The sequence below is a fragment of the Apostichopus japonicus genome, chromosome 23 (assembly GCF_037975245.1).
Source record: "Apostichopus japonicus isolate 1M-3 chromosome 23, ASM3797524v1, whole genome shotgun sequence".
NCBI lineage: Eukaryota > Metazoa > Echinodermata > Holothuroidea > Aspidochirotida > Stichopodidae > Apostichopus > Apostichopus japonicus.
The window spans coordinates 11,409,003-11,675,272 of NC_092583.1; the positions used below are offsets into that span (position 1 = coordinate 11,409,003).

Sequence of the window (266,270 nt, forward strand, 5' to 3'; positions counted from 1 at the left end):
AAGTAGCGCGATGCATTTGATCGACAATTTTTGTTATTTTTTTTGTTTGTTCCCCCGTCTACTATACTTCTTATCATATAAGATTGTAGCTGATTTAATTAAGACACTCTTCCGCAGACCTGAAGTGGCTAATGAGCGATCAAATAATGATTTGATTCTACTCCCAACATTTCGTCTGTCACGGGCAAATTTCCATAGGCCTATATATCTGTATCAGTTCACATGCAAAGAGCAAATTGGAAAAGTCTACAAGACAGGTTGGAAATGATCCAACTGATTAAGCCTATTCTGTTTAATTTGCACCACGTTAACATCAGTTGTAGTAAAATGTTAATGAATTATTAATTATTAAATTGTTAAAGTTTCGTCGTAGAGATATTTTGTTTTTAAATTGTTATCATTATTATTAACCACGTAATACACGAAATACGGAATGGTTATGGTTATCAAACGATGTTTGTTATAATGTTCATTTCAAAGTTATTCAAAAACTAAACGGTGTGCTTTGACATCCGTAAAAGAAAGTTTTTGAAAAGGATTTCCCCAGACGACACGACAGGGCCCAGACGACACGACTCGGCTTAAACTGTGATCTAACCTCCTTGAGTAGTTGAAGGTCTTGCCAGTCAAAAGAAGTTATATATTCAATCCACCACATCCCTATTTATGGGCAAGATACTGAGATGGGGTTTTCAACTAACAGTGTGGAATATTTTGTCTCTTCAATATATAAGTTTCTCAATATTTGTCACCACAAAAGCCTTTATAAAGTTATTACATATCATGTGCCCCCCCCCACCCCCTCGATATCCTGAGCAAATTTAGATACGAAAGAGAACCCGCCGCGCAATGCATCAACTGAGATGCAGCTTTAAAACTCATTAAGTGATCAAAAACAGGGTTATATATTACTCGTGTAACCTTGACAAATTTCCTAATATTATTGTTTAAAAATGTGATCAAAGTAATATCTGAAGGCGTTGAATAGTTATCTTTATAAAACAATTGGTTCAGGGTGGGTTGATTATATAGCTAATTACTCTCTAATTGGATTACAATTGGGCTTAAATTACCCGGACCGACTTTAATCTACCGTGAATGTTGACCCCTCCATCGTCCGGTGTACTTAAAGCCTTTTTACAGTCACTGAACTATTTTGTAAGCTTTAATTTGTCTAAAATATTAAACGCCGATTTTGCTCGGACTAAGTTTTTTTAGTAGGTTAGGCGAGTTGGGGGGGGGGGGGGGTTGGGAGGCCAGTCTAGCAGGATCAAGAAAAAGCATTTATCTTTACGGAGTGGCCAAAGGATACCTTTGCCATAAGTCAGCGTAAATGAATGGGAACCGGACCAAATAAGTACTTGCCCCAGTCCTAGTCACGTGACTACAATTTTAACGATACGTCCGTGCATAAAGACACGATTAAAGTGGTATTTGACCTCTTTTTATTGCCATGGTGATAATCCATTTATTGGCGTTGTTTGTTTTGTTTCCACAGCCAAATTTAAGAAGTAGCCCAACATATAATCCATATATACGCCCTGAAAAAAAGTTTATTCCTAATCGTTCTGTTAAAAAATGGAGCTCTTTCGCAATGTTTATCTAGTGGTATGTCGATAAAACGTTCCAATAAATATATTCGCTTTTGTATAGTGTAATGCAAGACTACCTATCATATTAACATATTTTAGTGACGTTTATAGTACTGCAGAACACCAACCGATATATGATAAGCCCCTTTCATCTGAAAGGGAGTGTACATATAAATAAATGAATAAAAAACACTCTGGGATCTTAAAAATAACAACGCCAAATATTTGGAGGCAAAACAGATGTTATTGGACGTAATCTTTAATATATTTTGAATGGTTAACCGTATTCATAGCAGGCCTATAGGGAGTTTCAATTTCTTTTCATTGTAGTGCTTATCATTCGAAAATAGTATATTGTTACAAAGAGTCTTTTTCTCAGTTTTCTATATATCTTTGCATGTCATGTGTAAAATGATTAGTTCTAGTGTTTTTCAGGTAACAACTTATGGGCAGTTATTATTAGAGAGTGAAATTACCATATATACCCTATAACTACATACACCAACTATACTACAAACACTAACACTATACATAAACAGGTTAAACGACTATTCCGTGTTGTAAATTTGTGGGCGGAAACATATGGTAGGAATAAATCCTTGCAACGGAACCTACAGATGTAACTCTGTTATCATTACTAGTGATTAGTGATATGCAGAATAAATCCAAAAACGGCAACTTTTAACATCTGTGCACCGTCGTTTTGTATATTAGGCTATTCCCTCTGAAAGGTAATTTTTGAAAGAAAATGGACGAGTAATCAATCAGACAATGAAAGTATTACGTCTCCCCGAAGCGAATATCATCTCAGCACTGATATGTTAAATCCAAGTACAAGTCTGAAGTTTTAAGGAGGAAAAAATCTTGTCATTACTTGAAATGAAAACTATGGGCACAATGTTATGGGATTTAACCAGGGACGTAGCTAAGGCCTACTGATTGGGGGGGGGGGGAGGGGGGTGTAGTGGCTGAAAATTCAACTGGATGGGGTTTGAAGCCAAAAATTCCGACTGCTGACTTATAACCCCCACCCCCTCCCATCCCGCGCTACTCGTCAACGATATATACGGTCAGTGTCAGTCAGACACCCCATCTTTCGCGACTGCACTTTTGTTCCGAACTTTTTTCGATACCAGTACCCACTGGCACTCACTTAACAAACTTATTAGCCCCTCCCCCACCCCCAACCAAATATTTTTAAAATGTTGGTTATATTTTTCGGGCAAGTCGTTACAGCCCCCCCCCCCCCCTCCAAATCAAATTGGGCTCATATAATACGCCTATCACGGTAGTTCTACTATAGGCTTTCTTATAGGAGTATTCAAAATCATACGAAGTTTTGTATGGTGGAGTATAAGAATCGCGAGATACAATTTCTCAAAGTGGCAAAGAAAACGTGATAAATATGACTGATTAAAAGGTCAATTTTTAGGTCATTCACAATCACAGGAAAATATGAATAGGCCTAGATAAACTAGAGTGCGACAGTCGGAAATTCCGACTGTCGCAACTCCAATTGTCCAACTATCGTCAGTTTTACCAAGTTTGGGGGGGGGGGGGTGAGACACCCTCACACCCCCTATATAGCGACGTCCCTGGATTCAACTTTACCGAATAGCCTGGAAATGTTCATATAAATGAACTCGAACAGCTGCGCCCGGCAGATGGGTCAATTCAGGCAGCCTTTAATCTTTGATATATCAAAAGAATATTTCAAAAGAAGAAGAAATACAAAAGATGGTAAATATCTGAAATACTATCATTAAGATCAAACTGCATGCAGCGACGACGTGTATGGCAAGCCATGTGGGACAAACACTGCATAATATATCCGGGTATTAACTGGAATTTATACCCGTATTAATTGGAATATATACGCGTATATATTATTAGCCAATCATATGGCTTAAATATATTCGCGTATTAATTCTAATATATATACACGTATTAATTCGAATATATACACGTATTAATTCGAGTATATACACGTATTAAATAAAATACATATGGGGATTTAATCCAACATATGCACGGATTAATTAGAATATACACGAAAAAACATTTCCGCTCTTGCTGTGTACATATACCAACGATAAATGTTTTGGCGGGCTCGCGAGATCGCTTCAAAAAGCGAAACTTTATACATGTACAACACATGTATATTTGAATTAATACGCGTATATATTCGAATTAATACGCGGATATATTATGCGGTGTTTGTCCCATATGGCTTGCCATAGACGAGGTCGCCGGTCCCTCTGTCAGTCGATGTAAGCGTGAACTATCGATTAATGTGATCCACCGTTTGAAAACTTTCTTAATAACTCAACCAAAACGCATGTTATATTAAAGTCATATAGCCAATTGACCAGAGCAGGTTTGGAATGGCATTCGATACCACGTGTCCTCGACAATTGTTGTTTATTGCATTATAAACATGTTACTTGAGGTCATAGTAAAACTCTTAAAAAAAATAAGCGTCCTTGTGCAAAAGGACATTCATTAAATTAAATAACGCAGCTGGGCACTTTTAATAACACACACACAAAAAATAACAAAATTGCAATTTTAATTTATGAAAAGGGGGCACTTTTCCGCAAAATTGCCGAACGGGACAGGTGTCCCCCCAGCCCATTTCTGTCCCGGCTATGGTGGTGCAAAAGTGACACCTCTCAAGGAGCAAATGTTTCGACAATAAATTTATGTAATCATACACAATCACGACCGCGATCCACCGTCCTTGTTTTTATCCACCTACCGGAAATATGTCACCAACAATGTAGATCGTGACCTTTGACCAAATATCGCGACTTTGATCCGGTTTCACAGTACCCTGGAGATAAAGAAAACAGCGTCTCCTTTTTTCTTTTTTTTTGACATCATCACCATAAAATATTGATTCCATTTGTAATTCCGATCATCCAATCCAGACAGGCCTTAGGGACGGTAGTATAGAATTGCAGAGACGCTGACTACAACTCTCCTCCTCCGTACTGTCGTCGACCAGGGCGGAATGAAGGCAGTCCGTTGGTAGTTTGCTCCTGCTGCATGTAGATAGTAGTCTAGATCTGTGTGGATTGGTTCACCATTATTCTCATAAACCGGCGACCATTTTTCAAGACTTTCTTGTGGTCTCTCAGCTTCAGACTGTGACAAGGCGAAGTCCATGCAAGGCGCTGTTGTCATCATGAGGCAGCGACGACAACGGACCACCACGGTCTGGTTACAGCTGGCAGTGGTGCTCTTGATTGGTCTCGTGTCCTTTACTAGTGCCCAAGAAGAACTTGGATCTGGCGATTATGATGATTCAGTTAGTGTCAGCCAATCTGGATCATCGTCTGTTGGTAAGTTAGAGAACAACTCGCCATTTGTATGTGTGTATACACATCATGGGGTTGGGGGCGGGGCGGGGGGGGGGGTCAGGAAAGGTCGAGGGGGCGGGTGCCCTATTGCCCCTTCTTCAGAATATCTTTGACACTAAAAATCAGCGGCAAATGTATCATTTTGCTCAAAATATGCCAGATAGTTGATTTTGTTTTCTCTTTGTCTTTGACTCCTTTATCTTCGACCGCCGAGTCCTTACGGACTGTTATATCCATAGTTATTTCGTTGTCTACCTGTCAGTGTCTCCCGCTACCCACCCCTCCCCTTCCCCTCCCCTCCCCCTTCCCCTCCCCCTTGATCTTATAGTTTGTAACAAGTAATCAATCAAACTAGATCGGGGTTTTGATTTATTATAAAATAAAAGTAAATAGCATATTATCATTTTATTTACTACAATGTTTGTATTTCACATTTCCGAGATCTTCTGAGCCAAGTTATCATAACGTTGCAGACCCCCGTATACGAGACAAAACAGATTATTCCGCTGTTGAGAGGGCGACTTTTGTGCAACAGCGAAGTAAATCATTAGAAGTTTTGGGTCCATGAAAAATAAAAATCTTGCTTAACCTTCGTGGTAAATGAACCGCGGCAAAGTTGTTTTCTCGTGGTTAGTAGGCTATAGTATAGTAATAGGCTATATTTAATAGGGGGTGTCAATTCAATAAACACTGTAAACAAAGTTTATAACATACTTTGTAAATATTTTAATGTTGCCCGTATAGTCTTGTCGGTCATCACGTGACAATTTTGAAGCAAAACAATTCCGTTCATTTTGTCTCCGTAAAATATGCTAGATTCTTAATGCAAGACCTGCCATTATATGTCTATACAGGAAGTTGTTTTGCCATAACACAACTCCCTGGTCTATACATACAGGCACTTTCTGCTCAGCCTTATCCACTGTGTAGTATAATACGCTGTCAACTAGACCAGGTAGTTCCATAACAACTCCCTGACTAGACCATTGTAATATTGCAGCTAAAAACAAAATTCGCCACTGACTTTTCAGAACCACATCGGTCAGTTTATTAGCCAGCGTTTCATTGCGCGCCAAAAAATTGTAATGTGTACTTTTCTCAGGATTTCGTCTGTCTAAACAGGGGGTTCAATCTTACCACGAATACATAATATTAGTTTACTAACTGCCAGCATCATCACGATTGCTAATTTTTCGAAATAGATACAAAATAGATTAAATTATTTTGTAATCCAATTTTTTTGCCATAGTTTATACTACGCGTTAGTAGCGTGCGCAAACGGCACTTACATGAGCCACTATGTCAGTGAGGGGTAAAACGTTAAGCTGGAAGAATTTTCTCACATTCAATGACAATGGCTCCATTGGAGGGTATCCCCCCCAGGAGCAGAGCCCTGGTGGGGGTAAACGGGACGACCACCCCGGAAGCTTGAAGTAGTTTCAGCCTACTGTTTGCCAGTGGCGTAACGATGAGCCTGGGGCCCCGGCTCCTGGCCCAAAGGGGCCCCCTACCAGGAGGTCCAAGCAAGCGCGTCCGCAGAAATGTTGGCAAGGGGGATTAGAGGGGGGGGGGGGGATTAGTAGGTCATGTAGGTGCAACACACTACTTGATAATATCTAAGCTAAGCGCCACCATCTGTTCGCGCGGAGCGTACCATGATTTTTTTTAGCCAAAAAAAAAAACTCCTAGATCGTCGGAAAAGACACTTCCCGTGCGTTTCAAGTTGCATTTACACATCGGTTATTTTGAGATCTCATGTCTTAGGATTTTGACTTTCAATAATTTCAGTAATGCATCAGTATAGCAGGGGGGCCCCTTTTGGTTGGGGCCCCCGGCTCAGCACGGTCAGGGCCCGTAGGAGTTACGCTTACTGCTGCTTGCTCTCTCCGTCTTAGCTATATATATATATATATATATATATATATATATATCTATATATATATATATATATATATATATATATATATATATATATATATATATCTATATATATATATATATATATATATATATATCTATATATATATATATCTATATATATCTATATCTATATATATATATATATATATATATATATATATATATATATATATATATATATATATATATATATATCTCTTTTGTAAGATGAGCAGTTGACCCATATTGCTCAGTTAATCGTTTTCCATATATCCGGACAACACCGTGATAACACTGTAACATCAATGCGAAACTACATTAACACTGTTTATCATAATCGGATAATACAGTGCCAGGAATCAAAAACTGGAAGCCTAAATCCGTGATATCATCACGCCAATCCTACCGACCATATACCCTGGATGCAGACCAGGTGCCCTGGATGCAGCTAATGCTTTCGCTATAAACTGACCGAAAACAAGATTGAACAGCGCTGCAGATTTCAAGAACTATAGGGTCGCGAAATTCAAACTTCTACCGTTTAAAAGTCTTTCCTTGAAGCGGTATGACGCAAGGCGTACCTATAAGAAAAGGGGTAAATTTAAAGGAGATTATCTATTGAACACTGAAAATATATTAGAAAACGAACGATTTTTTAATTTTTTAATTAAGTTTTACCACAATATAGCTTTCATGTTTTCAGTAACTTATCAGTGTCGTATACAGCTATCGAGGGACAGAAACACTCCACATCTTTTTTTATAATTTTGTAATTCCAAGCTAAATATGTTTATTTTATTATTTGTTCATTTGTCTGTGATATATCCGTTTGTAAGGCAACAGATGTCGCATGACATTTAACGTTCACGGTTATTTTTAATGTTGTTAATAGAATTATACAACTTAAAGATATGATACAAAAAATGTAAACCGCAAAATATAATTTTCCGGAGTTGTTGTTTTAATACGGGTACAGTATGTGTAGTGGGGGCGGTCAACCTGTTTCTTTCACGTTTAATAACAATTAGTTTGTACAGCTGCACCTCGAATATACTTTGTTTGTGAATGCTTTACCAGACATTTAATACCATACCTTGCGTCTTTAACCCATGAAACATACTTTGGAGACAATACATCCATCCTGCAGAGCTGCAAAGAATTTCGCTTGGAGGGTACGAGGGAGGGGGAGGGGGTTCATGAACCTGTATGGAAGGGTCAGAGGCGAATCAAGGACTTCATAAAAGAGTGTGACCATGGTTTTTTTTTAAGCCGACTCCGATCTTAGGGTGTGTGGGATGCCTCTCCCAGAAGCAGTGGCGGAGCTAGGGGTATTGGTCAGGGGGGGCAAGAATAATCTGTAGGGGCGCTTTCGACACTATCTAAGCGGAGCGCCACTACAGGTTGGCGCGGAGCGTACAGAAAATATTTGAGTAAAGATACTCCCTAGATCGCAGGAAATGACCCTTTCGGGCCTTGCTAATTTGCAGATAAATGAAGAATAAATATAGGTGTCGTCGCCATTTTGTCAGAAAATTACACCAACAGAATATGACAAATGTCAATAGGTAGATGAGAGCGTAATAAAAAGTCAATAATAGCGAATAAGTAAAATGTAGTAAAAAGCTGAAAAGGGCGCCCGCAGTCCGTCAGGGGGGGGGGGGGGATTCGGCACTGCCCAGAAGTCAAATGGTACCTTCTGAGGCATATATTTAGACTATAAATTAGGTTTGTAATTAGTTCTAGTGAAAATGTTTTGTGCGAAGTTGAAAAGGGGGAGGGGAGGGGATGGGGGAGGGGGTTAGCGTACATCTGAAATAGTGGTGTAATACTTCTCCGACTGAAGGTAAAAAAAAATCCACCGACTGAACTATTTTTTCGCAACACTGACGATGAAGGTGGGAAGGGGGGGGGGGGTGAAATGCGCACGTCCCTGATGCAGTGACCTATATTTAGTCGTTAATATAACGACAGCGGAGTTCGCGAAATCTGAAGGAGTTTGAGGATGGAGGAGTCAAAACAGAGGTACAGTAGTCAGGTCGGAGAACATGGGGGATTATTGGACCACCGGGCTCCTTTTCAACTCCTCTTTTCCCCTGAAGGTTAATATGAATATGAGAATACAACTTGTCTTTATCCTATAGCCCTAATTTCCATGTCCCTGCATATTTTTGTAAATGACCACAAGCCCAGTGGCCGTAGCCTCCCACACCCTCTCAGTAGGGTAGTGTAGTGTGGTAGTATGGGGGACGGGTGTGCATGGGGAGGGGAGGGCAAAACGAGTCATACTACACTTTGGAATTTGCACACGTATTCGCTTAATTTTGCTTAATGTTGAGGTGAGTGAGGTATGGCTTTTAGACTAGAATAGGATAGAATAGGATAGAAAAGGATAGAATAGAATAAAATAGAACAGTCGGAACTCTATGTAGGCCTATAGAGAGGAACGTATTTGAGCGAACCAAAAAGAAACTAAAGACAGAGGACAGCATGACTTGAATGTTCCTGATACAGTAGCTATAACACTAGGTTACTATATAGTACCGATTTACGGTAAACTGAGAGAATGCTCTGTTTAGCTCACGTCAATATGTTACAAGCTTTGGAAAATATTGCTCTCTGAAGGCTATGGATGTCACCGAGACGACGCCAAATGATTGCTGAACAACGTAGTTTGAAGCCGTTTATTTTGCACACGTGGTTCAACACGACCATGTGTGAAAAAGAAATCATAAATAAAAAAAAACCCAATAAAGAATAACGCTCATAGTGTGGTGCAAACTTGCAATATTATTTTTATCAGTGTGACCAGTTTAGCATACCCTATCATTTCTGTATATAAATTATAAATTAGAGTAACATGTAGTTCGGCGTGTATGTTTTTCCATTTTGCTGAAGTTAGTCCGTCGAGTTAGTAAAAACAATAATGTTCGCATGAAAATTTGAGAACTGAAGGCCAGCGATTAGGTCTCCTATGGTCGTGTAAATCTCCCCACCTCATCTCACCTCAACCTAAATATCCTCCCACCCACACCCCACCACCTACCCCGCCCTTACCAAGCCGCCCTTGTTCCCGTCGTTTCAAATTGCTAGGCAAGATTCCTCAATGGATAGCAACATTTTTCATCAATACTGTCTCGACTGTGGTTTTCCTCTTAAAAGCGTATCACTGTTAGGCCTATTTTTTATGTAGGCTATGGTGTCACGGAAAAAGAAGTAGTACGCAGGTCGGCAGATGTAACTGTAAGGATTATTTTAACTGTATTACTAATCTAGTGACCAAAAGTAAACATTGGAAAGGAAACGAACGTGGAACTCGGTGGCTTAATTTCAGTAGGACTCTTCAGTGGCAGAAATAACACGCATGCACAAAGGAGGTCATGAAGTATAAATGAATGATCACTACTCGTATAGCCAACCATGTTTGGTTTACTTGCCGTGGGCAGGCAAGTAACCTATGCAGTCAAGGTGGCGTGTGTGCGTGGATATGTGTGGGTGTCTGTTTGTGTATATGTGACACTTCCTTGTATACACATATCGTCTGAGACGTACCACATATCGTCAGGGGCGTACCACATATCGTCTGGGGCGTACCACATATCGTCTGGGGCGTACCACATATCGTCAGGGGCGTACAGCATATCGTCAGGGGCGTATCACATATCGTCAGGGGTAGTCAAGAGTCAGACCTGACCCGGAGACACTTATAAGAATGATGCCCTCTGTTTGGAGTCTTCGTTTTCCCTTAATATCTATTTTTGAAAACCCGGCGGAATATATTACCCATTTTATTTTGTGTGTCGTCACATGAAAGAAACATTGAGTTTCATTGTCATCAAAGTTGAACTTGCTCCATTGACGTGTTGACCCTCAATGTCTTTTGGAAACCATGTGCGAAAGCGTTGGTAGGCCAATTGCATTGTTTTTGTACTGTGGATCAGTGCGGGTACTTATATATGACATTGTAACATAAACATACGGTTACATGTCAACAGTATCTTGTTAATGTTTTGACGGTACATAACAAAATGTCAGGAAATAATGTGCTTCCTGTTATTTGTGAAGATCCCCCCACCCCCAAAGATTGGTGATAACAAAACCTATAAAAATAGTCGCAGCTGACGTTACAAGTTTTTGGTGGGAGTGAGGACGGTGTAAAGGGGGGTGGGGGGTATGGCAGAGGAGCTGGGGGAGGGCAGAGGGACTAGCTGTAAGTACACTGCTGTGACTCATCGTTAGCCTTGGGAATAGGATGATGTTTTTAACAGATAAACAATTACGAAGGGTTTGTGTTTAAATTTAAAACAGACAAGGAGATAAATTATATCAATGCGAAGGGGGGGGGGGGCTGGAAGGGGAGTGAAATACGGTTGAAGACCTTCGAGGGAAGGATGTCTTATTGTCTTTATAGGAAGGAAGATGGAATTCCCTTCTTCCACATTAGAATTTTATTTCAGTATGTTCCACGAAACTGTAACATCATATTGTTGCCCAAAATAATAATTATAAATATATATTTATATAGGCTATATTAAAAAATCCCTTCCGAAAGGTACTGAAGTTTCAGACATCGTAGAGTGTACAGTGTGTTAAAGTAATTAGATATTGACTGCAGCATGCTTTGTGAAACCGAAGCATGGACGGGCGTTCCAGCATACTTGGGGACAATACTGGTGGCTTTTATAGTGAGAGGGTGAGCAGGATTCAAATCAAACCCTGACTGATTTTGGTAAAGGCCTGAACCTTTATGGCGCGACCAGAGGCGAATAAAGGGTTTTATTAAATAGGGGGTTTCCTTGGGTCAATTTTGAAGGGATTTGATCATCACAACCAGCACATATCTCACTTTACAACATAAAAGTTATGGCTGTTGTACTTGTTTCTCTTTGGTATCAACAGTGAACCGTTTTGGCGCAGTGGTTTACTTTTGATGTTTTCTTTCACCTTCTTGGGTGAGGGGAGTGTGGGGGGGGGGAGGAGGAGGGGTTACCATTACGAGAATTAGACAGTGTTTTCATATTACTTTCTACATGTGGTGGTGGGAGCACAGAGAAACTTCCTCCCATTCCTTCCCCCTCCCTCTATCTCCCTCCCTCTCCTTCCCTCCCCTCCCCTCTCCACCCCTATCCCTCATCGCTACACAATGGTTACCTTAATTAAAGGTTGTGTTTTGTGATTTCTTTACAGGTGATATTGGTGACAGGAATCCTTGTTCTTTTCGTGGTAATTTTTTACAACATAAACAATCAACCCGCCTGGATCCCTGCACGGAGTGTGTCTGTTCAAATGGAACAACAACATGTAATATCGAGTCTTGTCCCTCGGATGCAGGGTGTGATCCAACAGAAATTGTTGTTATTCCCGAAGAATGTTGTCCACAATGTCCCTATAGTGAGTATGCACTCCTATACTGTAGCCTTACATAAATGGCCTTCGTTTAACATAATGTTGTCCACAATGTCCATAGTATGCACTCCTATACTGTAGCCTAACATATATGGTCTTCGTTGAACAATACATGTGTTATCATAGAGGAATGTTGTCCATAGTTTCCCTATAGTGAGTTTAATGATAAACACTATACATATTGTTACCGTTGAACAATACATGTGTTATCATCAAAGGAATGCTGTCAACAGTTTCAATATAGTGAGGTTAATCATTATACACTATACGTATTGTTACCGTTGAACAATACATGTGTAATCATCCAGGAATGTTGTCCACAGTTTCAATATAGTGAGTTTACTCATATACACTATACGTATAGTTACCGTTGAACAATACATGTGTTATCATCCAGGAATGTTGTCCACAGTTTCCCTATAGTGAGTTTAATCATATACTGTACACTATACGTATCGTAACCGTTGAACAGTACATGTGTTATCATCGAGGAATGCTGTCCACAGTTTCCCTTTAGTGAGTATACTTATAGTGTACAGTAGCATACATGTTCGGCCTTCGTTACACATAAAATATTATCCTCGAGGGCTATTGTCCACATTTTCCCTTGAGTAAGTACATTATTGTTATTATTTATAAATTAAAGGTTGTATTGTGTTTGAACTTGTACAGTGAATGATTGAGATGATCGTCCATGTCTCCATGGCAACAAGATGAAAACAAAGTGTCTCTCAAAATATCGTCATCCAAAAAAGAAAAGATACCAACAAAAAACCCATTTAGGTATATCTACAAACAGTAGGCCTATAATTCTTATAACATCTTCTACGCCACATGCTAAAATCTGGCATTTAGTTTGATTTGTTATTTGCTAATGTGGCCAGTTAGTATTTAGGTATCGTGTGGAGGGAGGTGGGGGTGGGGGGGGGGGGTGGTAGGAGACAATATATGTTGTTGTTCGTCAGTTGTTTAAATTCGTTCTGATCATTTTATAATACTCTAGTGATTTTTAATCAAAATGTTTCTGTTGTTGTTGTTTTGTTTGTCAGATATGTACATTTTGGATACACATATCGTTGAAGACGCGCCTATCGATTTTACAATTGGGGAGTCCAAGAGAGTCAAATTTGGTTTAGATATGGAGATTGAAAGGAAGTTAACATCAAGGATTGTCCGTGGTGAAGATCTGTGGAAATTAAGTACGTGGATCAGTCCCAACCAAGATGGATCGGGACCGAGATATTCTTCAACCGATAACGTTTTCGGGGAAAAGGACGCCGCTAAAGAATACTTTAAACCACAGTATCCACCCTGGGAATGGACGAAATTACGTAATACTTTCAGGTTTCGGGGAGGAACGTGTGATGATTTTAAATATTTCTGTGTAGAATTTGGGCAAGGGGACGCACCACGACCGACGTATGACCTCTCGTTCACCATGCAAGCTGTACATGACGAACAAGAACGGTTGATAGACTGCGTACCTCTCGGTACCTGTGTTGGTGGTAAGTTTCTTCTCAACATTTGCAACAAACAAACAGAAAAGAAGAAGAGGGAAGAAGAAAGTTAAGGAAAGGAAAACAAAAGAGAAATCCGACTTTACGGGTTGCGAATATATGCCCCCACAAATTTGGGCCCAAAGAATGCGTTCCAAAATGCATCTGAGGTGGAAATAAAATTTTGGCCCACCCAGCCCAAATACGGTCCCGGAATTCTTTTTTTTTGGGGGGGGGAGGGAAGGGGGGCCAGATAGTCAGATAAAAAAAAATGTAGGCCTACAAGTACCAGCTATTAACCTGCAACAACTGTATACCTAGTTTGGTTAAAAGGCTAACTTAAGGTTGCTGAGTTATTGCAATCATAAGAAATGCTCGGTTTGATCTCATAACCTCATTAACGTTAACATTACGGTCCTCGCCAAAATCGATATGCCTGCACGTGCACCTTCTCACTATAATACATCTACATAGCAAATACGGCCACTATTCATGTCTTCGTTGGTGAGTTACCGCGGACCCAAGCAAGTGTCACACACGCACACACACACGCATACCCGATAGTATAGGTTTCTTTGCTTCCAAGCAACATTGCTTGCTCCTGTTTTTTTTTTTTCAGAGGGGAGGGGGAGGTAAAAAAGGGGGTAGACCTAGGTGAGCAAGGAACTAAAACTGTACCGTAAAACTTCTAACTGCAAGCTGGTAAATTGAAGGACAACTTATCTGACCGAGGGAGTGTTCTGTAAGGCATGCTGGTGAGGGTTGTAAATGGTTGCCAAGGATATTTGGTCGTTCAGTTGCTCTCCTCGCTACGGTGGCTTAATAGGCACATGGGGGGGGGGGGCGATAAATGTCCCCAAATCTCAAAATGTTGACGTTTAATCTCAAAATATTGACATTTTATCTCAAAATGTTGACATTTTATCTCAAAATTGTGACATAATCTCAATTGTTTTCTTTCCTCTGTCCCTATAAAGCCACCGTATCTCGCCACTCGCTCTCTGTGAGAATGAATCTTACCCTCAACATAAACATGTAGAAAAAGAAACCACTCACCTTGTACACAGAATGTTCATAAATTATTAATTGACAGGTTTGCAAAGATACAATGTACGGAATTGGAGATTGAAAATATACCGTCGAATTAGTCTCGATTTTAAATGATACATCACAAATTATTTCATTCTAGAACATTTTGACAGTTCTATAACGGTTTTATAATTACGGCTTTAACGTGTTGATGTTTGTATGTTGTATTTTTTTTCAATTAATTGCGCTAGTTATTAAATCTTTCGCCCCAACTTTCAGTACTCTTAATATTCATATTTTACGTCATGTTATTTGATTAATATTATTTCATCTATTATGTGATGTTTAACTATTACTTCTATTATTATTTCATCAATTACGTGATTTGACATCGTTACTATCGTTCTTTCCTCTCTTTTTTCGTGATAATTATTGCTATATATATATATATATATATATATATATATATATATATATATATATATATCGTCTATTACGTCATGGATCGTCACTATTGTTATTTCTTCTATTACGTCACGTTTCATCAACACTATTGTTTTATCGTCTTTTACCACGTCATGTTTCGTCATCACTTTTGTTATTTCATCTGTCACGTCATGTTTCGTCACCACTATTGTTATTTCTTCTATTACGTCATGTTTCACCAAGAACACTGTTGTTCTTATCGTCTATTACGTCATGAATCATCAGAACTAATTTTATTACACTTAGTAGGTCATTTTGTTATTCATGTCTTACTCATATCACGTGTTTTGTCCGTTTGTCCTGTATATGTTCTTTGAAAGGTCACCTTGGATATCATTGTTTGATAAAATAATGAATCTCGTAAAGCTATTGTTTGTTTTTTCTTTGACATTCTTATCGAATGTTCTTTTTGTAATATGGTCTTGATATAACTTTGTTTTCTATATTTATACCTATAGACAAATCCCAGTGTCACCATACACCCACCAAAGCATTAACATCACATGGTTTGGAATCACCCGATACACACAGAGAACACAGTTACTATACTGTAAATCTTCAAGTTTTGTACCAAAGTAAAAAACTGGATCGTGCTATAAATCGGTAGCATGTGCTATTAGGATTACAGTAAGAACTGAGGATATGTGTAACATTCCAACAAATCTATAGTTGCTGGGATTACACATATCCTCAGTTCTTACTATAATCATAATAGCACATGCTATCGATGTATCAGATTTGTCAGCACAATCCAGTTTTTTTCCGTATAGTACCCAAGTTGTAAGATTTACAGTAGTTTACTGTAATCTCTCTGGGAACCGGCTGTTGGAATTGCTTCTCATACATGTGTGAAGTTATTTCTCCGCCAAATCAATCGGACATAAGATGAAATTTGTCAGAAATAAATGATATATATATTTTTTGACATTAAAATAAGAGACTGTCATAATGTATGGATAGTGTTCGTGTGTTGGACATGTGTGTTTTGATCAAGGACAACCTAACACATAAAATATCGATCCTTATCATTGAAAGGTTTTGGGATACAATTTTTATAATCTCAGACCAGACTTGTCGTCATCCGTTTCATTGATTTGATCTTGTTTTGATATCCTTTCTTTATGTTTCCATGTATACATTTACGACGACATCAAAATGAGCACACCGAATGAGCAAACCGTTCTTGTCGACGCTGTTTACCAGACCTGTCTGGACGAATCGAAGGTTAGTTGTATTCTGTGTTGACTCAAGTTCGCCCACGATATTTTTATGACCTTGTTTTCGGGGGGGGGGGGGGGGTGCACGACTGAAAAAAGTACATCCAGTGTTTTTTTATTATCGTTACTAGAATATCAAGATTTTTTTACTTTAAAGTTTCCAGTTTTGAGGGGAAGGTGAGCTGGGGGCGAGGGAGGGGGGCTTTCTTTGGAAGAGGTGACAGTGGTGTGCTCAGTCGAAATGATTTCCTCGAAATAAAGTATCCAAATATTTCCTTTCAGGTACTAAATGACCGATGGAAGTTTAGTATTTTCTGTAGATGTATTCCAACAACTGAGACGCAATAGATAACGAGACATATATACGGCGGCCAAAACCATAGATAAACTGAAGTTCAGTTCCCTCGCAGACGAAGCCAGGAAGGTATAGGCCCAACATGATATTCTATAGGCTACATATACGCAAAGTATAGGCCTATATACTATAGAGGAAAGCAAAATAAGGTAAGTTGTATATTTTTCGTGCATGATATGTATATGTGCCACTTTGAAGCGAACCACGTGTGCACGGAAGTTGCAGTGAAACATTGTCTAGGACGTGAACGGTGATCAGAGTAATCCTCAAAAAAAAAAAAAAATTAAGAGGTAAATCATTTCACAATTTGTAAAGCCGCCTTAAAGCGCTCTCCTTCACTAAGACATTTTACTGAACATGTTTATGTCTCACTAGTTCAAACGTTCAGAAACCTGATCAGGGAAAGTATTTGTCTACTTTGAGAACTTCTGCAGGCACCTTTTGACCGCATATTGAAATACTGACGATATTTCCCATCTTGGCATTTAATTGTCTCTGACGCGGCTGTATACACCCTGCAGGTTCTGTTATGCATGGTGATGTATGTTACGTTTGATGCTTACATCGGCTGTCGAACAGTCAAGGGGGATTGGAAAGTTACAGGGAAAACCTTCAAACAATTAGCCTAGGCTTTAATCCAATTAATAACTTAATCAACCAACCTAACAATTACTCAGTCAAGTAATCAGTGAGTTAATCAATTAGTTAGATAGTCACTCTAGCCAGTCATTGCGTCAGTCACTGTCAGTCAGTCAATCATTCAGTCCGTTCGTCAGTCAGAGAGTCAGTCAGTCACACAGCAAGTCAGTGAGTCAGTCTGTGAGTCAGTTAGTCAGTCAATCAATCAGTCAGCCAATCTGTCAGCTAGTGAGTTAGTCAGTCAGTCAGTCACGTAGTGAGTCCGCCAGTCAATCAATTATTCAGTCATTCGGTCCGTCAGTCAGAAAGTCACCCAGTTAGTAAGTCAGTCAGTCTGTGAGTCAGTCAGTCTGTGAGTCAATCAATCAGTCAGTTAGTGAGTTAGTCAGTCAGTAACTTAGTGAGTCCGTCAGTCAATCAATGATTCAGTCGTTCGGTCCGTAAGTCAGAGAGTCAGTCACCCAGTTAGTCAGTAAGCCATTCATCCAGTCAGCTTAGTGATTCAATCTATCCGTTAGCCAATCCGTCTGTCAAGCAGTGAATCAGCCAGTTACTTAGTGGTTCAGTGAGTCGGTCAGTCTGTCAGTCAGACAGACAGTGATTCAGTCAGTCAGTTAATGAGTGAGTGAGTCAGTCAGTCAGATGGTAAGTGAGTCAGTCAACGATTAGTCAATTATTCAGGTTATCCTGCCGCAGTGAGTCATTCAAGTAACCAAGAGTAGTTCATCTGTACAGTGTTAACTGTCTACTAGTTAGATCTCATGCATAATACGCCCATCCAAACCATGTTTCCTTTATAAAATAGAGTCTTAAATCCTATTCTTATACTTCGAATGATAATTTATTCAAACACGTTTCGCAGTTACCATAGGCGTAGGAGGCGGGGGGGCTGGGGGGCTGCAGCCCCCCAACAATTATTTTGGGTGAAAATTCGGGCAATATGCTGAGAATTTTTCGGGCACCTACTGGAAGAATAATAATATGCAATGTGTTTTTCTGGGGGTTTTTTGGTAAAAATTCGTCAATATGCTGAGAATTATTCGGGCATCTACTGAAAAAATAATAATTTGCAATGTGTTTTTCAATTTTTTGGTGAAAATTCGGGCAATAGGACTATGCTGAGAAGTTTTCGAGCACCTACTGAAAGAATAATAATTTGCAATGTGTTTTTCAAATATTTTGGTGAAAATTCGGGCAATATGCTGAGAATTTTTTCGGGCACCTACTGAAAGAATAATAATTTTTTTTTCAGTTTTTTTGGTGAAAATTTGGGCAATATGCTGAGAATTTTTCGGGCACCTACCAGTGGCAGAGCGTTCATACAGTCAAAGGGGCGATGGCCCCTGACGGATTCAAATGGACTGCTGGCGCCCTTTTCAGCTTTTTACCACTTTTTACTTATTCGCGATTATCGACTTTTTTATTGCGCTCTCAAATACCTATTGACATTTTTCACATTTTGTTGGTGCAATTTTCTGACAAATGGCGATGACACCTATTTATCCTTCATTTATCTGCAAATTAGCAAGGCCCGGAAAGGGTCATTTCCGGTGATCTAGGGAGTATCTTTACTCAAAAATTTCTGTACGCTCCGCGCCAACCTGTGGTGGCGCTCCGCTTAGATAGTGTCAAAAGCACCCCTACAGACCCATTCTCTTCCCCCTGACCAATACCCCTAGCTCCGCCACTGGCACCTACTGAAAAAGAAGAATAATTTGCAATGTGTTTTTCAATGGTTAAACTGATATTATTATCATTATTATTGTAAGGACTTCCCCAATAATTCTAACCAATATAGAAGGGTAATAACACGAAAAATGATTTTATGTTATTGGCAGGTGATGTAGTAACTGATGGATGCCTATGTGATATGCACATTAGCATGTAGAACGCGCGCGGAGCACGCGAAAAAATTGTGGTTATATTTTTCGGGCAAGTCGTTACAGCCCCCCCAAATCAAATGAGGCTCCTACGCCTATGGCAGTTACCTATGGACAATATACTCTTCCGAACCCATAAGTAGGCTACTACTCGGCAACCAACTTTTACGGGAATTATTTGTTAGACATTTTTTAACAGTTCAGAAGAAACGCCTTGGAATTTTTCCTACACCACCCGTGAACTGTGTTTATTTATTTTATTTGGCTTGTCCATTTTTCCCTTCATATTTGACTGATGTTACCTCCTTGTGTCCCGGAAATATGGGATTTTTATGTCGAGTTTATTTATACACATGTCCTATGTTTACAAGAACAAAATCGCTTGATTTAGAAATAAGGATAAACAAAATAACCCAACATATATACACTGGCCTACAAATGGAAAGATGTGTAAATTTTCATGCATTCTCGTGGAAGCTACGCCGAAACGTGTTATAAATGTGTATAAATTTTGTGAACGTAGACTAAATTTTGCAGCCTATATTGCCACTTATAAATGTTTCATCTCAAGTATTTCACGACAAAATATTACATTTTGCCAATATATAGGCCTATATATATATATATATATATATATATATATATATATATATATATAAATATACGTAACATGTATACAACTACCATAGCATAACATACATCAGATTTATGCAGCAGAGCGGAATTCATACTTGTCAGTAACTGATGATATTGGCATGTATATTGGCAAAATATTACATTTTGCCAATATAAAGGCCTATATATATATATATATATATATATATATATATATATATATATATATATATATATATATATATATATATATCACGTAACATGTATACAACTACCATACATTCATAAGATACATCAGATTTATGCATCAAAGCTGAATTCTTACTTGTCAGTAACTGATGAGGATAAGTACCAGCTAAATGCACCTCATTGAAAACAAAATAGAACAAGAAAAACGCCTCATTGAGTTCGCATCGAGCGCTACACTAGAAATCGGCGTTGATCTCACACACACCACAAACAGGAGGTTTCAAATGTTTTTGTTAAAAATAGGTGGCGCTATGCAAGATAAACACGATTGATTTGTGACTAAAAATACAACAGCCAAATTCTCATTATTTTGTTTCCAAGTTGAGGAACTAGAACCTACTGGTGTTTTTTTTGTTGTCAGTTTTGTTTGTTTTTGTTTTCCCTTCCTTCTTTACATGTTTTATTTGAATTTTTTGTAATATTTTGTTGTTGTTCTGTATTTCGGCTCGCATAGCATCGTAGGAAGATGAAAAGCGTAAGGATGTACAGTACTGAAATTGTAGTCGTTATGTTTAAATGGTGCAAAATGACCACTCATATATGTTAATGTTTACTCCTTTTCTCCTATCCACAGATGAAAATTGTAAAGCGAGTCATATCGATGCCAAACGTACCAACCACTTCGTGTAGATACGGGTATATAGAGGCAGGGGAGGGGTATGGTAGTTGTAGATCTTATAAGTTAATCCTCAGGTTAACGGAATCTCCTACTTCTTAACCCTCTCCCCTCCCATTTCCCCTTTATTTTCTGTTGCCTTTATGGCGCGAACGACTTACCGTAAAATCACTGCTACCGCCCATGTCAGCATGTTCATTACAAAAATGTAAACAAAATAGTCTACAGATGCGGCCCGATCAAGATTTTAACGCAGTCCTATACTCATATCATCCACTTTTTACAATTCCACGGAGGAAACTTCTTTAAACACTTGTTTATTCATTGCAATGGAAGGAAATGACACGATTTTGCAAGCTACATCGGTAAGACCGAGAGAACGATACTAGTGCAGGGACCTAAGACAGGCTAGCCACGAAAGTAAAGGTATGCCTAGGCCTAACGGCCGTAAACACAATAGAGAGATTTGATTGGCACATGATCTGTTGGGTGGGGCTTGCAAATTTTGATTGAAGTTTGTAGAATCTACGGACTCGTTAATAAACCTGGCAAATGTTATTCAGCTCACAATTTTTATTTACGACAGATAACTACAATAAAAATAATGATTTTTTGATATGAAAATTGCATAGAATGTTGGTATTTTCACTGAACTTTTAGTGCAGTAACCTGGAAAGGGCGAAGTTTATATTTGGCAAACACACTTACTGAGACTTTAAAGGTGACACAAAAACCCTACATTCGTGTTTGGTTTATTGATAGAGGTTGTTTTGTAGTTGTGATGAACAACTTCCACAAAGAATCGTCCACAAACAGCTTTAAGAGATGTCTTGTCCTTTACCGGAGCTAGACTACATAGTATAAAAGCGTGTCGTATGTGGTTGCCTGTCACTTTATAAATCTGTGATATCATGGTACCAAAATGACTTGGAAAATATTTCATTTTCCCTTTGTACCAGTTTCTTTGTTATTTTCAAATGTTTCAACGCAGCAAATCAGGAGTGCCATTTATGAATCTCTGATACAATAGTCCCACTGCAGGATATATGAAACATTCTCTCTTTGTTATTCTTGTCATACTTTCGAGATATGATATTAACAGTGTTGACACTGAAATCAATACCATCATTAGGTTAAGTTAAAGTGCTAAGCGATGCAAGACCCATCTCTAACCTTTTAAAGAGAACCTAAATTATAAAAAAAAAAATATCGGCCATATTGTTCGACGCCCGGTGCCTACGCGTGCACGGCGGTATCATATAGTTTTATTTAGACTTGTGTGTGAAAAAAAAACGTAAACCGTGATTCCGTTCGATAATGGTTCGGTTTTGCTTCTTCTTTGATGTATTAGTGCAGTGCAGTCAGGTATACACTATACTTGTACTTTCGCCTTACTTGAATAAGGCTGCTCAATTATGGAATAAAACATTTAAAACAATTAGTATGCATATATGGAAATGTGAAAAGAAATTAATCATAATTTATCCAATTAAGTTGTTGGCAGCAAACACGTCCAACCATAGAAATACAATTGCTCGAGTATCGTGAACTTAATATTAAGTCAAACCTATTGTAGTCGAGTTATTGTCTAAATCTTTTTCTTTTGTTATGTTAAGTGTTTTCTTCCTTTCAGCTGTAGACAATGACATAGCTGTGGTATCAGGTGCTGTCTGTGTGTGCACAAGACAACTACTGTGGGTCTAAAAACCATTGAAACATTCCGATCCAGTATATTCTCATTAATTGTAATTAAATATAGAATTTTGCCAAACCGTTCTTTATTACTACTATCAGTCTAGACATTTTTTATCATGAGATATCAATGAAAATCCCATGCCCCGTAGACAGAAATTCTTAGTTGGGATGGGGTGAAGGGGACGGAGGGGGGGGGACAACTTTTATGTCCTGTATCTTGCGTTGAAGCTAATCCAAATATTATGTGTCACCATTCTGCATGGTATATCGTCTGCTATTGTTATTGCTATGAATCATAGCCTATCATTACGCAGATTTTTTAGGCTTACTGCTACTTTGTAGGGACAGTACTTTAACCAGTAATATATAAACAAAATTGGAAAGCATAACTATGGCAGTTTTGGCAAATGGGGGTGGGGGGGGGGGGAGTTGGGGAAACATAAGTCTACATTTAGAAGAGGATACGGACCAGGGCCAATGCTGCCAACTGGCCCGGAGGACACAGTTCATTCCAGGATATCACTAATTGCGTTGAAAAAGGTCTCAAAAGGACTGACACCGTATGAAAGGCCCGGTGTCAATCACTGGTCAACTAGGCATGAAAGTGATGACAACTGTTGAATATATATATATATATATATATATATATATATATATATATATATATACATATATATATATATATGTTACCTCGTTTCGAAGAAGTGTGAGACGTGGTAGATATGTTTCAGTATTTCAGGAAGTTCCTTGACCTTGCCGAGGAAACTATGTTTCCTCTATATGTATTTGCCAACCGCAGTACCGCCGTACTGTACACATATCTACATATATATATATATATATATATATATATATATATATATATATAGTAGATTGCCGCATGTCTACGTACACCATCCTTCTAACAGTTTTCTGAGACTGCTAGCCAGCCAGTCGGTGATCGATTCAATATGTTGATTCGCACACGACCTTATATAACTGAGTCTGATATGTTATAATTAATATGTGCCATGTATAACAGTCATATGTTGTAGTACGATCGAGTAATAGTCTATACAACAGCATGGAAACAATCTACCAGTAATTTAGTAGAATTCCCACTTTGCATGAGCACGAGTACAAGGCTGTAAGCCGCGAGTACCAGTACTTAACGTGTTGTACTATAGTATCTCTATACTAGATTTCAATGTACCCAGAGTAAAATAAACTGGGGTACAAATCTATGAGAATAAATGAGGGTACAGACACGCTGACGTCTGCCTATGCATAAGCGCAATATGTAGATCAAACTGAAAGAGAGGGCAGTAGCTAGCTCCCTGGTCAAAGGACGTGTGGCCACGAACGGTGCTACATGGTCATCCGGGTTCTTCTGGCGACTTTGAATCAAGTTAAAAATTTGCAGAATGATTCTCTCCGCCTGATCGATTCACATGCTAGTATACAATACTAAGTATATACTGTAATACAATACAACACTATTATACTGTAAATTATATAATATTAAATATAATAAATATAATCGTTATCATAATATATCATGGTACCATGTAATACTGTATACAAAAATAAAATTGTAGATAGTTTATAGTTTATTATTATGATACAATATTATTGTATGATACTACGTGAGTCGAGTGGTTGCTAAGGAACACATTCAAGGAGTACTATAAGAGAGGAGTGCTACAACGGAACACGTCACGTGACACTCCATGGTTGTATTGGTACGTGTATATATGGCGCATACCCTCAGTGACGTAGTCGGTCCAGGTTAATGTATACGTCGATGTTATCACGACGTGCTGGTAGCACCAATATGTTAACTCCTCCCATCTAAATCTATGACCAGACGGCATAGCAATAATACCGTTGCATCCGTATGTAAAGCCTATACTACACGTGTGTTTAAATAACTCTGACACCCAAGGAAATAATACATGCATGGGCGTATGCGTTTTTCCTCAAACTGTTCTGTTTTCCGGAAAGAATTTTCGTGTTTTGCAATAAATGACAACCACATTTCTTGTATATAATCCGAAATATAAGGATCTCATTGAAGTTTTAGGATGTTTTGAGATACTTTCAGATTAAAATATCTGTTATTAAAGATTTTTTTGTTTCCTGGGTTCGGTAAGATGGCGTGATGTATTCGGATTAAGAAGTCTTTCAATGTTGTCAAAATATGACGCTAATAATAAATTTGATTCTTTTGTAATCCCCCCAAGTCTGAACTTGTGTGTTTTTCGCTGCTGTAAACTTCCTACCGAAATTCCCAACGTTGTATAAAAACAAAAGTTTAAAGTTTTTAACCCCTCTCTCTCTTCCCTGTTGGTAAAGTCATTCAGATGTAACTGACCAGTCAAGTATAGTTTCAAACACAAGTAGGGGGAGGGGTGGGGGTGGATGAACATTTCCCGAAAAGGCATGTCGTTTAAAGTACAATGTAAAATATCGCCCTCCCCTCCTCCCCACGGAATTTTGTTCTTGATTGAATAATAGAAATATTTAGAAACTCGCTAATGAACGTCCAAATAATTGACTTTTCATTCATAGGCGTATAGCAATAAGCGGTTCAGGTCACAGTTCATTGAACCAGGCTTCTTAAACTCCAGCTCCCCCCCCCCCCCATCCACAATGGTTGGTATTTAAATCTTTAGCAAACCTATCACAACTGCCAGTCACCCAGTTTGGACAATTTTTTTCTGGACTGTACTTTCATGTCCCGCTTTTTCCAAAGCACTGGTATTGTCAGTATGAGCAGTATGAATGTCATATTTCTATCACGTGAAAGTTAAGGAACTGTTTGTACTGTTAGTAATACCGCTTTGAATCACGGTATGGAAGGACAGTATAGAGTGGTAAAAGCATTAGGAAATTGTTCTAACTGGCTGCTGTCAGTTGTGTTATACATGCATTAGTTCAATGATAGCCAACATGCAAAAATATGCAGCCCTTAGCCGGTCTTTTTCATTTCATATGGCTAACTGCTTTTTTTTATGTTTCTGCTTAAAAAATTAACTGCCCAGTTCTATATATTATCGATCATGATTCTCTAATGTTACATTCATGTTTTGTGTCACGTGCTTCTTAGATAATGTGAGGCAGTGGCGGAGCGTCCATACAGTCAGGGTCGGATGCCCCCCCCCCCCCCCCGACGGACTCAAATGGACTGCTGGCGCCCTTTTCAACTTTTCACCATTTTCTACTTATTCGCGATTAATGACTTTTTTATTGCGCTCTCATCTACTTATTGACATTTGTCACATTTTGTTGGCGATGACGCCAATTTATTCTTCGTTTATCTGCAAATTAGCAAGGCCCGGAAAGGGTTATTTCCGGCGATCTAGGGAGTAACTTTACTCAAAAAAATGTCTGTACGCTCCGCGCCAACCTGTGGTGGCGCTCCGCTTAGATAGTGTTGAAAGCGCCCCTACAGACTATTCTCGCCCCCCTGACCAATACCCCTAGCCCCGCCACTGATGTGAGGGTGACGTGTCCAAGCTCTTAATCTTTGAACATGGGCCCAGAATCCCTAGCAAAGCCAACGTGATCATCACGTTCATTGATTTCTACCTGAGATGCGAAAAGAATTTGAATATTCATTACTTCATAATGTAAGGCTAAGATGGAAATGCAAGATTGTACTTCCGTACAGAAAAAAAGAAATTTAATCCCCCTTACAGGTCAATCGCCACCATGACAATGACCTCTTTTGTTGCCATATTCATAGACCTTCATTAAGCTATAACATGCTGTATACAGATATATGAGATCGTCTCCTATGTATATACATGATGTTTAAATATAAGTACAAGTGAACCGCCTTTCTTGTTTTGTTTTTCTTCCAGAATTCTAAGTAACATGTGGGGCGGCGTTTCATAAGTGAGACATTTTTTTTCAGCAGGGGCCCAACAGATACCTTACTAAAAATTAATACAAACTTGAAATACAACAGTCAACAATTGGTTGAATGTAAGTAAAAAAATGTTATGAAGTTGAGCACCATTTCATTTACGGAACGAACCACACAATTGATAATTTCAATAATGTGACACTACCTCCTTTCAAAACAATTTATTAAAAAGTTGGATACTCTCCGAAATTATGACGGAAGAACCTTTCCGGAAGACTTACAACGGTCCTATTTATATACGATTTTAAAAACCGGCTCCGGTGACCGTTTAGCCTTCCATATAACTGACACAGGACGTGCATCGTAGCCCGGTTAAAAAACAACTTCAACTTAATTAAGGTAAAAAATGACCTTTCATCCAAATTCGAGGTAGATGGACAGCCTTCGTAACCCCATTACAGAAAAAAAGAAGTAGTTCAAGCAGTTGTCCGGCTTTGTATACACATTTCTTTCCAGCAATTTTACCAAGCTTATCATGATGATAAGTAAACTTGAATTAGCACTTGATCAAACTATGCATTTACATTCAATAACATTTGACTATCCAAGCTAATGAAATACTGTGGTTTCGTGAGGCGTAATGGTCCCACCGGTTTACTGACTTGGAACCGGTGCGCCGATCGGTCTAAAGTGACGAAAGCCCAGCGCCAGGTTGAGTTGCCGAAGGCGCGGATATATCCGTACGGTCGCATAAAATCTATAAATGCACAGCTCTTTTCCAGTCATTGAAGCTGCAACAATTTATGTCCCCATCCAGTAATATGCACTGTATTTCAAAGTGGAGGGAGGGGGATTGGGGGTGTAACACTCCCCAACCCGACTGATTTTGATATAGGTGCATGAGAAACGTCCTGGGCCAGTTGAAATGATCAAATTCTTCCCGTCTTAATGTAAAATTCCCCCAAATGAACGTCCCCCGACGTACGGTAGAGATGGCCTCACCCCCCTCCCCTTCCATGCGTACAGGACTGCCCTAATCCACTGCCCTAATGGGACTACCATATGCCAGTTTACTCAATGCAACTGTAAAGGCTTTAAGCTCTTGCAGATGATACCGGTTGTCAGATGCAATGCATATGCAACATTCTCGAAAAGGATGATTACATTTCGGCAGATTCTTATCTAACGCTATTTATTCATCCGAGACTCATTCTCAGTTTTGCCGACACTGAGAGCATACAAGGTCAAAGGTCTCTTTAGGTTGTAGACAGTGGTGGCGCTACGGGGAGGGAGGAGGATGTGGGATGAGGCATCAGGGGGCAATTTACCCCAGATTTCCCCTTGCATCCTACCCCTCCTAACAGATCTGGTAAACTTATCCATAATATATAGAGCTAGGCTAATCGTTTGTAACAGCTTCCAAAGCATGTGACAAAAATGTCAAATGATCGCACCACTTGCGTCTCAGTCAATTCACTTGTACACAAATTCCATAAAGGCGGGTCTGAGGAGAGGGTGTGATATTTTGTTGACCCTCCCCCAATATTCCTTGCCCCCTAGTTGTCTCCCTCCCCTACCTCCGATTGCCTAGGCTCGTGCCGCCACTGGATGTAGAATCCTTTCGGTAAAGATAATCAATGGATGCGAGTACAAGTAGATTATTCCCCTGGGTATAATTACCAGTGCTCTTGGTTTCCATAATGCACTGAGTACAATCATGAGTACAGATCCATGATAACGAGTAGGAGTACAGGAAACTATGTTGTAATAGGCCGTACACATCACATACGAGTATGGACTTACTTTGAAAAGGTCGTATAAGGTATATTTGGTACACTATACTTAAACCGCCATTGATTTTATCATTAAATAGAAAGAACTTGCTAAATTTGAACTATAATCATACAAATTTCAAGCTTTCGGGTATATCCCTGTACATTACAATGTATATATAGGTCATATACTGAAAAGGTCGTGTTTTTATCCATCCTCCTCACTTCCCTCCCCCCCCCCCCCACCCACCCCGACCTTTGCTACAATGAGAAACCATAGGCGTACTATATATAACATACATTCAACTTCATGAAAACCTTAAACTTGTCGTCTCAATAAAATATCAGCATCGTTTCATATATCATAGCATTTGTCATTTTCCAGAGACTGCGGAAAGGAATTAAGATCTGCTGAGTGTTCTCGTAAGACGTCGCCACATGTTTGTTTTTCTTGTTGTTTTTCTTTTAAATTTTATTCAAATATCTTACGGCAGTGATACGTACGCCTCCATGTAAGGATACTATGAACCAACTTCGTCATCCAAAAACACTATGCAAAAATTAACCGAAGCTTTAAGGGTCCATATCCTGTGGACTCGTGCGTAGGATGATCTCGTGGGAACTTGTTCAGGAAACTAGTTCTGTTTCAGAGGAAAAGGGCTTCGGTGGAAAAAAGAGATTGACAGGAGCTTGTCGGTAGTCTGTCGGTATTCTGTCAGCTGTTGTCTCTGGTTGCACCACATCCTTCATCGAGACAGCTGGGTCGTTTGTGTCTCTCAAAAGCAGGCGAAAGTCGGGATCGTCAAGATGGTGTCACACAGACCCCATTGGTTGCTGGCGGTGGTGTTATTGGTGGGGATATGTTGGTCCTTCTCTGGTGCTCAAGAAGATGGATCCCTTAGTATCCCGTTAAGCATATCTTCTGCCGGTTCTTCATCAGGTAAGTCGCGACTACCGCTGGAAATAATGCAGAACTGTTTAAAATAGATATGTCTGTTCTTTTTGAGCAAGTTTCCACCTTCAATGGAAGCAATTTTTTACAACTCCATTGCATTAATGTTCTAACAAACTTGAAAGGTTTTACGTTATTTTGGGTACTTTTAAAAAAAAATAAGAAAATAACAGTATCTCCATATAACTATACTCCACTCGAACTACCGGTAATGTTGACAAGTAAACTAACGGAAGTATTTAGCTTGACCTAATTTGCATACTCGAATCGGGCTGAAGTCATTCATTCCATTTACTGTAGAGGACAATTATACCGGCTGTAGCTGCGATATTCTTGGACGGAAATAAGCCCCCCCCCCCAAAAAAAAAATGTTTACAGAACATTGCTTGATTGACTTGAGTAAATGAGTTGAGCTATAACTAATTCCACATAGCTCGGGAGATTCGTTTAAATCAGTCAGGCGCAGGCGCAGATCCACGCGAAGTGTGGGGTTTACAATCAGCTCGTTTCGCAAGACAGGAATGAAACTAATAAAGTTAATACAAGCTGTCAGCGTTTTGTAGTTAATTTCTTCTTAAATTTAACAATTTTACCATGTACAGATAACTCGAAATATGATTGAAAACTGATAAAAGTGATATCTTTCCTAGATGTTTATTTTGCAACAAAACTTTCGTTAATGTGCGAGTTATTGATTATTTAAACCTATATATATATATATATGTATATGTATATATATATATATATATATATATATATATATATATCTGCCAGTGGGGGATGTGTTGTGATCCCCGTGTTTTCGCTGGGTGGAGGGGGGGGGGTGGCCGTAGCCCCACCCGAGAAGTATACGTGGCTGCACCCCTGGACATAAATTAGTGTGATAAGAGTATATGATTAGCACGGTTCACATAGAATGGTGTATGCGCATATATTACTGTCAAACTTTAATCATATATTTTATATGGGTAATCTAAGTGAACTTTCTAAATGCACTGAATAAAAATAATAAAATAGAAACCAAAGAAAGGATACGTTAGTTTGAAAAGACAACATAAATCGGAAGGCTAAATGACCTTATAAGAGATGATTTAAAGGGACCGTCAGAAGTTGTTTTCTCATAGGCCTATATAGATATGACAAGTTTGTCCAATTGTGAGCCCGAGAAACTGACATAAACCAAATTAAAGGGCGCCACAAAATGAAACAATATTTCCCTTTTCTTATACCTGGCTTTGGAAAAGGAGTAATGTGTTTATACGAACAATTTAATTGTTGAGCAGGACTTTTAATGACCAAGTAAGGAGTTCGTAAATACAAATTTACGATATATGAGACAGATTTTAGAAGTTTCTAATTATCATACTATATAGGGAAATGATCGTTTGACAGTTGTTAAATCCCCTCATTCGTGGAAGAGGTTACTCTTATAGGCTTGCCATACATACACGTATAGTCAAACACAAGCCGCCGGTGTTCATATTATCACGACAAAACTATAACTGCACACGTTTCCTATGGATTTAAATGTCATCTATATCATGCCCCAATTTTTTTTTAACTGTTGATAATTCCTAAAAACATCCACTTCCTCCAAATTGTGTTGATCCGTGAAGAGATTTAAAACATCTGATTCTTAAAGATAAAATGTCTTTGTGGGAAATACAAAGGGCGAAAGAGTCTTTAACCATCACCAAGGTTGAATATCTTTGTGTATCTTCTCTTGCATATATATATATATATATATATATATATATATATATATATATATATATATATATATATATATATATATATATACATATCTATATATACATATATATATATATATATATATAAACATACATACATACATACATATACATATATACATATATACATACATACATACATATACATATATACATATATGATTTCTTGGCATGTCCTCTATATAGTAAAAGAATCTTAATGTATGAAATAATCCCTATGGACCACGGTGAGTATTAAGTATGGCCCAACGTGTTTACTACGGGTCCCGGGTAATGTGAGGACAGATATACAAATCTGTAATTCTTAGGCATTGTTATATGCCGTTTATACAGCTGTGCAGTGTGTTATTGATGATAACGTTTACAATATTTCGAGTTTAGAAAGCTTAGAAACTGAGGTGAACTGATTGCATGTATGCACCCATTGTACCTCTCCTTCTGTGTTGCATTGTTAAATTGCTTACGAATTTGGAAGTATATATTAGATCCTCCTGCAAGCAGGAACTCGCGAAGAAGCCTCATTGGCTTATCGAAGCCGCAAGCTGACCGAAGTCAGTCTCTTACATTCATATTTAACGTCCATGATTATGAATTGTTAATTGTCAACAACTCTGTAACTGGACGACATACATTAATCTTGGAGTGACTCGAACCGGGGACCTTATGATTGAAAGGCAGCGGCGTTAACCACTGAGCTAACACTCCACAAGCAGCTAACACTCCACAAGGAAGTGGTTGAAAGAACATACACGGACACCCTTGTAAACAGCACATGATGAAAAATTACAATACAAATATAAGTTTTTTTTCCTTATTTATTTTGAAATGAATCTCAACTAAAGTTTAACCTAAAAAGACTCGTTAGCCTATGCGATTTATAAAATATCGATTTCAGCGTTGAATTTTATTCTGTTGACAAATGCAACAGCTGTTTTTCCTATTTTACAGATGGCATGGAATAACTGCATGTGTCAAGACTATATCATGAAAAGACCAATTCTCATTCTCATTCTCATTCTCTTTCTTTTTTTACGACATCTTTAACATTTTAATTAGTAAAAGATCAGCTATAACGGATGAGTAACATAAACTCATCATTTTCAAGGACATCCGTCTATTACCAAAAAAGAACTTAAAAGAAGAGGAAATATTAAACGGTAAAATAAAAGCCAGCAGGCGTGTGAACTTAGACTTGAGGGTATGCGTGTGTAAAGGCTATGGTGTGCTACATATATATGACCGTTGTCTTTATGTAAAGGTCTGAACTATTGTAGCGTGCTATTAAAATTTTGCTAAATATTGTTAAAAGCACACCATGGGCGGTTTTGGCTCTCCTAATTAGGCCTATGTACCGGAATATAAAGACCGTTCAATACTAAAGACAATCATGATTAAATCCAAACAGTGAAACAAAATGCATTAAGAGTGGCAGTTTAAAAATGCCTTTGAGGTTTGAGCTAAAGAGTGACCATTATCTGAGTGCCAAGCATATTTTGCTTGGGGGAGGGGGAGAGGAGGGTGTGGATGGCGAGGGTGTGGGGTGGACGGGCGGGGGACTTTTATAGCAGTTTTGGGGTTCTTTAACAACTTCATCAATTGTGCCGAAAATTAGTGAATTCGTTATAGGTCCTATAGAGAAAGCTCAACATTTATGTATCGGAAAAAATAGGAAATGATACCGATGTAATTAGTCGGACAATAGCTTTTTGAATAACATTGCAGTAACGTTATGCATAACCACAATACACCACTAACAAGTATATTTGCTTCAAGCATATTTTGCTTGGAGGGAGGAGGGTGTGGGGTGGGGAGAGTGTGTGGTGGAGGGGTGGATGACTTTTAAAGCAGTTATTTTGCGTTTCCTCTAACAACTTCATCAATTGTGCCGAAATTAGTGAATTCGTTTTAAGTCCTACAGAGAAAGCTCAACATTTATGTCTCGGAAAAAAAAATAGGAAATGATACCGATGTAATTAGTCGGACAATAGCTTTTTGAATAACATTGCAGTAACGTTATGCATAACCACAATACACCACTTACAAGTGTATTTGCTTCACCTTTTTCCTGGAAGCTGGTAACTTTAGTTAAAAATTGTCTTGAAATCGTGACGCCGGTAATCTGCGGATAAATATGCCCAATCACTTCTAGGCCTCTCGTTGAGAAAATAACAAAGTTCAGATGCTCAGCACTTAATGCTATATGCAAATAATATGCAAATAATATGCAAATAAGCAGGCACAGTTTGGTTTAGTCCTCGAGTGTTTAAACAGGTTAACGTGACGGTGTATAACTCGTACACATGGCATTAGATACTCAGAAAAACTGATAAAAGTTTTCCTTTATCGTCCTTGTGACCTTTGCTGTATGCAAATAATATGCAAATAAGCAGACACAGCTTGGTTTAGTCCGCGAGTGTTTATACTGGTTATATCGTGACGGTATATAACTTGTACACATATTGCATTGTATACTAAGAAAAACTGCAAACAGTTTTCCTTGTTCGTCCTCGTGACCTTTGTACCCGATATTAGTTGCACTCCAGTGATTTTGTACTAACATCTTCGAATTCTGAGCATATTGGCTTTCTGTTATTTTTCATATAAAAGTACAAACCGCATCTTGTACTCAACAAAACTATTAATATCTGTTTCTTATACAGGTACAAAGTTGTCAATTTAATTTAGAACTATCAAAATAACATTTTACAACTATCAAATGAATATTTTAGCAACTAATTCAATTATTAGCTAATGAATTTTAATTTCCAAATATCCAAGGAGGATTTCTCGATTTTATCCGTTTGTCACATCAGTTATTGTGTGTGAGTAATGCTGTGTGAGTTGGTTTAAAACATATGCGGTACTGAACTCAATGTATGCATGAAATCCAAACGCAAAGTTTAAAGCTTGATGTCACATATTCCCTGGCTAAAGGTGGTCTTCATTGTCTTATGTGGTAGGCTACCACGAACTTCCTCTTGCGGTGACTAAAACAAAGTTAATGATGACGAAACATCTAGATTGAAATAAGGAAAGAAGTCGTGGTAAACTCTTCCGGCTGAAGGGTCATTCGTTGCAATCTTGTGGTAATTATTACTGTATGGAAGCGTTTGGAGATAGATTCAAATCTAGTACACCGGTGCATGCATATATTATACGTTATTTAAGTAAGAGTGACACCCCCGTCCCGCACCCCCCCCCTCTCAAAAAAAAGGTTAGCATTTATGTTTGGCGATTTCGTGAAATTTTTATCCTTAATGGGAACCCGATGTATTATTTGAGTGTATACAGATTCTGATTTATGTCTTGTAGTAACCCGGGCTTCAAATTTATAGAGTCGCACCATTTGTAATTTCTCATGTGGAATGGGTTTATTTTTTTTCTCAATAATAAGTACAAAAGCGGGGGTTTTCTTCGATTTGGTTTTGTGATTTAGCATTTCTTAAATGTCAATCTACAGGTTTGTGTGCATGGTTAATCTTTCACATCGCTGTTCCAAAGATAGCATACGTCTTACACACATGAAACAAAAGAATGTTACGACTGACGTCACATTTCCGTACTGGTCTGCAGACATACATATTGAGGTCAAATGACTCATTACTAGAACCAGACGGGTGGGTGGGTGTTACAGCTCACATTGCTATAGTCTTTGCCAAGGCGTTTGTAATACTCTTTTTCTCGCATTCAAACTGTACATGCCTCAGAGTCTGTTTCTGCCTATACCACGAATGTGCTGGCTGGCCCACTTTTTTTTTTACATGCCCGAGGATCTGTCCGATACAATCGAAAGCGTTGCCGCGGGCGTTCTCTGAGCAGTACAGCAAATATATACGGGAAAATAGCTTTATGAAAAAGAAAGGTACACTAGGATGTTCATACTATGGTCTTTACAAGACTATCATTGCTGTAACGCAGTCACACGTGCGTGTTTAACTATGTAGAGACGCTGTAAAAGTATGCACTGCACAGACGCACTTTTGTTGTACCCCTATCCAAACTTGCGATCACCCTACAATTGAACTGCAAATAGATATACTTCTTCTCTCTTTTTGTAGGGGGGGGGGGGGGGTGATAAACTTGCGATTATGGATTAAAAATCGTTACATTCATGTAGCTCGTTTATGCAAGTATATATTGGAGAACGACGGTAACAATTTTGTAGAGTAATTTGGCGGGAATAGGTCTTCGTAAGGAACCGCTTAATATATGTTACTCTCTTTTTTTTCCTGCCATGTTCTTCTGATAAAACCGTCTGTATACTAGTCATGGCAAATTGAAAATCTAGCTATTTGTAAAATTGGAATTAGCAATGTGTTACGTAAAGGGTACAGGCTGCAGGACTTCATGAACTTGCCTTCTGTAGTGGGACCAGTCCCACTGTTACTGGGAGGCGTTAATAGTGCTCTTTCATACACGTTCAGAAATGAACATTGGTCACTATTGCTAAATTACACTAGGATGTGTAGAAACTATGTAACACTTTAATCACCCTCTATTCTACAGTCTAGTTCAATAAATTATATTGATTGAATCCTTGTTTTCTTGTTTCTTTCTTTCTTTTATTCTCTTTAATTTTTTTATTCTCTGTTGTTTGTTCTATGTAGAGGCATTATCAGACAGAAATCCGTGCTCTTTCCGTGGTACCATTTTACTGCATAAACAAGCCAAAAAACTCGATCCGTGCACAGATTGTGTCTGTTTCAATGGAACCACGACATGCAACATTGAGTCTTGCCCCGCAGAACTGGGATGCGAGAGCAGCAAAGTTATTATCATTCCAGAAGAATGTTGTCCACAGTGTCCATATAGTAAGTATCATTTTATACCATGGCTGCATTTTTTTTCTGATGTTATATTATGTTTTTCTTCAAATAAAACATTTCCCATTCCAAAGTTAGTTTTACCTTTAGAGTCAGCCTTCAGATATAATATAAAGATAAAAAACGCAGAGGATAATATCTATGATTGACATATATGTAAATATATGTAAATGACAATTTATGCAGAGCAAAATTACGCTATACATTATAAAAGTTCACATATGAGGCTTATTGTAACACGTGCAAAAGCCTGTACCACCGTCAAACCTAAAATTAAAATCAAAAGTGCCAAATGTCGAATTATGTTTTTGATATTACAACATATTTAACATATAATATACGATGACGTTTGTTGTAACACGATGTGTAATATATGTAATTAACATATTGTTGTTATATTTGCAGTTAGTTTTAACGTACGTCGATAAATCAACAAAGACCAATCATTACATTATTAATAGTAACATAGTTTCCTTCTTAACTATGTTTCTTTTCTTGTTTTTTTGATACTTATACAGAAATGTTGGTAGCAGATACGCACATTCTACTCGACGAATCAATCAATTTCACAATTGGTGACACGGCAAAGATCAGATTTGGTTTAGATATTGAAGTTGACAGAAAACTGACATCGAGAACCGTTCGTGGTGAAAATCTTTGGAAACTAGGCGCTTGGATGAGTCCAAACGAAGATGGGTCGGGCCCGAAATTTTCTCACAATGAAAACGTGTTCACGGAATTAGATGCTGCTAAAGAATATTCGAAACCAGACTATCCACCTTGGGATTGGCAAAAGTTAAGGCACACGTTGATGTTCAGCGGAGGAACGTGTGACGATTTCAAATATTTCTGTGTCGAATTCGGAGAAGCGGACGATCCGCTACCGACATATGACCTTCCGTTTACTATGGGACCATTGTACGATGAACACGAACGACTGGTAGACTGTAAGCCGCTTGGTACCTGTGCCGGTGGTAAGTTTGCTGCCCAAGTATGGCCGCTCCCCTATAACGTTCTTTATAAAACTTCACCCCCCCCCCAAAAAAAAAAAAAAAGTGAGAATTGATCACTCTATTTGAAGAGTGAATTTTCCAACTCTCACCTAAAGGCTGGCTTTCACGCAAATATTGGTTTAATTTGCAAACGACTTCCTCAGTTTCCAATTGTGAGATATATCACCCTCAAAAAAACAAAAAAAAAATGTATTGAAAATACTATAATATAATTGGAACAATGAAAAAATATTGTTACTTATTAGTCGGACCAATATGGCCTTTAGACAGTTATGGGTAAAATAAACAAAGATATTTAAAATAATGTATACATAAACATCATCAAGTTATGACTATATATATATGAAACTCTATAAACATAATTAGACCCTTTTCAAAAACATTAGTTGTATAACTTGAGAGGGGTGGGGCATGAGGTGGGGGCACCACATTGACTTTAAATGTTATATATTACTGTAACGAATTATGTTCTGAAATGATCACCATTGCTATTTGAGAACTTATATGCAAAATGGCGTTTTAAAAAAAAAAATTTTTGTTCATTTAATTTGTACTTAACATCACTCTTACACAAATTTCCTAACATTCTACACACTCCATTAACACCACGCTTTTGGTGTTACACCGAATTTCACATATGACGTCATGTTCCGTTTGTCATTTGTCACAGTCGTTTTGTTTGTTTTCTATGTATGTATTGTTTTTTTGAAAGGCCACCATTATCCTAAATAAGATTTGTAATTATTAATATTAATATTGATATATTGTTATTATTATTATTTCATCAGTCGATTGTTTTCTTAAAAATTGAATCAATATTATGATTCATCGTATGCTTTGTTATAATTCTACTTCCGTTAAATTTCTATCTCTCCAAACTCATGTGTTCTTGTTCTTGTTCCTTTGATTTTCATATTTTCTTTTCTTTCTATAAAATGATATGTCTAATAGTGAAGAAGGAGCCCTCGATAGTCCGTGCCACTGCAAGTTTGGAAACCTCACCATGGCATCATGGCACCGTGGCACCGTGGCACCGTGGCACCATGGCACCGTGGCACCATGGTACCATGACACCACGGCACCATGACACCATGGCACCACAACACCATTGCACCATGACATTATGGCACCATGGCACCATGACACCATGGCACCATGACACCATGGCACTATGGCAATCAAATGTTACTACTGCTGCTGTAATGTTTTCGAAAAGAAATCTATACAGTAGTTCTTTTCTCTTTGTCATTTATTTGAAAAATTAGATTTAAAAAAAAAACGAGTAGATGGAAAATATCAGTAGCTAGACCTAACGGAACATCTGTTATGGCGCTGCTGTGGGGCTTATACATACTCCATTTATCGAGTTTCCTTTCGACATTTTTTGATGTACTTACTAGAGTATTCATAACAGCCATAAAAGAAATTTAAGTAACACACCAGACAATATATATATATACAATATATACACCACAATATATACACCACAATATATATATTCATACAATAAATATATACACCAGACAATATATATAGACAATATATATATATATATATATTTTGTTCTAGTAAACGCTTGTGTGACCGAAGACGTTGACTGCGATGGCGACGTTGACGACGTTGACGACGTTGGCGACGCTGACGACGTTGGTGACGTTGAAGACGTTGACGACACAACCAGTTGACTAAGGCAAAGTATCACTTTCTTGTAATATTGGTTTGATCAGGGAGTTGTTATGATTTGATCTACGTGATATTTGATCATTTACAGCGACATGTGACACAGTTAGACATGGTTTTCTAAGCTACATATATAATCGGCATGTATGCAGATATTCATTTACGTCCATATCTTGTCAAGCTATTTTATCTCTCTCTGTTTTGTCTTTCTTTATATATACTTGGACCGGAATCTCACATCATGACGTTGGATTACCAATCTAATATGAACCCGTTTCGATGTATACGTCGGTACCTTCTTCGTTCACAAGAGGACTTGTCAACAGATAAGTTATTTTATTCTTCTATTTCTAAAAAAAAAAACGTGAAAATAGTTGATACTTCTAAAATAGCAGGATGATTAGTTTTTTAAGAATTTCCATGCATGTTACGAATATATGAACATTTTTGATTTTTTGTTTCTCTCATTGTTTTGGGTGTTTTTCTTACAAAGTATGAAATAGCTTGAAAAGTGATAATAAGGTCATCAAATAGGTACTGTGACAATATCGGTCGATATAACTTGATAAACGCCTCCATTTCAATTCAAGTAAATATTTTAGGCAAAATGAGAAGCAAATATTTAGATACCAAAATAATTCATAGGAGTTCATTTTAATGTATGAACCAACTTAAAGATGGACAAGATTACATCACTTGCATCTAAGATCATCCTGAGATCGGCAAAAATTGATAAGCAAATAGTGGGAACTCCACCCACCCCCACTTACACCCCTGTACGGCTATACTCCTGCGTTGATGTCCCCCCACCCACCCTCTCCTCCCCAAATCGGATACTCTGGCTACGGGCCTGCTTACGTCACTGTTCTTTTGTTCTCTTTTCCCCCCTCTTGTTCTCGATCGCATTCTCGTCATCTTCGCTGGGTAACGCTGTTTTCCGTGACGCGTATGGAAGTAAGGAAGCCTGAAGTCATCACACATTGGTTCATTGTATATCTTGTGCGTGTATTGGAGAGATAACTACAGACAGACAACAACTATATATACATATCGTCTTCTTATCATCTACAAGTGTCCAGCAGCCAAAGTTTGGTAGGTTAAACATGAAACACTGGGACAAATCATGTGATTCTATCAACCGGAAACATCTAGTTTGTTCACGCTGGAAGGACGCGTTGGAAAAATCTGTACAATTATTATGTTGATGATCGTAAAGAATTGTGAAGTTTTAAAAATAAAACAGTAAAACAATAAACAATGGAACATAAAAATATTAAAACATTCCTTGATTTGGTTTACATCTATCATTAAAAAAGTGGACATTTTGTTGTGGATATATATTTGATCAGCTTGGGGCAATGCAGTCGGCCAAATATTTGAGCAGCTCGGAGCACTGCAGTCGGCTATATATTTGAGCAGCTTGGAGCACTGCAGTCGGCTATATATTTGAGCAGCTTGGAGCACTGCAGTAAGCTATATATTTGAGCAGCTAAGAGCACTGAGTCGGCTATATATTTGAGCAGCTTGGAACACTGCAGTCAGCTATATATTTGAACAGCTTGGAGCACTGCAGACGGCTATATATTTTGAGCAGCTTAGAGCATTGTAGACGGCTATATATTTTGAGCAGCTTGGAGCACTGCAGTCGGCTATATATTTTGAGCAGCTTGGAGCATTGCAGACGGCTATATAATTTGAGCAGCTTGGAGCACTACAGTCGGCTATATATTTTGAGCAGCTTGGAGCACTGCAGTCGGCTATAAGTTGCTCCAGATCTATTTCATTGTTAAAGAAGTATTATAGGTGTAAGTAAAGGCTGTACGGCCTCCACGGCTTGTGACGATTTTCAAAGTAAAATTTGTTTTGCATAAGTACGTTTGAATAAATTCATATTACGGTTGTACTATACGGTTAGCGAAGCGTAAAGGACGTTTGTAGCTGTTGTTCACGGGCCACCGCCTCCTTCCCATGCACCAGTCACATCTATGATTGTTGCTATTGCATTGAAGCTTTTATGAGGGTATGGTACCATCTGGACCATTCCCCTGTAAACCCCCCATACCCTTTTTTCACTTTCTTTAATTTTAGAAACGTATACCTTCGATCCTCTTGAAAGTTGAAACAACAAAATGTTGAGGTAAGAAATAAATAAGAAAAGCGGTGGTATGAAATGATATATTTCACAAGATTTAATCATATTACTTAGACTGATAACAAAGAACTTTTTTAACAATTCATGTTTATTACTCAAGTTTTTTTTATGAATGAATTTTAACATTAATAATTGTAAATATCTTGCACATTTCCATGAATACAAGCTGCATTATAGAAAGGACATTGGTACCCCATGACAACCCCCCCCCCCCCAAAAAACAAACAAAAAAAAAACAATATATATGTATATATATATGTATATATATATAAATGAAAATCGTAATAAGTTGGAAAATCAAGAACAGTGAAAAAACTTTCAGCCTCCACCGGGATTCGAACCACGGGCCTCCCGCTCTGTACGCGGACACCCTAACCACTAGGCTATGGACGCTGATTGTATATCCAGAGGTTCGAAACCGGTAAGGAAGATCGTAATTCCACTGTAGGCGTTTGTCACCTGTATCGAACAATACTAGTTCTGTTTTTGGTGACATATTTTGCCTTATATACATATATATATATTTATACTTACCAAAAACAGTCAATACACGTCAAAACTATATACTTATTTAAAACAGCAATGAACTCCGGCTAGTTTAATTCATGTTAAAATAACTATTACGTGTGCGTTTCAGATAAGAAAATTGAACGTTCTATATAGAATCTCTTAACATTACTTACAAATACTTTCCGCGCAATCGTATTATATTATTAGTTTAAAACAAAAACATGCTTGAACAAATTGTCATCCCTACCCTCTCACTACCCTTTCACGACCCCTCACTCTCCCTTCTCGAACCACCACCCCCCCCTGTTACTACCCCTCACTGCTCCCTCTCTAGGATGAGGTATTCTCCTGCAAGACTTGTTTTCCTCCTACCAAGCCTCAGTTTGCTCATTGTACTTCTTCTTCTTCTCCCAGATCCACTGTCACCTTTAAAAAAAACTATAAAACATGATTGTTGCTTAAAAATCTTGCAAATAAACAACAAAATATAACATGAGTTCAATCATAATAATTAAAACAGAGCGATTGCTTGTTTTCACAAACTTTGTCTATGTGTCTGTCTGTTGTTGGTGAAATAAATACCCTCCCTGGCTAAACAAGATTAAAAATGATATATCAGATAAAATAAAACAAGAAGTTACTTTGGAATTCTTCCCAGAAAAGTGTCACAATCTATATACAAGTCAATTGGCATTTAAAAAAAAAAAATCCATGCAAAAGTAGAGGACGCTATTCACCTTTATTTTCGAAACTTGGCTGGCAATGCATTCTATACCATTTAGCATTTAGTCTTTTTTTCTTACATCTCATATGAAGCTGTAAGATAAAATACATTAAAAGATTCAAACTAAAATTTACACACGTTGATATTTGATAACTGGGCATTATCTTTGAGTATTTTACAAGTGAGAGATCGATCGTGGAGTAGTCTTGACCAGTGGATATTTTACATCCACACGATTTGCAAGTGCAGTGGCGTAGGAAGGTACTTTTGAGTGGGGGGGGGGGGCTGAAGACTGATGGCCGGCCTGGGGGAGGGGTCTAAGGGGAGGGGGTGTCCCCCTCCCCTTTGGATTTTTTTTGCATTTCCAGGTGGCCTCAGATGCAATTTGGTGCAATATAGCACACTTCAACTCCCACTCCATTTTGTAAAGAATTTTGCATTTTCACCTGGCCTTAAATGCAATTTGGTGCTCCAAATGAGATTTTTTTCTCATTTGGAAATGAAAAAGGGGTTTTCTGACTTGCGGAGCGGGGGGGCGGAATGATACTTCCGCCCCCCACATTTTTCACTGGGGGGCTGGCGCCCCCCAGCCCCCCCGGTTCCTACGCCCTTGTGCAAGTGATACCATTTAATTTTAGTTTTATCATGCCATGCACTTGTAAAATCAACTTTTTAACCTTAGTTGCCGTATCACAGTAAAAATAAAAATACAGCTTGAAAGGTATATCACTTACTTGCATACTCTTCACCGTATGTCGTTAAGGTGGCTTACATAACCTACAACTACAACAAAACATTAAATTACTGATAGCTCATAAAATACAGTTAACACTTGATTATTACTTAATACTTGATACTATTACTTAATACTTGATTATTACTTAATACTTACAATAACACTTGATTATTACTAACACAGTTGCAGAATATGCTATACCTATTAACCATTTTGTGTGAGTATAAATCTATATATTACAAATTAAGGTACACGTTGCTGGCTGATATAAAGATAAACTGTTTTGATGGGTGTGGTGGTGGGGAGTGGGGGGGGGGTGTGGAGGTCAAATCATATCACATGTTAGCAAACCTCCTTGATTCTGTCGTAGACACGTATGCTCGTCAATCGTTCTTTCTCTTGTCCCATGGCTTTATGCGTAAACTTTCGGAATGAATTTCATTCTTTCTCTTGTCCCATGACTTTAGGTGTAAACTTACCAAATGAATTTCATTCTTTCTCCTGTCCCATGACTTATGTGTAAACTTTCGGAATGAATTTCATTCTTTCTCTTGTCCCATGACTTTATGTATAAACTTACGGAATGATTTTCATTCTTACTTCTGTCCCATGGCTTTATGTGCATTCTTAAGAAATGAGGAGTAAAGCCCATGCTTGTTCTCCACTCATTTCCTTATGTGGATACTTAATAAATATAATCCATGCTTTCGCTTCCTGTCCTATTGCTTCATGTGTTTACCTACGAATAGCGGAATGAAGCTCATACTTTCTTTCCTATCTCATTCTGAACGTACTTACTGAAGTCCTTGACTTCTGTCCAGTTATTGTGCTCTATATGGATACTTACGAACGGGTAATGAACCCCACACTTTCTGTCCTGTTTCATTGCTTAATGTGAATGTTAGCTGAATGGAGCCCATACTTCCTCTCCTCTCTCATTGCTTTATGTGAATAGTTACTGAATAAAACCCATACTCACTCTCCTGACACATTGTTGTCTGTGAGTTCTTGTACTGAATGAAGCCCATAGTTTCTCATCTGTCTTATAGCTTTACTTGAGTACTAACTGAATGAAGCCCATACTTCCTCTCTTATCTTATTGCTTTATGTGAATATTAACTGAATAATGCCCATAATTTCCTCTCTTGTCTTTTTGCTGTCTGTGAGTTCAGTTCTTGTACTGAATGAGGCCCATAGTTTCTCATTCATCTGTCTTATAGCTTTATTTGAGTACTAACTGAATGAAGCCCATACTTCCTCTCTTATCTTATTGCTTTATGTGAATATTAACTGAATAAACCCATACTTTCTCTCTTGTGTTATTGCTTTATGTGAATATTTACTGAATGAAGCCCATACTTACTCTCCTGACGTTTTGTTATCTGTGAGTTTTGAACTGAACGAAACCCATAGTTTCTCACCTGTGTTATTGCTTTAGTTGAGTTATAACTGAATGAAGCCCATTCTTTATCTTCTATCTTTATTGACTTATGTGAATACATACTTAATGAAACCCATACTTTCTCTTTATCTCATTGCTGTCTGTGAGTTCCTTTACTGAATGAAACCCATACTTTCGTACCTCTCTTGTTGCTATATTTGAGTACTTACTGAATGGAGCCCATTCTTTATCTCCTATCTTATTGATTTATGTGAATACTTACTTAATGAAACCCATACTTTCTCTCCTGTCTCATGCTGTCTGTGAGTTCTTGTGCTGAATGAAACCCATACTTTCTTACCTCTCTTGTTGCTTTGTTTGAGTACCTACTGAATGAAGCCCATTCTTTATCTCCTACCTTATTGACTTATGTGAATACTTACTTAATGAAACCCATACTTTCTCTCCGGTGTTATTGCTTTTTGTGAATATTAATTGAATAAATCCCATACTTTCTCACTTGTCTTATTGCTCTCTCTGTGAGTTCTTGTACTGAATGAAACTCATACTTTCTTACCTCTCTTGTTGCTTTATTTGAGTGCTTACTGAATGAAGCCCATTCTTTATCTCCTACAAGGGCGGCGGAAGCACTTTTAATCTGGGGGGGGGGGCACCGACATCAAAGGGCACTTTGCAGAAATTCGATTGGACTGATGCAGCCTTATATTTAGTACCCTTTATGACTCTTATTGTATAATCTTATTTGCGTATACACATCACTTCATCAACGCCCCCACCCCCCCCCCCCCTCAAGGAAAATATGCATACTAGCACTGCAATATCCAATGTGCAAATTGGGAAACAAGGAACGAGTTTTCTTTTGAGACAAAATGAGGTGAAATCATGCTAGTCGCTAATGTAGGAATCTTCCGAATTAGAGTTTATTTCTTGTTAATATCTTAACAAATTTTTTTTCATTCGAAATAGCTTTGAGTTTGATCCACAGAAATTCATTAAAGTCAGGGGCGTAGCCAGGATTTGAAAAGTTGTATGCACGACTATCTGAGCGGAGCGCCACCATCGGTTGGCGCGGAGCGTACCAGAAAATTTTTGGTTTTACAAACCCCTCAGATGGCCGGAAACGGCCCTTCCCGAGTGTTCATTCTGGTTCCCTGGCCTCTTGCTAACTTGAGATGAGACACCTCAATTTTTATGGAGAAAAAGGGCACATTTTTAACCTGAGGAAAAGTGGGGGGGGGGGCACGTGCCCCCTGTGCCCCCCGGTTCCGCCGCCCTTGATCTCCTACCATATTGACTTATATGAATACTTACTTAATGAAACCCATACTTTCTCACCTGTCTTATTGCTCTCTGTGAGTTCTTGTACGGGATGAAGCCCATATTTAGTCTCCTGTCATATTGCATGTAGAGGGTATAGTTGCTGAATGAAGCACATTCGGAGTCTCCATTTCTCATCCCAAGCGGCTGCAATCTCTCAAAGATAAATAATTCATTGACATGTTTTGATATCACATAGCAAATACACAAACAACATGCATGGACATTAGTGAAAGTAGTTTAACATATGGGGGTGTTACTGTTACCAATACAAATAGTTAAACAATTCGAAGAGGAAATAATACATTTAACGTGAATTTCGTCATACTATGTTCTTACCTTGCATTACGTACAACAACCCCCCCCCCTCCCCTGTTCCCCAAAAGAGAAAAGAAAACATTAAAAGAATAATCTCCTAGTCAGAAAGTTAAATGTGAAATATCGTGTGACCACTAGTAGAAAAGGGAATTTTCACAACATGCAAATTATACTGGCTTTCAAATGTTGGTGCCCTTTCTTCCAAAAAAAAAGGCATTAGGAATGACAAAAGAATAAACTCAAAAATCAGTGCCACAAAACTTAATGGCGTTTAATTTCCTAATTCCTACTTTAACATATTAACGTACCTTTAATTAAGGTGATAATTTGCTTTCAGAAGAAGTTGGAAATGTGACTTTTATTTGAGGGTGCAAACTATCACATCAAGCTAACCTCAATGCTTCCAGACAAAGTAATCAATTACATTTTTAATTTGTCAATCAAAATGTCATTGTTTTAGCCTTACCTTTATATGATCGTTAATGTTCGCAGAGAATCCTCTCTGCAAAATATGATGCTTCCAATTGACTAACACAGAAACGAAAATATTCAAATTGCTTAACAAAGTTTGAAAGCAAATCAAAAATTTCTACAAAAAAATATAAATGTCTAAACGTAATAATAGATTGCATTTAAATCAAAATAATGAGTGTAAGGGTAAATCAGATTTATGCGAAGTTAATGAAAAAAAAAAGTGGTGACTTTCCATGAGACAATAAAAGCACGAATACAAACAAGGAAACAGACAGGACAAATTTGTTTGTTAAAATTAGTCAGTTAGAAAAGTTTTATTTTAATATAAAGTTGAAAGAAAAAAATAGATATATGAAGAATGTTTACTGTGGAATGAAAGAACAATGAAATGACTTTTTGTATATCAGTAACTCAACATTTTAGCATTACTTTATCACTTTTCACAAACTTTACCCGAGCCACGGAGTTATAAGCTCCCCCTCCTCGTTGCAGAAGAATGTAAGGCATCCTCATATTTCTCATCTATACTGAACCCATACATGAACGGGGCGGGAAATGATTGATTATATGGAATTCCAGAAATTCTCGTCCCTTCAAGTAGGCCTACTTGTGATGATATATTTAGTGAAATGTTAGCGGCAAATAAAAAATTTCAATATTTTTTTTTAAACATTTTTTATTGCCATTCACTATGAAACCTGAAAAATCGTATTTATAAACTAGGCAACATTTATTCTAAACCTAAATCAGCAAAATTACAAAACAGAAACAAAAATATCATCTACCAAAGCTGTCATTATTTCAATGGTTGATTGTAGTGTAGTTTATGAAGAAATAGTTTTCAATTGACTTACCTGGACAACTTTCTTCGCGACAGTGAATTAAGCTGTCCTCTTTAAATATCACATCGTCATCGGCTGACCCGAGTTCTCGATCACTCTGAGCAAATTTGGCAGTAAAATCAGGATCTGCACTATCACCTTTCTTAAACTCGACGCAGAGGTATCTAAATTCGCCACAGCCGAGTTGTTCTACTACCAGAGGTGGTGTCTGTATGTTACTTATCCTGAGTGGACCCCCTTTGGGCAAGCTGGTGGCCATCTGTTCGGGTGTTAATACCTGGTCGAAGCTAGGAGATTTCCGGTTATCGCCATCGGGATCACTGGCGACAAAGACCGACATTTCGTACATATCGTTACCGTCGAGTAAAGCCCTACTGTTAGGATCTACCTCGATAACTGCATTGATCGTGAGCGGCACAGGCTCCCCTGGTACGTGGTCGGGTACTTGTTTGTCCCAAACGATGCCATTAAACACCACTCCTGCGAGGAAAAAGGCGTGTCGCATATAAACACGAGAGCATTCATCCATCTGGTCAACATTTAAACATGGGTTTGTACAGGCGTGTAGTGAGGAATTTGCCAAGGGAGGGGCGAAGCCTCTAGGCAAACTATCTAAGTGTAGCGCCACCATAAGTTGGCGCGAAGCGTACAATAAGTTGGCGCGAAGCGTACAAGACAATTTTGGCCGAAAATGCCTCCCAGATCGCTGGAAATGGCACGTCCCAGGCTTTGTTAGTTGCACCTACGCATTTTCTGTTTTGAAATTACTAGCGATATCATAAAAAACCAAAAAAATATGCTCAAAGAAGGTCGCCCCTTCGCCCCTTCGCCCCCCCCCCCCTTGGATACGCGCCTGGGTTTGTATTGTGTTTATATGTTTTAACATACTACTAACATACCTAGCAGGGAGGGGTAGGTGGTGAAAGCAGCTTAAAGAAATGGATTTAAAGTCACAAATCAAGGTTAGAATTCTTAGAATTCTTATTCTTGTTGGTGTCGTGAAGACGTGAAAATTTTAATCACTGTCAAAATGTTGGCCGGAGTGTGAAATTGCGAGATTGATGAACGACATTATTAACGCGACTCCCAATAAAGTAGTTCTTTGACTTAATTTTTTTCGAACAGCTTGACAAGGCCTATTTTCAATTTAATTACTGAAGTAAATTATTAAAAATCTTGTTTTTCACATTATTAACATGGTTTTCTGTGTGACGAATTGTCGGAATACAAAACTAACTTATTACTAACTTAACATATTTAATCTTCATTTAATCAAATGAATAAAAAACAACAACCTGATAGTTGTCTTAATTTCATAAAATGCCATTTTAAAACGGTTAAATTCTCAGTGAATGAAGTAAAATTGCAGACCGAACGCATACATTTGTATTTAAGGGACAGTAAGCAGATAAATTTGACCCTCCTCCACTCCCCCCCCCCTAACAAAATTCATTATCCCCCACCCTGGACCCACTACCTGGATTTCGTCCCTGCCATTGATGATTAAGTTAACATTTACCTTCACAGTACTCTGAAAAGTCAAGACACTCCACGAATGGTACTTGAGTAGGATTAGTCCCAAATGTGTAATCGATGGAAGCGCCCTCGTTCTTCTTCAGTTCAACACATAGAAATGGAACGTCGCTACAAACAAGCCCGGTGAGGTCTCCTTGGAAGTCAAGATTATCAAATTCTAAATCATCGTCATCAAGGAGATCGATATCTTTATGGTAAGGATCAAGTATTCCCTGTTCGCCAATGCGAGGTCCCGAACCATCCGGTTGTTTGTTAAAGAACGTTCCCAGTTCCCATAGAGACGATCCAGGTACGTTAGTAGACAGTAATTTATCTGTGATAGCGTCAACGTTAAGACGGATCGTGTTTGGTTGATTTTCCCAGGCTGGGAAATCGCCAGTCAGCTCGGGAATGAGGTTGCTGAAAATGGCCCCTGTAAGAAGGAAGATACGAAAATAAGAACCAAAGGTGGAGGTTTTGGATTAATATCCACAAAAAAATCGTCTGTTTATGTAACGGAAGTCGAGTCATACGGTTCAGAAAGTCTTTCTAATAATTAGCACCAGAGGGTTCAACTGGTGTTTTTTTTTTACACTAGACCAGTGACACCGAAAACTGGGGAGTGGGGTGGGTAGGTAGGTATGGGGAGTCAGGGAGTAGGAGGGATGAACATGAAGAAGATGAACATTTTGAGATAAATTGTCAATAAAACCTTTAATTAACAGTTCATGAACAAACGTTGAAATATCGGGATCATCAAACGTCAAAAATAGCTAAATACATTTTAGAGATACAAAGCCAATAGTTTCGAGACAAAACGCTGCCATAAAGTTAAGAGTGTAAATAGACGAAATTTCGAACTTAAAACCTCAAAAAGAAAAAACGCCAAAATTTCGACATAACTTTTCTGATAAACGTCAACATTTATAAAAGAAATGTCAACATTTTTAGATGAAACTTAAAATTATCGAGATAAGGCATCAAACTCTCGACATAAAACATTGGACTATTGTAATAAAACGTGGACACTTTTGAGGTAAAATGTTGAAATTTCATCGAGATGAAATAAGTGATGAAAATTTCGAGATCAAATGTCAAACGTTGAAGTTGCAAACTATTTGGGTCGCGGTGGGTCGCGGTGGGCGGCAAGTCATGGGCGGTGGGTCGTGAGGGATAGCGGTGGGTCGCTGGAGTATTCTTTGGATAAATCATCTGCAGTTTTCGGAGCTTCCCGAGGCGTCCATGGTCCAATGTAGCTTTCATGCACAACTGATCATGAATTATAAGGGTTGGGGTCTGGTGGGTCGTGGAGAAGTTCCTGGCCTAAAACGTTTTGCGGACCACTATTCGATTAGGGCAATCCTAGTAGCATCTCCAGTTCACTTTGGAAAATAATGCATCGACTTTCAGCGTTATTATCTCGGAAACGCGATTTAGGAATTGACTTTTCCCAATGTTTAGTAGGGATTCGGGAGAATAAAAAAAAACAGTTGTAGCAAATAGTGGAAAATCTGAAACAGAAATTACTTCAAAAGTTGTAAAATATTACTCCATTTAAACACCCTTAACCATCATAAAAAATGAGAGGATATCTCCTGCCCGTAGGTGCCATCCCCAGACCACAACATTTGCCCCTGGAGGGTCGCCAAGATGATCTCAAGGTGAATCTGTAGCAAAAACCTATGAATACCAGGGGTTTAATATAAATTGCATTTTCATCCTGTACTGAATAAATCTTTAAGAACAAGTAACCTTTCAAAACGGCCTGTCTGTTTTTTACTTACTTGCATAACATTCTTGTGGTTTACATTTGATAAGAGAGTCGCCTGACTCGCTCACCAAACCAGATTCGATTCCCAATGTGAAATCTGGATCCGGGGTATCACCTTTGGCGAATTCTACGCAGACGTACGATGACTCCGGTGTACAACCAACCGTACCAATCTCGAAATTGGTGCTGACTTCAGCCAATTCCAAGTTAGAACCTTTCTTGGCTGTAGAAGCTCCTGCCTCGTCGAGAGTCTGGTAGACTTGGTCTATTCTTGGACCGGATCCATCTTCGTTTGCGCTGGCGAAGACACCGACTCTCCACATATTTTCACCCTTCCGATCAACCGAGTCTTGTGTGAACGAAATGTCTACATCCATAGTAACCGGGGTAGCTGTACCAAAGTTTGGATCTTGCGCTTCCATCTCCCAATCTAAGTCAGTGGCTATCATCCCTGAAAGTTAAAAAAAATATACTTGGTTATACATAAAGCATTCTTTAATATATATATATATATATATATATATATATATATATATATATATATATATATATATATATATATATATATATATATATATATATATATATATATATATATATATATATATATATAAATATATATATATATATATATATATATATAGATAGTTTAAACTGTCATTTCTTTAAATATTCTAATAGTATTTACCTTGGCATTCACCAAGAGATACACAGTCAACCAGCCGTTCCAACTCGTTATCGACTGCCGTGAAGGTAAAATTAAGGTCGAAAGTTGAGATTGGCTCATCCGCTTGGTTGAATTCGACGCAAAAATATTGATAATCCTCGCATACTCCTCCGGTAAATTCGGCATTAAATTTGAGATTTGACCATTCCCACGGTGGATATGCAGGTTTGGCATATTCCTGAGCTGTATCCTTTTCAGAAAAGACATTTTCTTGGAAGGAAAACTTTTCCCCTGTTCCTTCGTCGTTGTCACTTATCCATGCACCTAACTTCCATAAATTTTCACCCCGGACGATTCTCGAAGTTCGTCTTTTATCGACGGTTATATCAAGACCGAATTTGATCCTCTTTTTATCGCCTTCCTTGAAAACTAGCGGTTGGTTGTCGATTATCTCCGTGTTTGCTACAAACATCCCTGAAAAGAAATTATAGCAAAGAAAAAAACATTTAAAATCAATGAATGAAAAAGAGAAATATTCAGTCTGAGTAATTTTTGTTTTTGTTTTGCTTCATCAAGTTTTCTATTTTGGAATTGCAGTATCAAAAGAGATGACCTAAAACTGTTGAAACAAGATACGTTGCATAACTCAATCAGAAATGAAATGTTTATCAACAAAACGTCACTGTTAACTTGCCTCCTCCGCCGTCCTTGCAAAAAATACAGAGAACCAAGGCCCGAATCCGGCTTCAAGGACCTGATTCATTCTGAAAAACATATGGAAATACATATTGAAAAACCGGATGTTTGTTTACTTACTGTAAGGACATTGTGGACAGCATTCACTGTCAATGATAACGATCTCTTTTGGCGCGCATCCGGCGTCCGAGGGACATGATTCTATGTTACAGGTAGTCGTTCCGTTGAGACAGAGACATTCCGTACAGGGATCCAGTCGTGTTGACTGTTTATGCAGTAGGAAACTACCGCGGAATGAACAGGGGTTCTTGTCAAGGATAGAAACTGTAACAAAGAAGAAGTAGAAAAAACTGAATATCGATAGATATAGACACTATCGTGATAGGGATTATCAAACTGCATATTACTGCCTCCCTACATGGCTGGTTTTTAGGTTAGTGTTATACAGCTCGCTGGTATTAAATACTCAACGTCACATGCGTCGCAGAGAAGTTATTTCATTACCAGAATTTTCATTGTTATTCGGTCCCGGATTAACACCCTGTGCTACCTATATATATATATATATATATATATATATATATATATATATATATATATATATATAAACTAGTTTAACCTGCTGTTTGGAGATTTATTGTTTAAGTAGTTAAAACTAGTAATGCTAGTTAAACTAATTTAACAAGTTTAACTAGTGAACTTATTAAAACTTATTATGGGAACGTTACATCTTTTGTTATTAACAATGGCCATCTCTCTCAGTATTTTTGTATTTCTCGAGGTGTAAGACAGGGTTGTCCACTCAGTCTTTTCCTCTTCATTTTATGTTCAGAATTCCTCACATTCATGGTTACAACCAGCTGTCGTATCAAGGGCATATATATCAATAACTCTGAAATTAGAGTTTCACAATATGCCGATGATACTGCTTTTATTTGTAGATGGTTCACGCGCTTCTCTTGTAGAGTTTGTTAACTAAATTCTTAATAATTTTTCTGCCACTTTGGGTTTAAAAGTTAATTTCAGCAAATCATTCTTTTTTCCATTGGGTGCTTTGGTTTCAAGGTTTCACCGTTATTTTCATGAGTATGGTTTTAATGTAACTCTTGGTCCCGTGAAATATCTTCTTGTTTTATTTACTACAAAGAATGGAGATTTCTTGTTCTTGAATTTTCTTCCCAAATTATCCAGGCTCAAACAGTTACTTGGGATGTGGTCAAAGCATGACTGGTAAAATAACTGTAATTAAGAGTTTGGCCATTTCGCAACTTGTTTTTCTTTTTAGTGTTCTACCAAATCCTCCTCTTAGTTTCATCAAATAGGTTAATATAATTTTATTTGGAACAATAAACTTTATAAGATTAAACGTAGCACCCTTATTAATAAGAAAGTTAATGGTGGCTTTGATATGACAGATATTGAATCTTTCATTAAAAGTCTAAACATGTAGCTGGGTAAAACGGTATTTAGCCCCTCAGAGAGGAAAAATATTGTTTGATTTGTACCTAAAACAGTTCGGTGGTGCTTTTCTTTTTAAATGTAATTTCAATAACGAGGCAGTTTCATGTATTTCTAATATTTGTTTTGCAGAGAAGTGTGTGAGGCTTGGGTTTAGTTTAATTTGTATTCATCCAGATAGTAATTACGGTAATGAAATCATTTTAAACAACAGTCATATGATTGGTTAACAATAAAGTGATTTTTCATTATAAAAGTCACAGAACTATTCATGTGAAAGATTTCATTAAAAATGATGGCTCGGTAATTCCATATTGCACGTTTCAAGCGAAAAAATATATATATGATAAATTTTCCTTTTACTTCATACTTTGGGATTATTAACGCCATTCCTAGTCATGGGAGGGGGTACCATGGTTCTGATTTGCTCCCAATGAGTGAAAACAACTTTTATATGTGCATGCGCACACAGAAAATAACCAAACATGTTTATAATAAGCTAATTACCGGTCTCTGCACGCCCCCGTCGTCTATTATAAAGTGGTAAGCTATGAATTTTCCAGTGAAAATAGATTGGAATAAGAGTTTTAGGCTTCCTTATACGGCTGTGAATGACCCCAAAGTATCATATTTACAATTGCGTTTTCTACATCGTATTTTAGGCAAAAATAGCTTGCTTTATAAATGAAAATGGTCAAATCTCCACTTTGTTCCATAATTGCAGTCACGTTGAGCGATTCTGGGAGGCTGTGAATTCAAATTGCATTAAAATTAATAATTACTTTTAAATTGACCAATATTTGTTTTGGTGATTTTGATGATATGGGTAATCCTGTGAACTTTTTTGCATGCTAACAAATATATTTACACTTGTAGGTTGAATAATAAAATCCCAGATGTGCACGAATTTTATTTTAAATTTCTCTTTCGACTTGACCTTTTTATTTCATATCTAAGGAAAACAACAATTTGTGTAACCTTAACGAATATTTTGATTTCTTCATGTAAGCTTATTTATGTAAGTCTTTTTGCTGATTCTTTTGTATTATGTGTTACGGTATTGTAAATAAATACAGTTGGAAAAAAAAATTAACTAGTGTAACTATTTTAATAATGTTAACTAGTTTAGCTATAGTAGAACTGGTGTAACAAGTTGAACAAAACATCCCAACAGAGTAGTTCTACAACTTAACAGAAACCACACTGGCACGCGAAACTCACGAAAAACAAAATCCCGAAATTGGTGGTTTCTACGTACCCTTTTCGAAATTAATAGTGTTGCATGACAGCTGCACTATAGTTTAAACTGCTGTTTAGAGATTTTTTTGTTCAATTAGTTAACTAGTTATACTATTTAAACTAGTTTAACAAGTTTAACTGGTTTAACAAGTTTAACTATTTTAACAAGTTTAACTATAGTAGAACTAGTGTAACTAGTTGAACAAAGGATCCCAAAAGAGTAGTCCTACAACTTAACAGAAACCACACGCGCTTAAAACTCACGACAGTATATATATATTTCCCCGAAATTGGTTGTATCTACGTACCGATAGTAATTCTTTGATTATTTTGTGTTAGCGGGAGAGAACCTTTCGCCAAGTTTAACTAGTTCACTGCAATCACTATAGTTTAGTTAATGGAAGAAAATAAAGTTCCTCATTTAAAAGATTTAATATCGCTTCTAAGCTGAATCACCCACAAAGAATACCTCTCACTCTAAGAATGATAAGGGGTGTTTTATTTTCGTGTCGAGCGTAAAAATGAAAGAATTAGTGTATGACTTGAATAATCACTTGTTTAAGCGACTTACGTGAATGATACACGGATAGGTATACTTGAAAGGAAAAATATAAAACCCAACTATCATTTTTGGTTTATATATATTTAAATAATAATTAAGAATAGAATAACACAACTTCGTTTCTTTTCGCAATATTGTGAAAATATCTTGTCAGTATTACGGAACAAAGCACTAAGGACGTAAAATAATATGGATAAAACAACAATAAGACCCCCCCCCCCCTCCAAGAAAAAAGATAAAATAAAAATAAATAAATTCATTTAAAAAAAACTTTTGAAAAAACTTTTGAAAAAAAGGATAAATTAGTAAACGGAAACTGACTGGGGAAAAAATAGGTCTTCACTAACAATGATTATAAGCCCAGAGATTGAATGCCGCTCAAGCCATACAATTTCTTTGCCCTGCTCCACGTCCACCCGCACCCCTCCCCCACCCCGCCTATCTAACCCCTCAAATGTGGAATTTTAGCTGAAAAAAATATTTTAAAGAATCTTGTCAAACTTCAACTCAACAAGATAAAGCTCGAAGTTAAAATTTAGTCATCAACTTGAAAATCATCTTCAAAATCACGCGAGACAATGAGTAAATACATTTTGGTTAAAAAATTCTTAATTTGGGTTTGTCCCTTTATTTTTTTTTGCCTTATTCCTATTCTTATTGTTACTTTATATTTCAACTTACGTGACGATTCTTGAGAATTGGAAGCACTAAAGCTAGTACTCATAGAATCTTCTTGGGCTCCGGCGAGGAGAAAGAAACCGGCCAAAAGAAGAAATAAAATAGAAAATCTCTGTCCCGTCTTCATCTTGAAAACTGCTGATACAATAAAACCCTTTTCGAATAAGGAGGGGTTTAAAAGTTAAAAACCACTGTAGGGTTACCAAATTATCTCGTCCTCAGAGGTAAGGCATGGTCTTCAATCCTCTGCGTAACCCAACTTTCGCCTTTGAATGTTAAAGAGGTTCTGACAGAATGGTAATGTTGCAAACAGACATTGTTCGTAAAGTTTTGCTTGTAGATTTCACACAGTTTTTTTTTGGTTGCTGAACCAGACAGGCAACCAGCAATAGTCCTTGGGGGGAAAGTTGCTTAGAAGGACAAAAGTTAATTCAGCATGTTGTATTTTCGAGTTTTTCTTCTATATTTTATCAAGTTTGAGTTACTCAATGACCTTGGTCTTGAACGTGATTGTTTGAGAAAGTTGACCTTTAAGGGTAATGATGGCCCTGGCGTATTGAACGTTAAATAATGTTAGGTCAATATACAAGTCCAGACTGTCACCAGGAACATGAACTACCGGTGTGATGTTACCAGGACGATTATCAATATCAGAAGTATACCACAATAGACGTTTCAAGTGAAAGAAAACCTAATTATTGATCTTGGGTTATGTGATAGGTATAGTTGTCGTGAATGCACCCCCACTGCCCACCCCATCACCACCCCAAATATCTTATTCCAGTCGGGAGATATAACGATGTAGAAGAACAGTCCAGGTCAACTCAAAAGTTCGTTTTGATATGTTTAAAGAGGAACATAATCTAAAGCATTCTGGTGAAATTTGCATTCAATTCCTATGTACAGTTTTTGAGATATTGACAAGTTGAAGTTGCCGCCTTTCGTACCAAAAGTGAACTTGGGAGCAAACAGGTGTGATGTCATAGAGGCAAACGATCAACGAAGGGTAAGAATTAGAACAGCCTATATACCTATAGTCGAATTTAATTTTGGAACAATACACTACAAAGGAACTTCGGGTTTAGGGCACGGGGGGGGGGGGGGGTGGCGAGAGCCTGCGTAGTATTCATTACTGCACGAAAGCGGTGATATATCTTATGTGCATTATTTCTGCACTTTTAATTTCGGTCGACGTGTTTGAGTCCTTGAAAACCAATGGATTTTAAGTGACTAATTATCACTTACTGAATGAATGAACAGGGTAGGCCTGTGATGTAGAAGATTACTTATGGTAAAATGATCAATTGGTTTCTGCTTAGTTTGGTTATCCTCCTACGTTAACATTTACTCCAGTGGCGTATATGAGGAGTCAATGACTTCCTCTATGTGTTCAAAATAGCCCAAACACTGTTCTGCCAACGACCAGGTTTACTGAACTTTTGATGAATACCAGCAACCTCGATGGCGGGGAGGTATGTTATACTGCTTTTTTTTTTAGCAATCCTTCATAATCCGTCCAATACTGCACCTGGCGATAACACTTTTGAATGGCTATCCGGGAACGTCATCTTTGGGATGATTTGCCGGCTTTTCGTTAGATCTGCGAAACAGGGCTTTAGTTATAAACGACTAGCTTGGGAGAGAGTCGCTCCCCTTTGTGGAAGCCATATTGGCGCCCTAATATGGTCCCCCCATAAGTCAAGATTGATATAACTCTCACGAAAAAAAGAAAGAAAAAAAAACAATAATTCCGAGCTAATAACAAAGCTAAGTCAAAATTTCTCAGTCTTTAATTAATGGATCTTCAGAAATGTCCCATGCATCCTAATTTCCCTTTAAAGCATGAGATTATTTGTGTTTGGAATTACGAGGTATGAAAGATGTAACTGAAAAGTGGATTTCACCACTAGGAATTCCCCGGGACAAAAACGATGACGTTTTTGGATAGCTTCTCTTTCTGAATTGTCCTTTTCTGCTTGAGAAAACCGCTACAAAACCGCAAATATCTGAAATTGGTGCATCTTCCAGGATATTGGGGGAAATGGTCAAACTGGACATTCTTCCCCTTAATCAGCCGATTCCAGTTCCCCCACACCCACCCCTCCCCACCGCCCCACCCCCATGACACTTAAAGATGGCCTCGAACGGCTCAGATCATCTTAATTAAATATTCTTGGACATTTGTAAATGAGACACAGACCAAATCGCTATCATTGGTATCTGTGACAGAAACGACAACTTTCCAAAACAGCTAAGAAAACTCTTACTCCATTTTGGGGGAACTAACATAATGCTGATTTTTCTGTACAATGGATAATATTGAATTCCTCAACTGGACCTTAATATGGCAGTGGTTTCACAGTTAAACAAGAAACAGAAGAGAGACAAATTGCAGCACTTTTTATCCTTTCTCAATAAATATTTATTATTGCACTTAAGGGATCAGAATGATAAACGTAAATGAATATTACGTAAGCGTCTGTGTAATGTGTATACCCCCCCTCCACCACACCCACCCTTCTCTCAAATAACTCCATGCCCCCAACGAAATCTTATAAATAGCTCAATTTAATGACCAGGAATAACTACTAAATAGCCTATCCAAATGAATTGTGTAGCTAGGAGTTTATCAAATGTTATATATAGCGGTAAATTTATTTACTTAGTTAATATACATATATATAGCGTTTAGATGTATCGCATTAAAACTATATATACTTTACATATACAAATAAAATTTGATGTAAAAAATAGAATTTCATGTTTTTCATTTCACCTTCACTTACCATATTACATTGTTTTATAAAATGATTACTTTTATATCCATTGCACTTTTCTGTCAGGAATGTTTTTCTTAGCTAATATTTTAATATGAAAGACATTTACAATATAGTTAGTTTCCTACTCTAAGTTGTTTCTTTATAAATTTTTAAATTGTTAGATGCTTTAAAATAATTAATTATGAATATTATTCGTTATTTAGAGCAGGAATAAACATATCACTGAAATTCGTAGAGAAATTTCTTCCTTCTGCTCTCTTTTCGTTTGCAGGTAATTTTGGTCTTTGCTTTAAAAAGAAGAAAAAAAAAGTCCAGTGAAAAGATCGCAAAATTTCATTATTTACCGGAATGTTGCCTAACATAAAGAAAAAAGTCCATTAAGTATTCTCTCACAGGTAAATGTTAGCGGAATTTTCGTCTTGATAAATTTGATAGACCATAGTTCAAGAAAATGGAAACAAAAATCATTCACTTTCGAACTTTCTGCTTTAAATTATGGTTAAATCTCTGACATTCTGCTTTAAGGCTAAAAGCTGATGTTGTTTCTATAAAATCTGATATCTAAATCAAGAAATGCATTTAATTTTTGTTTATTTAAACAGAGCATCCGTGAATGTCAGTCAAACACCAATCGCCCTTGAAAAACTTGTAATGCATGGTAAGCATGTTATTGGAGGTCATCATGCATTGTGATTATTGCAGTTTTGTATTGCAAGCTGCTATGTGTGGTGTTAGAATTTCTACTCCAGTCACTTCCATTGCGGAGCAACTGGTGTTTAAAGTTTTTTCTCTTTTTCTCGAAAGATTAAAGTCATATAGAAATACACATGGAATACCTGTAGTATTTGTTTCGATCTGTTTTCTTAATAGGCCTATAACAATATTAATTTGTGTATAGAAACACCCTTTATGAAAGTTATAAGTGGCTCCATATACGTTGTTGGTTATGAACCTTATATTTACTTGCGAAACAAAAAGCACACACAAACACACAGGTGTGTATTACATTCAGACTGAGGACCCCATAGTTAAAATCCATGTACCCCAACCATAACAATACCTCCCCCCACACAATACAATTCTTCTGAGGACGTGTTAATTCTTTTGATATGACATGTGAGGACTTGGAATTCCTTTGTTCAAGTCCTCAGTCAGACTACAAAACAAGCACGCACACACACATGCAACCTCATGACTACTAGTAGAACGATTCAATGATTGTATAGTAACGACCGGATGCCTGCACGTATCGTATCCTGCGGGTGCACGACTTAGGGACGGACATACGCGTAGATACATGGTACACACCAGAATCTCGAATAACTGATGAAGAAGGAAGTGAAATCAAATTAGTAAAACTTATTACTGATGTGATTTGCATTGTTGTAAATATAACAACAAATTGTCTACTTTTTTTTCACAAATTCTCGTCCTATTCTGATAATGACTGAATCCCGTCACGTGAAACATTTCAAACAATTCATTTATCAATTCGTGGCAAAACAAAATTCCAACTTGGTGATATTGCATATTGAATGTCCATAGAGCTTTTTTTGGGGGTGAGGGGAGAAGGAGGGTTTGTTGGGAAGGTGGGAGCGATGCCTTTATTTGTCCCACGAGATGGAACAAATTAAATATAATTCTTCTAGCATACTGTTCCTGAAGAAGTACTAATTGCCGACATTACCTGTGTATGAAGAAAACAAAATTGTGAAAAGGAAAGAGAAGAAACTAGAAATGAAACATATTATAGTTCGATCTAATTAAAGAGTTAAAAGAAAGATAAGTGAAGAAAAGAAAAGCACAACCATGGTATACGTGTCAACTTCGTAGCAACTGATGGAGGTTACAGAAGACTAAAATTTATCCAAACGACTGGGATATAAGGTTAACAAATCAACACCCTGGCGAAATTTGCTATCAAATGTCTTTCCCTTCGTTTTTGAATTGTAGATAATTGACTTGTGTATGCACGAATCCATCGAAAGATTCAAAACGACAATTATGGAATATTTGTCCCTCCAATTTAAGTTTCACGTTGTTTGTCACAAGAAAATCCTTTTACGCAGGGTGATTGCACTTGCAAAGTACCTACTCATGCCATGAAACTACAATTACTGATGACAAAACGCTATAAATTATTGTCCAAAAAAACCTGTCACATAAATGGCAAACTGTAAGAAGCGAGACATCTCAAAAGTTTGTGACTTGGGCTACTAGGCATGTAAATACACCGCACCGCACTTTCCTAAGTCAATGTACTTAGTCAAAGCTAATAATTAATACATAGGACTCATTCGAACGGGAAACGGTTACTGTTACTAATTGACGGCGATCAATTTCTATCATGTTGGGTAAAGATTAATGCCACACACAGTACAACCCAGAAAGCTCAGAAAACAGATGTTCTCGTTTCGCGATAGGTTTAACATATCTACTATATCATGCAAAATTATTACGGAAGCTATACGTTATTAAAGTCTGACGTAGTAAAAATTCGGATGACCGATAACATTTTTTTCTCTTATAATAATGCGTTATAAAATTAAGTCACGTGATGTGTGGGGTCTGATTACTCTTATGACTCGCGTGATCACGTGCACTTACCTCTCAACTATGTAACGCGCAGACATAGTAACACCCTATAAAGACCTATGATTTATGTGTTCAGGTAATACTTTATCAAGCATCCACATTTCATACTCAACGTTTTGCCTATACACTTTATATTGTTAAGGTTTCTAAAACGGTTACACTTACCTGAAGCAAAAAGATAAAGAAAAAAGAAGGTTGAACATCAAGAGAAGGTGAGTTCAACAAAATTCATTAACTTCTAGTCTAACTCTTCTGTTTGTGATTGTTAAAACTTGACATATGAATAAATGATCGCTTTACAGCTTTGTGACCGGATAAAGAGGTTCTTATATTGACACGCAAACTCGTAACCTATCGCTGGACAGTTGCATAATTTATCAAAGTCATCCGCATAACTCAACAAAGCAAAATATATTTGTAAGCAAATTTCACCAGAGTGGTTCGATCTAAATCCTCTTGCCAATCATTTTGGCTAAACTCTAAGACTTCGGTAACCGACGTCAGTTGTGACGTAATATACGAAAGTGAAATATTGAGAAGCCAAGAACTTGGATTATCAGGAAATCCACCGTGGCTGGTTCTTTTCCTGTGCCTTAAAATAAAAGAAGAAGAAGAAGAAAAAACTCATAAAATTTGCAGAAAGAGAGCAGTGGTGCAATAAAAAATTGAAATCATGTCAAAGGTCAATGAATGATAAGAGGCAGAACATACATGGTCATTTTGTCTTTTCACTGTCAGGCGCAAGTGAGTTATCTACAGAATGCTTTTAACGTAAGCCAGGGAGAGGAGAAAGGTAAGGGCTTAAATGTAAAGGAAGGTATCATTGTCATCCTTTCAACTACATTCGTTTGGTTACAAATTTCCAGTTTTAGCGTGTTTTAGTAATATAAGCTAATAGAAAATAGTCTAAGACGTATTTTCGTTGGTGGGGGTTGGGGGGGGGGGGGTGAGGGAAGCACACACCGTTTCTCTCCCCCGTGGCTACGGCCCTGGTTTTAGCTCTGCAAAAAGTCTTAGAAGCCTGGTATAACGTTACTTACCACGAGACGATGGAACGATACAATAATAACAATAATGATGCAAAGTGCTGGTGGCCGTTTCAAGTTAAACTACCTGACAAGGGGGTTACAAACGAAGACAAACGAAACAATACCAACAAACACGAGGAGACAACATAACAAGTCGGGACAGAATAAATATCGTTTTCAACATAAGATGTAAGGTTATAAAGTAATATGCAAAATACTGTAATGTGAGGTAAGTTAGTAAATTGTTTGGTAGATAGCTGATCGGTAGAAAGCTATCTATCCTTCTTCTTCTTCTTCACTATCACGTCAGGGAAAGAAAAAGGACTTGTACGACTGAACTGCTACACTGGTACAGGAACATTCCAATGGAGAACAATGTGACAATTGTATTGAACACAACATTATTCCACATTGCTAGGTGAAAATCTCACCTCAATATCTTGTTTCTGACTCCTAAAGATATGGTTTCAAGGTCTGGGTGACTTATGTTTGTCATCTCAGATGAGCAATTCATTTATCCAGGAAAAGGGATCATAGTAGATAGACTGTCAAGTATTCATGGCACATGTTGCCCCTTTAATAAACTTATTAGTTCCTAGCTGGAAGCAAAGGAACCTATGCAGTCATGTTGGCAAGTGTATGAGTGTGTTTGCGTCTGTGACACCTGCTTGGGTCCGCGATAACTCAACAACATATGTATTATAATGAGAAGGTGTGCCCTATCTTTTTTGGATCGGACCTTATCAATATGAATGAGGTATGGGATCAAACGTAAAACTGTTTGCATTGCTATATAGCTCCGCAACCTTCAGTTGTAAGCTCAAGTTTTAACCAAACTTGGTATACAGGTGTTGGTTAATAGCTGATACATATGGCCCATCTGGGCGCCAAACAATGCCGGGCCTATTAATTTTTATTTCCAACTCCAAATGCATTTTGGGACACATTCTTAGGGCCCGAATTTGTGTGGCCCAATATTTTTTGACTATTTGGGCTCACATTTTCGGATGTTCAATTATTATTTTATTATTTTTTTTGGGGGGGGAGGGGCATATTATATCTGTCGTTGCAATGTAAATTGCGACGTAAATTGTAATTTTTGCCTAGCTGGCAAGGTACTCTTTGGGTTCAAGGATTAACAAGAGCACATTTTTGTTTACGAATTTCATCTTCTTCCAATAAAAGATTTGTTCATTCTGAAAGAAACAAAGATATCTTCAGCTCACTTGCCACCCTCTTGTCGCTCATTCTGTCGTTTTATTTTTTATGACATTTCAAATTCACATCTTCGTGACTTCTCTTGATACCAGAAGTGGGTTTTTTTACCTACTAAGTGTTCACATTTTACAGCATATTCCTAAAACTTGAATTGTGACCGCCAGGATATTCCTCCACTGCATTATCTCAGCCGGGCTAGGCAAATCGTCAACACCCAACAACCGGGACCAACAAGGGGACCCAGTGTCACTGAGAGTTGAGAAAGGAGAGAGATAACCTTCTGGTACATTTGACATTTTGGCTGGACTCCGTAAACAAACAAAAATTAATTTTAATCGGTAAAATAAATGAAATTTATATCAATAATGCAATCTCTTAACATTTTTTTTGTCAGCATTTTGCTTACCTGGACATTTCTCTTCACGGCAGTGTACAAGGCTGTCACCTGTAAATATAACGTCATCATCTGCAGATCCAATCTCAACTTCACTCTGTGTGAATTCTGCTGTGTAATCTGGATTTGCACTATCGCCTTTGCGAAATTCAACACAAAGATATTTAAATTCAGCGCAACCAAGTTTCTCTACAACGAGAGGAGGTGTTTTGATGTTATTAATAACAAGAGGTCCACCCTCGGGAAGTCTAGTAGCCATCTGTCCGGGGGTTAACACTTGGTCGAAACTGGGAGTCTGTCGGTTAGATCCATCAGGCTCACCGGCGACGAACACGGACATCTCATACAGACCATTCCCTGACAGACCGCGACTGACCGGATCAACTTCGATAGCTGCATTGATGGTGAGAGGCACTGGGTCTCCTGGTGTATGGTCTGGGACTTCACGGTCCCATAATATACCGTTGTAGATCACTCCTGGAGAATACAATTTGAAGAAGGAAATTGCAGCAATGCATGCAAAGTGAAGGCAACATGCTAAATACACATACATTATAACATTTTCGGAACGGGGAGGTGAGAGGAGAAGAACTGGGCCTGCCTACTGCGGAAGATATTCGAAACCATACCCTGACTTATATGAACCAACTGGAAGACACTACAATTACTATGAAGAAAGATACTTCATACATTGAATTATACGATATACCTATACTTGTTATACATATTTCGTAGAACTAACAGTGGTGTCCATTGCAATGTTATAATATACTGGGGAATAACGCTTAAGGCGATTTCAGTATCCAAACCAAACAGGGAAATATTCAGGTCTGTTTCAAGAACTTAATCCCTGTTTCAACTGCTTATATGTGACGAATTGTGGTTTGTCGACCGTAATCTATAGACAAACATCTCTTGCTATATTATGTTAGACAACTGTGAAGGATGAAAGGAAGGGCAAGAAGCAAGGGGGAGCCACGGGGGCACACATGGTGTCTGCCCCGGTGAAGGACGATGTAGTAAAGAAGAATATTGTAAGATTTCCTAACCTTTGCAGTATTTCGAGAAATCAACGCACTCTACAAATGGATCTTGGGTTGGGTTTGTACCAAAGAGGTAGTCAATAGATGCAGCAGCATTCTTTTTCAGTTCAAAACAAATGAACGGAATGTCGCTGCAAACTACACCGGTCAAGTCTGTCTGGAAGTCGATGCCAGTAAACTCCAAATCTCCATCCTCAACGAGATCTATACCTTGTTGGAATGGGTTGAGAATTTGATCCTGAGGTTGGATTCGAGGACCCTTGCCATTTGGACGAGCGTTAAAGAAGGTTCCCAATTCCCATAATTCTTCTCCTGGTACCTTCGTTGAACGATCCTTATCTGTTATTGCGTCTAGATTCATACGGATAGTGTTCACACGATTCTCGATCGCGGGAAAGTCGCCAGTTAGATCAGGTACAAGGGTATTGAAAATGGCCCCTGCAAAAATCAAACAATCCATTCGATGATACTTTACTTGTTCGAATAATTTCGCAGCATTGCGATACGTTGAACACTTATTTAATCATTTGCACATGTCGATCTTACGTTTTTAATAAGAACTAAACCATTAAAATAAATTATATATGCAGCACAAGAGTAATTTGCAAGCTAACCCTTGCTGAAGTTCATCTGCAGATAGAGAGCAGTATAAATCTGAACAGAGTCAGTGCTTAAATGGTACCATACTTTTGTCAACGGACAAGACAAACACTGTTTTATGACAGACAAACTGTGACAAGTGTAAAACAAACCAGAAAGCCAGTTGGCTTTGTGATAACTTGCCATTTTATTTGCTAAAAAGTCCAAATAATTATCTGACTAATGAAGAGAAGTGGGTTAAATTTGTCCAGGACCAGTGAGAACCAGAAAAGATCAGAGATTTCTAGTTCTTATTTGTATCACTCTCTTGGGGCAGCAGCCATGTCATTCACTGGTAAGGATTTTACAGTACAGAATTTGCATTCCACATTGATTACATATCTAGACACATAGATGTATGAATAAAAGGGCATTTTCTTGTATCAATTTTTAGCTAGTGAAACAGCTCTGCCACCTTGCAACCATCCCTTTAATAATTGTTATTAATGATTTAAGGAGAGATCTACATAACATTGTTCATATATACACTTGGTATATTTGCACAATTTACTGCCGAAGCAATAGTCACCTAGTATTAAAACAGAAAATGGCCAATTTTGAGACCATTTGATATAACCTGTTGAACCCTTGAAGAGAGAGCGAAAATGATATGGGCCTACGTGAGTGCATTAAAGCAAGTCTATTGTTTCTATGAATCAGATTTCATTTCCTGGATGACTATGTTCACCAAAAGAAAATCATAGCATTGGAGAATTCACAGGTTAATTGCAGCTTTAAGTCCTGAGTTATCATGTTTAAGCAGCTTTTAGACTTGGACAACTGCTGACCTATTGTGATATTTGACCTCTACCAAATTTAATAGTGTTCTTGTAGTCACCAAAGCTGGATCAACATACTAATTATGAAGTTCAAGAAAGATGTACTTCTTGAGCTATCGTGTTTACCAAATGTTCAGACTTCGACATAAATGTTGACCGCAAATGACATTTGACCTCCACCAATTACAATAGGTTCCTCTACTCATTATGGAACATCAACATGTCAAGAAATGAGATTGATTTTAGCTTCTCTTCTTGAGATTTCGTGTTTACAATGTTTCCGCAGTTTAACTCTCTGGTGATTTAGTATGACATTTGATTCCAGGCGAAACCAATAGCAGTAGAGAACTCACTATGTTGCAACTTTGTAACGTTCCACAAAGAGTTACGCTTTATCTTAAGTTTGATAACTCGTTCGTAAGTCATCTTATCGAGCGTAAGTTTGAAATCAAACTTATCTCCGTTCCACAAAGAAACTTACGCTTGATATCAAGCTTACGTTCAATCCGATCATGAGTAACTTTTAGTAGTGATCCAAATGAATCGTAAGTATGATTCGTTGCTATGGTAAGCAATTGATTTACAATTTGTTTAGTTTTTTACTGTACATGTAGAAGTAATAAAATGTGATTTTTATGTACTTGTGCACAAATGGCGTAATATTTAATTCGTATATAAAGAGAACATGCCAAGTTAGAACATCCCACCAACAGAAGTAGGGCTCAGTCAGCCAGTTTGCACGTTTTCATTGCACTAAGATTTTATGCATCAGGATCAACAAGTGCCTTAGCAGAGTGTGCCTCTTCACACGGTTGCAGCACGTCATCTGCCTCACGGGCATTGCGGGGGGTTACAAGAGCATTGGTTCAAATCCACTCCAGCCTCTGTGACCAATGCTCAGAGGTATTTTTTTTCTTTTTTGGTAGCAGGATTTCCGCAGGTTGTGGGTGCAGTATATGGACATTGATTGGAATCCACGGTTGTAACTATGGGCCGGATGAGTATGTATTTGTTAGCCGTAAAGGTAGACATGCAATCAATGTACAGTCAATTTGTAGTACAAAATAAAAAAATCATCAATGTCCACTAACCATTTCTTAATTAAAATCAAGCGTAGCGTAAGTTTGATTTTGTGGAACACTAATTAACGATCGAACTTACGCTACGGTCTATCGGATGAGAATCGAACTAAAGATTGAACTTAAGATCAAGCGTTAGTAAGTCTTTGTGGCACAGGGCCAGGTGTAAACAAATTAGTGACGTAGTCCCAGATGAGCTCATACACAAAGAAGTGAACACTGGGTCACCTGCTGGGGACAGCTTAGCCCGCTATTGAGTTCTTTGGTGGTTTACTCTCTGGTACACACGGAGGACAAAGCAATGTCATTCCAAGAATACAGGCTTAGTCATGACAACTTCCTGCAATGAAGTGACAGGCCATTGAACTCCATGAGCACCAAGAGTGTGCAGGGGAACCTATCATAGCGAGGGGGAATCTGAATTTCAGTACTTCCCAATTTACCAAAAAATTAGTGGTGCTACACCATAAAGGGCCATCTACATACCGTGTGTGAATTTCATGCAAGCTGGACATGTAGAGTTATTATGCACACACTTAAAGGTGACACGCACATACACACGCACATACACCATCGCCATCTGCCTTAGGCAAGATGTCAAAATCATTACTTCACAGAAACACTAAAGTATGAAGTGGGCAACGTGACTTACGTGCAGAGCATTCGTGTTCCTTGCAAGTGACCAACGAAGTTGTAGAGGTGTCGCCACGACTTGACTCAACATTCATTGTAAACGGAGGGTCTGGATCGTCACCTTGTGCGAATTCGACGCAGATGTACCTGACCTCTGTACAACCGATTGTACCAATTTCAAATTCTGTTGCTATATCATCAATAACAAGCTCGGTTCCTTTCTTTGCTGTAGTGGCCTTTTCTTCGTTTAGTGTTTGGTAAACGTCGCCATACCGGTCACCATCTCCGTCTGGAGATTCGCTTCCAAACATACCGACCCTCCAAAGACCTTCTCCTTTCTTATTGGCCGAATCTGGAGTGAAGTCCACATTTACATCGAGTTCCACTGCAGTTTCCTCGCCATAGACAGGATCGGCGACCTCCGTGATCGTCCAGTCTAGGTCTGTAGCCGTTAAACCTGCATATAGCGGGAACCAGGAAGCAAGACTGTAAGCACATTCATGAACACACGTAACCTTAAAGAGACAAGTTAAGAGTTGACGGTGTGCACCCATCTATACCTCATCTACTGTTCTTTTAGGGCTTCGAGCAAAGTATTAAAGGCTACCAAAATGTAAGGTTCACATCCTTTCTTCCTAAAGAGTTTGACTATCTCACGTATATAAGGAGGATATGTTGCAAGTTCTACTGGCTATCGGCCATGCATACATCTTGTCGGATCTGACCTACACTAGAACTATATGTTACCCTAGATTCATCGCTCCCACCAAGGGGATATTAGTCTGAAGGGGAGCGGGGGTTCTTCGGCTGTAATGGGGTCAACTACCTGAACCATGATACCCGGTCGTCAGGCACATATATTAACCATGCGCCTCGTGACGTATACGGATTACGGACCCTCCATTACTACTACAGTAACGACTGGCTCGTCTGAGACAGCATACAAACAAATATAAATACACCAAAAGCATATATATAGCTATGCAATGTATGTATTCATAACTAAGAAGTAAAGAAAGAAATCGAAAAGAGGTAAAGTACGGTAATAAAGAACAACAAATTGTAACTAGTCATCTGAAAATATTAAACTAAAATAGAATAACATACTATAACAACATTTGCTATATGTCTTTATCAATGGAACCCATAGTTATACTACATTGCACCATGGAATGTAAACTATAGCTACCTATGGTATGACTTTAACTTAAACACAAAACATACCTGTGTGCTGGAGCCATCACAGAGAAACTGAACATTATGTATCTCAGAAGCTTACTTCTGGAAAATACAAAGTGATTCGTACCTGTATAGAAATTACGAAGTATTTTCTAATGGTGATGTCTCCGACATACTATCGACGGCTGAGGGCTGTCAAGTGAGTGGCACAGAGTGGCTGGTAAAATGGCCTTCGTACAGAACCAGGGGACAGTACCCTATAACAAGTCAACTACCTGCCCAGCCCAGCTGATCGACCTACTCATTACCGGAAAACACCAATATTACCCAATAACCACCAGGTGTAAACAACTTAGTGACGTAATCCCAGAGAATGAGTGCATGCACAAAGAGGTGAACACATGGGTCACCTGTCTGCAGAAGACGTCACTCTCTGGGGACAGCTTAACCCTTGAATATGTTGGCTAATGGATTCTGTAATAGTTTACTCTTCTTGGTACACATGAAGGACAGAGCAATGTCATTCCAAGAATACAGGCTTAGTCATGACGACTTCCTGCAATGAAGTGACAGGCCTTTGAACCCCATGAGCACCAGGTAGGGGAAACCTATCACAGGGAGAAGGGATCTAAATCTTAGTACGCCCTAACTTACCAAACAATAAGGGGTGCTACATATAACAGAACTACGTCTGTTGTTTCCGCGTCATATCTCTAAGGTGAAATACAGGTGCAGTCAATCACTACAACTGAGTCTTCTCTATAGCAATGATGTTACAGAAATGTTAGTATAACTTTTTCCCATGTTAAAAAAGGAGCATATTTAAGGTATAAAGAAACGTCCTAGCAATAGCATATTATCTTTGCTGACAACACTCACCGTGGCATTCTCCAAGAGGGACACAATCAATTAATCGGGCCTCTTCTTCGTCGACGGCTTGAAAGGTGAACGAAAGATCGTACGTTGGCCTTGGGTCATCCGCTTGGTCGAACTTAATACAAAAATATTTGTAGTCATCACACGTCCCTCCTCGAAATGACATGGTATACCTCAGCTTGTCCCATACCCACGGTGGATAGTTTGGTTTACTGTATTCCTGTGCACTATGTTTTTCATTAAAGATGTTATCTTCTAATGAATATTTTTGTCCTGAACCATCTCCGTTCGGACTTACCCAAGCGCTCAGTTTCCAAAGATTCTCGCCACGCACTATTCTAGAAGTTAATTTTCTATCTACTGCAATGTCCAAGTTAAAACGAATCTTTTTAGTGTCACCTTCCGCAAAGTCGAATGTGTCACCGTACCCGTTGGTTGTGTCTTCCACGAACATTTCTGAAGAATTAGAAGACAATGGAATCCGCAGTCAATTTGGAAAGTTTCATCAAATAAATGGAGGGCCTGCATGTTGATGGTTTCATTGATGTAGTGTAATGTACACTGTCAACGATAAATTGAGTTTTCAATGTAGGCTACACCAGAGATACCTACACACGAAACTTAAATTCGCTATACTTATACGTATGAAACGGTAGAACGAATAAACCGTACACAATAAAGTTTGCCTTACCTCCCATGGTTACAGGCACAACGAAATGGTGGACGAGCTATTAGCTCTGCGTAATTATGTAAGGCAGATCTCAGCATTGAACGTACTTAGGACGTTAAGCTTATGGAAAGGCAGGAGGAACTTCATAATTACGAAATGAGTACATTGCTATGTACTTTCATTTTCTCTTGAGAGCAAAAGTAAATAGTACCGGTACTTCAAACAGGATTCTCAAGGTTTGACCATTGTTGCGCTAATGACGGACCCACATTTTCAAGTAAGAAATTCAAATCTTTGCTTTTTTTGAAGTTATCGTGTTTACCAGGTTTCAGGCAGAACTGCCCTTTCATCGCAAAATGGCATCTGACCGTCCCAAAAACTGCCCGGGCTTCGTTTAATCATCAACTTCACAAACGGCATAACTTCAAGGAAGAAAATATTGAGTATTGCTTATACACATACAGGAGAACAAGTTAAATGCTACTGTACTACTGTATCACACACTTACTATATGGGCATTGTGGACAGCATTCCTGAGGAATGATGACGATCTCAGACGAATCGCATCCGGATTCCGAAGGACAGGACTCGATTTCACATGTCGTTGTTCCATTGTTACATGTACAGACTGTGCACGGATCTAGTCGAATTTCAGCTAAATGAAGGAGAAAATTCCCTCGGAAGGAGCAAGGATTTCTGTTGTTTATGTCACCTAGCAAAAGAATAGAAGAAACAGAGAGAGAGAGAGAGAGAGAGAGAGAGAGAGAGAGAGACGTAAATGATTTTTTTTTGGACCACACTGAATTCAGTATAACTGATCATGTAACTGACACAGAGTTATCACGGATCACCAATGGCCTCTTTTTCACTTTCAACTCTTGTTGAACCCTTCCCTTCCCCTCCCCCTCTCACAGCCAAAGGTTAACAGTATAACGCCTTATAGCGTCCCATATTTGACGCGCCTTTAATCTCAATTTCCCAGTTTCTCTGTCAACAACTGTTAAAGTAATCACATTTTGGCGAAGTTCTTTTATTGCCCTTAATGAGTCCTTTGGATGGTCAAGTAGCCCAAGTAGGGAAGACGGGAAGTGAAAAAAAACTCCCTGCTTGACATAAACTGGACTTTCTTCTTTTTCGGTTTTGCTTTTTTCATTTATTTTTTTTTAATTTATATTTTTAATTATTTTTTAAAATTATTTTTTGGCTCTTTTTTGACTAAAAATGATGTTAAATAGTACTTATGTCAACAATGATAATTTCTCTAAACGACAATTTTGGCCAAACAAAGTTTTCATCGAATCTACTATCTGTCTTGATCAATCAAAGTAGGACATCCAGACGGTAGAAGAAGTTTATCATGCCATAGTGTTATTGTAACAGCTAGTTCTGGTTATATATACTAACAAACAGAAGTCTAGTGCATTTTAAGTCATCGAAATCTCAATGCATTTTGCATATTGGTTCTTTTTAAAGCTGATGTGGCTTTAAACGCTAGCGATGATCTACCAACCATGTGCTCTCCAATCCCTGTCCTTATGGTGAACCTGCGTTCCTGCAGAATAAGCTAGGTCACTTTACTACCAAGGTACCCACCTGCCAACTTGACTACAACAAGATCTATTTGCGCGGAACTTCCACCAGCACAAATTCAAAATTAATGACGTGTTATTTTATTCTTGAAACTCTTATCTCGACAGCTGAGGGGGAGGTCAAGTTCCCATCTGTTCTCTTAATATCAAGTCTCTTAATCCCCCCGGGACAAGCGATCAAATCAGACCAAACACACGAAGTACAAACAAGTACAGATTTCGCGTAGAAGAGTAAGAACCATGCAACTACAGTATCTCGTAACCTATAGCTTACCTATATAGCATTTTATAGAAACCTTCAACTGATAATATGTGTGTGACTTGTGCTGTGTTTTTTGTTTTCTTTTTTTCAAAATCATGAACTGCAAACTGGGTGAAAATTCGGCATTTATACAAATTGAACGGAATGAATGTACAGTGACTCTTGACATTATAATAACTGATTCAAGAACGGTATGTGAAACTCTATCAGGCCCCCCTATAGAGTGTAACTAAGACAGTCGGGCTATTATCGAGTAAATGATAAGCCTATTTAACGGACAGTATACCGTAGAGACCAAAGTATACAGATATCTTGGTTTTCACTGTTTCCTCCAGGCTCCTTTTTTCTTCTTCTTCTTCTTCTAGTTTTGTGAGGGAAAAAATGAGTTTGTACCAATAAGAATAAGTTTGGCGTCACTCTATAATACAGTAAATGATGGTAATCCAGACACAGTAAGCCACTACTACACCTTTAAGTTCCATAAAAACACCTTAAACATTTTAATATTACTTAATACAATATCCTCTTTGACGAAACAAAGCTTCCGATAAAATATACTCTAATAGAAGAATTTACATAATATACATAATTAGTCGAAGTTATGTTCACTGTGACTCAGTTATTATGTACAACATCATTTATTGTTCAGCTGCTATGTTGCAATGCATAGTTCACCCAGGGAGTTGTTATGGAACAACTCCCTGGTTCACCCTAGTCTTGTTTAGACCCTAGTATGTACATGCCTAGTCTATACCTTTCTTATTCACAAAGCTATTTTCCCGTATCTATTTGCTGTACTGCCCAGAGAACGCCCGCGGCAACGATTTAGATTGATACAGTGATCGGACAGATCCTCGGGCATATAAAATACAGTGGGCAAACACATTCGTGGTAAGCACAAACGGACTCTGAGGCATGTTCAATTTGCCACGCGAGAAAAAGAGTATTACAAACGACTTGGCCAAGACTTAAGTTCACCCGAAATACGTCGTCGGCAGGTCTGGATCATGAGAACACGGAATAACGAGGCCTAGTTTACTTCAACTGATATATTATGGTTCACTTTGGGATTGGGTTTAGATCTTCCTTAAGTAAACAACCATACAAAATAATAATGACATAAATTAGTCTTATAGAACATCGAGCATGCACGCCTGCAAGCCTGCACTGGGGAAAGGGTGGGGGTGGGGCCGGTTCAATGTTTTACAGGTTGGAGCTTTTCCCAGCCCGTATACATCGAGCACAACAACTATACGGTACGTGTAATAAGCCCTGAAGGTATTATTGCTAAAGTACTCTGTGAATGCCATTTCCAACGTTTAATGTCGTATTTAGATTAGAATGATTGTGATCGCGTCGGTCACCTACAGTATCATTAAAACTCAATGCCAGCCCTCCCCCTGCTTATAGAAATAGTGGTCAAGTCTTTAGACAATTGCACCTCTCGTGACCGTGAACTTAGAGAAAGTCATACATCTTTGAGGGAAGCGATTGTTTGTTGAAGAACATCAACATTGCTTAAATGTTAGGATGCTTAAATTTGCAAAAAGTTACTCCATGCCACACACCCCACTCCACCCACCCCCCCCCCCAAATAATCCGTTAGTTTCGAATTAGACAATAATGTGTCTCAATGTTGAAAAATATGATTTAGCAGACGGCAGTAAAAATGCATCATGAAGTTTCAATGCGTGTAACCTTTTTTTGTTTATACTTTCTATCATATTGAAGAGGCAATATACTAACGAACGCAATATTTCATGTTAAGACTTCACAGATTCGAAAATTTAAACATTCAATGTTTAAACATTAAACCCATACAGCCTATTCTGTAGGCTACAGAGCGGCCTATACATGCAGTCGTAGCTTTGTTTGCTGTATGTATGTATGCATGTATATATGTATGTATGTATGTATACAGCTAACTAACGTGAAGATTGTAGTACTTCCTGCTATCAAAGATAATGGTGGACCACAATAATTGTTGGTCTAACTAAAGATCAAAGAGTTTACCAAACAACGCATGCCATAATTTCAAAAAGCTAATCACACATGCCCACTACAGTAACGGTAAGTAACACGAGGTGAAAATCAACCAACAACCATTGTGACACCGAGCACATGGATGCACGCCTCGCTGAGCAATTACCAAGGCTAGTTATAAGACATCTGGTTACAAAACATATCTTGATCTTTCGACCGTATAATGAAGCGGTTTTACCTTTACCCTACATTTCGGCAGTTTCATCTTACAAAATACCACTGAATCAATTGGATTCACAAAATGCATGAAAAGGCCAGAAGTTGGTATAATAACAACGATTTTCTTCGAATGAAAAAGGAACTTATGCCAAATATGGGAGTTTACGAGGCCGACCTTGTATAGAGAGGCATATTATCATGCTCATCATAAGTAATGATGATTTAGTCAGAGCTCATCACAGAGTTATCTTATATCAAAGGTTTATTTTATGAATAATTACTAAACTAAGAACCACTCCACGTTCTCTGTAGGCGAGGGGAGGGTGTGTAACACGTAGATTGGTAAGGGCTGGGGTGGGGAGGAGATTGTTAGGCGGGGGGGAGATAAGTCAAAGAAAGAAGTTGCAATGAGTCCTACATACCGCCACATTTGTGTTACAATTTGGGAACATGGCGTTATGGCGACTTGCACTTTTATTCTCTTCTCCCTCTTCTGCTCTCTATATGCTCACTATTACAAAATATTGAAGAGATTTTTTTCCCCAAATATTTGAACATTTAGAATGCTATACCGTTTACTTATTAAGTTTGGTCTTTTTTTTACCTTCTGATGCGCTAACTGATGCTGATGCTGATATGCTACCGTCACTCTCACTGATGGACTCCTGAGCATTGGCAAAAGACAAGAAGCCGACGATTAAGGCAATCAATAATACGGTGGTTATCCTCCTTCGTCCCTCCATACTGTCTTATATCCTGACCTGGTCTTCAGAGAAGCCTAACGGAGGTAATCTCCTATACAGTGGTGGATTTTGTACAGAGAAAACACAGAACACTTCCCCTACAAACAACTCTCAACACGACATCCTACTATGCACGGCCACACAGTATGAGTCTCGATCAAGCCCAATTCGACATGTGCTGCTACCCTTAACGGCGAGTATAACAGTCTCTTTTCTAACCCCCGTGCAAAACTCTGCCTACGGTATAGAATTGCCAAGCTCGCGTTTATTCTGACTATTATGGGATATGACAAGCCATCGTCAGAAGGCTGATACACCAGGACGTTAGGCGAATGAGGTAACCAAAAAATATGAGGTCAGCACGCGCCGGGTTTACCGTGCACAAGCTTCTTACCGCCGTTTTACACAGCTTCAATAAGCTATATATTAACAGCCTATAAGCGTGTTTTGTTCTCTCTGTGTGACAATGCTGAGAGAGGCACTCTAAATATATATGGTGTTGTTGATTTATTTCAAAGCGTCTCATGGGGTGGGGGTCGGGTGAGAGAGAAAAGCACCTCTGGGGAACACAAAAGGAAACATTTGTACCTCGATTTGTACCATTGAAGAATTGCTTTTACTTCGTGGGGACGAAAAGAACGGCATGTTAAGATATAACAGCAGTATCAATAGCCTTTATCATGGAACTTAAATAATGGTTATCCAAAATAATCCCAAACAGGGTAGAAATTCATATCGGAAGAGGTAATTGAGTGCGATGCTAGACTAGCCTTAACTAGATTCTAGTACCGAAAGATGCTCCACCTCGGCGGGGCTGGAACAGCTTTCAAAAGGGAACCTCGCTAGGCACCCTCCTTTCATATCGCAGTCCCTTTTGGGTACATGCTTGTGTTTATCACCGACCGGAGAAACTAATACGAATGTCTGACGGAATTAAAAGCATTTTATGTATGACACGAAATATTGCACAAAGTGGGGAAACATAAATCATTGTTTTACCCTCCGCCTGGCCTTTCACCCCCCCCCTCCTTCTCCCCGGCCACTCATTTCATTCTGCTCTACCTCCCTTCTTCACTTCCCTTCCCTTCGCTGCTTAGACCTTTCCGCCAGTGGCGTCGCCAAGGGGGGGGGGGGGCCAGGGGGGGGGGGGGGGGGGCACGTGCCCCCCTGGAAAACCTAGTGCCCCCCCGGGTGCCCCCCCATCTGAGATTTGGGTTGGTAAAAAAATATATATATATTTTGTTATATTCAACTCCCATCATCTGAGTTGGTTTTTCATAAGGACAAAGAAGCACAGTAATTCGTATTTTCTTCAAATGAGCTGCGATAAAATTAACAAGTTTATCCTTGAACGTCGGGTATCGAAGTCGTAACCCGCGCCATCACAACAGGTGTCGATATTTACATTGAATGTGTCAGTGCTCACGCCATACCAGCGGATATACAAGTCCGCTTCGCGAGCTACATGACTGTGAGAAGGGAGGGTACTGCAATATGTTGCCTTGGTCTGAGGTTGACAGGTTAGGAGCTGACGAAATGTGAGAATGTGAGGGTCCGCAGGCACCATACTTGCCTATATTTGTGGACCCATATATTAACCCTGTTGTGTAAGGGGTGCAGAGGTCATTTGAGGTCAGATGCTTGTAGGAACAAATGGCGAATGTTCACACCTGCATACTGAGCCATACTCGATGTGTGATCCAACTTTGGATTGCATGGTGAGATCCCTGATAGGAGCCAATAACGATGCTGGAACCTGTTACATCTTAATAGATAATGGGAGAAAACGAGAAGGACAAGAAAGGAGTCGGGGTCATGCACACATTAATTCAACAAATGTAGCTTCTATTGATAGGGTTAGGCATAATATCGACAGCATGTGGTTCATATCCTCCGCAAAATTCTGCGCCTTGTTAAAATCATTACCTCAAAAATAGCAATTTCTGGAGATATCTTCAGATCGAATTTAGCATCAAATGTGGCAGCATTTTGCATCTAGCCCATCCTCCGTATGCGAAAATTTTCCAAAGGGGAGGGGGGGGGGGGGGCAGTGGCGGCGGAACCGGGGGGGCTTGGGGGCTTGCAATCTGAGAAATTGCAGGCTTGAGACCCATATTTTAGGGCTAGGTATTCGCAGCATAAAACACTCGGGAAGTGCCGTTTCCGGCCATCTGGGGGTTTGAAAAACCCAAAATTTTCTTGTACGCTCCGCGCCAACCGATGGTGGCGCTCCGCTTAGATAGTCTCTACACATTAGTCCCCCCAATAATTTTCCCGTTCCGCCGCGCCTGGAGGGGCACCCCATCCCCTTAGACCCCTCCCCAGGACGTTGATCCGTATCCACCTAAGTGCCCCCCCATCAAATGCTGGTGCCCCCCCTGTGCCCCCCACACTGAAAAGTCTGGTGACGCCACTGCTTTCCGCGCCTCCCTTTCCCGCTTTATTTCATTCTTCTCTCCATGTCCTCTTCTTAATCCCTCATCATCATCTCCCTCCACCATCTCCACAACCCCCCCCGCCCCCCCCCCCCCCCGTCTCCTCTTTTCTATCTTCCCCATATCTCTTGTATTTTGTGTGGACTCAACAGCTCTTTCTGCATCATTTTAGCAACATGCCATGATTATCTTCCACTCTATTCCTCCTGTTATACAGTAGCTCTATAATACCAGCCAGTCAAAGACTGTCTGGGAAGTTCAACTGAGCTGTAAATCACTTTTCAACGTTTTCTCCTTTTTTTTCCTTTTCATTTCATTATAGAGAATATTTATACCAGGAGTCTGGGTTCACTATAGTGATGACCTCTGAACTTTCACGGTATCATTTATAAAACGCGACTCTTTAGATGATGGTTGTCATTAGCAACGCAGTCAATCGCAACTTTCTATAGCCAGCTGAATAATGCAAATAGTTTGTAACTCAAAACAAACCTCTACAAGTGTAAAGAACATTGGCTTTCAGGTCACATACCCGATTATTTAAAAACAAAGAAATGTCGCTGCACAAACTGTGACATTTACTTTCAAATTGATTAAATGAAACAGAAAACAGAGCCCTTAACAGAAGAGACGGATAGGGGCCATAGTCCCCAATAATTTCCAAGCAAAGAATGTTATGCGGACGTGGTTATGCAATGGTCTGAATCCCAGTACTTCACCACTTATCCCCTCCCCCTCCCCTCGATTCCTGGTGAAAAGGGGGAAGAAATTAAATAAAGCAACTTTAAAACATCGACCGAGATGAAATTTAAAATTTTCTAGAGCTGTGGTAGTTCAATTTTCCGAAACTTAAAAGATACGTTACACAGTGATGTGAACTCGGATTTCAAACTGGGTGATATGTCCAAATTCCAAATATTTCCCCGACTGAGTTAGGAGGGGTCACAAACCTTTATGGAAGGATTGTGCGCTAATAAATTACTTTGAAGATTGAAAAGACAACAAACACTGAAGTTTTTTTTTGTCTTCACCGGCTGACAATGGAAGCGGGGTCCACGGTCCACTGACGTCCGCCACCGCCCCCACCTTCTCTTGGACTTGCCACTGACCACAGACTTAGGTGGGAAGTCATCAGTCTATTAACTTATTTACAATCATCTGTCATAATCAATAACAGCATGTTAGGGCTTCTCAGTCATGTCACATAAACCAGTCTATGGCCAAAAGTAATGTATATGTTGTTTTTAATAAGTGCAGCACTATGGGCTGCTTTATCAAGTCTCAGCAAAGGGGGGGGGGGGTGCTTTCATACAGATCGATCAGAAAATAAATTGAGTCAAGTTCGTGTATGAAAGTGAAAAATGAGATCATAATAACAAATGATAAGTATAAAAAAATAATAATAATAATACAAAATATGCTGTTTAGAGCTTACGAAATCTTGACGTTTTTTTTCTTCATATTTTTGATTTATTTATCAATTTTCACCCCGGCCTGCATATTTCTTGCCGCTGTGACGTCGGCTTGTGTGGTTAGACTATAACGTTGCACTGCAACCTTTAATTTCCCCCTATCGGGAAGTTCCACGATGACTCAACAGGCTCAATATCAATGAAATTATTTCGCAAAGGCTCTGACAATACATTGAACCAAAAAAAGTTGGAGGATTTGAGACATATCCAAAGAGCTGTGTGGCGTTTTAAAGCATCATGCATGTATGATAATGATAATTAATAATAATAAAACTAATGATAAGCAAAATGGTGCGTGCAGACATCGTTCAAAAGTTGGCAATTGACCCACCCGGACGGTGTTTGATTATTGGTATCGGCAATCCGGAGAACTACTGAGTTCATGGCCTGATGGATGTATGTGCGGCTGGGTGTGGGTGTATGTGTTTGTGTATGTTATCTATTTCTGTGGTCATATTCTCTGTAGAGACGTTATGAGCTTGCCTATGTGGTTTTTTTTTTCAATATCATAATAACTGAAGGCAAAATGGAAAAGTGCAAAATAAAGAGAAGATAAAATGAGGGCCTGCAGGTGACCGTAAATCGCTTGACACATTTTTGCCATTTTAGCATATAGCCTATACATGCATCATAGTTGGTCCCGCAAAGCAAGGCTCTAACCATTTTTGATCCTGTATATATAGGTGTATGCGTAAAAAGTGTTTGAGTGCAAAGGTGCTTCTTTAAAGTATCACAGCACGTTCAGACCCTCGCGGTGCAATTATATCATGACTGAATGATAAGGTCATTCTGTCTGCATTTTTTCTACGGTGGAAAGCTGCATGTATCATATGCCGCCATGTCAGTATAATGATGATCCGCTTATGCTGTGCGTATAAATGGCTCATCTTACTGAAAAGTATAAGAGGCGGGGTGGGGGAAGGAGGGGGGTTGGGAGGGGAGCGTATTTCAAAACTTTGTGTCTATATGCAGAATGATACAAAGTCATATTTCTTCAAAATATACTGGAAGAGATCATCAAACAGATCTTCCCTGTTCACCCCCCCACCAACCACACAGAGATCCCCTATCCCTCCATAGCCCCACTCCCCCCCCCTCCGTCATCCATCTACCCCGCCAGTGTGAAGACTGATACCAACCTCCGCCAATGGTGACATTCATATTCATCGTTTAAACCAAGTTACTCGACTCTTTGAGGCTGTCCACAGAATATTTGAGATATTATAAATAATAAATACGTCATTTATATAGCGCTAATTCACAAAAAGTATCAAAGCGCTTCACAAAAAAAAAAATAAAACGATAAAAAGGGAATAAATACAGTGAAAACAAATAATAACCTAATAAAAATAATCCTAAAATACCAACACAAAAAAGTAAAAAACAATAAGAAGTTATTAAAAATACAATAGGAGGTTATAACAAACAAGAGACTATAAGAAGGTAATATCACGTAAAATAACTTTTTGGTATCGGCTCTACTAGTACAATATAAGATCACTCGGCTAAATGATTGAAACCATCAATGCAATGCTATTGCAAATCATGGTGAATTCACATGGGTCGCCATAAAACCACTGGGGCCTCAAAATAGAAGCAAACCTAACAACCGTCACTAAACTTTATGATAGGGAGATGTTTGTGGTGAACCATTGCCCCCCCCCCCCCCAAACAGCTAGGAATAATCTGTCTCCATTTAGAATATAAGAACAAATATCAAGTAACCACTATTTCTAATTTTTCTTTGCGTCAATTCAATTTCTTTTTATGGCAGATTTGGTATTTGACTATTTGTCAATGTCGTTGCGGGTTAGTATACGGTTAAAATGTTGCTTTTATTTATTTATCTTTAATACGTTTTACAGATATCATAGCTCTCATTTTTTTAAGGCTGATTACTGTCACCTTGTAATTATTACAAAACGAAACAATTAACTTGGAAAGGTTGAAAACAAACTCAAGCATTTTTAGTCTTCATTGCACACTATGTGACCTTAGAGGCATTGCACGTGTGGCGGGGGAAAACGTCTCACAATGCATCGTGATCAAACCCTTAAAACATCTTTAAATGTCACATGTCAGCGATAATCATATAGAAATAAAGAAATATAAAAATACACTGATTAACTATCACCGAGATATACCAGTTTTGAACTGGGATTTTCGAATATATCGCTTCAATCTGGCATGCATTATTAATACAGGGAGCTGCATAGAGTTCCCTGAATGGTTTGACAGAGGTTAGCAGAGGTCAGCTTATTTCTAAAAACATGCCACTCAATGAGGAAAAATAAAACACCAATTAACCTCCACAATGGTTTATAATAATAAGGATCCATTCATTCTGTGGTATAATAGTAAATTCCAAAATATGCCGGGGGGCTACATAGTTTTGGAAGATTGACAGTACCGACTGAAGTGGTATGAAATTGAAGCTATAGAAGTCTAGACAATATAACGCTAAATGATCATAGGTTTGGGGATGGTGGTGGTGGTGGGGTTGGCGGTGGTGGTGGTGGTGGGGTTGGCGGTTGTGGTGGTGGTGGGGTGATTTTGTAGACATTGACAAGTTATCGTCTAGCCATGCCGAAGTATTTACCATGGCAGCGAATAATGTGTCCATCATTACAGCAGCGGCTTCTCGAATTGTTTCGACAGATTTTCCCAACCAACCGAGTATATTAGTCAAACTAAAACTTGAACTCGAACTCAAACTATAGGGAAACCTTACTATCCGTTTTTTCTTTCTTTGGTTTACTTAATTTAGGGTCAACCAGAACATTTGCGTATTTCTTCAGACGTCGGTGTACATGGTAGGCCCTATGTTTTCAGTCGAATCAATGAGCTGTTTTCGCCTCCATTGTCTAATTTGCTCATTATAAACTTCTGTTCTCCGCGGTCTCCGACGGGCGGGAGTCAGGCGCCCAAAATATGACGTAGACTATATCGTACTGTGGCGGATTTCTGCAGCTGCACAAATAGACACCCCGGAGTGGGACATATCACCTCCATTAGGTCAAACAGTCATTAACAAGACAATTGGGTCGTATCAGTTAACAATGTGAAACGATGGATAAATCAGATTAAAGTACACGAAAATTAACTAATAAAATTCTGAGTGAAAGCAGACGTTTTATGTAGACATTCCCGGAGTAGAAAATGTCACGAAGGTTGGAGAATAAAAAGTTCGATAAATTATGCCCATGGCAATTGTCTCCAGGCAGACCACAAGGAATACCCTGCAGGGAAGGCTTGATTAACAGCGGGTATGTATCTCTCTCTATCTCAATTTATATTGCCCACTGAGTTGACCTCTTATGCAACTGACGTCACGTCATTTTATGTGACGTCATTTCTCCCCGTGAAATTTTCACCGTCGAGTGAGAATTCGACTGAAATTTGTTCAATGGCATGTATATGTCAGTTTTAACTTCGTTTGTTGCCTTACATGAGGGAATTTCAAATTTCATGTTAATATATTTTATTGAGAAAAATAGTTCTATTTCCGTATTCCCAATTCGTTTGGACTTTCCGTATATGAAGACAATAATAGTTATGCACAATGTTTCAAGCATTGTCTTTTATGTCATTTCTGTATGTTTGTATTGGTTTGTTCTGACATAATAATGTACACCTGTAAACTTCTTATCGATTAGATACAAAAGAGAGGATTAGTCAGAAATACCCGCATTGTCACCGTACGGCACTGATCGGCTTACAAACAGCATTGAAAATGGTATAAAGAGTAAGCAGAAATATTTTGTTCTCCTTGGCTCTGAGGTCTTGAACTTTACTACTGTGAGTCCAGTGCGGGATGACTCCAAATGAGCAGATAAGGTCAGTAGTGCCTAGAACCCCCTAAGATCAACACGCAGGGTCTCCAGGGTTTAATGCGCCTGCGTCAACACCCCCAGGTAAGACATGTAAACTTTCTATCTGTATCTGGGGAAGGGACGGGGGAGGGGGAGACATACGGTGCCTCTGGTCCCCAAATTGCATTATGCCGCCACTGTCTGTAAGGATGTTACTGTCCAAGCAAAGAAAGAAACCACCATTGAAGTGTATTACATTTTCTATGCATTTTCAGTCGAAATGCCGTCCACTTGTTAGTCAAGGTTGACGTCGACATATCATATCGTGTACACCACCCCCATCACGTACGGACCAAATTATCGGTCAGCCTGTCAGTGTATATAGTTTCACTTCTGAGAAAGGGTTATATTCCTGTTGGTAAAAACAAAATACTTTGAAAAGTAAGGTAGGATTTTGTCCCTCTAAATGGCAGCAAGCTCCAACTCACTTTGTGACTTGTTCACGTCAAGGTCCTCCACCCCCCCCCCCCCCCTCTGGAACCAACACCACGGCCGCCATAATGCAGTATTCATCGTTCACCTCTCATCCGTTGGAATGTACATGACATATGCAAGTCAAACAGCAGGGTCAACTATGATTATGATCAATCTCCGCCTTCGCAAACACGATTATACACACCCACCCCTTGAAGTTACATGGTATTTATGTCTATGGCCTAGCAGTATATTGGCAATTATGTGGAAAAACCGGAATTGGGGGAAACATCACCGCAGAAGCTTGGCACCACTGACAAAGACTATAGGTAAAGGTAAGACCCTTTATAAGGAACAAAAACCGCCCATTGCTGTAGTACTTGTTGAATTATGAAGCTTATTAAACTCTTCTGTCTATAGTCGGCCGCGTTATCCGCTCTCAGTCACGTTGGCTGTACTATTTGTGGATATCAGAAGTCAACTTATACATTCAAGTTGACCTAGTTGAAAAATTGCTCAAAGTTGGCTTCATGTGAGAGTTTTTACTGAGCCTGGGTTGCTGACAAAAATCACAATAGCGAACGAAATTAAATATATATCCTACGCGATAAAATAAAACTTAAAATCGAATCATAATCATTCACATTAACTTCATTCGTATTACTAACAAAGATGTGGAGTGCCAATTCGGGCTCATGGGACATCGGGAACCCTACTTTATTCTTCTTTCTCTAATTTTGTATATTTAGAAGAAAGCTTATTTTCCCGGGTTTTTTATTGGGGGTGGGGGTTCTGTTGCATCTGGGGTGGGGGAGGACTGACCTTATGGTCTGTGCCGTATTTAGACTATGTAGATCAGTTTGATGATTCTCAATGGTTTAAAGGTTCATTTCTTAGCCAAAAATAACATAGTTATAGAAATACAATATGGACAGAAACCATTAAGGTTTTATGGAAAATGACTTCATCCAGCTCGCTGCTTTAGAGGGTGTGAAGACTCGCGCACAAAGAAACGTCTCATGCCGGTAATCTGACCTAGTTTCGAACGAGGTGTAACAGAAGTGTTAAACACCACCATCGATCCCAGAAAATACACACAGCTTGCTACCGTCGGTAATTACACACTAGTGTACAGTCAATACATACAGCTACGGTCAATACCCACAACACAGTGTACGTAGCAGCGTGGACATCTCAGGTCTAGATAAAAGATAACAAGGTATCACGTTTCATTACTGTCTCATTTTGTAGCGACAAGAAGACGTCATTTGCAAGCCACGGAAAGTTAACTTTTTCAGAGCGCGGCACGCGGTTTGGGGCGAGTCTTCAGACGTTTAATGTTGATATAACGCAAATTATTAATAGTCATACAGAAGACGAACACTTGAAAGAACATACTTTCTTTAAAATATTCACCTGTGAGATATGTTAACAGACAGTCCGAAATGTTCCTTAAAAGTAAAGAGAAAACTTTTTTTTATATATTTTATATGTTATGACGTATAAACCCCTCCCTCTAGTCTCGATTCATTAAATGCAAACATTGTATATTAACGTCTGTTCAGTTTTTTTTCTCATAAAGTATTCCTTTAAAAATATAAAACAAGGAGATCACTCTCAACTGGGGAAGACATTCAAAAATTCATTTGTCCGTGACAAAATTGTAATACATTGTATAAAAGGTCATACAATTCTGATACGACTTCCCTATTAATTTACGTTAACTTATGCTCGTGTGGTGATGAACCTAACTATAGGCTGCGTCCTAGATTCGTCAATTGCGAGTGATATATTTTAGGGTGGTTGTATAGGCACAATGTAATTTTGCAATATATATATATATATATATATATATATATATATATATATGCAATGGAGGTAAACGACAAAGGCAAATGAATATATATATATATATATATATATATATATATATATATTTCTCAATCTAGCAACACTTGAAAGTATATATAAGGATGTTATGTGTACAATGTATTATATATATTTCTGAACGATAAATGGTGTATGAATGGCAGCCAGGGTGCCCTGTGGTTTAAATTAGGTGGGTACGGTGTAGTTGAGGTATTAGAATTATCATTAGAGAAGCGGTTAAAGCAACATTCCAAAAATTTAACATATTTGAAAGCTGATTATCTTGAAAACCGGATTGGATATATAGAAACATAACTTGCACTCCGGAATGTCCCTTTAAAATGAAGACAATTACAATTACCAAACAAAAACAAAAAGAGAAAAAAAAATTAAAGCAAATATATTCATCCAATTGTAGGATACAATGCAACAGGAACTGTATTTGTTCCACTTTAACCTAAAATTTGATTATAATTTGGCGATTAAAGTGTACAACGCGTACTTCCTGGATCTGGTTTTCGATAAAATGTCAATTTGTTTTACGCTATAACAAATCGTGCGTTATGCAAAATCCAGGTGTTTTATTCCCTCAACATATTATTTGATCTAACATAATGTATAGTTGGCCTTTGACCTTTTTACACAACACGACATTTACATATAGTGATTGCTTTATGAACCATTAAGCGATATATTTCTTTCCAATCTGGATAACCTCTTTGCATCTCACAAAAGTATCACAATTTCAAGTTAACTTATGCCACGATTATGACGCAATCAATGGTTGGGGTTCAACTTATAAACTAATCCAACATGTGCTGATTCATAATCCATGCATGTAAACCTTTTCTTGTATAAGGCTATTTTATATGCCCCTGGAGAATTCGTTGTGAATTACGAGAGAAAAGGAAGGCTTCGTGGAGGTTCACACAATCGTAGACAGAGCGAGTATGATTTTCGGTTGTCATATACAGCAAACACGTAGCGAGTTGGTCGTGGAGGTGGGGGCGGGGGGGGGGGTCGACATGGGGACGGAAGTTGGCGAAAGATAGGAAATAATTTTAAGATCTTAATTTCTGAAATCATGCAGTGGTATATTAGATATATTTGAAGGGCAAAAGCCGATAACTTGATGCAAGCAAGAGGGGAACTAACAGGTTATCGTATATATATATATATATATATATATATATATAGACCTAAACTGTTGTCGTGAGGGTTAAATAACGTTTAAACTTGATTTCTTACATTGAAAATACCTTTATTGCCAGCGTTGATAAGTTGCAACCACTTTTCTTGATAGAAGCAGGGAGCTGATATACTCTAACTGTAAGAGTAGCAGCTCCCTCATAGAAGTATAAAAATCGGGGCCACGACAGCGTTGATGTGGAAGAGGACAGGGGGGGGGAGGGGACAGGGGGACGAGATATGCGGGAGATTACCCCCATATTTTTCACTGCAATGATTCCATCCGCCGGCGTATGAAAAATTATACACTACCACTGTTGGCCTCCTCATCGATCCGACGCAAGTAGGCCTATGAATAAAAACTTAACCTTTGACCTTTAACCTTTCAGTTTCCCTGAAAGTAGCATCAACTAAACGTTTGACCCAAATGATGTCTTGTCGCTTTATTGCTTGCGGATCATTAGCAAATTCGACGAGCAGTTGTTGGGCAAGTTCTTCTCACAGTTCAGTTTAAGGCCGATAGTATGGCTTCAAAGATGCTTTAATGAAATTGAACTAATATGGTCACTCAAGTTCCGACTTCAAAAAAGCGTTTTTTTACTTCAAAACATACACCCTTCAAAGGTACTCGTCGTTATTGATACATCTACTGCATTGTCTAACCGAACCCATCCAAAAATGTCTGGAAGTAAATTATTGTGGGATTCGAGAAACTTCGACGAAGGGTTACTTTTGAAAACAAACAAAAAACTTCTAAAAATGTTTTAGCATGCATGAAACATGATTTTGGGGTCAATTACTGAACGACCTCCTCACGAGCTCACTTTACATTGATATATATATATATATATATATATATATATATATATATATATATATATATATATATATATATATATATCTTAAAAGATTAAACGTTATGGCTAATAAAGAACAAAGAAAGATGTGTTTATTCAAGTCATGTTTCTACGGATGTTCTGGTATTCAAAGATATTCTCACATTTAAAAAATACTAAATCTCTGGAATTCCCCTTTAAGGCTCAATCGGTGATGACGTCAGCTCCCGGCTCAGTTATATAGGCCGCGTTAATGTAAATTCTATAATATCTCAACAAAGCCAAGTTATATTAACTTCATATTAACAACACAGGAGCCTAAATTGGATGACATTCAACACCTTTTGTCCTTGACAAATTTGCACAATGTTTACATGGGTACATGTAAATATGTCATTTGAAGTTATGGGAAAGGCTAACGTTTTCCGTTTTGTGTTGAACCCGATCTGACCTAATCGTCTGTATATTAGACTACATACTTCGGTCACTTTATTTGATGAACTTGGCTGTTTAAAGGGGACATTTCTCACAATTTGAAAATGTTATAAAAGTACAACTGCATCATTTTAAACAGATAGCAGCAATAGTATTTAGCGGTGTACACCATATCATTTTTTTGGGGGGGGGGGGGGGCGTAAGGTCATTCGATTTCAACCTCTTTGCACACTTTTTCTATTTATTTCTTATATATTGCTGCATAATTAACACCAGTCTGTCGCACCTCAAGCTACTAACAATGGCCTTGTACAAATTTACTCTTCGTTTCACTTCGCTCGCTCTTATGGCAAGCCGTTTTAACACTTACCTCGCAATTCGACTTAAGTCGAATACATTTCACTTAAGTGGAATACATTCTACTTAAGTGAAATGTTATTCCACTTAAGTAAAATGTATTCCACTTAAGTGGAATTCAATTTCACTTAAGTGGAAATGGACATTTCTAGTTCACTTAAGTGGAATTTTATTTCACTTAAGTGGAAATGCATTCCACTTAAGTGGAATACAATTTTACTTAAGTGGAATGCATTTCCTCTTAAGTGGAATACAATTCCACTTAAGCTAAATAGCCCATCTATTTCACTTAAGTGGAATACAATTCCACTTAAGTGAAATTGTATTCCACTAAAGTGAAATACAATTCCACTTAAGTGGAATGCATTTCCACTTAAATGGAACTGTATTCCACTTAAGTGGAATACAATTTCACTTAAGTGGAATCATATCTTTTGGGCGTCAATTTCACTTAAGTGGAATTCTATTCTGCTTAAGTAAAATACAATTCCACTTAAGTGGAATTGTTGATATGTGGCATATATATAAATACAATTTAGGTTAATGTTCGTCGTAACGCATTCAATTGCTCATCACATATGATGATGTAGTCGATCCTCGTTGCACGTGTCCATCAAGGCTATGGCTAATCATTCACACCTAACATTGCTGGAATGCGATCAAATAATTGTTGTTGTTAGAGACACAATTCGAAGTGTTGTTTCCTCACTTGCACAGGGGAACAATCAGTATGATGCACAACAGAGGCGACTTACATCTTGTTAAAGTAACATAGGCAGAATTCGTAACTTGCTAGATAATGAAACTTTTGACGAAATAAAAGATTCCATCCAAAACCCGAAATCCACAAAAAGTATTACGTTATCTTGCCCTTGTCAATGCGTTTTCGGCTGTAACTCCAACCACTTGTAATGTACTTGCCATGGCTTTATTTTGGTAATGGTATTCGTCAGGTACCAGGTCAGGTACGTACATACACACCTTGCACGGATGTTAAGTGCTAGCTGCATCCCGATGGACAGCCGATATTCATTGTGCACATATCGACACCACGTACGTACGTACACGTATCGAGGCAAGTTGTTTATAATGGCGCGCAAAGGCATGGGCAAAGTTTGGCGTTGAATGTACTAGCCAATCACATTCCACTTAAGTGGAATAGACTAGCCAATCACATTCCACTTAAGTGAAATAGACTATCCAATCACATTTCACTTAAGTGGAATTCATTTCCACTTAAGTGGAATTGTATTCCACTGAAGTGAAATAGACAGGACATTCCACTTAAGTGGAATTGTATTCCACTTAAGTGGAATACAATTCCACTTAAGTGAAATGCATTTCCACTTAAGCGGAATACAATTCCACTCAAGTGGAATGCAATTTCACTTAAGTGAAATAGAATTTAGCTTAAGTAAAATGCAGTGACAAGTTGATGAATTGAGCTTAAGTAAAATACAATTAAGCTTAAGTGGAATGGTATTCCACTTAAGTGAAATAGAATTCCACTTAAGTTAAATAGTATTCTGCTTAAGTGAAATTGAATTCCACTTAAGTGAAATGTATTCGACTTAAGTCGAATTGCGAGGTAAATGTTAAAACGGCTTGCCATACGCTCTCCACCTCTCTCTCCACCTCTCTCTCTCCACTCCTTTTCTTGAGTTTTGTTGGGGACAAAACAATAATTGAGTTTTAGAGAGATATGGTGAAAGGAATAGAAATGTGTTTTCGTAATCAGTAATTATGACAATCCGGAAAACAAAGGTCGACCCTGAACCCGTGTAAAGTTTCCGCAGGAAAGATTGTTCTATACTTCGTTGACGCGCATATACTTCCCAGGTCTCGATATATATAGACGTGCTTCTGTACATTTATCTATACTGTATCATCCTTTTTATACCGTGTAGTTTACATCCCAGCAAAAATTGTTATTTTACAACTAGCTAACCAGCTATAGTTTACTCCTTCAGGACGGAAATGCCGAGGCCGGTGTAACAGACGTAAGAATCTGATCGATTTCGCACCCACTTTCTTCCATCAATTTTGTTTGAAAAAAAATACAAGAAAAACAAGAAATAGGAAACGAAACGATGGCAGATAATAAGAACATTCAAACTATAGGCATGTACATTAGGCTATGATATTTGTTTGGTGTTACTTCAAGTCTCTTCAACAATCTTAAAATGAGAAACATTCCCGGCAACTATATCATGTTTTAAGTCACGTGATAAAGATGTTTATGATGATCCGATAGTCCACCGTCACAAATCTCAGGATTCGGTAACGAGATAGGATTGTATGAAAGTCACTTCAAGTTCCAACAAATGTGAGCTCAAGATTATATAAGAATTTCTCTTCAACGTGGTGGTTTTCACTTCATTTTAATTACTGTATGTTCAAGGAGAATTGATTTTACTTAGACATATATCATGATGTAAGAATTGGCACGTCAAGGTATATAGTCTAAACGGTAAAACGGCTGATCATAAGACTAACGGCAACGTCCGAATTTCCCCTACTGATTTAGGTAAGGTGGGGGGAAGGGGGGGGAGGCTCATCAAATCTTTTCCGTAGTGGGGAGTTTGGTTTTGGGGTCGTTGAATGCGACTATCATATATGGGAGTGCAGAGGGCGTGGTTCAACCAGAAAATATCAAAGTTTACAGGTCAAATGTGCATTCAGGCTGAGACATATTAAGACTTTAAATGAGGTCTATAATTGGGTTCAAACGCAAGGTTGTGCTAATTAATACTTTTGAATTTTGATACAATACAAATATCTAAACTGATTGTTCTTTCCCCGAATAACGATGGAAATGGGGAGCAACCCCCCCCCCCCCAACTCCATCACACACACACACACACCCATACTCCCACACACACACAGACACCTTTGTGCACGCCCATTGCCGGCCGGTATATGTCATACGACGCTCCTTATTTCGATACGTGACATTTTAACTTTGAAGCTGTGCACATGCCCTTGGCCTTCTCAACAAACAAAGTATTTCAAGCAAAGAATTACTTGTTAATGAGTTTATGAAAGGAAATTATTCATGGCTCTTAAAAAGTACGTACAATGACGGAACAACAATATCGATGTTATACTACTGTAGATGCTCCATCATGTCGGCCATAATTCCATCATTATAAACAATGAGTCACAAGATCCCAATCAGGCAGGAAAGAGTGGTTGACATTTAAACACATATATATAAACTGACAGGTTTTTATATTTTTTATTCATAGAACTTTGGAAAAAGAAGAAAGAAATTTATGGCAAGAACGGGATACGAGCCTGCTTTCTCCTTCTGTCGATTTACAAGCTAAAGTGTTCTAACAACTGAGCTATATGATTTAATGTTTATAACTTGCAATGAGGGAATCCATTTATAGCCATCTTAGTTTGTTCGGTGCCCAGTCAGAAGACTGCACTACCTTGCAAAACGGATGCAAGCAGGGGATTATTCTTGCCCAAGTCGTTTATGATAACTCTTTTTCTCGCGTGCAACTGTATATGCCTCAGAGTCCGTTTCTGCTTGCCCACTGTATTATGCATGCCGGAGGATCTGTCCGATACAAACTTGTATCAATCGAAAGCGTTGCTGCGGGCGTTCTCTGGGCAGTACAGCAAATAGATACGGGAAAATAGCTTTGTGAAAAAGAAAGGTACCGGTACACTAGGATGTTCATACTAGGGTCTTAACAAGACTACCAGGGGACCACGCCCCTAGTTCCATTTTGATAGAAATTCGCAGGAATGGGATTTTCAAGAGAATTTCGGCCATTTATGAATAATTACATAGGTAACAAAATAACGGGAAAATGACTGGGGAAACTTTTAGCAGTGCAAGAGAACGATGGAATTTTTTTGTTATGATACTTAGCAAGTCAAAACTAATGAACTCCAGCACTGATATGAGATTTTAGGACAAAACAGGACCAAACAAAATTCATCAAAAATCAACCCCCAAAAAAGCTGCTATATAAGGGGAATAGAATCGTTGAACTGGTTTATGGAAGTGACTGGACTTCTCGAAGGTTCTTTAATCAAGAAGCAGGCTGGTATGAAAAAGTCTCTTCTGAAACCCAATCATATACTGATCTTTAATAACGATCAACGGCAATTTTACCTTGAAATTGAAGATTATTATCTCGATAGGTTGTTAGGAGCTTCTATCCGAAGACGAGGTCAGGTTACACTATTTTGCACTATATGTTAAAAATACCAGCAAGTCTCTTTAATCTATTCAGGAAAAGTTGAGGTCAGTCACAAATCCCTCCTCCGTAAATACAATACTATAGCCCACTCAATGAGGCAATCAACATGACGTACAATTTTCGTTAAAAAACCAATGGTAGTTGTACCGTGGGCAGAAGATTGTTGCACAGTGCTGGAAACATGTTTCGAAGTTGGGTTTCTTAACAATTCCCAACTATCATCATTGTGAATACGATGATTTTTTTCTTCTATGGTTTTATCCTTCATTGCGCCTCTAATCTTTGCAAGAATGTTACCAGTTTAACGTTACATGTGGCTTTTAAGTAGGCTAAGGGTTCAGTTGGAAGTTATGAGTCATGAGTTACATAAGATCTACAAGCAAAAATGTGCCAACTCTTGCTTGTCACTGTTGTTATTAGAATATGGGCTCATCGTAGCCCACAACAATCAGACGAAACCCAAAGACAATACTATAGAACTGCATTTTGCATTCAATTACGCAGTATTGTAATACGCGTGGATTGCTTGCAATATTAAGAAGTTGTCCACGGTGTTATATTTTGGGCGGACAACACACCAGCATGAGTTAAGTCATGTAGGTACTACAAGGTGAGGGCGCTTGTGAGCGCCGAGACAGGCTCAGAATAAGTTGGCTACGCAGTTAGCCTCTGACACTGCAAATGTAAATAGACTATATGAAACTTTAAGTTTCAACGTCCAGTCATGAAGGTATCGTTCACTTGGCCAGTAATGCCAATACTGTGGCCTCGCACGCGCATTACAACAATTAGGCTACTCTTCCCGAGATGGGTATTTTCCGGCCCCATGTAAGGAGCCTGGCTTCAAACGAAGAGCAGTCGCGAAAAATGCGATGCATGGATATTCAGGTATATTATTTCACACTACACTTATACGCGTACTTTGACGATACTTCAGATTAAGCCAATCGTACAGATTTGGTCACCGCAACATTCTATTACTAACTGCGCATTCATCAATTTTCAATACAGCTTAACCTATCATATATCACAAAGGTCCAGGGTTCGATTCCTACCTTCACCTGATGGGGTCTCAAAAGGACGCCGAAACTGGTAGTGAAGTGGACTTTTTCTGGAGTGTTGTCCTTTATCAATTTAGTACATATATATATATATATATATATATATATATATATATATATATATATATATATATGTAAATATGTATGCGTGTGTGTGTGTGTGTATATGTGGGACATGCAAAGCCGTATGTCAAGTACATTTCATTTACAGTTAGTTACAACGTCGTTACAACGTGTAAGTTGTCGCAACTTTAGGTCGAAGGTCAGATTCCAGTCATCAATCATTAAAATGTTTTCCAAACTTGAACTTAGAAATACTAGCTACTTGTTTATTTTACACAAAGGGCATGGTAACCTCGGAGACACCTGTGTGGCGCTGCCCGTAAGATCAAAATCAGTAATCCCATTAGGGTATAACAGATGTTGAAAACAGCATTGATAAATCCGATTGAGTTAGCAATTATTGGTATACTCTATGAATCAAGAGAATCTAGTTTTTATGATTATTTTTTTTTATTGTCCGTGTAAGACTGCTGTTATCGGTGCCATCTGGACCCTTACTGTGTCTACAAAGATGTTAGCGTCACCCGTGACACGATTTTCATCGGATTTGTCTGTCTGCTTATATAACATAGTTTATCAAGTCATCATCCAGAGCTAACTCCATTATGGTAATCAAACAGGTTTTTATATATGCCCCCTTTTCTCTGTAACTGATATCCCAAGTTACTGTTCATCGTTCGGCTTTGTCGTACTACATGTTTCATTGATTTTTTGTTTACATTTCATAAAACCATTGAGTATTTTCTCACGTCTGGGAGATGAACGTTGCATGGTTGGCCATGAGTGTCATAACGTTCTGTTCAAATATATATATATATATATATATATATATATATATATGTTCTTGATATATATATGTTGATAAATATATGTTCTTGATTTGTTGTTGATATATATATGTTCTTGATTTTCCAACTCATTACGATTTTCATTTATAAATATATATATATATATATATATATATATATATATATATATATATATATATATATATATATATATATAATATATATATAAATATATATATATATATATATATATATATATATCACTTTCGAGAAAAGAAATATGCATTTCGACCACGCGGTAAAATAATAAGAAACTAAAGACTCTTAGATTTTCAGCCAATGTACTGACTGATAGTGAAACAAAAAGAGATCGTCCATGTGTGGCATCTCTACCATATATCCGAACAAGATGATGGTCGTGTTTACATCTCCCTAAAGTGTTTCAATATTCCTACCATGCACGTGTGCAATAAAGACCAAGAGAACGTTCACATACACTATATGTCAAAGATTAGGGGAAATACTAATACTAGATACTAACCCGAGAAGCCTATATAACTGGAAACGAGACATTTGTTTTATATACTCCGATAAAAACTGACAGCGTGTATGGAAAACTGATTACGTACAGCTGTCTTACACCTATACGCCTGCAGGTGTAGCTATCGGGGGAATATCAAATATTCCATTCTTGATACACGCAAAGGAATGTTGCACATTGAAATACATGTTAACTAAATGGGACAGTTTTTAGGCCTCAATCATAATAATGAATATCTAAAAGAAAAAGGACCTTACTCGTACTTGTATCCCAAGAACTTTAAGGGCCCAAGTTTCCATAGTTTTCGATATCGTGTAAACTGTGACATATATGCTTGTAAAAAAAAGGTATAATCACGCAAAAAGGAGACAGGGATGATCAGACAGGAGGAGGGGTGGGGGATGAGGGGGTAGGTGGGGGATACGTTTAAGCTCCTCAAAATGTCGAACAGTATAACGTAATCCACAACATGAATCTTCCCCCCCCCCCTGTCACCTCCCTCCTACCTACCCTTGCCCTCCCTCGCCACAACAGATCCACTGTTTACTGCATGTTGTTTCTAGTAACATGTGTTCAATGTATACTGGTCGCACAATGGGAATATCAAGTAACAGACATTTATCCAAGGGGCTCTATAGCACTTTATAGTCTGCCATGTGTGTCTCCCCATTTCGACAAGGATTTAAATAAGTATATGACAACGAACTTGTGGATGCTGGACAGGGCCGTTTCATTAAAAGAGAAAAAAAAAACACGAATCGCGAGATTATAATAGCATGCTGTCTGTATATGACGCTTGTGTATATGGCTCTAGACGTGAAGACAACCAATCTGTCGTGTTCAACGGCATATCCTGGCATTGGGAGCTACGTCGTTGACAGACACGGTCACTTAACATATGAGAAGAGGCTTTGTCAAAATCATACGACTTCCTGTCATTTAAACTCAAGATGACGGAAGACATTATTTCCATATTAGCATTTTTATGTCATCACTGCTTTAGATGACAGAATATAGGTAAAAGGGACTTTCGGTCTTCTATATACGAAGTGATGTCACTGATAAAAAAAATTGATGTAACTAAGGCAAAGTAACAAAACTGTGGCTCAATAAATAGTTCAATATGTAAAAAGAGATATTCCCAATCCATAAGAGACAACTGAAACAATTAGAGACATGCAGACCATGACACTACAAGGTAGAGAGACCCACAGTAATCAAGGCACAAAAGTTCAAACATCAAGGAACAAAGCAACAAGCGGCAAACCCTCATGCAACAATGACAAAATCCTCAAGGATCGGGGGAACAAACCCCCCCGTGCATAGAGTGGGAAGTATCCAAGCATCGAGGGACAAAACATTAGCCAACAAGAGACACTGGACCATCAAACAACAAGGGACAGATCCAGGAGGTAGGAAGTTTCCAAAAGTGGGGGGGGGAGGGGCACAACATCAGAGGGGCACTTTCCCATTCCACAGCCACCACTCGTTATGCCATAAACCGAAACACACCGGTCATATCACTAAAATATATATGATGTGTTAGTATGCCTATCAATACTATTTATTGAGATGCCATTTTAGAAATAGCATGTACAGACTAAAAAATAAATTATTAAAATAAAATATTAAAATTAACAAAGGCTTAAGATATCCAAAAGACTCCTTCTTCATCAAAGGGGCACATTTTATTTGCCAGTAGGGCACATTGCTATTTTGGCAAAAAGTGGGGGCAGTGCCCCCCCCCCCCGGCTCTTACCCCCTGGACAGATCCTCAGTACTCAAGCGATAACTGGTCATATCATCGGGGGCAAACCCTGAAGTAACAAGCGGCAAACTCTCATGCAACAAGGGAATAATCCTCAAGGATCGAGGGACAAACCCCCCCGTGCAGTCAAGGGAGAAGTATTCAAATCATCGAGGGACACACCATCAATCAATAACACACACTGGACCATCAAACAACAAGGGACAGATCCTCAGTATAATCAAGCGACAACGTAAGTTCATATCATCGGGGACAAACCCCGAAGGAACAAGCGACAAACCCTCATGCAAAAAGGGAACAATCCTCAACGATCGAAGGACAAACCCTCCTGCATCATGAGAGAAATATTCAATCAACAAAGGGACCAGATGTGAGTGCTGCAGTTCTTAAATTAGACCAGGAAGACAATTTGCACTAGCTTTTTAGTACGATCATGATATATATTTTTCCATTTCATATTAGCATATCTCCAAAGCCTTAGACGCGTCACCCCGCCCTCCAACCAACCAACATACACTCACACATATACATATACACACACAAATAACTCTCAGATGAATATGAATATGAATGCTTGAGTTTCCAACCAACAGGAATGTAGCCATTTGAAAGGTTCCATTGATACGTTAATCGAGAATGAGATCAGGAAAAGTGATTGAGTTTGCTACGGCCAACACTAGCTAGCCATTGGCACCCGAACAGTGACGTCATGCAGTCACGTGATGTCTGGAATCCGTGACCGTTGCGACAAATTACGAGTAACTAGTTGTGTATAGTGAGCAACACCTTGTTCTGTTGGCAGTATCAATAACGTGCGGATATGGGGTAACCGCCAAGGGGAGATTTCTTACCGACACGGAACTGGAATATTTCCTGTAGATGAGCATTTTATCAGATATATTTTCCTGTTCATTATGTTTCAATGAACTTACATAGGGTCACATGAACTAAATATATAGTTTTCTTACGTTCTTATACGTTCCCGCGAGGTCTGCATACAACCAGAAATGCGTGGATCATCCCAATTGAATGCCCTCACTTTGCATAGGGTTAATATACAGCTTGCAATGTAAATATCGATAACAATAGCCAGAAATGTTGCTTTTGTTCAACAAACACTTATAAAAAAAGCTTCGAAATCTTGTTTGTTTGTTTTTTGGTGTTTTGCTCGGGCATGATTCGCGACTCCCTCCCCCCCCCCCCAATATTATTTGGCGACCTCTTTTGAGACGCGACCCCCGTTTTGGGAAGCGCTGCTCTAGAGCAGTGTTTCCCTAACATTATCCCCCCCCCCCCCCCCCCACGAACCTCCAGTGGATGTCAGAGTTGTCCACCAGCCCCCAACTTTTCGAGACACGATCTGAGTCATTATTATACTATAATACGCATAACAGTGCTTCGTAAGTTCATAGTGTAATATTGAACTGTATATCATGTTAAAAACAGGCTATTGACTGCATGTTGTCACTCAACAACAATTTTCAAGCATAAATTTATGCTAACTTTGCTTTGTGTCAGGCAAAATGGAGTCTGGAATTTCCAAAATAATAATAATTAATTTGGCCAACCTTTCAGTTACTTTTTCAGCTCTTTATCTTCACGACGTACTGTCATGTGTACACCAACTTCACCAAATCATGCGGTCTGTGTTTGTTTGATAATTCAGTTATTTAACACAAGCACGGTACGGTACTACTATGCAACATATGCGTATGGAACGCGAACAGAGTTTGTCGATAGGTACGACTTTTGTACATTACTAAATTATATAATATATCAGAGTTTAGTTCAACAAAAAGTGCTCTAGTTTTGAATTTCAGAAATGTCTCACGAACCCCCTGGGATGGACTCACGCACCCCTGGGGTTCATTCACCCCAGTTAGGGAACCCCTGATCTAGAGGGTGCCATTCAATATGCCTTATAAATCATACCATTTACTGATTTCTCGCGGGGGTGATCGAGGGGCAAAGAAATAACAAAAGGACACTTATAGAATTCTCTTTAAATAATTAAAAAAAGAAACTGACGCACAAATTTTTACTTTTCAAGAGAATGAAATAACATGTGAATGATTTTTACTCTTATTTTTTTCCGGCCCGGCTCAATTTTCTAGTAACAAGTTTTCGGGTCGACCGCTTGAAATTTCAAAGACGGCCGAATTTACCGATTCAATATAACCACTTGTCATTGCTGTGACGTCACACATGCTGAGTACCGACGAAAATAGTATTATCAAAGATAATATGACTCTCAAGTTTAACTTAATGATCTTCTCTTATATTCCATGATTCTGAATAAATTTTGATCAACATCATAGCACTAGATATTTCTCATTTTAAGTTGTTTGCCCATCGAATAAAAAATGTCAGTTTACTAGTTATGGGCAGTCAGAGCTCATGAAACGCTCATACTCAGGCATCGTATAGCTTCTCCTACTGTTACAACAACCGATTGATTTTATCGATACGATCAAAGAATTCTTGTTGTCTACATGATCCATTGTTTTGTGCAGTCTCTAAACGTCTGTCGAAAACTGGATTTTTTGCACAATCAGGCCAAGAATGTGAAGAAAATGTTAATTTCACAAAATGATCTATTGACGACGAAAGCAACCCAGTATTGTGTAACGTTTGTACCCGTTATGTAAATGGGCAATTGCCCAAAGTGTGCATGCATGACCCGTTACTGACACACACACTTATATATACATATATATATATATATATATATATATATATATATATATATATATATATATATGTATGTATATATAAGTGTGTGTGTCAGTAACGGGTCACACTTTGGGCAATCGCCCATTTACATAACGGGTACAACGTTACACAATACCTCTGCATGGATCAGCGGTTTTCTTTTACCACTTTCTCGGTTACCTAGAAACCAAATCCTGATTTGGATCTTTTACAGTAAAGCCACAGTATTGTTTTTCATCACATTATAGTTTTCAATATCGGTCGTTGGGATATTTTTGATACTTTGAATGACCAATCACATCCGACTAGTGACCGAAGTCATCTGAGGTCAACAAAATGGGAATAAACAAAATCTGATGAGGTATATACGGTACTTGAAAAGTTCAATGCCAATGGGATGGTTAAAACATTTGTTTTCTCAATTAAGGAATTGTTATGATGATGGAAAATGGCCGTTCCATATTTCCTTTTGAGCTACCTGAATGATACTAACTAAGGTTTTGAATGCTGGTACCACGTTGGAATTATATATTTGAGGCACACACACACACACACACACATTTATATATATATATATATATATATATATATATATATATATATATACATACATACATATATATATATATATATATATATATATATATATATATATATATATATATATATATATATATATATATATATATATATATATATAAGACGATTAAACAGCTGCTTTTTTTGTCACGATCATGGTTTCAAAGGGTTTAAGGAAGGATGGTTACATCCGGGCACGTAATCTGTGATCAACTAATTCCCAGCAGGAACGACTTCACTACATGAAAACTTCAAAAGTGGTTAATGGGAATTGTATACATGACATTAACAGTATTAAGAGTACGAAACATATACATGTATTAAAACCGTCAATCAAGCGCGGATTCATGGAGGGGCGGGGGGGGGGGAGGTCGTGATGTGGTTGTTCATTTGTCGATGATCATTATCAACGATCTGGTCAATGGTGATGAGATATTTTCAACATGAGATCGAAAGAACGTAATGCTCAGTCAAAACAAAAAATCGAAGGAAATATGTTTTGCTATAATTTAACCTACAGCATGAAGACCCCTTGTCATCTAAATCACAAAGTTTTAAAAATACTACATGGATCAGAGCTTGAGGGAACATCGAAATCTGACTAATTAAGTCTCGATACATGTTTGCTGTTGAATTTCAGAAAACAGCAGATTCAGATTCCGAAGCAGATTCAATGTTTCTTATTGACCAGGTGGGTTATATGGAGCAAAGCTGTCGCAATCGAAAGAAAGAAATTTATTTTCTGTTACCCTTATGGCGCGAACGTTTAACCGTCAAATCACTGCGACCGCCCATATCAGCATGTTCATTACACATATATAACCTATAAATACTCGTATCGTCCACTTTTCTTACCCAATTTCAAGGAGGATACGTCTGAAAACACCTGTATTCCTTGCAATCGAAGGAACTGACACAGTTTCGCAAGCTGCATCGGTAAGACCGAAAGAAATATACTATTCAAGAGAATGGACCTAACACAGCTAGCCACGAAAGTGAAAGTACGTCGTAGGCCTAACACTACAGTCGTAGGCAAAACAGAGAGATTTAGTTGGCGCATGATCTGTTGAACGGGACTTGCAAATTTTGATTGAAGTTTCTAGAATCTACGAACTCGAATAGTGAAAATTAATATGAAAATTGCATAGAACGGTGTCATTTTTACTGAGATGTTAAGGCAGTAAGCTGGAAAAGTCGAAGTTAAAATTTTGCAAACACACATTGAGACATTAAGGGTTGCTCTTTTAATCTTCAAGTGGTAACTCAGTATGGAGCTTTAGATTTGACTAGTTAAATTTTCACTGAGAATTTATAGTGACAATACCTCTGCATGGATCAGCGGTTTTCTTTTACCACTTTCCAGGCGCGGCGGAACGGAAAAATTATTGGGGGGGGGGGGGGGGGCTAATGTGTGGAGACTATCTAAGCGGAGCGCCACCATCGGTTGGCGCGGAGCGTACAAGAACATTTTGGGTTTTTTCAAACCTCCAGATGGCCGGAAACGGCACTTTCCGAGTGTTTTATGCTGCGAATACCTAGCCCTAAAATATGGGTCTCAAGCCTGCAATTTCTCAGATTGCACGTAAAAGTCTGTAAAAACATTGTAATTTGTATATTCGATGGTTTTTTAAGAGAGTAGCTATTACTCGTAGTGTACTCGCAAAGATGTTTTGAGTGTAGTAAGGGCAGTGGCGGAGCTAGGGGTATTGGTCAGGGAGGACAAGAATGGTCTGTAGGGGCGCTTTCGACACTATCTAAGCGGAGCGCCACCACAGGTTGGCGCGGAGCGTACAGAAATTTTTTGAGTAAAGATACTCCCTAGATTGCAGGAAATGACCCTTTCCGGGGCCTTGCTAATTTGCAGATAAACGGAGAATAAATAGGTGTCGTCGCCATTTTGTCGGAAAATTACACCAACAGAATATGACAAATGTCAATAGGTATATGAGAGCGCAATAAAATAGTCAAAAATCGCGAATAAGTAAAAAGTAGTGAAAAGCTGAAAAGGGCGCCAGCAGTCCATTTGAGTCCGTCGGGGGGGGGGGGGGGATCCGCCCCTGACTGTATATATGGACGCTCCGCCACTAAGTAAGGGGATGTTGGAGAACTGGCTGAAATGAGGCAAGTCATTGGCCTAAGACGAAGTTGTGTTACGCTTACCGGTACTCACACTCACTGCTTCCACTTTTCACGGGGCGTGAAGACGCGGTTGGGGTGACAATGTGGTCTATAGCCAGGGGACGGGCCGAGGGTCCCCCAGCAATTACTAAAATTATTACACCTATAGAGTATACGTGTGCATCGGACAGATCGACAAGTATGCACTGAAAAATGGGCAGATGCACGTTTCGGAGCCTTGGTAAATATTGGGGGGGCTTATCATGCATTTGCCCCCTCAACTTTTTTATTGGGGGGGGGGGGGCCTGAGCCCCCCCAAGCCCCCCCGGTTCCGCCGCCACTGCCACTTTCTCGATTACCTAGAAACCAAATCCTGATTTGGATCTAGTACAGTAAAGCCGCAGCATTGTTTTTCTTTTTAACTTCTATTAACGATTTAAAACTTCATCATATCCCCCACCACACCGATCCCCTTTTTGTTGTTGTCTATGAACGTATCCCTGGGGGGGGGGAGGGGGTACCGAAGATTCAAGTTCTGTCAGAAACTCAACGCCGATTAATGTAGTCAAATAGGTGGTGTCGTACCACAAGTTATTGCTCCATTGACTTACACAATGAGGTTGTCACTTTGGAACGCCACAAGGGAAAACTAGGTTTCAATTGACACGCACTACCCGCCAGTGCGCCAGTGCTTGCGCATAGTCTCGCTCCGTCTGCTCGCTCATAACCGGTGCTGTGGACGAGTGGTCAAAGGCGGTGGCATTCGAAGCAATGAGGCTTAGCAATGGGAAGGTCCCGGGCTCGTGGCCGTGTCTTAGTTATTAGGTGGGTTATTCGTCCAATAGCAATGTACGGTTTTTCCAACTGAAAAATGACTTTCTAAATTTGGAAAGATTCCAAATTTGAGTTAAAATGTTGAAGTGGAAGTAACCCGACGTGTTAGTTGTAATCCATAAGCCCTTCCTGTTTTTTCCACATTTGTGGTCGCTTAAAGCGTTGTAAAAATAAATGTTGCTGCTGATTATCATCATCATCATCATCATCATCATCATCATCATCATCATCATCATCATCATCATCATCATCATCATCATCATCATCATCATCATCATCATCATCATCATCATCATCATCATCATCATCATCATCATCATCATCATCATCATCATCATCATCATCATCATCATTTTTATTATTATTATTATTTTTATTATTATTATTATTACTATCATCATCATTATCAATTTAATATCCAACTGTAACCAGTTCAGATTTTCTGCAATGCTTTCTATCGCCTTCAGATCTCTTTATTTCCACACCGTCTGTACTCTGATTTATGTTCTTTCATGGAGAAAACCCTTGATGATGACTGAAACGATGCCAATACAAGCACTGCATTGGTTCATTCTTGGTCATTTAAGTTTCCCTCTAACTTTTCGAGCGGATGTACGTTACTGCATGTAATTGTGGTATGATGCCTAAGATGACTACCCAGAATGATGGGGTACTGCTACTATATTTCGTCCAGAGTTGCCAATATCATCGAGTTACAAGAGACCACTTACAAAGTTGAAAAAACTTAAATATAGACCATTACTCATGTTTTTATTTGTTTGTGTTCCTTCAAAAAAATAATACATAACCTCATTTTGTTTTTAAATTTTGCAAACGAAACCTGATTATAGTTGACGAAAAAAACATATTATTTGGTGCTCACTGCAATGAGCAGTGGAAACAATTGAGCTCAATTGTTATTGTTGGTTGGTGGGCTATTTACATGCATTCACCCTGCTCCTGGCGGTTAATGTTACAAGCAGACTACTTTCACGAAACATCATAAAGCAGTCGAAAAGGACAACAATGACCACTAAGCAAAGTCATGAGGGGTGAATATAAATGGCTTTCTACATAAAACCGGCTGATGGAGTCATATCACTAAGCAATCTGGAAAGATTTGGAAAAAAACGTTTGATATTCCTTCTCGCAATATTGAGATGTGACGGAACGGAAAACTTCAAACGTTTGATCAGCAAACTTGAAACGACACTTGATTCCGATTGCCTTATTGAGGGTTCGAAGCGTGATAGAGCTTCCCACTTCCTACTCAGGTGAACTATAAAGCTAAACGAAGAAAGAAAAGAAAATTGAGGCAAATGTGATAGATTAGGGACTTTGGGTCATTTTCGCGGAACTACTTCTGTATGGATTTTGTGTAAGCATTAAATTAGGTTAGACTAGGCCTGTGTTCCCCGGGTTAAATAAATTTGTGTACAGTACTATTGTTCAGTGACAGAAATTTAAGCAAATATATTTCAGAATATGTTTGTTTCAGATCAGTAATTGTACTGCGAATGAACTCCCACATGAATTTAGCTTGCTACATAGCCTACTACATATTGCTGCAACAATTGCTTCCAACCACAGCATGTTGTTAGGGTAAGGTTACAATTGTGTACATAGTCTCAATAAATACAGTACTGTACATGGCAGTGTTTGCACTCTCTAGTCATTTTTTTTTTGATGAGAGAGTGTATTGAAAATGGAAACCTTTCATTCCTATCATTGTTAAATGCCTTTGTCATAGTCTATAGTACTCAGAAGTCTGTGCTGTTTCATTCACTTCGGTAGTAATTTAGAACATGTACAGTATGATCCTGTCAGTCCTCCAATATATCTTCTTAACTTAGCTGTACAGTAGATCATTGTGCCCGTATATGCAATGGCTGGTACAGTATGTTCTACTGTTTGATTGTTTTTAATTAAACCATTGAACTCCAATGAGGCCCTCCTGGATGATTTACTGCAAATATTTAAATATAATGAACTCTAATGCCTTGCCTATATCTGTTCTAGCCTTCACTTCCCTAAATCCTTGCTCATGTTTCTCCCAGTCCCACCTTATCTCCTCCCCTTTCTCCCATCTTCTCCTCCCCTGTCTCCCATCCTCTCCTCCCCGGTCTCCCATCCTCTCCTCCCCTGTCTCCCATCCTCTCCTTCCCTCTTCACATTAGAGGAAAGTTTTAAGTTCTCTAATGAATGGCTTCAACTTAGCTTGCTAACTTAAAATTCTCTCTTTTCTGTTTATATGCAGGCTTGTCTGTTGTGAAGATGTGGAAATGAAAGATTTTCTCTTACGAGCCGAGACAGAGCTCTTTTGTTATCGGTTTTCCAACATGAACACTTCAGAGCTCACACACATTCTGAAGTCTACCCATAAGTTTGTGTCGAGTTGCCTCGGTTTTCAATCCTGTGCCAAAGATGAAGCTTTATGTGACTTGTATATGACTTTTGAGATGATTTATGCATCAGTTGGTTCATGGAAGACTGTTGTCAAGAAATACATGAAGGATTGTACGAGGGAAACCTTCCAAATTCCATTTCAATTGGCTTTAAGCTTGATTGCCAGTCGTCAAATTCTTGTCACGAAAGGTCTGGCTCAAGTACCATTTTCGAAGTTACACGTCATCCTCTCCTATCTGTTCCGTTCTGTGTTATGCAAAGGATTGGAAAAAGCTGGAACAATATCTTCTACAAGTTTGTACAACGAAAAAAGAACAAGTGACCTTCTGCATAACTTAAGAATATTTTGCCAAAGGTTACTCGGTAAAACACAGACTGCAGCTTTATTCACAGGACAGGAAACTGCAATCACTTGTGATGAGATCAAGCAAGAGGCATATTTGTTCCCACCTTGCATGTATTACCCATACAGAGTGTTGTTACAACGTCATCGCCTGAGACACCATTCCAGGGTAAGACAATATCAAGATTTGTAAAATATGACTTTAAAACTCTAGTCCAATCAGCTAAGTACTGTATATGTTTCGTTGAATTAAAAAATTGAAAAATTATAATTATTATTTTGTTGTAACTAAGATATTGCTCTCTTTGTCAATTGGTTAAGGTAAGACACATTTTATAGTCGATTTAATCATTTAAAATTTTTTTTTTTAACCGTGTCTTCCTTTCTTTATGTGGCTATTTTGGTATTGAAGGATTAGGGTGGGGGGAGGGGGTGGGGAATGGTCGATGTAATCACCCCATCATAGCTGTTTGCTTTTAAAAGACACTTTTGTTCCTCTTAATAAAAAATGATTCTTTCTGAAACACTTTGATGGTGGCTAGTGCTTTCTATGGCAATATTTTCAAATCTCAGATTGGTAGAAAATTGGAAAAATTAAAAAGTTTATCCCAGTTACCACTGCTTTTCCCCACCTCTCCCTTCCCTTCCCTTCCTTCTACACCCCCCTCGCACTGCCTCCCTTCATGTCCTCGCACAATCTCTTGGAAACCTGGTGTTTAAGAGACATTAGTTTTCAAATATCTTCTTGTAATCTCACTATGCTAATCGTTGAACCGTTATGAAGCCGTTATGTCACATTGTTTAAGTTTCACTGAAAGACTAAACCATTAAAAGGTAGGCTGTGGTTCTACACAACTGTTTGTTCATCTTCGACTGTACATATTATTTGTTTAAATACTGACAAGACATGGTCTAACTTATTGAACCTTTCTCGACATCATTGCACCCTACTCTTCCTGACATGTTTTGATTGCATCGATTTTCTCTTCATTACCAGTCTTCCTTCATTGCAAACTAAACAAGGCTTACTTATTTTCTTTCTCTATGACTGTTTAAATATCACTGACCTTGACTTAATTCTTTTCCAGATCCAGTTCACGCTGTTCCTTAAAGAAGTCGGTCTTCCCATGACCGAAGCGCTAACTTTCTGGAAACACGAGTACAGCCTTCCGGAAGTAGACAAGTCCGGAAAGGAGATCAACGGTGAACACTCCTGGCAGAAGGATAGAAAGAGATACACGTATAACATTCGCCATTTGTATGGACTGGAAGGATCCAAGATCGATTACAAGGCTCACAGTTGCAAATTTTTACAGGTACTATTATCGTCTTTATCATTCACATCCAATCCAGTGCCCCCCACCCCCACACAACCACATCCCATCTCCCACCCACACCTCAGTAACTCATCGATACAGAACCTATTTGTTACGGAAGTGTGTCTAAAGTATGTATGAATTTTTTGGTATGTATTTTAGACCCTCCTGCAAGCAGAACTTGCGAAAAAGCCTCATTGGCAATATCAAAGCTGCAAGCTGACCGAAGTCAGTCTCTTAGATTCATATTTATCGTCCATGATTATGAATTGTCAATTTGCAACAACTCTGTTACTGGACAACATACATTAATCTTGGAGTGACTCGAACTGGGGACCCAGATTGGAAGGCACCGACGTTAACCACTGAGCTAATACTCCTATGAGTAAAGTAAATGAGATTTTGTCACACCAGTTGTCATTAAATGTTTAAAAAGTTGAGCTCATCTAGAGAGGATTTTAAATTATGTTTTGAGAAGGTTTGATTAAGTATGTCCTTAAGAAAGAGATTTTGAGTAAGGAGGTCGAGGAGAAGTGTGTTTCTTTAAAAATATTTTTGGTTTGAAACAATAAGTTGGTCAAAGAGAGGGGTTATGTTAGCTGCTTCAAACAGCAGCTTCATGGTAGCAATACAACTAGATATTTTTCAGGCAAATTCTAAGGGCTTTATATTATTAATAATGTTTAATTTGAAACTTAGAGCCTAGAGGCAGATACTACAGAATATCCCTTAACTCTATAAATTAAGTTATGCCATCCGGAGAAATGGTAATTGCAAAATTAAACCGATTATTAACTTCCTGTAAACTCGAAGAGCAAAGCTACGAATTTAGCAAACACCGATTTGTCATGTTTTTTGAAAAAAATTAGCACTGTCCATAACATTGATATGAAAGCGAGTTCAAATATGCAAAATACAGATCTCAAGATTACAATAGACACATTTCTTTTCTTTTTCGTCACAGTCGTACTCTCCAGGTCCAGGCGAAGTTGGAGGCTGTCCATTCAGCCAATCAGACGAAAATCACCTCAAATATTTAATGGATATTGAAGAGATCGGACCCGCACAACAAAATGTCATTCAGGATTTAAGCAAGAGTAAACTATTCACGGCTGCTTGCAAAGAATATCACAAATTGAAACTGTCCAATTTACGCCGTGCAGAGAAAAATGACGAGGGAGCAAAAAGGAGCCACAGAGAGGAAGGGTCACGTGTAGTGGCAAACATCACAGTGAAAGATGCAGGTCGTGAGGGAGCTATTCGCTCAAGGGAAAGTCTCAGTGAGGAGATGACGTCATTGAAGTCCGAGGAAAGAGTCGGGGAAGGAAGAGACTCTATATCAGCGAAAGCGAAGATGAAGAAGGTAGGAAACAATTGTTCAAACGAAAATAATATTGCGGTAGATCAGAAACACGAACGAGTAGCTCACAGACCAGACAATTTGAAATATGTTCCTCTTGAAGTTACCGCTTCCGGAAAACGGATTGTTAGTGATCAACTCCAACATGGGAGTGTAAATGTTAAACGGTGGAAACGTCACCATGGTAACAAAATAGTTGAAGAAAGACGCGATCAATTTAACGAACCGGAATCGGGTTATGAAAGTGAGCAAATATCTCGAACACAATTTAATTCAGTAGAGAATCGGTCGTCGGCACCGATCGGAATTGAGCCGATTGAAAGACTAGACGGTTGGAATGAAATGGATCAAACTTCCACGTTGCCATCGCAACCGGCTACGTCGTCCGGGGTACCGTATTCGCAGCAAGCCACGGGGCAGCGTCGAAATGGCTCCATCAAAGGATTTCGAGATGATGAATTTTTTCAGTCGGACGTTAAAGTATCTAGCCCTGGTAATGGTTACAGACCAAGTCAACAGAATGCGCGGTCATGTGACTTTCTACGTACTCCAATCGAGAAGCGGAAAGAACTGATATCACGTGACCTGGATAATTTGCCGAATGAAGATAACTTGAGAAAACCGATACACTATTATCACAGTTACAAGAAGTTAGTTTCGGAGTTGAAACTCTTGTAGCAAAGAAATACAACTGCGTGTATGCTTGTCAACCAGCTGAAGTCAAATTCCTTACAAAGGTTTTAGTGCAGTAACGGAATGGGGCTGTTGGGATAGGTGGGGTTGGGGGGGGGTTAAATTTTAATGTTTCAGTTTAGCCCCGCTGAAGTACTATTTCTTTTGGCCCACTGTGAGTTATCCAGGTCCAAGCTTTGCTAACCGGTTGCAAAGTTGGTTTCAATAATCATGGAGCAATATCCTGTGATTTCACTTTAAAGAAAGAATAGGTGAGTCTGTTTTCAGATGTTGCTGGTAATAAATGGTGCTGGAATAATAGTTTGTAGCTTTCTGTCAAGCAAGTTACCCGAGTCAAAGAAAGGATCAAAGACCACCTAACCACCCCCTCCCAATCCTCTTCATGCACTCCCAGCAGTAGGCACAAGGCAGTATCTCTCGAGTTGAAAGAGTGAAGCAACCAGTCAGTTACATGATTGTGAAAAAATAGCCTACAATCACTGGACAGTAAAACAGTTGTGTGATCTCTGAATCTGTACGATGGTTGGGCTTGGTGAAGAATAGCTCCTCGAGGGATATGGTGGTGCCCGTTCTATGCCCTTTGATGAACAAACCCTGAATATGCCAATGACAGTGTAAATCATAAGCTTACAATACAATATATCAATGGTTCTATGTGCATTGAATGCTTCAATTGTCTGTTTGGTTCGCTTGTCAAAAACTAACATATTCCTGTCACATTTATGGCAATACTTCGTCACCAAATAGAGGATCTAGACATTCTCGCGCTTTTTATTTGGTTTTTCTGTGTATGTGGGGTGGTGGGGTGGGGTGGGGGCTGGAGGTCGTATGTCATTTCAATTTGGTATATCGCATCTGTGAAAGGTCAATCTTATCCAAAGTCACAGTTTGACGGGTCACTTCATCTTCGACTTGAAAATTGCGGTTCATTGCTAACATTGTTCGTTAGTTTTGTTGATGGATTTTAAGGGATCAAAGTTTCATAGAGTTGAAGGCGCACCAGGAGCGCCGATAACTGATTTACGGGGGGGGACCGTTCTGGAGAGATTTATTACTCACTGAAAGTGTAGCCGATTTTGTCCTATAAAAGTTAAAAGCCAATAATGTTACGTTGGTTTGTAACGTTGAATCCTTCTGAACCAGCCATGTAATAATTACATGTTAATTGGATACCGAATCTAAATTAAACAAGCATGTGCTAAAGATTATATCTGTCTGCCCCAAATTAGCGAGTTGTTAACCGTCTTGGTTCTATAGAGAAAATTTTTGTGTCCCACAAATTCAATACATGTTGTATTAACTTTTAAAATTTGGCAAAAATAAGTGAAATATTAAAAGGGATATTTTTGATAACATTTTTCAAAATAAGTGTGTCCCACAAATTCAATAAATGTTGTATTAACTTTTAAAATTTGGCAAAAATAAGTGAAATATTAAAAGGGATATTTTTGATAAAATTTTGCAAAATAAGTGAAACATTAATAAGGGAACTTCTGGTGGCGGAGATTGCGACATTTATAAGGTTTATCGAAACTCTAGAGTATTTAGTGAAAATCACATCTGTAATTCGTGTTCCTAACTCTGGATAAAGTTGTATAAATGTAATTTATTTTTATATGATGAAGATAAACTCTTCCTTTCTGTCTGTGACGTCATCACGGTAGATATTATATGAACTTAAAGGAACGTTCGAACGACTCATAACTGTATCCCACTGTATTGCTTTTTTTGTATTTGTATTGCTAGTTATTATCACAGAAGAAGCCAACCCTGAATGCTCCTTTAAACGTTAATTTGTTTTCAGCAACTGAAGGAATTTTTCACAGTCTCTACTATAGAGTCCACGTTCCTGTTTTATTTGCCTAAATCACCTCTTAGATTTGAATTTGAATTAGATTTGAATTTGCAATAACAAAACCTTTTATATCATTCTTCTACATGGTACAGAAATGAAAATGTATTTCAATATATTTGATTCTATATTATACTGTTTCCTGTTATCTGTTTTTTCTTTCTTTCGAAGCTTAAGATACCTTAATATTTTACGCAAGACCCCATTCTTTTCTACAATTATAGAGTACGTTATATTCAAATGGTTGGTATATTCAAATAGTTGGGATTACTCATAATTAATTCCACAATTTTCCTTTCAAAGAGAATCGTGCAGTTATAGAATAAATGTTTCGTATTTCGTAACTCACAAATAGACTCGTTTTTTTTTTATCGAATTATAAATGAATAGGTTCATTGGGACAAGAGTCCGTTTGATTATTCTTATTCTTATTTATTTGTTTATATATCTAGATGAAGGACGAGGAAGGGGAAGTGACGATCTATAGAAAATAGAACTAGTCTTTCTATTGTCTTTTGTTCCCCCCTCATATCATGTATAGAAATGATATAATGATATTATTTAAGTGTTGTATATGTAAAAGCATCAATAAAGGCATCAATTCTAATCTTAAGCTATTCGCTGATGACAGCTTATTATATACAGAACCACTGACAATCCGACGGACACAACTCTACTTCAGAAAGACCTTTTTACGTTGTCAGACTGGGCAGATATACCTGGCAAATGCAGTTTAATGCTGAGAAGTGTTATGTAATAAGAACGCAATCGTATAACAAAAAGGCTCATCTTTTCGATTCTATAATATAGGGTCATAGCCTATAAGGACGTCGACCATCAACCATACTTAGGTGTATACTTATAAAATGAATTGGAGTCACCACATAGTCTATTGCAGAGTACCGATGTAGATGTAACATATCGGTAGTGACTAATTTATAGATTTGTAATTTGTCGTATATACCTCGTGTAAAATGACCAGCTATATAGTTGAAGAACAACTTCCTCATGTCCTTACCACCCAAATTATCCTCCCAAGCCACGCTTCAAATCAGTGGGGGAGCTTCCATCAAGTCAGGGGGGGGGGGCTGATGCCCCCCCCCCTGACGGACTCAAATGGACTGCTGGCGGCCTTTTCAGCTTTTTACCACTTTTAACTTATTCGCAATTATTGACTTTTTTTATTGCGCTCTCATCTACCTATTGACATTGGTCACGTTTTGTTGGTGTAATTTTCTGACAAAATGCTCTAACAGCTATTTATTCTTCGTTTATCTGCAAATTAGCAAGGCCCGGAAAGGGTCATATCCGGCGATCTAGGGAGTATCTTTACTAAAAATAATTATGTACGCTCCGCGCCAACCTGTGATGGCGCTCCGCTTAGATAGTGCGGAAAGCACCCCTACAGACCATTCTGCCCCCCCCCCCCCCCGACCAATACCTCTAACTCCGCCACTGCTTCAAATCACTCGTATTGACAAACTAGTACAATTCCTATAACCTTTATCTGATAGAAACATGATTTTCATACTGCTCAAAACGGTTCAGTTTGAGTGCTCTAATGCGGAATATGAAGTGCAGTAAAGGGAAAAATTTAAAAAAATGAAGACGTTCATCACTGGCGCTGAATATTCATTCGAGGAAGGTTACTCTCATCCAATTGGGACAATTTCCCAATGCTAATACCTCTCTAAACAGTACTCCGATATCATGCTCTCAAAGCCACTGGTATTGACTGTATAATCAGTTCCTAACCTTGATCTGACAGTCACATGATATTATTGAGTGTTCTGAAGCGGGACATGATACTACAAAATAGAAAAAAATTGTCCCAACATGTACATGTATAGGCCTACATTAAGGTTCCCTCAATTCTCCCGTATTGCTGCTGTTGAAGGTGTGTGTGTGTGTTGGGTGGGTGGGGGGGGGGGGTGGGTGGGTGGTACCACTTGTTTATTACTGACTTAAGGGTACTGTACAAATAACTTGAGCAAAAGTATAGTATGCTAAGGATGATATGCTATCAGTGTATGTCGTAATTCTATAACACTTTTTAATTTTCCCCCCAAAAGGAAAATCTTTAATAATATGAGGTTCATCAGTCAAAGTGACTGGACACGCTATCTTATACACAGCAATTGGTCACTTCCTCAGACGAAGCGCGAAATTCAGTTAAAAAAACATTATTATGAACTCAAATAACATGTTTACAATGCATTAAAAATTTGCCACCAACAAATGGTATTGATTGTCAACAAAATGGCGTACTTCTGTATTTCAGATAAAGTCAAAGAAAGTAGGTTTGGTTGAGTTTAGAATTTTATAAAACAATGGATTATCATTATCATTTATTCGGTATCGACATCCAATTTAGTATTAAAGGATTGTTCCAGGGATTAAACAAATGTTATAGGTGAATATCTTGCAAGAGTGGAAGATAAGTCTATTTCTTTTGGCATAACAAGACTAACATCATGCATAAAGTTATCCATAAACTTGCAACAACTACAAACAAAAAACCTACCTGCCTTACCTGTGGCCGGGTATGGTGCATAGCTCCATGGAATCGATACTTCCTGAATTACTTCGGTGACTACCCGTAAACTGAGGGCGTTCCACATGCACTTTGTTTACCCCTCCATCCTCCCCCCCCCCCCCCTTGGTCTGACGCATTACTTGTGTTCCCTGATATATATATATATATATATATATTGCATGTTGTCCGTCGTGATTGCTACCCTTTTCCGAAAACATTTGATGGCGCTGTCCATATTTGCCATATATTTGTAACCATACAACGCGGGAAGAGAAACACACGGGGACAACAGAACGATATGCTCATTTAATCAAACATTTGAAAATACATAATGACGTCACGAGTCTGTTGTGAGATTCTGAAATATAAGTTATAAATTAAAAAACAATATAGCTTGAGTCATCACATCGCAGTATTCTGCATTACAGTACATAACATTGATTTCATGAGCAATTAATTACGTACAGTTTGGGCTTTTGGAAAAATTGTATTGTATCGGTTATATTTTTAAGTCGGTTCTAGAAATTTACGATAAACATCATAAATACAAACTTACTTGGACTCTATGATTTCAAAATAATATCGTTCGTTAACACTGACCGGGCTTTAATTTAACAAGCATTGTGGCTTATTTTTAATTTATAAATATATTAAATGCATTATCTAGTATGACGTTACACATGATTAATTTTCTGTATAACGTAACGTTCATTTGATAGTTTTGCGTTGTTTGAAACTTGAAATTAGCTACATTACATTGCATGTACAGTAAAACTTATTTAATCATACAAAGTAATAGTATACATATAATATAAAACAAGATGGGGTATACTAAAATGATAGGAAACCTGTATGAAAAATGCTGAAATTGCATAAAATAAACCTCAGCCCCACTGCGAGAAGTCGTTCGCAGAACTATCGTTAAGACAAGCTAAGAAGTATTGAACGAAACCTGTGACACAAAATTCGTGAAAATTAATCAGTTTAATTCGTGTATAATTGCACACTGGATGAGCCGATGAAGCATGTACTCTTTTCCCTTGAAATAACTTGAATTACCACTTTAATAAGTACTGCTGCTTTCAGGCGAGGACACAACAAAGGATGATATTAAATATTACTATATTTAGTGAGCCACATTGGTTTTGTTATGACTTTAAACCATTGGTATTGTTATGACTTTAAAATAATTCTTTAAAAAAAACTGTTTAATCGGATGAGTTTAATCTGTTAATTGTCTACATTGAAATAATGATATATCTGTATAGGATAACTTAATCATGAGATGCACTGGCCGGGTGCGCATGCATCCTTTCCCCCCACCTATATTCTCACCCCACCCCACCCCCACACGACCCCCACCCGACCCCCACCCTTCTCCTCCACCCACCCTAGATATTTAGCTTTGGTGTCTTTCATATATGCCTATATGTTATGCCATATCATTAAATGTTGATAATATTCTGCACCAGTTATAACGTCTGCACCATATCGTATACGGCATATACCGAACCGTATATACCGTGTTAATAGTTTCACCCGGTTTGCTTTGTATTATCCTTTCATACCGAACCACTTTCATACCACTTAAAAGACTGACAAGCTAAAGAATACAGGACTGCATGACCTGAATGGGGTCAGACATGGTCAAACTATCATAACGTCTGCACCATGCAGTATACAGCATATACCGAACCGTATCGTCTTGTTGTTGTTCTTGTCGCTGTCAAACACTATTTCCAGAAATCTAGTCATACCGTACTATATATTGTAGATGTTTTGTTTTTTCATATCGAACCGTCATCTATTACTCTTTATAGATCTGTTCATATTTGGTGACAAGTGGTGCATTACTTCATTTCTGTACCCGACGTATATTCAGTTCTCGTTAGGTGTTCATACTATCATATACTTAACATAGATAGTTGGTTGTCTCATATACGGACTGCATGAGTTACAAATGTGTCGTCATGAAGATATTTCAGCGACCGGAATTGGGGAATATTTTAAACCGGTTTGACTATTATCCGTGGGTGGTGTCAATTGATTCTCAATTAACAAGCGTGTAATGTCAGCAATACTGGTTGAGTGTTTCCGATTAAAATCAATCCATACTGGAGACATTATTATGTTTATCCACTTATTTATGAATATTCAGCAGTAAAAAATAGCAAGAAAGCTATTCCTAAGCTACTCCAGATCGCACAAAAAAAAGTTTATGATATTCCAATATTGTTGGTCTGATTCAATATCCACAGAAAGGTATTCTTTATTATAACAACTCCGTTTTATCTTGTAGCTTCATTTCAGCGTTTCTCATTATATCTATATTTAGCATTATTGTCAGTTTCCCCGGAAGTGTTTCTGCCTGCTTCTCTATCTGCCTATCGCCATCATTTCCTCTGTTAATACTTTGCCGTAGAGTAATCAATTTTATAACAACGTGCCACAGTTTTTTCTTGGCAGAATGTACGCAGCCGTTTCAAGCTACGATAAAATAGTTACATGTGTAATTTACTAACTAGCCAAATGTCAGTTAACCGCCACCGGTTATCTCAAATCACCGCGGTCTGATCTTCAAGGAATCTTGTACATCGAATTACGGATTCCGTAACCAAACCTGCAAAAACACGTTTCTTATGTTTATGATGAACGTCGTCTCATACTGTCACCTGAGTTACCATGGTAACGTGTGGCGGGAATACCGAATCACCATTATTAGTTTCTTTCAACAATCAAATCCAAACAGTCCTCCGAAAAAATCAAGGGGTTGTGTTGGTAACTGATCGAAAGTGTCCATACCCCCCCCCCACCTTCTCCTTCCCGATCCTCATAACAGACATATTCATAATTTTGTCACCTCGACTATTCTGTCTCCTCGTTATAATGAAGATACAATCAGTTTAAGTCATGATCTTGCTAGGCATACCAAAATACATTTCCTGACGGCTCATATTGGAAGGACTCCAAGAGTTAAAACGGAAGTTCTTTACCAGTGGCACACCGGCTTTCATAATGCGGTACACATGGTCATGGTTCGTATTACTTCCTCATGTTCACACAAAAGTCTTGAAATCCAGACAACTTATATGTATGATATCATCCGTTTTGGTGATGTTGTTTGATCTTCAAACGGTTAAATCTAACCTTCGTGTCTTGCTTTACGAGTTCAACAACTGGTTGTTATCACGTCCGTCCTTGATTGCTTATACAGAAGTACATGATTATATCATTGGCACCATACTGTAAAGACACATGTATGCTGTGTGTGTTTTGTTCGTTTGATATCTTGCTTTACACAGTCTAATCGAAATTCAGTGTCATATGAAGATCCGAACCATTCCTCCGCGCGACTTTATACATTTAATGAACAACGTGTGAAATTACTGCAGGGAAATTATGAATACGTTTGCAATAGAGATAACAAATAAACTATCTGGTTATAATGACTTTCGAGCCTGTGAGTCCAGAGATTTTGGAGAAAAAAAATCAATAAATAAATTAAAAAAAAAAATCTATTATCAAACCCCCCAAAGCTGTCCATCTCAAAACCCGACACGCTTGTTCTGCATGAAAGTAAAATGTGGGTGCGAACACCTTTTTCAGATAACTTGATTTGTTTCTTATCCGGACTGAAAGGGAGGGGTGTGGGGAGGGGCATGGGGGTGGGCAGTGTTTGATAGTTAAACAAGATGGTGTGATACAGAATATGTTTGGTTGACTGGCGTCAAAGTTCATACATCAACTAATAATAATATGTTAGATTTGATAACTCGGTTTGGATCGATCTATACCGTGCGTCTCACTACCGTTCAAAAGCCAAAAGGAAAGCTTCCTTGTAGACTAGACCATTGGATATGATGTTCACAATGGGAAACGATGTTCTCTGGTCTTCAGTTCTTGGTTCATGGTTAGACATTTATCAAACCGAAACGGTTTTGTTGCAATGTTGGTGCACGATACCACGGTTTCACCGTCCTTAAATTAAGTTATCCCTCTGCTTTACAGAATTTTTTTTTTTTAAATTGCGGGCATATTTTGGCGACAGTTGTGATGTTGACGATTAAAACAAACGATTGAGCATAAACAGAGGGACGGAAATCTGTATCAAAGGAGAGTGGGTGGAGTGGGACGAACTGATCCTAAATCTTGTCGGTAGCCCTAGATATCAGGAAGGTGGGCGGTAAAACCTCTGGCTTGAGCATACAAATTAATCTCTTTTTTTTTTTCTGGTTGTTGATTGAATACACAGATGACGAAAGCATTGATCGAGTACGCATCTTTGGTAGTCTAGGAGCCAACACAAAGGTCCATCATTCATCCACCGTGATGAAATGGAATAGTACAGTCATGACGTCACAACTTTTGTTTACTTGCCGATCGCCTAGTCTGCTGAAGTCAAATCGATGGTGGGGAAGCAAAATATGATATGTAGTTATTAAAATTGGCAATACGAAATTAAAAGAAAGGCATCGGTCTACTTACCTAGTAAGGTAAATGTACATATATAGGGTCATATTCCCAGAAAGGATTTTTCAGAATTGTTACACATAGAAAAACGAATGGAAAAAAAGGAATCTAGAAACAGAACCGGTAGTAACTCGTTTGATTTCTTCGTGTGGTACGGTATGCGCGAAACGATAACGTCAAAACGCTGGTTTTTATACGTTTATTATACGAGAGAAAGAGAGAGAGAGAGAGAGAGGTGGAGAGAGATGATCAGGCAAATAAAATGATTGATAAAAGCTATAACTGACAAACATTTATCATACACACCTTAGAGAAAAACAATTCTCTTGAAACATAATCTGTGAAAAAAAAGGTGGAATCTGGAAGAAAATGTATTATAATATCAAAAAACAAATCAGCTACAAAGTTGCAAAACAGAATGGCGATGTCGTGTTCTTGTGAATAATTAATTAGACAACCACAAGGAGTAACACCGATTTTATATTGACCCTTACCTACTGAGTTCGAAATAAATTTAAGTAGACTTCTTCTTTCCCAGGAAGTTCCTCTTCTTCTTCTCCTTTGACATCTGCCCATCTCGAGTTGAATCTTGATCTCCTCCGTCACGGTGAAAAGAAATCCCCCTGCGCTGTAAATCATGAAATAACGACCTAACTTGCACAAATATTATGATATTACGGAAGGAGAGAGCCTGAGAAATAAAAGTTCTCGTTTTCTCCTCAGTTAAGACTTTTAAAAAAAGAACACAACATTTTATTGTTGAATACACGACATAGCGAGAGAGAGAGGCTAGGCTTTGAAGCCTATCAAGGCTTTGAAGCCTACCATAGGCTTTGAAGCCTATCAAGAGTTTTGTATGTGATCGCAAAAACTAGCTTGCGATCGTTTTTTCTTCTGCATTTCGCAGAACTGATTCGTGTATGCAACGCGAGTAGACGTTGTGCGTAGGCACACATATAGTCATTAAATACTTGATTTGTAAAGCACAAGAAGAAAGGGGGGGGGGGGGGGGAATAGAAAAAAAAAGATATTATCGCAGGGTTTGTGAAAATACTGATTAAAAACAGGAAGAATATATATAATGCGTTGTAACTTAACCAACCTATTAAATATACACAGCTTCCGTGAGCGCCGCCATATCTTGTTCCGGTTCCCGCTGCCAGCCGTGCGTTTCTGGCCGTTTAGCAATTGTGTTTTTTTTTTTATGTGTAAAGAAAGAAACGGTTGATTAATGGTGTTAGTATTAGTACCAGCTGTTATTCATATGTATCATGCGTTTAACATTTGAATAATACCATTTCCCCAATAATGCATTTTAATTGAAACCAGCGGCTGTGTGAAAGTAGCAAATATATGAGAATGCATTTTGAAATAAATAATATTATTCATGAGTTATACAGTTGTTTTGTTTTTTTAATAGATGGAACATTTTTCCATTAGTTACATTTTGTAATCATATAATTCGCAACTATTTGATTGAGTAAGCAATGAATAAATAAAAACCGAAGTAGAAAAAGTTACTCACATGTTGACGGATACATATATTATGAATATTCATCAAGCTTGGTTAATCTTTACCTGTCACAACAAGAGCTGCAAACCTTGAATAATTAATATTAAAATAAGCTAATTAATGATTTATGTATTCATTAATGGAAAGGTAAAATGCGTAAGTTTTATTCGAAAATGCCACTCATTCCCATCAGCAAACCAACACTCAAGCCAGTGCATAGGCACCGGTGACCTTTCACACCGTTACGTCATCATTCAGCACGTATGCACTCGCCATATCTGGGCATCATCATGCAGAAGACAAAAGTTACAAGACGATACAGTATTATCATAAATGAAAACAAAACAAGAAAATGAAATGTGAGGGAAAGAAATTCATGCGTTAGATCTGCCGGTAGCCTCGAGATAGAAAAAAAAAATGGACTGAATAGTAAAAACGGGACGATACAAGGACGATACAAAACAGTGAATTCGTCGCGAGGTCACGAGTCCATCTTCAGCTTTCAATCGCAGAGTTCCGGAAGGTGTTTTTTTCTGTAATAATTGTCGTGTGTTTCCTTCTTAAAGGCACGGATGTTATATGTTGTTTTTTTCAATCCGTGTGTGTATATTTGTGTAGTGTATTTAAATGAAATATAGGCCTATCTTATTTTAAATACTGGTTTGAAAGACTTAGCTTAAACTCTAAAAACTAAACAGAGTAACATAACACCCATACCTGAATGGACTCGTCCATATTCTCGTCGGAGGTACATAATTATGAAAACAGAGCCTTAAAACTCCCAGTTTTCGTAACCCGTTCATCCCCCCTCCTTTTCCCTTTAACCCCCTTCCAGAATACTTTATTTTCATTTTCCTATGATAAATACACATCACTTCTAAGTACCATAACCAGTTTTTTTGTAGCTGCTCCTATTTGGGGCTAACCATTCGTCTCTGCCATCATTTAATCACCAAATCAGAAATGCCCTCATTTTCTTTTCTCTTCTTATTTTTATTTTATAACCAATTTTTCTGTTGCAATTTTCCACGTTTCCATTGTTTTATAATTGCAAGTTTCTTGTTACTTTCAAATCATCCCACTTTCCTCCCTCAGAAGTCGGCAAACACTTTTTTGTTTTGGCTTGTATTGCTCTTTATTGGCAGAATTTTGAATATTCATGAATACCATCGCTAATTGAGTTGAATTGCCATTTTCCAATGTGTCTTCCACCCACTAGCCGTGAACTTGACTACATACCTGCACAATCTTCGGGATGACATTTTACGATGGTGTCTTCACCTGATATGGTTTCATAGGTGAAGTCGGGGATAGGATTATCACCCTTTTGGAATTCTACGCAAAGATACCGGAATTCTCCACAACCCATTTTATCTACATCAAAGGGAGGGGTCTCCAAGGTGGGGAATGTAAGAGGTCCACCCTGCGGTAGGGTGGTCGCGGCGTCGATGGGGGTCAATACGTCGGAATAGATAGGATCACGGCGCTCGTTTCCTAACATGTCGCGGCTTGCAAATACGGAGACTTGCCACAGATCTACACCTGTCACCTCTCGGCTGTAAGGTTCAACGTCAACACTTGTTTCAATGAAGATAGGGGAGTCAATTCCAGGTACGTGATCTTCTGGGATTTCTCGAGACCATTCTAACTCGGTGAAGACAACACCTGAATGGAAAAATAAAGTTAAGAATATGTTCATAAGTACAGCTAAGTGTTTGGGTAATAACTGTAGAAAATCAAGAGGAGATTGCAGTCATTTTGATGAGTGAGTCACCGTACTTGTTAAAATAGCTATTGTTGGCAACTTTAAGCTTAAAATAGAAGCTAATAATATATATGTTTTTAAAGCATAACATGGGCATGCCAGAAAATCGAAGTTTGCGCACTTTCGATCTCCGGCAATAATTTGATAGGTTTAAAAAAGAAAATAGGAAATCACTTTTTGAAAACATGTAGCAATTTTAAGTCCGCTAACATTGGCGAGTTGGAATAACGCAAATGGAATTTGGTTGGGTCTGTTGAAAGTAAAAAAAAAAAAAAAATTCTTACCTTTGCAAACATCTTCCATGCTAACGCATTCCACAAATGGATCTTGTACTGGCTGTGTCTCAAATGTATAGTCGATACTGGCAGCAGGGTTTTTCGCCAATTCGAAGCACATGAATGGAACCTCATCACAGATGAGGCCAGATAAATCCACCTGGAAGTCCATCTCGTTGAAGGCGAGATTTTCACCAGTATTTAGAGTTTGGTCATCTTGTACAGCTGTCAAGATCTGTGGTTGCTCGTTAACACGTATTCCTCTCCCGTTGGTGTTTGTAGAGAAGAACGTTTTGACTTGCCATAAGTCCTCTCCAGCTACCGTTGTCGTCAGTAATTTATCTGTGGTAGCCTTCAGTTTGACTGTCGTATCGGTGTTGTCGGTATTCTCCACAATAATGTCAGGACTGATCAGTGTTGCTTCTAGATCAGTAAAGACAACTCCTGTAACAAGATACGAAAAGCATAGATTTATAATTGCAACTCAAACCAAAACCTTGGATTTTTCAGAATTTGCTTACAATGATCCGATATTGTTTCTAGCCTTTTGTTTACATATATATAGGTAACCCCCCCCCCCTTACAAATGTATATATCTTTAAAACAGATGTCTAACATATACAGTCGCAAAACGACCATCACTTTACTAATCGATGTTCCTTTCCACATGAACCATCTTGAAACTCCCTCTTTTAAGTTGCCCTCATCCCTCATCATGCCCCCATCTCGTTAAACTAGTACTTACTTGACTGACATGCTTGTGGCTTGCAAACCACCAATGAATCTCGAGAAACGTCACCACGCCCTCCTTCCACAATAAGTGTAAATTCTGGATCAGGAGCGTCCCCTTTCGTGAATTCCATGCAAATGTAGTTCACGTCATCGATACATCCAATAGTTCCAAATTCAAATTCTGTCTCAATACCATCAAGATCGAGAGGGTCACCATTGGTAATGTCAGTGGAACCTTCCACGTCATTGAGGATTTGGCCCACTTCTCCAAAGCGAGGACCATCACCCAAAGGATCGCTACTACCAAACAGTGACACACTCCAAAGATCGTCACCCTCTAGGTCACGTGTGTCATCCCTGAATGTGACGTCAATGTCGATAGATACAGGAGTCTCTTGACCTGGAATTGGATTCTCTCCAGTCAGTTCCCAGTCGAATGTCTCGGCAAACACTCCTAAAAGAGATAAATTGGGATTGGAAAACAAAACAAGACATAAAAACACTTGATCTAAATGTTGGGACTTTGTACGAGAAAAGCGTACGTTTATTATATTACCTAGATAGGTCATACCTAACATATTGACACAAGCTTGCACCAAAATAATACTGTTATATATAGGCTATTGGTAGTCTGCTATTTCTTAGAATATAGTTGGGTAGTAACGTTAACTTTTCACTCGTTCTATACTAAAGATTCGTGAGCTTTTATACAGAAATTTGCTCTATTTTCTTCGTTAAACCCAAACAGCTATGTGTATATGCTTATGCCTACTATCAGTAACTAATATAATATAGGATTTATACATATATTTATGATATGTTATTAAGTAGTGTGTTTCTTGTATAGTGTAAAAACGCGTGTGAATGGAAACCGGCCCAAACATATACACACAAAAGATGAAGAACACAAAATGAGGCCAACCGGCTATTAGTCTGAAAAAAAATATTTTCAGATCACGAGGCTACCGGCAAAAATCGCATTTGCACCTTCTTGTTTAGAGAAGCACATTGAAAATAAAATTCTTTGTTTTGTTTTCTTTGTTTGCTTGTAAATGAATAAACACATAAATGAAATGAGTTTGTTTGACATAGAAAATCGAAATGATGAAAAAAAAGAACACACCAAAAAAAAAAAAAAAAAAAAAACATCAGCTTGAAAGGGAAAAACAAATCATGGAATGTCATTTGTATTGAAATATACAATGTCTTCCGATGGAAGACACACAAACGCACTGACACATATACACATATATATACACATACAAACACTCATATAGTATCATTGGTTACATATGTAACACACTGAATCAAATGTGTTTAGTGGGCGTTTTAATATTATTCTTTTATTAGTAACATGAGGGCAAAAATCAGTGTTAGAATATTTGGTCAGGACCAGTTGAAATAGGCAGTGGTAACCGAATCTCAGCACTGTAGTTTAAGAGACAAAAAGAACATCAATATTCGTTAAATACGAAGAAGAAGGCAAAAAAAAAGAAGGAAAAAAAAAACATTGACGAAATGTCGTTAAATCTAATAAATAGTCTGTTCTATAAAGTTTCATCATAGCTCTAAATGTTACAACTGGTTTTCTCTCTGCTGAATTTTGTTATTGTTTTTCTGTTTGACGCTGAAGTAAACAAAACGTTCATTGGACAAAATTACTCCATTAGCCTACATGAGTTGAACAGATTATTCCCTTGAAATATTGAATTTCCTTCTATCGTCCATTTCGCTAGGATTGAGATGCCCGTATGAGTGTGTAACCCCTCGGATGTTCTTACACCCCCTTCACCACGCCTACCAGCCCATGCCCACTTCAAGTCACCCTACCCAACCCCTCCACTCCCACCTCTCTCTGAAAAACAGTATAATCAGTTGGAAGCGCTAACTAGTGATACCGACAATAAATGCCAAGTACTCGATTAGTGTACATGCAAAATATAAACTACAGTTTTATTGATATCAACGTGAAAGACTTGCAGTCCTATCAGGTTACAGTCTAGGAATGAATTAACTTTGAAAGCATTGGAACTGTAAAACATTTCTTACAATACTAGTGCAAAGGAAGGAACTGGCGACATATTTGAATCATGAATTTAAGCATGATTTAAGTTCGTGTGTGTTTGTGTGGGTTTTGAGGTAGGGAGTGTGTAGGTGAGGTGGGTGGGGCGGGGAGGGGGGGGGGGGGTGTAATGTTAACCCCATAATCAGTTGGCTTAAAGTTTATGGTGTACTGTCTTTAAATGTCGTAGGGACGAAAATGGTATCTTGGATCGAGGGAGGGATTAATGATGGTGTACGAAAATATGTACCATTTTAGTAACGAATTTAGACATAGATTAAACTCTGAAATGCAGAGATTGAAATTTCATTCTTTGAGAGTGTCCCATTATGGCGCCTTTCTTTGCGGATTAAATTATCATGCATTCTCAGAATGCAAACCAACTAAAATGCAGCTCCAAATAGAGCTTTACGTGACGTCACTCTTCGGTTATAAGAGTGAAATACCACTCCTCTATTAAGAGTGATCATGTCCTACATAGTCACAAATTGAAATGTCACTCTCTGGAAATAAGAATCTAAGGTAAGTCATTACGTCACATGACGCCACGATGTTTTTTAGGACACGTGGCTTGTCAGGATGTTGTAGAATGCGCTTTAAATATGTTGTGTTGAATCCAGTCTGATTCAGGCAATGGCGTATATAGGCTACTATTTAGTATGTACCTGACGTCACAATATCGATCGTGCATTGTATTCAATGCGATATGTAGATATATACAACGTGTCACATTTTCAAACACCACAGAATTTCATATGAAGTCTTTGGGGCTGCTTACTTTGTGTTGTTGGGCCCATCCTCCTCCCTCCTGTTTTTGGCAGTCGTCCAACATCCGTTTGCAAAGAAAAACGATTGGCATTGTCTTCACTGCTACAGGAATTTCTAAAGTATTAATACGTTCATAATCTCAACCCCGAAACCACATGTGCGTGTGAAATGGAGTACGGATCTTGTGGAGAACCTACCCAACCCCATCGGCCATTTTTAACCTCAACCCAAAATTTAGAAAGGGAAACTTCCTTTACAAATCTGATGTTAAGACACAAATCAGCTATACGACAAACATGTCTCCACGTAAAGTAAAATAATACCGTAAATACATATAAACTGAAAAGGAATAAATATGATATCTGGATTGAATTACCTTTACAGATCCCCAGACGAACGCATTTTGTTTGCCTCTCGTACTCATCCCGGTAAACGGTGTAAGTAAAATCCAAATCAAACTTAGGTTCTGGGTCATCCGTCATATTAAACTTGATACAAAAGTATTTGAAGTCAGCACAGACGCCCTCCGTAGCTTCAAATATATAACGCACTTTGTTGAAAACCCATCTTTTGTCCGGAGGTTCGTAATCTGATTTGGCTTTTAAAAATTCTTGAGCTCTATGTTTTGCCGATAGCACGTTAGCATTATACGAAAGTTTTGCTCCAGAACCATCGCTGTTACTACTGACCCAAGCGCCTATCCTCCACATATTTCTTCCTCGTATTTTCCTTGACGTCCGTGCTTTGAATATTTCTACCTCTGCCGCGAATTTAAACTTGTTTATTTGGCCCTCGGTAACACTTGTACCCGGCGTGAATTGGTTGAACAAGTCATAAAATTCCATTGCTGGGTGAAAGAAAAACAAAAACAGTTCAAAGTAAGTAAGTATTTATACACAGACATATTTAAGGAGTGAAGGGAGGAGGAGGGGGAATGAGGAGAACGAGGAGGGGAGGCAGGAAGAAGAAGGAGAAGGAGGAAGGGAAGAAGGAGGATGAGAAGGAAGAGAAGAGAAGGATGGGAGACGGAGGTGAAGCAAGAGGAGGCCATAAAAAAGGAGATTGAGAAGGAGAAAAAAAGGAGGTGAAGAACGAGGAGGGAGTGACGTAGGAGGAGGTGACGGTGGAAAAGCAGGAGAAGGGAAGGAGGTGACGTAGGAGGAGGAGGAGGAGGTGATGGAAAGAAAAAGGAGTCTGTGACGGAGAAGGGGTGGGGGGATGGGAGGTGAAGAAACTATTACTTACTGTAAGGACACAGTGGACAGCACTCTCCGGGTATTTTGACAGGATCAGAACATTTTGGTTGTCCACAACTGATAATGTCACAATCTGTGGTACCGTTGCGACAAGTACACAATGTACAATCGTCGATAGTCCATTGTTTGTTATGTTTTTTCAAGGTACCTCTAAACACACACGGTCCCTTGTCTTTAAGTCGACCGACCGCTGATGTAGACTCTGTAAAACAACAGGATAAGACACAAAATTTGCAAATGTTGGAATAAGAGAAGATTGAAAAAAGATTGAACCCATGACGACTTCGATGCAAGGTAGCAAAATAGCTTAAAGCAGCAGCTTCGATGCTCAACATTTCCTCGCTAAGGTATAAGGTATAAGCAACATGAAACGAGTTAATTATTCCCTTCGAAATTATTTCTTGAGAAGGAAACAAAACAGTGACGGAGCGTCCATACAGTCAGGGGGCGGATGCCCCCCCCCCCCCCTGACGGACTCAAATGGATTGCTGGCGCCCTTTTCAGCATTTTACCACTTTTTACTTATTCGCGTTTATTGACTTTTTTATTGCGCTCTCATGACATTTGTCACATTTTGTTGGCGATGACACCTATTTATTCTTGGTTTATCTGCAAATTAGCAAGGCCCGGAAAGGGTCATTTCCGGCGATCTAGGGAGTAACTTTACTCAAATTTTTTTTTTACTCTCCGCGGCAACCTGTGGTGGCGCTCCGCTTAGATAGTGTCGAAAGCGCCCCTACAGACCATTCTCGCCCCCCCCCCCCCCGACCAATAACCCTAGCTCCGCCACTGCAAAAAAACTACTAATTTACAGCATTATATGGTTTTAATATTGAAAAGCATCGAAAATGTACCCAAAAAGAATTGCTTAAGACATTCATGATAAAACGTGGGCTGTTTTTTAACCAGCCCCGACCCCACCAACGGCGTACGCGTATTAATAATAAATATGGACATTTATAATGCGCCGGTATCCGTCAGTAAAAGACGCTCATGGCACAGTGACACAAACAGTGCGACAGCAAAACAAAAAAAAAGTAACATTGTACAAGACAATAATCAAGCAAATATGGGCAACATTGAACAACTAATTAAACAGTTTTCATCAGATGCGTCTTGAAAGGGCTGAAAAAAAGCACTGTGTTTTACATGTTCTGGAAGGTTGTTCCACAGAGACGGGGCAGCAGCAGCAAAAGCTCTTTTGCCGCATGATCGAATTGAGCGATTTTCACACAGGAGTAATTTATTGTGTGATCTCATGAAACTGCGATTTGCGTGATATGGTTGCAGGAGTTCTGACAAGTAGAATGGCGAAGTTCTAACGAAATAGCGATATGTGAAAATCAATATTTTAAATATAATTCGGTCTTTGATCGGGAGCCAGTGTAATTCTCTCAGAATATGTGTAACATATTCCCTTGGCTTGGAACGGGTGATAATTCGTGCAGCAATGTTCTGTAGTCGTGCAAGACGGTCGATTTGTATTTCTGGTAGACCGTAAAAACGAGAGAATTTCCCACGCCAAGGCGTGGTGTGACGTATGCATGCACTAGTTGTATTCTCTGAGCGGATAACATGCGAGAGACGAGCAAGTGGGTGGAGGGTATGGTAAGCTGGTCACGTGAGTGTTAGGTGGCTTTCCCAGTTATCTCAGTTGACTACAATGGGCATGTTTGCCACGCAGAATATATCCCGCAAGATTTATAATTATTGTAATGTGCCTTCGCGCTACTATATTGGGATTATGCTAGCCCAATCCATCATCTACAAGACTGGCTGGTGAATGCTATGCTGAAAATTAATTCTTCATAAGAATCTCAAACTCACAGGTTCGCTACGCAGGAAAAAAACCAGGCTCAGATTTTCACAGAATTGTGGCGGCGAACAGTTAATTCTGCCCACGTAAATAAAAAAGATCTCCTTACTTGAGTAGCATACTTCTTCAAACCTATACGAATAGTGCCCTGAAGTAACGAGGCAGGGGTGTGTAGTCCTGCTCCCGGGACCGCAATTTAACGTCCCCTCCGAACGACGTGAGTACCGCTTTCCACGTGTAGCCACTTTCCTACCACGAGAAAGGAGCGGGGTGAAAATTGGTGTCAGTGTCGACACCGAGGTTTGAACCAGGGACCTCAGGTACTGCAGACGTCTTTTCGAATGATATGATATGATACACCTCGTATTACGCTTCCACCCGAAGGTGCTTCAGCAGACTAAGGAAATCCTTAGTCGGAAATTATTGAGGTTCCAAGTTTTTGTGCGTGGAAGGACACCGGCGAAACTCGCCTTCTCTTTTCGAATAGTGCCCTGAAGTAACGAGGCAGGGGTGTGTAGTCCTGCTCCCGGGACCGCAATTTAACGTCCCCTCCGAAGGACGTGAGTACCGCTTTCCACGTGTAGCCACTTTCCTACCACGAGAAAGGAGCGGGGTGAAAATTGGTGTCAGTGTCGACACCGAGGTTTGAACCAGGGACCTCAGGTACTGCAGACGTGTACTCTCCCGTTCTGCCACCTCACCGCTCGTCTTTTCGAATAGATACATAGACTTGTCATGTCATTTAATGGACCTGATAAGGAATACCCAAATCTGAGGACACTGATTGGTCAATTTTCTTGTGTTCAGTGTTGAGGCACAGAAGCTATGCCTTATGTGTGCTAGTTTATATAGTTCTTTTTTGCATTTTAAAGGCTTTTAGGTTCTCCCTCAAGATGAAAAAAGAATTAATTGTTGTCTCCTCTCAAATTTATCAGGGATTTTATGAAGGAATTCTCTATGTATCTATCTACTGCTTTTTTTTTAGGAAAAGAGATGTATACTATAACATATAAGAATAGCAGTTTGTCTCTCTTCTTTATTCAACTCATATCCACAGGTAATTTATATTGCCAACATTAAGATATGAGTAGAACATAAGCTGGCAAAAGGTTTGTCATATCAGTATTGCAAAAATATGGGACAAAATCATGCAAAAATTGCTGTAAATGTACCATCATGTTTCATAGTGTGACCCATATATGCTCTACTGTGGTAAAATCATGGTACAATTATGGTAAATTTACCATAGTATAATTGCACCGTATAGTTTTGCCCTAATTTTACTGTGGTTAATCATGGCACAATTGTAGGAATTTCACCTATGTAGTTTATGTGCCATATAAATTTACCCTACTTTTACTCCAGTAATATCATGGTAAAACTATGGTAAATTTACCGTAGTAAATGTACCACACTTTTACCCTACTTTTACCGCGGTATAATACCATGGTAAAACTGCGGTTAATTTACCGTAGTAAATGTACCACACTTTTACCCTACATTTACCGCGGTAATACCATGGTAAAACTGTGGTAAATTTACCGTAGTAAATGTACCGCACTTTTACCGCGGTAGTACCATGGTAAAACTGCGGTAAATTTACCGTAGTAAATGTACCACACTTTTACCCTACTTTTACCGCAGTAATACCATGGTAAAACTGTGGTAAATTTACCGCAGTAAATGTACCGCACTTTTACCCTACTTATACCGCGGTAATACCATGGTAAAACTGCGGTAAATGTACCGCGGTTGATTTTACCACAATTTTACCACACATTTACCCCATTTACCACACATTTACCATAGTTTACCGCGGTAAAATTAGGGTACATTTTTTGCTGGGGGCATTATAAACTTTGGCCCTGTATGGCATATATATATTACGTGTTTTAGATGATGATAAACCAGGGCCAGGAAATCGACCTTGCAGGTTTTAATAGACAGGAGGGTGTTACATTTGCAATGATAGACTATAAGCTTACATGTATTCGTTAGATTAATTTTCCATGAGGTCTTCGGTGCAAAGCACCGTATGTGCGATAGATGTCGCTTAGGATACAATAACGTTAACATGTTGTTCTATTTGACCAATCAGTGTCCAGGACTTTGTGTATTCTCTGTCACGTCCGAAATAGGTGTGATTCGTGATTGGCAGCTCTGTTGTGATGGTTTTATATTGCAGGCGCATGCTAGCTAGAGTACTGTTTATAAAACATAACACAATATATGGTCTCCGTTAAAGGACTCCCAAAGGCCGAACTGGCTTCCTCGTGACCGAAATAACTTCAAAAGGGTTGCAGTAACAAAGACCCCTCCATTGAATATGAACATCTAACGTTGACCTTCACCACGTACTACAAATACTGACATGTGTTTGTAGACAAATACAGTTGTTCTAATTATATAAGTGAAGGCAGGGGCGGCGATTTGTTTCAAATATTGGGGGGGGGGGGGGCATTTGCTTGGGAGCAGGCAAATTACTAACAAAGCGGAGCGCCACCATCGGTTGGCGTACAGCGTACAAGAAAATTTCTGGTTTTGATAGCTCCCCAGATCACCGGTAAAGGCACTTCTCGGGCTTGACAATGACCAACCAGATGTACACTTTTGCCTGAGAACCAAGTTTTTCTCAATAGTTTTTTTCATTCATAAAATTTTCAAGGTCGTCACCAGTCACACATCATGTTCGACCTCATCGCATCTCCTGTGGATCATTGCTTTTGTAGATATATATTGTATATTGTATATATATATATATATATATATATATATATATATATATATATATGTATATATATATATATATATATATATATATGTATATATATATATATATGTGTATATATATATATGTATATATATATATATATATATATATATATATATATATATTTTTTTTTTTTTTTATTTATTTTTTTTTTCGGATGCGGTCCGTCTAGCTATTCATTTCGAAAAAAAAGTAAAAACTACTTTCGGTCATATAAAGTAACAAATTGTGACACGATTAGACAGGCGCCTTGCGAGGGATATGCCAAGGGAGGGGCGAAGCTTGTTGGCAAACTATCTAAGCGTAGCGCCAAGTTGGCGCGAAGCGCAAAAGAAAATTTTGGCCGAAAATGCCTCCCAGATCGCTGGAAATGGCACTTCCCAGGCCTTGTAAGTTGCATCTAAGCATTTTCTATTTTGAAATTACTAGCGATATCATAACAAAATATGCTAAAAAAAACTATGTCACCAAATATTGGGGGGATATTAGATATTATATCCCCCACCTAAAATATTGGGGGGGGGGGGACATGTCCCCCTGCACCGCCCCCCCCCCCCCCCCATGATCGCCGCCCATGAGTGGAGGGACGAAGGTCGTTGAGAGACGTCATTCTAAACTATTCTGCCTTAGCGACACCACTTTTGATTCTCCCGTTGTATGAAATTCATGCATTTAAATGGTAGAAACGTATGCTAAACCAATTCGTAGCAAGATCTTTGCTATTAAGTAATATTAAGGTAGTTTAATGTTTTGTCATTTTCCTATTACCCATACTCCATACCGGAAGCAGTAAGGATAATGTTAAGAATGAGAGGTCAAAGGGGTCAAACATATACGAATGCCGCAAGGAATACCTCTAAATCTGTGCATATCATCAAGTATCGTTTAAAGGTGACACAGACTATAGACTGTCTGTTGCTATATCTATAGTTGTGGGGAAACATGCGAGTTTTTTTTATGCATTTGTGATTGCTCTTCAGTCTGTTCTCAGTACCAATTGCATGGTCCACATGGTCCCTATATATACCCCAATATCGTATACATGTTTTCCTGCAATTTTCCTACCCTTGCAGGGAACTGTAACGGCGGGGCTATTATGGATACAAACGAAGCCGATTCTCCTAAAAAATTCTTGATGGTTTACGTTCAGGCAGGTACTTTGTCTAACTTGACTGTCCGCAGACTATGGGGCGCGGCCCAAACATGGGTCGCTAACAATATTTGTTGGGTCGCTGGATAATTCAAGACTTTGGGTAATTTATCTACAATATATATTAGCACTTTATCTTCCAACAGTGACGGGGAATGGTCGGGGAGTGTGGATTGGGAAAACAGGCATCGCGTCAAATGACGATCAGATGAATCATCTTTGTAAAACGAGAATTACACATAGTTGTTGTTTTTTCTCAAGAACTTTCCTATACGCAGTTTTTAAATATTTTTTTAAAATCTCCTCACCCCATCCGTTGCATATTCCATAGGTATCAAGAAAAGCTTATAAAGAAAGAAGAAAATTGGTAAAAAGAACTAACCTGAAAAGGAGTATTCTGAAAACGACAGGCTGACACCAACTGACTCGTCGTCAATGAGCACAGGACGGTTTGATTCCTGTGATGATACTGTTCCACTAAGACAAAGTAATATTACACATGTTGCAACGGTAACAACCAATAAGCGATGTAAGTTAACCGTACGGTCCCCCATTGCCGCGATATTTTAATAAATACGATTATACTGTCCAGAAATCTCTCTTTACCCCTCCTTCAATTTGAATATATATTGTCAAATAGAAATCATTGCTGATAATATCTAGTAAACTGGTTGTCGTTCTTAAAGTTAGACATATACCGTATGGTGTGTGTTAGTGTTCCGCAACTGCCAAGAATGCAGTTTGGCGTCGGTCTTATACGGGCTATTATGGGATACGTGTCTTATTTTTCCTGTCACGATGCCATTTCAAAGGGCACCTTTACAGGAGTGTTACGCTATCAGTTGATATCGGTAGAGTTGGTTTAAATTGTATGCTGCTCATATATATATATATATATATATATATATATATATATATATATATATATATATACATATATATATAAATTATGGTGACATATTTGGTGAAATATGTCAAAATATATGTCACCAAAAACATGTCAAAATATGTCACCAAAAAATGGCAAAAAAAGTCACCAAAAACAGAACTAGTATTTTTCGATACAGGTGACAAACGCCTACAGTGGAATTACGACCTTCCTTACCGGTTTCGAACCTCTGGACATACAATCAGCGTTCATAGCCTAGTGGTTAGGGTGTCCGCGTACAGAGCGGAAGGCCCGTGGTTCGAATCCCGGTGGAGAGCTGAAAGTTTTTTCACTGTTCTTGATTTTCCAACTCATTACGATTTTCATTTATATATATTCATTTACCTTTGTCGTTTACCTCCATTGCATATATATATATATATATATATAAGCATAATATGTACCTAAGGTCGACAGTTTATGGTAAAAAGGTGTACCTTAGGTCAACAGTGTACCTTAGGTCGACATTTCAGTGTCGACCTAATGTTTCCACTACCATTTTAAGACACTTTTTTATTGTCGCAAATAGCTTTATAATGTTCTCCGTCCTCTAAAACGTTCATTTAAAAGTTTTGGTTAGGGTCGGTTCAGGGTTAGGGTTAGAAAAAAGGGTTAGGGTTAGATTAAATTTAGTGTGTAAGTCAATGTAACTGTCGACCTAAGGTAGGATCCATAGTTATATATATATATATATATATATATATATATATATATATATATATATATATATATATATATATATATATATATTTATAACATGTTTGATCCCTAGAGCATAAGGCAAATATGTCACTAAAAACAGAACTGTTGTTCGAGACAGTGGAATTACGACCTTCCTTACCGGTTTTGAACCTCTGGACATGAAATCAGATTTTAGATTCTTTTTTAAGATTCTCTTTATAGTTGTATTACTTGTCTACATGTCTGCAGCCGCAAAGAAAACATTCAATTTTGATACAGTGCAGGACGAAGGAAACATCAAGTTGAAATTTCTTGGATACATTCATGAATTATAATTCCACCCATTTATCGGGATGTTGTAATCAAATTTCACGCATGTGCGATGTTAGGGACATTTTTACCTTGCCTCGAGAATTTTGACTAAAGTACTTTGCAAGTATTACGATCAAGCTGACAGAAGCTGATCAAGTCATCGATAATACACGTAGTTGAAAGATAAAGCTATAGGTTCTGGAAGCCCAGAGATTTGTTAAAGCGCCTTCGGCCCATTACACAAGTTGTTGACGCCCCCGCCCCCTACCCCGGCCACAAGCTCATGTAGCCAGTTCTGTATACTGCCATGAATCGTATTGACTCATACAACATATCCCTTCATTTACAGAAATAAATAGAAACATTCCGTACTATTGTGCTCTCGGGAATAACAATTATCATGTCATATATCAGCCTATCAGACAGGTTCATGGACCGTACATGTATATATAATTTGAAATCCATTCCCTCCTAAGGAAATGTTGGTAATTGGGGGTAATTCAGTCATACCAAAATAAGCTGCAAACTCGTTTTCTTTTCTTTTCCTATTTCCCGTATTGGCTCCAAATGTTCTCTATGAGTTTTGACATGATTTCCTGAAGCAGGCTGGTTCTACGGGCGCTTAAGGCACATGGAACGCTGGTCGACCATCATTATGCTAAAGAACATGTGAATTTAAGCAACACATGCTATAACGCTCATATAGCCTATGTGAAAATGGGTTGCAATGCAACGTACGTGCACGACTGATGAACAAAAACCCATCTATGTCTTGCTTACATCTGGCGAAAGAAAAGGAGGGAAGAAAACTAGACAAACAGAGAGATAGCCTTCACAGAAACAGAAGACTATGTTCTAAACATAACATATGATATATAAATATATATATATTCCCCTTCCCCTTCCCCTTCCCCTTCCCCTTCCCCTTCCCCTTCCCCTTCCCCTTCCCCTTCCCCTTCCCCTTCCCCTTCCCCTTCCCCTTCCCCTTCCCCTTCCCCTTCCCCTTCCCCTTCCCCTTCCCCTTCCCCTTCCCCTTCCCCTTCCCCTTCCCCTTCCCCTTCCCCTTCCCCTTCCCCTTTCCCCTTCCCCTTCCCCTTCCCCTTCCCTTTCCCTTTCCCCTTCCCCTTCCCCTTCCCCTTCCCCTTCCCCTTCCCCTTCCCCTTCCCCTTCCCCTTCCCCTTCCCCTTCCCCTTCCCCTTCCCCTTCCCCTTCCCTTTCCCTTTCCCCTTCCCCTTCCCTTTCCCCTACCCCTTCCCCTCCCCGTCCCCTTCCCACTTTCCCTCCCCCTCCCCCTTTCACTATTACGGTGACATGTTAACGTTCACAAGAAGACACTTTTGCAAGTACGTGTATTTCTATCAATAGCTGCGCTCTAACAGTTCAAAGGTCAGGAGAGAACATCCGGAGGGAGACGCTGAAACCCCTTGCGTATACAAGTGAATCTACACAATGAAGACATAGAAATCTACTTCTGTGGGACCGACGCTACGTCGGTTCGACGGTTTCTTTTACAATTTGACCAAATCCTGAAACTACCAGATGTTCGCCCATTGCCGAAATCGACGGCTAAGTGAAATACGTGTGGGAAACATTCTTGTGCAAGATGGTGCGGGAGTGGGAGGGAGAAGGGTTGAAGGAAAAGGATCAAAGTAACTCCCTTCTAGACCTTTATTTAAGAAGCAATGAACTGTTGTACTTATAGTCTATATATAAAAAAACAGTTTCAGATGAACGGGTGTAGCCGAATAGTAGTGTCATATGTATAACGCAAAGCAATCAACACGTCGAAATTATCAAGAATAATCAAAGCTTAATATTACCTATAATTCTACCTTACTCTGTAAGTTATGGTACAGGTAAGATTCAACGGCCCATGTTAACCTCAAACCACTCATTCAACGGAAACTGAATCAAATTATTTTATGCACCAATTTGTCTTGTTGGTTTCCTCAAGTTGAGTATAGTTGGTATAGTGATTGGCTGTTGGTCACAAAGTTGGGTCGACGCATAAACTATCTCAGAGCGCTAAAGCTTGTCGGAAAGCAGTGACGTATAGGTAAGTGTTTGCAAGTGAGAGGAGGCGGCGTGTTTAAACGTATACAGTATGTACAATATATTTCGTAAGATAAAATGTTTATATATATACTAGCTAGATAAACACAAAATAAAGTAATTAAAGCATAGCGTGACAACTTCTGCACTCATTCACCCCCGGAAAACCAAAGTCGTCAGATTTCAGCATACTTCCTGTTGACGGAAATGTTACTGCATTCATGTAAACTTTGACATTTTCTGAAATTGGTAGTTTCGTATAAAGCAAGTGAGTGATACGAGTCAACGGTGTCAATCGAGCTGAAGTCAGTCCAATTTACGCATAGTGGATGCAATGCAATTGTGTACTTTTAGCAGTAGTATTTTCATGATCAATTGGATAGCAAGACTTTTAGATATCAAAAAATTGATCAGTTTCAGTATAAAATCTATATAGGCCTATTCCAAGACGTTAGTTACCTTATCAAAAAACATTAGTAACAGTGATCTTTAGTTGAGGGCTTCTTAAGGCAGCCATATTGATATATGGACATTTGAATTTTGAATATTTAGTATTTCTAAATGGATGCTCCCTCTTAAGAGACATTATACATAGGAAGTTGTATAACCACATGTATATTAAACACAAAATACAATCAAATTAATGTGAAAAGTACAAATAAATAATCTGGGGGTGGGAAAGCTCAATATCGGAAACTATCATGTAGGATAACCATGGTAACCAAAGTAATGAAAATAATAATATTCAAATCCTGGAAGTAACCTGGCGGGTCAATCAGCCATTAAACTCACATTTGAAATGCTTTCAGCAAAGTGATTTACCTCGAGTCTGGCAGAATCTGCCATATATACTGGACTAATAATGGAAATTACTATTTAAGGCACCTAGAAATGTATACCCCCGCTACATCGTACCGTAGCAATGTTTGTAATTTCAACGGCGTTATGCCATCGTATCATGCATGGGTACAGCATTTTGAATATCGCATCAGGCCTTTTGATGATTCCCAAAGTCTTGTTATAGCGTTGTAACATATCTCTGTTGGGCTTCCCAAATACGTTGTATAGCGCCAAAGGTCGTTGAGGTTTTTTTTTCATTTTATAACAACCTGGCACTTTCTTTTCAGAATGTACGCGCCGTTTCAGCTAGGATGAAATAGTTACATGTGTACTTAGTACATAACCAATTTCAGTTAACCGCCACCGAACATCTTAAATGACCGCGGTCTTATCTTCAAAGAATATTGTACATCGAATTACGGATTCCGTAACCAAACCTGCAAAAACACGTACCTTGTGTATATGATGAACAACATCTCATACTGTCACGTGAGTTACCATGGTAACGTGTGGAATACCGAATCACCATTAGTTCCTTCTGCAGTCAAATCTAAGCATTCCTTTGAAAATCAAGCGGTTGTGTTTGTAACTCATCGAAAGTTGCCCCCGTCTATGGCAAGCCAATTGCTCAATAAATCGAAAAACATGGATTATCTGTCGAAAAACCATGTTTATCGACCAATAAACCATGTTTTTCGATAAAAAAAAACCATGTTTGTCGACCGATAAACATGGATTTTCAGTTGATAAACACGGTTTATCTGCGATAATCTATGTTTATCTCTTGAAAAACATAGATTATCGCCAATAAAAATGGTTTTAAGGCAATAAACATGGTTTTTCAGTCGAAAAACAAGGTTTATCGGCCACAAACTGTGTTTCCAAGCGATAAACATGGTTTTTCTGTGACAATCCATGTTTATCTGCGATAATCCATGTTGTTCAAGAGATAAACATGGTTTTTCCAGCGATAAACATGGTTTATCGCCGATAAACCATGTTTATCTGTCGAAAAACACGGTTTATCTGTCGATAAACACGGTTTATCTATCGATAAACACGGTTTATCGCCGATAAACACGGTTTATCGCCGATAAACACGGTTTATCGCCGATAAACACGGTTTATCGACGATAAACACGGTTTATCGACGATAAACACGGTTTATCGACGATAAACACGGTTTATCGACGATAAACCATGTTTATCGCGTAAAAAATATAGCTACGGTCCCGCACAATCCGCACATGGACAAGTGCGGAACAATAATCAGCAACGCACAGGCTTCGTACATCTTCTTCGATCTGACACCGATCTCACGACACAAGCTAAATCCGCTAAGTACCCTTTTTTCGCCAAAATGCACGTTATGAATAACGAACCTTATGAACAATGACCCTTATAACTACTGGTCCTTATGAACATCGGGCTGACCCCATGAGTTGAACATTTATTGACATGTTTCAAACACAATTTAATAGAATGTCAATTAATATCACATCATATATGCTGTGTATGGGTAGGCCCGGGCAGGGTGAAATTTTCAGGGCGGTGAGGGTGAACAGAAAAAGTGTTGTTATAGAGGGAAAGTTTCCTCCAGTGTTACACCTGGAAACCTAGGCCTATGGCTTAGTAGTGGTATTGCTACTGATCTTCCAGGAGCTCTGGATAAAAAAGAATCGTCAAAGTTTCCCAAATACAGGGTGAATCTTTGATAGTGTATGGACCTATAGTAACGTATTGTAACCTATAGTAAGTAGGAAAGTCTGTGTATGAAACTGTCAACAGAGGGTTGGAATTTGATACTCTCTCCTCTCTATTCGGCAAAGGCGCCAACGAAGAATTTATCAGGAGATACAACCGTGAGCACACCATGAACAGTCTCACACCTGTAACAGGGGCCATATTTCGTTGTTCCTTATTATGGATAGGACCTGGACCTAACGAAGTTTGGGTACGGCTCGCCAACATGCGGCTTCGGAACCAAATATTTATCGTATATATGTACTAACATAACATGTAGAGTTTTGGAAGTAGTTCCGACAAAATTTTCATCAGTCGCCAAATATGAAACCATGATTTATGGCCAAAAAACTATGCTTATCGCTTGATAGACATGGTTTATCGCCGATAAACATAGATTTTCGGCGAAAAACATGGTTTATCGGTCGAAAAACCATGTCTATCTGTCGAAAAACATGGTTTATCGCCGATAAACATGGTTTATCTGTCGAAAAACATAGTTTATCGCTAACACTCATACACAAGAGATGTACACACAATATGATATTAATCATGAGTGACAACATGCTATACGGCCACAGGTCACAGAAACGACCACGAAGAGTCATTTACCTCATGTAGTCAGGTGGCTTAGCAAATTCAACGTTACCGGCCGGATAAAAGTACCAAATTTGGCATGGAGTTTCTTTATGACCTCTCTATCGATTTTTGTCCGTGGAACCCACTTTATCGGTTCCGATTTTTCAAGATGGCACACAAAATCCAAGATGGCCGCCAGAAAAAAAGGAAATGTCATATATCTGGCTGTAAAAATCAGAAATGAACAAATGAGGGGTCAATTCAGGTATTTCCTAGGTTCACTAAAACAGATGATGGTCATGGCATGTTGCTTGGGCCATCCATTTCCAAGATGGCTGCAAAAATGTAAGATGGCCGCCAGAAAAATAAGGAAATGTCATATATCTGGCTGTAAAAATCAGAAATAAACAAATGAGGGGTCAATTCAGGTGTTTCCTTGGTCATTAAAACAGATGATAGTCATGACACGTTGCTTGGGTCACCCATTTCCAAGATGGTGGCCAATATAACAGAAAATACACTTGTCGTCACTGTTAAAGGTCAGTGGAAGTGTAGACTTGACTTTGAAGATTCTAATTCCTTCTGATTAGTATTGAAAATCCAACCACCAGAATGACTTTTAGTCGATGCAGTGTGAAAATTAGACAGATTTACTATTACGTAATGTTTTGGCCCGCCTCCATGCGCAACCTAATGTCACTTTGCAGGAGGGGGACGACAGCCTCTGCCCTCCAGACGTCCCCTTCGAAAACTAGGCGTCATCTGCTGTTCCAGATGTGTCTCCTGATGATAGCGGCAAACAACAACAGCAGATCCCTAACCCAGGTTGGGCACACATAGCATCAAACCATCCATAACAAAGTCACTACTAATGGCCCACTGTTTGCAACCAATAACACCAATAACGAAGGCGAGAAACCATCGTTCCCACACCAACCGGACAATGGGACACTCCAGCAAAAGGTGTTGCATAGTCTCGATGGCCTTACAGCCCACACGGGGACAAATCCCATCACCTAAATGCCACCTGACTAGGCGAAAATGGTTAGTGATGAGGACCCCAATGCAATCCTCCTCGTCAAGTCCCGGAGACGGCTATCTAGTGACTTACAACACACAGATCTGGAGAGACGGCGGTTTGGCAAGCCGACGGGCACACAGGCGCGAGCATTGAACATAACACAGAGGGGCCCACCCAATTAACAGCTGTAACCTTCCCAGGGAGGGAGAGCCACCTCCGACTGAATGTTTCGAGCCTTGCCTCCACCGGATCAGCCTTCTCGGCCCAAGTGGTGGCCTCCGGGGCACCATAACCTAGCCAGATGCCATTTACCCTATATCATGACATCTGACCAAGTAGCATCGAACGGGAGGAATTGGCCGCGCCAACCTCCTAAACGCAGCCCTTTGGTCTTCGACTTGTTAAGTCTGGCACCAGTAGCCTCTTGGAAGGTGGCCAAAACTTTCGATAAAGGCTTGAAGGAGGCGAGGTCCGACACAATACAAGTGACGTCATCGGCATATTGCACGCATTTAACTCTAGCCCCACCCGGTACATTGAAGGGTCAAAAACCCAAGCATCTGTCCAGCGAGATACTGAGCGTTTCGCTGAAGAGAAAATACAACAACGGGGAGAGGGGACAACCCTGACGGACTCCCCTTCGAACCGGCAAGGGACCAGAAGTAAATCCGTTAACAGTGACCATGCACGTGACGTCCTTATATAGTAACGAGACCCAACGAATAAACACTGAGTTCAATCCGAAGGACTCTAAGGATCTGAACAGAAAGTCGTGATCTACCATGTCAAAGGCCTTCTCCTGGTCAAAGGAGACCAGTGCACATGCATGGTAAATCACTAACTTTAACAAAATCTATCAAGTCTCTCATCAATCAGAGGTTATGTTGAATACACTTGCCTCGCACAGCACAAGTCTGGGGAGGACCTACAATATCTGGCATCACATCCACTAAGCGATTTCCTAATGCTTTGGCCAGGATTTTGTAGTCCACATTTAACAGCGTTATTGGACACCTATTAGGGTTCAAAGGGTCTCCCGACTTTGGGGGAGAACAATATTTCCAGCCCGCTGTGTTTGGCTCATGTAATTCAACTGGAAAGCGGTAGGCAACACGTCTCTCAAGTCCCCACCGAGAACCTCCCAGAAGGTCCTATAGAACTCAGCAGGGAGGCCATCGGGACCGGGGGACTTTCCCTTCTTCTTCGCTGCTACCGCTGTCCAGAGCTCAGCAACGGAGAGATTCGAACCCAAGCTATCGTTTTTACTCTGAAGGGGGGGGGGGGGGCTTTGTCTATACCAGACAACAAGTCTTCCTGGAGATCCTCGCTAACAGCAGCTCTGGAGTACAGGTTCGAAAAGAACGACCTAAATACCTCAGATGACTAGTGACCTGCGTGTGTTGTTCGCAGAATTGACGTTGTGTTTATGGAGGGTGCACAATCGTAAAAAATCTCCCAATTAGTCGGTATTAACATCTGGTCGGTTTTCCCTCAAGTTACCCTTTATACAGTTGACTCAATGTAATCAGTCTTACATGACACTCGTAACTCCCATAAAATAACGGGCTTTGCGACAGTGTCTATCCACGGTCGATCACACCTCAAAGTTCCCCAATAAGTCCTAAGAAGCTTCCTGAGCCAAAGTGGCACAATTAGAATACCAGCCATAACATATAGTCAGGGTGCTAGCCCGGCTCCATTTACACGTTTGAGGACGGAAGGTTTGATGGTCCCGATCAGTAAAAGGCACAGGGGGTCTTGGGAATGAATATATATGAAATTTCCTTTTTTCCAGGCGGCCATCTTGGATTCTGGCCGCCATATTGGAAGTGGTTGGCCTAAGCAACATGCCATGACCATCATCTGTTTCAGTGAACCCGGAAACACCTGAATTGACCCCTCATTTGTTCATCTCCGATTTTAACAGCCAGATATATGACATTTCCTTCTTTTTTTCTGGTAGCCATCTTGGATTTTGGCCGCCATCTTGGAAAATCGGGGCCGATCAAGTGGGCTCCACGGATAAAATCAAAAGATAGGTCGAAAAGAAACTCCATGCCAAATTTGATACTTTTGTCCGGCCGGTAACGTTAATCCTGAAAATTGTTGCTAAGCCACCTGACTAATGCAGCATATGTTGGTAGAAGTTTTAGCCATCGCCAAATATGATTTGGATAAATAATATCACGCATTATTTTCAATTTATAGCCACAAAAAAAAACTATGCCACCAAATATTGGGGGGGGGGTGGAGGATATTAGATACTATTACCCCCACATAAAATATTGGGGGGACATGTCCCCCCCCCATGAGCGCCGCCCACGTTCCCGCCTCATCTTTGCATTGATTAATGCAGCTGTAGCACATAGTTTAATAATTGGGCTGTGCTGGTAACGCAACCAAGATCGCAAGTATGCCTATTAGCATCCCGTGGGACTACCAGTAGGCTGAGAAGCATATATCACCTAGCATTTCTGCCGTATCTGGTCAGATGGAGTCTGTTTCAATTTCATAGGGCTAAAGACATTCTAATAATTTAATGTTCTACAAAAAACAGCAATGGTGTCTCCAGGCGCGTATCCGGGGGGTGTTGGGGGCGCGCGCCCCCCGGGAAAGAAGAGAGAAGAAAAGAAGAAAAAAGGGAACAAAGAAGGGGGAGGTGGGAAGAGGAGGAAGGAGAGGAAGGAAGGGAAAATAAAAAGAAGAAGGAGAGAAAAAGGAGGGTGTAGAAGATAAACGCCAAGACACCGGGAAGAGAAAGAGAACAGTGATAATTACAACGCTGATCCCTTTTCTATACACAAGTTAGCCAGTGACGGATCGAGGATTTCGGAAGGGCGGGCGCCTCACCCTACCTCTTACACCGACAACTCCATTTTTGACGCTTCCATTTTCCTTTATCATATATATATATATATATATATATATATATATATATATATATATATATATATATATATATATATATATATATACGCGTTATGTAAGACCATATATATGGACGCCTTCAACAATTGTACAATTGTGCTATGACAACAACTGTGGCTGGTCTCGACCTCGATCGAGATGTTGGGGAGCATGACACATTTCGGTATTAGACCAGGATCTATATGCGAACTGCACTAGACCTATGTCCTTCGATGCAACACTGTCATCCAGAGATAACATGTTATGCACTCCGACCTGAATGTTAATTGTTACCCCAAACCTAGTATCGTTATTCTTACAATGAATCTAAAATAAATTCCGCATGCGATTGGAGAATTGAGCACATCTCTTGTGAATATCATATAGTGGATCCAGGGGCGTATCATTGGCGGGGAGGGGGGGGGCGGACGCACCCATCACTTCTTGAGATTGTTCCCATCTGCACGAAAACGCGCGCCCAAAACCCTACGCCCCACCCCTATTATCGCCGCCCGATGTGTATTAGTGACGCGTATAGAGGTCGTGCACTGATCAACTAGGAGTGTGACCACTCCCGATTTCGCAATTTCCCAGGAGCAGGCCCTGAAAAATCCCAAGAAATCCCAAGGATACTGTACTGTATGGATATCTAGCAATATCTAGGGATGAAAATCTCAAGATCTTCCCTAAACTGAAGGCAGATAGAGAATCGAAGCCTTCAGTGTGTAATGAACTTGAAACTGTGCGTCTTTCGAAATGAAAATAAAGTGGGGCACAGTAGCGTAACTTACATGGGCTCGGACCGTGCTTAGCCGGGTGCCCCGACCAAAAGGAGGCACCCCGCTATACGGATGCACAAAAAAGGGGTACCTCATTGGATAGGGAGGGCCCGTTTTACTGGGAAAGAAAAACTCATGTAAGACTGAACAAGACAATATACATATTTTAACGTGATACGGAATACGGACATCATGATCAGGGGCTCATTGGGTATTAATGTATGTATCGAGCTAGTTGCGTTATTTATTGTTATATTGAAAACAAAGTATATAATTTAAAACCCAATTTCAGCCTATGTTGTACTGAGTAAATCATCGGGACAAATGATTTTTCCAAAAAATCTAAAACAATAACCCAACACCCCACAGACTTGAAACTGCGATCATTTGAAGAAAAAAAGCAGGGCTTTCATGTAAATATAATACTGAAAGGTAAGAATAAAGATGCCTTCGGTGTCTCTGGTAAGTAAAAAGGCACAGGAAAGTAGGCTTAGATGAAGACAAAGTTTAAGCACTCGCCCCCCCCCCCCCGCCCCTGGAAAGTCAAAAATTAAAGAATTTGACAATTCGATGATTTCACCCAACCAACAGTTCTCTAGTTATGTTCATTGCATACGGACCCATTATGCATTACTGAAATTATTGAAAGCCAAAATCCTAAGACATGATCTCAAAATAACGGATGTGTAAATGCAACTTGAACGGGAAGTGTCTTTTCCGACGATCTAGGAGTAGTTTTTGGCCAAATAAAATCGTCGTTCGCTCCGCGCCAACTGATGGTGGCGCTCCGCTGAGATAGTATCAAGTAGTGTGTTACACATATATGATCTACTGATAAACATTTCTGCGGACGTGATAGGGGCCCTTCGTGCCAGGAGCAGGGCCCCTTAGGCTCATCGTTACGCCAACGGTGGGGCATTGCACAATAAACAGATACAAGTTATTTATTTCAGTCTCATTTCAATTATTCGAATTTGTAAAGCAAACAGCAGATAAGCTTGAAAATGGCGTTCCAAGATGATCAGCCTCCAAACTGCTTATGTGTGTAGTGTTCGGTTTCCGAAATATCTGGTATTTTTTCATTTCCTTCAACGAAGTTTTAGAGTAGCCGTTGCTTTGAAGTAAATTTATTCACGATTCTCGTGAAATCTCAAATTCTTAACAAATAATGGGCTTTAAGCCTTGAAAAGTGGGGCTAACGGGTATTGTGGGCCGCAACGTAGAATCACCTACAAAAGCAATGACCCACAGGAGATGCGTAAGGTCGAACATGATGTGTGACTGGTGACAATCTTTAAATAGGTTATGGATGGAAAAACAAAAGTAATTGGGAAACTCTTGGTTCTCAGGCAAAAGTGTATATCTGGTTGGTCATTGCCAAGCCCGAGAAGTGCCATTTCCTGTGATCTGAGGTGTATCAAAACCAGAAATGTTCTTATACGTTAAATGTTAAATTAATTAATACGTTACGAGTGCTTTCGGCCATCACATGAAATTCAGGAGACAGGAGATTCTCTATGGACTTTACTGTGGAGACTGAGATCCCAGTTGGAGAACACTTCAACCTTCCTAACCATACCATGAACGACATATCCCTACAAGGGATTGAATCTTTTAGGTAGCCGCCCTGACCTAGTACGAATCAGCAGAGAGAGGCTGTGGATGCAACGCCTTCGCACCATTCAACCTTTTGGGCTCAACATTCAGGAAGGACATGACTAACCTTTTTTCTCCACACCGTTCTGTCTTTGTCCTTCTCCAGTTTATTCCCTATCCCATTTCCTTAATCCTCTTTTTTCCCCTCCACTGTTTATCTCCTACTTCTCCTAGTCCCTGTTGCTTTCTTCTCTCCATCCCTTCTCTACTAATCCCCTTACATCTATCTCTCTGGGTTCACCATGCTTATTAACCTGTCTGTATTCTGTGCGTGTTTTTGTCCCTTCTGTTACTGTTACTTGTCATTTAGCCTCTGAAGATAATCCTGCTAGGATCGAAACGTCAGGCCAACTTACTTTTACACGAGTTAAGAAGTTGTTAGTGTTAGCCTAACCATACCTTAGGATTTTCGGGAATCCCAAAACCATCATAATGAACTTATATCACCGAGATCCATGTGATGAACTTATCCCTACATCTAAGACCATTATCTTGCACGGTACTAGAGTAACTAGGGTTGTATAAGTCGTGGCGTGGAGCTACCTTTTTGCTAATGTGTGATGAAATAGTGCCACTTGGGGTGGTGGGGTAATATAATTTAATTCTCTTGGTTTTTCTGGCACATATTCAATGTAAATGTAAACAGTCCCATAAACAAATACAAGTATTATGGTAAATTAAAACATCAAAACACCAGCTTGTTCCCTTTAGACTTCCTACAGTCTTCAGTTTCATATAATGAAGAAACGTAAAGAAAAATTAATATCTCCCTGAAGAAATACGGCTGTTCTTAGATTTTGCCGGCGATGCTCATCACAAGCATCACGCTAGCCTAATTCATCATTACCTTTATCTGGCTTAGTAATACCTAGTTACATAATTAAAGGTCACATCCTTTTACAAGTAGTTACTGTGCTACAGAGGACGGGGAAGGGAAGGCGCGTTTAGACAGGATTACTAGAAAAAAGCACCTTCAGATTTGAGAGAATCTTGGATGATTTCGTCCACAGGCTGAAAACTCCAGTGTCATAGGGGAAGTTATACCAGACCTCTTAGGGATATTAACCAACTCAGAACATGGACACACAAACCAAGTGAACTTCACCAAACTGAAACACCTTCATCCCTGGTTTCAATACATTGGCATTGTGAACCCTTAAAGTTGCTCGACAAAAGAAAGGTGAAGGCACTTGTTTTGTCCCAAAACAAAAAGCTTCCAAAACGTTTGAAGAATACTTATAAACTATTGTCAGAGACGTTTCACATTTCACAAAATACATTAACTTAATAAAGAAGAATTACACACAATTTCCTTAGTCCGTGTGCTTCATAAAAGTTACGCCTTAACAGATTACGCCACTGGAACTATTAGTGTGGCACTGAATCATGTATTTTCGCATTAGTATGAATGATGGATATTATGCGAACTTCGTCATTATTGATGTTAATGTATTTTCAAATAGTACAATGAGAGTTGTGAAATATTGAGTCGATACAAGTTGAATGCTTTTATGAGTAACTTTGATAAATTTATTCATTAAAGTATTTAAAATGTAACGAAAAGGACAAGATGTTTCGATCGTTGAAATATATTTGTCAATAAACCATAGAATATTTCTGACTCGTTAGTATTTAGTTATTTTTTATAAACAGACGGTTACGAGCAAAAATGGTAATATTCATCATATTAATCATGATGCATTCCAATTACGTCATGTATTTGTCCATCCACTTGGCTGCAGAACGTCTACTAGGAAGATTTTATAAAAAATATCATATTGTATCACTTTAGAAGTGATAAATAATAAAAAAAAACAATAACACACCAAAGATGCAAGACTTGAGATACATCATTAAAGACACGGCGCCTGCCAATATTCTAGTAAAGAGCTTTATAAGGATCCACACCTTTACACCAGAGAGTATCCAACCCATCATGCCACGCAAATTGACTTCCTAAACAATTTCAGGACCAGTTTCTAACTCGGTGAAGACAGCACCTGAATGGATAAATGAGGAAGAGAATACATTCATAAGTACAGCTAAGTGTTTGACAATAACTGTAGAAAATAAAAAGAGGATAGCAGTCATTATTATGAGTGATTACCGTACTTGTTAAAATAGCTATTGTTTGCAACTTTAAGCTTAAATAAACTCTCCTTTGAAGATAAAAGCTAATAAATATCTTTTTAAACCATAACATGGGCATGCTAGAATATCGAAGTTTGCACACCTTTCGATGTCAGGCAAAACTTCACAGAGAATAACAGAAAACAGGAAATCACTTTATGAAAAACATGTAGCAATTTCAGTCCGCTAACATTGGCGAGTTGGAATAACAAATGCAAATGGAATTTAATTGTGGCTGTCGAAAGTAAACTAAGTTTTCTAACCTTTGCAAATATCTTTCATGCTAAGGCAGTCCACGAATGGATCTTGTACTGGCTGTGTCTCAAATGTATAGTCGATACTGGCAGCAGGATTTTTCGCCAATTCGAAGCACATGAATGGAACTTCATGACAGATGAGGCCAGATAAATCCACCTGGAAGTCCATCTCTTTGAAGACGAGATTTTCACCAGTATTTAGAGTTTGGTTCTCTTGTACAGCTGTCAAGATCTGTGACTGCTCGTTAACGCGTCTTCTTTTCCCCTTGGTGTTTGTAGAGAAGAAAGTTTTAACTTGCCATAAGTCCTCTCCAACTACCGTTGTCATCAGCTGTTTATTTGTGGTAGCCTTTAGTTTGACTGTCGTTTGGGTGTCGTTAGTATTTTCCGCAATGATCTCAGGACTTATTAGTTTTGCGTGTAGCTTAGTAAAGACAACTCCTGTAACAAGATAAGAAAAGCATAGATTACCAAAACCTTCTTGGAATTTTCAGAACTTGTTTAGAATGATCCGATTTTGTTTCTCGTTTTTTGTTTACATATAGATCTTTAACTCCCCCTTTCCTACCAAAAACTATCAACATAAGTCTAATACATACAGTTGCAAAACGACCATCGTTTTACAAACCGATGTTTCTTCCAACACTGAGCAATCTATAAACTCCTTCTTTTCATGCCCTCACCATACCCCAGTCTAGTAAAAACAGTACTTACGTGACTGACATTCTTGTGGCTTGCAAAGTACCAACGAATCTCGAGAAACGTCACCATGCCCTCCTTCCACAATAAGTGTAAATGCTGGATCAGGGGCGTCCCCTTTCGTGAACTCCATGCAAATGTAGTTCACGTCCTCCATACATCCAATAGTTCCATATTCAAATTCTGCCTCAATACCATCAATATCGAGAGGGTCACCATTGGCAATGTCAGTGGAACCTTCCGCGTCATTGAGGATTTGGGCCACTTCTCCAATGCGAGGACCATCACCCAAAGGATTGTAACTACCAAACAGTGATATGCACCAAAGATCGTCCCCCTCTAGGTCACGTGTGTCATCCCTGAATGTGACGTCGATGTCGATAGATACAGGAGTTTCTTGGCCTGGAATTGGTCTCTCTCCAGTCAGTTCCCAGTCGAATGTCTCGGCAAACACTCCTTAAAGAAATAAATTGGGATTGGAAAACAAAACAAGGTATAAAAACACTTAATCTAAATGTTGGGTCTTTGTACGACTAAAGTATCATATTAATTTACCTATTAATTATATATATATATATATATGTTATCTATATTACCTTGATAAGTAATACCTAACATATCGGCATAGGCATTGTACCAAAATAATACTGCTATATATAGACTATTGGTAGTCTGCTGTGTTTTAGATTCGCCTTTCATGCCAAAAGTTGGATATACTAATGTTAACTAATGTCAGCAAAATCTTATTTTACCTTCTCGTTTAGAGAAACACATTGAAATAGCATTCATATTTTGTTTGTTTGTTTGATTTAAAAAAAAATAAAAACAGAAATTCAATGAGTTTGTTTGACATAAAACATCGAGTTTTAAAATAAGCACACACCAAAAAAACATCAGCTCATTAGGAAAGAAAGAAAAACATGGAATGTCATTCGTATTGAAACATAGAATGTCTTTCAATGGAAAACTCACAAACACATTGACACATATACATACACACATACATACAAACACTCATATGATATCTTTGGTTGGACTCTATACATGTGATTCTTACACCCAAATGTGTAACACACTGAATCAAATATGTTTAGTGGGCGTTTTATTATGAATAAGAGAGTAAAAAAAGTGTTAAAATATTTGGTCAGGGCCAGTTGAAAAACACATTGGTATCCGACTCTCAGCACTGTAGTTAAAGAAACAAAAATAACATCAGTATTTATTAAACACGAAGAAGACTAACAGCAAAAATCATTGACGAATGTCGCTAAAACTAATAAGTAGTCTGTTCTATAAAGTTTTATCATACATGTTACAACTGGTTTTCTCTCTGCTGATTTTTGCTTTTTTTTTATTTATTGTTATTGTTTTTGATACTGAAGTAAACGTTCGTTCAATGGACAAAATTCCTTCATTAGCCTACTTGAGTTTAACAGATTTTTCCCTTGAAATATTGAAATTCCTTCTATCTTCCATTCCGCTAGGATTGAGATGCCCGTATGAGTGTAAAACCCCTCAGATGTTCTTGCACCCCCTCCACCACGCCTACCAGCTCATCCTCACCTCAAGTCACCCAACCCACTCCCCCCAGTCCCACCTCTCTCTGAAAACAGTATAATCAGTTGGAAGCGCTAACTAGTGTTACCGACAATAATTGCCCAGTACTCGATTATTTTACATGCAAAGTCTAGACTACAGTTTTATATCAATGTAAAAGACTTCCAACTGGCAACATATATTAATCATGAATTTAAGCATGATTTGAGTTCGGATTGGGTTGTGTTGGTTTTGAGGTGCGGAGTGTGTTGGTGGGTGGGGTGGGAAGGGGTGTGTAATTTTAACCCCATTATCAGTTGGCTTAAAGTTTATGGTGTACAGTCTTTAAATGTCGTAGAGACGAAAATGGTATCTTAGCTTGAGGAAGGGATAAATGTTGGTTTACGCAAATATGTACCAATTTAATAACGAAGTAAGACAAAGATTAAACTCTTGAATGCAGAGATTTAAATTTCATTCTTGAGAGTGTTCCATTATGACACCTTTCTTTTCGGATTAAATTATCATGCATTCTCGGAATGCAAACCAACTAAAATGCAGCTCCAAATAGAGCTATAGGTGACGTCACTCTTCGGTTATAAGAGTGAATACCACTCCACTATTAAGAGTGATCATGTCCTACATACTCAAAAATTGAAATGCCACTCTCTGGAAATAAGAATCTAACGACGTAAGTCATTACGTCACATGACGTCACGATGTTTTTTAGGACAGGTGGCTTCACGATATTGTAAAATCGCTTTAAATATGTTGTGTTGAACCCAGTCTGATTCAAGTAATGGCGTATATAGGCAACTATTTAGTATGTACCTGACGTCACAATATCGATCGTGCTTTGTATTCAATGCGATTCAATGCGTTGATGGGCCCATCCTACTCATCCTCCTGTTTTTCCTGTTTTTGGCAGTCGTCGAGCATTCGGTTTCAAAGAAACACGATTAGCATTTACTTCACTGCTACAGGAATTTCTAAAACAGTAACACGTACACTTTTATAAATACCGAAATCACATGTGCGTGTGAAATTGAGTGCAGATTCTTCTGGAGAACCCACCCAATCCCCTCGGCAAATTCTTAACCTTAACCCAAAATTTAGAAAGGGGAAACTTCCTTTTCAAACCTGATGTTAAGACACAAATCAGCTATACGACAAACAAGTCTCCACGTAAACCAAAATAATACCTTAAATACAGTATAAACTCAAACGAATACATATGATATCTGGATTGAATTACCTTTACAGGTCCCCAGACGAACGCATTTTGTTTGCCTCTCGTACTCATCCCGGTAAACTGTGTAACTTAAATTCAAATCAAACCTAGGTTCTGGGTCATCCGTCATATTAAACTTGATACAAAAGTATTTGAAGTCAGCACATACGCCCTCCGTAGCGTCAAATGAATAACGCAGTTTGTTAAAATTCCATCTCTTGTCCGGAGGTTTGTAATATGCTTTGGCTTTTGAAAATTCAAGAGCTCTCTGTTTTTCTGATAGTACGTTAGCATTATACGAAATTTTTGCTCCAGAACCATCGCTGTTTCTACTGACCCAAGCGCCTATCCTCCACATATTTTCTCCTCGTATTTTCCTTGACGTCCGTCCTTTGAATATTTCTACGTCTACGGCGAATTTGAGCTTGTTTATTTTGCCCTCGGTAACCGTTGTACCCGCCGTGAATAGGTTGAACAAGTCATAGAATTCCATTGCTGGATGAAAGAAAACAGATAGTCAAAAGTAAGTATGTATTGATACACAGACAAATTTAAGGAGTAAGGAGAGAAGGGAGAAGGAGGAGGGGAGAAGGAGGAGATGGAGAAGGAGAAGGAGAAAAGGAAGAAGGAGGTGAAGAGGAGGAGGAGGGAGTGACGTAGGAGGAGGTGACAGTGGAAAGGAAGGAGGAGGGAAGGATGTGACGTTGGAGGAGGAGGAGGAGGAGGTGGGGGAGGAGGAGGAGGTGGAATGAAAAAGGAGCTGGTGACGGAGGTGGAGGAGGAGAGGTGAAGAAACTATTACTTACTGTAAGGACACAGTGGACAGCACTTTCCGGGTATTTTGACAGGATCGAAACATTTTGGTGGTGCACAACTAAAAATTACACAATATGTGGTACCGTTGCGACAAGTACACAATGTACAATCGTCGATAGTCCATTGCTGGTTGTGTCTTTTCAAACTACCTCTGAACACACACGGTACCTTGTGTTTAAGTCGACCGACCGCTGATGTAGACTCTGTAAAACAACAGGATAAGACACAAAATTTGCAAATGTTGGAATAAGGAAAGATTGAAAAAATGACGACTTCGATGCAGGTTGCAAAATAACTGAAAGCAACAGCTTCGATGCTCAACATTTCCTCGCTAAGGCATAAGGTATAAGCAACATGCAACGAGTTAACTTTTCCCTTCGAAATTATTACTTGAAAAGGACAAAAAAAACCTTCTAATTTACAGCGTTAGATAGTTTTAATATTGAAAAGCATCGAAAATGTACCCAAAATCAAAACAGACATGAATTGCTTAAGACATACATGATAAAAGCGTAGGCTGATTTTTTTACCAGCCCCGACCCCCCCCCCCCCAACGGGGTTCGCGTTTTAATAATAATAATACTGGATATTTATAATGCGCCGGTATCCGTCAAAAAGACGCTCGTGGCGCAGTGACACAAACTTTGCGATAGCAAAACCAAAACAGTACATATCACAAGACAATAATGCAAGCAAAAATGGGCGACATTGAACAATTAAAAAAATGCAGACCCAGATTTGCAAATAATTGTGGCGGCAAACAGTTAATTCTGCTAACATAAATAATTTTGCTCTAACAATTCCTCTTTCATTCGCCATGCATCCTGACCTAGTACGAATCAGCAGAGAGAGGCTGTGGATGCAACGCCTTCGCACCATTCAACCTCATGGGCTCCACATTCAGGAAGGACATGACTAATTTTTCTTCTGTCCCCATTCTTCTCCCCCACCCCCCCCCATCACTCCTCTTCTCATAGCTCTCCCCACCCTTTTTTCTTCACACCTTTCTGTTTTTGTCCTTCTCCAGTTTATCCCCTACCCACTTCCCTTAATCCTCTCTTTGTCCCTCCACTGTTTATCTCCTACCTCTCCACTTTCCCTGCTGGTTTCTTTCTTACTGCTCTCCATCCCTTGTTTACTAATGAGCTTACATCTCTCTCTTTGTGTTCACCATGCTCATTTACCTGTCTGTATTCTGTGCATGTTTATATCCCTACTGTTACTGTTACTTGTCATTTAGCCTTTGAAGAAGATCCTGCTAGGATCGAAACGTCAGGCCAACTTACTTTTACATATAAATGAAAAAGATCTCATACTTAGCATACTTCTTCAAAACGATACGTAAAATTTTCTACTTTGGTTCTTTATTCTCGAATTTAACAATACAGGTAACATTTGAACGCATTTGAGTTAATAGCATCCTGCAAATGTTTTTGCAAGCAACAAATGTTAACCGTATTCATCCGCAACGAATCGGCGTTACCTGTACTACTTCAGCTCTTGCAACATAGGAACTTTTAACGTTCTTATTGTGGCATGGCATTATAAACTGGCATTTTATGGCATTATAAATATATTACGTGTTTTGGATGATGATAAACCAGGGCCAGGAAATCGACCTAGCAGTCTTCAATAGACCGGAGGGTGTTACATTTGCAATGATAGACTATAAGCTTACAAGTATTCGTTAGGTTAATCGTTATCTTATCTGAAGGACCTTCTTAAACCACGATCAGTGAGCTACTCCATACGATCTCATGACAGTTTGATTTTAATTACCCCCCGTACTCGCTGCAAGTCCCTTGGTGACCGATCTTTTTGTGTCTGTGCCCCCAAATTGTGGAATGCACTCCCATTTTCTATTCGCAATTCTAGTACTGTAAGTTCATTTAAATCCAGTCTTAAGACTTTCATTTTCAAACGTGTTTATAATTAATCTAGTTTTACTTATTTTCTCATTCTTTTTGTATATATCTCTTACTATTGTTTTATCCTATTTTCTGATTTTGTGGCATGGTATATGCTGACTTCATTTTCTCCATCGTTATTGGTTTTGTTAAGTCTTTTAGGGTTATCTTTTTTTTAAGATTCTTACCTCTTTCTTATGATTAACTTGGTTTCTTAATTTTCTTTAAGTTTTTTTTTTCCTTTACTCTTTTAAGTTTGTACAGCGCCATAGCTTATGTTTTTACATATATATGTGCGCTTTAGAAATGTTTAAATAATAATAAAATAATAATAATAATCGTCGAAAATTTCGCTAACTATGCGAGGATACAATAACGTTAATTTGTTGTTCAATCTGACCAATCAGTGTCCAGGACTTTCTGTATTCTCTGTCACGTCCGAAACAGGTGTGATTCGTGATTCACAGCTCTGTTTTGATGGTTTTATATTGCAGGCGCATGCCTGTTAGAGTACTGTTTATAAAGCATTACACAATATAGTCTAACTTTGGTCTACGTTAAAGGACCAAACGCCGAACTGGCTTCCTCGTGACCGAAAAAAAACTTCAAAAGGGTTGCAGTAACAAAGACCCATTTATTGAATATGAACAGCTAACGTTGACCTTCACCACGCACTACAATGACATGTGTTTGTTCTAATTATATAAGTGAAGGGACGAAGGTCGTCGAAAGACGTCATCCTAAGATATTCTGCCATAGCGACACCACTTTTGCTCTCCCGTGCTTTGTATGAAATTCATGCAGTCAAAGGGAAGAAACGTATGCTAAGCCAATTCGTAGCAAGAACTTTGCCATTAAGTAAGAAGAAGGTAGTTCAATGTTTCGTGATTTTCCTATTACCCATACTCCATGCCGGAAGCAGTAAAAATAGTAAAGAATGAGAGGTCAAAGGGGTCAAACATATACAAATGCCACAAGGACAACCTCTAAATCTGTGCATATCATCAAGTATAGTTTAAGGGTGACGCATACTATAGACTGTCTGTTGCTATATCTGTAGTTGTGGGGAAACATGCGAGTCTTTATTTTTATGCATTTGTGATTACTCTTCAGTCTGATCTCAGTACCAATTGCATGGTCCACATGGTCCCTATATTTACCCCAATATTGTATACATGTTTTCCTGCAATTTTCCAACTGCAACGGCAGGGCTATTACGTGAGATACAAACGAAGCCAATTCTCCTAAAAAAAATCTTGATGGTTTACGTTCAGGCAGGTAGTTTGTCTAAATTGACTGTCCGCAGACTATGGGGCGCGGCCCAAACATGGATCGTGAACAATTTATGTTGGGTCGCTGGATAATTCAAGACTTTGGGTAATTTATCTACAATATATATAAGCACTGTATCTTACAAGCTTGTCGACGTTCATGTTTAGCCCGAATTCACTATAGTTTATGTACTCCGAGCATCAACTCTGAGCCTGCGTGGATGTCTAGTGGTCGTGGCTCAGTCCTCATGAAAGCTTCTGTATTGTGGGCCTACAAGTTTGTTTTCCGCTAAATAAAATTACACTTGCTTAAATTACACTTGCTTGAACAGGAGTGATATAAAAGCAGGACAAGACAGTGATGGGGGTTAAGGTGGGGGAGTGTGGAAAGGGAAGCATCGCGTCAAATGACGATCAAATAAATCATCTTTGTAAAACGAGAATAACACTTTTTTTTCAATTACTTGCCTTTACGGAGTTCTTATTTTTTTTAAAACACATATCATACCATTCTATCTCCTCACCCCATCCGTTGCATCTTCCATAGGTATCAATAAAAGCTTATAAAGAAAGAAGAAAATTGGGGAAAAGAACTAACCTGAAAAGGAGTATTCAGAAAACGACAGGCTGACACCTGACTCGTCGTTAATTAGCTCAGGAAGGTTTGATTTCTGTGATGATACTGTTCCACTAAGACAAAGTAATATTACACATGTTGCAATGGTAACAACCAATAAGCGATGTAGGTTAACCGTACGGTCCCCCATTGCTGCGATATTTTAATAAATACGTTTATGCTGTCCAGAAATCTCTCTTTCCCCCTCCTTCAAATTGACTATATATTGTCAAACAGAAATCATTGCTGATCTTATCTAGTAAACTGGTTGTCCTTGCAGTTAGACATAAACTGTATGGTGTGTTAGTGTTCCACAACTGCCAATAACGCAGTGTGGCGTCGGTCTTATACGGGCTATTATGGGATACGTGATGTTTTTCCTGTCACGGCACCTTTATATATATATATATATATATATATATATATATATATATATATATATATATATATATATATATATATATATTTATATTAAGGTAAAGAGATCAAACTGTGTAAATGCGAAAATGCTTTTCAAAATGACCCCCGACGTCAAATCATTGCTTAACTATTACTGTTTTAACGTGCAGGTGTGTAAAACATGCTTATCTCCGTATACAGTATGATGAAGATCGAAGGAGTTTTGACAGGAAATGGTGTGGAAAACACTATACTTACGGTATTTTCCCTTTTAAAATCCTTTAACTCTTTTCAAACAATCCTTGATTTTTCACGGGGGTTTCCTGTTTCCTCTTGACCGTTATTATTAGTCATGCTAAATAATGTGCGACAGTAAAGAGCAAACACATCGATCGATTTAAATACACAGACTGGTGATTCTAACTTCTGTGCTTAATGTATTGACCGTCTTTCAATAGGTTCTAAGTATTACCAGTCACTGCACTCTCTATATTTATATATTTATAACGTTATTCTATGGAGAACGAAAGTTTTTAATATCTTTGGCTTCTTAGGCTTCATGCTATTGGTGACGTCGGTGATTAAAACCGAGATATTATATATGCTATGATATGTATATATATATATATATATATATATATATATATATATATATATATATTATATACAACTAGGTCTATACGCTACAGTTTCTGCTAGCCTAAGAACCAAGTAAAGGCATGGATGTGTATGTGCCCTCCCCTTCACCCCACCTACTAGAACCCCTCCACCCCATCCCCTGGATCCGCGCCCTAAGAGCCCTTTCGTCTGAAATGTTATTGGTTCTGTCAACATATAGGGTTTTCTAAACTCTATAAGGTATACGATATACAAAGTGTTGAAACTATAGCATTCCTTATTTGTAGCGTCGTTTTCTAAATGCAGGAGTTCACTCTATCCGGTCTATCCGTCTATCACTCTATCCGGTCTATTCAGTCTATCCGTCTATCCGTCTATCCGTCTATCCGTCTATCTGTCTATCTGTCTATCTGTCTATCTGTCTATCTGTCTATCTGTCTATCTGTCTATCTGTCTATCTGTCTATCTGTCTATCTGTCTATCTGTCTATCTGTCTATCTGTCTATCTGTCTATATGTCTATCTGTCTATCTGTCTGTCTGTCTATCTGTCTGTCTGTCTGTCTGTCTGTCTGTCTGTCTGTCTGTCTGTCTGTCTGTCTCTCTGTCTATCTATCTATCTACATAGGACTATTAATATGTATAAAGGCCTTTATAAATATGTTTATATATAGGCCTATATATATATATATATATGTATGTATATATATATAAGCCATTGTATATATATATATATATAAACAATGGCTTATCTATGTATGTATATATATATATATATATATATATAAGCATAATATGTACCTAAGGTCGACAGTTTATGGTAAAAAAGTGTACCTTAGGTCAACAGTGTACCTTAGGTCGACATTTCAGTGTCGACCTAATGTTTCCACTACCATTTTAAAACACTTTTTTATTGTCGCAAATAGCTTTATAATGTTCTCCGTCCTCTAAAACGTTCATTTAAAAGTTTTGGTTAGGGTCGGTTCAGGGCTAGGGTTAGAAAAAAGGGTTAGGGTTAGATTAAATTTAGTGTGTAAGTCAATGTAACTGTCGACCTAAGGTAGGATCCATAGTTATATATATATATATATATATATATATATTGAAACTTTGAAACTTTGAAAACGCTTCGACGCCTTTCCGAAAAACGGGTAAGGTATCGGCATCATCTTTCCAACTACAGACTATACCGTAAAAACAAAACGGTACCAAAAGGACTTAAAATCAAGGTCCGTGCTGGTTTACCACTTTCTGATAGCGACAGCTTTGCCAATTGGAAAGGCATCCTTAAGAATGCTTCGCTTGAATTAATGGCTGTGCAAATAAGTATTTGTCGCAAAACAATTCACGAACTTAGCCAGCAAATTGATTCCAAAACCAGAAAACTGCAAAAAGAACTCCCCAAGAACGAGTTCGAAAGAAAGCTTGACTCCATCTCCAAAATTTGCTTGAAACTCTCACATACCCTAGCTTCAAGACAATGTCACAAATTGAAGAGGGATAATGTCACGCAAAGAGTTAAGTCTTCTGGTGAAACCCAACTTGAAACCTCAAAAAGAACCAGGTCTCGCAGATTCCGTCGGAAAGAGATACAGACCGCATGCAACACCACCAAAAGTGCAGTTGTAACGATTGATTGCCAACTCTCGGCAGGAGAAACAACCTACTCTCCAAAGGTCTAAATTTTTGCCCTAAACCACGGCAAGTAAACGCTCAGAAACTTTCTCTTGACCTAAATCTGTTCTATCGACGCTTACGTCTCCGTGAATTTTTTGCCGACGAAAATGGCAATAACACCACGCAAGAAACCAACGACTTGCATTCCAATTTTAAGCCAAAAAGCTCGTGGAATCCACCCAAGGCCCATTGTGCGCCTCTTGAATCATTTATTTCGGCCATTGAAGAGGATGTCAAAACACACACCTCCGTCCCAGACTTCCGCGACAATCTCAACAAAACTGAGAGACAGGCCATTCATGAACTGCGGAAGCGCGATGACATTGTCATCAAGCCAGCCGACAAGTGTTCTGCAATTGTCGTTATGGGCAAACAATTCTACAGAGAGGAAGCCAACAGACTACTCAGCAACCCTCAACACTACAAACTCCTGGATTCTGATCCAACTCAAGAAATCACACAAAACGTGAAAAGAGTCATCCAAAAGATAGTCTCTAACGGTTCCATTGACGGCAAGTTAGGCCAAAACCTCCTGGAAAATGACCCAAAACCTGGTCGCTTTTATTTTCTGCCTAAAATTCACAAAGAAGGCAATCCCGGGAGGCCCATAATATCGGGTAATGGCACAGCGACTGAAAAAATTTCCAAATTCGTGGATCTCCTCATCCAACCTCTCGTTTCGGCCCTACCGTCCTATGTGCAGGACACTACGGATTTCATCCGGAAAATTGGGGAAATAAAAAATCTTCCCTTATCTTCTCTGTTAGTTACCTTGGATGTGTCTTCGTTATACACAAATATCCCTAACGAAGAGGGCATTTCGGTCTGCACAAAAGCATTCAAACCGATACGTGGCAAAACCCCCACGAAGAAAGAATTGGCCGAATTAATGCAACTTATCTTGACCAACAATAATCTGGTATTTGGCAACAAACACTACCTCCAAATTCATGGCACCGCAATGGGTACCAAAATGGCACCGTCTTTTGCCAACATCTTTATGGGAATCCTCGAGAAAGAATTTTTATCTCGACAAAACTTGAAACCACACACGTGGTTACGTTACATTGACGATATCTTTATGATATGGACCCATGGTGAGGCTAATCTAAAACTCTTCATTGATGACATAAACTCGTTTCATCACACTATCAAATTCACTGCTGATTTTTCTGGATATGGCGTTCACTTATTGGACACCACCGCGACCCTACAAAATGGTTCACTCAAAACAGACTTGTTCAATAAACCTACGAACAAGCACAACTACCTCTTACCAAGCAGTTGCCATCCACGTTACTGTACCAGAAATATTCCGTACAGTCAAGCGTTGCGCATTCGACGCATTTGCTCCTCTGAAGTCGATTTTGATTCACGCACTAAAGAACTGTCACAACACCTCCTAAACAGACAGTATTTTCGGGGTACTATTGAAAATGCCATCAAAAAGGCTAAAAGCAAACCCCGTACCGAAACATTGACGTACAAAACTCGTCAAACCAGTTCCAAAAGGGTACCATTGGTTACTGAATTCCACCCTGGTCTCCCACCACTGGCTAATATCATTCAGAAGAATTTTCACCTACTTCAAGGCACCGACCGCCTGAAATCCGTATTCCCAGAATTACCTGTCATCGCTTTTAAAAGACCCAGCAACCTACGGGATATCTTAGTTCGGGCATCCTTTCGGGATGACACCCCATTAGGGGAAAGCAAAACAGAAACTACAGGATCATCGCCCTGTACACAAAATTGCAAAACGTGCTTACTTGTCGATTCGACCGGGGCCTTTCAGAGCAACCAAACCAAACGCACGTTCCAAATTCGGCACAAAATTAACTGCCTATCCAAACATGTCATTTACCTCATCTACTGCAATATTTGTAACTTACAATACATTGGAGAGTCAAAAAACACTCTTAGAATGAGAATGACACAACATAGATCGGCGATCAAAACAAAAAAGATCTACCAACCTGTTGCAAATCACTTCAATCTCCAAAATCATTCAATTGAGAATTTGCGTGTAATTGCCATTGACCAGAACGATTCTTGGACAGATAAATCTAGGAAAGCGAAAGACAATTTCTGGGAACTAAACCTAAAGACCACGGCACCATTCGGTTTAAACATCAGAAACGATTTGCCGTCCCAGATAAACCAAAACAATTCCTTTACAATTACGACGGAATCGGATTAAAATAATCCGACGCGGATTGAAATAATCCGAATTTCTAAAACTTCTGCTCTATTCAGCAGAAATCAGTAAGTCGCTTTGCCTTTACAACCATGCCGACATCTTCTCCATAAAACAGTTTCAATTCCTGCTACTCCTTGTCACTTTCGGTGATCATGCACTGAAGAAGTGCTAGTTTTGCTCGAAAGCTCTGCAAAAACCAAACATTGGCTGTTTTACTTCCAATCATTTACCTAATTCAATTATTGTATCTCACTCGAGATCCAGCCTTTCTCTAAATGCAGCATAGTTGTTTAACAGTTTTTCCGTTATTCCTATATATATATATATATATACATATATATATATATATATATATATATATATATATATATATATATATATATATATATATATATATATATATATATATATATATGCCTGTGTGCGTGCGTGTGTGTGTAACCTTTATACTTATTTTTATTTGTTTCACATGTAGTACTCAACTCTTTACCTGTTGTCTTTTTTGTTTGTCTTTGACTTATGGTATTAAACTCTAAATATAAAGCAATATGTTTAACAGATATTATTAAACTCTTTTCTTATATGTATGTCTTTGACGTATGGTATTAAACTCTTTACATATGGGATCGTTTAACATATAGTATTAACCTCTATAACAACATGGTTGTGTTTAAAATGATAGTATTAAGCTTTACACCGATATTGATATGTTTAACATTTAGTTTGAAACTCTATACCTATATGGTTGTGTTTAACGTATAGTATTTACCTGTTTACTTATAACTATAGAATTGGTCGTGAACAGTACAAATATCTTCGACGTTTCCTTCAACTTTGTTGGAGATAGCGTAGATTATTGTAGATTTTCCCTGGACATATCAGTGAAAAAGTCGCATAGTAATGCTGTCGTCGGCGAGAATTTGGAAACTCAGTGCCTGGATAAGTACCAACGCGGATGGATATGGAACGAAATAGGCTTTGAATGATAACATATTCAGTGTACATCATGCAGGAAATGCATTAAAAAATACATCGCTATCCACCTTGGAGATGGAGGAACTTGTATTACAATATGACATGGACAGGAGGCCCGTGTGATCAATGCGAATTCATGTGTGTTGAATTTGGTCAGGCCGATGACCTAAAGCTATCTCATGACCTACCTTTTAAATTTCAACCTGTAAAATTCGAAACGGAGAGATTCTCTTCCAAAACGCGAAGGTGAGTACATAATTATTGAAATTAACTTGTAACCATTTTATTATCAATGTTGACTGCATGTGAATTACTTTCGTTCATGGTTTTAATGCGGTTGAATGTATAACATTAAATCAGATTAAGATGTCTTCTTGCATGCAAGTCTTTTTCTTTTTCGTAATTTGGTGATGGGCTGGGTAGGTCGTTCCAACTCACTTCGATTTCAATTATACATTTATTCATTTCCTTTTGTCGTTTACCTACATTTTATTATCAATGCTGTTCAAAGTTTCTCTTCGAGATCCGGCTTTAGGAATCACAAATGAATTCGAGTTGTTTAGCACCATGTTTGAACTCCACAGTAAGGCAAATTGTTCAATTCAGGTGACAAACGCCTACAGTGGAATTACGACCTTCCTTACCGGTTTCGAACATCTGGACATACAATCAGCGTCCATGACCTAGTGGTTTGGGTGTCAGCATATAAAGCGGGATGCCCGGCATCGAATCCCGGTCGAGGCTGGAAGTTTTTGCACTGTTCTGAAATTTCCAACTCATTACTTTTCCGACTTTCTCTAGGACCTTGACTGCTATTTCATGACAAATTGCATTGGAAAACCGACTATCCAGGTGTTGTTTCTTCTTCAAAAGCGTTCATTTTTATTTATATCCTGTGCCTGCCTAACTTTTCTGGGCCTCAAGTTACTCTAATTTTTTCTCCAGGGAGTTACATCTTTCTTTCAGTGCACTGGTGTGATGGGCATGCTTTACCTCTTGCATATTCACAAAACCACATTTACTGATGACGTCATCTCTACGTCATTGCCCTTGTGCACGCGAGTACCTGGTCCGCATACCAGTCAGAGGTTGAAACACCGTTGTTAGGGAACCATCGGCTCTCACACCCGTTCCAATATCAAAGTTCTTCTTTTTGCCGTAACATTGCGTTACCTGTTATATTCCTATCATTACAATCATCGCAAAGGCCCAGCTCTACGACACCATCGAGTTCATCGACTTCAGACTCAGTCTTAAAAGATAAGTTATTTCTTTCTATCTGGCGCCTTAAGTTTACTGTATCTTTGTTATTCACCTTGTACCATTCACCTTTATTATCCACATTATTTATAGTATATAGAATATCATTATTCAAAATACCATTCGAAACCTCGTCCATCTTTTATGCGTTAATTTAACACCCTCGGAAACTCTTTCTGTCGGATACGAATTATGTCGTTTCCGTAACAATTGGAAAGAACCTGGGCACGAAAACCAAACAGCCGAACGACTGATCCGCTCTCAACCCCAGTCCCCTTGCATCGAGATTGTGACTGTGTGATCATCGTCAGGTGTGTATCGCGATTCCCATCGAAAGGGAAAAGATAGGCTACAACACATGGTCTTAGCCAAAAGGCCAAGAAGCGATGCATTGGTTTCATTGTGTGGTTCTTTAACACTGTCTCGCAGCTCATCAATGACATTGGAGAAGTCATCCTACGGACTTCGAACTCTTTCAGGAATGTCTCTTTGAGCCTTTGGATTTTTGTTCACAGAGAATGAATGGAGCTTGACCTGCGACTGTTGTCCATGTCAGATTCCGAGTCATCATCTTTGCGCTGTGTTAGGACAGAGCTTAGGCGCTGAGAGGCGAACTCTTGACGTTTTTTTCTTGGCCTATACTTTCCTTTGGTCGTCCTGCCGGCATTTCTTCCTTGTGAAAGGGTAGTTTACAGCCAAGTCTTCGAGTTTCAGAATATATAGATATATTTAAGTTTCTAGCGGCCCTCTCTGCCTTATTTTGTGTTGGAGTTCTACCTGCAACCGATCATCAGTGAACTATATATTAGGTAAATACGTACTTGCTAACGCCAGTACTGGGGCCTTACTTTACTAAACGGTTAATTGAGTTTTCTGTACGCACACTGTCTTACAAAAGTAAAGGAGGAACCTGCCCGTAATAGATCGATGATAAATATGGAATAAATTTTACGTGCATTAAGAAAAGAAAGAAGGGGTGATGGCAAATGTCAACCGTGAATGGATGAGACGTAATATAACGTAAGGCCTAGTCTAAGCTAACGTTAGGCCCAATATAGCCTAACTTAGACGTAATTATATATTGGTTGGTGATATTCATCGTTGGTTAAAATTAGGGCTTAGTTTCCGTTGGCGTATACGTTTACATATTGTATGCTTAATTACAATATATGCCAAACAAATGTGAGCCTCATCTCATGATGTAGGCCCAAGTTAGTGTGTAACTTCTGAGGGAAAGCAAACAATCGTAATTAAGCAAGCCTAGGGAGTACAGCGGCCTTGAAATTTCTCACTGCCGATCAGAATAATTTCTGTGGCTGGCCAGAAGTTCAGAATAGTTTCCGATTTTCATCAACGGATTTCAATTGTAAAAGGGTGACATGTATAGCCGTTGGACTTTATCGAAGCGCTCAGGCGAAGTTATATGTTTTGCCGTTGGCTTAACTTAGAATCACGATAGGCTTATTTCAACTTTAACGTTGGCTATCTTAATATAAACAAATTTGGCACACAATAAATACTTAATTAATTATAATTGTTATCCCATAGATCTAAAGTTAGTGTCTATGTATCTTTCGTTTTTGTAGTCGCTCACCTGTTGACCAAGTTTTGACCCCGACGTGACCACGACGGAGGTTTGTGAACCGTTGTTGTTTTAAGTACACCTATGTCACAGGCTTGGAACAGACAAGACATGGTTGTGCGATTGATCAAAGGATTGTCAAGTATTTGCTTAAGCTGAACTCATTGCTTCCCACGGCAAGTCTGTTTTGCCTGTGTGGAAAAGCAATAAGCACGATTGACTAACGTTCGTTGTAGAGTAACTTAGGCCTAGGATAGTCCCTGAAGAGTAGAACGACATTAGCACTAACGTCGTATCCCGAAGGTACTTAGTACTAGGCCGAATCAGCTCTTTAAAATCCTTTAGGGCCTGCAAGTCTGCAATAGTAATAAAGTAAGCAGTAATGTTAGTAGTTGTAGTACCACTAGTTATAATACCAATTTCTCTATTGAAAGTGTCACTGTGCTCAAACCTATTTAGGAAGTATTCATTTTCCATTTTTGGTTTTTATGAAATCATAACCTTTCCTAGTCAAACTAGGGTTTGTGCCTATTATCGTGGGCGTTTCACAAGTAAACCATTATGTGAAAAGGAAAGCTGGTGCACATCTCATATTTGGTATCTGGGTATAACACGTTGAATACAAGCAGGCTTTTCTGGTAAATATGAAATATCATTCAGGGTCCAAATGAAAAAGAAAGAAAATGATACACAGGTTAGCTCAAAGACACCTTACGCAAACCTTGTATTAGGTTTGCTGGTATACCATTTTGAGTACATTCTTGTAGCCAAATAGGGAAACTTTGTTGGTAAGATATCTCACGATGAAGGCGAACTACATGGTGCATCATAACACTGACAGTTGTCGTTAGCTATTATGGCACATGTGTGTATGTGTGCTTGTGACAAGTAGCTTATAAACACAATAAATCAATGATGGAAGCTTGTAATTCTTTCATAGTTGGCATATGGATGCACTATGATTGGTTGATGTGCTCTAAGTTGCTTTTTCTTTTGCTTTTAATAGAGGTAATTTTGAATTAGCAGACGTTCAAAAAGGTTTAAACACTTTAACTAAAGAGAGGATGCTTCTTCTTCTTTTATCTGTATTCTATGTGAAAGTTACATGTGATTTGGGTTCAGCTGAGATCAATATGTCAAAAGAATGTAAACATGATACCTCAAGAAAGATAACTTGAATCCACCTCAGATTAGGTTTTTAGGTGAACCAAAATTAGTGCTAGATCACTATTGTTTTCGTTAAGGGTCAAAAGTCATTTGCAGTCAAAAGTCAACAACGATTAAATCGTGACAATCTCGTTAACAAATCTCAAGATGGGGAACTTGGACAGATCTGATGTTAAATATGCCCATGAATAAGATTGGGTACATATCAGTGGAAGTTGGTGGTCAACATATATCACTGTGATTACATCTTTGTCACCTTTACATGTGTCTGTCTGTTCTTCCTACGTCAGATGTGTTCAAACGCGCAATGTACAGCATGTCCAAATCATTAGAAATAGTGATTGTATATCATCACAACCAGTATGAATGTTTGTATTGTAAATCGCCTGGAACCATTCAGTAATGTTACTTTGATTATCATCTTGTATCTATCTTTAAGCCTAGATAAGGCATAAGTATTTGCTGTCACCGTATAAGGCTTGTGTATCGTTGCCTCGGTCCGTCGGGATCTTTTGGTCGAAGGGACTTCTTCAAAATGTGTAATAAATGAACAGACTAACTAAGCTAGTTAATGCTTAAATAAAACCCTTCTTTATGCGATAATTATAACAGTTAAACTGTACATCGATTAGAGTTATAGGTCAAAAGATGGTTTACAAATCTCATCTTAAACAAAACGTCCTGGTTCTGGCGTAGTGACAAAATCCGATTTGGGCCAAATTGAGTGAAATATTACTTATTTCGAGGGTGAAGAATCGCTTGAGCCGGGCAAGAAGTTTTAAAATGATCTAGTCTTTTAGCTACTACTGACTGGATTTGGACGAATGTCCTTTCCCGTTTTCACATAGGGCCTACCGACGAGTGCTACATTCGTCATAACCACTCAGTAACACAACCTGCGTTTTGGCATAACGACGAATATTACCCTTTGGAACAAGCCACCAACTAACCAACTAACTGCATTTTGAGAAACAGCCCAGTACTATGGAAAGGTGGTATCTTCATTATTTCCACCTCATCTTTTCATTGATTAATGCAGCTGGAGCACATAGTTTAATAACTGGGCTGTGCTGGTAACGCAATTACGCTTGTAGGTACCTAAGCATCCCCTGGGACTAGCAGTAGGCTAAAAAGCAGAGACTGTATCATCTAGCCTATCTGCTGTATCTGGTCAGATGGAGTATGTTCCAATTAAGTATGTCTCATGGGGCCTAAAGAAATGCTAATAATCTATTTTTTTAAAAAAGGGCAAAAGTGTCTCGGTCCACCTATTACATAATATATCAATATGCCTACTAACATATTGCTACAACTCTTTCAACATAGAGATTCACATCACGTTTGGCTATCCCCATGGCAACTAGTAAAAGTGTAGCATTGCATCATATGATCAGAGCATAGCTCGATTAGGGACACTTTGTACAACTAAATAACAATGTGAATACATTACAGTGACGGGTAACGCTAGACAGAATCATAAAAATTCATAATAAAACTAAATAAATATCCCAGTGTGGGTTCTTGTTAGACCAATAACCTAGAGTACTTTCAATATTCTCATATTACCTCAATATGCTCATATTACCATAACGATACACACATAAGATGCTAATGGTTGAGGGTCTTTTTAAGTGCCATAATCAACCCTATAAACATACCATTAAACAACAGATCACAGTAATAATGACTTCACCTGTAGACTCTCTATAGCCGTTACAGGTTCATAATGTTCAATTAATAAATACATTATGTGTGCTTTCGGCCATCACAGGAGATCAAAAAAATAAATACAACAAACTTACACTTAATGAGGGCTGCAATTAATGAGTTGCTTGTAAACTTGGGCGTTTCAATCAACTTTTTAATTTTAAGAACAATGAGAAACTGTGACAGAAATTAGTTGTCCCACCCTACCAGACAAGAGTTTACTCAAGACCCGGCCACACATCCTCCAGGAAGTAGAAAAGCTGTCTTTTTACACTTTTAACTTATTCCACCATAGATTACAGAGGAATGACAAATCTCTCTACACTTAAAGTAGAATAAAACAAAGCCTGGCCTTTTAGTATTGGATTCGAAGAAACAAAACAGATTAACCACCGAATACTTGGATTAACATAAGAGTAACACTTACCACAAAAGGCTTAATTGGGGCTTGTTAGCCCACCAATGAGCACAAGGGAACAGTGTCCTCTTCTTAGCAGGAATTAGTCCAGCAAATACTGAGGGTAATGTACACATGGTCACTGACCCTGTGAGCATTACTATCAGAGGGAACAACAAGGAAATGAGAGCAAATGGAAAATAAAACAAAAATGAAGGAGAAAGGTATACCATACAGAGGGACAAAACTATTGACACTACTATTTGGAAATATTAGGGTGCTACACAGAATAGCATAAATCGTGAAAACCGAATAGCCAATGGGTCAACAATATTATACGTGAATAGTAAGTAGTCTAGTGGTATGGTTGCAGTACATTCGATGCTTGTACTTGTTGCGTGAGTAGCTTTAGACACTGAGCAGAACGGTAACGCTATTTCTCTAGTGAATCGGTGTTACAGTTTCGGTACATTCAATAAGAGCTATATAAAAGAGGAAACAGGTGGTGTAAGTCAGGACCATGAAGACCATTGGTGTTAATTGTATAAAGATGATGATGATGTAGAAATCACTAAAATGTTAAATTTGACCGCAAGGACAACAATACCTAGACCTAGATTAAATGATTTAAGCCGTTCTAAGTTTTAGCCTAACCATACCTTAGAATTAACGGTAAGGAATCCCAAAACCATCATATGAACTTCATACAACGGAGATCCTTGCGATTAACATATCCCTATATCTAAGACCATTATCTTGCACGGTACGAGAGTAACTTGGGTTCTAAAGGTCGTGGCGTTGAGCTACCTTTTTGCTAATGTGTGATGTCATAGTACCACTTTGGATGGTGAGGGAGGGGGGGGGGGGTAATATAGTTTCATTCTCTTGGTTTTGCTGGCATATATTTAATGTGAATGTAAAAAGTCCCATAAACAAAAACCAGTATTACGGCAAATTAAAAATAACATCAAAACACCAGCCCGTTCTCTTTTAGACTTCCTCCAGTCTTCAGTTTCAAATAATGAAGAAACCTTAAAAATGTAATAACTCCCTGAAGAAATACGGCTGTTCTTAGATTTTTGCGGCGTTGCTCATCACAAGCATCACGCTGGGCAAATTCATAACTACCTTTATCTGGCTCAGTAATATCTAGTTACATAGTTAAAGGTCACATCCTTTTACATGGAACTTTGGAAGGTACTAGCATAGTTTCTTTTTTCTAAGTAGTTACTGAGTTTCAGAGGACGGGCAAGGGGAAAACAGGATGGATGTTTTCGTCCACAGGCTGAGAACTCCAGTGTCATAGGGGAAGTTATACCAGACCTCTTAGGGATATTAACCAACTCAGACCATGGACACACAAACCAAGTGAACTTCACCAAACTGAAACACCTTCATCCCTGGTTTCAATACATTGGCATTGTGAACCCTTAAATTTGCTCGACAAAAGAAAGGTGAAGGCACTTTTTTTTTGTCCAAAAGCAAAAGCTTCCAAATCGTTTGAAGAATACTTATAAACTATTGTCAGAGACGTTTCACATTTGACCAAAAAAAACATTAATTTAATAAGAAGAATTACACACAATTTTCCTTGGTCCGTGTGCTTCATACAAGTTACGACTTAACAGATTACGACACTAAAACTACAAGTTTTGAACTGAATCATGTGTTTTCGCATTAGTATGAATTGATGGATATTATGCGAACTTCGTCGTTGTTGATGTTAATGTATTTTCAAATGGTACAATGAGAGTTGTGAAATATTGAGTCGATACAAGTTGAATGCTTTTAGGAGTAATTTTGATCAATTCATTCATTAAATTATTTAAAATGTAACGAAAATGACAAGATGTTTCGATCGTTGAAATATATTTGTCAATAAACCATAGAATATTTCTGACTCGTTAGTATTTAGTAATATTTTATAAACAGACGGTTACGAGCAAAAATGTTTATATTCATCATATTAACCATGATGCATTCCAAAAACGTCATGTATTTGTCCATCCACTTGGCTGCAGAACGTCTACTAGGAAGATTTTATAAAAAATATCATATTGTATCACTTTAGAAGTGATAAATAATAAAAAAAACAATACAATAACACACCAACGATGCAAGACTTGAGATACATCATTAAAGACACGGCGCCTGCCAATATACTAGTAAAGAGCTTTATAAGGATCCACACTTTACACCAGAGAGTATCCAACCCATCATGCCACGCAAATTGACTTCCTAAACAATTTTAGGCCCAGTTTCTAACTCGGTGAAGACAGCACCTGAATGGATAAATGAGGAAGAGAATACATTCATAAGTACAGCTAAGTGTTTGACAATAACTGTAGAAAATAAAAAGGGATGGCAGTCATTATTATGAGTAGGTTACCGTACTTGTTAAAATAGCCATTGTTTGCAACTTTAGGCTTAAATAAACTCCTTTGAAGATGGAAGTAATAAGATTTGATTTTTTTTTAACCATGACATGCATGGGCATGCTAGAATATCAAAGTTTGCACATTTTTCGATGTCAGGTAAAAATTCACAGAGAATAAAACAGAAAACAGGTAATCACTTTTGAAAAACATGTAGCAGTTATAAGTCCGCTTACATTGGCGAGTTGGAATAACGCAAATGGAATTTAATTGTGGCTTTTGATAGTAAACTAATCTTTCAAACCTTCGCAAATATCTTTCATGTCAATGCAGTCCACGAATGGATCTTGTACTGGATGTGTCTCAAATGTATAGTCGATACTGGCAGCAGGATTTTTCGCCAATTCGAAGCACATGAATGGAACCTCATGACAGATGAGGCCAGATAAATCCACGTGGAAGTCCATCTCTTTGAAGACGAGATTTTCACCAGTATTTAGAGTTTGGTTCTCTTGTACAGCTGTCAAGATCTGTGACTGCTCGTTTACGCGTCTTCTTTTCCCCTTGGTGTTTTTAGAGAAGAAAGTTTTGACTTGCCATAAGTCCTCTCCATCTACCGTTGTCATCAGCTCTTTATCTGTGGTAGCCTTAAGTTTGACTGTCGTTTGGGTGTCGTTGGTATTCTGCGCAATAATCTCAGGACTTATAAGTTTTGCGTGTAGTTTAGTAAAGACAACTCCTGTAACAAGATATGAAAAGCATAGATTGAGAATTGCAACTGTTACCAAAACCTTCTTGGAATTTTCAGAATTTTTTTAGAATGATCCGATTTTTGTTTCTCGTCTTATGTTAACATATAGATCTTTAGCTCCCCCCTTCCTACCAAAACAATTAAAATTGGGAGTCTAATACATACAGTTGCAAGACGACCATCGTTGTACCAACCGATGTACCTTCCAACACTGAGTCATCTATAAACTCCCTCTTTGCATGTCGTCACCTTGCCCCAGTCTTGTAAAAACAGTACTTACTTGACTGACATTCTTGTGGCTTACAAAGCACCAATGAATCTCGAGAAACGTCACCATGATCTCCTTCCACAATAAGTGTAAATTCTGGATCAGGGGCGTCCCCTTTCGAGAATTTCATGCAAATGTAGTTCACGTCCTCAATACATCCAATAGTTCCATATTCAAATTCTGTCTCAATACCATCAATATCGAGAGGGTCACCATTGGTAATGTCAGTGGAACCTTCCGCGTCATTGAGGATTTGGGCTACTTCTCCAAAGCGAGGACCATCACCCAAAAGGATTGTTACTACCAAACAGTGATATGCACCAAAGATCGTCACCCTCTAGTTCACGTGTGTCATCCCTGAATGTGACATCAATGTCGATAGATACAGGAGTCTCTTGGCCTGGAATTGGATTCTCTCCAGTCAGTTCCCAGTCGAATGTCTCGGCCAACACTCCTAAAAGAAATAAATTAGGATTGAAAAACAAAGCAAGGTATAAAAACACTTGATCTAAATGTTGGGTCTTTATAGGGGTAAAGCTTACCTTATATTACCTATTAATCATATTCTTATATTACCTATATATATATATATATATATATATATATGTATATATATATATATATATATATATATATATATATATATATATATATATATATATATATATATATAATTTCATTCGTATCGAAACATAGACTGTCTTTAAATCGTAAACTCACAAACACAGTGGCACATAAACATGCAGACATACACCCAAACACTCATATGATATCATTGGTTGGACTTTATGCAGGTGCTGCTTACACCCAAATGTGTAACACACTGAATCAAATATGTTTAGTGGGCGTTTTATTATGAACAAGAGAGTAAAAAGAGTGTTAAAATATTTGGTCAGGGCCATTTGAAAAACACATTGGTATCCGAATCTCAGCACTGTAGTTTAAGAGACAAAAATAACATAAAAATTCATTAAATACGGAGAAGAGTAACAGCAAAATACATTGACGAACGCCGCTACAACTAATAAATAGTCTGTTTTATAAAATTTTATCATAAATGTTACAACTGGTTCTCTCTGCTGATTTTTAATCCCTTTTTATTGTTATTGTTTTTGATACTCAAGAAAACAAACGTTCAATGGACAAAATTCCTCCATAGGCCTACATGAGTTGAACAGATTATTCCCTTAAAATATTGAATTTCCTTCTATCGTCCATTCCGCTAGGATTGAGATTGCCGTATGAGTGTATAACTCCTCTGATGTTCCCCCTCCACCACAACCACCAGCCCATCCCCACCTCAATTCACCCACCCACTCCCTCAACTCCCACCTCTCTCTGAAAAACAGTATAATCAGTTGGAAGCGCTTACTAGTTTGACCGACAATAAATGCGAAGTACTCGATTATTTTAAATGCAAAGTATAGACTACAGTTTTATTGATACCAATGTAAAAGACTTCCAACTGGCAACATATTTTAATCATGAATTTAAGCATGATTAAGTTCGGATGTGGTTGTGTGGGTTTTGAGGTAGTGATTGTGTTGCTGGGTGGGGCACGGGGAGGGTGTGTAATGTTAACCACATGATCAGTTGGCTTAAAGTTTACGGTGTACTGTCTTTAAATGTCGTAGGGACGAAAATGGTATCTTGAATTTATGGAGTGATAAATGATGGTGTACGCAAATATGTACCATTTTAGTAACGAATTTAGATTAAACTCTTAAGTGCAGAGTTTCAATTTTTAATTCTTTGAGAGTGTCCCATTATGGCGCCTTTCTTTGTGGATTAAATTCTCGTACATTCTAAGAAATTTTACTTACACAGTTTACCGGGAGGAGTACGAGAGGCAAACAAAATGCGTCCGTCTATTCCAGTTTACCACAATGGGTATGTTTGCCATGCAGAACATATCCTGCCAGGTTAACAATAATTGTAGTGAAGGGACGTAGTTCGACTAGAGTCGTCATCCTAATTTATTCTGCCTTAGCGACAGCACTTTTCATTCTCCCGTGCTTTGTATGAAACTCATTGGGCCTAAGCCAATTTGTAGCAAGACCTTTGACATCAAGTACATGTAAGGTGGTTCATTGTTTTTGTAATTTTTCTATAATCTATACTCCATGCCGGAAGCAATAAGGACATTGTTCAGAATAAGGGGTCAAGGGGTGGATTATATACAAATGCTGAAGAATGCCTATCATGAAGTGTAGTTTTAGTGTGATACAAGTCTAAAGATTGTCTGTTGCTATAACACTATATGTATAGCTGTTGGGAAACATGCGATTGTTTTAGGTATTTGTGATTGCTCTTCAGTCTGATCTCAATACCAATTGCATGGTCCACATGGTCCCTATTTATACCCGCATGCTTATACATGTTTTCCTGCAATTTTCCTTCCCTTGTAGGGAACTATAACGGCAGGGCTATACGTTCGAAGTATTCTCCTAAACAATTCTTGATGGTAAACGTTCAGGCAGGAACTTTGTCTAAATCGACTATTCACAGAATATGGGGTGCGGCGAAAACATGGGCCGAGACCATTTTTCGGTGGGTCGCTGGAAAATTCGATATTTTGGATACTTTTTCTACAGTATTATCTTCCTAGCCTGCCGACGTTCGTGTATAGTCCAAATTCACTATATTTTATGTACCCGAGCATCGATTCGAGCATGCGTAGATGTCTAGTGGGTCGTGGCTCAGTCCTCATGAAAGCTTCTGTGTTGTGGGGCCTACAAGTTTGTTGTCCTCTGGACAAAATTGCTCTTCTATCTTGTGATCATGAAGGCAATAAATGACTCCACGAAACTTGCAAATGGATCGCAATTGCTTGAACAGGAGTGATATTAAAGCAGGACTAGACAAAACAGTGATAGGGAAAAGTTGAGGAGTGTGGATAGGGAAGCATCGCGTCAAATGACGATCAGATAAATCATCTTTGTAAAACTTAGAATAATACATTGTGTGTTTTAATTTTTCTGTTTTCAAAAACTTGCCTATGCGTAGTAAATATTTTTAAACACACATCATACCACTTTATATCCTCACTCCCTCCGTTGCATCTTTCATATGTATCAATAAAAGATTGTAAAGAAAGAAGAAAATGAGAAAAGATGAACTAACCTGAATCGATTTCAGAAGGGCTCGATCTCTGTGACGATACTGTTCCACTTAGACAAAGTAATATTACCCATTTTGCAACGGTAACAACCAAAAAGCGATGCAGGTTAACCATGCGGTCCCCCATTGCCGTGATATTTTATTAAATACGATTATACTTTTCAGAAAACGTTGTATCTCTATTTTTCCCTACTTCAAATTGACTATATATTGTCAAACAGAAATCGCAGCTGACAATATCTCCAAGTTAACCGGTTGTCCTTCTTCAAGTTAGACATATGATGTATGGAGTATACGTGTTAGTGTTCCACAAATGGCACCAACGCAGTGTGGCGTCGGTCTTATACAGGCTATTATGGGATACGTCTTTTAGATTTACCTGTCGCGATACCTTTGCAAAAGGCAACTTTACAGTAATTAGGCAGGAAATAGGTTATTGTATGCTGCTCATATCTATATATATATATATATGGATTGATTGATTAATAAATTATTTGATTGTTTGATATATTTAATAAGTAATTATTAATAATTAATGTTTTTTCCCATCTCTTTTACTTAGGAGTATTATATATGTGGTAAACATTTGTATTTACAATTTTGATAACTACATCGTTATGTCAGCTCAATGTTACAGTTGAATTATTAACATAATGCGAAAAATGTTTCCGAATTAAGTATTTTTCCCTCTCTTCCTTTATAACTATATCTAGAAGCAAAATAGACGTCACATGCAATAACCATAATAAATGTTCAATTGTTTCATCCCCAGTATTGCCTGTAAAGTAACTTACGCCTAGCATAGTCCCCGAAGAGTAGAACGACATTAGCACTTGCCGTTGTATCGTAGGTACAGAGCACCAGGCCGAATCAGCACTTTAAATTCGTTTAGGGCCTGCAAGTCTGCAATAGTAACACAGTTAGCAGTAATGTTAGTAAATTTAGTAATACTAGTTGTAATACCAATTTCCGTATTGAAAGTATCACTGCGCTCAAACTCTTTCTACCTAATTAGGAAGTATTTATTTTTCATTTTTGGTTTTATGAAATCATAGCCTTTCCTAGTCATACTAGTGGGTGCCTAGTATCGTGGGCGTTTCACATGTAAAACATTATGTGGAAAGGAAAGCTGGTACACGTGTCATATTTGGTTTCTAGGTGTTGCACGTTGAATACAAGCAGGCCTTTCTGGTAAATCTGAATATCATTCAGGGTCCAAATGAAGAAAACAGAAAATGATAAACAGGTTAGCTCAAAGAGACCTTACGCAAACCTTGTATTAGGTTTACTGGTACACCATTTTGAGTACACTCTAGTAGCCAAATAGGGAAACTTTCATGGCAAGATATCTCACGATGAAGGCGAACTACATGGTGCATCATAACACTGACAGTTGTCGTTAGCTATTATGGCACATGTGTGTATGTGTGCTTGTGACACGTAGCTTATAAACACAATAAGTCAAGGATTGAAGCTTGTAATTCTTTCATAGTTTACATATGGATGCACTATGATTGTTAGATGTGCTCTAAGTTGTTGTGTTTTTTTTTTGCTTTTAATAGAAGTAATTTGAATTAGCAGACGTTCCAAAGACGTGTAAACACTTGCACTAAAGAGAGGATGCTTCTACTTCTTTTTATCTGTATTATAGGTGAAAGTCACATGTGATTTGGGTTCAGCTGAGATCCATACGTCAAGAGAATGTAAACATGATATCTCAAGAAGGATAACTTGAATCCATTTCAAATTAGGTTTTTAGGTGAACCAAAATTAGTGCCAGATCACTATTGTTTTTGTTGAAGGTCAAAAGTCAGTTGGAGTCAAAAATGATTAAATCGTGAAAATCTCGTTTATAAATCTCAGGATGGGGAACTTGGAAAGATCTGATGTTAAGTATACTCATGTATAACATTGGGTACAAGAAATATATCAGTGGAAGTTGGTGGTCAATATCTTTCGCGGTGATTACATCTGTTTCACCTTTATTTGTGTCTTACGTTCAATTCCTACGTCAGATGTGTTCAAACGCTTAATGTCCAAATCATTAGAAATAGGGATTGCAACTCATCACAACCAGTATGAATGTTTGTATTTTAAATCACTTGGAACCATTCAGTAATTTTACTTTGATTATCATCTTGTATCTTTCTTTAAGCCTAGATAAGGCCTAAGTATTTACTGTAACCGTATAAGGCTTGTGTATCGTCGCCTCCGTCCATCGGGATCTTTTGGTCGAAGGGACTTCTTCAAAATGTGTAATAAATGAACAGACTAACTAAGCTAGTTAATGCTTAAATAAAACCCTTCTTTAGGCGATAATAATAACAGTTAAACTGTTCATCGATTAGAGTTACAGATCAAAAGATGGTTTACAAATCTCATCTTAAACAAAACGTCCTGGTTCTGGCGTAGTGACAAAATCCGATTTGGTCCAAATTGAGTGAAATATTACTTATTTCGAGGGTGAAGAATCGCTTGAGCCGGGCAAGAAGTTTTAACATTGTCTAGTCTATTAGCTACTACTGACTGAATTTGGACGAATGTCCTTTCCCGTTTTCACATAGGGCCTACTGACGAGTGCTACATTCGTCATAACCACCTCATCTTTTCATTGATTAATGCAACTGGAGCACATAGTTTAATAACTGGGCTGTGTTGGTAACGCAATTACGCTTACAGGTACCTAGGCATCCCCTGGGTCTACCAGTAGGCTAAAAAGCAGAGACTGTACCATCTAGCCTATCTGCGTTTTGGCATAACGACGAATATTACCCTTTGGAACAAGCCACCAATTAACCAACTGACTGCATTCTGAGAAACAGCCCAGGACTATGGAAGGTGGTATCTTCATTATTTCCACCTCATCTTTTCATTGATTAATGCAACTGGAGCACATAGTTTAATAACTGGGCTGTGTTGGTAACGCAATTACGCTTGCAGGTACCTAGGCATCCCCTGGGTCTACCAGTAGGCTAAAAAGCAGAGACTGTACCATCTAGCCTATCTGCTGTATCTGGTCAGATGGAGTATGTTCTAATTAAGTATGTCTCATAGGCCGGATAAAGACATGCGAATAATCTATTGCTCATAAGAAGGGGCAAAACTGTCCCGGTCCACATATTACATAATATGCCTACTAACATATTGCTACATCTCTTTCAACATAGAGATTCACAGAAAGTTCGGCTATCCAAGACCCATGGCAACTAGTAAATGTGTAGAATTGCATCATATGATCTAAGCATAGCTCGATTAGGGGACACTTTGTACAACTAAAAAACAATGTGTATGCATTACAGTGACGGGTAATGTTCGATAGCATCATAAACATTCATAATAAAACTAAATAAATATCCCAGTGTGGGTTCTTGTTAGACCAATAACTAAAAGTAATTTCAATACTCTCATATCACCTCAAAGAAGGTTACATCATAACGATACACACATAAGATGCTAATGGTTGTGGGCCTTTTTAAGTGCTATAATCAACCCTATAAACATACTATGAAACAACAGATCACAATAATAATGACTTCACCTGTAGACTCCCTATAGCCGTTACAGGTTCATAATGTTCAATTAATAAATACATTATGTGTGCTTTCGGCCACCACAGGAGATCGAAATAATAAATATAACAAACTTATATACACTTTATGAGGGCTGCTATTATGTGTGCACTCTGCCAGTGTACATTCACAACTAGAGTACACTAGAAATGCACAATGAAAATGAAAAGGCTCCTGAGGTTTGTGACAAAGTTAAAAGATAAACTCTTACCAGTTTGAAAATTAATACAATTAATTTATAATAATCCTGTTCAGCTGGTTCATATTGCAGATTTACGGCAGTTTGGAGTGTCATGAAAGAGTTGCTTGCAAACTTGGGCGTTTCAATCAACTTTTCAATTTTTAGTACAAAGAGAAACTGTGACAGAAATTTGTTGTCCCACCCTACAAGACAAGATTTACTCAAGACCCGGCCACACATCCTCAAGGAAGTAGACAAACTGTCTTTTTAGACTTTTAACTTATTCCACCATATATTACAGATGAATTACAAATCTCTCTACACTTAAATAAAACAAAGCCTGGCCTTTTAGTATTGGATTCGAAGAGACAAAACAGATTAACCACCGAATACTTGGATTAACATAAGAGTAACACTTACCACAAAAGGCTTAATTGGGGCTTGTTAGCCAACCAATGAGCACAAGGGAACAGTGTCCTCTTCTTAGCAGGAATTAGTCCAGCAAATACTGAGGGTAATGTACACATGGTCACTGACTCTGTGAGCATTACTATCAGATGGAACAACAAGGAAATGAGAGCAAATGGAAAATAAAACAAAAATGAAGAAGAAAGGTATACCATACAGGGGGACAAAACTATTGACACTACTATTGGGAAATATTAGGGTGCTACACAGAATTTCATACACGATAGCATAAATCGTGAAAACCGAATGGCCAATTGGTCAACAATATTATACGTGAATAGTAAGTAGTCTAGTGGTATGGTTGCAGTACATTCCATGCTTGTACTTGTTGCGTGAGTAGCTTTAGACACTGAGCAGAACGGTAACGCTGTTTCTCTAGTGAATCGGTGTTACAGTTTCGGTACATTCAATAAGAGCTATATAAAAGAGGAAACAGGTGGTGTAAGTCAGGACCATGAAGACCATTGGTGTTAATTGTATAAAGATGATGTAGAAATCACTAAAATGTTAAATTTGACCGCAAGGACAACAATACCTAGACCTAGATTAAATGATTTAAGCCGTTCTAAATTTTAGCCTAACCATATCTTAGAATTAACGGTAAGGAATCCCAAAACCATCATATGAACTTCATACAACGGAGATCCTTGCGATTAACATATCCCTATATCTAAGACCATTATCTTGCACGGTACGAGAGTAACTTGGGTTCTAAAGGTCGTGGCGTTGAGCTACCTTTTTGCTAATGTGTGATGTCATAGTGCCACTTGGGATGGTGTGGGAGGGGGGGGGGGTTAATATAGTTTAATTCTCTTGGTTTTGCTGGCACATACTCAATGTGAATGTAAACAGTACCATAAACAAATACCAGTATTATGGCAAATTAAAACATCAAAACACGAGCTCGTTCTACTTTAGACTTCCTCCAGTCTTCAGTTTCATAAAAATGTAATAACTCCATGAAGAAATACGGCTGTTCTTAGCTTTTGACGGCGTTGCTTATCACAAGCATCACGCTGGCCTAAATCATAACTACCTTTTTCTGGCTTAGTAATACCTAGTTACAGAGTTAAAGGTCACATCCTTTTACACGGAACTTTGGAAGGTTCTAAGCATAGTTTCTTTTTTTCTTAAGTAGTTACTGTGCTTCAGAAGACGGGGAAGGGGAAGGCGCGTTTAGACAGGATGGATGTTTTCGTCCACAGGCTGAGAACTCCAGTGTCATAGGGGAAGTTATACCAGACCTCTTAGGGAAATTAACCAAATCAGAACATGGACACACAAACCAAGTAAACTTCACCAAACTGAAACACCTTCATCCCAGGTTTCAATACATTGGCATTGTGAACCCTTAAAGTTGCTCGACAAACGAAAGGTGAAGGCACTTTTTTGGTCCAAAAACAAAAGCTTCCAAAACGTTTGAAAAATACTTATAAACTATTGTCAGAGACGTTTCACATTTCACAAAATACATTAATTTAATAAAGAAGAATTACACACAATTTTCCTTGGTCCGTGTGCTTCATAAAAGTTACGACTTAACAGATTACGACACTGGACTTATTAGTTTTGAACTGAATCATGTGTTTTCGCATTAGTATGGATTGATGGATATTATGCGAACTTCGTCATTATTGATGTTAATGTATTTTCAAATGGTACAATGAGAGTTGTGAAATATTGAGTCGATACAAGTTGAATGCTTTTAGGAGTAATTTTGATCAATTCATTCATTAAATTATTTAAAATGTAACGAAAACGACAAGATGTTTCGATCGTTGAAATATATTTGTCAATAAACCATAAAATATTTCTGACTCGTTAGTATTTAGTAATATTTTATAAACAGACGGTTACGAGCAAAAATGTTTATATTCATCATATTAACCATGATGCATTCCAATTACGTCATGTATTTGTCCATCCACTTGGCTTCAGAACGTCTACTAGGAAGATTTTATAAAAAATATCATATTGTATCACTTTAGAAGTGATAAATAATAAAAAAAACCTATAACACACCAACGATGCAAGACTTGAGATACATCATTAAAGACACGGCGCCTGCCAATATACTAGTAAAGAGCTTTTTAAGGATCCACACTTTATACCAGAGAGTATCCAACCCATCATGCCACGCAAATTGACTTCCTAAACAATTTTAGGCCCAGTTTCTAACTCGGTGAAGACAGCACCTGAATGGATAAATGAGGAAGAGAATACATTCATAAGTACAGCTAAGTGTTTGACAATAACTGTAGCAAATAAAAAGAGGATAGCAGTCATTATTATGAGTGATTACCGTACTTGTTAAAATAGCTAATGTTTGCAACTTTAGGCTTAAATAAACTCTCCTTTGAAGATAGAAGCTAATAAATATCTTTTAAAACCATAACATGGGCATGCTAGAATATCGAAGTTTGCACACCTTTCGATGTCAGGCAAAACTTCACAGAGAATAACAGGAAATCACTTTTTGAAAAACATGTAGCAATTTCAGTCCGCTAACATTGGCGAGTTGGAATAACGCAAATGGAATTTAATTGTGGCTGTCGAAAGTAAACTAAGTTTTCTAACCTTTGCAAATATCTTTCATGCTAAGGCAGTCCACGAATGGATCTTGTACTGGCTGTGTCTCAAATGTATAGTCGATACTGGCAGCAGGATTTTTCGCCAATTCGAAGCACATGAATGGAACTTCATGACAGATGAGGCCAGATAAATCCACCTGGAAGTCCATCTCTTTAAAGACGAGATTTTCACCAGTATTTAGAGTTTGGTTATCTTGTACAGCTGTCAAGATCTGTGGCTGCTCGTTAACGCGTCTTCTTTTCCCCTTGGTGTTTTTAGAGAAGAAAGTTTTGACTTGCCATAAGTCCTCTCCAACTACCGTTGTCGTCAACTGTTTATTTGTAGTAGCCTTTAGTTTGACTGTCGTTTGGGTGTCGTTGGTATTTTCCGCAATGATCTCAGGACTTATTAGTTTTGCGTGTAGCTTAGTAAAGACAACTCCTGTAACAAGATAAGAAAAGCATAGATTACCAAAACCTTCTTGGAATTTTCAGAACTTGTTTAGAATGATCCGATTTTGTTTCTCGTCTTTTGTTTACATATAGATCCATTTTGTTGTATTTTGTTCCATAACAAGAAGCCTACTGGAAAAGGCCTTAACCATGGCTAAGGATCACACCCACATCTCCAACCAAGACGTACAAATCATAATGCACTCCAGGAAGTCACTCCTTTTCGACAACGGCACACCCTGGATGAAGAAAGGACACAACGACCTCTTTGATGTCACAATGGGCAGCTACGTTGAGGCCAAGGTATGCGAGCTTGTAGGACTCTACATCCTAAACACACTAGCAAGAGAATATGGGAAGGAATACATCGGGCTTTACAGGGACGACGGCCTAGCAGCCTTCAAAAACACCAACGGAAGTAAAGCAGACCGGATAAGAAAACACATGATCAGCTTATTCAAAGAACTGGGGCTCAACATCACCATCGATTGCAACCTGAAGATCACCAACTTCCTCGACGTAACATTCAACCTCATCACCGGAAAACACTACCCTTACAGGAAGCCCAACGACCACCCAGTGTACATCCACAGGAATTCCAACCACCCACCAAACATCATCAGGTCCCTGCCAGCCTCAATCAGCAGACGTATCTCCGCCATCTCCCACGACGAGGAGATCTTTAAGAAAGCCGCACCAGCCTACGAGGAAGCACTCAAGTCAAGTAATTACACCGAGGGTTTCTCATACATCGCCCACCAACCTACCAAGAACAACCGAAACAGAAGGCGCAACATCATCTGGTTCAACCCACCATTTAGCAGCAACGTAGCCACGAACATAGGAGGCACATTCCTGAAACTTATCAACAAACACTTCCCGAAGACATCGAAACTACACAAGATTTTCAACAGAAACACCGTGAAAGTCAGTTACAGTTGCATGCCCAACATCGCCAGCATCATCAAAGGACACAACAAACGTATAGCAGCCACCCACACATCGAAAGAAAAGGAAGCCTGCAACTGCCGAAAAAAGGACACATGCCCACTAAATGGAAACTGCCAGGCATCTAACATCATATACAAGGCCAAAGTGAAAACCATCGACAACTGCAAGACATACATCGGCCTTACAGAACCCCCCCCCCCCCCCCTTCAAGCTCAGATACGGTAACCACAAGATGTCGCTCAACCACGAAAAACACCAAAACGCAACGGAACTCTCGAAGCACATCTGGCAGCTGAAACAGAACAACCAGCCATTCACTATCAATTGGTCGATCGCCAGCAGAGCCAAAGCCTACAGCAACGAGTCGAAGCGGTGCAACCTCTGTCTCACTGAAAAACTCATCATTATCAACACAGACAAACGGACCCTCCTGAACAAACGCCCAGAGCTCATATCGAAGTGTCGCCACGAAAACAAGTTCTACATAAACAACTCCAGTCCAACCACCAAACACCGTCAAGAGAACCACACACAACTATGGAGCGAGCACCGAAGGAAGGCAAAAACCTCAACAGCAGAACGGACGCAAAAGAGAATACACCAACAGCCGAACACCGAAGAAAGTCTTACAAACCCACCAACAGAACGGACGCAAAAGAGAATACACCGGCAGAACAATACACCAACAACCGCATAATCTCCGGTAATCCCGACGAGGATCCTATATATTCATGGAGCATAACTTGAAGCTACAGAGCGGTGAGGTGGCAGAACGGGAGAGTACACGTCTGCAGTACCTGAGGTCCCTGGTTCAAACCTCGGTGTCGACACTGACACCAATTTTCACCCCGCTCCTTTCTCGTGGTAGGAAAGTGGCTACACGTGGAAAGCGGTACTCACGTCCTTCGGAGGGGACGTTAAATTGCGGTCCCGGGAGCAGGACTACACACCCCTGCCTCGTTACTTCAGGGCATTTCGAAAAGAGAAGGCGAGTTTCGCCGGTGTCCTTCCACGCACAAAAACTTGGAACCTCAATAATTTCCGACTAAGGATTTCCTTAGTCTGCTGAAGCACCTTCGGGTGGAAGCGTAATACGAGGTGTATCATATCATATCTTGAAGCTACCAGTTGTCTGAAGATCGCTATAAAGCGTGAAACTCCGAGTTACAACTACTAGTGTTCCACTAGTCTCATCTAGTATCAACATATATTCCGCTCTGTCCGATGGACATAGAGCACTCTGCGCCAAGATAGATGCCAACCTACTCTATATATATATATATATATTATCTATATTACCTTGATAAGTAATACCTAACATATCGGCAGAGGCATTGTACCAAAATTATACTGCTATATATAGACTATTGGTAGTCTGCTGCGTTTTAGATTCGCCTTTCATGCCAAAAGCTGGATACTAATGTTAACTAATGTCAGCAAAATCTTATTTTACCCTCTCGTTTAGAGAAACACATTAAAATAGCATTCATATTTTGTTTGTTTGTTTGATTAAAAAAAAATAAAAACAGAAATTCAATGAGTTTGTTGACATAGAACATCGAGTTATAAATTAAGCACGTACCAAAAAACATCAGCTCATTAGGAAAGAAATAAAAACATGGAATGTCATTCGTATTGAAACATAAAATGTCTTTCAATGGAAAACTCACAAACACATTGACACATATACATACAGACATACATACAAACACTCATATGATATCTTTGGTTGGACTCTATACATGTGATGCTTACACCCAAATGTGTAACACACTGAATCAAATATGTTTAGTGGGCGTTTTATTATGAACAAGAGAGTAACAAAAGTGTTAAAATATTTGGTTAGGGCCAGTTGCAAGACACATTGGTATCCTAATCTCAGCACTGTAGTTTAAGCGACAAAAATAACATCAGTATTTATAAACACGAAGAAGACTAACAGCAAAAATAATTGACGAATGTCGCTAAAACTAATAAATAGTCTGTTTTATCAAGTTTTATCGAAAATGTTACAACTGGTTTGCTCTCTGCTGATTTTTGCTTTTCTTATTTATTGTTATTGTTTTTGATACTGAAGTAAACAATTGTTCAATGGACAAAATTCTTCCATTAGCCTACTGGAGTTCAACAGATTTTTCCCTTAAAATATTGAAATTCCTTCTATCTTCCATTCCGCTAGGATTGAGATGCCCGTATGAGTGTATGGCCCCTCAGATGTTCTTACACCCCCACCACCACGCCTACCAGCCCATCCTCACCTCAAGTCACCCAACCCACTTCCTCCAGTCCCACCTCTCTCTAAAAACAGTATAATCAGTTGGGAGCGCTAACTAGTGTTACCGACAATAATTGCCCAGTACTTGATTATTTTACATGCAAAGTCTAGACTACAGTTTTATATCAATGTTAAAGACTTCCTACTGGCAACATATATTAATCATGAATTTAAGCATGATTTGAGTTCGGATTGGGTTGTGTTGGTTTTGAGGTGCGGAGTGTGTTGGTGGGTCGGGCGGAGAGGGGTGTGTTATTTTAACCCCATTATCAGTTGGCTTAAAGTTTATGGTGTACAGTCTTTAAATGTCGTAGAGACGAAAATGGTATCTTAGCTTGAGGGAGGGATAAATGCTGGTTTACGCATATATGTATCAATTTAATAACGAAGTTATACAAAGATTAAACTCTTGAATGCAGAGATTTAAATTTCATTCTTGAGAGTGTTCCATTATGACATCTTTCTTTTCGGATTAAATTATCATGCATTCTCGGAATGCAAACCAACTAAAATGCAGCTCCAAATAGAGCTATACGTGACGTCACTCTTCGGTTATAAGAGTGAATACCACTCCTCTATTAAGAGTGATCATGTCCTACATAGTCACAAATTGAAATGCCACTCTCTGGAATAAGAATCTAAGGGCGTAAGTCATTACGTCACATGACGCCACGATGCTTTTTAGGACACGTGGCTTATCACGATATTGTAGAATGCGCTTTAAATATGTTGTGTTGCACCCAGTCTGATTCAAGCAATGGCGAATATAGGCTACTGTTTAGTATGTACCTGACGTCACAATATCGATCGTGCTTTGTATTCAATGTGATATGTAGATATATACAACGTGTCACATTTTCAAACACCACAGAATTTCATATGAAGTCTTCGGGGCTGCTTACTATGTGTTGTTGGGCCCATCCTCCTCCCTCCTGTTTTTTGCAGTCGTCCAACATCCGTTTTCAAAGAAAAACGATTAGCATTGTCTTCACTGCTACAGGAATTTCTAAAGTATTAACACGTACACTGTTATAAATTAGTCTCAACCCCGAAACCACATGTGCGTGTGAAATGGAGTACGGATCTTCTGGAGAACCTACCCAACCCCATCGGCCAGTTTTAACCTCAACCCAAAATTTAGAAAGGGAAACTTCCTTTTCAAATCTGATGTTAAGACACAAATCAGCTATACGACAAACATGTCTCCACGTAAATCAAAATAATACCGTAAATACAGTATAAATTCAAACGAATACATATGATATTTGGATTGAATTACCTTTGCAGGTCCCCAGACGAACGCATTTTGTTTGCCTCTCGTACTCCTCCCGGTAAACTGTGTAAGTAAAATCCAAATCAAAGTTGGGTTCTGGGTCATCCGTCATATTAAACTTGATACAAAAGTATTTGAAGTCAGCACAGACGCCCTCCGTAGCGTCAAATGAATAACGCAGTTTGTTGAAATTCCATCTCTTGTCCGGAGGTGCGTAATCTGATTTGGCTTTTGAAAATTCAAGAGCTCTCTGTTTTGCCGATAGCACGTTAGCATTATACGAAAATTTTTCTCCAGAACCATCGCTGTTTCTACTGACCCAAGCGCCTATCCTCCACATATTTTCTCCTCGTATTTTCTTTGACGTCCGTCCTTTGAATATTTCTACGTCTGCCGCGAATTTGAACTTGTTTATTTTGCCCTCGGTAACCCTTGTACCCGCCGTGAATCGGTTGAACAAGTCATACAATTCCATTGCTGGGTAAAAGAAAAAACAAATAGTCAAAAGTAAGTATGTATTTATACAAAGACAAATTTAAGGAGAAGGAGAGAAGGGAGAAGGAGAGAAGGGAGAAGGAGGAGGGGGAGGAGAAGGGGAGGCAGGGAGAAGGAGAAGAAGGAGGAGGCAGTGAGTAGGTGGATGAGATGGAAGAGAAGAGAAGGATGGGAGACGGAGGAGTAGCAGGAGACGGCAAGGAGAAAGAAGGAGATGTGAAAGGAGAAGGAGAACGTAAGGAGGAGGAGAAAGAGAACGGAATGAGGGAAGAAGGAGGAGAAAGGGAATACGAGGCAGGAGAAAGGAGAAGGAAGAGGCAGTGAAGTAGGCGGATGAGATGCAAGAAAAGAGTCGGATGGGAGACGCAGGAGTAGCAGGATAAGGCAAGGAGAAAGGAGATGGAAAAGGAGGAGGTGACGCAGGAGGAGAAGGTGCAAGGAGGAAATCGAGGGGGAGGTGACGTAAGAAGATTTGACGGAGGAAAAGAAGGAGAAGGGAAGGAGATGAAGTAGGAGGAGGTGACGTAGGAGGAGGAGATGGCGGAGAAGGAAAGAAAAGGAGTTGGTGACGGAGGAGGGGTTAAGGAGGAGGAGGTAAAGAAAATATTACTTACTGTAAGGACACAGTGGACAGCACTCTCCGGTTATTTTGACAGGATTGGTACATTTTGCTGTTCCACAACTGATAATGTCACAATCTGTGGTACCGTTGCGACAAGTACACAATGTACAAGAGTCGATAGTCCATTGGTCATTATTTAATTTCAAATCGCCTCTAAACACACACGGTATCCTATCGCCGATGTCACTCGATGAAGCAGACACTGTAAAACAACAGAATAAAAAAAAAACACACATATGCAAATGTTAGATAAAAGGCAGAAAGAAAACATCAACCCATGACGACTTCGATGTAAAGTAGCAAAACAGAATAACTGAAAGGAGCACTTTTTGGTTGCTCATAAGTTTACCAAAACCTACGATTATACTATTTGCTCAAACTGTATAGGTCAAACATTTATTTCCAAATCGAAGCTTAATGAATCAGCGAGAAAGTAATGAGCAGGCTTTGATCCTCAACATTTCGTCGCCTAGATAAAAGCGCATAATTGAAAAGAAACTTCAACAACTTATTTATATCGTTAGATGGTTTTAACATTGAAAAGCATTGAGAATGTACCAAAACCACACAGATTTTGTTTAAGACATTCACGATCAAACAGGGGGTTGATTTTTTTAACCACCAACGGCGTACGGGTATTCACTGAGCGGATTACATGCGAAGGACGAACAAGTGGGTTGAGGGTATGGTAATTTGGTCACGTGACTGTAAGGTGCCTATCCCAGTTATCTCAGTGTACCACAATGGGCATGTTTGCCATGCAGAACATATAAGTTTTATAATAGATTCATAAGTGAAGGGACGTAGATCGTCATCCATGAAATTTCATCCTAAATTTATTCTGCCTTAGCGCCATCACTTTTGATTCTCCGCGCGTGGTGTGAAACTCATACTGTCAAAAAAAGTTGGAACTGTCAAATTAAGTATCCTAAGCCAATTCGTAGCAAGATCTTTGCTATGAAGTAAAAGTGAAAAAAAAAGGAAAAGTTGATTGTTGTGATTTTTTCTATTACCCATATCTTCCCTCCATACCGGAAGCAGTAACGATCAAGGGTCAAATATACACAAATGCTGAAAGAACAACCTCTGAATCTTTGCCCATCATCAAGGATAGTTTTATGGTGACACACAAGACTAAATACTGTCTGTTGCTATATCTATAGTTTTGGGGAAAACGTGCCACTGTTTTTAAGTACTTGTGGTTTCTGTTCAGTCTGATCTCAGTACAAACTGCATGGTCCATATGGTCCCTATATACCCTCATACTTAATACATGTTTCCCTCCCTTTTTCTCCTAAACAATTCTCCATGGTTTACGTTCCACGGTTCAGGTTGGTACTTTGCCTAAAGCGACTGTCCGCAGACTATATATGGGGCGCCGCCCAAATATGGATCGCGAACAATTTACGGTGGGTCGCTTGATCATTCAAGAATTATGGAAATTTATCTATAATATATACATAATAAACACTTTATGTTTGTTTGTACTCCGAGCATCAATTCTGAGCCTGCGTGGGTGTCTAGTGGGTCGTAGCTCAGTCCTCATGAAAGCTTCTGTGTTGTAGGGCCTACAAGTTTGTTGTCCGCTGGATTCAATTGCACTTCTAGCTTGTGATCATGGAGGCAATAAATGACTCCACGAAGCTTGTCAAATGGATCTCAATTGTTTGAACAGGAGTGTGCAGGACAAGACAAAACAGTGATGGGGAAAGGTCGGGGAGTGTGAAAGACAAGCATCGCGTTAAAAGACCATCATGTGCCGTCGTCAGCAGCTAGAATGCGCACAAATGAATAATGTTTGTAAGACAAGAATAAATGATTCATTTTGTTCGTGTTTCTTGCTTTTTTTTGTCCCGAGCTTTGCCTATACGCAATAAATATTAATTAAAACAGATCCTACCCTTTCATCTCCTCACCCCTCCCCCTCCCCCCCCATTCCTTGCGTCTTACATATGTTTCAACACTATAGTTTGAAAAGAAGGCAGATAAAAGATGAACTAACCTGAATAGTCGGAGAAGGACAACGATACGCCATTTCCTCCCACATCGGAATCGACATCAAGAGGGTTTGGTATCTGAGATGAAACTGTTCCACTGAGACAAAGTAATATTACACATGATGCAACGGTAACAGCCAATAAGCGATGCAGGTTAACCGTGCGGTCCCCCATTGCCGCGATATTTTAATAAATACGATTATACTGTCCAGAAATCTCTCTTTACCCCTCCTTCAATTTGAATATATATTGTCAAATAGAAATCATTGCTGATAATATCTAGTAAACTGGTTGTCGTTCTTAAAGTTAGACATATACCGTATGGTGTGTGTTAGTGTTCCGCAACTGCCAAGAATGCAGTTTGGCGTCGGTCTTATACGGGCTATTATGGGATACGTGTTTTATTTTTCCTGTCACGATACCTTTTCAAAGGGCACCTTTACAGGAGTGTTAAGCTTTCAGTTCCGGTGGAGTTGGTTGAAATTGTATATATATATAGCTGATAATATCTAGTAAACTGGTTGTCGTCCTTAAAGTTAGACATATACCTTATGGTGTGTGTTAGTGTTCCGCTATATATATATATATATATATATATATATATATGAACCTCTGGACAAAAAATCAGATTTCACATTCTGTTTTAGATTCTCTTTATAGTTGTAATACTGTAGCGCCCCCAACGGGTTTAAACTTGCCGAGCGGCCGTGCGTTCGATAGGGCCGCTGTCGGCCACCCTATGTCAGGATGAATGTGGGGCAACTACAAGTTGAGACACACTGAACCAATAAACACACGAACAAATAAATTGCTTTTTAAGCTTCTAATACATTTAATACAAAAACCTTTGCCTTCTACACTTGGGCAGGTGTCTATAAAAACCAAATTAAATAATACATGAGGTCAACTCAGTGACCTCCAAAAATAAGGTAGTAAGGTGATAAATAAGGACCAATATTCAGTTAATAACATACAAATCCACATAAATTCCAGCTTATAATTTACATAAATGATAACGATACGTCCGTGGCCAAACGTATAATTACGAGTCCTAAATTTACAATACGTAGGCGTTGCCTCGGGGAAAATTCAACCCGAATTAAAGTCACCCCCGCGCCACAAACATAAGAATAACCCCGCAGGGTGCGGCGATAATATCGACCGTGTTCCCAACCTTTTAGTAAATTTAGATGTAATAATTTAAAGGGATTCTGACAAACGGGGAAATACGCCTACAATATTATAAGAAATAGGACTCGGACTTGCCTAAACTATAAAAGAACATTTAACTTACTTCTTACTTAACGAACTGACCAACGGACCTCACTAGGCAGCAGCAAACACCAAAAAATGGAACACACTATAGAACCCAAAATAGCAAGTGCCCTAACTTAACACAAAAACTGAATCGAAACATTGAAACTTCGCGTGGCTCGAACATTCCACATAGCTACGGAGGGACCAGACTATTGTCACGAGAGCTGGACAGCTGAAAGGGAGACGGAAACAAAAGGTATAAATTAATATGAAACTACAACAACTCACTTAACATATAAAAAGATATTAGATAAAACAGACCCCCAGAGAACAATAAAACAATACACACAAACAGGACAACTACTCCAGCAGTAATGCCACCTATGTACGGAGGCGTTTACGTGGCGCTCCCCTGGGCGTAACAATACTTGTCTACATGTCTACAGCCGCAAAGAAAATATTCAATTTTGAAACAGCGCAGGACGAAAGAAACATCAAGTTGAAATTTCTTGGATACATTCATGAATTATAATTCCACCCATTTATCGGGATTTTGTAATCAATGTTCACACATGTGCGATGTTAGGGACATTTTTACCTAAAGTACTAAAGTACTTTGCAAGTATTACTCTAAAGCTGACAGAAGCTGATCAAGTCATCGATAAAACACGTAGTTGAAAGATAAAGCTATAGGTTCTGGAAAGGCCAGAGATATGCTAAAGCGCCTTCGGCCCATTACACAACTTGTTGACGCCCCCCGCCTCCTCCCCGGCCACAAGCTCACGTAGCCAGTTCTGTATACTGCCATGAATCGTATTGACTCATACAACATATCTCTTCATTTACAGAAATAAAAAGAAATATTCCGTACTATTGTGCTCTCGGGAATAACAGTTATCATGTCATATATCAGACAGGTTCATGGACCGTACATGTATATATAATTTGAAATCCATTCCCTCCTAAGGAAATGTTGGTAATTGGGGGTAATTCAGTCATACCAAAATAAGCTGCAAACTCGTTTTCTTTTCTTTTCCTATTTCCCGTATTGGCTCCAAATGTTCTCTATGAGTTTTGACATGATTTCCTGAAGCAGGCTGGTTCTACGGGCGCTTAAGGCACATGGAACGCTGGTCGACCATCATTATGCTAAAGAACATGTGAATTTAAGCAACACATGCTATAACGCTCATATAGCCTATGTGAAAATGGGTTGCAATGCAACGTACGTGCACGACTGATGAACAAAAACCCATCTATGTCTTGCTTACATCTGGCGAAAGAAAAGGAGGGAAGAAAACTAGACAAACAGAGAGATAGCCTTCACAGAAACAGAAGACTATGTTCTAAACATAACATATGATATATAAATATATATATATATATATATATATATATATTTATATATATATAAATGTGTGTGTCAGTGTGTGTGGGTGATATTTCGAGTTGGTTAGCATCATGTTTGATATGTAGAGTAAGGCAAAATGTGTCACAAATATGGAACTAGAATTTTTTGACACAGGTGACAATCGCATCAGTACAGTGGAATAACGACCTTCCTTTCCGGTTTAGAATCCCTGCACATACAACCAGCGTCGATAGCCTAGTGGTTAGGGTGTCCGCGTACAAACCGGGAGGCCCAGGTTCGAATCCCGGTTGAGGCTAAAAGTTGTTTCACTGTTCTGGATTTTCCAACTCACTTCGATTTCAATTATACATATATTCATTTCCTTTTGTCGTTTACCTACATTTTATTAACAATGCTGTTCAAAGTTTCTCTTTCGAGTTCCGGCTTTAGGAATCACAAATGAATTCGAGTTGGTTAGCATCATGTTTGATCTCCAGAGTAAGGCAAATATGTCAGAAAAGCAGAACTAGTATTGTTCAATTCAGGTGACAAACGCCTACAGTGGAATTACGACCTTCCTTACAGGTTTCGAACCTCTGGACATACAATCATCGTCCATGGTCTAGTGGTTAGGGTGTCAGCACATAAAGCGGGATTCCCGGCATCGAATCCCGGTGGAGGCTGGAAGTTTTTGCACTGTTCTGAATTTTCCAACTCATTACGTTTCCGACTTTCTCTAGGACTTTGACTGCTATTTCATGACAAATTGCATTGGAAAACCGACTATCCAGGTGTTTCTTCTCCAAAATCGTTCGTTTTAATTTATATCTTGTGCCTGCCTAACTTTTCTGGGCCTCAAGTTACTCTTCTTTTTTTTCTCCAGGGAGTTACATCTTTCATTCAGTGCACTGGTGTTATGGGCGTGCTTTACCTCTTGCATGTTCACCAAACCACATTTACTGATGACGTCATCTCTACGTCATTGCCCTTGTAACAGTGCACGCGAGTACCTGGTCCGGATACCGGACTGAGGTATCCGACTGATACTGGTCAGAGGTTGAAACACCGTTGTTAGGGGACCATCGCTTCTCATCCCCGTTCCAATAGCGCAGTTTTTTATTGTTTTGCCGTAACATTGCGTTACCTATTATATTCCTATCATTACAATCATCGCAAGGGCCCAGCTCTACGACACCATCCAGTTCATTGACTTCAGACTCAGTCTTAAAAGATAAGTTATTTCTTTCTATCTGGCGCCTTAAGTTAACTGTATCTTTGTTATTCACTTTGTACCATTCACCTTTATTATCCATATTATTTATAGAATATAGAATATCATTATTCAAAATACCATCCGAAACCTCGTCCATCTTTTATGCGTTAACACCCTTGGAAACTCTTTCCGTCGGAAACGAATTATGTCGTTTCCGTAACAATTGCAAAGAACCTAGGCACGAAAACCAAACAGCCGAACAACTGATCCGCTCTCAACCCCAGTCCCCGTGCATCGAGATTGTGACTGTGTGATCATCGTCGGGTGTGTGTATCATGATTCCCCTCGAAAGGGAACAGATAGGCTACAACACATGGTCTTAGCGAAAAGGCCGAGAAGCGATGAATTGGTTTCATTGTGTAGTTCTTTAACACTGTCTCGCAGCTCATCAATGGCATTGGAGAAGTCATCCTACGGACTTCGAACACTTTCAGGAATGTCTCTTTGAGCCTCTGGATTTTTGTTCACAGAGAGTGAATGGAGCTTGACCTGCGACTGTTGTCCATGTCAGATTCCGAGTCATCATCTTTGCGCTGTGTTAGGACAGAGCTTAGGCGCTGAGAGGCGAACTCTTGACGTTTTTTTTTTCTGGCCTATACTTTCTTTTGGTCGTCCTGCCGGCATTTCTTCCTTGTGAAAGGGTAGTATACAGCCAAGGCTTCGAGTTTCAGAATATATAGATATATTTAAGTTACTAGCGGCCCTCTCTGCCTTATTTTGTGTTGGAGTTCTACCTGCAACCGATCATCAGTGACCTATATATTATGTAAATACGTACTTGCTAACGCCAGTACTGGGGCCTTACTTTACTAAACGGTTAATTGAGTTTTCTGCACGCACACTGTCTTACAAAAGTATTACAAGGAGGGACCTGCCCATACTAGATCGATGATAAATATGGAATAAATTTTACGTGCATTAAGAAAAGAAAGAAGGGGTGATGGCAAATGTCAACCGTGAATGGATGAGACGTAATATAACGTAAGGCCTAGTCTAAGCTAACGTTAGGCCAATATAGCCTAACTTAGACGTAATTATATATTGGTTGGTGATATTCATCGTTGGTTTAAATTAGGGCTTAGTTTCCGTTGGCGTATACGTTTACATATTGTATGCTTAATTACAATATATGCCAAACAAATGTGAGCCTCATCTCATGATGTAGGCCCAAGTTAGTGTGTAACTTCTGAGGGAAAGCAAGCAATCGTAATTAAGCAAGCCTAGGGAGTACAGCGGCCTTGAAATTTCTCACTGCCGATCAGAATAATTTCTGTGGCTGGCCAGAAGTTCAGAATAGTTTCCGATTTTCATCAACGGATTTCAATCGTAAAAGGGTGACATGTATAGCCGTTGGACTTTATCGAAGCGCTCAGGCGAAGTTATATGTTTTGCCGTTGGCTTAACTTAGAATCACGATAGGCTTATTTCAACTTTGACGTTGGCTATCTTAATATAAACAAATTTGGCACACAATAAATACTTAATTAATTATAATTGTTATCCCATAGATCTAAAGTTAGTGTCTATGTATCTTTCGTTTTTGTAGTCGCTCACCTGTTGACCAAGTTTTGACACCGACGTGACCACGACGGAGGTTTGTGAACCGTTGTTGTTTTAAGTACACCTATGTCACAGGCTTGGAACAGACAAGACATGATTGTGCGATTGATCAAAGGATTGTCAAGTATTTGCTTAAGCTGAACTCATTGCTTCCCACGGCAAGTCTGTTTTGCCTGTGTGGAAAAGCAATAAGCACGATTGACTAACGTTCGTTGTAGAGTAACGTAGGCCTAGGATAGTCCCTGAAGAGTAGAACGACATTAGCACTAACGTCGTATCCCGAAGGTACTTAGTACTAGGCCGAATCAGCTCTTTAAAATCCTTTAGGGCCTGCAAGTCTGCAATAGTAATAAAGTAAGCAGTAATGTTAGTAGTTGTAGTACCACTAGTTATAATACCAATTTCTGTATTGAAAGTGTCACTGTGCTCAAACCTATTTAGGAAGTATTCATTTTCCATTTTTGGTTTTTATGAAATCATAACCTTTCCTAGTCAAACTAGGGTTTGTGCCTATTATCGTGGGCGTTTCACAAGTAAACCATTATGTGAAAAGGAAAGCTTGTGCACGTCTCATATTTGGTATCTGGGTATAACACGTTGAATACAAGCAGGCTTTTCTGGTAAATATGAATATCATTCAGGGTCCAAATGAAAGAAAAAAGAAAATGATACACAGGTTAGCTCAAAGACACCTTACGCAAACCTTGTATGAGGTTTGCTGGTATACCATTTTGAGTACATTCTAGTAGTCAAATAAGGAAACTTTGTTGGTAAGATATCTCACGATGAAGGCGAACTACATGGTGCATCATAACACTGACAGTTGTCGTTAGCTATTATGGCACATGTGTGTACGTGTGCTTGTGACAAGTAGCTTATAAACACAATAAATCAATGATGGAAGCTTGTAATTCTTTCATAGTTGGCATATGGATGCACTATGATTGGTTGATGTGCTCTAAGTTGCTTTTTTCTTTTTCTTTTAATAGAGGTAATTTTGAATTAGCAGACGTTCAAAAGACGTTTAAACACTTTAACTAAAGAGAGGATGCTTCTATTTCTTTTATCTGTATTCTATATGTGAAAGTTACATGTGATTTGGGTTCAGCTGAGATCAATATGTCAAAAGAATGTAAACATGATACCTCAAGAAAGATAACTTGAATCCACCTCAGATTAGGTTTTTAGTGAACCAAAATTAGTGCTAGATCACTATTGTTTTTGTTAAGGGTCAAAAGTCATTTGCAGTCAAAAGTCAACAACGATTAAATCGTGACAATCTCGTTAACAAATCTCAAGATGGGGAACTTGGACAGATCTGATGTTAAATATGCCCATGAATAAGATTGGGTACATATCAGTGGAAGTTGGTGGTCAACATATATCACTGTGATTACATCTTTGTCACCTTTACATGTGTCTGTCTGTTTTCCTACGTCAGATGTGTTCAAACGCGCAATGTACAGCATGTCCAAATCATTAGAAATAGTGATTGTATATCATCACAACCAGTATGAATGTTTGTATTGTAAATCGCCTGGAACCATTCAGTAATGTTACTTTGATTATCATCTTGTATCTATCTTTAAGCCTAGATAAGGCCTAAGTATTTGCTGTCACCGTATAAGGCTTGTGTATCGTCGCCTCGGTCCGTCGGGATCTTTTGGTCGAAGGGACTTCTTCAAAATGTGTAATAAATGATAGACTAACTAAGCTAGTTAAATGCTTAAATAAAACTCTTCTTTATGCGATAATTATAACAGTTAAACTGTACATCGATTAGAGTTATAGATCAAAAGATGGTTTACAAATCTCATCTTAAACAAAACGTCCTGGTTCTGGCGTAGTGACAAAATCCGATTTGGGCCAAATTGAGTGAAATATTACCTATTTCGAGGGTGAAGAATCGCTTGAGCCGGGCAAGAAGTTTTAAAATTGTCTAGTCTTTTAGCTACTACTGACTGGATTTGGACGAATGTCCTTTCCCGTTTTCACATAGGGCCTACTGACGAGTGCTACATTCGTCATAACCACTCAGTAACACAACCTGCGTTTTGGCATAACGACGAATATTACCCTTTGGAACAAGCCACCAACTAACCAACTGACTGCATTTTGAGAAACAGCCCAGGACTATGGAAGGTGGTATCTTCATTATTTCCACCTCATCTTTTCATTGATTAATGCAACTGGAGCACATAGTTTAATAACTGGGCTGTGTTGGTAACGCAATTACGCTTGCAGGTACCTAGGTATCCCCTGGGTCTACCAGTAGGCTAAAAAGCAGAGACTGTACCATCTAGCCTATCTGCTGTATCTGGTCAGATGGAGTATGTTCTAATTAAGTATGTCTCATAGGCCGGATAAAGACATGCGAATAATCTATTGCTCATAAGAAGGGGCAAAACTGTCCCGGTCCACATATTACATAATATGCCTACTAACATATTGCTACATCTCTTTCAACATAGAGATTCACAGAAAGTTCGGCTATCCAAGACCCATGGCAACTAGTAAATGTGTAGAATTGCATCATATGATCTAAGCATAGCTCGATTAGGGGACACTTTGTACAACTAAAAAACAATGTGTATGCATTACAGTGACGGGTAATGTTCGATAGCATCATAAACATTCATAATAAAACTAAATAAATATCCCAGTGTGGGTTCTTGTTAGACCAATAACTAAAAGTAATTTCAATACTCTCATATCACCTCAAAGAAGGTTACATCATAACGATACACACATAAGATGCTAATGGTTGTGGGCCTTTTTAAGTGCTATAATCAACCCTATAAACATACTATGAAACAACAGATCACAATAATAATGACTTCACCTGTAGACTCCTTATAGCCGTTACAGATTCATAATGTTCAATTAATAAATACATTATGTGTGCTTTCGGCCATCACAGGAGATCGAAATAATAAATATAACAAACTTATATACACTTTATGAGGGCTGCTATTATGTGTGCACTCTGCCAGTGTACATTCACAACTAGAGTACACTAGAAATGCACAATGAAAATGAAAAGACTCCTGAGGTTTGTGACAAAGTTAAAAGATAAACTCTTACCAGTTTGAAAATTAATACAATTAATTTATAATAATCCTGTTCAGCTGGTTCATATTGCAGATTTACGGCAGTTTGGAGTGTCATGAAAGAGTTGCTTGCAAACTTGGGCGTTTCAATCAACTTTTCAATTTTTAGTACAAAGAGAAACTGTGACAGAAATTTGTTGTCCCACCCTACAAGACAAGATTTACTCAAGACCCGGCCACACATCCTCAAGGAAGTAGACAAACTGTCTTTTTAGACTTTTAACTTATTCCACCATATATTACAGATGAATTACAAATCTCTCTACACTTAAATAAAACAAAGCCTGGCCTTTTAGTATTGGATTCGAAGAGACAAAACAGATTAACCACCGAATACTTGGATTAACATAAGAGTAACACTTACCACAAAAGGCTTAATTGGGGCTTGTTAGCCAACCAATGAGCACAAGGGAACAGTGTCCTCTTCTTAGCAGGAATTAGTCCAGCAAATACTGAGGGTAATGTACACATGGTCACTGACTCTGTGAGCATTACTATCAGATGGAACAACAAGGAAATGAGAGCAAATGGAAAATAAAACAAAAATGAAGAAGAAAGGTATACCATACAGGGGGACAAAACTATTGACACTACTATTGGGAAATATTAGGGTGCTACACAGAATTTCATACACGATAGCATAAATCGTGAAAACCGAATGGCCAATTGGTCAACAATATTATACGTGAATAGTAAGTAGTCTAGTGGTATGGTTGCAGTACATTCCATGCTTGTACTTGTTGCGTGAGTAGCTTTAGACACTGAGCAGAACGGTAACGCTGTTTCTCTAGTGAATCGGTGTTACAGTTTCGGTACATTCAATAAGAGCTATATAAAAGAGGAAACAGGTGGTGTAAGTCAGGACCATGAAGACCATTGGTGTTATTTGTATAAAGATGATGTAGAAATCACTAAAATGTTAAATTTGACCGCAAGGACAACAATACCTAGACCTAGATTAAATGATTTAAGCCGTTCTAAATTTTAGCCTAACCATATCTTAGAATTAACGGTAAGGAATCCCAAAACCATCATATGAACTTCATACAACGGAGATCCTTGCGATTAACATATCCCTATATCTAAGACCATTATCTTGCACGGTACGAGAGTAACTTGGGTTCTAAAGGTCGTGGCGTTGAGCTACCTTTTTGCTAATGTGTGATGTCATAGTGCCACTTGGGATGGTGTGGGAGGGGGGGGGGTTAATATAGTTTAATTCTCTTGGTTTTGCTGGCACATACTCAATGTGAATGTAAACAGTACCATAAACAAATACAAGTATTATGGCAAATTAAAACATCAAAACACGAGCTCGTTCTACTTTAGACTTCCTCCAGTCTTCAGTTTCATAAAAATGTAATAACTCCCTGAAGAAATACGGCTGTTCTTAGCTTTTGACGGCGTTGCTTATCACAAGCATCACGCTGGCCTAAATCATAACTACCTTTTTCTGGCTTAGTAATACCTAGTTACAGAGTTAAAGGTTACATCTTTTTACATGGAACTTTGGAAGGTTCTAAGCATAGTTTCTTTTTTTCTTAAGTAGTTACTGTGCTTCAGAAGACGGGGAAGGGGAAGGCGCGTTTAGACAGGATGGATGTTTTCGTCCACAGGCTGAGAACTCCAGTGTCCTAGGGGAAGTTACACCAGACCTCTTAGGGATATTAACCAATTCAGACCATGGACACACAAACCAAGTGAACTTCACCAAACTGAAACACCTTCATCCCTGGTTTCAATACATTGGCATTGTGAACCCTTAAAGTTGCTCGACAAAAGAAAGGTGAAGGCACTTTTTTTTTGTCCAAAAGCAAAAGCTTCCAAAACGTTTGAAGAATACTTATAAACTATTGTCAGAGACGTTTCACATTTGACCAAAAAAAACATTAATTTAATAAGAAGAATTACACACAATTTTCCTTGGTCCGTGTGCTTCATACAAGTTACGACTTAACAGATTACGACACTGGACTTATTAGTTTTGAACTGAATCATGTGTTTTCGCATTAGTATGGATTGATGGATATTATGCGAACTTCGTCATTATTGATGTTAATGTATTTTCAAATGGTACAATGAGAGTTGTGAAATATTGAGTCGATACAAGTTGAATGCTTTTAGGAGTAATTTTGATCAATTCATTCATTAAATTATTTAAAATGTAACGAAAACGACAAGATGTTTCGATCGTTGAAATATATTTGTCAATAAACCATAGAATATTTCTGACTCGTTAGTATTTAGTAATATTTTATAAACAGACGGTTACGAGCAAAAATGTTTATATTCATCATATTAACCATGATGCATTCCAATTACGTCATGTATTTGTCCATCCACTTGGCTTCAGAACGTCTACTAGGAAGATTTTATAAAAAATATCATATTGTATCACTTTAGAAGTGATAAATAATAAAAAAACCTATAACACACCAACGATGCAAGACTTGAGATACATCATTAAAGACACGGCGCCTGCCAATATACTAGTAAAGAGCTTTATAAGGATCCACACTTTACACCAGAGAGTATCCAACCCATCATGCCACGCAAATTGACTTCCTAAACAATTTTAGGCCCAGTTTCTAACTCGGTGAAGACAGCACCTGAATGGATAAATGAGGAAGAGAATACATTCATAAGTACAGCTAAGTGTTTGACAATAACTGTAGCAAATAAAAAGAGGATAGCAGTCATTATTATGAGTGATTACCGTACTTGTTAAAATAGCTATTGTTTGCAACTTTATAGCTTAAATAAACTCTCCTTTGAAGATAGAAGCTAATAAATATATTTTAAAACCATAACAAGGGCATGCTAGAATATCGAAGTTTGCACACCTTTCGATGTCAGGCAAAACTTCACAGAGAATAACAGGAAATCACTTTTTGAAAAACATGTAGCAATTTCAGTCCACATTGGCGAGTTGGAATAACGCAAATGGAATTTAATTATGGCTGTCGAAAGTAAACTAAGTTTTCTAACCTTTGCAAATATCTTTCATGCTAAGGCAGTCCACGAATGGATCTTGTACTGGCTGTGTCTCAAATGTATAGTCGATACTGGCAGCAGGATTTTTCGCCAATTCGAAGCACATGAATGGAACTTCATGACAAATGAGGCCAGATAAATCCACCTGGAAGTCCATCTCTTTAAAGACGAGATTATCACCAGTATTTAGAGTTTGGTTATCTTGTACAGCTGTCAAGATCTGTGGCTGCTCGTTAACGCGTCTTCTTTTCCCCTTGGTGTTTTTAGAGAAGAAAGTTTTGACTTGCCATAAGTCCTCTCCAACTACCGTTGTCGTCAACTGTTTATTTGTGGTAGCCTTTAGTTTGACTGTCGTTTGGGTGTTGTTGGTATTTTCCGCAATGATCTCAGGACTTATTAGTTTTGCGTGTAGCTTAGTAAAGACAACTCCTGTAACAAGATAAGAAAAGCATAGATTACCAAAACCTTCTTGGAATTTTCAGAACTTGTTTAGAATGATCCGATTTTGTTTCTCGTCTTTTGTTTACATATATATCTTTAACTCCCCCTTTCCTACCAAAAACTATCAACATAAGTCTAATACATACAGTTGCAAAACGACCATCGTTTTACAAACCGATGTTGCTTCCAACACTGAGCCATCTTTTCATGCCCTCACCATACCCCAGTCTAGTAAAACAGTACTTACGTGACTGACATTCTTGTGCCTTGCAAAGCACCAACGAATCTCGAGAAACGTCACCATGCCCTCCTTCCACAATAAGTGTAAATGCTGGATCAGGGGCGTCCCCTTTCGTGAATTCCATGCAAATGTAGTTCACGTCTTCCATACATCCAATAGTTCCATATTCAAATTCTGTCTCAATACCATCAATATCGAGAGGGTCACCATTGGCAATGTCAGTGGAACCTTCCGCGTCATTGAGGATTTGGGCCACCTCTCCAATGCGAGGACCATCACCCAAAGGATCGCTACTACCAAACAGTGATACACTCCAAAGATCGTCACCCTCTAGGTCACGTGTGTCATCCCTGAATGTGACGTCGATGTCGATAGATACAGGAGTTTCTTGGCCTGGAATTGGTCTCTCTCCAGTCAGTTCCCAGTTGAATGTCTCGGCAAACACTCCTTAAAGAAATAAATTGGGATTGGAAAACAAAACAAGGTATAAAAACACTTTATCTAAATGTTGGGTCTTTGTACGAGTAAAGTATCATATTAATTTACCTATTAATTATATATATATATATATATATATATATATATATATATATATATATATATATATATATATATATTATCTATATTACCTTGATAAGTAATACCTAACATATCGGCAGAGGCATTGTACCAAAATTATACTGCTATATATAGACTATTGGTAGTCTGCTGCGTTTTAGATTCGCCTTTCATGCCAAAAGCTGGATACTAATGTTAACTAATGTCAGCAAAATCTTATTTTACCTTCTCGTTTAGAGAAACACATTAAAATAGCATTCATATTTTGTTTGTTTGTTTGTTTGATTTAAAAAAAATAATAAAAACAGAAATTCAATGAGTTTGTTTGACATAGAACATCGAGTTATAAATTAAGCACGTACCAAAAAACATCAGCTCATTAGGAAAGAAATAAAAACATGGAATGTCATTCGTATTGAAACATAAAATGTCTTTCAATGGAAAACTCACAAACACATTGACACATATACATACAGACATACATACAAACACTCATATGATATCTTTGGTTGGACTCTATACATGTGATGCTTACACCCAAATGTGTAACACACTGAATCAAATATGTTTAGTGGGCGTTTTATTATGAACAAGAGAGTAACAAAAGTGTTAAAATATTTGGTCAGGGCCAGTTGCAAGACACATTGGTATCCTAATCTCAGCACTGTAGTTTAAGCGACAAAATAACATCAATATTTATAAACACGAAGAAGACTAACAGCAAAAATAATTGACGAATGTCGCTAAAACTAATAAATAGTCTGTTTTATAAAGTTTTATCGAAAATGTTACAACTGGTTTGCTCTCTGCTGATTTTTGCTTTTTTTATTTATTGTTATTGTTTTTGATACTGAAGTAAACAATTGTTCAATGGACAAAATTCTTCCATTAGCCTACTGGAGTTCAACAGATTTTTCCCTTGAAATATTGAAATTCCTTCTATCTTCCATTCCGCTAGGATTGAGATGCCCGTATGAGTGTATAGCCCCTCAGATGTTATTACACCCCCACCACCACGCCTACCAGCCCATCCTCACCTCAAGTCACCCAACCCACTTCCTCCAGTCCCACCTCTCTCTGAAAACAGCATAATCAGTTGGGAGCGCTAACTAGTGTTACCGACAATAATTGCCCAGTACTCGATTATTTTACATGCAAAGTCTAGACTACAGTTTTATATCAATGTTAAAGACTTCCTACTGGCAACATATATTAATCATGAATTTAAGCATGATTTGAGTTCGGATTGGGTTGTGTTGGTTTTGAGGTGCGGAGTGTGTTGGTGGGTCGGGCGGAGAGGGGTGTGTTATTTTAACCCCATTATCAGTTGGCTTAAAGTTTATGGTGTACAGTCTTTAAATGTCGTAGAGACGAAAATGGTATCTTAGCTTAAGGGAGGGATAAATGTTGGTTTACGCATATATGTATCAATTTAATAACGAAGTTATACAAAGATTAAACTCTTGAATGCAGAGATTTAAATTTCATTCTTGAGAGTGTTCCATTATGACACCTTTCTTTGCGGATTAAATTATCATGCATTCTCGGAATGCAAACCAACTAAAATGCAGCTCCAAATAGAGCTATACGTGACGTCACTCTTCGGTTATAAGAGTGAATACCACTCCTCTATTAAGAGTGATCATGTCCTACTTAGTCACAAATTGAAATGCCACTCTCTGGAATAAGAATCTAAGGGCGTAAGTCATTACGTCACATGACGCCACGATGCTTTTTAGGACACGTGGCTTATCACGATATTGTAGAATGCGCTTTAAATATGTTGTGTTGCACCCAGTCTGATTCAAGCAATGGCGAATATAGGCTACTGTTTAGTATGTACCTGACGTCACAATATCGATCGTGCTTTGTATTCAATGCGATATGTAGATATATACAACGTGTCACATTTTGAAACACCACAGAATTTCATATGAAGTCTTCGGGGCTGCTTACTATGTGTTGTTGGGCCCATCCTCCTCCCTCCTGTTTTTGGCAGTCGTCCAACATCCGTTTTCAAAGAAAAACGATTAGCATTGTCTTTACTGCTACAGGAATTTCTAAAGTATTAACACGTACACTGTTATAAATTAGTCTCAACCCCGAAACCACATGTGCGTGTGAAATGGAGTACGGATCTTCTGGAGAACCTACCCAACCCCATCGGCCATTTTAACCTCAACCCAAAATTTAGAAAGGGAAACTTCCTTTTTAAATCTGATGTTAAGACACAAATCAGCTATACGACAAACATGTCTCCACGTAAATCAAAATAATACCGTAAATACAGTATAAATTCAAACGAATACATATGATATCTGGATTGAATTACCTTTACAGGTCCCCAGACGAACGCATTTTGTTTGCCTCTCGTACTCCTCCCGGTAAACTGTGTAAGTAAAATCAAGTTCAATCTTTGGTTCTGGGTCATCCGTCATATTAAACTTGATACAAAAGTATTTGAAGTCAGCACAGACGCCCTCCGTAGCGTCAAATGAATAACGCAGTTTGTTGAAATTCCATCTCTTGTCCGGAGGGTCGTAATCTGATTTGGCTTTTGAAAATTCAAGAGCTCTCTGTTTTTCTGATAGCACGTTAGCATTATACGAAAGTTTTGCTCCAGAACCATCGCTGTTTCTACTGACCCAAGCGCCTATCCTCCACATATTTCTTCCTCGTATTTTCCTTGACGTCCGTCCTTTGAATATTTCTACCTCTGCCGCGAATTTGAACTTGTTTATTTTGCCCTCGGTAACACTTGTACCCGGCGTGAATTGGTTGAACAAGTCATAAAATTCCATTGCTGCGTGAAAGAATAACAAAAACAGTTAAAAGTAAGTATGTATTTATACACATACATATTTAAGGAGTAAGGAGTAAGGAGAGGAAGGAGGAGGGGGAATAAGGATAACGAGGAGGGGAGGGGAGGGAGGAAGAAGAAGGAGAAGGAGGAAGGGAAGAAGGAGGATGAGAAGGAAGAGAAGAGAAGGATGGGAGACGGAGGTGAAGCAAGAGGAGGCCATAAAAAAAAGGAGATTGAGAAGGAGAAAAAAAAGGAGGAGGTGAAGAACGAGGAGGGAGTGACGTAAGAGGAGGTGACAGTGGAAAAGCAGGAGAAGGGAAGGAGGTGACGTAGGAGGAGGAGGTGATGGAAAGAAAAAGGAGTCTGTGACGGAGGAGGGGTGGGGGGATGGGAGGTGAAGAAACTATTACTTACTGTTAGGACACAGTGGACAGCACTCTCCGGGTATTTCGACAGGATCAGAACATTTTGGTTGTCCACAACTGATAATGTCACAATCTGTGGTACCGTTGTGACAAGTACACAATGTACAATCGTCGATAGTCCATTGATCGTTATGTTTTTCCAAGCTACCTCTAAACACACACGGTCCCTTGTCTAGAAGTCGACCGATCGCTGATGTAGACTCTGTAAAACAACAGGATATGACACAAAATTTGCAAATGTTGGAATAAGAGAAGATTGAAAAAAGATTGAACCCATGACGACTTCGATGCAAGGTAGCAAAATAGCTTAAAGCAGCAGCTTCGATGCTCAACATTTCCTCGCTAAGGTATAAGGTATAAGCAACATGAAACGAGTTAATTATTCCCTTCGAAATGAGAAGGAAACAAAACAGTGACGGAGCGTCCATTTTTTTTCCCGGCGATCTAGGGAGTAACTTTGCTCAAATTTTTTTTTACTCTCCGCGGCAACCTGTGGCGGCGCTCCGCTTAGATAGTGTCGAAAGCGCCCCTACAGACCATTCTCGCCCCCCCCCCGACCAATAACCCTAGCTCCGCCACTGCAAAAAACTACTAATTTACAGCATTATATGGTTTTAATATTGAAAAGCATCGAAAATGTACCCAAAAAGAATTGCTTAAGACATTCATGATAAAACGTGGGCTGTTTTTTAACCAGCCCCGACCCCACCAACGGCGTACGCGTATTAATAATAAATATGGACATTTATAATGCGCCGGTATCCGTCAGTAAAAGACGCTCATGGCACAGTGACACAAACAGTGCGACAGCAAAACAAAAAACAGTAACATTGTACAAGACAATAATCAAGCAAATATGGGCAACATTGAACAACTAATTAAACAGTTTTCATCAGATGCGTCTTGAAAGCGCTGAAAAGAAGCATAAGGTGGACTGTGTTTTACATGTTCTGGAAGGTTGTTCCACAGAGACGGGGCAGCAGCAGCAAAAGCTCTTTTGCCCCATGATCGAATTGAGCGATTTTCACACAGAAGTAATTTATTGTGTGATCTCATGAAACTGCGATTTGCGTGATATGGTTGCAGGAGTTCTGACAAGTAGAATGGCGAAGTTCTAACGAAATAGCGATATGTGAAAATCAATATTTTAAATATAATTCGGTCTTTGATCGGGAGCCAGTGTAATTCTCTCAGAATATGTGTAACATATTCCCTTGGCTTGGAACGGGTGATAATTCGTGCAGCAATGTTATGTAGTCGTGCAAGACGGTTGATTTGTATTTCTGGTAGACCGTAAAAACGAGAGAATTTCCCACGCCAAGGCGTGGTGTGACGTATGTATGCACTAGTTGTATTCTCTGAGCGGAAAACATGCGAGAGACGAGCAAGTGGGTGGAGGGTATGGTAAGCTGGTCACGTGAGTGTTAGGTGGCTTTCCCAGTTATCTCAGTTGACTACAATGGGCATGTTTGCCACGCAGAATATATCCCGCAAGATTTATAATTATTGTAATGTGCCTTCGCGCTACTATATTGGGATTAGGCTAGCCCAATCCATCATCTACACTACTGGCTGGTGAATGCTATGCTGAAAATTAACTCTTCATAAGAATCTCAAACTCACAGGTTCGCTACGCAGGAAAAAAACCAGGCTCAGATATTAACAGAATTGTGGCGGCGAACAGTTAATTCTGCCCACGTAAATAAAAAAGATCTTCTTACTTGAGTAGCATACTTCTTCAAACCTATACGTAAATTTCTCTACTTTGGTTCGTTATTCTCGAATTAAACAATAAAGGTAACATTTAAACGCATTGAATTAACAGCATCCTGCAAATAATAACCATATTTATCCGCAACAATTCGGCATTATCTGTACTACTCCAGCTCTTGCCACTTAGGCACTTGTAACGTTCTTATCGTGGCATGGCATTATAAACTTTGGCCCTGTATGGCATATATATATTACGTGTTTTGGATGATGATAAACCAGGGCCAGGAAATCGACCTTGCAGGTTTTAATAGACAGGAGGGTGTTACATTTGCAATGATAGACTATAAGCTTACATGTATTCGTTAGATTAATTTTCCATGAGGTCTTCGGTGCAAAGCACCGTATGTGCGATAGATGTCGCTTAGGATACAATAACGTTAACACGTTGTTCTATTTGACCAATCAGTGTCCAGGACTTTGTGTATTCTCTGTCACGTCCGAAATATGTGTGATTCGTGATTGGCAGCTCTGTTGTGATGGTTTTATATTGCAGGCGCATGCTAGCTAGAGTACTGTTTATAAAACATAACACAATATATGGTCTACGTTAAAGGACTCCCAAAGGCCGAACTGGCTTCCTCGTGACCGAAATAACTTCAAAAGGGTTGCAGTAACAAAGACCCCTCCATTGAATATGAACATCTAACGTTGACCTTCACCACGTACTACAAATGATGACATGTGTTTGTAGACAAATACAGTTGTTCTATTTATATAAGTGAAGGCAGGGGCGGCGATTTTATTTCAAATATTGGGGGGGGGGGGGACATTTGCTTGGGAGCAGGCAAATTACTAACAAAGCGGAACGCCACCATCGGTTGGCGTACAGCGTACAAGAAAATTTCTGGTTTTGATAGCTCCCCAGATCACCGGTAAAGGCACTTCTCGGGGTTGAAAATGACCAACCAGATGTACACTTTTGCCTGAGAACCAAGTTTTTCTCAATAGTTTTTTTCATTCATAACCTTTTTCAAGATTGTCACCAGTCACACATCATGTTCGACCTCATCGCATCTCCTGTGGATCATTGCTTTTGTAGGTATATATATATATATATATATATATATATATATATATATATTTATATATATATGCCAAGGGAGGGGCGAAGCTTGTTGGCAAACTATCTAAGCGTAGCGCCAAGTTGGCGCGAAGCGCAAAAGAAAATTTTGGCCGAAAATGCCTCCCAGATCGCTGGAAATGGCACTTCCCAGGCCTTGTAAGTTGCATCTAAGCATTTTCTATTTTGAAATTACTAGCGATATCATAACAAAATATGCTAAAAAAAACTATGCCACCAAATATTGGGGGGATATTAGATATTATATCCCCCCACCTAAAATATTGGGGGGACATGTCCCCCGTCCCCCCCCCATGATCGCCGCCCATGAGTGGAGGGACGAAGGTCGTCGAGAGACGTCATTCTAAACTATTCTGCCTTAGCGACACCACTTTTGATTCTCCCGTTGTATGAAATTCATGCATTTAAAGGGTAGAAACGTATGCTAAGCCAATTCGTAGCAAGATCTTTGCTATTAAGTAATATTAAGGTAGTTTAATGTTTTGTAATTTTCCTATTACCCATACTCCATACCGGAAGCAGTAAGGATAATGTTATAAGAATGAGAGGTCAAATGGGTCAAACATATACAAATGCCGCAAGGAAAACCTCTGAATCTGTGCATATCATCAAGTATCGTTTAAAGGTGACACAGACTACACTGTTAAAAATAATGGGCAAAATTTACCCAACTTTTTAACCAACGTTGGGCATGTATTCAGCAACCTCAAAAGTTGGGCAAAAATTGACCAACCCAAATAGGTATAATAAATTCTCAACAGTTGGGAGGGGAATTACCCAACTGTTCCGGTTAGCCATTTCCCCAACTGTTGGGTGGGTCATTCATTTTGTTGGGCAAATCATTTAACCAACGTATGGGTTAAGGCACCAGTAATGTATCCATCTGTTGAGCAGTTCATTTAGCCACCTGTTGGGTGCATACTAAATTTGTCCCAATTGTTGGACAATTCATGGATTTTGTTGGGCATTTGCAACAACCAAATGTTGGGTTAATCCTGAACCACTTCCAACTGTTGGGGGTTTCTTAGATCGTGTTGGGCAATAATGGAAAAGAACTGTTGGAATTCTAAAAAATCTAAGACATCACATCTTTTGAAATAAAGAAAGATACTGTATTTTGTAATACATGGAACACCTTTATTCACTGACCTTGAAGAAGACATATATAACTATCATGGTTGAATAAACTTATTGTTGAATTAACTGAACTTGAAGACATATAACTGTAATGGTTGAAGAAACTTACTGTTGACTGAATAGTATAATTTGATATAAGAAGTCTTAAATTCAGGTATTCTTGAAACAAGGGTATGAACTGAAATAAATAAATTAATGAAGCCATATGTTTCATTTATGTAGGGTTCACGCACATTCCTTGGAAACTCATTTTGATCTGAAAACAACCTTCCCTAAAGTGACATTAACATTTGTGGCCTCAATTTTCTTAAGAATCCCACAGGATAAATTTTAATGAAAAAAATGCCAATGGCTTTGTGATTCCTTGCCATGAGAACTAAAATCCCCCTTGTACATCATACACCAACTTTGCATTAATATTTTAACCTCTTAACTTAAGTTTAACCCCAAAAGTTTCAGTAATGTGGATCAAAAGCACATATACACCCTCCATTTCTGGAGTACCCATGTCTGAAAGTGTACTGGTTCAAATAAATATTTAACCAATGCAAGGGTGGATCAAAATGGGCTGCAATCAAGGGGTGTAAAGCTCCATACTATAGTTAAACAGGAAGCAAAACAGGTTGTCAGCAATGTTCTTGTACCCAAATGCTTACTGCCTTCAGCCCAGTACTGCCCTTGCTGTCTTTTCTTGTTTAGGAAATGGAAATTTGCTGTGGTCAGACTCACTCCCTCTCTAGATCTATGTTAGGACCTATGTTTTCTGACCATAGCTAATCACTTATTACCTTTGGAGTCTTTTAAACTCATCATTAATTAATTAATAATTATGTGGAACCATATACAAAGTTGAATTTACAAAATTTACAGCAATTTCTTTTGCACTTGAACAATTGTCTTCCACAATCTAATGATATTGGCAAAACATTTTCCACAAAATGATTACTACATAACTAGCCATCTTTAAATTGTTGAATAGGAAAAAGTCTCTTTTTTAGATGAACATGAATGTAACACTTTTAAACTTTTGTTCAAATGAATAATGGAATTAAAGGAGATATGAGGGCTGGCCAAAAAATGTCTTTGAAAATGTTCTTCATGATAATTAAAACAAAGATCCACAAATTTTTATATATTGCTATGCTAATTTCTGTGTTTCTGTGCTGTGAAGCAAGCTATACAATGTTCATATGATTTAAAAACTGATAACATTCTTTAGGGCCATTCCATGTGACGTAAGACACAAATCAGAGCGAAATTTTACACTTGTTTTCAATACCATGTTCAGTACAAGTCTGTAGTTAAGTCAGAAGCCTATAGTTCCTGAACTTTGAAAACCCAAAATAAATTCTGTCACCACTGCGAAACATTAATGCTTTCCCATTGCGAATTATATCGCCCTCAACATTTGTCAAGTAAGTCACGCAGAGAAATGAAGAATTTAAACCTTTTGGAGGAAATCAATAAATCCTGTGAAGCATTGAGAGAAATCTGCTAAGGTGCCTATTATATCTGAAAAGGACACATTGAGGAATACCTTCAAGGTAAAATTTAATTGATATGCATTTTATACTGATATTCTTATGCAAATTAATCACGTAAGGCACACTGTTCAGTTTCCTTTCAGTTTCCAAATATACAAGGTAACACAGGCTAAGGGAATGTTTGCAAGTTCATTACATTGAAATGGGGGAGGGGGAAGGGTCTATTCTACATATGCAAAAATGTAAAAATAGTGGATAGAAAGAGCACAAGTATGTCAGATTGTACACTAGCTCACTCACACAGTAGTTACTGGAAGAATTTTAATTGGTGGTGCAAATCAAGAGTAAGTTTCAAAATAACATTTGCAGTCACATTGTGCATGAAGCTCTGCCTTTCATGGGTGCCCTTAATAATGTTGTCATTTTGATTTAAGTGAATACAATTACAGAGTAAGTTCAAATCTAGATGTTTAGTTGTACATAAAAATTCCTATGGACTAGTTCTGCGAAATATCTTAACTTAAGTGCTACAGTAGCTAAATAGTTCCTTAATTAGCCGTAAAATCACGGCAACTGCCCATTTCAGCACGTTCATTACACAAATGAAACCTACATATACTCGTATCATCCACTTTTTTTACCCAATTCCATGATAAATGCATGCTTCAAAAATGAATTTCTAGACACCTTGTAATTTGTGTCGAAGTTTGAAACAGCGGTAGTAGGGCTTTGGATATGTATCCCATTATGATACCTTGAGGGAAAAAGGCTCCGAGCGAGGTGATAAACTGTTTAAGGACTGGCAGCATTCTTCATGAAAGCTCTGAAGACCGGATGGAGGAGGAAAGATTCTTCATTCCTGATTGTTTATATATGCAACTTTCAATGAAATCCCAAACATTTCGGCAGTGGTGCTGGTACTGCAAGTTGAATTTGTAGTGTGCTTTATAGCAGATGTCGACTCCTTCAGAGAGTGTCTGCACGCTCACTGCGTGCCTCTCCAAGATAACAAACACTTGTGATGGTGTCAGCTTGAAGTCTGAGTAAAACCCAAGGATGAAAGGCTGAGATCTTCATTCACTGCTTATTCCCTGTAAGTATGAAGGCAAATGGGTGTGCTCCTGTGAAACCAATCGAAGCAATGAAAAGTAGCTTTTAGTTTCCATGTTCAAATTGATTTATTTCTGGTGTGCTCTATATTACAGCCAAAACCATTTACTTTATGCATATCACAAATATGTTATTGAACTTGTAGTATAAATTAAAAATGGAAACGCTCCCTTTTGATATGTCTTACCAGTAGGATGATACCAGCATACCACTGATTCATATGTAGAATTAGTTTGGAGGGACTTAACTGACTTAAGATCATCTAAGTGAACAAGAAGATTGTCGTAGGGCATTAGTTGGCACCTCCTTCCCATTCGAAATATAAATGTAGATCACAATGGGTACATGCTAGTTTTGAACTCAGGGATTTTGCACAATCCAATGTCCAACAATAGCAATACTACACCTAATACTACTGATACTACTGATACTAATACTACTACTACCACCAACGACAAGAAGAACAAGAACCAAAAAAAAAAGGAAGAACAGCAACAATAATGATGAAAATACAGCTTAAAGGGTTTTACAGATCAGGGGAGCCTGTCAAAATTCTCCAACAATCCTGGAGAGTAAGTTGCTGCAGTCTTTGTACTCCACACAGGGTTTTGCTCAGGTTCCTCACAAGTTCACATTTTCACCTGAGTGGAGTGAGGCCATCAAGATAGAGTGCCTTGCCTAAGGACACAATGTAGCCGGGATTTGAAGCACTGATTCTTGGATTACGAGATTCAAACCCTAGCTGATTACAAGCAAAGTCAGCAGCTGATATGAATAATGCATTTAGACATACCCTTTTTAATTCAATAAATGATGAAGCATGATCTGTTGCCGCTGATCGTCCTCCAGTTTTGGCCTTGCTCCTGGTCCCAAAAATAAGTGGTAACATGAGCAATGGCAGGTTGTCCTTCTCCTCTGCAAGTGAAAACCAAAATGCCAAATTTAGCAAAGCATAAAAACCTCAAAATCAATGGCTGTTGTAATATAATAGTCTATCGGGAAGTAAATACCAAATTCAATAGTCATTAGGTTAGAAACAATAGGGTAGGTAAGTAGCTGGGAGACCCCCCTCCCATTCAAAAAAAGATAGTGATCCTTCATTCAATATGGGAAATATACAGAACATACTTAACATCATCAACCTGGTTGTTCCTGAGGTAATATGGTTAAAGGTCATTGTTTGACCTCTGCTGACTTAATTTATTGTCATTTGACCTACAGTTTCTATATTATCTACAATAAACACTAAGAAATTACCGTAATATGCTGAAGCTACTGTAGCTTGCCACTGTAGCATAATAAAAACGATACACATTGTAAACATAAGCCCAAGATTTCAACCACGGATCACCATAGGCTTATTAAAAGGATAGAAAAGGTTATTGGAAGTTCGAACTCCACACTTAACCTTAACTAGCCTAGGATTAGGACTCGCTTAAGTAATCTAGGCTTGGTATATAGTACGCACGTCGGTATACAGGTATCCTGTTGTCACTGTGATAGGCTACGCTACTGTATAGGATCTATACGCTAACGTTAGTATTACTACTAGGCCTAGCATAGGAGTACAAAATGTTGATGAAAATTGTGTGAAAGAATCGTCCCAGTTTATTCCGATTACTTCAATCCCTTCACTGAAATGATCACCTTTCATAGACTGAATTATGTCGGGAACAAACAACCCCCAGCTCTTGAGTAGATCTTCCATTTCGACTTTTGAGGCTGTCAACTCGACGGAATATGTAACCCTTCGTCGTGCACGTGCGCTCAAGCACACTTTGCATTCAAAGTTGCCCAACGTTGGTAAACGTCGCCAAGGTAAAGCCGAATGCTTGACCAGCGTATGATATAAAGAACCGAAATTTCGCCCAACATACGATTACGATGACAGAAAAGACCAACATGTGGACAAATATGAGCACGGAGTTTACCAACTCGATGGGTAAACAAACTCATCTGCGATTCGATCATTTTTATATATAAATTGGGCACTATTTGACCAACACAACTTGCCCAACATTTTTTTTACCCAGTGTTTTAACAGTGTATAGACTGTCTGTTGCTATATCTATAGTTGTGGGGAAACATGCGAGTTTTTTATGCATTTGTGATTGCTCTTCAGTCTGTTCTCAGTACCAATTGCATGGTCCACATGGTCCCTATATATACCCCAATATCGTATACATGTTTTCCTGCAATTTTCCTATCCTTGCAGGGAACTGTAACAGCAGGGCTATTATGGATACAAACGAAGCCGATTCTCCTAAAAAAATTCTTGATGGTTTACGTTCAGGCAGGTACTTTGTCTAACTTGACTGTCCGCAGACTATGGGGCGCGGCCCAAACATGGGTCGCTAACAATATTTGTTGGGTCGCTGGATAATTCAAGCTCTTTATCTTCCAAGCTTGTTGTGGGGCCTACAAGTTTATTTTCCGCTGAATTAAATTACACTTCTAGCTTGTGATCATGAAGGCAATAAATGACTCCACGAAAGTTTCATATGGATCGCAATTGCTTGAACAGGAGTGATATAAAAGCAGGACAAGACAAAACAGTGACGGGGAATGGTCGGGGAGTGTGGATAGGGAAAACAGGCATCGCGTCAAATGACGATCAGATGAATCATCTTTGTAAAACGAGAATTACACATAGTTGTTGTTTTTTCTCAAGAACTTTCCTATACGCAGTTTTTAAATATTTTTTTTTAAATCTCCTCACCCCATCCGTTGCATCTTCCATAGGTATCAATAAAAGCTTATAAAGAAAGAAGAAAAATGGTAAAAAGAACTAACCTGAAAAGGAGTATTCTGAAAACGACAGGCTGACACCAACTGACTCGTCGTAAATGAGCACAGGACGGTTTGATTCCTGTGATGATACTGTTCCACTAAGACAAAGTAATATTACACATGTTGCAACGGTAACAACCAATAAGCGATGTAGGTTAACCGTACGGTCCCCCATTGCCGCGATATTTTAATAAATACGATTATACTGTCCAGAAATCTCTCTTTACCCCTCCTTCAATTTGAATATATATTGTCAAATAGAAATCATTGCTGATAATATCTAGTAAACTGGTTGTCGTTCTTAAAGTTAGACATATACCGTATGGTGTGTGTTAGTGTTCCGCAACTGCCAAGAATGCAGTTTGGCGTCAGTCTTATACGGGCTATTATGGGATACGTGTTTATTTTTCCTGTCACGATACCTTTTCAAAGGGCACCTTTACAGTAGTGTTACGCTTTCAGTTCCGGTGGAGTTGGTTGAAATTGTATATAAATATATATAGCTGATAATATCTAGTAAACTGGTTGTCGTCCTTAAAGTTAGACATATACCGTATGGTGTGTGTTAGTGTTCCGCTATATATATATATATATATATATATATATATATATATATATATATATGAACCTCTGGACAAAAAAAAATCAGATTTTACATTCTGTTTTAGATTCTCTTTATAGTTGTAATACTGTAGCGCCCCCAACGGGTTTTAACTTGCCGAGCGACCATGCGTTCGATAGGGCCGCTGTCGGCCACCCTATGTCAGGATGAATGTGGGGCAACTACAAGTTGAGACACACTGAACCAATAAACACACGAACAAATAAATTGCTTTTTAAGCTTCTAATACATTTAATACAAAAACCTTTGCCTTCTCCACTTGGGCAGGTGTCTATAAAAACCAAATTAAATAATACATGAGGTCAACGCAGTGACCTCCAACAATAAGGTAGTAAGGTGATAAATTAGGACCAATATTCAGTTAATAACATACAAATCCACATAAATTCCAGCTTATAATTTACATAAATGATAACGATACGTACCTGCGAAGTCCGTGGCCAAACGTATAATTACGAGTCCTAAATTTACAATACGTAGGCGTTGCCTCGGGGAAAATTCAACCCGAATTAAAGTCACCCCCGCGCCACAAACATAAGAATAACCCCGCAGGGTGCGGCGATAATATCGACCGTGTTCCCAACCTTTTAGTAAATTTAGATGTAATAATTTAAAGGGATTCTGACAAACGGGGAAATACGCCTACAATATTATAAGAAATAGGACTCGGACTTGCCTAAACTATAAAAGAACATTTAACTTACTTAACGAACTGACCAACGGACCTCACTAGGCAGCAGCAAACACCAAAAAATGGAACACACTATAGAACCCAAAATAGCAAGTGCTCTAACTTAACACAAAAACTGAATCGAAACATTGAAACTTCGCGTGGCTCGAACATTCCACATAGCTTCTGAGGGACCAGACTATTGTCACGAGAGCTGGACAGCTGAAAGGGAGACGGAAACAAAAGGTATAAATTAATATGAAACTACAACAACTCACTTAACATATAAAAAGATATTAGATAAAACAGACCCCCAGAGAACAATAAAACAATACACACAAACAGGACAACTACTCCAGCAGTAATGCCACCTATGTACGGAGGCGTTTACGTGGCGCTCCCCTGGGCGTAACAATACTTGTCTACATGTCTACAGCCGCAAAGAAAATATTCAATTTTGAAACAGCGCAGGACGAAAGAAACATCAAGTTGAAATTTCTTGGATACATTCATGAATTATAATTCCACCCATTTATCGGGATTTTGTAATCAATGTTCACACATGTGCGATGTTAGGGACATTTTTACCTAAAGTACTAAAGTACTTTGCAAGTATTACTCTAAAGCTGACAGAAGCTGATCAAGTCATCGATAAAACACGTAGTTGAAAGATAAAGCTATAGGTTCTGGAAAGGCCAGAGATATGCTAAAGCGCCTTCGGCCCATTACACAACTTGTTGACGCCCCCCGCCTCCTCCCCGGCCACAAGCTCACGTAGCCAGTTCTGTATACTGTCATGAATCGTATTGACTCATACAACATATCTCTTCATTTACAGAAATGAAAAGAAACATTCCGTACTATTGTGCTCTCGGGAATAACAGTTATCATGTCATATATCAGACAGGTTAATGGACCGTACATGTATATATAATTTGAAATCCATTCCCTCCTAAGGAAATGTTGGTAAATGGGGGTAATTCAGTCATACCAAAATAAGCTGCAAACTCGTTTTCTTTTCTTTTCCTATTTCCCGTATTGGCTCCAAATGTTCTCTATGAGTTTTGACAGGATTTCCTGAAGCAGGCTGGTTCTACGGGCGCTTAAGGCACATGGAACGCTGGTCGACCATCATTGTGCTAAAGAACATGTGAATTTAAGCAACACATGCTATAACGCTCATATAGCCTATGTGAAAATGGGTTGCAATGCAACGTACGTGCACGACTGATGAACAAAAACCCATCTATGTCTTGCTTACATCTGGCGAAAGAAAAGGAGGGAAGAAAACTAGACAAACAGAGAGATAGCCTTCACAGAAACAGAAGACTATGTTCTAAACATAACATATGATATATAAATATATATATATATATATATATATATATATATATATATATATAAATGTGTGTGTCAGTGTGTGTGGGTGATATTTCGAGTTGGTTAGCATCATGTTTGATATGTAGAGTAAGGCAAAATGTGTCACAAATATGGAACTAGAATTTTTTGACACAGGTGACAATCGCATCAGTACAGTGGAATAACGACCTTCCTTTCCGGTTTAGAATCCCTGCACATACAACCAGCGTCGATAGCCTAGTGGTTAGGGTGTCCGCGTACAAACCGGGAGGCCCAGGTTCGAATCCCGGTTGAGGCTAAAAGTTGTTTCACTGTTCTGGATTTTCCAACTCACTTCGATTTCAATTATACATATATTCATTTCCTTTTGTCGTTTACCTACATTTTATTAACAATGCTGTTCAAAGTTTCTCTTTCGAGTTCCGGCTTTAGGAATCACAAATGGATTCGAGTTGGTTAGCATCATGTTTGATCTCCAGAGTAAGGCAAATATGTCAGAAAAGCAGAACTAGTATTGTTCAATTCAGGTGACAAACGCCTACAGTGGAATTACGACCTTCCTTGCCGGTTTCGAACCTCTGGACATACAATCAGCGTCCATGGTCTAGTGGTTAGGGTGTCAGCACATAAAGCGGGATTCCCGGCATCGAATCCCGGTGGAGGCTGGAAGTTTTTGCACTGTTCTGAATTTTCCAACTCATTACGTTTCCGACTTTCTCTAGGACTTTGACTGCTATTTCATGACAAATTGCATTGGAAAACCGACTATCCAGGTGCTGTTTCTTCTCCAAAATCGTTCGTTTTAATTTATATCCTGTGCCTGCCTAACTTTTCTGGGCCTCAAGTTACTCTTCTTTTTTTCTCCAGGGAGTTACATCTTTCATTCAGTGCACTGGTGTTATGGGCGTGCTTTACCTCTTGCATGTTCACCAAACCACATTTACTGATGACGTCATCTCTACGTCATTGCCCTTGTAACAGTGCACGCGAGTACCTGGTCCGGATACCAGTCAGAGGTTGAAACACCGTTGTTGGGGGACCATCGCTTCTCATCCCCGTTCCAATAGCGCAGTTTTTTTTATTGTTTTGCCGTAACATTGCGTTACCTATTATATTCCTATCATTACAATCATCGCAAGGGCCCAGCTCTACGACACCATCCAGTTCATCGACTTCAGACTCAGTCTTAAAAGATAAGTTATTTCTTTCTATCTGGCGCCTTAAGTTAACTGTATCTTTGTTATTCACTTTGTACCATTCACCTTTATTATCCATATTATTTATAGAATATAGAATATCATTATTCAAAATACCATTCGAAACCTCGTCCATCTTTTATGCGTTAACACCCTTGGAAACTCTTTCTGTCGGAAACGAATTATGTCGTTTCCGTAACAATTGCAAAGAACCTAGGCACGAAAACCAAACAGCCGAACAACTGATCCGCTCTCAACCCCAGTCCCCGTGCATCGAGATTGTGACTGTGTGATCATCGTCGGGTGTGTGTATCATGATTCCCCTCGAAAGGGAACAGGCTACAACACATGGTCTTAGCGAAAAGGCCGAGAAGCGATGAATTGGTTTCATTGTGTAGTTCTTTAACACTGTCTCGCAGCTCATCAATGGCATTGGAGAAGTCATCCTACGGACTTCGAACACTTTCAGGAATGTCTCTTTGAGCCTCTGGATTTTTGTTCACAGAGAGTGAATGGAGCTTGACCTGCGACTGTTGTCCATGTCAGATTCCGAGTCATCATCTTTGCGCTTTGTTAGGACAGAGCTTAGGCGCTGAGAGGCGAACTCTTGACGTTTTTTTTTCTGGCCTATACTTTCTTTTGGTCGTCCTGCCGGCATTTCTTCCTTGTGAAAGGGTAGTATACAGCCAAGGCTTCGAGTTTCAGAATATATAGATATATTTAAGTTACTAGCGGCCCTCTCTGCCTTATTTTGTGTTGGAGTTCTACCTGCAACCGATCATCAGTGAACTATATATTAGGTAAATACGTACTTGCTAACGCCAGTACTGGGGCCTTACTTTACTAAACGGTTAATTGAGTTTTCTGTACGCACACTGTCTTACAAAAGTAAAGGAGGAACCTGCCCATAATAGATCGATGATAAATATGGAATAAATTTTACGTGCATTAAGAAAAGAAAGAAGGGGTGATGGCAAATGTCAACCGTGAATGGATGAGACGTAATATAACGTAAGGCCTAGTCTAAGCTAACGTTAGGCCCAACATAGCCTAACTTAGACGTAATTATACATTGGTTGGTGATATTCATCGTTGGTTTAAATTAGGGCTTAGTTTCCGTTGGCGTATACGTTTACATATTGTATGCTTAATTACAATATATGCCAAACAAATGTGAGCCTAATCTCATGATATAGACCCAAGTTAGAGTCTAACTTTTGACGGAAAGCAAGCAATCGTAATTAAACAAGCGTAGGGAGTATAGCGGCCTTGACATTTCTCACTGCCGATCCGAATAATTTCTGTGGCTGGCCAGAAGTTCAGAATAGTTTCCGATTTTCATCAACGGATTGCAATCGTAAAGGGGTGACATGTATAGCCGTTTGACTTTATCGAAGCGCTCAGGCGAAGTTATTTGTTTTGCCGTTGGCTTAACTTAGAATCACGATAGGCTTATTTCAACTTTGACGTTGGTTACCTTAATGTATACAAATTTGGCATACAATAAACACTTAATTAATAATAATTATTATCCTATAGATCTAGAGTTAGTGTCTATGTAGTATCTTTCGTTTTTGTAGTCGCTCACCTGTTGACCAAGTTTTGACCCAGACGTGACCACGACGGAGGTTTGTGAACCGTTGTTGTTTTAAGTACACCTACGTCAAAGGCTTGGAACAGACAAGACATGGTTGTGCGATTGATCAAAGGATTGTCAAGTATTTGCTTAAGCCGAACTCATTGCTTCCCACGGCAAGTCTGTGCTTGTTTTGCCTGTGTGGAAAAGCAATACGCACGATTGACTAACGTTCGCTGTATAGAGTAACTTAAGGCCTGGGATAGTCCCTGAAGAGTAGAACGACATTAGCACTAACGTCGTATCCCGAAGGTACTTAGTGCTAGGTCGAATCAGCACTTTAATAACCTTTAGGGCCTTCAAGTCTGCAATATTAATAAAGTAAGCAGTAATGTTAGTAGTTGTAGTACCACTAGTTATAATACCAATTTCTGTATTGAAAGTGTCACTGTGCTCAAACCTATTTAGGAAGTATTTATTTTCCATTTTTGGTTTTAATGAAATCATAACCTTTCCTAGTCCAACTATGGTTTGTGCCTATTTTCGTGGGCGTTTCACAAGTAAACCGTTATGTGAAAAGGAACGCTGGTGCACGCCTCATATTTGGTATCTGACTGGATTTGGCCGAATGTCCATTCCCGTTTTCACATAGGGCCTACTGACGAGTACTACATTCGTCATAACCACTCAGTAACGTACACAACCTGCGTTTTGGCATAACGACAAAATTACCCTTTGGAACAAGCCACCAACTAACCAACTAACTGCATTTTGAGAAACAACCCAGGACTATGGAAAGGTGGTATCTTCATTATTTCCACCTCATCTTTTCATTAATGATTAATGCAGCTGGAGCACATAGTTTAATAACTGGGCTGTGTTGGTAACGGAATTACGACTGCAGGTACCTAAGCATCCCCTGGGACTACCAGTAGGCTAAAAAGCAGAGACTGTATCACCTAGCCTATCTGCTGTTTCTGGTCAGATGGAGTATTTTCCAATTAAGTATGTCTCATAGGGCTAAATACATGCTAATAATCTATTGTTCATAAAAAAAAGGTGCAAATTAAAGTGTCTCGGTCCACATATTACTTAATATATCAATATGCCTACTAACATATTGCTACATCTCTTTCAACATAGAGATTCACAGAAATTTCGGCTATCCAAGCCCCCATGGCAACTAGTAAATGTGTAGAACTGCATCATATGATCTAAGCATAGCTCGATTAGGGGACACTTTGTACAACTAAATAACAATGTGAATGCATTACAGTGACGGGTAATGTTCGATAGCATCATAAACATTCATAATAAAGCTAAATAAATATCCCAGTGTGGGTTCTTGTTAGACCAAGAACTAAAATTACTTTCAATACTCTCATATCACCTCAAAGAAGATTACATCATAAGGATACACACATAAGATGCTAATGGTTGTGGGCCTTTTTAAGTGCAATAATCAAAACATCTCACGTAATATACTTACTTAATAATGAGAACTGCACACAATTTTCCTTAGTCTGTGTGCTTCATAAAAGTTACAACTTAACAGATTACGCAACTGGAAGTATTCTTTTTGCACTGGGTCATGTGTTGTCGCATAAGTAGGAATTGACGGAATTGATGAATCGATGGACTTTATGCAAACTTCGTCATTATTGATGTTAATGTATTTTAAAATGGTACAATGGCAGTAGTGAAATATAGAGGCCATACTCAGTTGGATGCTTTAAGAAGTAAGTATGATAAATTTAGCCATTAATGTCTTTATAATTGAATGAAAAGAACAAGATGTTTCGATTGATGAAATATATTTGACAATAAACCATCGAATATTTCTGTCTTGTTAGTATTAACTTATATTTCATTAACAGGCGGTTACAAGGAAAAAATGAATATATTCATCAAGTTAATCATGATGCGTTCCAATAACGTCATGTATGTGCCAATCCACTGGGCTGCAGAACGTTGGAAGAATTATAAAAAAAATGGGCATATTTTCACTTTAGAGGGGAGAAATATTAAAACTAATAACTCATCAAAAATGCAAGACTTGAGATACATCATAAAAGACACGGCGCCTGCCAATATACTGGTAACAGAGCTCCAAAGGATCCACACTTTACACCAGAGAATATCTATCCCATCATGGCATGCAAATTGACTTCCTAAACCATTGACTTCCTAAACCATTCCATGCATAGTGTCTAGCTTGGTGAAGGCAGCACTTGAAAAGAAAAATAGATATGAGAATATATTCATAAGTAAAGCTACGTTATTGACAAAAGCTGTAGAAAAGCAAGAGGAGATGGCAGTCATTATTATGAGTGTTGTTTGCAACATTAAGCTTAAATAAACTCGCCTTTGAAGATAGAAGCTAATAAAATACGTATGTAAACCATAACATGGGCATGTCAGAATTTCGAAATTTGCTCACTTTTTGATGTCAGGTAAAATTTCACAGACAATAAAACAGAAAACAGGAAATCACTTTTTGAAAAATGAAATTTAATTGTGACTATTGAAAGTAAAGTAATCTTCCTTACCTTTGCAAACATCTCTCATTCTCAGGCAGTCCACAAATGGATCATGTACTGGCTGTGTCTCAAATGTATAGTCGATACTGGCAGCAGGATTTTTCGCCAATTCGAAGCACATGAATGGAACCTCATGACAGATGAGGCGAGATAAATCCACATGGAAGTCCATCTCTTTAAAGACTAGATTTTCACCAGTATTTAGAGTTTGGTCATCTTGTACAGCTGTCAAGATCTGTGGCTGCTCGTTAACGCGTCTTCTTTTCCCCTTGGTGTTTTTAGAGAAGAAAGTTTTGACTTGCCATAAGTCCTCTCCAACTACCGTTGTCGTCAGCTGTTTATTTGTAGTAGCCTTTAGTTTGACTGTCGTTTGGGTGTCGTTGGTATTTTCCGCAATGATCTTAGGACTTATAAGTTTTGCGTGTAACTTAGTAAAGACAACTCCTGTAACAAGGTAGGAAAAGCATAGATTGAGTATTGCAACTCTTACCAAAAACTTCTTGAAATTTTCAGAATTTGTTTACAGTGATCTGATTTTGTCTCTCGTCTTTTGTTTACATTTATATCTTTAACCCCCCCCCCCCCCTCACCTTCCTATCAAACATTTGAAAACAGAAGTCTAACATATACAGTTGTACAAATTTTACAAACCGATGTATCTTCCAACATGAGCCATATTTAAACTCCCTCTTTCCATACCCTCACCCTAAGCATGGCCCAGTCGGGTAAAAATAGTACTTACTTGACTGACATTCTTGTGGCTTGCAAAGCACCAATGAATCTCGAGAAACATCACCAGGCCCTTCTTCCACAATAAGTGTAAATGCTGGATCAGGGGCGTCCCCTTTCGAGAATTCCATGCAAATGTAGTTCACGTCATCAATACATCCAATAGTTCCATATTCAAAAAATCTCAATACCATCAATATTGAGAGGGTTACCATTGGTAATGTCAGTGGAACCTTCCGCGTCATTGAGGATTTGGGCCACTTCTCCAATGCGAGGACCATCACCCAAAGGATTGCTACTACCAAACAGTGATACACTCCAAAGATCGTCACCCTCTAGGTCACGTGTGTCATCCCTGAATGTGACGTCAATGTCGATAGATACAGGAGTCTCTTGGCCTGGAATTGGTCTCTCTCCAGTCAGTTCCCAGTCGAATGTCTCGGCAAACGCTCCTAAATGAGATAAGTTGGGATTGAAAAACAAGGCATTAAAACATTTGATTGTTGGGACTTGGTACGAGAAAAGCTTACCATATTTTATAACTAGTGTTTATATATACATTATCTATGTTACCAAGATAGGTCATGCGTAGTTATTCGACACAGGCTTGTGCCAAACTAATACTGCTATATATAGACTTTTGGTAGTCTGCTATTTCTATATATTCGCCTTCATGCCACGAGTTGGGTACTAATGTTAACTATTTCGGCAATATCGCTTTGCACCTGCTTGTTTAAAGACATATGGAAAATAACCTTCTCCTTTTGTTTGTTTGTTGCTTGATTGTAAATAATCAGACCATAAATTAGATGAGTTTGTTTGAAATACAACCGATTATGAAATAGGCACACACACATAGAAAACAAAACATCAGCTTAGAAGGAAACAAAGGAATGTCATTCGTATCAAAACATAGAATGTCTTTCTAAGGAAGACACACACACACTGACACACAAATATATATATAAATATAAATATATATATATATATATATATATATATATACATATATATATATACATGTATATATATATATATATATATATATATATATATATATATATTTATGTACATATATAAATACATGTATATATATACTCATGATATGTACCTTACGTCGACAGTTTATGGTAAAAAAGTGTACCATTTTGAGACACTTTTTTATTGTCGCAAATAGCTTTATAATGTTCTCCGTTCTCTAAAACGTTCATTTAAAAGTTTTGGTTAGGGTCGGTTCAGGGTTAGGGTTAGAAAAAAGGGTTAGGGTTAGATTAAATTTAGTGTGTAAGTCAATGTAACTGTCGACCTAAGGTATGATCCATAGTTATATGTATATATTTATATATATATATATACATACACCCATACATACACCATTCGTACATACACACTCACATACATACACACACTAATACATTATCATTGCTCTGACTCTACATGTACTGCCTTACACACAAATGTGTAACACACTGAAGCAAAGATGTTTAGTGGGCGTTTTAAGATTATTCTTTCATTATTAACAAGGGGGTAAAAACAGTGTTAAAATATTTGGTCAGGACCAGTTGAAAAACGCCGTGATAGCCAAATCTCAGCACTCAACTTCAAGAGACAAAAAGAACATCATTATTAATTAAATACGAAAAAGAAAAACAGAAAAAAACATTGACGAACGTCGTTAAAACTAGTAAATAGTCTGTTCTATAGAGCTGGATAATAGCAAGAGTCAGTCGTTGTCTCGTTAAATGTTACAAGTGGTTTTCTTTCGATTTATCTTTTTTAATTGTTATTGTTTTTGATACTAAAATAAGCAAACGTTCATTGGACAAAATTCTTGTATTAGCCTACTTGAGTTGAACAGAATATTCCCCTAAAATATTTATTTTCCTTCTATCGTCCATTCTGATGAGATTGAGACACCCGTGTGAATCTATAATCTCTCCACTACGCCTACCAGCCCATACCTTCCGCATGTCAGCCCACCCACCCACCCACTCCCTCCACTCCACTCTCAAAAGAGTATAATCTTGGGTGCAGTGTTAACCCCATAGTCAGTTGGCTTAACATTTATGGTGTATTGTCTTTAAATGTCGAAGGGACGAAAATGATATCTTGGATCGCGAGAGGGATGTAAACAATATTGTAACGAATTTGGACTTAAGATTAAACTCTTAAATGCACAGATTGAAATTTTCTTTCTATGAGCGGATTGAATTCTCACGCATTCTGATAATGCAAATCAGCTAAAATTCTGCTCCAAATAGAGCTACTCGTGACGTCACTCTTCGGTTATAAGAGAGAAATACCACTCCTCTAATAGAGTTCTCATGTATAAGATACTCAAAAATTGAAATGCCACCCTCTGAAATTAAGAATCTAAAGACGTAAGTCATACGTCATATAACGTCATGATTTTGTTGGGCACGTGGCTGATCACGATATTGTAGAATGCGCTTTGAATATGTTGTGTTGAACCCAGTCTGTTTCAAGTAATAGTGTATACATAGGCTACTGTTTAGTATGTACCTAACGTCACATATATATATATATTTTTTATAATTCATATTTATATTTTCAAACACCACAGAATTTCAAATAAAGTCTTACGGGGGTGCTTACTATGTGTTGTTGAGCCCATGCCCCTCCCTCATGTTTTTGGCATTCGTCCAACATCCGTTTTCAAAGAAAAATAATTAGCATTTTTTTTACTGCTACAAAAATTCTAAAGTATTAACATGTATACAATGTTATAAATTATTCACTCTTAACTCCGAAATCCCATGTGCGTGTGAAATGGAGTACGGACTCTATTGGAGAACCCTACCCACAATCCCCTCGTCAATATTTAACCTTAAAATTTAGAAATGGAAACTTCCTTTAAATATTTGATGTCAAGATACAAATCAAATATACCGCAAGCATGTATCCACGTAAACTCAAATAATACCGTAAATACAGTATAAACTCGAACGAATACATATGACATCTGGATTGAATTACCTATACAGTTCCCCAGACGAACGCATTATGTTTGCCTATCGTACTCATGCCGGTAAACTGTGTAAGTAAAATCCAAATCAAACTTACGTTCGGGTCATCCGGTCATGTTAAACTTGATACAAAAGTATTTGAAGTCAGCACAGACGCCCTCCGTAGCGTCAAATAAATAACGCAGTTTGTTGAAAGTCCATCTCTTGTTCGTGAGAAAGAGATGGTCGGGAGAGAACGAGAAGAGGAGGCAGGAAGAAGGAGAAGGGGGAGGCAGTGAAGTAGGTGGATGAGATGGAAGAGAAGAGAATGAAGAGAAGTGAAACAGGAGACGGTATGCAGAAAGAAGAAGGAGAAAGAGAAGGCTGTGAAGAAGGTTAGGGAGGAGGTAAAGGAGGAGAGGGTAAAGGTGGAGGAGAATGTACAAGGAGGAGTTGACGAGGGAGGTGACGTAAGAGGATTTGACGGAGGAAAAGAAGGAGAAGGGAAGAAGGAGAATGAAGGAGGTGACGTAGGAGGAGGTGGTGGAGGAGTAGGAGGAGGCGATGACGGAGAAGAAAAGAAAAGGAGTTGGTGAGGGAGGAGGGGTTAAGGATGAGGAGGTGAAGAAAATATTACTTACTGTAATGACACAGTGGACAGCACTCTCCGTCTATTTTGACAGGATTGGAACATTTTGCTGTTACACAACTGATAATGTCACAGTCCATGGTACCGTTGTTGCAAATACACATTGTGCAAGTGCCGATATGCCATTTGTCATTATGTAGTTTCAATTCGCCTCTAAAAACACACGGTTCCCTATTGCTGAAGTCACTGGTCGATATAGAAACTGTAAAACAACAGTATGAAAAGAAAAAAACACATATTTGCAAATGATAGGAAAAAAAGAGAAAAAGATCAACCCGTGGCGACTTCGATGTAAAGTAGCAGAACAGAATAACTGAAAGGAACACTTTTTGGTCGCTCATAATTTTACCACAACCTACGATTATGCAATTTGCTCAAATTGTATAGGCCAAACTTCTATAGTTTTCCAAATCGAAGCTTAATGAATCAGCGAGAAAGTAATGAGCAGGCTTTGATCCCCAACATTTCGTCGCCTAGATAGGATACGCATTATTAGAAAGAAACTTCACTGATTAGTACAAAACAACTGATTTACATCATTAGATGGTTTCTATATTGGAAAGTTTGGAAAACGTACCAAAACCACATAAATATTGCTCAAGACATTCAAGAGAAAACGTGAGCTGATTTTTTTTACCAGCCCGGACCCCACCAACGGCGTACGAGTATTCACTGAGCGCATTACATGCGAAGGACGAGCAAGTGGGTGGAGGGTATAGTAACCTGGTCACGTGACTGTAAGGTCGGTATGTCATCTCAGTTTACCACAATGGGCATGTTTGCCATACAGAACATATCCCGCCAGATTTATAATTATAGAAGTGAAGGGACGTATAATTTTGATTCTCTGCGCGTTGTGTGAAACTCATACAGTCAAAGGGTAGAATAGTTACGTATCCTAAGCCAATGCGGAACAAGATCTTTCCAGAAGTAAAAGTAAGGTCGTTCAATGTTTGTTAACAATGCTCCATGCCGGAAGCAGTAAGGATAAGGCTAAGGATAAGGGGTCAAAGGGGTCAAACATATTCAAGCGCTGCAAGGACAACCTCTAAAACTTTGAATATAAGCAATATTCTCCGCGCGTTGTGAGAAACACATAGGGTTACAAAAGGGGAATATGCTAAATTAAGTATCCTAAGCCAATTCAGAGCAAGTTCTTTGCTATGAAGTAAAAGTAAGGTATAGTTGAAGGTTGAGATTTTTCAATTACCCATACCTTCACTCCATACCGGAACCAGTGGGGATAAGGGGTCAAATATATACAAATGTTGAAAGAACAGCCTCTTAATCTTTGCCTATCATCAAGTATAGCTTAAGAGTGACACAAGAGTATAGACTATTTGTTGCTATATATATAGTTGTGGGGAAACTTGCGAGTTTTGTTTTAGGTAGTTACGTTCTCCTCTGTCTGATCTCAGTACCAACCGCAGGGTCCACTCGATCCCTCTATATACCCTCATACTTTACACATGCTTTTATGCAAATTTTCCTTCTCTTGCATGGAACTGTTAGGGCAGGGCTATTACGTGAGATACAACGAAGCCTATTCTCCTAAACAATTCTTAATGGTTTACAATTAGGGATTGGAATAGTCTGCCTTCAGACCTCATTAGTAGTTCCAGTGGTTCTGTGAATCCTGTCACTTATATCAGTACTCGGGTCAGATTTAACTAGTTATTCTCTTGACGTGTGTGTGGTGAGATATTGTCCCTTTTGCGGATGTGTCACCGTATCGAAGACGAAGACGAAGACGTTCAGGCAGGTAGTTTGTCTGAATCGACAACCGATTCACAAAGAGATTATCTCAAAACTTCGTACTACAGTAAATACTGGATTGTGCTGATAAAATCGGTAGCATGTGCTATAAGTTTAACAGTAAGAACAGAGGATATGTGTGTTCCCAACAACTCTATTTTACTTTGGTACAAAACTTTAAGATTTACAGTAGTAACTGTGTTCTCTGTGTGTATCTTGTGAAACCGATTGTCCGCAGACTATGGGGCGCGGCCAAAACATGGGTCGGGAACAATTTTCGGTGGGTCGCTGGTTAATTCAAGACTTTGGGTTATTTATCTACAAAATACAGAAACACTTTATCTTCCAAGCTTGACGACGTTGATGTATAGCCCAAATTGACTATATTTTATGTACTCCAAGCATCGATTCTGAGCCTGCGTGGGTGTCTAGTGGGTCGTGGCTCAGTCCTCATGAAAGCTTCTGTGTTGTGGGGCCTACAAGTTTGTTGTCCGCTGGATAAAATTACTCTTCTATAGCTTATGATCATGAAGGCAATAAATGACTCCACGAATCTTTTCAAATGGATCGCAATTGCTTGAACTGGAGTGATATAAAAGCAGGACAAGACAAAACAGTGATGGGGAAATGTCAGGTGAGTGTGGATAGGGAAGCATCGCGTCAAATGACGATCAGATAAATCATCTTTTTAAAACGAGAATAATACATTGTGTTTTCTAGTTTTTTTCTTTTCAACAACTTGCCTATACGCAGTAAAATATTTTTAAACACATATCATACCATTCTATCTCCTCATCCCTCTGTTGCATCTTCCATATGTATCAATACAAGCTTGTAAAGAAAGAAGAAAACTGAGAAAAGATGAACTTACCTGAATCGGCAAAGAGCGACGATAGGCTGATGTCTTCGCCATAGGAATAGCCAAAAAAGTTTGATCCCTGTGAAGATACTGTTCCACTGAGAAAAAGTAATATTACACATGTTGCAACGGTAACAACCAATAAGCGATGCGGGTTAACCGTGCGGTCCCCCATTGCCGTGATATTTTAATAAATACGATTATACTGTCCAGAAAACGTTGTATCTCTCTTTCCCAATCTTTCAAACTTGACTATATATTGTCAAACAGAAATCGTAGCTGACAATATATCCTAGTAAACTGGTTGTCCGTCTTCAAGTTAAACATATAATGTATGGTGTGTACGTGTTAGTGTTCCACAAATGGCACCAACGCAGTGTGGCGTCGGTGTTATACGGGCTATAATGGGATACGTTTTTCCGTGTCTCGATTCCTTTTCAAAGGGCACCTTTACAGGGATGTTACGTTATCATTTGCGGCAGAGTTTGGTTAAGATTTCATATAAATATATATATTCCTATGATTGTGAATGACCAAAAACGTGAGAAAAGTCGGTCAAAATTGACCATTAATCAGTCATATTTTCCATATTTTCCTTCTCGCGATCCCTATACTCCACCATACAAAACTTCGTATGATTTTGAATACTCTAAAAAAAAATCCTAAAAGAACTACTGTGCAACGTTCGCAAGCTTCAATTCGATTTATTTATGTACTTATTTTGCTATTGGGTGGGTTGACCCTGTTCGCTAGCTTCAAGTAAGTTCAGGCTATATAGTCTCTATGGTATACAATTAAAAAACACAATGTTAATCTACGGAAGCTTAAAAGTGCCATCAACATAAGAAAAAGTTTGCCCAAATAAGTTGATATTTTTCAGTTAATTGTTTAGATAACAAGATAAAATCTTATCAAAATCAGAGAAATGTTGGATTGCTCAGGTGCTTTAACTGAGCAATTGAACAATTTTCTGCAAAAAGGTTTAATTGACAACTTATCATGTCTCGTCAATTGGACATTTTGCTGCAAAATGTTCAATTGTTCACCTTATTCCATCTGAGCATTTGAACAATTTTCTGCAAAATGTTTCATTGACAACTTATTGTTCGTCCATTCAACATTTTTCTGCAAAATGTTAAATTGTTCACTTCCTTCCAAATGCTCAGTTGGAATGAAGTGAACATTTTTTTTCATGTGAGTAGTAATTACCCCCCCCCCCCCCCTCCAAAAAAAAATCATCTAAAGCGCGCTAGGAAAAAGCGCTGTATATTTTAGTAATTCATTATGTCGTCGAAGACAATTTGTTGGAAAAACAATTTTCCCCTTTGTTACATTAACATAGCTTTTGTAGTTAGTAGTCTATTTAGTCTTCAAGCAGATAACTTATACTCAGTTGCTTTATCAGTTGTAAGCACCTCAGAGTAACATAGGCAGAGTCACACCATGTTTTCAAGCAAATCACAGGGACTGCTGCGGTACTCCGGTTATCTTACAGTCCTTAAATTTGCAGTTGTATTCATAGTCAAAACGTAAATTACTTGTATGTTTCATCTTTTTTAAAACATATATCTAAAGGTAAAATGAATATTCCATAAAACAGGAAGTACTTAATATAGAGAAAAAAGTGCTGACTGGTAAAATTATTCTGTGATAGTTCGTAAAGCAACATGTATACTTTACCTACTTTACTACACTAAGGGAAAATAAGTGAATCCCAAAGTTGTAACTGGCACTTGGTCTCTTCAATACCCTCACAATGTAATTGATTTCGATTCATTAAAAAAATCAAAAAGCATTCCAACAAAAACTTTATATGAGTGTTAGGTATAATTTGTTGGATCCTATCATAAATTTGTTAGAATACTGCTACGAAACAAGATAATAACTTTGAACTCTCCGCACAAGTGTCAGTGTAAACTATCACCAAATCTAACACTGACACTAAGTACACTAAAAACATGGAAATCCTGGATATAAATTAACATAGTATAGATTAGAAACAGCTCTGCAAAACATTCTCAATAATAATATGATTATAAAAATAATAGAGTGGAAAGGACAGTTCATCAATGTATCATATCTGCTAAGTTCACTCTGTGTTAGTATTTCCTTGAAGATTCATTTTGCTTGGGAACTGGAAGCATGTTATTGCTTAAGCATAATGAAAACACTGGTTGTTGAGCTAAGACATGTTATCTCAGCTGTGCAAACTTTGCATAGCCTCTTGGGTTTGTTTCGCTCATTAAACACCAGTCATGACGTATGTTGTGTATTTACTGGAAGTCTTAAAGTTCTTTGCAAGCTGCAATAAAAATGGGAAAATGAAAAGTGAAATATTTTCCTGTTATGCCCTTTGAACATACAGCATTACAATGCATACTAACAGTGACAAGCTGAATCAGTAACTATTATATTGAGAACATAATCCAATTCATTTCTTTAGGCTGTACACGCTAGGATAATTATGAATCATATGTCAACACTAATGTTCTATTGTAACAGCATATATTCCTACCTATAAACTTGCAGGTTAACGTGCTTAAAATAACTTACCAGGCTTTCTTAATCTTTTAACTGGTATGAGCCCCTGTTTTAAAGTAGTAAAAAAAAAAGACGGTAAATTAAATCATTGTTTTTTATTTGTTTTACTCTTATACTTTAAGACACAGATGTACAAATAACCAAGCATGTAAGCAAAATATTCAGTAAACATAATCATAAGAGCATGTAACAAGAGACATTTGATGATTTTTAACAAATGTGGTATGAACAAATAGTAATGACTTCTCTAAAATTGTGCTTCACTCTTGCATTTCTTACAAAATACATTCAATAACAAAACTGAGCCTTTGTAAAAGTGCAAGCATGTACAACATCACTATGGCATAGATTGCATATGGCCATGGAATCCACTGCAAATATCATTACCAGTCAATGACTCTGGTGGTTTCTTGGATGGGCGTCTACTTTTACTTGAAGAGTCGGGTTCTGTTAAGATCTCATTTTCAGCACTACTGGAGTCCTCGTCATCAGTATCTGAGACACTAATCGGGTAGGATTTATGAGAAATAAACACTTACTACAACTCCTATATTGATGCTGAAAGCAGGCATACATTGACACTCACAAATGTCAACTTCATAATACTGAATATAAGCATGAGAGTTGCTCGTTTATGCACCTCTTCCCCTCTACCTAACCTCACCCCATTCGTTAGCTGATGTTTACTAACACATGGTGGTCTCTTTATTTGAGATCAATAATTAATATGTCCACTTTCAGCAACGTGAAAAGTGTATATGTATATCATCCTACCTGTGTCATATACAGTAGTAGCAATGAAAGTTAGTACGACTTTGGATAGGGTGTATACTGATAAAATGGGTTAATAGGTTAAATTGGGTTAAAAGATTATCACTTCTTCTCTTAGGAGGAAGCCACAATGAGAAGTCACGAGGGAAGGGTAGGACATTAGGCGGGAGGAAAATTTAAAAAAAAATATTCCTTTATACAGCATTAGGTGGACACATGATCCATACCTGCATGTGTTATACATGTAGTAAATATGTAAGTCAGTACAATGAATTTGAATAGGCTGTCATAATCAAATTCTACAGGTACATAGGTCAAAGAATTATCCCTGCTCTGGGAGGATACCACTGGAAGGAGGGGTAATGTTTGAGCGTGGAGGAAAAATAAAAAATAATGCTTAATAGTTTCTTAATTGTTCACTCATAAATATGTGTCCATATACAGATTGAACACTAGGACCGCGTGTGGCAGCCATACAGTACTGATCAGATATGAAGGAATTGCAATGGCACAGAGTCTACTGTGCAGTTTAGAAACTTTCACTGCATGTTAGGATACATGTAACATATATGTCGTTAATTCCAGTAGATAGTTGTTTCAGGATCAGAGGAGAAGAAGGAAACAGGATGAAATGGATGCAAAAACGTTGCAGTTTTAAATATTAATATCTTACCAGGTTTGATTCTCTTACTGCTCTGAATTCCTGCTTGAGAAGCAATTTAAGCATATTTGTGGGACTAATATGGTACCTTCACGGATGAAGTGCTGTAGTCACTTTTCAGAATGTATTAATCTATCATATTTTACATACTTGTTTATATTTATGTAAGAATTGTCACTTTTCCTCTCATGTTACCACTGGGAAACGGCAAAGGGGTGTGAGAAGGCTTAGCCAAGGAGGTTGGTGGAAGAAAAGTAAAACGAAACGTAATGCATTCAAAGAATAATATAACCATGTGTCCTCTTACAGGTAGTAACATTACGTGGACAGGATATCAAGATATGTACATCATGCATACTTATCATGTAGGTTATAAGCTATCACTTAACCAATTTGCAAAGAATCATATCATCTAATGCACAAAACTTACATCAAGTTAGAATTATCCCTTTTCCTCTTGGTGGCCACTGGGAAAGACAAATAAAGACTAAAGCAAATTCAAAAGGACAATATAGGAGAATTAAGTTAGTATTTGGATATTACACATTTTCAGTATTTAGGATTTTCCCAGAACTTCCACTCTAATTTTATGTACTATCAGTTTAAAGTACTGTAAAAAAGAAGAAAAACAATGAAATTCAAGAACTAAGATATAATCACAGATTAGTGATATCATGTTTTTGGATTGCACAGAAAGATTAATAACAATATACTCAATTTAACTGTTGAGATTTGTCCAACTTTAATGACCTCCATAAGTGCTAATAGATAGATAGGTTCATTTCTTTGGAATGTACCATGTGATTGTACAAGCAACGCCTTGCAGTTTCCGGAATTTTCATGGAGGCATACATTGTGGATGTATGTTCTTGGTAGCAGTCAGAAAGGCCCTTCTGGTCAATTCTAACTTGTCATATACTCTACGTACAGCATACCATCATAGGCGTAGGAGCCTCATTTGATTTGGGGGGGCTGTAACGACTTGCCCGAAAAATATAACCAAAATTTTTTCGCGCGCTCCGCGCGCGTTCCACATGTTAATGTGCATATCATATAGGCATCCGTCAGTTATTACATCACCTGCCAATAACATAAAATCATTTTCCGTGTTATTACCCTTCCATATTGGTTACAATTATAGGGGAAGTCGTTACAACAATAATGATAATAATAATATAAGTTTAACCATTGAAAACACATTGCAAATTCTTCATCTTTCACTAGGTGCCAGTGGCGGAGCTAGGGGATATTGGTCAGGGGAGGGGGGAGAGAATGGTCTGTAGGGGCGTTTTTGACACTATCTAAGCGGAGCGCCACCACAGGTTGGCGCGGAGCGTACTGAAATTTTTTGAGTAAAGTTACTCCCTAGATCGCCGGAAATGACCCTTTCCGGGCCTTGCTAATTTGCAGATAAACGAAGAATAAATAGGTGTCATTGCCATTTGTCAGAAAATTGCACCAACAAAATGTGACAAATGTCAATAGGTATTTGAGAGCGCAATAAAAAAGTCAATAATCGCGAATAAGTAAAAAGTGGTAAAAAGCTGAAAGGGCGCCAGCAGTCCATTTGAGTCCGTCAGGGGGGCATCCGCCCCTTTGACTGTATGGACGCTCCGCCACTGGTAGTTGCACGCAAAATTCTCAGCATATTGCCCAAATTTTCACCCAAAAAATTGGGAAAAAAATGCAAATTATTATTCTTTCAGTAGGTGCCCGAAAAAATTCTCAACATATTGCCCGAATTTTCACCAAAAAAAAATGAAAAACACATTGCAAATTATTATTCTTCCAGTAGGTGCCCGAAAAATTCTAAGCATATTGCCCGAATTTTCACCAAAAAAATTGGTTGGGGGGCTGCAGCCCCCCAGCCCCCCCCCCCCCGCCTCCTACGCCTATGCATACCATCCAGACACGTGATAGTCAGAATTTTCGGTGCTGGCATGAGATATGGGTTTTGTTTTGCAATACCTGCAATGGATATTGTGTCTTCATCTGCCAACTTTATAAGCGGCATGAGTGAAATGTGTAGCATCAATGCATTACCTTTGCCAGTCTGATATGCTAGAAGGATTGTCAAGTTTGTCAATTTCCTCCGTAGTTATCCACGCAATAATTTCAGCATCTTTCATATCTACAAGTCGCAAACGACTTGGTTCACCCCCTCTTCTAGCATTTAATAGTGTGATTCTACAAACAAGTAAGTCTCTGAACTCTTCATACAGGTGAGTGTCAATTAAAACAAAGTCCTTCATGATTGTTCCCATCTGTGACACAGTGTAATCTCTCACGTCTTTTCATGTTTTCTGAGCTTTTCATTCCTGACTTTTTCATGGCATAGGAAGCATCTTTAAACAATGAGTCATGGTTCAACTACAAAACTTCAATGAACTTGTGTATTGCTTCTGACTTCTGATCGTCATCATCCGTAAGATAAGTTCCTTTGAGAATGTTGCAACTTGTCTTGATCAGATAGTCGAGGCCTGCTTTCAAATCATGCTTAAGTTCGTCAATGCTGGTACCCCCTACATTAACAGTGTTCTCTCGAATGGCTTGCTCAAGATACTTTAACTTCTGCGGGAGGACATATCTGCCACAGTTTCTTCTTTAGTTTTAAGGGGGCCAAGTTCCTGATGTTGAGAAATAAACACTCGATAGAGTGTCCCCAGTCGACGCATTGATATAATGGCAGATGTTCTGATCTCTCCCTGTTTGTCAATTTTGAGTCTGCTTTTCATCCAATGTGACAATGAAATGATATCTCTTGCATATTTCCCAACATCATATTCTGTAAGCTTGTATAAGACTTCTCTCAAGAAATCATCTGACATATCTCCATCAAAGCTTGACAAAAAAGATAATGGTACATTTACTGATGGTTCACATTCTAAATACATCTTCTTGTGTTTGCTCAGGAATCTTGATTGGTAAAAGCCATAGCAATTTCCACGCTTGACAAGTTTAGTAAAATGTTTCGTGCTTTTGTATTCCTGTTGATAAACTGATTCAGTTTCATATGCTTGCATCTTCATTTCTTGAAAAACGCCTTGCTTTTTGAAGCCAACAAATGATGCCAATCGATCCATGTTAGGATCATTCGGAGCATCAGTGACCTCCTTGAGATCATTGTGCTTCAATTTAATGCGCCTGGAAAGTTTAGTCTGGAAAATCCCACAAAACAGACATGGTCTTTTTGGTCTAACATATGCTGAGTTTGGGGGCATTTCTGGTAGTGGAAGAGACAGTAGCCTCACACTGAAGAGAATCCTTTCCTCTAATTGGCCTTCAAGACCTGATGTATCAGGTTGTTTCCCTGACAATAAACAGTTGCAATCATTCTGTATGCTATAATTGTTGAAGCGGTAATGGCATTGCTTCTGTCTGATTTTTCCCCTTTGTTCAACACTATTTCCTGTTGTTGCTAAGTTTAGGACTTTATTGGTACTCTCAACACAGGTCTGGTCGAGGTCGTCTAGTTCCTGGACGCATTTCCTGTTCAAATCCTCACTAAAGCTGTTGTCCAGATGTTGTCCAACAAGAGCTATTGAATCAGGTTTTGTCATTGACACTGGACGGTTGAAATCATCCAATATGTCATTCATTGTGGAAGCTGTTATGGCATGAGTTATCCTTCTCTGACTTCTAGTTCAGTATCATGGCGCACAGTTTCTTTCCTGATCTGATAGAGATCGTTTGGTATTTTAACCTTGAGATCTTACCTTTAAGTTAAGTTCCTTCCCACGAGTAGGACTAGCTGTTTTGTCTACTCTCTCAATAGTGTCAAGCTCAATTTCAATCACCGAGTTGGTAATGTCATTGCCTGCAATGTTAATGTTGTCACTTCCACCAACTTGGGATAAGATGCTCACATCCTCACTTTTCTCCAGATCTTGTCCTTCAAGAGAAATGAATCGGGCTGTTTCCTTGGTTATGAGCAGTTCAAACCAACATGTATACCATCCATAGTGGAAGTTTTAATGGCACTAGTTGAACCTTTGTTGGCTTCTCCAATATCCCAGTGGTTCAATTGATACTTCTTTGGTTTTAATCTTTCTGCTGTATGGGTCCATTAAATGAGGCGTTTTTTCACAAGTAGACACATCTTCAAGTATGCTGTCCTCCAGAGTTTTGTTCCTCCATGGTATATCTGTAGTACCATAACAGTCCCTTAGTTCATTCCCGTTTGTGTATCTTGCGTTGGGCAAAGGGACACATACTGGTGTCTCCATTGACACTAAGTGCTTTCATTACCAAATTTGTTTTCTTCTTTATTTCATCATTAACCCTTCCTTCATTCGTCTTGGGAGTAAGTTGCATCAATACTGCAATGAAAGCAAATATATCTTCAGAAGTTAATCTTTTTAAGATAATTTGAACATAAACCATGGAAACCCATAACAAAAAACTGACCAGTTATACAGTAATTGAAAGGTATTTTTCAGTCTCTTAATTTGTGAGAAAAAGTAACTGGTATCTGAAGAATCATAGTTCAAATTGTACTATTGTATTCGCCTGCTTTAGAATTTGTTAATGTATGATACATTTTATCAATATTTTCCTCAATTTTTGTATCCTCTTTTATTTATTTTTCTTCATTGCATTTTAATAGTATAAATAATGAGTATAGGTACCTATCAGTTAATAAAAACATATTTTATCTCCATTTAATAAAAAATATCTAGTACTTCAACTCATATTACTATTTCCTTAAAAATTCCACAATTTTATAGTTTATCTTATTGTTAAATTTGATACATTTTTACTTGCTATGACAGTTCATTAAATAACTTTAATACAATTTTCTAATAATCCTCTTCTTCTTGTTCTTTTGTTATATGATTAAAATTGTTATAAGCAGTGATGAGAACTTCATAATCAAATGGAACCTTTAATTTATTGCTCACTGAATTTGAATACAAAGAAGAGGATATCTTTGTATAAACAATTGTAATCTTGCTCTGAGCAAGAAGCTATTGGGTTTGGCAAAAATAGCCAGAGTTGACAGATTTAATCCCCCAACCCACCCCACCCCCACACCACCCCAAAGAAACGTTGCTTTAAGCTTAAGTTCTTCAATTCTTCCTCCGAAGCTGACCCATAGATCAAATATACCGATTCATTATGAAGATTTAAAAAGTATGATGACACCGGCGGATGCTGCAGCTTTGATCCCAAAGTTGAACTGTCTTTCGTCGGGTCCTAGTAATGGTGTACACACGCTGTGTGAGTTCATGTTGGTCTGGAAGAATGTATGTAGAATAGTACTTGATGATATAAAACGGGAAAAATGTCGATACAGGTTTTGTTGTTGTTTTTCTTCTTCTTCTTCCACATTTTGGATTTATTGGCTTCCCTAACCATGTAGGAGACCATTTCAGATGTTAAAAAATGCCGTGGATTTCTCGTGATAAACATCTGGCATGCTTACGCTAGCCAGGGCTTGAACCCAAGCCCTCAGAGAGTTATATCTTGAATTAACAGCTTGTCGTGTTTATAGATGAAATCGTACATCAGGAAGTCACACTGGAAGCCGTTACGTGCGGCGAAACCGGCGTAAGATATCCAAAGTGGGCAAATGTCGGTGAGGTCCAAGATGGTGGAACATACTTGGTTCAGGTGTAACCGAACCTTATCTGCAACCTGACGCTTGTCTCGTGGTCAAAGAAGGAAGTAATTTCGATAAAGTCAACCAAACGTTGGCTCAGGATGTCCTTTACGACGGATTTGACTTTACTACAGAAATCGTTTTCACAACGTTGGATGACGTCTTTGTTCAGGCCGTCTTTTTTTAAGACCTAATAACTTAGAACAAAAATGGAAGATAATGTTTTTTGAATGCAAGAAGTGTTAGCAGGATAATTAAAACATAGGAAGATGATTGAAAATAGCTTAAAATTGTAATGCAATGAATTAAAGAAGAGCTGTTTGGTTTTCTTTTCTTTTTCGGTCCATATCAAGACAAGAATTGTCTTAATAGACTTTCAAGCATCTTTTCTTTAAGCTCGGTTGGAAATATAAATAATTCCTAAAATAAGAGAATATTTAATCGAAATAAGACATTCGAGATTTTGTTTTTTACATCAGCATGAACGTTAACTGGGTGAGTAATTAATGGATTTTGATTCAATCGTCAGTAATTCGTGGGCCGGACACTTTTCATGATAATAAATTTAAAAAAAAACGCATATAAAAATGTAAAAAACAAATCCAAAAACTTTGCTTCACTACTCGAAATGAACTTGACTCAAAAAAGTAACGAGTTACTTTGTGAAAGGGTTTTTCCCTGTGGACTACCATTAACCTGTCGCGTGTAACCTGTCGCGTGTCTCGTGGTCATAGAAGGAAGTAATAAAGATTTACTTTGTGAAAGGGTTTTTCCCTGTGGACTAGCACTGCAATAGTTATTAGTTCACAGCTTTAATTTAATAAACACCCCAATACGCCAATCCTGTTAGAAACACACATGTATATGGAACGCAAAAAGGGCAAAATCAAACAACAACGTTTATTACATTGATGACTATGTAAATTCAAATGACGACGACGTGATTTGATGTAATGATGTTATACTTTTGTGCAATAACAACATAAATGTATACAGCAGCTACGTAAAATGGTTTAACAACGACGCAAATATATGCATTAACATCATATTTCAGTATGACAACGTCATTTTTTTCTGTAATGTCATCGTTAACTATTGTATTGACGGGTAAACCGCATATGATGACAACATAAACACACGTGAAGCCTACGTAAACTGCACTGGTAACAAGCTGAGAACAAAGGATGACGGCGCTATTTCACTTAACGTAATAAAAAAATACATCGACGTAGTAGATCGCTACCACGACAGCTTTTCAAACATCAACTTTTAATCCAACAGCATAAATTCATGTGACAATTAACGTGATATCATGCAACGAAAGAGATGGCGCGCTTCTACTTTTTCGACCAGAGCCGTCTCAGTGTACGGCTTTGATTTGAGCTAACGGGACTCAGTTATTGCCACCGAATCATCGTTTGAATAGTCAACACGGAATTGGAATAAAATAAACAGCTGTCGAAAATGGAAGCAACTCTTCGAGAATTATGATATGGGGAAGATGTTTTTCTTAATTTCGAAAGAGTAGGAGTGAGTTTTGCTGTTATCTGAACTTGTATACTTAACATATTTTTTTTATTGTATAGGGAGAAACATACAACAACCTCCGGCTCATGACATAAGCTAGCAATAGGTCTCAAAGCTATAGGTTAAATTTTTAGGTCTAACAGCCAGAGTAAGCTAAAAGAGAGTTTTATGCATATTCAGTCGTTTTGAGGATATTAAGGTATACTATAGAGGTTTTTAGAAAACCTTCCGGGACGTCCGAGGTCCCCTTAATTATTATATAGGTTTATTTGACTTTATATTGTAAGAATTTCAACCCAACGCTTTCACTAGGATTAACTACACACTACACGAAAGAGACGTAGTCAAACTGACACCGTCAATGGTGGTAGTGGGGGAGGGGGCACATTTCCGACCGAGCCGCTCTGGTTGCGACACTGGTCTACTTCTTAAATCATGCAGTTTATTTCAAGGATGATTGGCTGATGTTAATGCAAAATATTTAATAAAATTTTGTAGCGTTTTTTGTTGGATTTTCATATGTAAATGCGCTCTACCTCTCTTAGCGCAATCATATAGTTATAGTACGCCCAGTTTTCTTTTTAAAACTGAAAAATATATATTCCCGCATCCCCAGTGCATGATCCTTCTGGCAGTGATCCACCTTACATGCATGTGCGGATCTTAGTTTTGATGTGGTCTTGGTTTTGCAGTTGGTGAGGGGGTGGTCTTAGTTTTGCGGTTGAGGCTTAGTTTTGTAGTTCGTTGGCTCTTAATGTGCAGCGGGTCTTATAGGTCTTAAAACTTAGGTTTGTAGACACCCATTTTTATTGCATTTGTTTACTACTTTTTTTAATTGATATGTCTATATTCAACAACCAGTTTGGTAAGTTGCAAACATCAAACAACACAGTATAATACTAATTGAATGAACATATAGGCATTTTGTTTGACGGAATAAACTACCAGAATGATAGTAGAATACCATAGGTATGACTCACCGCTTATATCATTCAATAGATCACTTTTCACTTTCCTTTCCCACACTTCCAAATAATATGAAATTTCTGCGTTTTTCAATCCTCTTTTAGTTAAACCCCTCAACTGATTTCTTATTTCGTCAGACATTCTCGAATATACCTTTGCTTTGCCGTAAGAAATCGTCTTGTGAACTTATCCGCAATTCGTGCACGGAAACATCGGTAACGACCACATTTAGTTCGAAACGTATACGGAAAGGGCTCTGGCTCAAATCAGACTCGCTTATTCGGATCTGGTTCAAATTATAGAATCCAGTTCAAAAAGTAGAAGCGCGCCATTACCTTCGTTGCCTGATATTACGTTGTCACATGAATTTATGCCGTTGTATTAAAAGTTGTTGTTTGAAAAGCTGTCATCGTAGCGATCTACTACGTCGATGTATCTCTTTATTACGTTAAGTGAAATAGCGCCGTCATCATTTTTTTTCTCCGCTTGTTATCAGTGCAGTTTACATAGGCTTCACGTGTGTTTATGTTGTTATCATATGCAGTTTACCCGTCAATAAAATAATTAACGATGACATTACAGAAAAAAATGATGTTAATGCATATATTTGCGTCGTTGTTATACTATTTTACGTAGCTGCTGTATACATTTATGTTGTTATTGCACATAAGTATAACATCATTACAACAATACACGTCGTCATTTGAATTTATATAGTCATCAATGTAATAAACGTTATTGTTGTTTGATTTGGCCCCTTTTGCGGTCCATACATGTACAGCATAAGGCTTCTGAATGATAGATTCGCCCGGAAGGGGGATAGTGACCTTTAGAGAGGGTAATAGGGGGTGCAGTGCAAGACTATGACCAGTTCTTAGGCTAAGGTATAGCTAGGAGTACGTATCTATATGTGACAGGAAAGTGAGGAGTGTTGTTACTTAGCGGATCGTTCAAACCAACTTACGTATATGGATTCTGGATGACCATCTGCTTAAAAAGTTGTTTGTACTCGATGAGCGTTCGGAGCATACTCGAGACAAATGTCAGTACTTACGATAAAACATTTAATTTTCAAAAAAAATGGACCACTAAGCCCATTCTCGAAGTATTCAGAATTGCCGATGTCGAACTGTCGTAGTGAAAATGAGAAGTGTCCATCGCGGAGGAGTTACCACATTGACGCGGTTTTCTGTGAGAAATAAAGTATAAATACAGGGGGGGGAAACAGTATTTAGTTTGTCCACTTCGCATAAACGAATTGCTACTGAAGTGGCTCGCTTGGTTGGTTAAGCCTACTGCTAGCTAACACGTTTCCTATAGTTGAGGAGGGGAAGGGGGAGGAAGGGCGCTAAAGGGATCGGGAATAGCTCACAGCATTCAAACATTGATGTAGTGGCCGAGTGGATAAAGGAGGTGGCATTTGAAACAATGAAGCTTAACAATCGGGAAATTCGGGGTTCAGTTCCCGGTCGGGTCAAAGTAAGATGGGTTTCCATTCAAGGGCAATCTACGGTTTCCTCATCTGAAATGACTTTAGAAATTGAAAGATTCGAAATTTGAGTTGAAATCTTTTGCTTTGAAGTCCTTGCGAGATTCTCCTACATTCGTGGTCATTGAAGTGTTGTAAAAATACCTGACAGACACTGTACCAGTAGGTAGAACAGATCTGATGTAAGTGGAATACCGTTACCATAGTTACATAATGATAGTAAATGAAATACAGTCAGTAGCTCTATCAGGGCCGCGTCGATACTAGAGGGCACAGGGAGGGAGTCAGTGTTACCCCAACGGTTCAACCCCCAAATAACTCCATAAACATACCAATAGTCGAAAAAGAAAATTTGTACACAAGTCGAAGGGCTAATTAAAGGGGGTAACTGGATTTCATTGGATGAATGCACAATGTTGCTGTACAATGTACTTACAACATCACAGATAGTGTCGATTAAATGTTCAAAGTTGTTGTAAGTCTAAAAATGCTAGAAACTAAATAAATTTCTCATAAATTGTATATTAAACTTTCAACCTTTCTTTAAAGCAGACACAACCCCGGGGTTCATCTACAGATTATAAAACAGTCGACAAGTGTATTTGGCTAATGCACAATTACTATATGTTAGTAAACCTACTGCTATGATGCTTCATGCGAAACTTGCTGCGGTTTGAACATTTGCGTAGAGCTGAACTGCAACTACGAACCCGGGTGAACTTCACGTAGGTAGCCGACTGAACTGCAACTGTGAACCTGGCTGAACGTTTCGTGCGTTATTGGCTGAACTGCAACTACGAACCCGGCTGCACTTCACGTTCGCAGCCGACAAAACTACAACTACGAACCCGGCTGAACTTTTCGTGCATTATTGGCTGAACCGAACTACGAACCCGGCTGAGAACCCGGCTGAATTGCAATAATTGCTGATATCAGCAAATGAATTGCTGAATATTTACAAGTCCAGCATATCACTAATTGATTGGTGCACCCGATACTCATAGCTAGTACAGTAACTACTGTTCATGTTCCACAACCGTGCATCAGTAACTACTGCGCTGTGTTCGCAACACGGTAACATGTGTTACAGTTGGCACAGTTATTACTGGAAAGCTGTTACACGTTGAACTGCGAGTCCGACAGGTGACAATTTGCAGTAATTTAAAAAAAAATCTTAATTTTTTAATTTTTTTAAATATTTTAAATTTTAAACTTTAAAAATTAAATTTTAAATTTTTGAATTTTTAAAATTTGCAGTAAGAAAACACTTGCAGTAATTACTGTGCCAACTGTAACACATGTTACCGTGTTACGAACACAGCGCAGTAGTTACTGATGCACGGTTGTGGAACATGAACAGTAGTTACTGTACTAGCTATGAGTATTGGCTGATTGGTGATATGTGGTACAAAATTGTTGATATCAGCAGTTCATTTGACGATATTAACAATTGAATTAACGTTATGTTGGAATTGCTGATATCAACAGTAATACAAGCGTAACGACCTAACGTGTCTCGTTACTATTAAAGACCAGCGCCACCACCACAACAACAACAGAGCCTCGCATTCTTTAGTACAAGCATGTGCTGTAATATAGGCCATGCCTGTATGCTTATACGTACAGACCTATTTAAGCATTGTGGCCGTCGGGAGGTGTTTCGGATGAGGGCTGGCCGGTCAAAAATGTGAGATGATATGTATTTCATCGATGCCGAAGCGATCGCTGGGAGAGATTTACGGGGAGAGATGTTCGCGCTTGCGCCCCGCCAAGGCTTGGCTTCCAGGTATCTATCATAATAAGGGCCCTGGTCAGTGGCGGAGCTAGGGGTATTAGTCAAGAGGGGCGAGAATGGTCTGTAGGGGCGCTTGCGACACTGTCTAAGTGGAGCGCCACCACTGGTTGGCGCGGATCGTACAGAAATTTTTTGAGTAAAGATACTTCCTAGATCGCCGGAAATGACCCTTTCCTGGCCTTGCTAATTTGCAGATAAACGAAGAATAAATAGGTGTCATCGCCAACAAAATGTGACAAATGTCAATAGGCAGATGAGAGCGCAAAAAAAGTAAATAATCGCAAATAAGTAAAAAGTGGTAAAAAGCTGAAAGGGGCGCCAGCAGTCCATTTGAGTCCGTCAGGGGGGGGCATCCGCCCCCCTGACTGTATGGACGCTCCGCCACTGGCCCCTGGTTGAATTCAGAGACAGATCCCTGATGACACCCACGGGACAAATCCACCGGAATCTCTGAGGGATATACGAAGTTTGGGGCAATAGAATGAAACTGATAACTGTTCTCAAATAAGACTGGGTTGACACAAAGAACAACACAAAAAATCGTAACTTTGACAAATTTTTCAGACATAAATCAGAAAAACGGTCCGTTAGTTTGGCGTGTCATGGGAAGAGGTAATGGGAAGGAGGTCCAAACGAAGGATTCATAACGTCGGGGCCCGATATTTGGCTCCCGCCCATGGTCCTTCACTTACCATAATATGATCTTTTCTCGAAATGTATGAAAACAACCTTTAGAATAAGGAATGTACTGGCTGAACTGTACCAATGGTAGTATGACGTAATGAAACCAGCCTGACAATGTACTGGTGTTTGCATAGAAGTAGGCACGAAAAGTCTAGCTGTAAAATACCACAGGTGTATACCATAGATAGTATGACCAACGCAATGTATTATTGCAACACAGGGCCGCAGGAACCTGGCGACAAGGATGATGCGGCGACCAAGATTACCAACTAGAAGCAAGGGGATTCCCCGACAAATATTTCGAGGTAAAATATATAATTTTTTTTTTTTAATGAAAGAGATTGTAAGAGAATATCATGGAAAATGACTTAACTGTTTTCGGCGCGCTTCGCGATCACTCTGATGCCGACGTTGTTCTCCGGGGACTCCGCCCAGTGACGCCGGAGGGACTTGTTGGAAGACCATTTTGCCCGAACACTTCTATCGTCGAGGGTATGTTTGTTGTGAAAATCAGTCACATTATTTCTTCGAATCTGTACATTCCCCTAATTTTTCTAATCCCTGATATTTGCTCCAGATTGATTTGAAAAATATTACAGTCCCACCCTAAGATTTTAAGATCCCTGGGACTCCACTGGTCATTTATCCTCCCACATTCAACATTCTCCACTCCCCAACTCGAGCAGCTGTTTGGCCAATGTTTTGTTCAAAATAGATAAAGATTATACAAATATGATTGGTTTCCGGCACCCAATACCACTTGAAGTCATTTGAAGCGACATGTTAATGTCCATAACTTTATAAATACCTCAGAGCTTGTCGGGGCCTGATAGACCCTTGGATGGATTACAAAAAAAGTCCCCTGGCATATTTTACAGTCTGATTTTTCTTCTGCTCGCTTCGCGCGCAGTTTATTGTTGTGCGCTTATCAGCCAATATCATCTGGAATTATTGTTTAAAGTTTTTTTTATCAGCCCCGAGGAATGCCCCAATAACTTATCCTCACTATCCTTATCGCCGAGCCGTCGATACGATTTATTCTTTAAATCCTGGTAAAATTGCGATTTTGTTGCCTGCTGAGCGCACACCCAGTGCTACTTGCGGACAGCTAAAAGCTGCATTTAAATATCCAGAATGTTTCAATAGTCACTATATTGCAGAGCTCACGGGGCTTCGCCACCTTGACCAAGATCAGGCCGTGGCCCCTGCAGGGCCTTCACCCAACGCCGAGGGCGGTCCCGTGAACCTTGCATGCTGGGACGCCCCTAGGTTCCACCTCCCCACATACCACCTGAGAGAGAGAAAAATGAAAGGTCCCACAAGAAAATATTCACTACTGAATTGGTCATTTTAAGGATATTATTTTGTAAGAAACCATCACAGGTATCACAGTGTCGGCCAGAATAGGAGTTTCGATGGATTGAAAACTATTTTATTCGTCTTCTGTTAATGCAAGGGATACCCAAGTAGTTTCACCTGGTCTCGGTGTGGTTTTGAACGGCCCTGCCTTCCCAATCTCAAACATGTGTACGTCAGAGACCGTACAAATGTCTATATTAAAAGTTACTCTTCCCACACTCAAACCTGTGTCGGAGGCTCTGCAAAACAGGAGAAGTTTGTTAACAGGTCAGTACTATCACTGCTAATGGCCGTCGTGTTGATCTGCCAGGCGCGTAGCCAAGGGGGGCGAAGGGGGCAGCCGCCCCCCCCCTTGAGCATATTTTTTTTTAATGTTTTTATGATATCTCTAGTAATTTCAAAAAGAAAATGCTAAGATGCAACTTACAAGGCCTGGGAAGTGCCATTTCCAGCGATTTGGGAGGCATTTTCAACCAAAATTTTCTTGTACGCTTCGCGCCAACTCATGGTGGCGCTTCGCTTGGATTTTGGCAATGCCGTTTTTACGGCTCTGATAGTTTGCCTACAGTTTCGCCCCTCCCTTGGCAAATGCCTTGCTACGCGCCTGTGATCTGTTGTCAATTTTGTTAGCTTCGTGAAGACGTTTTGCCTTAGAGGCGATCCTCTCTACTTCTCCCATAAACACGTGAAATCCGGACCAGATCGACCTCTGCTTCTTCCTTGACCGTCCGTCATTGGTGTTACCGAATCATGTAAACTTATGTACATTGCACTGGACTAGCGAGATTAACTTGTGAAATAGTTGTCGCCAAATGATTTTCCATTTAGTGGCAATATGTCAGTAGATTGCATAATCAAACAATATCCATTTTTTGGGGTGGGTGGGGGAGGGGCGGGCGGGCGGGCGGGGTCAGAAGTGATCTCTATACTAATCTGACAGTATAGCCAAAGTGTTTTATTTATCATTGTGTAGCTGTAGGTGATTGTGTAATGTCATGTACACAATAATGCATGGACTCGTAAGTTGTTGCCAAATGGAATTGTCCCATTTTGCGTTCCATAAATACTACTTTTTTTCCAAAACATCTTATTCTAGACTGGATATCCCATGCTGCTGAGTAAATTACAAACATTCTTGTACTTTAATTCAATTGGCTGTGTAAGACTGTCAAAAATAAGTCAAAGGCCTTGATGCGGGGATGATTGTTTCCTCTCTGATACCGGTGTGTTGGTAGAAGAAGAAGGAAAAAAAGCATGCCATTCTTGACCCCATATTGGTCAAAGGTCACCACAAGACGACAGCGCTCGTAATTATAGCCATCAGGAATATTTCTGTCGTACTGTATGGGCAAATATTCTCATGAACGACAAACTATTTAATAAAATCCCGTAACGAGAGGATTTAATTTCAAGTGTAAATTCTACTATAACCTATGCATTGTCGGATCGATTCGCCCGCACGCTGCCTGTCAACAGTATAGGTCCTTCAGGTATGAAAATCACCTAGACAAACGTTACTGTGACCATACTGCAACTAGAATGAATTGTGTCATGTAAAGACAGAACAAGAATGGAAACGTAGTAGGGGAAAGAGTGAGGGGGTAGGAGGTGGGTGGGAGAGAACTCTCTAGGTGTGGCGAAGTTTATTTTTAGTCAATGATAATCGAAAGGCAAGTTATGTTTGTGACTGAAATCGCTGCACGGTCGAGTGCTGAATATGAGAGCCAACGTCGAAGCCTGTAAGAGTTTCTCATTCCATTTGTCAACTCATGCATAAGGGCTTACCATTCGTACAACCATTATGCTGAATGCCCTATACTTTAACAGACGGGATATCGTGTACGGCCAGGGAGCTGTTACTAGAGTAGCAGCTCCCTGGTACGGCCATTTGCTAAACGTCTGCTGGTGTTGTCAACAATGATAGTTTCCGTCAATAATTGGAGTCTCCTAAATACCAGTGGTAGTACCTATAGGACTCCTAGAATGGGAAGGAGATGCGGAGGGGAGCAGGGGAGGGGAGAAGGGAGGGGAGAAAGGGAGGGGAGAAAGGGAGGGGAGAAGGGGAGGGGAGAAGGGGAGGGGAGAAGGGGAGGGGAGAAGGGGAGGGGAGAAGGGGAGGGAGGGAGGGGGATAAGGGGAGGGGAGAAGGGGAGGGGAGAAGGGGAGGGGAGAAGGGGAGGGGAGGGGAGAAGGGGAGGGAGGGGGATAAGGGGAGGGAGGGGATAAGGGGAGGGAGGGGGGGACAAGTACCGTGGTTGGATACGAAACATGTACAAACAGTAAGGACTGCAGCAGCGCGGAGGTTGCTAAAAATCCACTGTTACTGCTACATGTTTTGAACAAAATAACATCTATAGTTGTCTATAGTCTGTTAATTCATATCTATAGTTAATTTGAGTGCCCAACAAGGAGTTGACCTAGGCCACCTGTGCATTCGGGCGCCTCTCTTGTTCTGCCTCTGAATACACGCTGTGACAATTAGCTCTTACAAAGTTAGATCCCGACAATGGTGCACGGGGGATATATAGAAAACAGCTTATGCCTCTCATCGTAACATTGTGTACAGTATTAATCTAAGAAATGAAAAAGAGGGAAGTGTTTTGCCATGATAAATTTACAATCATGCACTGCGGCTGCGCATCGATAAGATGGTGTCACCTCATGACGTATATATGGTGCATTACGCGTATAGCGGGCCATCAGTCTCAAATCATGGGAGATCGACTTGTACCGATTTAAATCGACATATACCAGTTTCCCTCGACTTATACCAGTTTCCAGCAGCTGAAATTGACTTCTACCGATTTAAATCGACATATACCAGTTTCATTCTACATATCATCGATTTAAATCGACATATACCAGTTTCATTCTACATATGCATACACGTGGCATAGCAGAACTTAACTGCACAATTTGAAGTTATGCTGCAAATTCTACAGAATTGTGCAAGCTGACAAGCCAGGGAAGTATTTCTCATAATGAATTACAACTTGGCCTCGATACTGTCGCTTACATAGGGACACTGGTAGTTAAGTCACTGAAAGATCTAGAGGGCATTGCTTTAGTTACATCCATTGAGGGTGGGGTTGGGTGGGGGAACTGTTCAAGAAGGGTATATAAGCATGCAGAGGTGTAACTAAATGGCCTACCCGGCATTGTTTTAGCTACATACATAGGAAGGTGGGGGGGGGGGGGGTATCTGTTGAAGACGGTTATAAACATGTACATTGGTGTAACTAAATAGCCTACCTGGCATTGCTCTAGTTACATCCATTGGGATGAGAGCGACTGAAAGGTGATTGTTGAAGAAGGATATAAGCATGCCGTGGAGTAACTGAGTGGCCTCCCGGGCATTGTTTCTATTTACATCAATGGTGGAGGGGGGGAATTTTTTTTAAATCCCCCTTATCCCCTTATTGTTTGCCAGGCAGCGTTTGGCCTTGCATAGAGCAAATCTTTGGCAAAATTCCGAATACCTTCAAATATATATTAAACATGAAAGTCAGCTGAACCAAAATGCCAATTACATCACCGAACTTTTAAAGCTTCATATTAAAATGTTGGAACTTTACAGTTTATAGTCAAAGCTATATGTGGAGGTTGAAGTTTAAGGTTAGGGTCGAACAGACTGCTTATATGGTCACTCGGGCTTTAAGGAAGGACATATTTTATTTCTTTGCTTAGATGTGATGGTTATCTTCTCAGCTGTGGGTCACAGCGTGAATGACTCTTCTAATAACATTTGCGCTATAGCTTGCAGCTATGTAATATTTAGACAGTAGGGTCGGATAGACTGAAGAACTGTCATTAAAATGGCGGCTCCCTGGTTAGGCCAGCCTGGATCAGACGAGGGAATTGCTAAAGATGTTCCCAGCATGATACAAGATGCACATGTTGCACATTTTTGTGGTTTGATGGATGGTGGAATGGTTTAAAAAAAAAATAGAAAATGAGACTGTTTTCTTTCTGTCGGTCACCGTATGAAGAACATCCTCGGTGCATTAAAGGAGAAATAAACCCTAGCCATTTCTGCTGATTAGAGAAAACCGTTTTGCAGTATGCTCCTTTCTACAGAAGCAACGCGAATGTTGGAAAACATCTTTTTTTCAAACTTTACAATCAAATTAATTGACGTAAGCCAGCCACACATATTGCATATCAACACTTTGAACTAACATTTCCTACGCGTCGTCAAATATTTCTTCCGAAACATTTTTCCGGGCTCGTGAATTTTGGGGGAAAAGAAAGAGAACATGGATGTATTTGGACTAAGCTGCGATCAATTCGAGACAAGAGACCTAGAGCTTGCTAAACAGATCGCATCTGTGGCCGACACTGGCAGTTACGATTTACACAGTAACAGTTCTGCGACGGAGGGGCAATCCTGGTGCTTTTGTGCCTTTTGTATGTTCTCTTTTCTCTGGAAACCTGTTCCCATCAGGAATGACATAATATCGTTTTCCGTTCCCTGCTACTTCCTCCCCCTGTTTACTCAACCAAATGCTTGGCACTCCAGAATTGTGCGCCAATTTCTGAACAATCTCCGAGAGCAAGTGTACAATTGATATGCAGAGAGGAGAATTGTTTAACTTACGGTTGGCTCGCTGACGTCATATCAAATAGCGCCCTCGTTACATAATGGCCGCCAACACAGTAGGTGTGAAAAAGTAATTAGAAAATTCCTGGAAATTCGGGGATAGGTAGTTTTGACTAGTTATTTCATAGAGGGTGTAGAATATTAGTCTCTACTATAAGGTCACTACAAATTCCCCTGCAGGGTTTATTTCTCCTTTAACAGAAACTTATTAAAAGATGGAAATTTTGTTCACCGTTCGTGAGTCCATCGTCCTTTTCAAGGACCTCCGTGTCTTGTACGCATTGGCATGCATATATAGAAGTAAACGTGCCCGGTTCTTATCTGATGCAACCAGTCATTCATTCATCCACCCATCTATCTATACACACATCCATTCATACCTCCCGTCCATTCGTCCATTCATCCATACATCCATTCATCCATCCATCCATCCATACATCCATCCATCCATGCATCCATCCATATATCCCTACACTGTTACACTGTCACAAGACCTTAGTGAAAGAGCGGGAATGGTAAGGAGACAGGGTGGTTCACTCCAGTGAAGTCACCGTAAATTACTTAGGAATAAATCGCTGAGTATGGACTTTAAGACATAAAAACAACACATTTCGATCACTTGATTATGCCACTAGAGCCGTGGTTTTCAACCTTGGGCTCGCGGGCCCATTTGGGCCCGCGAAGCCGATTTTGTGGGCTCGCGAGCATTGCCCCAGTAATGATTAAAAATTGTGGCATTTTGGGGGACTGGTGGCGAAGGCACATGATGATGTTTCTTAAGAAGCCTCTTCGATGAAACCTTGTACAACGGGTAAAATTTACTCAACCCTAACCCTATAAGACTAGTATAAGAGAATTCGGTGACACCCACCAACCACTGCACACTACGTATTTACCAAGGTTATGATGTGTGGAAGCCTTGCTTTGTACCATTGCCTTGTACCATTGAGGGTTGCAAGAAATCTTTGAGATAGGCTCTAATTGGGCAGTACCTGTCATCTGATCACGGAGGAACATACATAGCTCTGATTGAGTCCCCGGGTCACTTGTGTCAAGAATACACTAATAAACGCTGTGAAATTGATTTTACGAAGTTGATAACTTTGCAGGGTAGGGTATGGGCTCGCGAGGACGGCTCGGAAGACGAATTGGGCTCGTAATCGAAAAAAGTTTGAAAACCAAGGCACTAGAGTCTATAGTCTAGGAGGGGCGGGCGGTGGGGTTTGGGCGGCGATACGATAGGAATCTTTTGTGGACGTATTAGTGCACCCCTGGCATTCCCAATTCTGTTGGCAATGTCTCCCATTCCATATTTTGTTATTGTCGCACCCTCGCACCCATTGGTATACAAATCTGTCCACCTCTTGTAACTCTTCCTGTCCAATATAAATACGTCCCTGGTTCCTGGTGTTTATACACATCACTTTGGTCTTCTGTTTATTAATTTGTTTTCATCATCGTGTACTATAGAACACAGTGTTCATGTATATTATCATATTGTACTTTCACTGTTATTATATCATCGCTTGTGCTCCAATTTGAGTTAAGAAAAGCCAACGATAAGATAGAGAGGCTGTGTACAAAATATATAGGTAAACCCAACCCTCTTGCTCCACTCTCAAGCCTTGCCCCCCCCCCCCACCCTCTTTACATCGAGACTGTAACTGTGTGCATTATAACGTTGTCGGGTTAAGGGATGTATCACGAGTTCCTTAGAAATGGAATAAAAGAACTAATCGGAGGTGTAGTTGTATGTGTTTTTTAATGTAAGGATCTAAACAACATGATAGTGGTCTCTTCACTTCTTTAACTTCTAAAATCTGCCATCTATAATACGTCATTTTTCGGTGTATTCAAATACAGACTGTTATGTGTTTTAAAGGATTAACTCGTAGTTATTGGTGGTCAACCAAGGCTATTAAGCAGGAAATATTCATCGCTTACGACAAGCTGGTTTTGACTCCGAACCGGACATTGGTTTGTACTTTTAAGTACAGAAATAACACCTCTATAATCAATTGATACTTTTCACGATCGTTTAATGAGTTCCCAAAATTTGTCAAGGATGTACACTTATTGACAGTTTGGAAAACAGAGTTGTATCATCGAACGCGAAGAGGGTCATATTTACAGTCTGCAACTTCAGTTGAGTTTCATTGCAAAACTTGGCATCCCTGCACGTCTCAACATACACCGGTATAAATAGCGATGTGTTGTAATTTTTACCTTCGCGGATAAATTTACGAATCGGGCATTCTTTATACTAAAATCCAATTTACAATTCATCAAGCATGACAAATTGTCAAAAATCGATGTGTTAAAAATTTACCATCGATTAATTTATCTACTATCGTATTTTATACTATCATCCTATTTGCCTGAGCCTTAGATCCATCCCAGTTTAGAAAGTCGAACTTATCTAGGTATGATTTTTAAATTGTTCTTAGGGTAAGTCTTATTCATTAGATCATTGAGAAGGTGATTTTTAATGAGGAGGTCTAGGAGAAGGATTGTGTTTGAAATAGGTTTTGTTTTATGCACTTCAATGGTCAAGAAATGTGGTTATTTTTTTCTGCTTCAAGCAGCTATTTAGTAGAGATATGTCTTCGAATGTTCAGACAAAACTCTAAATTGCATTATTGTTGAATAATTTTTAATTTTGAAAATTCATCATTTGAGTAACTTAAGAGGCAGATACATAGTGTGACTATAATAGGTTTAATTTTGGTAATCTCGATTTGCGAGGATATGGGGGAGGGAGACATTTAAGATTAGTTATAAGCACACTACACGTATACCTCACATATATTATACACGATAGCTGGGGTCATCCTCCACCGAACTAATTGATTCAGTGAAGGGAACAAAAGCAAATCTGGAGAAATCTCGGAGTCCGTTCCTGGAAGTTTGCTAACAGACGTCACGTGACAGACGGAAGTGACGTCATTGGTCATATTGGTACCGGATATGACCAATGACAACAAGTAAGCTAACTGACGGAGATGACTAACGGCATATTCTGTTATTGAAATGACAGTTATAGTTTTGCAAATTTAATGAGAACAGTGTGAGACATTACTGTGACTGTTTTTAACATTTTTGACTGGCTTCGCACGAACTTCAGAAAGCGAACTTCAGATAAATTCGTTTAAAGCAAAACAGAAATATAAAAGAATAAACATTCAAATGAAATACAATCATGATATTCTTGTTATATTGCAGAATTCAACCTTGGCTTCAACAATCCATCATTAAACATCGATAGGCACACTTTTATTCCAACAAAAAAACCGGAAGTAAAAATTAACGCTTTTTATTCAACAACAAAAAAAACCGAAGTAATAATTTACGCTTTCTATTCCAAACAAAAACCGGAAGTAATAATTTACGCTCAACAATCAAACAAATGATATCATTGACCCATATCGCGTTCCAAGCTTGTGGACATGTCAACTGATAGTACAAAACGGCCATCTCATAGCACTTCTACATAAAGTAATATCTTTATTAATGTAAGTTTATGAAAAATTAGTGGGTCCTCTTGTTTAAATGGCTCACTCTCATAAGTTACTTTAGGCCTACAGAAGATGGAGAATTACTGAAAATAAAAATGGCTCTGAAATTCAGCAAAAAAGATCCAACGTTTCCAGTTTAAACCATAACACTGCATTTTCCGTATTCACCCCTCCCTCCCTCCCTCCCCCCCCCCCCCAGGCGCGTAGCCAGGGATTTGCCAAGGGAGGGGCGTAGATGTAGATTTGGCATTGTAAACTATCTAAGCGTAGCGCCACCATGTTTGGCGCGAAGCGTACAAGAAAATTTTGGCTTAAAATGCCTCCCAGATCGCTGGAAATGGCACTTCCCAGGCCTTGTTAGTTGCATCTTAGCATTTTCTCTTTTGAAAATACTAGCGATATCATAAAAACATTAAAAAAAAAGTATGCTCAAGGGGGGGTGGCTGCCCCCTTCGCTCCCCCCCCTTGGCTACGCGCCTCCCCCCCCCCCCAACGCTCCCATGAAACCTTCACGGCATTCCCCGTGGTCAGGGGCCATATCGGCAGTTTCATATCACGTATCCACTATATGTTCCAAAGTTTCAGCTATATTTAACTACATGGGACAATTTAGTACCAGAATCTTTGTACAGAAGCTGTCAGGCGAGAGATACATGAACGCGGTAACTGGCAATGTGTGGTGTTGCAGCGTTTTTGTCTATAAGGAAAATCTGCCACTATTTATTAGGAAACTATACATTTCTAAAAACATAAATTGCCAAACTGAACTTTGAATGGTCAGAATGAAATTCTTATTCTAGCCGTGCAAGGCACGGCTCTTGCAGATTAATTAGAACATTTAGGTTAAAACAGACAATAGCAATTTCAAGAAGCGAACGAAGAGGAAGACGAGCAGCACACAAAATTTGGAAGCATTAAAAATGAGTGATGGAAACTACTTGAAAGAATACTGGGAGGTTGCCCCAGACCTGGCAAACCCACCCTGCCGGGATGTACCCTTAGGCTAAAATAAAAGAAAATATTGTTCCCAATGATTGGGATGTTCCCCAGAAGAGGACAATTCCGATGGGGTTTGACTCACAAGCCCTCTAGCCACCGGGTTCTTAAACAAGGGGGCCCTCCCTCTGCCAGGGCTGAAGCCTCCTCCAAGTTAAAAAAAAACTAATGTATCTAGGGATCTTTTTAAATTATTTTTTTGCGTAGGTTTTGTGAACTAAGTATTTAAACAAGAGGTCATGGAAAAGGGGGTCAAGAAGGAGGGTATTCTTAAGGATATTTTTGTTTGAATAATTACTTGTTCAAAAAGTGGTAAAAGATTTTGCTGCTTCAAGGAGCTTTCTTGTAGCAATAAAGCTAGGAATATTGAGGCAAATTCTAAGGGCTTTATTATTAATAATGTTTAATTGGGAAATTTGAGATTTATTACAACTAAGGAGGCAGATACTGCCATAAGTAATAATTGGTTTAATTTTTGAATTATAAATTTGTAATAAAGTATGTGGGGATAGGTATTCTAGATTACTTAGGCTTTTAAGTGGGTTTAGGACTCCCCAAGCTTTGCCGATAGTGATATTAATGTGTTACTTAAAATTTAGTTTATTGTCTAGGATGATTTCGAGGTAAACAGCTTCTTTACTGGGTGTGATGTCAGTCGTGAAAAGATTAATACTGTAGTCCTCGGTCGAGTCATTGGCAAAAAGGGTACTTAAAGATTACAAGCTTAGATTTATTTGGATTAAATTTAATTCTCCATTTACTACACCAGGAGCTTAGGGTGTTGGAGATATTTTTGTTGTGCACTGATGCAAAGTTAAATTATTATTTTTTAGTTGTGTGACAAACAGCGAGATCGTCGGGGAACTTACTGCATTGTGTGTGGTTGAGTTTATCGTATGGGAGATCGTTGATGTATATGTTATATAATGATAGCTTGCATTTAATTCGCTGCTCAATTGTCTGATTTCCAACATCCAAATTATTTAATATAGAAGTTCCAATTTACCTGCTCGAGCCGTGCCTTGCACGGCTCGAACAGGTATGCCACTCTGACCATGCTCGTTGCTATATATTGCTTTGAGAACCTGTAAGCAACGTCGTCTCTGGAATCACGCTGTTTGGACAGCAGTGACCCAGACCGCCATGCTGAGAAATATTTTGAGGAAGGTAATGTTTTGCTTTCAGTTATTACTCATAACGACATCTTCTTCGTTTTCTAAGACAAACCAACTCACTGGGGCTAGTTCACGGTAGAATGAGTACAAGGTTTCTACTAAATGCTTACAGATGGTTTAACTGAACAGTGATACGGTAATGTGATATTTTTCACTTCAACACCGGAACTGAGGAACGGATTAGATAAATCGCATTCGGACGTTACCGAGCTTCCTCGGATTAAATTCATAGTCATGAATTAGTTATGCAGAGACATTTATCACATACAGCCTTATATAGGCTAGGTTACGTTATACCCCGTACGGTTGTCGGTGTTAACACACTAAGTAGTAGATAGGTATAGATATATATATATATATATATATATATATATATATATATATATATATATATATATATATATATATATATATATATATATATATATATAAGATAAGATGCACAAGCTATATATATATATATATATATATATATATATATATATATAAACATACATAAGCCTATATATATATATATATATATATATATATATATATATATAAACATACATAAGCCTATATATATATCTGGTAACTAGTATATGAGTCATCTATCTAGCGCTAAACTTTTTGGCAAAGAACAGAGATATCTTACAGCCCTAAAACAAATCTTTTGGAATAATCAACAGGCATAAGGCGATATTCAAAATGACATGCATGATATAACAACGTTAATTATTACAAAACTTGCAACGGCGCGATTTTGTTAGAGTATATACTTCTAGGTGCCTCAAATAGTAATTTCCATTATAAGTCCAGTATATATGGCAGAATCTGCCAGACTCAAGATAAATCACTTTGCTGAAAGCTATTCAAACGTGAGCTTTCTGGATGATTAACACGCCAGATTACTTCCAGGTATTGAATATAATATTTTTATAATTTCAGTTACCATGGTTATCCTACATGATAGTTTCCGATATTGAGCTCAAGTTTCCCACCCCCAGCAGATTATTTATTTTTACTTTTCACATTAATTTGATTGTATTTTGTGTTTAATATACAACTTTCTATGTATAATCTCTCTCTTAAAAGGGAGCATCCATGATGGAGAAATAATAAATATTCAAATTTCAAGTGTCCATATTTCAATATGACTTCCTTGAGAGGCACTCAACTAAAAAACCGCTTTTACTAATTTGTTTTGATAAAGTTACTTTATATGTCTTGGAAAAGACATATAGTAGATGTTATTCTGTAGTACATTTTTAATATTTGAAAGTACTGCTATACAGTGTACCATGAAAATACTACTGCTAAAATTACACAATTGCATATATTGCATCCACTATGGGTAAATTGGACTGACTTCAGCTGGATTGACACCATTGACTCGTAAACTACCTGTTTCAGAAAAATGTCAAAGTTTGTATGTATACGAATTGGCATTCCGTTACCATATATATATATATATATATATATATATATATATATATATATATATATATATCACCTCCTCCCATTTCCACTTGCAACCACGTGTATACGTCACTGCTTTCCGACAGACTTAATAGCGCTCTGAGATATTGTATGCGTCAATCCAATATTTTGACCAACAGCCAATCACTCTATCGTCGCAAGTCTCGACTTGAGGAAACCAACAAGACAGATTGCTGCCTATAGTATTTTGACTCAGTTTCCGTTGACGGGGTGGTTTGAGGTTAACATGGGCCGTTGAATATTACCTGTACCATAACTTATAAGTAAAGTAAAGTAGAATTATTAGTAATGTTAAGCTTGATTATTCCATATAATTTCCACGTGTTGATTGCTTTGTGTTTAATCTGAAACGTTTTTTTATATTTTTTTATAGACTATTAAGTGCAATAGTTCATTGTTAATTAAATAAAGGTCTAGAAATAAGTTACTTTGATTTTTGATCCCGTATTATATATATATATATATATATATATATATATATATATATATATATATATATATATTTATATAAATATATATATATATATATATATTTAATATATATTTAATATATATATATATATATATATATATATATATAATATATAGCCAATAAATAGCATTTTTTATTAAGGTCGTCAACTGAATTGATTCTGCCCGTAATTCATTTGCTGTATGTTTATTATGTACTTTGACCTTCGTTTTATTCTGTCACTTCGGGTTAACGTGTTATCAATTTCAAAAGAGCACTTTATGAAGATATTTCAGAGTAAGGAACTTCATCCCATAATAATAAAAGCAGAGCAAGAAACGGTCAAATTTTACTACAATCGAGGAAACCATGTGAAAACTTGCTAATACCACAATAAAAGATCAAGTATCTCAACAAACTAAGAGTTTCAGAAATATCACCAAATCATTACTTTACAAAGTAAGTCACTGCAATTCTGGTAATAAGTGTGGTCTTCGTATAGTCGCGTTATCGTTAATGGTAGGTCATAACTATACTTTATTGCGTATAGCCTATAGGTTATGTATTGAGTTGAATATATCACAATCTTGTGTTAAATAGACAATCGTCCATTAAATAAACAAATAGGGGTGGGTGGGGTGATGGTGGCGGATGGAAGGGGAGAAGCGGAGAGCGGTCGGAATGGGTGGACTCCGTGAAATGTAATGGCATATATTCTTTTCATGAACGGTTATTACACTCTTGTGCCAGACTCCCGTTTGGCCCGATCGAGACACGTTTTACTGGAGGCTCGGAGGATTACCACTCGGAGGTCTTCCTCTTGGTTTAGGAGGAGGTGTACCCGCTTCAACACTCTCCATTTAGCTATGACGGCCAGTGCAGACTGTCATATATACTACACAAAAGTGCATATACAGGTCTAGTGGTGCTGAGATGGGTACACACAGCGTATATACACTATATAGTGTGTACAATATCCTATACGCACATCGTCTATCGAAACTTTTCCGCAACGGTTTTTCGAGCTTGGTAGCCCAATAACCGCGCATGGGCACTGAATTAATTGTACGCCTCCCACCAAAATAGCACGATATCTGGCCTTTAAATGTTATTACTATATTGACCCTAAACATGCTAGAAAGTATAAATAATGGCCACTTTATATGCTAAAAGCTTCTAGTTACACTGTATGCCATTCTACATGCATTTTCTCTCGACTTTACTTGTAACTATCTGGAATTAAATGTTTCTCAGAGGGGCCCCGGACCACAGAAATTTTCATTCGGTAAAATCTCCTAAAGCCGACATTGAGAAGATAATAAGGCAAATTCTATATTTTGTACATAAAAACATTGTTCAGAATTGATGAAAATTCCTGCCGCTATAGTATCGACTGTTATACGTTTTGAGACATAAGAGCCATTAACAAGATCAATTTGTGTACTGACTTAGCATGGAAGATGTTTGTAAAGATAGCGTTGTTTTGATTCACTTGATTCACACCCGAACAAACAGTTATATACAAGCTCCACTCTAATAGCATACCGATAGCTCCGAGCGTTCCATAAACTGTAACGTTTTCGTCTATGGTGTAAATTATGCACAGATGAAATATAACAACAAATATTCTCAAAAATGGGGCAAGAAAGAAGAAAACTAGAAACCAGACATGATGACAGGTCGTTCAAGTATGTTTCCAAATACTTCAGGAATGTCAACATAATGGTCTAACATGATATTGGAAACTTTAACAACTTTTTGATTGCTCCCATTAAAAGACAATTCCCCCTCAGTGGGTTATTTTCATTGCCTAATTGATGTCTGGGAATGAGTTTTTGAGTGCCATGCGACCGTCAGAAAAGTACTTTCGGAAAAGAGAAAAAAACCTTGATTAAATCTTAGCGTGATACAAGGCGACAAAAACTGTTTATGACTGTATAGCCTACGTGTGACCTTGGAAAGAATCGAGTGGCACGTCCCATAACATTAGTATGCATATACTCTATGGATGGCCGTTTATACCATTATAGTTCAGGCAAAAAATACCTATATAAATGGAGTGATGCTGGTAAAGGTGGGTGGGGAGGCTTTTTTTTTAAAGTGCTGTTAAAAAAAGTTAACATTTGAAGAATCGACAGTGGCAATTATAAACATTGGGCCTTTTATTTTTAATATTTTGAGAGGGCAACCGAGGAACATCGGTGGAGCAATGGGTCAGAGAGAACCATAATCCCATTATAGGCCTTCCTATATTGAGTACAATGTGCACGGTACGTTTTTACAGGGCACTCAAGCCTATAAGGCCTCATGGGCCCGCTTTACCCGATGGATGTAAGATCGTGGGCCGCATAATGGGAACTGTTGCTGCAGAAATTTTCCTTATCATACACATCCCGTATATGACCGTCAATAAGGAACGTCGTGAAGAACAATTGTTAATCGTTTAAAATGTATAAAAAACTAAATAATGGTTAGCGACTGTTTTATTTAAACGAGATCAACAACGAACAGAAAAAAAAACAACTACACCTACCAGATATAATTTTACTTGATATGGGGTCCTGAAAAACAAATCATCCAATTTGACCCTGTTCAAATATGTGCCGCTTTTAAGTATGTCAAGCGACGGTGTCAATTTTCGGTTAGACTTTTAGTAGCCTCTGTTGCATAGAGACTTAAAGAATGATATGAAGATCAGAGAGAAAAAACTATATTTTATGGTCATCGTTAACTGTTATCTCAATTGAAATCAACTCTAATCGAAACAGCATTATAAATATTTTGATGAGAGAAACACGGTCGGTTACGATCAACGGTGAACGGGGCCACCAATGTAGTAGAATCACTATGTGAAAGTACTCGTTACCGAGGCAGAGCAATAATATTGCTTAAACCAACCCGGAAAAAAAGCCTGTAACTGCAGACAAATAGATAGTTGCCCTCTACACGTGAATTGCTTGGCCAGTACCGCTGTATACCAAATTTGCAACGGTAACTGCAGATAACAAACCGACCTCGTTCCATATGTCTTTTTTTCAGGTGGCCCCTTCAAAAACCAGATTTTACAACCACACCAAATTCTTTAGAAATCAGAGATGTGAGAAAGAAACCGAATTATCTAAACATATATAGGGTAAACTACACTGTAAGCTGGGACATCATTAAAAAATAGTCGAAACATATAAAGGGAAGCGCGTATCGGGTCTTGAGGAAAAGCTAGAAATCCTCCGTTCAAATCGCCCAACGATCTATATAAATGAAAAGACCTCATTTCTATCTATCTATCTATCTATCTATCTATCTATCTATCTATCTATCTATCTATCTATCTATCTATCTATCTATCTATCTATCTATCTATCTATCTATCTATCTATCTATCTATCTATCTATCTATCTATCTATCTATCTATCTATCTATCTATCTATCTATCTATCTATCTATCTATCTATCTATCTATCTATCTATCTATCTATCTATCTATCTATCTATCTATCTATCTATCTATCTATCTATCTATCTATCTATCTATCTATCTATCTATCTATCTATCTATCTATCTATCTATCTATCTATCTATCTATCTATCTATCTATCTATCTATCTATCTATCTATCTATCTATCTATCTATCTATCTATCTATCTATCTATCTATCTATCTATCTATCTATCTATCTATCTATCTATCTATCTATCTATCTATCTATCTATCTATCTATCTATCTATCTATCTATCTATCTATCTATCTATCTATCTATCTATCTATCTATCTATCTATCTATCTATCTATCTATCTATCTATCTATCTATCTATCTATCTATCTATCTATCTATCTATCTATCTATCTATCTATCTATCTATCTATCTATCTATCTATCTATCTATCTATCTATCTATCTATCTATCTATCTATCTATCTATCTATCTATCTATCTATCTATCTATCTATCTATCTATCTATCTATCTATCTATCTATCTATCTATCTATCTATCTATCTATCTATCTATCTATCTATCTATCTATCTATCTATCTATCTATCTATCTATCTATCTATCTATCTATCTATCTATCTATCTATCTATCTATCTATCTATCTATCTATCTATCTATCTATCTATCTATCTATCTATCTATCTATCTATCTATCTATCTATCTATCTATCTATCTATCTATCTATCTATCTATCTATCTATCTATCTATCTATCTATCTATCTATCTATCTATCTATCTATCTATCTATCTATCTATCTATCTATCTATCTATCTATCTATCTATCTATCTATCTATCTATCTATCTATCTATCTATCTATCTATCTATCTATCTATCTATCTATCTATCTATCTATCTATCTATCTATCTATCTATCTATCTATCTATCTATCTATCTATCTATCTATATATATATATAAATAGTTCTATTTATTGACTAGTTTAGGAGAGGTCAAACAGATGTTTAAAAGGACGATACTCATCCTTGTTCGGAAATACTAAATTACTGATCCATCCAATGATGACTCTGCCGAAAACAAATGTGTTTGTTTTCTCAGACAAGACTGTTTAAACCGACACATTAGACCAGAGAGATGATGGCAAATTGAACTGGAATACCTGTCCTATCTCCTCCTGGTACCTTATATCTGTAAATGGTGTTGCATTGCGCAAGCGAACTGAAGCTAAATGGTTTAAAGGGTTTGACATCAACGTTATATGTTGTCCAGTGTGGCACCAACTCAAAAACGGCTCAGTATTACACCAATGTTATAAGGTGCGTCTGGTGCAGTATATGAAAGATGCTCTTTAAATGGTCCAGTCTGACACCACTGAATGACCTAATAGGTGTGATATAGGTACAAGACAATAATTGAACTGATACAACAGGCCAAAGGTATAACGCAAAGTTGAACTAAATACCCCAACTGTTCAACTGCAATTCATGATACCACTGACTTTAAATGGTTTGTAACATTGCACCTGTACATTGGCAATGTATGGTAGCCTACTTTTCTGAAGGAAAGAACCTGGGCACGTAAACCAAACTACCAAACGACTGATCCGCTCTCAGCCCCAGTCCCCTTGCATCGGGACTGTGACTGTGTGATCATCGTCGGGTGTGTATCACCATTCCCCTCGAAAGGGAACAGATACTTCACATGATCTTAGCCAAAAGGCCGAGAAGCGACAGTGTATGGTACTTATACATCAACGTTATAAGCCCTATACAGAGCGGTATCAAATCAAATGTCATATCAGTAATCTATAGTATTACAGCGACCTAAATGTCGCGGTATATGGTACAGTTGTTATGGATATGGCTATGGATATAGGACTGATGGTTCCAGCACGACATCCACATTACATGGGGCAATATGACTTCATCTCTTATGTTGTAAAGTACTGCAGCAAGACGCTAAACGGAACAGTACGGCAAAGACGACGTAATCAATGGTACAGTCTACCTATGCAACACGCACACTTGTAAGTGGCCGGCGTCCTCCTCCCCTCCCCTCCCCATCGACTGTTCCCGCCGCCAGCCGCCCGCTTTTGCCCTCAACAACGCTCCTGTGGATATTTACGGAGGATGAGAGGATTTGTATGGTTACAATGGTTTGACGGCTCCTAAATATGTCAGAGCGTTATGATGTAGCCGAACGATAGCTTCCAAATTAAACAACAGGAATTTTCGCCTCCCACAAATTTAATCTAGTGTAATGGTATTGTTTCATTCATTACATTTTTCAAGTTAAAGGCTATTTTGATCGTTTCTTGATGCGATCTGGGCCTTTACGAACGCCCCTCACCCCCCCCCCCCCCGCCCCATCCCCCCGCCCCATCCCCCCCCCTCTGCAACGGTGCCATGTATATAATAGAGTTACCGAATCATCGAGGACATTCCTTCCCATGAGTAGCTGCTCTCGCTTGCTCTATTACCATCCGCAGCAACGAGCTTCTTTCTTCTTCTTTTTTTCTTCTTTTTTTTGGGGCTGGAAGAAGCGACACATTTTCCAACTTAACTAAGTAAGACAGCAAATTTACAAGAAAGTTACAGAATGGACACGTGGGAAAATACCAACGCTTTGTCAATCCATGTGTGAAGGTATTCTTGTTTCAAGTTTGACCTGTCATTATCTCGATAGCCTTGTTGTAGTCATTTGTTAATGTTATATTCCGTCGCTCGTATCTCCAAATCACTTTGAAGCGCCAAATTGTTCCGGTGGAGGCGTGGGTATTCTACCGGTTGGAAGTACTGACTGTGAGCAAGATTTTTTTGCTTTTCTTTAATCGCTACAAAACTTGCACAAGTCTTTTTTTTTTTTCATTTTATTTATGCCCTTCTAAAATATGTAACATAATAATATGACTGGTATAGGACTAAGAACCTCCTTGGATTTTGATTATCTTTTCAAGAAACTTTAAAATATGTCACAATTTGAAAGCAAAGTAATTAGATCCTCTATGTTAAATTAAAAAAGGGGGAAGGGAGATGGGGGTGGGGATGGGGAAGGGGGAGGGGAGGAGCGAATCAAACACATGCAAGATGATTTAAGCACACGTACCATCAGATTAATGTGTATGATTATGGAATAAATTTAACCAACTAATTATTGTCCTTTTGAAAACCAGTCAGCCGGTTATGAATATGCAAATATGTCAAATAACACATATGACAAGGTTCACATCAATGAAACAAGAGTAACGTAAAGGTTTGGGCGAATTTGATATATTCCTACAGAAAAGCACCGAATGTGCACTAATACCCAGCATCTACCCCCCCCCCCCCTTCCTCCCTCCCCGTCCAAAACCTGGCTCGGACAGTTACAGAGGGAGGGAAGGATATTTACGGAACAGCGGTAGATTCTCGGCGTATGATAGGAATTGTGTCAAAGGGTAAAGAAACTCGCAGGACCCAGAGCAGACTTCTAGCGAGTCCGCAGTTGTACTCGAATTCTAGCATAATTGCATGTGCAGTGTGCTGACTCTTGTGGATCAGCGGTACTCGGTTTTGGGTACTCATATTCGCTCTCAGTGGACCCAGAATATTCGAGTACTCGTATACTCAGACCGCGAGGAATGATTGTACTGTATACCCGTACACACATTCTGTGGGTCTCGCACAGCAAGTATGATAGGCAGATGATAAGGCCATTAGCATACAATTACAACCATATAAAATGTCACGTCCACCCCCATCCCACCCCACCACCACCCCACCCCACCCCACCACCACCACCCCTAACCTACC

At 38.7% G+C, this 266,270-nt stretch overlaps 13 protein-coding genes and 1 long non-coding RNA gene across 28 annotated transcripts; 5 read left to right on the plus strand and 9 right to left on the minus strand.

The window, feature by feature from the left end:
• The first annotated feature begins 4,489 nt into the window (after positions 1-4,489).
• On the plus strand, positions 4,490-24,754 carry LOC139964984 (uncharacterized). Its single transcript, XM_071967108.1, has 6 exons — positions 4,490-4,936; positions 12,038-12,241; positions 13,306-13,761; positions 15,726-16,491; positions 16,767-16,988; positions 20,797-24,754. The coding sequence occupies exons 1-4, from the start codon at positions 4,759-4,761 to the stop codon at positions 15,872-15,874; spliced, it is 987 nt and encodes a 328-aa protein (XP_071823209.1). The 5' UTR covers positions 4,490-4,758; the 3' UTR covers positions 15,875-16,491; positions 16,767-16,988; positions 20,797-24,754.
• Positions 24,755-28,833: 4,079 nt separating this feature from the next.
• LOC139964512 (uncharacterized) lies at positions 28,834-40,711 on the plus strand. Of its 2 annotated transcripts, none has more exons than XM_071966124.1 (4): positions 28,834-29,095; positions 35,466-35,669; positions 36,200-36,655; positions 37,646-38,147. In XM_071966124.1, the coding sequence occupies exons 1-4, from the start codon at positions 28,963-28,965 to the stop codon at positions 37,957-37,959; spliced, it is 1,107 nt and encodes a 368-aa protein (XP_071822225.1). In that variant the 5' UTR covers positions 28,834-28,962; the 3' UTR covers positions 37,960-38,147. The 2 variants fall into 2 exon arrangements, with proteins under 2 accessions (XP_071822225.1, XP_071822227.1); XM_071966126.1 differs by lacking the exon at positions 37,646-38,147 and adding an exon at positions 38,264-40,711 and having other exon boundaries at positions 28,844-29,095.
• A 34-nt stretch (positions 40,712-40,745) lies between these two features.
• On the minus strand, positions 40,746-56,005 carry LOC139964511 (uncharacterized). Of its 4 annotated transcripts, none has more exons than XM_071966122.1 (10): positions 55,439-56,005; positions 51,619-51,822; positions 50,824-51,276; positions 50,149-50,586; positions 48,369-48,797; positions 46,862-47,329; positions 46,000-46,061; positions 45,234-45,362; positions 41,774-41,852; positions 40,746-41,474 (listed from the first exon to the last, which is right to left on the minus strand). In XM_071966122.1, exons 1-10 carry the CDS (start codon positions 55,560-55,562, stop codon positions 41,353-41,355), a joined length of 2,508 nt encoding a protein of 835 aa, XP_071822223.1. In that variant the 5' UTR covers positions 55,563-56,005; the 3' UTR covers positions 40,746-41,352. The 4 variants fall into 4 exon arrangements, 2 of the variants coding, with proteins under 2 accessions (XP_071822223.1, XP_071822224.1); XM_071966123.1 differs by having other exon boundaries at positions 40,746-41,462; positions 55,439-56,004; XR_011791998.1 differs by lacking the exon at positions 40,746-41,474 and having other exon boundaries at positions 45,234-45,369; positions 55,439-56,001.
• Positions 56,006-57,830: 1,825 nt separating this feature from the next.
• On the minus strand, positions 57,831-75,385 carry LOC139964513 (uncharacterized). 3 transcript variants are annotated; one of them, XR_011792000.1, is made up of 8 exons: positions 75,006-75,385; positions 70,857-71,060; positions 69,682-70,134; positions 67,643-68,080; positions 64,500-64,931; positions 63,463-63,927; positions 61,243-61,402; positions 57,831-59,538 (listed from the first exon to the last, which is right to left on the minus strand). XR_011792000.1 is itself a non-coding variant. In XM_071966127.1 (7 exons), the coding sequence occupies exons 1-7, from the start codon at positions 75,142-75,144 to the stop codon at positions 59,414-59,416; spliced, it is 2,256 nt and encodes a 751-aa protein (XP_071822228.1). In that variant the 5' UTR covers positions 75,145-75,385; the 3' UTR covers positions 57,831-59,413. The 3 variants fall into 3 exon arrangements, 2 of the variants coding, with proteins under 2 accessions (XP_071822228.1, XP_071822229.1); XM_071966127.1 differs by lacking the exon at positions 61,243-61,402; XM_071966128.1 differs by having other exon boundaries at positions 58,564-61,402.
• A 6,312-nt stretch (positions 75,386-81,697) lies between these two features.
• On the plus strand, positions 81,698-93,434 carry LOC139965039 (uncharacterized). Its single transcript, XR_011792159.1, has 3 exons — positions 81,698-82,317; positions 82,708-82,965; positions 91,271-93,434. It is a non-coding gene; the product is annotated as an uncharacterized lncRNA (long non-coding RNA).
• A 10,028-nt stretch (positions 93,435-103,462) lies between these two features.
• LOC139965040 (DNA primase large subunit-like) lies at positions 103,463-113,748 on the plus strand. Of its 2 annotated transcripts, none has more exons than XM_071967205.1 (4): positions 103,463-103,980; positions 104,964-105,624; positions 106,544-106,771; positions 107,736-113,748. In XM_071967205.1, exons 1-4 carry the CDS (start codon positions 103,769-103,771, stop codon positions 108,807-108,809), a joined length of 2,175 nt encoding a protein of 724 aa, XP_071823306.1. In that variant the 5' UTR covers positions 103,463-103,768; the 3' UTR covers positions 108,810-113,748. The 2 variants fall into 2 exon arrangements, with proteins under 2 accessions (XP_071823306.1, XP_071823307.1); XM_071967206.1 differs by having other exon boundaries at positions 103,946-104,084.
• A 3,083-nt stretch (positions 113,749-116,831) lies between these two features.
• Positions 116,832-229,675, minus strand: LOC139965042 (uncharacterized). Of its 7 annotated transcripts, none has more exons than XM_071967213.1 (9): positions 132,172-132,522; positions 126,043-126,255; positions 125,174-125,644; positions 121,981-122,421; positions 121,245-121,679; positions 118,785-120,860; positions 118,177-118,310; positions 117,989-118,020; positions 116,832-117,601 (listed from the first exon to the last, which is right to left on the minus strand). In XM_071967213.1, exons 1-6 carry the CDS (start codon positions 132,341-132,343, stop codon positions 120,427-120,429), a joined length of 2,166 nt encoding a protein of 721 aa, XP_071823314.1. In that variant the 5' UTR covers positions 132,344-132,522; the 3' UTR covers positions 116,832-117,601; positions 117,989-118,020; positions 118,177-118,310; positions 118,785-120,426. The 7 variants fall into 7 exon arrangements, with proteins under 7 accessions (XP_071823314.1, XP_071823312.1, XP_071823311.1 ...); XM_071967211.1 differs by having other exon boundaries at positions 117,989-118,041; XM_071967210.1 differs by lacking the exon at positions 117,989-118,020 and having other exon boundaries at positions 118,181-118,310.
• On the minus strand, positions 146,792-156,088 carry LOC139965044 (uncharacterized). The gene is made up of 6 exons (XM_071967216.1): positions 155,733-156,088; positions 151,947-152,159; positions 151,165-151,635; positions 148,389-148,829; positions 147,681-148,115; positions 146,792-147,287 (listed from the first exon to the last, which is right to left on the minus strand). Exons 1-6 carry the CDS (start codon positions 155,899-155,901, stop codon positions 147,244-147,246), a joined length of 1,773 nt encoding a protein of 590 aa, XP_071823317.1. The 5' UTR covers positions 155,902-156,088; the 3' UTR covers positions 146,792-147,243.
• LOC139965047 (uncharacterized) lies at positions 161,817-183,544 on the plus strand. Its single transcript, XM_071967219.1, has 2 exons — positions 161,817-161,863; positions 181,579-183,544. The coding sequence occupies exon 2, from the start codon at positions 181,636-181,638 to the stop codon at positions 182,659-182,661; it is 1,026 nt and encodes a 341-aa protein (XP_071823320.1). The 5' UTR covers positions 161,817-161,863; positions 181,579-181,635; the 3' UTR covers positions 182,662-183,544.
• Positions 168,593-174,571, minus strand: LOC139965048 (uncharacterized). The gene is made up of 4 exons (XM_071967221.1): positions 174,248-174,571; positions 171,137-171,578; positions 170,410-170,844; positions 168,593-170,012 (listed from the first exon to the last, which is right to left on the minus strand). The coding sequence occupies exons 2-4, from the start codon at positions 171,252-171,254 to the stop codon at positions 169,969-169,971; spliced, it is 597 nt and encodes a 198-aa protein (XP_071823322.1). The 5' UTR covers positions 171,255-171,578; positions 174,248-174,571; the 3' UTR covers positions 168,593-169,968.
• LOC139965045 (uncharacterized) lies at positions 176,840-189,475 on the minus strand. The gene is made up of 5 exons (XM_071967217.1): positions 189,104-189,475; positions 187,094-187,303; positions 185,991-186,461; positions 181,040-181,474; positions 176,840-180,657 (listed from the first exon to the last, which is right to left on the minus strand). Exons 1-5 carry the CDS (start codon positions 189,270-189,272, stop codon positions 180,614-180,616), a joined length of 1,329 nt encoding a protein of 442 aa, XP_071823318.1. The 5' UTR covers positions 189,273-189,475; the 3' UTR covers positions 176,840-180,613.
• Positions 199,834-214,849, minus strand: LOC139965043 (uncharacterized). The gene is made up of 6 exons (XM_071967215.1): positions 214,490-214,849; positions 205,101-205,313; positions 204,216-204,686; positions 201,332-201,772; positions 200,638-201,072; positions 199,834-200,258 (listed from the first exon to the last, which is right to left on the minus strand). Exons 1-6 carry the CDS (start codon positions 214,659-214,661, stop codon positions 200,215-200,217), a joined length of 1,776 nt encoding a protein of 591 aa, XP_071823316.1. The 5' UTR covers positions 214,662-214,849; the 3' UTR covers positions 199,834-200,214.
• Positions 229,676-230,597: 922 nt separating the features above from the next.
• On the minus strand, positions 230,598-241,935 carry LOC139965049 (uncharacterized). Of its 2 annotated transcripts, XM_071967222.1 has the most exons (5): positions 241,490-241,935; positions 233,811-233,847; positions 232,336-232,451; positions 231,961-231,994; positions 230,598-231,709 (listed from the first exon to the last, which is right to left on the minus strand). In XM_071967222.1, the coding sequence occupies exons 1-4, from the start codon at positions 241,614-241,616 to the stop codon at positions 231,978-231,980; spliced, it is 297 nt and encodes a 98-aa protein (XP_071823323.1). In that variant the 5' UTR covers positions 241,617-241,935; the 3' UTR covers positions 230,598-231,709; positions 231,961-231,977. The 2 variants fall into 2 exon arrangements, 1 of the variants encoding a protein (XP_071823323.1); XR_011792160.1 differs by having other exon boundaries at positions 231,961-232,451.
• Positions 235,500-238,728, minus strand: LOC139965046 (uncharacterized). Its single transcript, XM_071967218.1, has 2 exons — positions 238,490-238,728; positions 235,500-237,699 (listed from the first exon to the last, which is right to left on the minus strand). Exon 2 carries the CDS (start codon positions 236,977-236,979, stop codon positions 235,945-235,947), a length of 1,035 nt encoding a protein of 344 aa, XP_071823319.1. The 5' UTR covers positions 236,980-237,699; positions 238,490-238,728; the 3' UTR covers positions 235,500-235,944.
• Positions 241,936-266,270: the final 24,335 nt, after the last annotated feature.

Bases quoted from the DNA above. Each gene is read 5' to 3' on its own strand.
- LOC139965046 (XM_071967218.1), bottom strand. From the start codon at position 236,979: ATGAATGACATATTGGATGATTTCAACCGTCCAGTGTCAATGACAAAA.
- LOC139965047 (XM_071967219.1), top strand. From the start codon at position 181,636: ATGGCTAAGGATCACACCCACATCTCCAACCAAGACGTACAAATCATA.
- LOC139964511 (XM_071966122.1), bottom strand. From the start codon at position 55,562: ATGAAGACGGGACAGAGATTTTCTATTTTATTTCTTCTTTTGGCCGGT. The intron at 50,587-50,823 runs GTAAATACTATT...TTTAACTTTCAG, and splicing joins ATCTCTTGGTGAATGCCAAG to GGATGATAGCCACTGACTTA. The intron at 46,062-46,861 runs GTAAGTCAATTG...TTTCTGTGTTAG, and splicing joins TCGCGAAGAAAGTTGTCCAG to TCAATTGGAAGCATCATATT.
- LOC139965043 (XM_071967215.1), bottom strand. From the start codon at position 214,661: ATGGGGGACCGTACGGTTAACCTACATCGCTTATTGGTTGTTACCGTT. The intron at 205,314-214,489 runs GTTAGTTCTTTT...GTTGTTTTACAG, and splicing joins TTCAGAATACTCCTTTTCAG to AGTCTACATCAGCGATCGGT. The intron at 201,073-201,331 runs GTAAGTACTGTT...ATCTTGTTACAG, and splicing joins GGCACAAGAATGTCAGTCAC to GAGTTGTCTTTACTAAGCTA.
- LOC139965040 (XM_071967205.1), top strand. From the start codon at position 103,769: ATGGCTTTCTACATAAAACCGGCTGATGGAGTCATATCACTAAGCAAT. The intron at 105,625-106,543 runs GTAAGACAATAT...ATTCTTTTCCAG, and splicing joins GCCTGAGACACCATTCCAGG to ATCCAGTTCACGCTGTTCCT. The intron at 106,772-107,735 runs GTACTATTATCG...TTTTCGTCACAG, and splicing joins ACAGTTGCAAATTTTTACAG to TCGTACTCTCCAGGTCCAGG.
- LOC139965049 (XM_071967222.1), bottom strand. From the start codon at position 241,616: ATGTCTGACGAAATAAGAAATCAGTTGAGGGGTTTAACTAAAAGAGGA. The intron at 233,848-241,489 runs GTGAGTCATACC...TGTCTTTCCCAG, and splicing joins TCTATTGAATGATATAAGCG to TGGCCACCAAGAGGAAAAGG. The intron at 232,452-233,810 runs GTAAGTTTTGTG...CTACCCGATTAG, and splicing joins AGGGATAATTCTAACTTGAT to TGTCTCAGATACTGATGACG.
- LOC139965045 (XM_071967217.1), bottom strand. From the start codon at position 189,272: ATGGGGGACCGCACGGTTAACCTGCATCGCTTATTGGCTGTTACCGTT. The intron at 181,475-185,990 runs GTAATTCAATCC...ATCTTGTTACAG, and splicing joins TCGTCTGGGGACCTGCAAAG to GAGTTGTCTTTACTAAGCTA. The intron at 180,658-181,039 runs GTTAGAAAACTT...TTATCCATTCAG, and splicing joins CATGAAAGATATTTGCAAAG to GTGCTGTCTTCACCGAGTTA.
- LOC139964513 (XM_071966127.1), bottom strand. From the start codon at position 75,144: ATGGAGGGACGAAGGAGGATAACCACCGTATTATTGATTGCCTTAATC. The intron at 71,061-75,005 runs GTAAAAAAAAGA...TTCTTTTGCTAG, and splicing joins ATCAGTTAGCGCATCAGAAG to GTGACATAAACAACAGAAAT. The intron at 63,928-64,499 runs GTTAGGAAATCT...TGTATTCTCCAG, and splicing joins TTTCTCGAAATACTGCAAAG to GAGTGATCTACAACGGTATA.
- LOC139965048 (XM_071967221.1), bottom strand. From the start codon at position 171,254: ATGAAATTCTCGAAAGGGGACGCCCCTGATCCAGAATTTACACTTATT. The intron at 170,845-171,136 runs GTAAGTACTGTT...ATCTTGTTACAG, and splicing joins GCCACAAGAATGTCAGTCAA to GAGTTGTCTTTACTAAACTA. The intron at 170,013-170,409 runs GTTTGAAAGATT...TTATCCATTCAG, and splicing joins CATGAAAGATATTTGCGAAG to GTGCTGTCTTCACCGAGTTA.
- LOC139964984 (XM_071967108.1), top strand. From the start codon at position 4,759: ATGCAAGGCGCTGTTGTCATCATGAGGCAGCGACGACAACGGACCACC. The intron at 12,242-13,305 runs GTGAGTATGCAC...TTTGTTTGTCAG, and splicing joins TTGTCCACAATGTCCCTATA to ATATGTACATTTTGGATACA. The intron at 13,762-15,725 runs GTAAGTTTCTTC...TTATACCTATAG, and splicing joins TCTCGGTACCTGTGTTGGTG to ACAAATCCCAGTGTCACCAT.
- LOC139964512 (XM_071966124.1), top strand. From the start codon at position 28,963: ATGGTGTCACACAGACCCCATTGGTTGCTGGCGGTGGTGTTATTGGTG. The intron at 29,096-35,465 runs GTAAGTCGCGAC...TGTTCTATGTAG, and splicing joins TTCTGCCGGTTCTTCATCAG to AGGCATTATCAGACAGAAAT. The intron at 36,656-37,645 runs GTAAGTTTGCTG...TATGTCTAATAG, and splicing joins GCTTGGTACCTGTGCCGGTG to TGAAGAAGGAGCCCTCGATA.
- LOC139965044 (XM_071967216.1), bottom strand. From the start codon at position 155,901: ATGGGGGACCGTACGGTTAACCTACATCGCTTATTGGTTGTTACCATT. The intron at 152,160-155,732 runs GTTAGTTCTTTT...GTTGTTTTACAG, and splicing joins TTCTGAATACTCCTTTTCAG to AGTCTACATCAGCGGTCGGT. The intron at 148,830-151,164 runs GTAATTCAATCC...TATTTCTTTAAG, and splicing joins TCGTCTGGGGACCTGTAAAG to GAGTGTTTGCCGAGACATTC.
- LOC139965042 (XM_071967210.1), bottom strand. From the start codon at position 132,343: ATGGGGGACCGTACGGTTAACTTACATCGCTTATTGGTTGTTACCGTT. The intron at 122,422-125,173 runs GTAATTCAATCC...TATCTCTTTTAG, and splicing joins TCGTCTGGGGATCTGTAAAG to GAGTGTTTGCCGAGACATTC. The intron at 121,680-121,980 runs GTAAGTACTAGT...ATCTTGTTACAG, and splicing joins GCCACAAGCATGTCAGTCAA to GAGTTGTCTTTACTGATCTA.